Below are 288,358 nucleotides of genomic sequence, written 5' to 3' on the forward strand. Positions count from 1 at the left end.
TCCAAGTCCAGGAGTTGCACCAGTGTGAAGCAAAATGAGATGGAAATAGGAAATGCCATTGTGAGGGTAAAGGAATTCTGGAGACAGCAGGAGAAGAGGTCAAGAAATCTCTTTTCTGGCCTCGGAATCTATGAATTGCATTGCACAGAAGTGATGTTTGCACAGAATCCATGAATATTATTGGTATTATATTTATTAGTTGTATTGAAGTAGCATCTAGGATCCTCAGTCCTGAACCAGGACCCCATTGTGCTAGGTGCTGTACAAACACAGATCCAAAATATGATCCCTGCCCCACAGAGCTAACAGTCTAAATAAGACAGGTCTTCTGGAGCTCTGTGTTTAACTTACGGACTGCCATTTGCTCACGTAATTCTATCAGCTCCCTAGGGCCCAGTGCTACCATCGATCCTCACTTAAAAACACCCACTGACATCAGTAAGGGTACTAAGCACGCAGTGACTTAATAATCAGGTTGAGGTGTAAACAGATGAGTGCTACAAACCACAAGGAGGAGTCTGCTGTGTATTCAGACTACATTAGTATTGTAAAAAAAAAAAAGTACTGTATACTGTTGGAAAGATAAATCAGCATATTTTCAAATGGGGAGGTACATCAAAGGATGAAATAGCCTTTGAAGGGTAGCCAGGCCAACCCCATCAACTGGGCTGGACAAAGCACCTGAATATAGGTTAGGGGAAAACTGTGCTTTCCATAGGGATGGAAGAGTGACTTTGTGTTTATTTATACAATATGCTGATTACATGGAGCATTTAATTAGGGGGGAAGTAAATCCTTTCAATATCCTGACAGAATTCTCTGGGATGCTGAGATAGGCAAGTGAGAGCATTTTTTGAAACACACTTTTAATGTTCACCACAGGAAAAGATATTAAGAGGAAATAATCTATGCAGTAATTTGTAATGTGTAACTGGCATCTGTCTTTACACATGAAATCATAGATTATAAATGCTCCCTGTATAAGGAGGATCGTGTAAGGAACACAGCTGCAACTGCAGACCAAAAACAAGCTTCCTCACAACTCAGGTTTGAACTTTGTCTCCTTTGTTTACCAGGAACTCTCCCCAGCACATGGAGACCTCTAACAGCTGAAAAATATGCTGAAAGTAAACATAATTGCAGCAGGCAATGCACATTCAAACAATGGGCTTGAGTCTCCTCTCACACCACTTTTATATACTCTCGATTCAAACTGGTATGAAGGAAGAATCAGTTCCAATATCTACCGAGTACTTGACGAAAGGCCCACTCTCACTATCACTTCAAAGGACCCAATCCTGAGCTGACTTCGATTGAGCGATGTGATATCAGTTGGGGATTTGGCCCAATGAATTTATTCAGGTTGCTTTTACAAAATTCTAATATTTCAGTCCAAAATGGGGGAAAAAAAAGTTTTCTGTCTACAATCTGAATAAATGTATTTATACCATGAAATTGAATTGGATGTCCCTTTTCTCTAATCCGAAGAGGCAAAAATGGTAATATCTTGTAATATGATTAACATTGTTCTTACTGCTCTAAATCACAGGAAGCTCATCCACTACATTATTGCATTTGTGTCCACAGATAATTGCCTTCCTTGTTAGACTGGTCAGAATAATAAGATGCAGTAATTAAAATAAACTGACAATTTCAGAGCGTATTGCTACTGTACAGAGACAAGCAGCGGGCACATTTTGTAGAAGTAAGTGTCAGTATGATTTATTCTTTCACAGAAAGACCAGATGAAGGAGGTAATATCTTTTATTGGACTAACTTCTGTTGGTGAGAGAGACAAGGTGGAACGGATTGTTTAGCATCTTGTATGTTGGTGTGACGCTGGGAGTACCTTTCCCAGATCTGAAGAAGAGCTCTGTGAGAGACAAGCTTTCGAGCCATACCGAGATTGGTCCACGAAGCTGTTACCTCACCCACCTTGTTTCTCTAATATCCTGGGACCAACCCTGCTACAACTACATTGCATATGCTTTCATGGATGCTTAAGACATTTTATTGCATCATACTTTATTCCCAGCGGTTGAAAGCACTGCAAAAATTTGCCCAAATACTTATGTCTTGAAGAGAATGGTGGGGAACGAAATGTTAATTAGGCTTAGCAGCACATAACTGCTTCAGTCTGAATCACAGTCCTTCCCAGGGATGCTCCTAGCATTACAGTTCCTCTCCTAGCTCCCTCTTCTTCAGGGGCAGGAAATTCTTGTGTCTGCAACCCTTGAAAGGGTGTAGCTTACATCACTCCTGGTCCCAGACAGCTACCCTGCTCAGTGAACAGGGGAGAGGGTAGAAAATTGGTTGCCCTTCTCCATGCCTTTATGCCTCCCCTCTCAGCCTCACTTGCACATGGGCGCAGGGGAAGCATGCTCTGCACCAGACTCAGACCAAAAATCCAGGTAACTCTCTCACTGTAAGAGGTAAAAATTGCCACCCTCTTCCTACTTGCTGCTTCTGTTAGTACATCCAAGGATTGTATTCGCCTTTTTGCCACTAGATGCTTATGTGGAGTTGCTTGTCCACTATGAATACTAAATCCTTTTCAGCATCACTGCTGCTTTTCTGAATACAGCCCCCCCATTCCATAGGTATGGACTGCATTCCTTATTCCTAGATATATAATGTTGCATTCAGCTGTATAAAAAAAATGCATTTTGTCGCTATCTTAAAACAAAAAAACTTCAAATCCAGACTCCAGCGAGAAACTGCTGAATTGGAATTCATTTGCAAATTGGATACTATTAATTTAGGCTTAAATAGAGACTGGGAGTGGCTAAGTCATTATGCAAGGTAGCCTGTTTCCTCTTGTTTTTTCCTACCCCCCAGATGTTCTGGTTTAACTTGGATTTAAACCTGGAGAATGGTCAGTTTAGATGAGCTATTACCAGCAGGAGAGTGAGTTTGTGTGTGTATGGGGGTGGGGGGGATGTGAGAAAACCTTGATCTATGCAGGAAATAGCCCGACTTGATTATGTAAAGAGTTGTCACTTTGGATGGGCTAGCACCAGCAGGAGAGTGAATTTGTGTGGGGGGGTGGAGGGTGAGAAAACCTGGATTTGTGCTGGAAATGGCCCACCTGTTGATCACTTTAGATAAGCTATTACCAGCAGGACAGTGGGGTGGGAGGAGGTATTGTTTCATGATTTCTGTGTGTATATAAAGTCTGCTGCAGTTTCCACGGTAAACATCTGATGAAGTGAGCTGTAGCTCACGAAAGCTCATGCTCAAATAAATTGGTTAGTCTCTAAGGTGCCACAAGTACTCCTTTTCTTTTTGCGAATACAGACTAACACGGCTGTTCCTCTGAAACCAGATTCCCAAGCAATCCATATCCTTCTGTACGACTGTACTCTTCTCATAATTATTTACACTCCACCAATCTTCATGTTACCCACTCATTTTATCCGTGGTGATTTCACACTTATTTCCAGATCAGTGATGAAAACATTGAATAGCGTAGGGCCTCCTACCAATCCCTGTGGAATCCCACTAGAAATTCCCCCATTCAATGATGCCCCGTTGATAGATCCTTTTTAAAATCTGTCACTTAGCCAGTTCTTAATCCATTGCTTAACATGTGCTTTACTGACATTGTCTAGTGCAATTAAAAACAAAATCAGAATGCCGTGTGCTACTAAGTCAAATGCCTTACAAAAGTCAAAGTTTTATCAACCAAATGAAAGCAGCTTGTTTGACAAGACCTAAATCCACATTGAGTAACGTTCACCATATTCCTATCCTTTAATTCTTTATTGTTTGAAACCCATATCAGCTTTTCCATTATTTTGCCCAGGATTAATGCTAGGACAACCAGCCCATAGTCATCTAGATCACCCTGCTTGCACTTTTTGAATATTGGCACAATATTAGCATGCTTCCAGTCTTCTGGAATTTCTTTGGTACTTTAAGATTAATTAAAAATTAACATATGTGGGCCAGAGATCTCCTCAGCCAGCTCTTTTAGGACTCATGAGTGCATTTTTCAGGCCTGCTGATTTAAAAAATGTCAATCCCTAGTAGAAGTTGTGTAATATCCTCCTTAGTTTATTTTGCACAATCTGTCTGGAGCTGATCTCTGTTTGAAGATCATTCTTCGTAGGCCGGTGGTTCATCTCCTACCCTTCAAGCACTGCTTTGATCTCCCTTTGTGAAGTTTACGTGCCTTCTTTTAATTTATCTTAAGATGCATTCATGGAGACTTCCATGGAATCTCCTAATTCCATGTACTCTTTTGATTAGTGATGGCCAGCTCTAATTTCTGCCAGCCATTGAAGCTATATTCTCCATCTCTGTTCAAAATTTCTCTCCCCTGGAATTTTATCTTCAATCCCAGTAGTCAAAAAGGGTTGTGGGGTCCATGTGTGTGTGTGCATGTGGGCACATGCACACTGAATTTTTGTTGAGATTCAAATAAACTCAAAACCACATTCATGGCAACATTTAAAAATAAAAAAGGAACAACCACCTAACAAGCTACTGTGAGGTCAGAACCAAGTTCTTTTTATGCTGCAGAGCACTGACTTAAGACACCATTTAGAAAAACAAACAAACAAATGAAAACCCATTTCTCTCATCGTTCTGTTTCCTGACTGGTACAAACAGCTGAAATTAAATCTTTTGTGTGTTTTACTAATAAGGTGCCTTGAGGTGGCAAACTTGAAAAGGCAAAGGCAGATGACAGAAATCCTGAAGTTCCTAACCCAAATTACGCAGCTTGGAATAAACATACACTTCAAAAGCAGGAGTTAGCGCTCTGCAGCAACAGGCAATTTCAGAGTTATCTTTTTCTTTCATGTTTTTGTGCTATATTGAGGTCAGCTCGTATCATAAACGATTAGTCTATGTCTGTTAAAACCAATCTTTGTCTTAGGCTATGAGCAATCAGAAACAGTTTGACAATATTAATCCTTAAAAAATCTGCTAATTGATTTTTGTGGGAGGGAAACATGCCTAACTTTTCTGAACAGTTACAGTCTTAGGGCCTGATTCACCGCGGTATTACTCCAGTTTCACATTAGTGTAACTGTACCGAGATCAATAGCATAAAACTGGACGAATGCGCTAGTGATCCAGGGCCTATGGGGTTAATATTTTCCGTCTGTATTTTAAGGAAATCCAAATATGAGCTAATTATTACATGATGTTGTTCAATGTAAATTGATTCAGATGAGAATCAATTGAAAAGTGTTATACAATTTTAGGCTTGGAAGGATTAGATTTTTATCGGAAAATGTCAATTTCACAGTACACACAGACTGACAAAAAATATTTCCATTGGTAATCAAAATTTACAGAAAGGCCAAGAAAGAAAAATGCTGCCTGATAACTTACTAGAGTTTGATTTAAAGATATTTACTTTTGTATATTTTGACATGGGGTGTTCACAATTTGTGTTTTAACAGTAATACACCTTAATTTTTTTTCAATCATTAAATGATAATGTCTCAATGTCTATACTATCATTATCATGTAAACTATCATTAAATAAATTATTGTCTGACCCCATTGTCTGACCACCCTCCCCCCATGATTTCCTGCGGCTCTGAAAATTTAAAATCAATAAAAATGCAGGGGGAACCAGTTAAATATAAGCTTTGATATTATCCATCAACATTATAAATTGAATTCTGCAAAGCCTGTGCAATTTCCCTTACATTTTTTAAAGGATCCAACAGTTTTCATAATTTTCAGAACTTTTTGCAGAGGTTTTTCATCCCTATGCCCTCTCCTTGACTCCAAATAGATACAATCAGGAATTGTCAATGTAAGTGGACTCACCACCTGTAGCGCCCCCTTGCATCAGGGTGCAATGCTACAAGTGGTCCTCATCTCCAGTACCTCCAGCCACTGTGACTCTCACCAGGTCTTCCGTGGCTTGGCCTGCTGGCCATGTCACATAACATTCAGTCCCCTTCTGGGAAAAGGAAAGATCCAACTGAAAACCCAAGGTAAACATCCAAACAATAATTTATCCACCCCACTCAGGCTCCACTGAACCATCTTTACTGTCCCTCCTAGGAACCTAATCTTCTCCTGCAGTTGGGCTTGCATGCCCCTTCCTCAGGGCTGGTAGGGAACCCTACCCACACCCACCCTCTACTCTGGTTCTGCCCAGGGACCCCATAATAAACAGCTGGGTTTGCTTCTTCAGATGGGATGAGGTTTCCTTGTTCCTCTTTCTACCTCTAAGCCCCTTTGTGCTATTTCCCCACAACCTGTGCTTAGCACAGCCTCCCTCTGGAGGTCAGGCCTCTGGCTTCTCTATTCTCTGCCGGACTAATTCCGCCCCTCTTGGGCTCCACGGAAATGCTTTTATTGACCCTATCTCAGGACCTCACCTGCTCCTGCAGAGTTCTTCCTTTGTTGCTTCTTGTATTAGCAGGTTTGCCCCTCGCTGCCTCACTTCCCTGGGGGCTCCAGCAGCTACACACAGGGATCTTCCTGCTCCCTGTTGACTCTAGCTCCTTATCAGCCTACGCTGGTCCCTATGGGTCTTCCTATTTGGTTTCCTGCTGGTTTTAGCCCTATCTCAGTGCTCCTACCCATAGGTGCCTGATGCTGCCTCCTGTATGTTCTCCTACCTGCAAGAACACCCTGCCTTTCTGCAGCCTCCCCTTCCCCAGTTCTCCACTCTTTGTATAGTCTTTTCCTAACCCTTTCACAGCTGGGGTCACTCATTATCATTAAGTTGCCCCATCACCATCAGATGAGGGCTAGCGGCTAGCTCAGAGGCAAGGCTGTGCCTGGCTTGCTTTAGTGGGGCAGCCAGGCTGTGACAATCAAAAATAAACAAAGACTTTCTGTGGAAGTTTCACTGAATGAGGAGGCCATTTTTCAATCAGAAAAGCACTTCGAACCAACCAGCTCTAATTTGCATGAACATCCTTGTCTTGTGCTACAACTAATCATAACCCACATTCCAACAGTCCCTGGTTTCGTGGGCTTGTCCCACTTTCACCCCCCAAAATCTCCTGTCCTAGGTGAGGTAGAACATATAGAATCATAGAAGATCAGGGTTGGAAGAGACCTCAGGAGATCATCTAGTCCAACCCCCTGCTCAAAGCAGGACCAACACCAACTAAATCACCCCAGCCAGGGCTTTGTCAAGCCGGGCCTTAAAAACCTCTAAGGATGGAGATTCCACCACCTCTCTTGGTAACCCATTCCAGTGCTTCACCACCCTCCTAGTGAAATAGTGTTTCCTAATATCCAACCTAGACCTCCCCCACTGCAACTTGAGACCATTGCTCCTTGTTCTGTCGTCTGCCACTTCTGAGAACAGCCTAGCTCCATCCTCTTTGGAACCCCCCTTCAGGTAGTTGAAGGCTGCTATCAAATCCCTCCTCATTCTTCTCTTCTGCAGACTAAACAAACAATCTTGCATTCAAGGGCACCTGCAGCAATATGCGCATTGCGCACGGTGCATACTACTGGCAGGGGCAGAGCTAGGGAGGGCAGCGTATTCAGCTGCTCCTGGGCAAGCTCAGACTTTTGGGTCATGCTTAGTGGCTGCAGGTGAGCTATAGGATGGGAAATGAGTGACACTGGGTTGGCGAGGCTGGAAGGCAGAGGCTGAGTGTGGCGCAGGGGTCAAGGTGCTGAGGCCAGCAGCTACAAGGGCTTCACAAGGGTTGGCGGTGACCAACTGCATCCCACTTTAGCCACTTGAATGGTGGCAGGTATGTAATAACTACAGGCTAGGTCCTCAGCTATACTGAGCTGAGGGGAGGGAAAGTTGTCTCTGAGCCTCTTTTCCATCCCCCTCCGCCCATTCCTGGGCAGGTGGAGTGGAGAGGAATGTCCCCAGCATACCAAATGGAGTGGTCTCATAGGAACCATGCTGGGGGATTCTCAGCTGCCTAATTGAAGCAGCCTTACATACCTTTGAGCTCCTGCAGTCATGCAAAGGGGACCTAGGCAGGGCTGCTCCTGGCTTGTGCGTGCACCACTCTAGATTGGTGTGGCTGGAAGATCTGTTGCGCCAGTGACATGTGGGGACAGAAAGAGGCAACGTGTGTGTGAGGGGGTGCGTGTGTGTGTGGAAACTAGCTTCTCTCAAGAGTATGTCTCCTGTTATGAGCTACTGAGGGCACTAAACCAAAACCCAGATCTGAGCCCTCTCAAACGGTGCAGCTTGGATCCGTCTCTATTAACAATACCAATGAAGTCATCAAATACCCCTGGGATGTTAAGGAAAAGTCATAGAACCCGCAGAAGAGATTATATAGCTGTATCCTCCATAATCGCTCTGATTCCTAATTTAGTTTCCTCTCCTATGGCTTCGTGGTCACAGCCTTTACGCAGAGCAAAAGGCTGTAATGCCTCTGTACCACCACTGCCCCACATGGCCCTCCTCTTAGGCCCCGATGGCGAGAGCAGGAGCTGCTCTGGCCCAATTCTCCCTGCTGCATGGAAGTGGGTGGGGCGTGGGAGGACCCCTGGATTGGCCCCACCCACCTTCGAGCAGGATTAGCTAGTCTGGTGCACATGGGAAAGTCAACTGCTCCATGGAAAGCAATAAGGTGATTTACTGCTCTTCCAGAGCAAGGGGGAAGCAGAGAGTGAAGTGTGACTCAGAGAGGGAACTGTGTGTTGCAGCGTGTCTGGGCTGGCTCCTGGGAGGGTGCGGTTTATGCACCATCCCTCGCTCAGGACTGTGCCTATAGCCGCAGTCAGGCCAGCCGTGCTCAAACTACAAAATGCCATGATGACTTCTGCAAGGATAATTTCATCGCGCCAATGTTGCATTTCTCAGTGAGCAAAGCAATACACAGGGACTGAAAGCCTGACTGTGCCATAGCATGTCATTGTGTCTTTGGGAAAGAGGGCAGGAGAGAGCCCATTTCAGATATATGGTATGTGCACAAATGCTACTGGGCTCCTGCAGGGAATCCTAAAAACAATTTTCCTTTTTCTGAAAAGCTCCAGGATTTGGTTAGGCCTCAATGATGACATTTGCGTTTTCCTGGTGGGAAAATATAATGTCCCCAGCAGCATAAACTCATATTTTTAATAAGTGAGAGACAAGTTAGATGAGGTCATCTCATTTTATAAATATACTTTTAATAAGTAACAGACTCTTTAAAGTTCAGTGTGTTATGACATTGTATGCGGAGGGCTAACTCATAAACCCAGAAAGTGAAGATGGATAAGGAAAATGAGAAAATGGATACAGCATACAATATCACACAAGGGCAGCAAAACCCCAAAGGACAGATGGATCTTACATTCACTGGGGCATACCTGGAATAACTCCACTGAAGCCAGCAGAGTAACTCCAGGTCTGCAAATTGAGATCAGAATCTGGTCCCAATATCTCAAAACTTGCTTACCCACAAGCCCCATTGTTTAATAAGGAGGGAAAGAAAATATCAATGACTTTCCAACGATGATCAATGCAGTCATCAACAACTTACGCAGTTCCAGCTTTCAGTGTAAAATCATTTCCCCTTCTCCCAAACATATATCATTTGAAGGACTAAGTGAGGGTTGGGGGAAGGGAGGAGTCACAGCTTTCGAGGTAAAATAAACCTTAAAACCAATTCATTCTGAGCATTTTGAACAAGGTTTCAATACTCAGCTGTGGTTTAGTTTCTCCTTGGGATAGTGCTGCTGAGCATTTTATCTGAACAGAGATAATGATTGTGTGCATTAATGAAGTCATTATTCACGGAGCAATCAGAACAATTCTATAGCTTCTCGCTGAGCTATGTTGAGTCACTAAAATACAGTATAAGTTATCAGGTGAGTGTGTTCACATGGCAAAGGCAACCAGGAGGAAGTCGGCTTCTATGATGAAGGCCTGGCTGTATTAAGAGACCCTTACGGAACAGACATTACTTGCACGTTGCGAGATATGCCAAGGCATTTTTTTTAGTCTAGGGCGGTGGTTCCCAAACTTGTTCCACCACTTGTGCAGGGAAAGCCTCTGGCGGGCCGGGCCGGTTTGTTTACCTGCCACGTCCGCAGGTTCAGCTGATCGTGGCTCCCAGTGGCTGCGGTTCGCTGCTCCAGGCCAAGGGGAGCTGCTGGAAGCGGTGGCCAGTACATCCCTTGGCCCGTGCCGCTTCCAGCAGCTCCCATTGGCCTGGAGCAGCAAACCGCGACCACTGGGAGGCGCAGTCGGCCGAACCTGTGGACGCGGCAGGTAAACAAATTGGCCTGGCCCGCCAGGGGCTTTCCCTGCATAAGCAGTGGAACAAGTCTGGGAACCACTGCTCTAGGGCAATGGAAAAAATACAACAACCCTCATTTTTTTTCTTATTGCAGATAACCACGCTTGCTAAATATGGTTCAGATCCTGTAAGGTGCTGAGTGCCCTCAGCTCCTTTTGAAGTCAGTCAGACTTGAGGACATTCAGGGATTGGCAGGATCAGACTCTGTGGACTCAAAGCAATGACACTGAATTGTCATAGCTGATGGCCGATGGAAACTGCACAGCTAAGTATTCCTATTGTAGTGACTGCAGAATGCTCGATCGGGCTATCCACATCCATCTCCTGCCAAGGATGCCGCTGTGTACAGGGGATAAGCTCTTAGGAGTGTTAGGTGTCCGGCCCAATGTCTAGACACCAGGAAAGGAGGTTATTCCACTGCTGCCTGGAACACCTGTCAGCCTAGGAGGAATTGTAAAGGTTTGGGAGTGTGAAAGCAGTAAGTCATCCTTAGCTAACAGCTTTGTTCTGGATCTCAGAGAGACAGAGCACTTGGGCATGTGGCTAAAGAGTCACCTCTTCCCCCAACCATGAAAGACTATCAGGGAGCAGGCAGGAACACAATGTTGTGATCTCTGCAGTGGTGAGAGGCTTTGTTTGCATTCAGTGGTGGTCAGAGAGTGGAGGAAGTTGTTCGCTGGTGTCATAAATATAAAGGGAAGGGTAAACACCTTTAAATCCCTCCTGGCCAGAGGAAAAACCCTTTCACCTGTAAAGGGTTAAGAAGCTAAGATAACCACGCTGGCACCTGACCCAAAATGACCAATGAGGAGACAAGATACTTTCAAAGCTGAAGGGGGGGGAAACAAAGGGTGTCTATCTGTCTGTGTGATGCTTTTGCCGGGAACAGATCAGGAATGCAGCCTTACAACTGTTAGTTAGTAAGTAATCTAGCTAGAAACGCGTTAGATTTCCTTTTGTTTAATGGCTGGTAAAATAAGCTGTGCTGGAGGGAATGTATATTCCTGTTTGTGTGTCTTTTTGTAACTTAAGGTTTTGCCTAGAGGGATTCTCTATGTTTTGAATCTGATTACCCTGTAAGGTATTTACTATCCTGATTTTACAGAGGTGATTCTTTTACTTTTTCTTTAATTAAAATTCTTCTTTTAAGAACCTGATTGTTTTTTCCTTGTTCTTAAGATCCAAGGGTTTGGGTCTGTGTTCACCTGTGCAAATTGGTGAGGATTTTTATCAAGCCTTCCCCAGGAAAGGGGGTATAGGGCTTGAGGGGATTTTGGAGGGAAAGACGTTTCCAAGTGGGCTCTTTCCCTGTTCTTTGTGTAACACTTTGGTGGTGGCAGCTTTTAACCTAAGCTGGTAAGAATAAGTTTAGGGCGTCTTTCATGCAGGTCCCCACATCTGTACCCTAGAGTTCAGAGTGGGGAAGGAACCTGGACAGCTGGTATTTGAACATCATCTCTCTTAGACCTCTGTTTCCATTGCCTTCAATACCTGATTCATAGACTGAGCCAAATATTGCTCATCCTTATACACGGGGCTGGACATGGAAGTAGCTACCACAAGTGCTGAAACCCCAAGCATTGAGGTACAGCAAGGGTTAAAGGTGAGAAGTTCATTTGCATCAGGATATCTCCTCTGAACTACCAGCTTCTCAGCTCATCACCATGCAGCACCTGGGCTTTGTTCAGGCTGTGCATTGACTAGAGCTAGTAGAACTAGTCCAAAAACTCAGTATCAGTGTTCATCAACTTTTCACTTAGACAACAATTTTCTGACCGGTTCTAATTTACACTAAAGGCACTAGCCTTTCTTATGGTGCCAACATCCCCTACTATCTGCAGATAGCACATTTTGGAAGCCGAGAGATATTATACTGAGTCAGGTCCTAATGAACTGGCATCAATTAGAATATCAAACACCCTCCCCAGCAACCATTTTGTGTTGTCAACAGTCCAAGACTGGCCCAGGAAATGGTTTTCAAACCCACACCCAGTCTGAGTTGCAATTCAGAGTTTGAGGCCAAATCAGGGTTCAAGTTCCAATTTACATTCAGTGATGCCAAATGTCATGAGCTGTGCACATACAATTTAGGCCCAAAATGGTGGAAATCCTTTGAGACCAGACTCTGATTTAGCAAGATACAGTGGGGTGGGAGGAGGTATTGTTTCATATTCTCTGTGTATGTATAAAGTCTGCTGCAGTTTCCACGGTATACATCTGATGAAGTGAGCTGTAGCTCACGAAAGCTCATGCTCAAATAAATTGGTTAGTCTCTAAGGTGCCACAAGTACTCCTTTTCTTTTTGCGAATACAGACTAACACGGCTGTTCCTCTGAAACCTGTCATTGGCTTTAGGATTGTGAGTCGTCCCATTGAATTAACATGATTAAAATTAAACATGTGTTTATGTACTTGGCTGAATCATGACCTCTATTGACATTGTAAGATTTCAGCCACTGTAATGATATATTTGCTTGCAGTATATAATTCAGCCAATAAAATGCCTATCGGTGCTGTATGCTTTTCCAGACAGGGTGTGGTCCCTGGTCAAAAAGGGAGACAAAGCTGGAACATGAGTTGTGTGAAACTCTGCTTGTTTCCATAGTGTGTGATGTATTTTTCCTTTAATAAAGGCCTCCTGCTTAAGGTGGACTTTGATTCCATGTATCACTTCAGATACCTTGAATTATGGAAATAGTGCCAAAATAACATTCATGTTGGAATACATCTAAATCAGATACCAGAAGACAAGACCCTCTCTCTCTCTCTTTTGGATCTGATCCAGAACTGAATCCATAGGGGTGGATTGGGAACTGGTAGGGATTTGAGGTTCAAAGGCAGGCCTATATATGCTTTTTTAACTTTGTGACATGTCAGGGGCTGAGGATGCTCACTCATTTTCAGATGAAATAAATAAATATGACATACAATAGCAGGTTCAGTGAACAGCTCATCAGCTGTGGAAGGCAGTTGATCCACAAGGTGGTCAGACTAGAAATGCTTACCAAACAGGATGTTAAGTGGCGGTTAAGTTTCAGCCCTGAGAAGGTAGCATTATCTTAGACATCAGGCAGTGTTTTTTTATCATTATTTGTTCTTTTTGCACTGGGACACCTAGGAAAAGGTTAGTAAACAATCAAGAGAGATTTCTGACAGGTGAAGAGACAGCTGATGGTTTGGAAGGACTAATGGGGATATTCTTTGCAAGAACCTGAATATAAACCCCCAAGAGAAAGATAGGTCCAGATTCATTTATTCACCCTTGACTGTCCATGGAGCCTCATTTCAAAAGTTTGTTAACTTTTGTTTGCTCCAAGTGTAATTCACAAGCATTCAGCAGTACTGTACAGCTTCCACCCATAGGTGGTACAGGGCATGCTCCCATTTTCCTTATTAACCCTCTTCACATTACTCTGCATCAAAAATGATAATGCTTGAACGGTGTCAAATACCAGAATGTCCAAAATGCATGTAAGGAAATAGACTGGGAAATACGTGCTGACTGTTTTGCAAAATGACTTATGAAGAAATTATTCTGATTGAGTCACCGCGGTAGGAACCCTGAAGCCTTCATTCTGGTTTCACAAAGGCAACATTCTTAAGAAAACAACAAAATTTGATCCTGCCGAAAGTAGTTGGTATGTTTTGGAAGGGGGTGGGGTGGGGTGGGAATTTCACATCAACCAGCCTATTAAGGCCATAATTTGTGACAGATTTAGTTTGTGGCATGGAATACCTTCTGAATTCTATTGTTGAAACATATAGGAACTGATTCCCATGTTAATTACACTGGTTTTACAGTGATGCACTTCCATGGACTTTGGCGGAACTATTCCCGATTTATGTCAATGTAAGTGAGCGACCAAGCCAGCTCATAGTTTGCCCAAGTATTCTTATTTTAAGCCATTTGCACTGTATGTGCTAAAAAGATAGACAGAGGGAAAAAAAGGAGCTAATTTTCACACTTTGAATATGAACAGGCATATTCCTCAATCAATTTTACCAGTATATACATCAACAGAGCAAATCCAACCCTTTAAGTTTCAGTGAAACTTTGCTACACAGCCGCACATTCTTTATCCATGTGTACCGGTAAAGAGTATGCACATGTGTCTATACACACTTTTGGCAGAGGCATAAAATAAGATCCTGTAAAACTTTAAGTGCAGAGCTGGGGAGAGTTGCTGGTATCTCCTTTAGCTTGCATGTTAGAGGACTATGTTTCTGAAGCTGGAGCGTGAGGATTCGAGTTCTGGCTCCATGCTTGGTTTTATGTGTGTGTGTGTCGGAGAGTTATCTTGCCTGTGTGCTATAGGCTGGTGCCCAGCTATTGAATTTGAATTCTGGAGACCTTCAGATAAACTTTTGCTAACTGAAAGGAATGGGAGGTATGTAATGTACTGGCCTAGCCTATTAAGACAAATTGGCCTCTCATTTCTGCTGAGTGTAGTTCAGTTTTGAATTTCTGCTTTGTCTCTAAAATAGTGACTGGGGAACCTTGTAAATGCTTCATAAACTCCCTAAGCCCGTGTCTATTATGTACGCTTTACTAACGAAGAGGAACTCCATTGGTCTGGAGTTCTTTGTGAAAGCATGGGAAGGGGGGTAATCACAGCCCTTACAAGAACTCCAGAGCATATTACAGAATATTACAAATGCTTCTGTGGCTCTCAGCTGATATCGCGAAAGGGTCTATTCAGAATGCATTGGACAGCACCGAGGTTGTCCAAGATGAGGGGCCTTTTCCTTTGATGTTTGTTGGTGCTGTACTAAAGGAAAAAGGAACCCTGATGCATACACTATGGGACTATGCAACAGTCAGGCAGCTGTGGAAAGACCCAGACACAAGACTGAAAGTGGTACTTGTCTTCAGCAAACAAATCTCAGCTGAAAACTATATCCTAGGGTGTGTACTTACTACGCTGGGTTTAACTGCACCACAAAGATTTTGGCTTGTGAGGGCTTTAATAATTAACAAGCACACAGTTTTACGAAAATGGAGACGGCTTATGCCCAGAATAGAGCAGTGGCATCTCTCTGAGTTAGCAGCGAAAGAAATAATAGCTTATTGAGGTACATACCAAGTCTATGAATTTGAAGAAATCTGGACCAGGTTTCTTTATACATTTGGCTGAAGAACGCGGAGCTAGCCCCATAATGCCAGACTTCCATTCCATCTGACTTCTTGTTTTCCCCCCTCCCTCTTTCCTTTGTTGCCCATTTGTATATGTAATATTGTCTAATTTCCTATTGTCTTGTCTTGACAAGATGTAAAGTTGTACAATTGCAGGATTTTATTGGCTATCCTGTGATATGTGCAGTATTTGGTGATGCTGTAAGTCATTCACTCATTTACCTTTTTGTATTTTTATTGCTTGTTTCTTTATGAAAATGAATAATAAATTAATCACAGAACAAACTGTGGCTCTCCCCACTGACACCAACCTGCACTTGTAGGGAGCACAAGACGTTGAAACTGGGAGCTAGCTACTGTAGGATTCAAACCTCAGAGGAGAATGTTGTCCTTAGATCCCACAGCACAATGAGTAATCTGTGGTATAAATTGCAGACAAGAGTCCTATGAACACAGTGTGGGGGTGAATATGCTAAAGCATCAGTTCAGTTATGAGGCCATTATTAGAAAGAGAGAGAAATTAAGAGGCATAGACAAGAGAGAAAATATATTTTTAAAATGGGATTTGAAGGAAATGGAGAATCAATGAGGTGGAGAAATACTGCTTAAAATGCCACATTTTGCTTAATCTACCGTATACTCTAGGTTGTTTTTTTCCCCCCCAGCTGTACATGTGTATGTATGTCTATGTCATGACAGTTACATGCAACTTTAGCAACTTGCATTATTGTGGGTAAATCTTTGAATTTCCAGCCAATTTACTCTCTGTGGGCCAAACTTTGAAGCCCTTTCTCCAGCACTTACTGCAATGGGAGCTTTGCCTAAATAAGACGGTCAGGATTTGGCCAGCTGCATAACACTTAAACCACCCTGCAAACATTTATGAAAGTGGCCTGAGATCCTGGGATGGAGGGTGCTATGGTAGTGCAAAATATCTATCTATGGTACACATTTGGTCGCCCATTACTGCAGTACACACCTCACAATCTTTAATGTACTTAGCCCCACAACACCTGTGACACAGGGAGATGCTATTATCCCCATTTACAGATGGGAATCTGAGGCACACAGATGCTAAGTGACTTGCCCAAGGTCAGACAGGAAGTCTGTAGCAGAGCAAGGAAGTGCGCCCAGGTTTCCTAAGTGCCAACCAAGCACTGTAACCCTTGGTCCATCTTTCTTCCCTATTATTATATAATGCTTCATACTTCCAAAGACCTTCACAAACATTACCCGATAAATCATCTCAACTTCCCTGTGATATAGGAAAGTGCTCTGCTATTAGTGTTTTGCAGATGAGGAAACTGGCACAAGAGGTTGTGACTCATTCAAGATCATCAAATGAATCGGTGACAAAACTGGGATTAGACTAAGTGTCTGTCTGGATTCTCAGACTTATGCCCAATCCACTAGCCCTTGTGACTGCCCCTTTGACTGGGCTTTCACGTGGATACTTTACTTTTGCTCTTCCTTGCTTTGTGTTTCCCTTAATTGAAAATAAAAGTCATTCTAGAATGAGCGTCTCTTTCTTAGTACAGGGGGAAATACAACAAGGGGAAGACGTTTGTAGATCTGAGTCATTGTGCTGGGTTTAGAGTTTAAAATAGCCCTGAAAGGGTGTGTGGTTGCTCTCTCATGCTAGAAGAAGTCTTTAGAACCTTCCATTCATGGATCTAAATGTGTTTTGCGGGATGTAACCATGCCTCAGTGGGTCACAACTGAGGATGCCAAATTCAGGACAAACTGCTGAGAAATAGAGCAACCACAACCCAGAACTGGTGGTTATTTTTTCATACGATATACCAAACCAGCCACAAAAGTAAACTCCTGTTTCACCACACTGGTTAACAAGAAGACAGAAAAGCAGTTTCCTTGGGCATTCCAGTTTTTATATCACCACCAAACACACTGGATTCAGAGATGAGTGGTTCTTTACAAGCAGTCTCATCCAATCAAAGATTCTTCTGATCCCAAAGGACCAGCCACACACCTGGGTCAATATAGAACCTGGATCTTACCCAAAAATTACACTGATGCCAATCCTTTAGTATCAAAAATCTAAAGGTTTATTCATAGAAAGAAAGGTGAGAGTTAAAATTGGTTAAAGGAAGCAAATACATACAGTAATTGCAAAGTTCTTGGTTCAGGCTTGTAGCAGTGATGGAATAAACTGCTGGCTTGTTAAGACTCTGGTTGCTTCCATTTCATTGGAAGGACCTCAGCCTCCTGCTTAGAATGCTCCCATTAGTATAAATCCACAGTCCAGAGATTTGAGCAGGACAGAGGCAAAATGGAGGGGTTTCCAGCTCCATTGATATCCTCTGCCATGTGGAGGGAAATCCATTGTTTCAAACAAAAACCTCAGCACAGCTAGTGGAGAATCACAAGTGACCAGATAGTGTTTGGAGTCATATGGGCAAGTCGCATGTTCATGCCCAATTTTGCTCAGTCGTTGCAGGAAGCCATTACCTATATTCCAGACAGCACACTTACAGGACAGTCCACATGGGGCATCTCCCATGGTCCATTGTGAGTTAAGTGTCCTTTTGATGGGCCACTCAATTTGAATAGTCCCTCCAAAATGTACTAACTACTTCATTAGTTACCCCAGGAGCAAACATTTGAAATCCAGGTATAGAGCCAATACTCATAACTTCAAATACAAAAATAACATGTCTATACATGCATATAGACAGCATAAGCATACCATTTTCATAGATATCTTACATGCCACATTTTGTACAAGATTTGTTGCCAATATATAATAGTGGTTTCAATCATGATCTGTATAGTCATATTTTAACCAGATAACGTCACACAGGAAATGGTGGGACATCTTGAGGACCAGGAGTGACCTTCCGCAGACCCACATATTGGCTGAAGGGAACATATGGAGCCCCTTTACTCCCCTCTCACATAGAGAGAGTACAGCAGCCACCACTGAGTTGCTACTCCCCCTCCAACACAGCTGGTCAGGGAGAAGGAGTGAGCTGTGCCTTGGTCCACTTCCCTACAGCCATTAAACACACATCACACAGTGCAGCCAGGGGGGAGCAAGTACTGAACTAGAAATCTCTGAGTCACAGTTTGGCCTCTGCTATGTTCATAGAATCATAGAATATCAGGGTTGGAAGGGACCTCAGGAGGTCATCTAGTCTAACCCCCTGCTCAAAGCAGGACCGATCCCCAATTAAATCATCCCAGCCAGGGCTTTGTCAAGCCTGGCCTTAAAAACTTCTAAGGAAGGAGCTTCCACGACCTCCCTAGGTAACGCATTCCAGTGTTTCACCACCCTCCTAGTGAAAAAGTTTTTCCTAATATCCAACCTAAGTCTCCCCCACTGCAACTTGAGACCATTACTCCTCGTTCTGTCATCTGCTACCACTGACAACAGTCTAGAGCCATCCTCTTTGGAACCCCCATTCAGGTAGTTGAAAGCAGCTATCAAATCCCCCCTCATTCTTCTCTTCTGCAGACTAAACAATCCCAGTTCCCTCAGCCTCTCCTCGTAAGTCATGTGTACCAGTCCCCTAATCAATTTTGTTGCCCTCCGCTGGACGTTTTCCAATTTTTCCACATCCTTCCTGTAGTGTGGGGCCCAAAACTGGACACAGTACTCCAGATGAGGCCACACCAGTGTCAAATAGAGGGGAACGATCACATCCCTCGATCTGCTCGCTATGCCCCTACTTATACAGCCCAAAATGCCATTGGCCTTCTTGGCACAAGGGCACACTATTGACTCATATCCAGCTTCTCGTCCACTGTAACCCCTAGGTCCTTTTCTGCAGAACTGCTGCCGAGCCATTCGGTCCCTAGTCTGTAGCGGTGCATTGGATTCTTCCGTCCTAAGTGCAGGACTCTGCACTTGTCCTTGTTGAACCTCATCAGATTTCTTTTGGCCCAATCCTCCAATTTGTTTAGGGCCCTCTATATCCTATCCCTACCCTCCAGCGTATTTATCGCTCCTCCCAGTTTAGTGTCATCTGCAAACTTGCTGAGGGTGCAATCCACACCATCCTCCAGATCATTAATGAAGATATGGTCTCCCACAGTATTCTTGTCAGCAAGTTAAGGAAGTATGGGCTGGATGAATGCACTACAAGGTGGGTAGAAAGCTGGCTAGATTGTTGGGCTCAACGGGTAGTGATCAATGGCTCCATGTCTAGTTGGCAGCCGGTATCAAGTGGTGTGCCCCAAGGGTCGGTCCTGGGGCCGGTTTTGTTCAATATCTTCATAAATGATCTGGAGGATGGTGTGGATTGCACTCTCAGCAAATTTGCGGATGATACTAAACTGGGAGGAGTGGTAGATACGCTGGAGGGGAGGGATAGGATACAGAAGGACCTAGACAAATTGGAGGATTGGGCCAAAAGAAATCTGATGAGGTTCAATAAGGATAAGTGCAGGGTCCTGCACTTAGGACGGAAGAACCCAATGCACAGCTACAGACTAGGGACCGAATGGCTAGGCAGCAGTTCTGCGGAAAAGGACCTAGGGGTGACAGTGGACGAGAAGCTGGATATGAGTCAGCAGTGTGCCCTTGTTGCCAAGAAGGCCAATGGCATTTTGGGATGTATAAGTAGGGGCATAGCGAGCAGATCGAGGGACGTGATCGTTCCCCTCTATTCGACATTGGTGAGGCCTCATCTGGAGTACTGTGTCCAGTTTTGGGCCCCACACTTCAAGAAGGATGTGGATAAATTGGAGAGAGTCCAGCGAAGGGCAACAAAAATGATTAGGGGTCTGGAACATATGAGTTATGAGGAGAGGCTGAGGGAGCTGGGATTGTTTAGCCTGCAGAAGAGAAGAATGAGGGGGGATTTGATAGCTGTTTTCAACTACCTGAAAGGGGGTTCCAAAGAGGATGGCTCTAGACTGTTCTCAATGGTATCAGATGACAGAACGAGGAGTAATGGTCTCAAGTTACAGTGGGGGAGGTTTAGATTGGATATTAGGAAAAACTTTTTCACTAAGAGGGTAGTGAAACACTGGAATGCGTTACCTAGGGAGGTGGTAGAATCTCCTTCCTTAGAGGTTTTTAAGGTCAGGCTTGACAAAGCCCTGGCTGGGATGATTTAACTGGGAATTGGTCCTGCTTTGAGCAGGGGGTTGGACTAGATGACCTTCTGGGGTCCCTTCCAACCCTTATATTCTATGATTCTATGATTCTATGATATTGAACAAAACCGGCCCCAGGACCAACCCTTGGGGCACTCCACTTGATACCAGCTGCCAACTAGACATGGAGCCATTGATCACTACCCGTTGAGCCCGACAATCTAGCCAGCTTTCTATCCACCTTATAGTCCATTCATCCAGCCCATACTTCTTCAACTTGCTGGCAAGAATACTGTGGCATCATGAGTAAGTGCTGAGGTATCATGGGTAAGTGCTACTACCCGTCAGTCAGGACAGATTGTTTAATTACAGTTAGCCCTCAAAGAGGTGGTTATTCTAATTTCTTATGGAAATAGGGTTAGACAAGGACTAAATCATTTTTTACTACAGTAAAACTTTTGGCCTCAGTGGTTACTGGCAATAAGAATCTACATTATTTAGGTCTCAGGCTATCAGCATGATCCTTCTGAATGGAGGTCATGGAAAACTGTATACATATTAAAATTACAGATGAGTCTGAACTGCCAAGTTCATATCCAGATCTCCTCTCATAGGTAACAAGAGCTTCCAAGCATTGGGAACAAGCAATTTGGTTGGGGTCGTGTCTCTAATTAAACAAACCATATGTAGGTAATAAATCCACATCCTTCCCGTGACTCGTTTTGCCATGTACCTTGCTCTGGATCTCTCAGACCTGTTTTAGAGGCTTAAGTCATACATATGGGCTTTGGAGACTTGAGACTTACAGCCTGGGCAACTCTGGCTCATAATGCACATATAGTGTTCTTATGAGAGTCTATCTATACATGAGAAAGTGCAGCTACGATGAAATTCCATACAAAAATTGGCAGATAGAAAACACAGCTAAGGCGAAAGACAGTACAGAAGCTAGCAGACAGCAAAAATGCACCTAAGATATGTGTATGGGTAAACAGTGGGGAAAATAAGAAGAAGCTGTAAAATAGTTAGCATACGGCATATGGAAAAAACAAGGTGTCTGTTATGCAAGGCAGCATGGCCTTGCGGATAGACTGAAGATCTGATTTCTACAGCTGATTCTGCCCCTGAACTGCTGTGTGACTCCAGGCATGTTACTTTGTGTATCTAAGATTTTGTTTCCCGTCCAGTCTTTTGCCTATTTAGATGATAAGCTTGTCTGTCAAGGACTGCCTCTTAGTGCCTAGCACAATGGGGACCTGATGTCACTGTGGCCCATAAGTGCTAGTGTCATACAAAGAAAATCTCGGAGAAGCCTGTGGTGTAAGTTCTGGGTTATCTTGTCAATCAGGATATGGCACAAGATCTTTTAAGATATCACAGAGTCACTCTAGTTTAGCCAATGGAAGGACAGTTTGATGTATAGTGCTTAGAGCTATCTTAAACCATGATATCCTGCTAATCTCATCTAGTTTCACATTCAGACATGACTATGAAGCCAACTGAAGTCTGTACAAAACTTTGTGTCCCATAAGCCTTTCATAGGAATTCAAAGAGAAACTCGTTGTTGGTTTGAAGTAGGCACGAATGTACCAAAACAGAGTTTGGTAGCTAGGCAACAAAACTTGTGATGCAGGTAGTTCTTCTGGTCACATTATAGTTCTTCGGGGTCCAAAGAACCAAACTCCTGTGGACTGCATGGAGCTTCATAAAATACGTACCTTTCAGTTTGAGGTTCATCTTCGCCATAATGGGGCTAATACTCTGCTTCTTAACAGTGTAAAGCAGAAATGCCTCCACTGAAGTCAAAGATTTATACACGCGTTAAACTGGTGTTAAGGAAGCAAAGAATTAGGTCCAAGTGAACCCCAATATTTAAAGGGGGGCACAACGACTTCAGCTGTACCAGACGTTTAACGAAATCCATCCGTATTGACACTGCAGGTGTGTCTACACTTAAAACGCTACAGCAGCACTGCAAGTTGCTGAGGTACCGCTTCAGTGTAGACAGTCACCACACTTTCGCTGAAGTTAATTTCCCTCCCAGAGAGGTAGCAGCTAGAACTCCACGGAAGAGTTCTTCCTTTGACCTAGCACTGTCTACAGCAGTGGTTAGGTCGACGTAAATCCACACCCCTGAGAGAGGTTGCAGTGCCATTGTACGGTCCCAGTGTAGACCAGCCCTGGGAAGATTTACATCGTTCTAGCCACAACAGGCAAGATTTTTAGCTATGTAAATGGGTGGCATTCTATTGAGTTCAGTGGTGTTGTGGTCATTTACACCAGCTGAAGAGCTGGCCTGATAGCTTTTCTTCTAGTGCAAAGGGGAGAAAGAACTAGTGCAGACTTAACCATAGGAACAGGATTTCTACTCGGTGTCTGTGAATCATAGAATATGATTGGGAGGGACCTCAGGAGGTCATCTAGTCCAACCCCCTGCTCAAAGCAGGGCCAATCCCCAATTTTTGCCCCAGATCCCTAAATGGCCCCCTCAAGGATTGAACTCAGAACCCTGGGTTTAGCAGGCCAATGCTCAAACCACTCAGCTATCCTATCCCTCCCCCGAAGAAAGCCCCTTTAAGGAGTAGAGATGGTCAGAAAATGGATTTTCCCCTTTTCCCCACTGAAAAGTATGATAGAAACAAACCAAAAAAAAATGTTGTTGAAATTTTCAACAGAAAATTTCAACATTTTGTCAAAACAGTTTTTCTGAAAAAAATATCAACAATTTTCAAGGAAAACTGACACTTCTTGCAAAATCATTTGGTCAACTCCCCACCCCAATTTTCCATATAAAGAAATAAATACAAGGTTTGATGGAACAATTTTCCACCAGCTTTAGTATAAAAGTAGAGTAAAAATTTTGTAGATGTAGTATAGGACTGTTTTCCTATAAGGAGTAGCATGTAAGAAAGGAAGAGATCTAGGAAGGAAGCAATCCCTGATTGACCTTAGTGTAACAGACTGCAAATGTCAAGAAGGGGACGAGAGTGTAGTGTAAGTAACAGTGGCCATGAAAAGGGTTAAAAAAAAGGACACAATTTCAGCAGAGACAATTTGTGAAGATATACAAGAAGTGTTAGATGAAATCAATGGCATGAAGCAACTGAGATAAAGGAGAGCAGAGAAATGGAAAGCATTCCTAGATAAATTAAGGTATGCCCAAAGGACTGTGTGAGCTATCTAGCAATAAATATGTTTAGAGAAAGGAGAAAGAAGCAAATGGATGATCAAGGGAGTGCAAAGAGTAATCAAGGGTAAGAAAAAAAGCATATGCAAGGAATGAAATAGATGCAAAGGAGGGAGGGAGAGATTATACAACCTCTTAATGTCTTCCCATAAAGATTATGCAAACACTTGGCAATGAAGATGATAAGGGAGGGGATAAGAAGATGCAAGGAAGGCGCCGACTTGCATAAGGGAAGTTCAGGTAGGTGACATGAGCTCTGTCATATCACAAGTGTCATGGAACAAGGGGGGATTAAGAAGAGGGGATGGGGTTGAGGCAAAGCACTTGGGATCAGCAAAGGTATTCTATGAGAGAGAGATGTGGTCATGAGAGTGGAAGATGGACAAAAGGGGTGCTGTTAAATTGGGCAGAGTAAAGAGCCCACAAAATAGAAGGCTAATGAGGCCTCGGCCCTGACTGTGAAGGCTTACATTTAGAGGGCCAGATCAGCATCTGGTGTAAATCAGCATAACACCATTGACTTCAGTGGATCCACAATAATTTATACCAACTGGCCCACAGGCTGCTGTGAAAAGTGAATTTGAAACAATGGCATCCTTGGGATCTACATTCATTATGTATCCATAATTCTAGATCAAGCCTGTTTTTCTTACTGCAGGCCTTGAAATGTCAACCTGATGTCTGAAAATAAAGCTGGGGTCTTTCTTTGTCATTGGTAAATATTGCATAATGAAAACTTAGTTCATAGCTCTGATGATGCATGAGTCAGGATAGAAGCTAACTCTCTCTCTCACAGTTGCATTGGTTCTTAACAGGATCAGAAATGTGGCCAGATTTTCATTTGGAACAGTAAAATGAGCAGATACCATATGACTATGAACATGACATAGACACGGTTATTGATAACAGCAGTCTGCTAGTTAAATCATAGAATCATAGAATATCAGGGTTGGAAGGGACCCCAGAAGGTCATCTAGTCCAACCCCCTGCTCGAAGCAGGACCAATTCCCAGTTAAATCATCCCAGCCAGGGCTTTGTCAAGCCTGAACTTAAAAACCTCTAAGGAAGGAGATTCTAACATATATACTGCCCTTTTCATGAGAAAATGCTTCTTCAATACAGTCACATTTTAGAGCTCCATACCACTTCATATACTAGGGGCAAAATCCTGATGCCATTGAAGTCAGTGGCAAAACTGACTTCAATTGGGCCAGGATTTCACTCCAGGCATTTGATGCTGCAAGATATTGAATACTCTGGAGGGTTGGGGGTGTTAACTTCAATGGGAGTGGAAGATACATAGTACTTCTCAGGTGCGGTCAGCACCTTGCAGGACTGAGCCAGACCTGTGATCTCAGAACTAAATACTGCAATGAGATTCGCACAGACAGAACCACTACATCCATGCACAGCCCAATGGCATGGGATCCTGGCAGAGCTTACTGTAGGATGGGGGCCTCCGTTTGGTTAGCTGATCCAGTAGCCTGAAGATTTTGGGAACCCTAGATGGTAGAACTCCTGAATCCACATGATCTAGCGGCTCTGAAATGCATTCCTGTATGCAGTTTGCAAGTACTGTACTTTGAAAATGTTAATGAACTGCATTTCTTTCATCCTTTTTCTCCCCTCCCCCCTTCTTTTGACTTAGAGATCTCTCTGTGCTGCTGGAAAAAGAATAAAAATAAAATATCCTTCAGTACAAACTCTTAGCGGTAATAAAAAGCTGGACCAATTTTGGGATGCATAAAGAGAAGGAAAGACATATAGTTAAAAAAATTAAAGGGAATTATTATTCTGTGTAAGAGACTGATTCCATGACACGGAGGAGGTGAGTCAGGTAGGCGCGAGGCCCTCTGTCATTCTGATTCCTTTCAGATTATGTCTACACAGCATTTTGGAAGAACATAAAAATGACCATACAGGTCAGACCAATTGTCCATCTAGCCCAGTATCCTGTCTTTCAACTGTAGACAATGCCAGATGCTTCAGAGGTAATGAACAGAACAGGGCACTTATCAAATGATCCCTCCCCCCATCATCCAGTCCCAGCATCTGGCAGTCAGATGCTCAGGGACACTCAGATAAATTCATGGAGGATAGGTCCATCAATGACTTTTAGCCAGGTAGTCAAGGATGCAATCCCATGCTCTAATTCTTTTTTTAAGCCAGTTATAGTTTTGGCCTTCACAGCATCCCCTGCCAATGAGTTCCACAAGTTGACTGCAAGTTGTGTGAAGAACTACTTCCTTGTCTTTGTTTTAAACCTGCTGCCTATTAATTTCACTGGGTGACCCTGGTTCCTGTGTTATATGAAGGGGTCAATTAAATTTCCTTATTCACTTTCTGCACACCAGTCATGATTTTATGGACCTCTATCGCCATGAGCAGCAGACCTTCTCCTAGCCCAGGCTGGTGGTGCTTGTGCTAATGTCCTAAAAATAGCTGGAGTTGAAGTTGCTGCTTGGGCTGCATCGCAGGCTCTCAAACCTAACCCTCTCCCTAGGCTTAAATTAAGCTTCACATGGCCCCTGGGATGATGAACTCCAACCCAACCTACACGATATTCCATCCATGGTAGGCAGCCTCCTGTGTGGGGAGATCATGCCACAATACGTACTGAGAACTCTTCGCCCCCGTTTTTACCAGAAGCCCATCTGTGTTAAGAAAGCAAATGTTTATCAGCCCCTTGAAAGAGTTTTCACTGGATGGTCTCTATTTTACAGACAGGGAGCGTGAGGTGCTGACAAGCTCACTGACTTACATAAGGTCACACCAGGTGTCTGTGGCAGAAAGGAACCGCGACTTCCTGCCTGGCAATGGCCTGTTAACCACAAATCTTTCCTCCCTATTATTCTCTCTGCATCACTCAGTCCTCAAGTGACTCCAGCTGCTGCCAATTCAGTTCTGGATCCAGTTCAGTTATCTGCCTTGTATTCAAAACCCTCCATGGATTTGCTCTAGCCAATCCAATGGCCTTTTCTCTCTTGCTACTCCTTCCCCTTCTCCCCTGGCCACTCCCTCCTATCATCTACCACCTGTCCCTAACTTCACCACTTTGGAGGCAAGAGCCATCTCCTTTGTAACTCCCACCCTCAGAAACAGCCTGGCTGCATCCAGCTTCTTCCGCTCCTTCCCTGTCTCTTGTGTAATCTCATCCAAAATCTTCTCTCCCTCTTATTTTATCCAAGCCTATGGTTCCATCCTTGTTTATTCTGCTCTATAAAAAATGCAGGCTCAGGAGCGGAGAATCTTGCAAATTATTTGTCTGTTGATTTTCAGGGTTCTCAAAGCTACTTTAAATTCACAGACTCTCTTTGCTACTATTATTTAAATCAGTGTTTGGGGTTTGGGCTCCCCAAGGAAGATTTGAATTGCTCTCTCTCTATATATCTCTATCTAACTAAAGGGCAGGTTGTGCTATGTATTAAGGGTGTGTGAAGGGGGGGCATTGTTTAACGGGGGGGGCATTGTCTCTTCCCATCTGTCGCCCCCTGCTGATAGCTGCTCTGGTCCTCTGATCATCCACCTCTTCCCAGGACTTGGCCCTTTAGTCAGGCCATGATTTAAGTCCACTCCCATTCAGGGGTCACAGAAAGTTCAACAAACCAGAGTCCAAGACCTTGTGTCAGAGGTCCAGCACCAACTATTGGCCCTTTGGTCCTCACACCTTTCTCCCAGTGCTTTTTGTCATATCTCTCTCCTTCTCAGGAGCTTCACACCACCTTCTCTGGTGGCTGGTAGGGGAACCCAGACCCTCTCCTTACATTGGGTTTCAGTCCAGCGAACCTATAGCCAGCAGCCAAGGACTGTTTCATCCAACTCCTTGCTGCTGCCTCCCTGGGCTTCCTCCTACTCAGCCTCTCTCCTTGGCCCCCCACAACCTTCCTAGGTTCACCCTTCTCTCAGGGGGGATTCCCTAACAACCCCAAACCAACATACAAACTCAAACCCACTTCCATCCTCCTCAGGCTTGGCTTTTCATGCCTCTTAAATTCCCCTGGCTGTTCCTCCACTGAACACCTCCCTGGGCTCTTTTCCTAGAAGGTTGAATCATCCCCTTTTATCAGACCTTGCCCGTGGGGCCTGCTCCTCTCCTAGTGCCTGTATTGTCTCGATCTCTTGGACTCCTGCCAGATTTCTCTATTTAGGAAAGGCTCCCAAGGCTTACTCTCCTCCACGTGCATCCTCCTTGACCCTCCTGGTCTCCCTGTGCTCTCTAGTCCCAGAGAGTGACTGAAGACTCTCTCCCTACAGTCCCCTTCTGCTCTCAACCTCCTCTGTTTATAGTTCTTTCCAAGCCCTTCCCCAGTTGGAGTCCATCCTCAGTTAAGCCACTCCCTGGCTGTCCCTCCAGGTGCAGCCCAGTATGTTAACTGGCCTCTCAGGCCCCCATTAAGCCTTTTGGAGCCTGGGTGGGGTAAACACCCTATTACACAGTAGAAGAACCTCTTAAATTTGAGCTCACATTAGTGGGTGGCTTGCATAGGATGTGTGTTTATGTGAATACATATAAACAAATATATGAGCCAAAATTTTCAAAAGCAATCACAGGTGACTAATTTTGGGGGTACTCAGTTTGAGACACTGTGAAGCAGTTTCTCAAAGTGTGGGTGCATACCCTTAGGGGAGAATTGGAGACAAGGGGCCACAGGCAGATTTCTCAGTTTTTCTCCAGTATTTCAGCTGTCACTTAAAAAACTCTAGTTGTTATGGCAAGAAAATCTACAAAATGTAAAGTGAGTGTAACTGATGCCCTGACATCTGCCTGAGTTTGCCGAGAGTCTGAAACAATAGTTCTATGGGATGAATTGCCCCATCCATTTAAATGGAAGTTAACTCTGATGTCGATGATGATACTTAACTGTCAACATTGCGGACTGTTTCATTACTCAGCAAAGCATGGGAGAAAGAACAGGAAGTAGCATGCTATGATGACCAACACCAGCGTTGCCCACAGACATGGGTTGGGGGAGGATGGGCAGGATTTGTTGTGAGGCAGATGTATAGACTAGCATGGGTAGACCTTTAACAGCATGTGCCAGAGCTGCAGGGGAAGTAAGGAAAGGGAATGAAAGGTTTTATTTTCCTGAATGGGGGCTTTCTTTTCAAAAGTTTTGGAAATGCTACCTTAAGGACCTGATTTTCAGAAAGTACTGAGCACCCAACCTCTGAAACACAGAAAGAGCATTTCCTGCTACATTGTTAATATGGTGCATGAAGACATTTTGCTGTCCAGCTTTGCTATGATTATAGGGGAAGCTGCCTGTGACCCCTGTACTTAGATTGCTTGTCACTTAAAATGCTCTTGTATTTTACAGTGGAGATAAATGTCTGTGAGGTAAGGTGCGCCCTGGGAAGGAGTATGAGGAAATGAACAATTCTGTATTCTTGACAAGCTTTGTATGGTGTGCAGTAAACAAGGCAGGGGCCACTAATGCAATGTTAAGGATAAAAACATTGAACAGTTCTCTGAACACCAGCCATCCTGTGCATTGAATGAGGCAGGGGGTCCTGTGAAAATGGTAGTAGGTGATCACGTAGTTAAAGACTGTACCGTAATGCATATGCACAAGAGGGGCTAACTTAAGTTTGCGTAGGCCACCCTCATTCTGGCATTGCCTCGCTTTCAAGTGCTTGACTTTTTAATCGTTAAAATAAGGTTCTTTTAATATAGCCCTTTGGCATCCAAGTATTTACTTACATAACAGTTTCACCTAGACCCTGAAGCACCTGGTAGTGATAGGCACAGTGGAGACACATACCTAGAGACAGCTCCCACCCTGAAGAATTCCCAGTCTAAACAGACGAGATGGACAAAGGGTGGAGAAAGATGTTACTCTATACATTCAGTTTAAAACATTTCACACATGGGGAATCGAGGCCCAAAGAGATGAAGGGCCGAAAGCTCAAAAGGTGTTAAGCTCCTAAATTTCATTGAAATCAATGGAAGTTCAGAACCTACCTCTTTTTAAGCATTAATCTCTTAACTAAGTGACTTGCCCACAGTCTGCATCAAAAGCAAGGACGAGAACCTAGATCTCCCAAGACCACTCTTTCTCTTCATTACAGATACACTTAAATCTCCAGCAGCCCCTTTAAAAAGCAGAGGCTAATGTCTAGATTTCCATTTCCTGTTGTCCAGGGGTTAGTGGCAAGCTTGCATTTTAAATATCTGAGCTGGAATATGCAACTGCTGTATCTCTCCCCTTTCTCAGAAGAGCAGCAGTTTCTTCAGTCCACCTCTGGTGCAACAAACATTTTGTCAGTTTTTCTTTTTTTTCCAAGTGGAAGCATCGCATTGTCATGCAGATCCTGTCACTTCACATTAGGGAGCAGGCACAGCCGGGTGTGACTCAGCACTGAAGCACAGAGCAGCAGCTGACAACACAGTGAAAAACAGGGAAGATTTTTGAGATAGACAATTTCTTTTAAAGAGACTTTGAGATGAGTTTGCCTCCAACAGGGGCATGAGAAATCATGATACTCTTAGAACGGAGTTTCAGAGTAGCAGCCATGTTAGTCTGTATCCGCAAAAAGGAAAGGAGGACTTGTGGCACCTTAGAGACGAACAAATTTATTTGAGCATAAACTTTCGTGAGTTACAGCTCACTTCATCGGATGCATGCAGTGGAAAATACAGTGGGGAGATTTATATACACAGAGAACATGAAACAATGGGTGTTACCATACACACTGTAATGCTCATGCTCAAATAAATTGGTTAGTCTCTAAGGTGCCACAAGTACTCCTTTTCTTTTTGCAAATACAGACTAACACGGCTGTTCCTCTGAAACCTGTAATGAGAGTGATCAGGTAAGGTGAGCTATTAACAGCAGGGGGGCGGGGAGGGGGGCGTGAAACCTTTTGTAGTGATAATCAAGGTGGGCCATTTCCAGCAGTTGACAAGAACATCTGAGGAACAGTGGGGAGGGGGTGGGGGGAATAAACATGGGGAAATAGTTTTACTTTGTGCAAAGACACATCCAGTCCCAGTCTTTATTCAAGCCTAAGTTAATTGTATCCAGTTCGCAAATTAATTCCAATTCAGCAGTCTCTCATTGGAGTCTGTTTTTGAATCTGAGATGGTCCAGTTTGGCCAATGTACATGGCAGAGAGGCATTGCTGGCACATGATGATATATATCACATTGGTAGATGTGCAGGTGAACAAGCCTCTAATAGTGTAGCTGATGTGATTAGGCCCTATGATGGTGTCCCCTGAATAGATATGTGGGCACAGTTGGCAACGGGCTTTGTTGCAAGGATAGGTTCCTGGGTTAATCATAAAATCATAGAATATCAGGGTTGGAAGGGACCTCAGGAGGTCATCTAGTCCAACCCTCTGCTCAAAGCAGGACCAATCCCCAATTAAATCATCCCAGCCAGGGCTTTGTCAAGCCTGACCTTAAAAACTTCTAAGGAAGGAGATTCCACCACCTCCCTAGGTAACGCATTCCAGTGTTTCACCACCCTCCTAGTGAAAAAGTTTTTCCTAATATCCAACCTAAACCTTCCCCACTGCAACTTGAGACCATTACTCCTTGTCCTGTCCTCTTCCACCACTGAGAATAGTCTAGAACCATCCTCTCTGGAACCACCTCTCAGGTAGTTGAAAGCAGCTATCAAATCCCCCCTCATTCTTCTCTTCTGCAGACTAAACAATCCCAGTTCCCTCAGCCTCTCCTCATAACTCATGTGTTCCAGACCCCTAATCATTTTTGTTGCCCTTCGCTGGACTCTCTCCAATTTATCCACATCCTTCTTGTAGTGTGGGGCCCAAAACTGGACACAGTACTCCAGATGAGGCCTCACCAATGTCAAATAGAGGGGGACGATCACGTCCCTCGATCTGCTCGCTTTGCCCCTACTTATACATCCCAAAATGCCATTGGCCTTCTTGGCAACAAGGGCACACTGCTGACTCATATCCAGCTTCTCGTCCACTGTCACCCCTAGGTCCTTTTCTGCAGAACTGCTGCCTAGCCATTCGGTCCCTAGTCTGTAGCTGTGCATTGGGTTCTTCCGTCCTAAGTGCAGGACCCTGCACTTATCCTTATTGAACCTCATCAGATTTCTTTTGGCCCAATCCTCCCATTTGTCTAGGTCCTTCTGTATCCTATCCCTCCCCTCCAGCGTATCTACCACTCCTCCCAGTTTAGTATCATCCGCAAATTTGCTGAGAGTGCAATCCACACCATCCTCCAGATCATTTATGAAGATATTGAACAAAACCGGCCCCAGGACCGACCCTTGGGGCACTCCACTTGACACCGGCTGCCAACTAGACATGGAGCCATTGATCACTACCCGTTGAGCCTGACAATCTAGCCAACTTTCTACCCACCTTATAGTGCATTCATCCAGCCCATACTTCTTTCACTTTGCTGACAAGAATACTGTGAGAGACCGTGTCAAAAGCTTTGCTAAAGTCAAGAAACAATACATCCACTGCTTTCCCTTCATCCACAGAACCAGTAATCTCATCATAGAAGGTGATTAGATTAGTCAGGCATGACCTTCCCTTGGTGAATCCATGCTGACTGTTCCTGATCACTTTCCTCTCATGTAAGTGCTTCAGGATTGATTCTTTGAGGACCTGCTCCATGATTTTTCCGGGGACTGCGGTGAGGCTGACTGGCCTGTAGTTCCCAGGATCCTCCTTCTTCCCTTTTTTAAAGATGGGCACTACATTAGCCTTTTTCCAGTCATCCGGGACTTCCCCCATTCGCCACGAGTTTTCAAAGATAATGGCCAATGGCTCTGCAATCACAGCCGCCAATTCCTTTAGCACTCTCGGATGCAACTCGTCCGGCCCCATGGACTTGTGCATGTCCAGCTTTTCTAAATAGTCCCTAACCACCTCTTTCTCCACAGAGGGCTGGCCATCTATTCCCCATGTTGTGATGCCCAGCACAGCAGTCTGGGAGCTGACCTTGTTCGTGAAGACAGAGGCAAAAAAAGTATTGAGTATATTAGCTTTTTCCACATCCTCTGTCACAAGGTTGCCTCCCTCATTCAGTAAGGGGCCCACACTTTCCTTGGCTTTCTTCTTGTTGCCAACATACCTGAAGAAACCCTTCTTGTTACTCTTGACATCTCTCGCTAGCTGCAGCTCCAGGTGTGATTTGGCCCTCCTGATTTCATTCCTATATGCCTGAGCAATATTTTTATACTCTTCCCTGGTCATATGTCCAACATTCTACTTCTTGTAAGCTTCTTTTTTATGTTTAAGATCCGCTAGGATTTCACCGTTAAGCCAAGCTGGTCGCCTGCCATATTTACTATTCTTTCGACTCATCGGGATGGTTTGTCCCTGTAACCTCAACAGGGATTCCTTGAAATACAGCCAGCTCTCCTGGACTCCTTTCCCCTTCAAGTTAGTCCCCCAGGGGATCCTGGCCATCCATTCCCTGAGGGAGTCGAAGTCTGCTTTCCTGAAGTCCAGGGTCCGTATCCTGCTGCTTACCTTTCTTCCCTGTGTCAGGATCCTGAACTCAACCAACTCATGGTCACTGCCTCCCAGATTCCCATCCACTTTTGCTTCCCCCACTAATTCTTCCCGGTTTGTGAGCAGCAGGTCAAGAAGAGCTCTGCCCCTAGTTGGTTCCTCCAACACTTGCACCAGGAAATTGTCCCCGACAGTTTCCAAAAACTTCCTGGATTGTCTGTGCACCGCTGTATTGCTCTCCCAGCAGATATCAGGATGATTGAAGTTGCCCATGAGAATCAGGGCGTGCGATCTAGTAGCTTCTGCGAGTTGCCGGAAGAAAGCCTCGTCCACCTCATCCCCCTGGTCCGGTGGTCTATAGCAGACTCCCACCACGACATCACCCTTGTTGCTCACACTTCTAAACTTAATCCAGAGACTCTCAGGTTTTTCTGCAGTTTCATACTTGAGCTCTGAGCAGTCATACTGCTCCCTTACATACAGTGCTACTCCCCCACCTTTTCTGCCCTGCCTATCCTTCCTGAACAGTTTATAACCATCCATGACAGTACTCCAGTCATGTGAGGTATCTCACCAAGTCTCTGTTATTCCAATCATGTCATAATTCCTTGACATCACCAGGACCTCCAGTTCTCCCTGCTTGTTTCCAAGGCTTTGTGCATTCGTATATAAGCGCTTGAGATAAACTGCTGATCGCCCCTCATTCTCAGTATGAGGCAGGAGCCCTCCCCTCACAGACATTCCTGCCTGTGCTTCCTCCCAGTATCCCCCTTTCCCACTTACCTCAGGGCTTTGGTCTCCTTCCCCCGGTGAACCTAGTTTAAAGCCCTCCTCACTAGGTTAGCCAGCCGGCTCGCAAAGATGCTCTTCCCTCTCTTTGTAAGGTGGAGCCTGTCTCTGCCTAGAACTCCTCCTTCATGGAACACCATCCCATGGTCAAAGAATCCAAAGCCTTCTCTCCGACACCACCTGCGTAGCCATTCGTTGACTTCCACGATTCGACGGTCTCTACCCAGGCCTTTTCCTTCCACGGGGAGGATGGACGAGAACACCACTTGCGCCTCAAACTCCTTTATCCTTCTTCCCAGAGCCACGTAGTCCGCAGTGATCTGCTCAAGGTCATTCTTGGCAGTATCATTGGTGCCCACGTGGAGAAGCAGGAAGAGGTAGCGATCCGAGGGCTTGATGAGTCTCGGCAGTCTCTCCGTCACATCGCGAATCTTAGCCCCTGGCAAGCAGCAGACTTCTCGGTTTTCCCGGTCAGGGCGGCAGATAGATGACTCAGTCCCCCGGAGGAGAGAGTCCCCGACCACCACCACCCGCCTCCTTCTCTTGGGAGTGGTGGTCGTGGAACCCTCCATCTCAGGACAGTGCATCTCATGCCTTCCAACCAGCGGAGTCTCCTTCTGCTTTCTCCCCCCAGACATATCATCTGGTCCACTCTCCGCAGTGGTACCTGTGGAGAGAACATGAAAGCGGTTAGTTACCTGTGTCTGCATTGCTGGAAGCCGGACATTCCCCCTTCTTCTTCTGGAGGTCACATGTTGCCAAGCTTCTTCACTAGCCTCTTGGCTCCGCTGTGCAACCTGCTCTAAATCTTTAGAGCTTTGTGTCCGTAGAAGCATATCCTGACTTTTGTCCAGAAAATCCTCCGTTTCTCGTATGCAACGCAGGGTCGTTATCTGTTGCTCCAGACCTTCAATCTTCTCTTCCAATATGGAGACCAGCTTGCACTTTGTACAGACAAAGTCGCTTCTGTCCTGTGGAAGAAAGACAAACATGGCACATCCAGTGCAGGTCACAACAGCTGAACCCCCCCCTTCCATATCACCTTCCTCCTATGAGCTTCCTCAGAGAAGTTGGCAAGATGTAAGCCTCACTGGGCTCACTCCAGGCGAACTCCCAGGCAAACTCCTGCTGTGTGCTGCTCTGCTGTTCCCCGCTGCTCAGCCGCCACTCAGCTGGTTCGCGAAGCTCTGGCTATTTTTAAACAGCCAGGCTTCCCTGAAACAAACAAACAAACAGACAGCCCCAGTGCCCGCCCCCTGCAGGCTACCAGCCAATCAGGCACTCGCTCAGGCTCTCACACTGCCCTCCCAGCAAACACACACTCGGATACTTACTCAGCAAACACGCACTCGGATGCTCACCAATCCCAGGCAAACTCCTGCTGTGTGCTGCTCTGCTGTTCCCCGCTGCTCAGCTGGTTCGCCGCCGCTCAGCTGGTTCACGAAGCTCTGGCTATTTTTAAACAGGTTAGTGGTTCTGTTGTGTAGTGTGTGGTTGCTGGTGAGTATTTGCTTCAGGTTGGGGGGCTGTCTGTAAGCAAGGACTGGCCTGTCTCCCAAGATCTGTGAGAGTGATGGGTCGTCCTTCAGGATAGGTTGTAGATCCTTGATGATGCGTTGGAGAGGTTTTAGTTGGGGGCTGAAGGTGATGGTTGGTGGCGTTCTGTTATTTTCTTTGTTGGGCCTGTCCTGTAGTAGGTAACTTCTAGGTACTCTTCTGACTCTGTCAATCTGTTTCTTCACTTCAGCAGCTGGGTATTGTAGTTGTAAGAATGCTTGATAGAGATCTTGTAGGTGTTTGTCTCTGTCTGAGGGCTTGGAGCAAATGTGGTTGTATCGTAGAGCTTGGTTGTAGACAATGGATCGTGTGGTGTGGTCTGGATGAAAGCTGGAGGCATGTAGGTAGGAATAGCGGTCAGTAGGTTTCCGGTATAGGGTGGTGTTTATGTGACCATCGCTTATTAGCACCGTAGTGTCCAGGAAGTGGATCTCTTGTGTGGACTGGTCCAGGCTGAGGTTGATGGTGGAATGGAAATTGTTGAAATCATGGTGGAATTCCTCAAGGGCTTCTTTGCCATGGGTCCAGATGATGAAGATGTCATCCATGTAGCACAAGTAGAGTAGGGGCGTTAGGGGACGAGAGTTGAGGAAGCGTTGTTCTAAGTCAGTCATAAAAATGTTGGCATACTGTGGGGCCATGCGGGTATCCATAGCAGTGCCGCTGATTTGAAGGTATAGATTGTCCCCAAATGTGAAATAGTTATGGGTGAGGACAAAGTCACAAAGCTCAGCCACCAGGTTTGCCGTGACATTATCGGGGATATGGTTCCTGACAGCTTGTAGTCCATCTTTGTGTGGAATGTTGGTGTAGAAGTTTTCTACATCCATAGTGGCCGGGATGGTGTTTTCAGGAAGATCACTGATGGATTGTAGTTTCCTCAAGAAGTCAGTGGTGTCTTGAAGATAGCTGGGAGTACTGGTGGCATAGGACCTGAGGAGGGAGTCTACATAGCCAGACAATCCTGCTGTCAGGGTGCCAATGCCTGAGATGATGGGGCATTCAGGATTTCCAGGTTTATTGATCTTGGGTAGCAGACAGAATATCCCTGGTCAGGGCTCCAGGGGTGTGTCTGTGCGGATTTGTTCTTGTGCTTTTTCAGGGAGTGTGTCTCTTCCCATAAAAGAGAACAGAACCCCAGACATCTGGGGGCTAAACACTTTGCTTGAAACTTGAACCAAACCAAACTGAAGCTTTGTTATGATCACGCTATGCATTATTCGCATTACAATAGGGCCTAGATGCTCTAACCATGATCAATGTCCCATTTTCCTAGGCCACGGACGTACACAGAACAAGAGGTAGTCCCTGCCCTGAAGCGTTTACAATCTAAATTAAGATGACTGGGATAGTAGAAACCTAGGTACTGGGAGATGAAACAACATGTCCAAGGTTGCAAAGTCCATCAGTGGCAGAGCCAGAGCCAGAGCTAAGGTCCCCTGAACTGTGTTGCTTCTGGGAAGAGAAGTGAGAGAAGTAGTCAAAACATCCATCTGGGGTTTGGCAGGCATGCTCTGCAGAGCTCTCCGCAGTATTGCATTGTGATTTCAGTTCTGCACTGCAGTCCTTTCAGGCTCCCTGGCCTGTGGTAGCACATACCATGGGTGTGTACTGTAAGACAGGAAGCAGTTCCTGTAGCTGGCGTGGGCGGAGGAAAATGGAGGAGATCCTCCTGCAGTGCTGTGGGGTCCGATCTGCCCCTCCAGAGAAGAGCAGTTTCTGAGGACCAGCCCAAGAGGAGCCAGTGATAAGGAAGGGAATGTAGGACAGACATTTTTCACACAGGGGTAGGGGAAATAGGAGCAGACCTTAACCACTTCTCCCTCCTCAAGCTCTGCCCAATTCTGGCACTCTATTAGCAACATGGGCAGAGACCCTGTCCCCACACCAATCCCCACCATCACTTCCTTAACTGGCAGGAAATATGGTCTATTTAATTAACACAATGAAAAAAACATCCTTTATAACAGGCTTTAGAGTGAAAAAATCATTATACAATCTGTCCATCATGGCACAATGTGAAACACAGCTCCAGGGTTCCACATTTCAGTCATTGGTTAAATGTTAAGGGCTGATGTCACTCAATTGCTGGTTGGGAGGTTGAGGGGTATGATGGTTTTTCCGGATTTCTTTCGTTAATGGCAAATCGATGCACTACAAGAGAGTCTCAATCCAGGGCTCTTAAACAACATGTCTTTTAAGCCCTGTTCTTACTGGGGATGAGTAACAACTGTAATGTTATGTCACCATAAAGTGGTTTGTTTCTCTGTGTCAGCATAATTGATAATCAGCAGCTACATCTAAGAACAAGAGTCTGCTAGGACTACAAGGGAGAGAGAGTTATTCAGAGAGTTTTAGGCAATGGAAGCAAACATTGCTAGTGATGTTGTTAGCTTCTGAAAAAGTTGCATCGCAGCTGACAATAAGCACTTTTGTGAGATCTTCCTCTTATACATCAGTTTAAACAGCTGGATTATCTCCCTTTCATTTGTACTGTCATTTTGTTCATCTCCCCTCCATCCCTTCCCTATCCCCCGGCAAAAAGAAAATAAAAAAAAAAGCGCTATTGGAAACCAAAATGCTAAAGTTTTATATGTTTGGAATTAAAATTTGCAAGTCAATCTGATCAGAAGCAGCTCCTTACTTTGAAGTAAGGCTAGGGGAGTCTTATATAGTTTGCATAAACTGGATGCTTTTCTGAAGTTCTTGGGTGCACACAATAAGGCTCTGAAATCTTGCAAGATCTGAGTTTTTCATGGGATTTCTGGTATTTGCTGCTTTCACTTACACATCTTCCTGGAACCCAGAAATACAGAGAAGTGGGAGAAAAAAGAATATTTTTCTGAACTTTTTTGAACTATAAATAAAACTTGTTTGGGGTAAAGATTCAGGTCACTTCTTATTTAATTGGAACCCATTTGTCTAGGATAGGATACACTGGAATAATCAGAATATGTAAGGAAGGGAAATTGACTATTGTTGCTAATAAGGGATATAACATAGGGACTCTGGATTTATAGCCGAGCAAGTGTCAATGTTTTGCTGTATATCTGCTTGTACAGTTGCACTTTTGATAAATAACAGAATTGCACCTGCAACCCCTCTTTTCCTTAGTGCTCCATTGTGGGCTTCTTTTCTTTGCCTGCACTCACAGACCACAGTTCACATCACAGCGGTTATTAGCAATATCTGGTTACCCACTAGAACTAAAGTGCTACAGACAAAACCCAAATCTGTATTATTAATAGAAGAAAAATGCAGGAGCTCCCACCACGGTGTTTATTATCTCCTTTATTTCCTTTATCTTTTTATTTTAGTCAGAAAAGGATGTTTAACAAGTCAAAACAAAAGAAGATTGTAAATAACTTACAAAAACCTCTTCTGAAATTCAATTCTGATGCATAAACATGCACCAACTGGCTGTATGTCTACACTTGACTTTTTTTTTGTCCTGTTTTAATGTTTGTTAATTAACTTGATTGCACATTCCAGTGTAGACAGGATGCAAACGTGTGACTAGTTTTGGTTATCCCTAGACATCAGTGGAGTGCACTAATTTATACCAGCTGAGAATCTGGGCCCATGACCTTTCACTGTTTGGTTCCCATAGCAAATTTGTACAAGGTCAACTGGGATCGAAGATTCTTACCACCTGATTGTGGTTTGATGACATATATGGAATGTATTTACTGGCCTTACTCCAGCTCACAAAACCACCACCAACTGACACACTTATCACCAATCTCAACAGGAAGTTTTGAACAAGCCATGGAAATGAACAAGCCATGGAAATACAGTTATCCCCTCATAGCAAGAAGTGGTCCTTCCACATCAGGTTGGCATGGTAGGGTGGTAATGGTTGCATGGATTCTGCAGCTAAAAAGCAGGCTTTAGTCGCCAGAGCTGTCCAATGGGGACCACTCACAAGCATTATTACATCCACTTGATTAAATTTAAAAAAAGATAAGAAAAATAATCCCATTTTTGTCAAGGAAAATGATTGCCCCTGTAAAATAAATGAAGGGTCACATGTCTGGGCTGCACTGTGGTTCTCTTATCCACAGTGTTGCTCTCTGGTGCATATCCTTGCCACAAACAGAACTTTCCCTATCAGAGGGGTAGCCGTGTTATTGTGGATCTGTGAAAGCGGTAAAGAGTCCTGTGGCACTTTATAGACTAACAGACGTACTGGAGCATAAGCTTTCGTGGGTGAATACCCATTTCTTCAGATGCATGTAGTGGAAATTTCCAGAGACAAGTATAAATATGCAAGCAAGAATCAGGCTAGGGACAACCCGCCAACCTGAAGCATATTCTCACCAGCAATGACACACCGCACCATAGTAACTGTAACTCAGGAACCAATCCATGCAACAAACCTCGATGCCAACTCTGCCCACATATCTACACCAGCGACACCATCACAGGACCTAACCAGATCAGCCACACCATCACCGGTTCATTCATCTGCACGTCCACCAATGTAATATACACCATCATGTGCCAGCAATGCCCCTCTGCTATGGACATCGGCCAAACTGGACAGTCCCTACGTAAAAGGATAAACAGACACAAATCAGATATTAGGAATGGCAATTTACAAAAGCTGTAGGAGAACATGTCAATCTCCTTGGGCACACAATAGCAGATTTAAAGGGAGCCATCCTGCAGCAAAAAGACTTCAGGACCAGACTTCAAAGAGAAACTGCTGAGCTTCAGTTCATTTGCAAATTTGACACCATCAACTCAGGATTAAACAAAGACTGTGACTGGCTCGCCAGCTACAAAAGCAGTTTCTCCTCCCTTGGTGTTCACACCTCAACTGCTAGAAGAGGGCCTCATCCTTCCTGATTGAACTAACCTCATTATCCCTAGCCTGATTCTTGCTTGCATATTTATACCTGCCTCTGGCAATTTCCACTACATGCATCTGAAGAAGTGGGTATTCACCCACGAAAGCTTATGCTCCAATACGTCTGTTAGTCTATACGGTGCCACAGGACTCTTTGCCGCTTTCACAGAACTTTCCCTGACATTGAACAAGTTGAGACTATGAAACAGAGTCAGCTGCAGTGCGGAGATGGTGGAGAAAAACCTGATCCTTGGTTTGTTCAAGTTTGGGTTGGAAATGCTGTAGAGGCAGCCAGCTAAGCGCCTTAGGGGCGCTCTGTCCTGGGTGGTGAGTGGAGAGAGAGAAGGAGTGAGGAGTCCCCGCTGCATGTGGTCTGTGCTAGTGTCAGACAGAACTGCAATCCCTGCATGCAGTCTGTTCCCCACGGGGCAGAGTGAGCAGGCCCGTAACGCCACTGCTCCATTTGGCTACCAGCTCAGCTGCCTGGCCACATGGGGGGAATTTGCTACACTCCTTAAAGAGGTATAACCTAGCAACCAGGAGGAATTTGGCCTCTCTGAAGCACAATATCCCCCATGCTTCCCGTAAAATGGTTTAGAATCACACCATAAGGCTGTGTCAAACTGGCATGCTTTAGCGTGAGATATTTACAAAACATGCACTAAGCTCCTATGTAAATCAATGGCTGGCTTATTTACACAATGGAGCTATGCTGGTCTCAGGTTTTGTGCATTTCTTATGCTTTGAATTTTTGGCGGCGTGGGAAGGGGAGGCAATCCCCACTGATGTTGACAATGACTTGTTGAACATTGTGCAACTGCTAACAGGGATTCTGAACTTCTCCCATTGAAGTCACAAGCAAAATACGCCCATTGATTTCAGTAGGTGCCAGGGTGGCATAGGGTTTTGTTTGTTGGCTTGCTTCTCTGTTTACTTGCTTGTTTTGAAATGCCAGTTTATTTAGAGTCAAGGCATGGCGTGTGTGACTATGCAGCCGTTGCAAACAGCAATAAAAAAGCTGCGGCTTCTGTTCCATCTCAATTCGCCTACAAAGGTATCAAAGCGTGGAATAATTAGCCAAGACCTATGATTTCAATCGCACGTTTTGCAGAAGCTAAAGACTATGTGGTTTTTTTTTTTTCCTGAATCGGCAAGTGGCTCAAGACTAGGTTCAAAAAAAGCATTCTTCTAGAAAAAGATTCCTTTATATCATTGAAATCCTGCTCGGATTACAAATAATGATAATTAATACTTAATTTCAAGGGTAAGCGAATGCAATTACATTGAGCCATCACACGAGTTTGTTGCAGCAAATGAACTAGCTTTCCATTGCATTCTTCTAAAATGGGCACCTGTCATTTTATGGATGTTGTACCTTTATTTTCCTTTTGATTTGAAGTTGCTTATTTCTTGTGATTGTGACTTGCATGCAAAATATTAGGTATCCATGAAAGTAAGGGACAAGTAAAAGGAAGCACAGTACATCATAGAGTGTCTGATTCAAAGCCTGGTGAAATCAGTGGGAGTTTTCCCACTGGCATCAGTGGGGTTTGGGTCAGGTGCAAAATGGGGAACAGCTACATACGCTTCTCCCAACACAGTTCTGACAATGCACCTTAGTCCTTGTTACTCTAATTTTGGAGTATCCATGTTCTGGTTATGGCAGTTGTGATGCCTTTTTATCTGTCTGTATCCATCTGTTGTCCCTTGTCTTATATTTAGATTGTAAACTCTTTGGGGGTAGCAGCTGTCTTTTAGTTCTGGGTTTGTGCAGCACCTTGCACAATGGAGCCCTGGGCCATGACCAGAGCTCCTAGGTGTATGATAATACAAATGAATAATAACAATGTATCATCCTTGTGTCGCGTGAATAAAAAACATCCCCCGAGAATCAGGATGAGACCACCAAATTCATTTCCAATTGTTATTCATTAATGAATTAACTGTATTCTGTTGGGAAGATAAAATCTATGGGTTATGTATGAACAACAATGGTCATGAGCCCGCTGAAGGTGAAATTGAGATATACGGGTTTGATAAGCATTGTTAAATTGACTGGTTTATGTTCTAGAATGGAAAGTTTCTACATTCCTGTTTAAACTGCAAAAAGTACACATGCTAATAGTTTGTGTATGTTGCTTGCTAAATTTCTGCTAATAGAATGTCCCGTTCCAGCTCAGTGGCCATAAGAACAGGGAAATTTAGATTAACAGGAAAACACCCATAGGCAAAGTAACCAATAGACAGTGTGGTCCCCATATATGGTTTAGGTATGATTAATAACTATTAACCAATGAAATGGCTAATATTGTGTGTATCTGATTTTAATTGAGGGATGTATAATGCTTAATGCTGATTGGGGAAAAGCTAATGAATATGCAATTTGAATATACATATATATGATAGAATGTAAGGGCGTAGTTGGAGAATCTGTAGGAGAACTTCATTGTGACCTGCTGTCAAGGTTCCTTCCCCACTCTGAACTCTAGGGTACAGATGTGGGGACCTGCATGAAAGACCCCCTAAGCTTATTCTTAGCAGCTTAGGTTAAAAACTTCCTCAAGGTACAAACTTTGCCTTGTCCTTGAACCCTACACTGCCACCACCAAGCGTGTTAAACAAAGAAGAGGGAAAGAACCCACTTGGAGATGTCTTCCCCCCCAAATATCCCCCCAAACCCTACACCCCCTTTCCTGGGGAAGGCTTGATAAAAATCCTCACCAATTTGAATAGGTGAACACAGATTCAAACCCTTGGATCTTAAGAACAATGAAAAAAGCAATCAGGATCTTAAAAGAAGAATTTTAATTAAAGAAAAAGTAAAAGAATCACCTCTGTAAAATCAGGATGGTAAATACCTTACAGGGTAGTCAGATTCAAAACATAGAGAATCCCTCTAGGCAAAACCTTAAGTTACAAAAAGATACAAAAACAGGAATATACATTCCATTCAGCACAGCTCATTTACCAGCCATTTAAACAAAAGGAAATCTAATGGATTTCTAGCTAGAATCATAGAATCATAGAATATAAGGGTTGGAAGGGACCCCAGAAGGTCATCTAGTCCAACCCCCTGCTCAAAGCAGGACCAATTCCCAGTTAAATCATCCCAGCCAAGGCTTTGTCAAGCCTGACCTTAAAAACCTCTAAGGAAGGAGATTCTACCACCTCCCTAGGTAACGCATTCCAGTGTTTCACCACCCTCTTAGTGAAAAAGTTTTTCCTAATATCCAATAGATTACTTACTAACTTAACCGAAGTTCTGGGGAGTTATGAAGAGCATTCCTGATCTGTTCCCAGCAAAAGCATCCCACAGACAGATGGGGATGCTTTGTTCCCACCCCTCCTCCAGCTTTGAAAGTATCTTGTCTCCTCATTGGTCATTTTGGTCAGGTGCCAGCGAGGTTATCTTAGCTTCTTAACCCTTTACAGGTGAAAGGGTTTCGCCTCTGGCCAGGAGGGATTTTATAGTTCTGTATACAGAAAGGTGGTTACTCTTCCCTTTATATTTATGACACCTGCCAACACCAAAGGAGAATGTAGCTGATCATTATCTTTTTTCTGTATCTCTGTCACTGTTTTAACAGCAGTTGTTAATCACAAAAAAATTGCTTTTGGTTCAAAGAAAAGTTTGAATTAATGAACCTGAGTGTCTCGGGCCCCAGTGTGTTTAAGTACACCCAACACTTACAATAGCTCTGAATGGCCCCAAACAAGATTAGGTCCCCATCATGCCAGGTGCAGTTTAGCCACATTATCAGACACAGACACTATCTATAGAGCTCACAGTTGAAATAGAGAAGACAGACAGTATTGCCTACACCAAGCGTTCAAAAACCATGAGGTTTTAAAATTATACATCTGGGCCTGTTTTTATTTGCCTCCTGCTTTTGAGCCTTTAACAGTCGTGTTTTCAATGTTTTCACTGTGACCAGGAAAGCTAGAAATGAAAGCTGAGATTCTCACTAAAGCACATGATTCCAGGAGATGGGGCTTTGAGGATAATACCAGATATTATTGAGACATGATAAAAATCCCAAGAATTGGCACCAATGGAGAGAAAGGAAGTTCTACTCTCCCCATTTCACAGAAAGGGAACTGAGGCCCAGAGAGATTAAGTGTAAAATTTACAAAAGCGCTGTGGTGATTAAGGAGCTTCAGACACATTGAATTCCAATAAGGCTTCTAAGTACTTAATTCACTTTTGAAAGTTTTACCGTAAGGGTAGGTCTACACTGCACGTTAAGCCCAGGCTCTGACTACAGTTTGATCCCAATCCCTCTCTGCTCCCCCCACCACCCTCGCCGTCCACACACAGATAAATCTGACTTGGGTCAGCAAGTACTCAGGACCACATCCTAGGATGTTGCTAGGAAGTGAGTCCAAGCCCGAGTCCTCCTTTGACTTGGGTCCAAACATTGCCATTTTGCAATGTGGATACAGTTCAAACCTCAGACCTGAGTCACTATCTCTGTGTAGTGCAGTGTGGATGCATTGGCAAGGTTATGAGACTATGGTCCAGCATTTGTAAACTGAGGTTTACACTGCAGTATGTATGCTCAAACACAGGCTTGGAAACACCAAGTTCACATGCCCAGGTCCCACAGACCTGGGCTTAGTGTGCAGTCTAGACATACCCTAAGTGACTTCTCCAAGGTCACGCTGTGAAAAAGTCAGGGATTCTGTTCTATTCATGTTCTTACATTGCACACTGCCGGAGTATCTGAGCACCTTGAACCCACATCTCCTGAATTCCAGCCCAGTGCCTTTGCAAAAGACTTCCTTACCCTGTGGAGCAGAGTTATTTTATTCATGGTCCCCAGGTGGTGAGCTTATTAACCTCTCTCTACCCTTTCACAGTAGCAGACACTGCTGTCAGGCTAGAGTCATAATTGTGTCTCATTATTTTATTGATATTTCACCTGGAATACAACGTGCCTGTCCTCAAACTCTGCGCACATGAACAATTCAAAGTCAAATATGAAAAGGGAGTTCAAAGTGAACAGAATCTAGACCTGTCCAGAAAAAGGGGGGGGGGGGGAAGGGGGCTGAAATTGTGAATTTGTTTTCAAAAGTGTTTTTTCCTTTCTTATTCAAACATCAAAGCTTTATAAAAGAAAAACAAACATGTGATCAGTTCTATTGTTGGTTTTAAAAAAAACAGGGAAGAAATTTGGATCCATTTATTTCTTCGGAATTTCATAACTTGTACCGGCTCTTGGCAATGCCAATATACAAATAAGAACAAACACCATTAAATATTATTTTCCATCAGTAGCTCTCAAAGTGCTTTCCAAAGGACATTTGTTCCCATTTTACAGATGGGGAAACTGAGGCATATGGGGGTGAAGTGACTTGCTTAAGATCATGCAGCAGGCAAGCCAGATGTAGAGCCCTCATCACTTGAATCCCAGCCCTATATTCCGCCCACTGAACTACACTGCCGTCCCAAGCCATAAATATTGAAAAACCCTTCATAGAATCATAGAATCATAGAATATCAAGGTTGGAAGGGACCTCAGGAGGTCATCAAGTCCAACCCCCTGCCCAGAGCAGGACCGATCTCCAACTAACACATCCCAGCCAGGGCTTTGTCAAGCCTGGCCTTAAAAAATTCTAAGGAAGAAGATTCCACCACCTCCCTAGGTAACGCATTCCAGACTTTCACCACCCTCCTAGTGAAAAAGTTTTTCCTAATATCCAACCTAAACCTCCCCCACTGCAACTTGAGACCACTACTCCTCGTTCTCTCATCTGCTACCACTGAGAACAGTCTAGATCCATCCTCTTTGGAACCCCCTTTCAGGTAGTTGAAAGCAGCTATCAAATCCCCCCTCATTCTTCTCTTCCATAGACTAAACAATCCCAGTTCCCTCAGCCTCTCCTCGTAAGTCATGTGTACCAGTCCCCTAATCAATTTTGTTGCCCTCCGCTGGTCGTTTTCCAATTTTTCCACATCCTTCTTGTAGTATGGGGCCCAAAACTGGACACAGTACTCCAGATGAGGCCTCACCAATGTCGAATAGAGGGGAACGGTCACGTCTCTCGATCTGCTGGCAATGCCCCTACTTATACGCCCAAAATGCCATTGGCCTTCTTGGCAACAACAGCACACTGTTGACTCATATCCAGCTTCTCGTCCACTGTAACCCCTAGGTCTTTTTCTGCAGAACTGCTGCCTAGCCATTTGGTCCCTAGTCTGTAGCGGTGCATGGGATTCTTCCGTCCTAAGTGCAGGACACTGCACTTGTCCTTGTTCAACCTCATCAGATTTCTTTTGGCCCAATCTTCTAATTTGTCTAGGGCCCTCTGTATCCTATCCCTACCCTCCAGTGTATCTACCTCTCCTCCCAGTTTTGTGTCATCTGCAAACTTGCTGAGGGTGCAATCCACACCATCCTCCAGATCATTAATGAAGATATTCAACAAAACTGGCCCCAGGACCGACCCTTGGGGCACTCCGCTTGATACCGGCTGCCAACTAGACATGGAGCCATTGATCACTACCCGTTGAGCCCGACAATCTAGCCAGCTTTCTATCCACCTTATTGTCCATTCATCCAGCCCATACTTCTTTAACTTGCTGGCAAGAATACTGTGGGAGACCATGTCAAAAGCTTTCCTAAAGTCAAGGAACAACACGTCCACTGCTTTCCCCTCATCAACAAAGCCAGTTATCTCATCATAGAAGGCAATTAGATTAGTCAGGCATGACTTGCCCTTGGTGAATCCATGCTGATTGTTCCTGATCACTTTCCTCTCCTCTAATTGCTTCAGAATTGATTCCTTGAGGACCTGCTCCATGATTTTTCCAGGGACTGAGGTGAGGTGATTCTGTGGGAAATTCTGATATTTTGAAGTTTGTTTTCATCCCAAAATGGGAGAAAAAAGTCAGAATCTCAACAGGTTTTTTCCTGGAAAACGTTGATTCAGAAATGTCAAAAACGTTGTTTATAAAAGGGAAACCTTTCAGTTTGAAATGCCAACATTTCAAAATCTGGGTTTGAAAGGTTTCATTTCAGAATGTCTGTTCGCAAAGGAATGTTTTGTCTCAAGTTTTGCCATTAAAAAAACCCTAAAACATTTTGGAATTGACATTTTTTACTTATGAAAAATGCCAATTTCAAAAGATCCACATTTTTTTTAGAATAATTTTTGGTTGATTAAAATTAATCCAGCTCTACTACTGATCAAGCAGCTTTCAGTTTTGTGAGAAAAGACGATTCAACAGGATCTGCTTATAATAGGATCTTATTGGGATCCATCTACCAATTATATGGTGTATGAAGCATTCTTAAGGGTTTCTCTCCCCTTCCTCCACATCTCTGGTTCCATATAGGGCAGTGAATAAAAGTTAACACTATCCCACAGTAGAAGAAGCTAGATAAAATAATCATAATAGTTAATAACAATACTAATAGTAATTTTGCCTGGTAGCAGCCCCACCACCTTCACACTGCTTTGGGCTCCATACAATTGCAACAGAAACAAACATGATATTCTCAAAATATGGTGCACTTTAAAATTAAAATAAACCAGACTGTCCAATTTAATAATAATGATAAAAAATGTCCTGGGAAGGGATGGCTAGGGAGGCTAATAATTATTAGGCCAACTGGGGTTATTCTGACATCCCTTTTTTAAAAAAAAAATGCTCTCAGATGTTTTTTTTTTTAAGAAGTAGGAAGCTGTTAGTTCATGCGAACAGACACCTGCTCACTGTGAAGGTGTCAATGTAAGCCAAGGCCGATACTGTTGAAGGCTTTAAAAAACCCAGCAGTGCCAATTCGAAGTCAGTTTGTCGAGCTTCAAGGCACAAGATTGGCAGTTTGACTTGACATTGGCACTATTCGTTTTCTTAAAGCCTTAAAGGGTATTGGCCTTGACTTTCATTTGCAGCTTACACTTTGAGCCTGGCACTGACAAGTCTGTCTGCTCCTGCACCACCCGCTGGCTGTGGTTTCCCATGTGATTTTGAAGCTGGGCTACATGACATATGAAGGTGAGTGAGATTTTTCTGTGGTCAGCCCAGGAGCATAAAACTCTTTGCCCCAAGAAACGTGCCATTTTGTCCCTCCATGTTTTTAAAAACCACATTCAGGCTGTTTTATTTCCCAAAGTGTTTAAAATGCCACTCTTGGTTCTGTTCTATGCCAGCCTATTATGTTCTAATAATGAGGGGAATTAACAGTGGAACAATTTACAAAGGGTCATGGTGGAATCTCCATCACTGGCAATTTTTAAATCAAGACTGGATAATTTTTATGTATTTATTTTAAAGATAGGCTCTAATTCAAAGGGAATTCTCTGCCCTGTGCTATACAGGAGGTCAGACTAGATAATCGCCTTCAGGCCTTGGAATGCGTCTAGTCTTTATACTCTGCCCAGCAGAGCGGCTGGAAGAACAGCACGCCATTTTGAAACTGTTTCCATTTCACAGCATTGACAATTGATCCCTTTTCCATTTTTCACACTAGTTTCAGCAACGTTCTCCTCAATTTGATTTTGGATTTTTTCTTTCTCAAAATCCTACATTTGTGTCTACTGAAGATCACATTTTTGAGCATGGTTTTGATTTGTTTGAAAATATCTGAAAGTGTCACAGAAGCGTTCATGAAAAATAGAGACCACAGACGTTTTTGACTTCATTGGAAGGAGGAGGAGGAGGATATATATATGCCTCCTATTATTCTTTTACCATCTACAGACTGGCAATATTTCTGAAGGGAAGGATTGAGGGGAAGCAATGGTGTCCTCTCTTGCTCTTTAACGTACAAAAGGTTTGGTGACCAGAAGCGGCTAGAACAAATATCCCAGGGACAGCTGGCAGGAGTCCCCAGCAATCATAGAATCATAGAATCATAGAAGGCTAATGTAGTGCCCATCTTTAAAAAAGGGAAGGAAGAGGATCCTGGGAACTACAGGCCAGTCAGCCTCACCTCATTCCCTGGAAAAATCATGGAGCAGGTCCTCAAGGAATCAATTCTGAAGCACTTAGAGGAGAGGAATTTGATCAGGAACAATCAGCATGGATTCACCAAGGGCAAGTCATGCCTGACTAATCTAATTGCCTTCTATGATGAGATAACTGGCTCTGTGGATGAGGGGAAAGCAGTGGACGTGTTGTTTCTTGATTTTAGGAAAGCTTTTGACATGGTCTCCCACAGTATGCTTGCCAGCAAGAAAAAGAAGTATGGGCTGGATGAATGGACGATAAGGTGGATAGAAAGCTGGCTAGATCGTTCGGCTCAACGGGTAGTGATCAATAGCTCCATGTCTAGCTGGCAGCCGGTATCAAGCGGAGTGCCCCAGGGGTCGGTCCTGGGGCCGGTTTTGTTCAATATCTTCATTAATGATCTGGAGGATGGTGTGGATTGCACCCTCAGCAAGTTTGCAGATGACACTAAACTGGGAGGAGAGGTAGATACTCTGGAGGGTAGGGATAGGATACAGAGGGCCCTAGACAAATTGGAGGATTGGGCCAAAAGAAATCTGATGAGGTTCAACAAGGACAAGTGCACTTAGGACGGAGGAATACCATGCACCGCTACAGACTAGGGAACGAATGGCGAGGCAGCAGTTCTGCAGAAAAGGACCTACAGGTTACAGTGGACGAGAATCTGGATATGAGTCAACAGTGTGCTGTTGTTGCCAAGAAGGCCAATGGCGTTTTGGGCTGTATAAGTAGGGGCATTGCCAGCAGATCGAGGGACGTGATCGTTCCCCTCTATTCGACATTGGTGAGGCCTCATCTGGAGTACTGTGTCCAGTTTTGGGCCCCAGGTCTAGGTTGGATATTAGGAAAAACGTTTTCACTAGGAGGGTAGTGAAGGACTGGAATGCGTTACCTAGGTAGGTGGGGGAATCTCCTTCCTTAGAAATTTTTAAGGTCAGGCTTGACAAAGTCCTGGCTGGGATGATTTAATTGGGGATTGGTCCTGCTTTGAGCAGGGGGTTGGACTAGATGACCTCCAGAGGTCCCTTCCAACCCTGATATTCTATGATTCTATGATCGAAATTCCACTTTCCGAACAGCACATTTGTCAACAACCGATGCTGCAAGCACTTCAGCTGGCTGTCTTAACAGCTGCACGTGGTTTGCAGTTTGTTCAGAGAAGTAAGTGTAGGTATGTCTACAGTGCAGCTTGGAGAGAGCCTCCCAGACTGAGTAGATGATCTCACATTAGCATTGTGCGAGCTAGCACAATGAAAAAGAGCAGTGTGGATGTTGTGGCATGAGCTGCAACGTGAGTCCAAGCCCCCCTGACCCCTTGGTTTCAAGCTTGGGTGGCTAGCCTGAGCTGCCACCCGGGCATCAACAGCAACACGGCTATTTTCAGCATGCTACCTTGAGTGACGCTAGCATGAGTCCATCTAGCTGGGCTGTGAGGCAGACTTTCAGGTTCAGTGTAGACATACCCTGTGTGACTTTGATGCCATCCAACAGCTTAATTAGCAATATTTTAGCTCCTCCCAGAGCAGGAAATTGTAACAGGATGCTTAAAGGGCTGGGCGGCCTTGTGGTTGGAATGCTTAACTTCTGGCCCCCTGCTTCCCTGGTCGAGTTGCTGACTCAGTCTTTAAGGCAGTGGGGTGGGGGGACCTGGGCCCTCCCATTCCACTGGGTCCCGGACCAGAGCCCTGTGTGAGTTGAGCCCTGTGTGATCCAGGGCCCTGTTGAGGTCTGAATAGGGGACCTCCCAGAAGGGAGTCTAAATCCACTACCCATCCACCTACTTTCTACTGCTTTAGAGAGTAGAGTAGGTGGATGGGAAGTGCATTTAGACTCCCTTCTGGGAGGTCCCCTATTCAGACCTCAACAGGGCCCTGGATCACACAGGGCTCAACTCACACAGGGCTCTGGTCCGGGACCCAGTGGAATGGGAGGGCCCAGGTCCCCCCACCCCACTGCCTTAAAGACTGAGTCAGCAACTCGACCAGGGAAGCAGGGGGCCAGAAGTTAAGCATTCCAACCACAATGCTTGGTTTAAAGGGGTTTAAATGCTTTAGTTTGGGGTGTGGCCCTTCTAATCCAAGTCGCTGTGGTGGCTTGTCTTTAGTAGCACGCCCTTGTGCACCTTGGGCAGCATCCTCTTGCAATCCCAGGTTCCTCCAGGCAGGACAGCTATATGTTTCTTGGGACTGGAACTCCACAGGGTCTCTGTGCCTGTGGTTTGGTTACCTGGGCTTCTCTTAGGCTGGGTGCTCCTAGGCCTCTTCCAGAGTCTTCTTTAGCCAGGGAGATTTCCTGGTGTCTGCCTTGGCTGGCAGGCAAGTGATCCTTCCCCTCAGGTAGGGAGGCAGCTAGCTCCTGCCTCTTCACCAATCAGCCCTGAACTGAGCCATATTCTCCCCTTTTCTCCCTCATCCAGGCCTGGCATTGGCTGCAGGTATAACAAGGCAGAGCTAGCTGGGCCCAAAGGCTCTCTTTACCCCTTCTGTGTCGGTAGGTGGTTTCTCTGCTTCATCACAATTGTAATATATCATCCTAGACCCATATTAACTTCTTGAGTTTACACATCTTGATAGTTAGCTCAGCAGAAGTCAATATCTGCTTATTACACCCAGTGGAGAATGATATAATGCATTCCATATAATTCAAAATCTCTCTCTCTCTCTCTCTGTTTCTGCATTTCTTTAGCTTCTTTCATGTGAAGATCTCACAGGGCTTTGCAAACCCATCACCATCCTGGAAGTATTATAACATTACTTTACAGGCTAGAAAAATGAGGCACATAAAAATTAACCAATTTGCCAAAAGTCACATAGCAAATCCAGGACCTGAAACAGAATCCTGGCAAATGCCTCAGTGTGGACTATCAGGAAATAAGGGGCAAATAAGGAGGATAAGGACAATCAAGTGATGATTTCTTTGTATCAATCTTTGCCAAAAAAGGATACTGGTGAGATATCCACCCCAGAATTACTCCTTTCTAGTAATAAAATCAAGACATTGTTTCTGTCACAATTCAGTGCAACTGCACCTGGGGTTTACCCTCAGTCGTCCAGCAACGGCACCCACACTCAGACTTCTGGCTGCCTCCCCTGACCATCACCTCTCTTGGGTGAAGCCTCGCATCTCACTCCCTTCTGATTGGGATATCTTCAAGATGAATAGTTCCTTACCTCCACTATGGTATTCCCAGCAGAGACTGGCTGCCCCAGCAGGCCTGCTTGCTTTCTCTTCAGAGACTAACAAGAGTTATTACCCTCAGTTATAAGGTAACACAGAACACTTCCCATGAAAGTCTATTTTAGTTTTAAGGTAACAGAAAAAGCATATTAAAAACAATAAAAGAACATACGTGCATGTTAATCAGCTTACCAGAGATCACCCTAACCCTAACATGAGCTCTTGTGAAGCAGTCCTTCAATACCCCAACCAAGGGTTTGTGGTTTCAAGTTCATCACAGCTTTGAGCTCAGAACAGGCACAGTGTCTTATGGGGCATCAGAAGGCCCAGTCCTTCCAACCCTTCCCTAAGGACTTGGTCGCTCTGTGGACCAGCAGTCCTGTCAGTTTACTGGATCAGGAAAAAAGCTCTGAGCCAGTTTAAAATCAGGCTATTTATCAAAAAAATGCTTTCTTTGTCTGGTGGTCCCTGGAGAATCCAGTTTCAACTAGTATATGCACACCTCTCCAGGGGATGGCTTCAAAGGGCTGATAACAAATTGGAGAAAGTCCAGAGAAGAGCAACAAAAATGATTCAAGGTCTAGAAAACATGAGCTGTGAGGGAAGATTGAAAAAAACTGGGTTTGTTTAGTCTGGAAAAGAGAAGACTGAGAGGGGGACATGATAATAGTTTTCAAGTACATAAAAGGTTGTTACAAGGAGGAGGGAGAAGAATTGTTCTTCTTAACTGCTGAGGATAGGACAAGAAGCAATGAGCTTAAATTGCAGCAAGGGAGGTTTAGATTGGGCATTAGGAAAAACTTCCTAACTATCAGGGTGGTTAAGCACCAGAATAAATTGCCTAGGGGGGTTGTGGAATCTCCATCACTGGAGATTTTAAAGAGCAGGTTAGACAAACACCTGTCAGGGATGGTCTAGATAATATAGTCCTGTCATGAGTGCAGGGGACTGGATTAGCTGACCTCTCGAGGTCCCTTCCAGTTCTATGATTCTATGATAACAGAGGAATTACATTGCATTCCCCTCGTACTAGAGAAGTTACATACAATTCCACAATAACATATACACAATTGCCTTTTTAATACAATGCCCCCCAAAGGTGTTAAACCTAATTCAGCAAAGTTTATCTTAATTCCATAAGGCTTGTCTAGGATATTGTCAGTCTGTCAGTCTCAAAAGAGAAGGTGGTGATCAAATTAAAAACAACAAGCAAGAAACCAGACGATAAGCATCCTCGCATCATGAAGGAATTTAAGAGTGAACTGACTGAGCTGCATATTCAACCTCATTAAAATTAGCTACTATTTTAGATGGTTGGAGGGTCAAAAATGTTGTACTTTTCTTTAAAAAGTGCTTTTGGGGTGAACTTGGGAATTAAAGGAAGGGAGCTTCATTTCAGTATTAGATAAAATAGTTGAAACACTAATTAGAGTTGAGTTTATAAAACATGATATGAGAGGGAAAATAAGCATGAATTCAGCAAAGGAAAGTGAGGTATCTCCAGCCTATTAGAATTATTTGGGTGTGTCAATAGTGGATAGAGAGAACTAGAGCCTTTGACAAAGTCCTTCAACATGCTAAGTCGTTAGGAAAGAGGTAAAGTTCGGTCATGGATTAGAACATGGCTAAGGAGTAGAAATCAAAGAGTGGGAATAAATGGGCAACATTGTAAAAGGCAACTGAGTAGGACGCTAAGGATCTTGACTCGGGCCCTGATCCAACCAAGCACTCAAGAATGTGTTCTACTTTAAGCATGAGTGGTCCCAAAGAAGTCAGCTTAAATAAGTGTTTTGCTGAATCAGGTCCTCAGACTAGTGTTGTTTCATATACTATTTAATGGGTGGCTAGTGAGAGGACAAAATTTGCAGATAACGCAACGTTAGGGTAGACAAGACTAACAAAAACAGTAAGGAAATCTCAGGGGATATAACAAAGCTAGGCGAATTGGCAGCCCAATGGCAGATGAAATTCAGTGTGGACAAATGCACATTGGAAGGGATAATACTTGTACACATTGCTGGTTTTGAAATTGGCTGTAACCAGATTAAATTAACGATAACCAGATGCTAGGATGCGTAAAGCCTGGGAGAGAACAGAGAACTGAAAATACTGCAGTGCCATTATGTAACTCAATTTCATGGTTTGGCCCTGAGAAGGGTGTTCAGTTCTGGTTGCCCTGTATCAAAAACAAAAGAACAAAAACAGAATGGGTGCAGATACTGGCAATGAAAAGTACTGGAGGCATGACTTCCCTAGGAGGAGAGACTGAAAGGATGAGGACTGGAACACGCAGAGAGGAGACAAATAAAAGGGCACATGACAGACTTTGATTAAATCATGAGTGGTATACAAATGGGAAATTGGATACTCCTACTTACCCTTTTCCATAATGCAAGAACAAGGGGACAGACAATAAAACTGAAAAGTAACATATTTAAAACCATGAAAACCTTTTCTTACATAACATATAATTTAACTGTGTAATTGACTGCAGCAAGAAAACACCAAGTCCAAGAGTTTGGCAGGATTCAAAAAAGGATTAGGCATTTATGTGGTGAATGAATATATCCATAGTTACATTAGGTAGGACAGAAAACATAAGAGACATGCCACAAAGCATGAGTGTTTAAATCAGGCACTAACTGCCTTGGAAGAAAGAAAGAAAGAAAGAAAGAAAGAAAGAAAGAAAGAAAGAAAGAAAGAAAGAAAGAAAGAAAGAAAGATTGTTATTTGTAAATACTTTGGAGGTGTTAAGATACTACTACACATGGACTATATTATACATATAAGTATCTGGATGGGCAGGTGGGTGGTTAGGTAGATAAGTAGATAGATGTTAAGAATGTCTCGTATGGGCTGTTTATTTCTCTATTATGAACGATCTCGCATCTTCCCCCCAAAACATCTGGTATTTATTAGAGATGGGATACAGAATTAGACAGACAGGCAACAGTCTGATCCATGATGGTATTTCCTATGACTATGTGCTCCTGTGTCTAACCAATAGACTTGAAGATAAAATTTGGCTCAAGAAAAGAAAAGAAAAGAAAAGAAAAGAAAAGAAAAGAAAAGAAAAGAAAAGAAAAGAGGGTAACTCCAACAAAAGCTCATCCAGGATCTGAAACAAGACAAGATTAAGCATATGCTTAAGTGCTAAGCATGTGCCTAAATACCATCGACTTCATTAGGATTTCAGCGCATGCTTAAAGTTAAGCACTTGCTACAGTGCTTTGATGAATTGGCGCCTCAGGCCCTGATCCAATCAGGAGCCTCCAGCTGTGTAGAACTCCTTGCACATCAGGACCTCAATCTTAACACTGTTCCATTCCCTCCTGGCAGGAAAGTCAAAGCAATGTCATGGCAAATTCCTTCAGAGGAGTTTCACAGAAGTGCAGTTGACACAATGGCAGATGCTTTGTGGTTTCTGAAAAGCCAAGATGTTACTTTGTTTTCCTTTTTTTTTTCCAAACAGCAATTTTAATGGTTTCCTTGACTGTAATGAAATAAGAAGATAATGAGTTCTTCATTGTTCACTAATTGTATACTGAAGAAGAGACACAGTCAGCCAACTGTAAATTGCTGCTTTACTGTAATGTTTGGATATTTCAGTGCAAATAGTCACAAATGCATCTGTTCCCAAAGAAAGTAAAATGTTTTTGTTATGAAAATAAGCTGATGTAGTGAGCAATAAAAGAGAACCATGATGACTTCTGTTGATTAGAATTTGGTGTATTGTTTGAGTTGCTTCTGACATCTCAAAAAACATTTGCGTGCGATGGCAAAGCAAAGATAGATCTCAGGATTTATATTATCTGTGAGTATCGTCTCCAAGTCTGAAATTCTAAATACTATATAGCAAGAGAAGCGGCTGGAATATTGTCTAAGTAAAAATTGCAACGCAACATGACAAAACCTGTTAAAGCTCAAACTCCATCATTTCCTCATTTGGGGTTGTTTCTAAAAATAAAGACTTCCAAGGTGAGGTAAGGATGAAAAGTTATGTTAACTTTGTATTTCCTGGCATGTGTTTGTTCTCTTTCTACCTGTTGGTCTCTCTTAGACCTGGGCCCAAGCCCTGACATTCAAATCTGGATCCAGATGCAAACTTCCCCAAAACTCTAAGGGAGAAAGCCTAGCTCCTTTAAGTACATCTACACAAGGGGTTTCCAAACTATTTGCCTGCATAACTCCATTTTGAGACTTACTGTTTCCTGTGACCCCAGACAGCAACAAAGCAAAATAGTGACCAAGGAATTTACACATTAAATACATTATTTAATACTCTCTAATGTGATACATGGGCTTCCTTAAGTCTGGTAACATGGTAGAAAGTGCACATCTAATCTCTGATGTGACATCAGCAGTAGATTGATACCAAGACTTGATGGACACAAGTGCGCTGAATCCAGCTTCACACAAATACGTGCTCAGAAATGGACCCATCAGTTTCAAGGTGCATATTGAGACCGCAGGATATTCATTCTTGACAGTGAAACAGAACTCTGGGAGAGAATGTTGAGTGTACATTCCTCACAAGAATCGACTGCAGGAAATTTTGATGAGCTATTCAATTTCAGTGTCTTGCAAATCCATGGCCTCAGGCTTGCACTGAAAGGGGTTTTGATCCCAAGCGTACTTTGTCATGTGGAGGAAAAGAATGCACATTGTTCCTCCTCCTTCCTGAAATGCTCAGCCCTCACCTGTGTGGGAGGCTGACTAGTTTTATTGTCAGACAGGAACTTGCAAAGCTGTGGGAAGGATGCAGAGTTTGTCTTCTATAGATTATTCTTTCCTGAAAACAATTTTCTTTGTGAATCCTGTGATTCGATCACTCAGCGGAAAGATGGGGGTGTTCTTTCCTTTCAGCCCTGTATTCAGTTCATTCAGTTTCCCAAATACGTCTGTGACATAAGCGTCACCGAAAGTCAACGGATTCACTCCTTTTGCAGTCCATTGCATAGGCACGCAGCTCGTCTCTTGGTTCAAAAGATCATCCTGGTACTTTTCCTTTCAAAAGCCAACAAGCTTCACTGTGGAACAAACAACACCATGTCACGACTGGACCCGTGTCCTCACACAGTTTAGCAAACGGACGTGGGCCAAGAGGCTGAGCCTTGATGTCATTCACAATAGATCAGACCTGCTGCAAAAATCTCACCTAACGCCGCAGTAAGAGCTTTTGATGCCAGTTGTTCTCTGTGACTCATGCTGTCCACATAGCAGATACAGCAACTTCCTTTTGCAAGGCACGCAGACCAGCTTTGCGGCCCGCCACAGGCAGAGCTCCATCTGTGCAAAAACCACCCTCTGATCAAACAGGATATTTTTGTCTTGCCTGTAGCCGGGTAGCACATTGAACAGTCCCTGTGCAGTCTTGTGTCTGGGAAGGGGGTGACAGAACAGAAATGTCTTTGAGAATTTCACCCTCCCATGTGTATTTCACCAAAGCCAAGAAATGTGCATCGCAACCCTCAGCACTCACATCAATGTGAAGCGCAAAAGCGAATGTGTTTTTCTCAGATGCTCTGCTAGTATGTTTCCCTGATCTGCTGCCATCCCCTCAGCCCTTCACTTCACTGTGTGGTTGGAGCCTGATACGACTTTGAGTTTGTTTGCTGCGGTTTCCCCACACAGCATCTCCACCATATCGATTGCCGCTGGCAAATCACAATCTCACCAATTGCATAAGGCTTCTGGGCCGGTGCAATGTGGTAACTCACCTCAAATGATGCCTTTTGAGCATGGTCAGAGACTGATATGACTCTCTTGAATTGCTCTTGTTGAGGAGAAAGTTCTATTTTCCAGTGCTGGAAAAATGACCTGGGTTTCTTGTGAAGGGATTCCAGCTGTCGTTTAAGTTTACTTCATGCTTAGATAACACTGTGTGCCATAATAGGCATTTTGGCCTTTCTTTGTGCTTGCCAGAAACACCGGGGAAGCCACACTTAAAGAAAGTCTTGTCATATTTGTGAGCACATTTCTTGCACTCTTGGGTTTTGTTCATAACTGCATCGCTAGACTCACGGCTGGAGGCTGAAGCTAATACTCTGCGTGAACATGAGTCCATGTTGCCTCTGATCACAAATCAGGAAGAGGAATTCACTGGTAAGCAAATGAGGCTAGGACTTAGGAAGGCCCTGCGTGGTGCTTCTAGGGCAGCACAGAGACTATGACTTACAATGATGCTTTATTGAGTGGCAACGGGGTACTCAGGGTGGCATAAAAGAAGATGGGGTCCTGCCTTAAGGGGCTTACAAGCCACTGCAAATTCCCATCGCAGAAAAGGCTAACACAGGCTCCTACCAGCTCAGGCAGAGAGGAAGCTCTGTTGACAAGACTGCTGCCCACAGATAAGGATCTTCTGGGCTCAAATCTCTCAGCTGGATGCTTGCACAGCTGGATGGTGCCAATGGCAAAATGGCATCCGCTCAGCCACCCTCCACACAGCCAACGTGTCCAGACCTGCTTCGCGAATGCAGCGTGCGTGGAGCAAGTCTGGACATGTTCGGAGGGGATAGATGGCATCTCGTGGGCTGAATCTGGCCTGTTGGAGCCATGAGCCCATCTGCTGATGGCATGACCCCAAATGACCTACACTTCAGGAATTATTGATCAACACTGCAATAAAAAACCTGCGTCAGCCACTCTCAGAGCCCAGGTCAAACTCTGGGCTAAAATTCTGGCCTCACTGAAATCAGTGGCAAAACTCCTATTGACTTATAACTCCATCTCAGCAAAGTCAGTTGCTCAATACCACAATGGCTAGGCTACCAGTATGCTCAGTTCACAGCCTAACATGCTAATTAATATTGTCTCTTTGTTTCTTTGTGCTCCTCCATCGGTCTGTCTGTACCCAGCTGCTGTCTCATGTCTTATGCTTTGATTGCTCTTTGGGACAGGGACTGTCTTTTTGTTCTGGGTTTGTACAGCGTCTAGCACAATGGAGTCTTGGTCCATGACGAGAGCTCCTATGGTAATACAAATAATAAACTATATAAATAAATAATAAAATCATAATAGTCGCACTGTCTTCAGTGGGCCCTGGGTGAGGCACGAGATGTGCACAGCACATTTCAGGATTAGACGCTTAACTTCACTGTAGCTCAAATTCCTCTCCAGTAAAATGAGTAGAGAGGGATATGTGAGCCTTAGTTCATGAAGGTTCATAGAGTGCTTTGAGATCCCCGCATGAAAGTGCAAATTATTATTTATGATTACTTATGTGATTTCACTTCAAGCTGCATTTTCTCTCCCCATCTCTCTTGTTCATGAATTATTTCATGAGCAAAAATTCAGGGTGGAGTTTTCAGATGGCAACTTTTGCTTTTTTTTTTTTAATTTTTTTTTAATGGCCTTTTCTTTTGGAGGACGAATAAATGGTGGCTCCAGCTGAGTGTCCTTACATTTCCTGAGTGGCACGTGTCCTGGCACACTGGCTGCATTCATCATGTCACTTTCCGTAACACACGGTGATATAACCAGGTGGGTGGTACAGGCTGACATCCAGCAGCGCTTGAAGTGGAATTGACATATAGCTGTCTAATTAATGAGAGAGGCTGTGCCATTTGTTCAGGCGACACTATGTTACCACTTGTGAACATATTTCTGTTACCTGGTCATTTGAAACTAGGAAATTGGAGACCGAGAACTGCCTTTGGGGCAGTACTAATGATAAGCGTCCTTACAAGATGGCTGTATTAAGGGAAATAGGAAGTAAGAAGAGTTTCACTCAATTCTGGCTGTGAATATTGTGGCTCAGTTCAAATGTATCTCTTTTTCCTATTTTTATGTGATTTCAAGCTCTGGCTATCTAAATGTTAATGGCTTGAGTCTCTTCTGCCTTGCTCCTTGTATAGCTATTTAAACCTGTGCAAGTGGGTGTAAATGCGATTACCACTTTGAATGGATTTGGCAAGGATTTATGCTCACTTTCTGTTCATTTTCCATAGGTGCAAATAACTACACAAGATGCAAAGCAATGAAGGACAGTGTCCAAAATATTAAAAATCTGTCTACTCATCTTCTAACTTCTATCTAGTTTGGGGTTTTTGATAATGCCCTGCATGTCCATTGAAGAAAATTATGAATAGCTATAAAAAGAGGTCTATGCAATTGTGTTCAGCTGTGAGTGCTTCAGCTGTGTATGGGAGAAAAATGACAATGGAGTCAGATCACACAGCTTTGGGGAGAATCATTCACAGTCTTTTGCACTTGCTGAAATACATTTTGGTTAAATAGTGACTACAGAAGTATATCCCAGTCACTGAAACTTTAAGCAGATTGTTTGTGGCCGGGGGTACCACTGGGGAGGAGTCAATTAAGATACCAGTTTAGTCATGTCTACTTTATCTGTGTTGCACAAAACTATTGATAAAGACTCACTGAGCCCCTGTTATCAGCAATGATGGAATCCAACATTTTTGTTTCTGCCAGCGATGTCACAGCTGTAGATATTCTATAGGAAACTAACACTTATGGATGATCTAAACTTTAAAGGTGAAGATCTCCTCTTCCACAAGCACTCAGATCAGAAATGAAATAGCACATTCATTTGGGACACATGGGAGTAGAAAAGTGCAAAGAATAGAGGCGGAGAGTTTTGTTGCGGCCTGGTATAAAGGCACACGTTGAAGAAGAGATTTGCCAGTTCAAATAACATCCAAAAGATAGACCAGACAAAGCTGACCTTCTTTCCAGGAAGGGGAGAAAGTATTCATGCAAAATCCTGATGGTAATGGCAACTTGGCACTATCAAAACCAAATTACACACACAGAGATCTCATCTGGTCTGGACAGATGATGGGGGTATGTCAGGCCATATTACAATTTTTTATTATTACTGTGGTATCCCCTGGGAGTGCCAATCAGGATCAGGACTACATTGTGCATGGCGCTGTACAAACAGACATGTTCCTTAACCTGAAATGCATACAACTTTACAACTAGCACTAGTTGAATTTTGCAAAACGTCTGTGAATTTTTCATTGACATTTTGAATTTCCATTGGGGGAGGAGGGAACCCCATGTAAAACATATTTTGTGAAAATTTTGCCAATTTCTCCCACCTCATTTTCCAGCCAGCTCTGATTGCTACTTAATTTGAGACAGGACACAACAAGAAGTGTGACAAACTAAAGGAAGGACTGGGGGAGTGAGCAGTACAAGAGTAAAAATATAAGATGCTATGGTTACATAGGTTAGGTGTCCCCCAACACAAGGGCTTTAAATCATCAATTTAAAAGAAAATACAGAAAATCAGCTCTTCCCGGCTGATGCACAATCAAATGTCACTGCTTGGCAGATCATAGGTATTTCCTCATATCAAAAGAAGTTAATTCAATTGGTTTTGATTCAGTTCAAGACCATGGGTAAAATCCTGGTCCATGGAAGTAAAGGGAGTTTTGCCATGGAAGTTTGCCTAAGACTTCAGTGGAGCCAGAATTTCTCCCTGTATTTCCAGACCAAGTAACAATTTTGTTCACCACAGACCAGAGTCTGATGCCCTTACTCACAATGGCTAAAAGCATCTTACTCCACAGGTGGTCCCATTGAGTTCTATATATTATTCAGTGAGGAAAGATACGAGAATCTGGTTCCAAGGTAGGCAAGGAATCCCCCCTGCCAGGCCAGGGAGCAGGTGTGGAGCTGCTTCACAGAATCTGGTTCAGCTGAAGCAGCCCTCTGGAGCCCCTATTCCTCCACTTGCAATGAGGACAGCTGGAGGATCCTTGTAGCAATGCATCCTCTAAGCCCACTATGCATATCTCTGCCATGCCTCCACTCGCCACACAGCCTACTGATCTGGGATATGAGTAATGAAAGATGGCAACCGTTCCACTACCAAGGGAACCTCTGTTGTTCTAACGGTTACAGCTGCCTTCACCCCTAAGGCCCCAATCCTGCAAGCACTTACACACGAGCTTAACTTTAAGCATGTAAGTAGTTCTATTGAAGCCAATGGATTTAAAATTAAGCATCTGCATAAGCATTTGTGCAGCTACTGGTCAGTGTGCCTTATGGGTCCTTTGTGCCCAGTCCACTGGGGATGTGAGTCCACATGAGATCCCAGATCTTTAGTTCAAGCTGTGAAGATTCATGCGCTTCATGCCAGAGGTCCCCAGTTCAGTGTCTGATGGTGGCTGTCATCTTTTGAAGTTTGGGGCCACCGCGTGTAAATACCAGGCAACATTATTTTATAGCTAAATATATTGTATAGCTATATATCATGCTATAACTACAAATAAAAAGTAATTACGAAACTTAACATCCAAAAAAAATCACCATCAACACAGCCGCTGGAAAAAAACTCGATCCAAATGAAATAAAAATACAAGCCAGAAACGATTACCTTCAAGATTCAAGCAAGGATAAAAAAAGATATGCATCAAAATACTTCGCTCCTCAAATGAAAGCTTTGCCAGGGGCCCCCTCAACAATTCTCTGTTCAGAGAAAGAGAAAAAAAATTCAGCAAAAGATACAGAAACAAAAGCTAAGACTTCAAAGCCATCATTGCAATAATCCCACCTCAAAGGCTTACAAGAGGAAAGGTCAAATGGACAGGTGCTGCTTGGTGTATTTCCAGGAAGAGATATAAAATGTAATGAAGGGAAAAGTTCAAACAGCTCCAAAGAGCAGAACAAAATGTTGCCAAGCTAAATTGCATGCAATATGGCGTCTTCCATTCACTTTGTGAACTTCTTCCTTATTGTCAATGGCTTTAATAGTGTCTCTGCCTCTGTGTGTGTGTGTGTGTGTTTCTATAGATGAAAAGACAGTTGCTATCCAAGTTGATCACCAGTAAAACTGAACAAATAATGTTTATGAACAATGTTTTGGCCATTTTTTTTTAGTTAATCGTTGAATACGTTATTTGCATTTGTTGATTAGTGTAACGCATGCTCTGCAGATCAGGCAGAGGAGACGTACCAGGAGTGAGTTACAGTAGCTCTAATCACCGGTGACATTAGCCCCTTGTGTAGTCAGTATCAGCATGTGCGTAGGTGTGTATATTAGTGTTTGCCTAGTAATGAATGCTGTATTTAAGCTTACGTCCACCATTCATTACTAGGCACTCTCACACTTAATACTGCAAGAACTACCATGAATAAGCCCAGTAAGACAGATCCACAGCTGGTGTAAATCAGCATACCTCCTCTGACTATTGAAATCTGACAGAGAAATGGGAGTTTTGCCATTGATTTTGTAGTAGTAAGGGCTAGGCTTATTAGTAAGTGTTTGCCGTATCAGAGTATCAGACCTTATGTGACTGTGCAATAATATGAACTTCTATTATCTCCAGTGGGGACAGACTCAGTTTCACTGATAGGCCCAATCCATTACTCTTATTGTTGGGCTGTTTCCAGAACTGGTCCACACTGGGATTTCCTGGGGAGAAGGTAGCTTTAAATTCCACCAAAGGATGCACAGAATCCCCACTCTGGGGGCATACACTGAATCAATCCATCTCTGACTGCTATCGCCACAAACCCTCCCAGGTTACAGGAACTTTGTTACTAATTATTATTGATTTGTTTTACAGTAGCACCCATGAGACTCAGGACCCCATTGTGCTGGGCAAACGCAGCACAAAAACATGGTCCCTGCCCCTCCTCAAAATCTTTGGGTATGTCTACACTAGAAATGCCACTGTAGCTCGGTGATGTGAACACTTATCACAGAATTCTTCTCTCAACCTAGTGATGTCTGCTCCAGGGCTTAGGTTAGCTTATTTACATTGCACAGGGCGTGGCATTTTTCACAGTCCTGAGAGATGTAGTTAAGCCGACCTAACTTTGTAGTGTACACTCTAAGTACCACAGATGGATATGGATGAGGGAAGACAAGGAAACAGTGAGACGATATTGGTCAGCATGATGGGCAGTGTGTTCCTAGCTGATTTTCTGCTGACGTGACCTCTTCTGCCAGCACAGATCTTATTTAGCCCATGCACAGGAGACCATCTTTCCCACAGAACTGCAACCAAAGCGAGAAAAAAAACGTAATAATAAATTCGGCTTTTATTTTTTCCCTCCAAGTCAAAAAATTGCAGGGATTGAAATTCACATAACATTGTTCTTTCTAACCTTTTCCTTTCCCTCTAGGATTGTTATTTATTGCATATTTCAATGCCTACTATCCGACATGCCAGTGATGAGTCTATCAAATGATAATGTAACTGCTGACTTCATTTATTAAACTTCACAACGGCCAGTCATGAAGTGTAAATAGGAAAACCTCTATCTCTGGATGCCAACAATGATAATTGCAGCTACGGTACCTACAAAGGCAGCAGGATCGTTTTGCAAAGTAAATGAGAGGCAGGTTTTTCTCGGTAGATAATCCTGTTGTATTTCTGACTGAGTGGAAAGATAAAGCAAACAATGTGACTGTTTAGTAAATGTCTTGTTTATCATTTGGGTTGTTAGAAGGAAGTTGTGGGAATTATGAAATCAAGTCAAAAAATGGGAATGAAGATTGAATCCTGATGATATGCCCACACTTATCTCCTGTATTGTGTTAGATCATCTGCCATAGGGACTGCAGTTAAAATGATTTTGTAAGTGAACTGTCTGCATTTCTCAAACAATAAATATCTGCTGCCTTCTGAACATCCCCCCTGACCACCACTACCAACTCACCATGTGTATAACAGCTGCATTCAGGCTTCATGACTTGTATTTCTTATATTCTATTCTGGTGGACAGCTCTCTGGTTGTTAAACTTTTGTGTTGTCCAAGGAGCGAGTCAAAAATGCAGGGTGCAGTATAGTGTTTCAGTTGGAAGCAGAAACTGATGGAGTTTGGTATTATCTTTGATGCAGTTTTGTTTATTTACCAAGACCAGGCTTATTGATGGGGGGGAGAGGACAAAGGGGGCAATTGCCCAGGGGTCTGGGTGATTTAAAATCACCCGGGCAGGCTGCAGGGTGCCTAGGTGTGCAAGACCACTCTGGGCCCCATGCTTTGGGGGACCCCTTGGGCCAGTGTGGGCGGTCCTGAAAGTGACGGATTCCTCACTTCCACTCCAGGCCCTGCCCCCCCAGGGACGGCCCTCGCCCTGGGGCCCGGAATTTCGGTCGGCGGGCCTGACCAAGACCTTTTGAGCACTCCTGTAGCCTGCACTCCTGATCCAAGTACCTCTTCCCAGGTTTCTTCCAGGGTCAGCCACGAAGCCTTCAGCTGCTCCTTCAAGCGGTCTCTCCCTCTCAGGCCACGTCTACACTACCCGTCGGATCGGCAGGTAGTGATCAGTCTATCGGGGATTGCTGTATCGCGTCTAGTGTAGATGCGATACATTGATCCCCGATCGCTCTGCTGTCGACTCCGGAACTCCACCAGGGCGAGAGGCGGAAGCGGAATCGACGGGGGAGTGGCAGCCGTCGATCCCACGCCGCAAGGACGTGAAGCGATCTAAGTCGATCTAAGATATGTCGACTTCAGCTATGCTATTCTTGTAGCTGAAGATGCGTATCTTAGATCGATCCACCCCCCACCCCACCCCCAGTGTAGACCAGGCCTTAGTCTGTTCTTGTCTCACCTCAGTTTCTGCATGATCTCTCTTCCTCCAAAACACACCTGTGCCCAAAACAATACTCAGCCAAAAACTTCTAGGTGGCTTCACACACACTTTTTGTCTTAGGTGGGGCTTATGCTTACAATTATGTTAACTGAAGGCTGAGTTCACACCTACCAATCTCAGTCGGCTTTTAATTCAGCCCATAACAGGGATTCACTCAGTTCATGACAGTTTCATTACAGCAACAAATGAAATGGGAAAGGAGAAACTTTCATTATGAGGGGTGCAGCTGTGGAGATGAACTGCAGGTGTCTCATTTTCACCCTCCTACTCTGTGCAGTATTGAGACAAGGCTAGAAATTAAGATGGCGCACAGTAAAATAGATTAAAAGCTTGATAACGGATAGGCCTTAACATGTCATTGTACATGCAGAGTCATCATAGAGTGGGTACGTTTCTAGTGGGGTCCCACAGGGATTGTCTCTTGGCCCTACGCTCTTTAAGATTTTTATCAATGACCTGGAAGGAAAGGTAAAATCGCCACTGATAAAATTTGCAGATGATGCAAAGATTGAAGAGGGCAGGTGATGATCAGACAGATCTGGATTGCTTGGTAAGCAGGGTCTAAGCAAACAGTATGTGTTTTAATACAGCCAGATGTAATGATATACATCTAAGAACAAAGCATGTAGGCCATACTTACAGGATGGGGGATCAAACCGGGGAGCAGTGACTCTGAATACACTATAGGGTCATTGTGGATAATCAGCTGAACATGAGTTCCCAATGTGACATTACAGCCAAACTGGCTAATGGGATTCTTGAACGCATAAACATGGAAATACTGAGTCACAATAGAGAGGTTATAATACCTCCATATATGCCAGTGGTGCAACCATTCCTGGAATCCTGTGTCCAGTTTGGTGTTCACAATTCTAGAAGGATGTTGACAAATTGGAGGGGTTCAGAGAAGAGCCACAAGAATGATTAAAGGATTGTAAAACATGCCTTATAGTGCTAGATTCAAGGAGCTCTATCTGTTTAGTTTAACAAAGAGAAGGATAAGTAGTGGACAGGATCACAGTCTGTACGTACCAACATGGGGAACAAAAATGTGCTAGGCTCTTCAATCTAGCGGACAAAGGTATAACACAATCCAAAGGCTGGAAGCTGAAGTTAGACAAATTCAGACTGGAAATAAGGTGAAGATTTTTAAAAGTGAGAGTCATTAACAACTTATCAAGGGTTGTGATGGAGAATTTATCACTGGCCATTTTTAAAATCAAGATTGGAGGTTTATCTAAAAGAGATGACGTCGTTCAAACCCACAGGAAAGTTGATGCCTCTTGGATGGAAGGCATGACAGTAGTGCAGAGGTCTCATTTTATTATGTGCCCTATCTTCAGGAGGAAAGTAGTGGAAGATTTAGTATTTCTGAAGATGTCCGAGCGTGAAGTCATTGTTTTAAATGCCTCCTCCCCCAACGAAAGAACAGCAGCATATTTCAGGGCAGGGTGTAGAGAGCCAAATGCCACTGACAAATTAAAAAATCCTCAAATAATAACAGGAGAAACTTCAGAAGCAAACTCATACTAAGTTTTTTTGGTTGTGGGTCAAGCTAGCATATAGTCGGTAGAGACACTGAGATGATAGACAGAATCTGAACAGAAGCAATCAAAACAAAATCTGTTAAGGAACAGACAGCTGAAATATGATCGGGGAGGCAGGAAAATTAGACTGACAGCTGGGAGAGGCAGATAAATGATAGGTAAGAGATCCATTCTTTTTTTTCTGGAAAGGAGTTCAAGCAAAGGAAAGTTTCTGCTGTAACATTACCGGTGCTGTGGGTGTGCATCCCAAATGGTCAAAAACGGGGAAAGCAACTGAACAACTGAACTATGATTTTCTTTGTATTGTATAACTCCAAATATTAGAGAGCCTTTCCATGAAAGCAGTTCTCACAGAATCACAGAATATCAGGGTTGGAAGGGACCTCAGGAGGTCATCTCCTCCAACTCCCTGCTCAAAGCAGGACCAATCCCCAGTTAAATCATCCCAGCCAGGGCTTTGTCAAGCCTGACCTTAAAAACCTCTAAGGAAGTAGATTCCACCACCTCCCTAGGTAACGCATTCCAGTGCTTCACCACCCTCCTAGTGAAAAAGTTTTTCTAATATCCAACCTAAACCTCCCCCACTGCAACTTGAGGCCATTAGTCCTTGTTCTGTCATCTGCTACCACTGAGAACAGTCTAGATCCATCCTCTTTGGAACCCCCTTTCAGGTAGTTGAAAGCAGCTATCAAATCACCCCTCATTCTTCTCTTCTGAAGACTAAATAAGCCCAGTTCCCTCAGCCTCTCCTCATAAGTCATGTGCTCCAGCCCCCTAATAATTTTTGTTGCCCTCCGCTGAACTCTTTCCAATTTATCCACATCCTTCTTGAAGTGTGGGGCCCAAACCTGGACACAGTACTGCAGATGAGGCCTCACCAAGGCCTAATAGAGGGGAACAATCACGTCCCTCGATCTGCTGGCAATGCTCCTACTTATACTGGTTCTCTGTAGTCATTTAGAGGAATGCAAGAGAAGCTGACAGATCTGTCTATTTAACTGAATCCTATAACAGAAAGATCTGTTTTTAGCCTTATTAACTTGAAGAACAACTCCAAATGCATCATCTAAATGCTGCCCAGCTCAACCGGTGCTCGTTAGACAACTAAGAGCTATGGGTGAAATACTGGCTCCATTGAAGTAAATGGCAAAACTCCCATTTACTTGACTGGGGCCAAGATATCACCTGACCTTTCCCACCTTGGAAAAGAATTTGCATCCGGCATAGCCAAACGTAAACAGGTTCAGTGTAAACTGTTACATAAGGTTCAGCTCCACGATTCTTTTACTCTACTTGGGTCGCTTTTCGTGTGGACTAGGAGGACCTCACCGAAAGAGTTAAAGTCTCAATGCAAAGGGCTATATTTATCTGGCACGATGCAGCATGTCAGGAGAAAATGCTGACAGAATCTCCACCAATTAACCAAAATGGCTGTGAAATCTTTTTATCCCATTTTGCTCTCCATTCATCTTCTAATTCATAAAAGCGCAATAACCTCTTGTGAGTTATTCGGCTAACTCTGCTGTAATCACTCTACAGTTTCAGGCTACAAAGAGGTTTTATTATCTGTAACTACATTAGAGCAGAGATTCTATGAGCTCACATTCATATACTGAGCCTGAATAGTAATAATAATAAAAAAAAGTAATCTTTGTCAATTACACTCCAAACGGTTGCATTTTCCGTCCTACAGGAATTGTCACTCTTTTTTTATATAGTTATAAATTAGTTCCAAAGATGTTTCTCTATTTACAATGACTGAAATAGACCGGCAATGTGTAAAACAGTGGGAGATTCAGGTAGCACTAAACATGGGCTATAGAGGAGCACAAGAAAAATGGAGGAAGTTTCAGATAACCTGCCTTCTTCACTGATCATTTTTTGTGTGTTGCTATACTTCTTGGTGGATTACAAAAATATTATTTTATTTTATTAAATGTGTGTTTTTGACAATATATTTTCAGTGTGTTTTTATTACGCCTTAGTAATAAGTTGACTCCTCTTGACACAACCTAAATCAAAAAACTCCAACTGGCTTGTTTCCTATATATTGTCTATTCTGGAAAATTGGTTTCGTTGGTAAGGTTCTGGATTTAGGACTAAGAAGCCATTTCCCGCTCGGCACAAATGTCCTTTCTTACCTCTGGCATGCCACTCAAGCTCTCTGTGCCACAATTCCTCAGTAGGGATAATATTTCCCTGCCTTCAAGAGAGGCTGTGAAGATACAGTCATTGCTTCTTGTCATAGAGTTTAAGGCCAGAAGGGACCCAGGATCATCTAGTCCGACCTCCTCAATATCACAGGTCACCAACAGCACCAAGCCCCAGCAACTGAAATGAGACCAAAGTATTACAGCCCTTAGGAAACTAGGCTATTCTGTGCCACAGGCAGAGAACAGGAGGGACCAAGGTGCACCAGTGCCCGAGGTCCCTGCAATAGCAAGGAAATAATTTTGCTTGCTCAGATACTGGGGTGAGATTGATAAACTTCCGTATTGCTTCCTAAGTGGCTGCCATCAGTGAGCCAAAGAGTTTGCCTTTCACTATTACTCTGAAGTTAGAATTTCTGGAATCCCAAGGCAATATTGTATCCTTAATACAGATGGGTCCCAGACACAAATTCAGTTCCAGATCAGGGCAATGAACAAATTAACGTGTGGGGATGTTTGGTTTTGTGGTTTTGGTTTAGCTCATCACAAAGATGTTCCCCGTTTGGAAATATATGCATCTTTGTTTCTGGGGAAAGATGGACCAGTGGTTAGAGCATTTTGTTGAGACTCAGGAGACCCAAATTCAGTTCCCTGCCCTGCTATATGCCTCACATGTGATTTTTGGCAAGTCACTGTCTCTCTGTGCCTCAGTTTCCCCTGGGATAATGAGCTCTGTGTTGTGAGCATGAATGCATTAAAGATTGTGAGGGTCTCAGATTGTGTTGTTATGGGGAATACACGAATCACAGAGTTTGTACTCCATCAATACCCAGCAGGGTAAAGACCCCCAGGGGACTGCTCCAAACGTGTGCCATTACAGCACCTTGGAAGTATCTGTGAAGTGTGCTGGGAGCTGACCCAGTTACATTTGTATCTATATGTCCATAGAAAATGTATAGAAATAACAAAATGGCAGCCAGAAGGAGTTTACTGGAATATGCTGTACAAAAGCTTGCCTCGGGTATTTCAGATATTTTAACTATAAATATGGTGATTTGATGGGCACTTGGCTCTCGATTGTCTCATTCTGAACATATTTCCAGCTGTCAGTGCTCTACTGACATCAGTTACAGGGTTTCCTTACCCAGGGCGATTTACATGCCATTAGTTTCCTTTCCCGGTTTATTTATTTTATGTTTCCACTTGGCCTCTGCCACAATGACATTCCAGTCATAATTCCTCTTTTTTTGTGTGACGCTCGATGCTAATTGTAGCAGAGAGACCTCAAAATTAATGCAAAATTATATTAATAAAATGATCACTTTTTTAAAATATTAGGTCAATACACACTTGCTTGTGCCTTCACTGAATATTAAGATACCGCTATAAGTTTATTGCAGCCTGGATACTTGAAGATAGATAGATAGATAGATAGATAGATAGATATAGATATGTACACAACTAGTTATGTTACAAAATGTTAAAGCTAGTCAAAGAAATTCCAGAAGGTTTCTGTTCTGTCTCCCATGGACAAGCAGCCATCAAGAAGACAACCTCCTTAGCCATAAAACCATGTAAAATATTCATCCCAATGTATAGGAAAGATAGGAAGTATGATCAGAACCACCCAGGAGTTTTTCAATAAACTGAAACTAAAAAAACAGATTCATCCAAAAAGTGGAAACAAGGCCAAATTACCAACGATTGATATATTTTTTAAATAATGTAGGGACAAAGTTAGAAAGGTCAAGCACAAAATGAGATTAAACTAGCTAGGGATATATAGAGAGTAACAAGAAAGCATTTTGCAAATATATGAGAAGCAAGAGGAAGACCAAAGACAGGGTAGGTCCATTACTTAATGAGGAGGGAAAGACAATAGCAGAAAACACAGCAATAATTTGATGACTAATATCTCAAAGATGGTGGACATGGGTAGTACCTCAGCTAAAATAGGAAAAGAACAAATTAAGAATCACTTAGACAAGTTAAATGATTTCAAATCAGCAGGCCCTGATGGAAATACATCCTAGAATACTTAAGAAACTGGCGGAAGAGATTTCTGAGCCACTAGCCAGTATACTTGAGAACTTGTGGAAGATGGGAGAGATCCCAGATGACCCGGGGAATTATAGACCAGCCATCTTAACTTTGGTACCATAAAGATAACAAAGCAAATAATCAACCAATCAATTTGTTAGCATCGAGAAGAAGATAAGGTAACATATCACAGTCAATATGGATTTGTCAAGATCAAATCATGTCAAAACAATCTAATAACCATTTTGACACGGTAACAAGCCTTGTAGATAAGTGGGAAGCAGTAAATGTGATATATCTTGACTTTAGTAAGGCTTTTGATACTGTCTCACATGACAGTCTCATAAACAAACTAGAGAAATATAGTCTCGACAAACCTATTATGAGGTGGGTGTACAACTTGCTGGAAAACCATGCTCACAGAGCAGTTATCAATGAGTGGGATTCTGCAGGGATCTATCCTGGATCTAGTTCTATTCAATATCTTCACATGATTTGGATAATGGCATAAAGAGTGCACATATAAAGTTTGTGGACAGTAGCAAGCTGGGAGGGGTTGCAAGCACTTTAGAGGACAAGATTAGAATTCAAAATGATCTTGAAAAACTGGGGAAATAATCTGAATTAAATAGGATGAAATTTCATAAGGACAAATGCAAAGTACTCCACTTTGGAAAGAATAATCAATTGCACAAATACAAAATAGGAAATAACTGCCTAGGAAGGAGTACTGAAGAAAAAGGTTCTGTGGTTAGAGTGGATCACAAACTAAATATGAGCCAACAATATAATATGACTGCAAAAAAAGCAAACATCATTCTGTGATGTATTAGCAAGAGTGTTGTAAGCAAGACACAAGACGTAATTCTTCCACTCTACTCAGCACTTACAAGACCTCAGCTGGTGTACTGTGTCCAGTTCTGGGCACCACACATCTGGGCCTCAGCCCTTAAGTGGATATGGTTGGAAGATCCATGCCCTCCCCCTCCACCAGGTCCCAGCCCAGTGTCCTATGCGAAGCAGCACCCAAAGGGTCCTCCCTGCCGCGAATCAAAATTTGCTCCTCTGGGCTATTTCCGACCTGTGTCCCTTCAGTTTGGGGTGTGGCCCCTGTAGTCCAAACAGTCCGTAGTGTCTCGACTGGAGTACCGGGCCCGGTGGGCCTTTTGCAGCATCCTGCTGCGGCCTCACGTCCTTCTGGGTGGGGGCGGATGTAAGGCTGGAGGGGCCTAGCCCCACAACGTTCCTACAGTCAAATAGGAATATTCACTCACTGCTGGGTGTGCCTCAATTTCCTCAACAGTCTATTTCTTGGTTGGGGACGCAGTGCTTCTCCCCCAGCAGCGGTTCAGCTTATAGTGAAGCTCCCTTCATATAGAGAGACAGAGCTACCTTCTGCCTCTTTGCCAGACAGCCCTGAATTGAGCCAGGTTTTCTCCGTTGTTTCTCCTTCTGGGCCTGGCATTGGCTACAGGTATAATGGGAGAGCACTCGCTGGGCCCACTGGCTCTATTTAACCCATTTCCTGCTGCTGTGAAGTGTCTATGTTCCATCAAATACTGATACTGTGCAAGCGAATACTGATAGTGTCTCACCCAACTCAGGAAGACAAGAATCATCTCTCCATAAATTGTTCTAAGAATCAACATTATTTAAGCCAAAGGCTTTGTAAGAGTTATTTAATTTAAAAAAAAAAAAAAGATTTTTGAGAACTAAAAACGTTCATATAAGGAGTAGGAGTCTTTGGACTTCCTGAAAACAGAATTTCATTTCCTGTTAAACTCTCATAAAATGGGAAGTATATCTCCAAAAATGGACTCAGTAAAAAAGAAAGAGTTAAAACTAAACTGTAAAAGTTACCTGATGCTTTCCCGCCACAAGAAGAATAAAGGCAATTAAAGAATTGTTGCTCATTCATTATTGCATTCTGGAGCTCAAGGCACCACGTAAGCCAACCCCAAAGGCAAGGAGCCAATGAAAGAGTATCAGCAACCCACGTTGAATCTAAACAAACCTGAAAGACTCTGAAGTGTGTACCCCATGCTCACAGACCCCTCTTCTATCCTGCTAAAAACAGCAAGTGCTCCTCAACTTATCCTGTCCATCTCTACAGCTGCCACAGACAGATAAGAAAAACCGAGAAGACTCAAGAAGAAACCAGCCCAAGGAAAACCTCCCAACACTTCAACATGGAGTGGTGAGAGGAAGTTAACTAAGACACTGCCGGAGAAATAGATTTATACGTGTGCTTTTACTGGAATCTGAAAATGCTGTTGTAACTTTAAATGCTAACAGTTTCTCCTGTTAATCATCCAGTGATTAGACTATGTATTACTGGAGAGGAAACAGGAGCTAAATATTGGTAAATAGAGAAATAGATTTAATTGGATTTAAGGTTCTTAATATTCATAATTGGTCTGTCTCGTGATGTCTCCTTCAATAGCTTCTTCTATGTAATTGATTTAAATATTTTCTTCAATTTTATAGGATTTAGTTAAAATTGCTTACTTTGCCCAATTATAAACTGTCTGGTTATTTATTAAAAACCAGTAGGAACCACCTGCCCTTAAACAAAATTATTTTGGCCAGTCCTACACAGGTTTTTTTAAAGCATCTAATAAGATATTAAGACTGGATTCACAATATGTTTGGGAAACAATATATTGCGGTCTCAATTTACAGAGAGCAAAGGGCCACACCAAAGGCAGGTTCTCTCTCAAGGGTGTAATCTCTGTTAAAAGCTCTCCACAGAGGGACACCAAAGAGATTGTAACAGGAGGTACCAGTATATCACTTGTACTCTGTCATTTCTATCCTTTTGCTTAATGTTTCCTTTTTTTTTCTCGAATAATAAAATAGCAATGGATAATAACTGTGCCTATTTTGATTGGTCTTGATCATGGCATCCCCTAAGGTGTGTAAAAGAACTCCTGTGGCAAAAATAGTGGGAGTCACACCCGTGAACTGGCAGGAAGAGAAACAGCCTGAAGATCTGTGTTCGGTTCCCTGCTTTGCTGTAAGCTTCCAGTTTGACCTTGGTAAAGTCACATCGCCTCTCATCTCAGGGCTTGTCTCCACTACAGGGAGATTGACGCTGCGGCAATCGATGCAGCAGGGATCAATTTAATGGGTTAGTAAAGACCTGTTAAATCAACAGCAGAGCACTCTCCGGCCACCCCGGTATTCCAGCTTTTTGAGACGACTACGGGATGTCGACCAGAGAGCGTCTTCCATTGACGCAACACAGTGAAGACACTGGGGAAGTCGACCTAAGCTATGTCGACTCCAGCTACGTTATTCACGTAGCTGGAGGAGCGTAATTTAGGTTGACTTACCCCGGTAGTGAAGATAAGCCCTTAGTTCCCCACCTCCACAATGGGGATGATAGTACTGCTTTACCTTGCAGAAGTGTTTGTAAGGATAAAGACTGTTAGGTGCTTGGATATAAAGGTAATAGGGCAGTACCATACATAGACAGGATGATTATTAATATTCAGATTGCTCTAGTGCCCAATCAAAATTGAGCTCTGGGCCATGTAACATAAAAACAAAGACCTTGCCCCCACAGCTGACAATCCTCTTTGTCAGGCAAAGGCTAATTAAAGCATGACTTATTAAATCCTGTTTTGATTTGTATTCTGCATGCAATACCAAGATAAATATTTGCATTTCCACATTATTTCTATTTGTAAGTCAGTTCTGTTGGCTTCAGACACCTTTATGAATAAGACAAAATGTTTCAAGAACAAGAGTACCAAAGTAACCCATGCAAAGAATATTGTGATGAGCATAATTCCAAACCATACTGAATGTGTTGTTATTAACTATTGATAAAATAAAATAAGAATAATAATATAATTAATAATCTGCACAGTATGACCATAGTGTGACATATACAACACTTCTAAATCCATCTGAAACATCAATAAGATTTCCTGCTCGAGAAAAACAGAAAGCAATTTGTTGCATAAAATACTCTAACAATGGGATGTGGTTAAGTCTGTATGAAGTCATACACAAACAATTTACACATTCACACAGATTGCACTCGTTAACCATGTTCAGAACACAAGGATTACATTCATACTGCTATTCGGGCCTTACAACACTTTAGAAGCAATGAAACAGTAAAGTTTCCACCAGCTGAAATAAAAGCAGATTAGAGATGGACCACTTGTTCAGATAAGCTAGGAACTAAATCAGACCTATTGTCTTTCAAACCAACTCTTTTCTGCAACTCTTTGCAAAATAACAATTATTAAGGCTATATTTTCAGAATGATACATAAAGATTTAGGGCTTAATCCAAAACCCATTGACGTCAACAAGAGTCTTTCCATTGACGTCAATGGTCTCTGGAACAGGCCCCCAATTCAGCATACCACTTAAGTGCATATTTCAGTCCCACTTAAAGATATGCTTTAAATTAGGCATGTACTTAAGTGCACTGCTGAATCATTGTGTTGCCTTAGCTAACAAGGGTCAAACCAGCTCTCACTAAAGTCAATGGCAAACTTCCATTAACTTCAGTGAGTCAGGATAAGACTCAAGGGGCTGAAAGCTGTTTCCGCTGAAGTCAACTATGCAAGCACAGGTTCACCATCTTTATTAGTGTTCCAAGCATATGTCTCAATGTTTTAAAAAGCCCACTTCAGTCTGGTGTCTGTCTAACAGTGAATCAAGCCATTTTCCTGCAGAAGTGAGAAACAATACAATTCAATTTCTGCCATTTGAGACCTGCAAAGCACTAGTAAATATTTTACTATCCATTTTATGATTTTTTGTAAATGAAGTACATAAAGGAGCTAAAGAGATTATAGCAATTTCTGTATGTCTATTCCTATGTTATGATCCCCCAAATATTAGGTGAAAATCTGTAAGTTTATCCATAATGTGCAATGATACAGAACATAGATTCTAATAGAGAGTATTATAGTCCGAGGGTCTCCCAAAGCAGAGTCTGATGAAAATGGATTTCAATGCATACAGAGTTGGAACTCTGGACCCTCAGCTCGGCATTTCAACAACACTAAAGCCACAATAAAAACATGTCATTGCTGTTATTGCATGCCATTGCAAAGCACCTGTTACCAAGGGATCCAGCCCCACTGATGGAAAGGTGCATTTCAAAATGCTAACTTTGCCAGACAATTTGAGACATCTCATTATTTGAGAAATAAACCTCATGCATTTTCAGTGGCAATTCATCTTACCCTTGTGTACAGACATTAACATGCTCATTTGAAGGGAAGACTGAAATAATAATCAATTAATGACTGCACAGCACTTGGACTATGCAATGTGCTATATCAAGTTATTATTAGTTATTATTAAATATTGTTCTTGTAGTTGTACCTTTGGTTCAGGATTATGTTCACAACTGCTTCTCCAAGCTTTCTGATGGCCCTGCAGCTCACTATATTGGGCAGTAGCCTCCATTGTCTGTAGCTGTTTCCTGACATAGAGGGCCTTAATTGCTCCAACCACTGATCCTGAAAAAAGGTACTTGGGGCACCTAGTGGATTTATTGGAAGTGACTATCTGCGATTCCAAGAGCCCCCTACTGGCAATCTTTGGCACCTCTCTGCACAACATTATTTATTATTTATTAATTCTTCTTCCTCTCAGTTAAACTGGAGATCAGTTTAGGAAAATTTCCACAGAAGAGATATCCTTGTGATAGAGAAATAAACTAATAGAACAGTGCAAACCATGACCCTAATCCTACAGTGATCCTATATGACAGGTAGACTCTGCCTGCATGGAGTGCATTGTAGGAATAAGGGCCTATTCTTGGGATATTTGTCTGTTGCAATTCAACCTTACGGCAATTCAACCTTATGGCAATGTGTTGTGCAACAAACAACACTCTGAAGCAGACAGAGTAGCTTTAATAATAATACTTAGCACTGATAGGACCAAATCCTTAACTGGTATTAATTGGCATAGCTCCACTGAAGCCACCAGCTGAGGATCTAGTTCATACAGTGTTTTCCAAATTCCAAACAAACACACCTGTGAGGTAGGTGTGTATTATTAGCATCATTTTGCTGGTGGGGAAACTGAGGCATGGAGGGGTGAAATGCCTTGGCCAAGGTCACCAAGGAGGCAATTGCAGAGCTGGGACTAGAACACAAGGCTTCCTGACTTGCAATCCTGCGCTCATTCCTGCAAAACCCACTGAGAGAGACCCTCAAAGCAGTGAGAGGTTAGGAATAGGCTAATTGACAGTTGTACATTTCCTATGAATAAGGGTAGGCAGTGTGCTCTAGTGGCTAGGGCACTGATGGAGTCAGGAGACCTGGGTTCCATCCTTAGCTCTGCCACTGCCTTCCTGTGTGAACTTGAGCAAGGCCTCTAAATACTGCACAACACCAATCAATCATTATTAGTGCTAGCTGGAAAAGGAGATACATTTTTTGTGAACATTTTCTTGAGAAACTTGTCCCCTTTTTGTCAAAATTTAGCATTTTTCAGCTAGCTCTAGCTGATTAGTGCCTGCACTGACAATAGTATGTTTCATCCAAAGACTCCAGGAAGATTTTTACCAATGTTCCTTTACAAAATCTCAGCCCACACTAGTGAATTAGACATAAGAGTCACGGTTCTGAAGAGGAAAACCTGAGATGGAGAGAGAGATAGAATAGAGGCCCAAATGCAAAGCCTAATGTTCCTGCTCCAGCAGCCGGGCTGGGCAGATCCATTATTTGGAGCAAGGGAAAGAAGATGAAGTCTTGTCCCTCAGGCTGTGGCATGGCTCTATAAAGACTACTTCATCCATGGCTGCTGCAGTCTGTGCGGAGGGTGGGGAGGATCAGTCTAGCAGCAGATTACAAGTGCTCATCCAGTCTAGTAGTCGAGAATAAGTTGGGGGAATATGACATTTAGTTAACACAGTTCTTTTTTACCACTACTGTACTGCGCCCCTCCCACCTATGGATACGTCTTCACTTCCCTCTTAGCTCGAGCTGTTACCTGGGTGAACCCACCCCTGTCCACACACAAAGCCCACTCACCTAAGTTTGGTGTTGTTTTTGCCTAGACTAGCTGGGCCAGCGTGGGGTGAGGGTTAAAACCCTGGCTCCATGTTCATTTGGGCTGGTAATCCACCCACCTTGCAGTGAGGATGCAGGCTACATCACTTGAGTGCTGATAGTCCTCCAATGCCTTCCCACAATCCCCCCATGAGCCAAGAAGCCAAAAAGGCGACAACTTTTCACACAATACGCTGGGAAAGAACCACAGAATGTCTCATCTTACTGCCGCACAACAGGGTTGCCAGGTGTCTGGTTTTCGACCGGAAAGCCCGGTCGAAAAAGGACCCTGGTGGCTCTGGTCAGCACTCCAGGCAGGCTCCCTACCTGGCTCTGCGTGACCCCTGGGAAGCTGCCGGCATCTCCCTCTGACTCCTAGGTGAAGGGATGGCCATGGGGGCTCTGCGCTGCCCCCACCCCAGCACCAGCTCAGCTGCTCTTATTGGCCAGGAACTGCAGCCCAACCCCAGAGCCCGCACCCCCAGATGGAGCCTTCCCCACTGCCCCAGCCTGGAGCCCCCTCTTATGACAGAGGGAGGGGGAGGGGTGAGCAGGGGTGTGGCCTCAGACAAGGGGTGGAACAGGGGACGGGGCGAGGATGTTTGGTTTTCTGCAAATAGAAAGTTGGCAACCCTACCGCACAATGAACCATGGGGTGAGCCCCCAGGAGTCCCAGTGACACACACAAGGCAGTGCAGTACCAGTAACTTGAGTATGGCTTGGTAGTGAAGCTGCTTACACCCAGCTAGGTTAACCCAAATGCTCAGGCCTAGGTGCCAATCACCAGGGTAGCTCTTCAGGGAAGACATAATCTATATCCCATCTTTTCCTGCCCCTCTGCACTGACATACCCAAGGAGCAGAGCTCCACACTGCGTAGGTGCAGACCCCATGCAATCCCCACATCTATGGCCCTGCTTGCTCTGCAGAATCGCACATTACTGAGGGAACCTGAGCAGCCATAGAGGAAGGGGCTGAATTTGACCTCATGTGATTTGCTCCAAGTCACACAGCTGAAGAGCTTCAGCTGGCACCAAGTCACATAGTCTCCCCTACCCTCCCTGCTAGTCTGCCCTTTCTTTCCTACACTCCACCTGCCACAAAGAGAAAGAGATGGATGCAGAGAGAGGAAGGAGAGAGATAAGGAAGGAGGAAAGTCCCCCTGATAGGAGAGAGAGAAATAAAGACCTTAGAGTGAGAGAGCTGTAAATAGTGTCTGTAGCAGAAAGCAAGAGAGAGAGAGAGAGAGACTCGACAGGGTTCTATTGTACATCAGGACTTAGAAGCACACGCTGGTGATTTATTATGAGGGTTCAATTTATGAGGCTCAAGCCTGCAGCACAGTAGTTTTCAAAGCTTCCACTTTCATAAATACATAGTAGATTATGCTTATTTGCTTCTGACCACATGGCTCAGTGCCTAAAATATAAGAGGCATCAGGAAAAACACCCATCACAAAGAAGTGGTAAGAGCCGTTCTTAACACAAAGCAGATATAATGACAGCTTTAGAATAAGCTACCCTGCTGAGGTGATTGTATTGATTGGGGAAAGAGGGATAATCACTCACTCTGATTTGATTTCTTTTTCTTTAAACCAGAAATGTTCCTGATTTTTATAAGCAAGAACATCTTGCTGGATAAATTTCATTTGGCTGCATAAATTTATGGCCAGTGTCAGATCCTCTACTATTTTCTCCCCTTCTCTTAAATTCTCGTGCAGCGTCAAAGCAGCTGCAGTGGTCTATTTCAGAAGCGGATGCATTTCAGAGTTGAGTCGCCAGGTCTGTGAGCCGTCGGTCGTCCTTGCATTATTGTGCTGCTCGCTTAATTATTATTATTATTGTGGTACAGCAGCAGCAATCTTCTTCTTTCCCCCTCCTCTTTGGGATTGATCCTTTGAGTCTTTTTTCTCCATTCTTGTCTGTCTTGAAGCAGGCCTTGGAAATTCCGCAGTGAATCAACTCCTTTTATATGACATCTATCCATCTACTTTGGCCCTTCCAATTCTTTTCTGACATTCCACTTCTAACTTCAACACCCTGTTTCCTATATATATATTTCAGTCTTCTTTTCACACGCCCAACCCATCTAAGCCTGTATTCCCTCAGGTGTAGCTCACGAAAGCTCATGCTCAAATAAATTGGTTAGTCTCTAAGGTGCCACAAGTACTCCTTTTCTTTTTCCTCAGGTTTCTGTAACTGGTACCACCTGCACATTTCTCCTCATTCATTCGTTCCAGACATGTTACTCCAAGCAACCATCTTAAACATTTTCATTTCCACTGTATTACAGATCTGCTGCTGTCCTTTCCTCAGTGCCCAGCATTCAGGGCCATAAAAAATTGCAGGCCTAATTACCATCCATAGATTTTATGAACAGGCAGTCTCCTACTGCAGATCACTCCATTCACTTCTCTCCATGTTGTCCATGACCTTCCTGTTCTGTTTATAAGTTTGTCACTGAGTTCACCATTATCCTGTGGTATCAAACTGAGGTATTTGATCTTCTGTACCTTTGGGAGTAGCTGGCCTCCCAGGATTTACAGTCTTCTTGTCTTTCTGCACAGTACCATCCTATCTCCAGACCACATACCCTGTTTTCTTTCTGCTGATTTTCATGCCATTTCTTTCAAGTAAATTACAGCAGCAGCAACCTTGATTTCAGTCTTCTATATCCATGGCAGAACACAGAACTTGCAAGATTTGTGCAGTAGGACAGCTTGCTAAAGATTCCAGAAGCATAAACAAATGGTACTTAGCACTTCTAAGGCACTTTACATATTTTTTCATAGAGCTGTCCAAATAGCAGCTAACATCCTCCTACCCGTGACTCCAAACTGCTCTCTGCACCATGAGAAGCAGCCCATTGGAACCTCCATCTCTCTTCTAGGGTGGCCTGTTAAGGTCCCAGTCCCCCAGAGCAGTTATAAAACCACCGTAAGAGATCTGAAGACTGAACGGTAGCATCCCAGTCATCATCCCTGTCCCCCACGTCCTCCACCAGATCATTATAATTTATGCATCTATCAGTCTTCCAGAACTTGCAATGCCCAGGTCCAGGCAGTCGGCTCCTTCTTTGCCCCTCCATGCCAGCAGAGGAGATCAGTTCAGGCAGACTCTAGCTCTCTCATGGGCCTGGACTTTCAAAGCAATAATACTGTATACGAGCAGCAACAGAGGTATGAAGATTTAGCAGGTATCTGTCAGGAATCAGGGCATGCAGCAAAGCCAGTCTGCGGGCAACCTAATGAGCACAGCTAACCTGTAGTAGGCTGCCTGACTGGCTACACTCAGACCCTCGGCTCTGACTTCCGACTTTGTCTCTGACCCTTAGCTCTGGCATCTGGCTTCTAACTTCAGTTCTGATGCTTGGCTCTGATTCCCGACGTCTTACTTCAGCTCTAACCCCCGGCTCTGGTGCCTGCGGTCCGGCTCTGACACTAGGCCTGAATTCTGCTCTAACTACTAGGCCTGAGTTCTGCTCTAACCACTAGGCCTGACCATACCCATCCTGGTCACTGGCGGTATCTGCCTCCACTACCTTCCAGCAGTCTATATCCATCCATCCAGATACCAATGTCGCTTTCCTCGCTCCAGTATGTTTGTTAGAGCTGGGCAAATCCTGGAACAATAAATTTACTCGCCAAATAATTTGTTAAGAAACAATCACGACATTTATCAGACCGATGATGTGTCCAGGCTCCCTGTGAGGCCCTACTGCAAAGCACTTTCCGTGAGACACAATCAAGCCAGTCAGGAGTGCTAGGCAGTATGAGGAGACCACTGACACACTCCAGTGTGGAGCAGCATTTTGTGTACAGACATAAAAAAACACCCCCTGCTGGCTGGGTTTGTGACAATACACGTCAGGCGCTGGTGGGAACTGACACATCGCTGTGGGGAAAAGAACTGCATATGCAAGGGAGACAGTAGGCAGATACCAGAATCACAACAAAGCATCAGTATGCAGTAGACGAGGAGCATTCATACTGTACCTGGGGAACATTTTAACGATCCCTGATCTGCGAGCGTGATGCTGATCTGAGGTTCAAATGGATAAAGCTGAGATAACTCCACTGAAGTCCAGTGGAGTAACATCAGTACAGACATGGGGGGAGTATGAGATGTTCTATTTCGCTGTCAAAGCACTGTGTTGTGCAACATGACGCTAACATGGATGAGATGACAAACTGCTTGGTGAACAGTCAAAGCCCTGAAGTCTGTGCTTAGATTTTCCACCTTTAAATCAAATGTTTTTTCACAGGTGTCCTTTCCCAGATCACAAAACAATGGGAGACTTTGAGCAGGAAATCAAGGTCTGAATTTAAACTCCTATTATTTGTGAACTGAATGGGGAAAATAATGGGGAGGGGGGATTTTCCAGATTTTAAAATATTTCTGCATTCATAGTCACCATGACATGCTTTTCTGATCTCTTCCCTAACTCACAACTTTCTACCTTATCTTCAAATGCTTCTAGTTAATGAAACAACGAAGATTTCTCCCCATAAAAACTCATCCCCCACCTACAAGAGACATATTCCCCATTCTCTGCCCATTCACTCCATTTCACGATGCTCCTTTCCAGCTCTGCCTTCCTTGGGATGGTCAGTTTTCTCTTAATTACCAGAGCTGTCCTCCTCAGGCCACATCAGAAAGTAGGATGATTGCAGAGTAAGGGTGGAAATTAAAGATTTACTCAAAATAAAATGCCCCCCCCCCAATATTTTATGTTCTACCTTAGGAGAGGCAACCCCTGGGAAAATTCTGTTCTTCTGCCGCATGCACATGGAGAACCTGACAGGCATTAGGGAGGGGGGTAGGCAATGAAGATCCAGTCTGAAGATGGATATTTCCCCCAAGACTCTCATACCCATCAGCCTAGTGGTTAGGGCCCAGAACTCAAAAAACCCCTCCTTAAATCCAAAAGCTCAGTTTTGGATCCCAAAATAGGCAATGAGATACAATTCCAGTTTTGCGAAAACATTCAGAGGCTTTTATTTTTGTTCCAACGTGGAACACAACAGATTTAGAAACATCAGAAGATGGAATTGTCCGCCCTCGGATGAGCTACTGATGAACAATACAACATAATCTATACCTACATGCAAATAGATGTCACTCTTTCGATACAATGGCTGCCAGCATGTAAACGGCTGCTGCTTTTATTAGATATAACTCTTGGAATGTTGATTACTGCAGCTGACTGGCTAAAAATTATGCACATGCTCTTATGCTTATGTGTTATCCTGTCTATCTCATCCTCCTCCCACCCACACACTTGTTTGTTTCATCTACCTGTTAGACCTTGTCTTGAGATTGTAAAGTCTTTCGGCAGGGACTATCATTCATTATATATTTGTACAGCACCTAGCACAATGGGACTGAACCTGGCTGTGGCATATAGACTACAAATATAACAGTTCCTAACTGTTAGATAGCGCTTTTCATCAGTAGATCTCAGAGCACTTCACAATCTGTAGTGTATTTAGCCTGACAACAACCCTCTCAGGTAAGGAAGTGCTGTTGTCTCCATTTTACAGATGGGAGGACTGAGACCAAAAGACATTAAGTGATTTGACCAAAGTCACAGAGGAAGTGATTGGCAGGGCAGGCAACTGAACCAGGTCTCTCAAGACCTAGGCTCGTGCCCCAATCACTGCCTTATCTAATAGCAAGCATTAGCAAAGTGACATCCAAATGATACTTTAAATTTTTGTACACTTTGCTACTGGCTTCAAGGCACACAGAAAAAGATAACTTCTTCCATCTGCCAAAGAAGTGACCATGAAAATAAATATGAGTTGTCTAAGGGTTATTACACTGAACATTGCTGGTCATGCGAATGATTCTAGCCACTCTGGCTTAAATAAAAACATCATTACTTCAAATATCAATTTCCCCAGAGACAGTCTGAGCGACTTAGAAAGGGCTCATGGTCTGTTTTCAAGGAAAGTCCACTGACCCACTAACATTTCACTTGGAAGTGACATCAAGCAAAAACCACCAACACTTAAAATGGATCAGGTTTAAATACAGCATTTGATTTTCATCCTTTAAGACTTTAAATTGCTAGGCTAGAGGGTTTTTTATTCCTTTCAACCATTCCCCCAAAGTAAATTATGTGTCATGACGTGTAATGCGAAGCAGCATTTTTGCATGACTATTATAAACACATATTTTGGGCATTGCTGTGTTAGAGGAAGACAAATACATTAATACCACAGAAGGTTTTTAGAGATAAGCTTTCCTCTTTTTCCACCACGTATGCCACTTACACTCTATAAGCAAATTTGGTTGAAGCACCGATCGTAAAGGAGAGAAATCAAAACAAAGTTAAGAAGCTAACGTTTTTTAGAATTTTTTTAAAAAACATATACACCATATAGACAGGAAAAGAAAAATATGGAAAATACCTAAGGAAAACTTGTTTCTTTTCCCTCACATTTGGCTTGTGTCCATTCAGAAAAATCTAAATATGTCCTTTTTGAGCCAGCAAAAAGGAAAATCTTGCCTGGCATTGGAAATTTGGCCTAGACCTTTTTACTTACCTTGCTGGAGAGTGGTGAGGCTTAATTGATTAGTGCATGTGAAATGTATTTAGCTCCTCAGATAAAAAGCCCAATCATAAATATAAGTCTAGATCCGCCAGTGTGTTATGGCAGCTTTCTGCTTGTCAGATAGTTCAAAGCTCCCATAAAGCCGTCTCCTTAGCAAAGAGCCACTACAGTAGTATATATGCAACTCCTACTGAGGTTGGTGTAGGGGGTGTGGATTGGAAAAAGGGACATAGCAGGCCTTCCCTGTATCTCAGTGGCACTCAGCTGATATAATGGTTTCTTGGGGCAAATGCCACCTGCCACCAGTGAGAGCAGCATTCAGGTTACTCTCATTTGGGCTTGGGGACTGGACCCAGAACCGGGAGTTCACAAAGTCAGCTTAAAGCCACACATGTGTTGAACATTCCTCAGGCAGACCACAGGAACCGGCTCAATGTTTCCACTATTTACATTCTGCCAGATATTGGGAGCAAAGCTGTGTGAAAATATCCATATGCCTTTATGACTTTTTCCATGCAAAGCATAACTTTGCCATGAATGCCCAGGGAAATGCATGAATCACGCCAATGGCAGAATGTTGCATCTCCTGCAATAACGGCTAGCACAATTTTATTCAATTAGAGCCACGGCACAAATTTTACCAGTCAACTTTCACAGTGATATTTTGCCTTCAGAAAGTTGAAATATGTAGGTTCCCCCCACCCCAGGAAACATGATAGAGAAAAGAGACGTGTCATCCAAAAGGGGGGGGGTGGAGGGTGTCGAAAAAAACAAAAAAAGTATCTGGGTTTTTTTTGCACACGAACCATGATTTTTCACTAGCTTTCCCAGCAAGTGAAAACTGTTGACCTAGCTCAGTGTTGATAGCTGTCGAATTATTAATAATTAAGCTAGTGCTGTAGCTTTCTGGAAGGTGGAATAATATGGTACCCTGCTGCAGATCCCAACAAAAGACATTTAAGAAGCTTTCATTAGCAATTTAAAGTTTAGTGTCACCGTTCTCACTGCTGAAGCAGGACATCGAAGCAGTGTGAGAATGGTTTACTTCGCAGCTGAGGTCCGAGTCAGTCAAGCAAGTGTTGTTTCTTTATTCCCACTCTGAGAAGCACAGCAGAGGCCATTTAAAAGCATTGTGTTACCTTGACTACAGTAATCTGCATTACTTTCTATTGTCTCACTGTCATACCCGACAATAATGTAGAACAGGACAGGATAACCTGTCGCAAATCCCAGTTGATATGCTTCTACATTGTTCGGGTGAGGCTTCTCTGAGATAATTACCTGTTTGGCCACTGGGTGATTACATCTGGACAGACGTCTTCTAATGCAGACAGTTCAGACACTATTGTGGTAATTCTGAATTAGGGATAGGAGCATGGACCTGCTACTCTGGAGGATCTATGGGCCAATATAGGTAAATATTGTATCACTGATGGAGTAGTCACTGGACCATGACACTTGGAACTCCATGACACTAGCAGAAATAAAACTCAGATCCTCCTACTCCAAATGCTTAGGCTGCAACCACTTGAGCTGGAGTGAAGCCTCCTATAATTTTAAACAGTGTAAGGCACACAACACACACAGCTGAGCTGCTCGGACTTCATCCAGTGGAGGGCAGTGATACACATACACACTGGCCAGTTCAGTAAACGTGTGTCTACACTTACGGCTGGGTGCACCATGCAGACACCACACACCCAGCTCGCACAGGTATAAATAGCAGGACAGCCAGTGAGACATAGCTTAGGTGAGTAGAATGCCCTACATGCCTGAACCCCCAGGGTATATACCCTACATGGCTCTCTACAGTCCCAAGCGGTGCCTCCCAGGTCTACACTCCTGTTTTTAGCAGTGTAGCAGCATGCCATTGCCTCCCACAGCCGGGCCTTTCCCTGCCGCAGTGAAGGCTCCGGCTGCAGGGAAAGACTCTGGCAAGGGTGAGGCAACAGGGAAAAGCTCTGGCAGTGGAGAGAAAGGCTCTGGCAGTGAGGAGGTGCCACACCCTTTCCCCACTGCCTGCCCCCTGCCAGAGCCTCTCCTTACCACAGTGAAAGGCTTTGGCGATGACGAGCTGCCGGAGCCTTTCTCCGCTGCCAGAGCCTTTCACTGCCATATGTAGCTACATGTGTAATGCGTGTGCTGACATATGTGTAGACATAGCCGAAGAGTCTTACCATTGACTGCAACTACAGCAGGATCAGTCTCTAAAAGATTAATATTCAAGTCCTTCCCCTACATGTTTTAAACACAATAAACCTGAGACAATCTATTTTTGTTGAAGAGCGTGTATATAGTTCATCTTGTGTTGCAAATGTTACCCCGGATGTTCTCAGCTATTTTGGACAATTACTTCCTTTCTACCTAACTATGCTTTGACATTTCAGTTAGATAAGATATTATTGTGTTCTTCCTTACCCGTTCTAAACTGTATATAGTGTGGCTGAACTGTGATAACAAGCTTCTTTGTTCCACACAGGAAGTCGCTGCATTTTATAGTAGTAATAGTACCAAGAGAAGTAAATGGGGTGTAGTGTGCACCTCTTGCTCTATAGCTGTATCTGTGTAAATATACACATATTGTCGCATAATACATTCTACATATATATAGTGTGTGTGTGTGTGTGTGTGTGTGATCCTCCCATACACATATTAGAGAAAATTTGGAAAGCTCTTTGGGGTCCTTCATGATAAAAGGTGGTGGATAACAATTGCACTACGTACACCAGAACTGTGGATCATCCCTGTTGTCTTGGGGGATTTACATCCAGAAAAGGAGTCAGGATGATCTTTTAACTAGTGCACTTGAACAAGGTGACAGATGTGACATTGGACAAGGAGATGAAAGGTCAATAGTTTGCCTTAAAAAAATCCCCAAACACAAAGGACATCGATATCATAGGGCTTGCTAAGGTGAAGAAAATCTAGCAAGGGAGAGAGCAATTTAACAACCAATTTTAATTTTTGAACCAAGAAGATGTACAGCAAATGGTTAGTAAGTTAAGACCAGCAAAGGCCTGTGGAAATAAAGTAATCCGGCTGGTACTACTTCTAGGAGATTCTACATTTTGCTATGCACAAATAACCTAATTAATGATGTTAGCATATATACACATGAAAGGTTGGTTTGATCATTTTAACACATACTCGAGGATTTCTAACACACCAACCACTGTTGAACCAGATACCTGTAAAAGACAAGGATATATTATGCCTCTAAAAGGAATAACTATCTTCTCCTCTCTCAGCTAAGCTGTTATCTGAAAGTGCTCCAAATCTGACAGCTGCCTCGAGAGAGAGCATTCTCAGGCTGATTCATGACATAGGTAACTGGCCACTGAAAACTAAACATTTCAGTCTGCTGGGTGAACATTTTTACTAAAACCAAAAAAAAATATTGCCTGACAGACAACAGTTTTTGGCTCCCCAAAATAATGTTTAATATATTTTTCTATGAAAACAAACAAAAATGTAGATTTTTTTTAACAAAAACAAAAATTGGTGGGTGTTTTTTGTTGGGGAAAAAGCAATTCCCAAATAGCTCTCCTAATGGGTTGCATACTTAAACAACCAGCTTTTCATATGTTTTCACATTATTCTTATCCTTATCCTTTTCAAGACTCCCTCCTATTTGCTGTCATTCATTGCTGTATTATATGTAATTTAAACTGAAAGCTCTTTGGAGGTAAGGACCTGTCATTTTTAATTTGTCTGTTACATGCAGTAGACACCTAGAGAAAATACAAAAGTTGAAGTAACACTCTAGCTTCAGAAAGTTGGTTCTGGACAATGTTACTATGTCAGGATTTTATTGGCTGGGGAGGGAAATTAGGACAAACCAGAGCAAGTCTCCGGGCCACCTAACAAGCACAGCTGGTCCTAATAGAAGCTATCTGATTGACAGTCCCACCTGATTGGCTGCAGGAGTCAGGATACTAATACTTAAGTTCAATAGCAGCAGCAGTCCAGTGGCTGCTCAATGCATTCCTAGCTGGCAGTTGTGCTTGGTCCTGTCTCTAGCCTTGCTCCAGCCCCCAGCTTCTTTCTGACTCCAGGCTCTGACCCTCCACTATATGTTCTGACTACAACAGTAGGTAACCCTCGCCATTAAGCTTTGGTGACTCCTGGCTCCGACCCTTGGCTTCACTCCCAGACTCTCCCCTTCTGAATTCAGCTCTAATTGCTAGGGAGGACTTTTGCTCCAACCATTAGGAAGACTGCCCATGACCTGGTTGCTGACACCTACTGTCATAAATATAAAGGGAAGGGTAACCACCTTTCTGTATACAGTGCTATACAATCCCTCCTGGCCAGAGGCAACATCCTGTTACCTGTAAAGGGTTAAGAAGCTCAGCTAACCTGGCTGGCATCTGACCCAAAGGACCAATAAGGGGACAAGATACTTTCAAATCTTGGTGGGGGGGGGGGAAGGTTTTTGTTTGTGCTCTTTGTTTATGTGGTTGTTCTCTCTTGGGACTGAGAGAGGCCAGACAGAAATCCATCTTCTCCAACCCATCCTAATCCAAGTCTCCAAAATTGCAACCAGTAGAGGTAAGCCAGGCAGAGGCGGATTAGTTTATCTTTTGTTTGATGTGAATTTTCCCTGTGTTAAGAGGGAGGTTTATTCCTGTTTTTTGTAACTTTAAGGTTTTGCCCAGAGGGGGATCCTCTGTGTTTTGAATCTGAATACCCTGTAAAGTATTTTCCATCCTGATTTTACAGAGATGATTTTTACCTTTTTTTTTAAAAAAACAAATAAAATAAAATCCTTCTTTTAAGAACCGACTGATTTTTCCATTGTTCCAAGATCCAGGGGTTTGGGTCTTTGATGATTTTTGTAACCAATTGGTTAGGCTATTATTCTCAAGCCTCCCCAGGAAAGGGGAGGGCTTGGGGGGATATTTTGGGGGAAGACGTCTCCAAGTGGTCTTTTTCCCTGTTCTTTGTTTAAAACGCTTGGTGGTGGCAGCATACTGTTCAAGGACAAGGCAAAGTTTGTACCTTGGGGAAGTTTTAACCTAAGCTGGTAAGAATAAGCTTAGGGGGGTCTTTCATGCGGGTCCCCACATCTGTACCCTAGAGTTCAGAGTGGGGAAGGAACCCTGACACCTACCATGTAGATTCTAAACATAGCTCTGATTGGGATTAACCAGTTTGAGCTGAATCCCCTCAGGGTCAGTATGTGCATGTGATGTCTGCTTATACTGAAGCAGACCACATGTGACAATTATAGCTGAAATGGCCAAGAGTTTCTCTACCACTGAGGCAAAAATGATCAATGAATCCTTGCAAAAGGGCAAGTATTTCTGAAAGGAGGCTACGTCCCTTTGGGATTTGTCACGATGATGCTGAGTTTGAGTTGAACCAAATGGGCCAGATCCTCAGCTAGCGTATATTGGTGTAACTCCACTGAAGTAATTGTAGGATCTGATATTAAAAATGGACATATTGGGCCAGATCCTCAGCAGGTGTAAATCAGCATAGTTCCATTGAGGTTAAATATTTGAATAGTCCCATTTAATTTGATGGGGTTACTTGCATCAGTAAAAGAACTCTTGTGCATAAGTGTTTACGTGAGCCTATCCTCAAGTCACACACTCCAAGGGTACAGATAATTTTAGCGGAGCAGAAGAAGGTGAAAGTCTAACCGTAGCATGGGAAACAGAGTTTAATCATTCTGAAACGATCCTCCCGGGATGTGTCTGAAGACTCAGCAAGGAGAAAAGGGATGAATAAATGATCTACATGCTAAAGTTAGAGAGAAGAAATAGGAAGGCTGCAGGCTGCCTGTAACCCATTAGGAAGGAATGCTTCTAATGTGTGTGTTTCAATGTTTGCTAAAAATGCACTAGAGGGGCACAGATGTGACTGAAAGCCAAACTGGTGGTCTAAATTGTGATAATTTCTGTTTAAACTGGGAAGCGTATTCACCCCAAAATGGATCTTCGTAAAAATTTACCCTCACAAAGTGTTTGCAAAGTTATAACAATATGCAAAAACGCTGACAAAACTCCATGCAATGTTTTGTCTTTATTAGGGTGGTCACACAATTTTCATAGCAAAAGTTCACTCAACTTTTTCAAATTTTGATCTGAGTCGGTTGCTTGGGATTGGTCCTGTAAGCCCCAATGCATTGTTTGTGGTTTCCTGATTGGACCCCAGGTCCTTTGTAGGGTTAATCAGAAATTATTCTGGATACCTTTGTTTGAGGAAGAGAATGCAGTTATCCTTCTTTCTGAAAGACAGTGTAAAATATTAGGCTACAATCAAAGCAAGAGAATAAACTGATTATTGATCTATCTAACAATTATAGCGTCTTTTGCTTCATATTTACATAGTGTGCCATCTATGTTTACTCCTACATCTGTTATTATTATGGTGGTTGTTATGTCAAGACTCCAGCTGAGATCAGGGCCTCTTTGTGCTAGGTGCGGTGCACACATGTAGCAGAACTGTCAATTCTAAGCTTCCAAAAATCACAAGTGAGTCCCTCAAAAATCATGAGCTTTAAAAATAAAGTGTTAGGAACCCAGTTTATTTGCCTTCTAGCTTTTGAACCATGTTTTTATACCTTTTCTCCACAACCAGGAGGGCTAGAAATGTAATATTTTAAAAATAAAAAGCTCAGATTCTGGTGTATTACCATGATGCCAGGACTTAAGACTATAAGAAAAACATCACATATCGCCAGATTCACAATAAAACTGAGAGGATCAATGCTGAATAATAAGAGATAGTTCAGGCCCCTGAAAGCCTAAAATCGAAGGACAAGACGCTGCCATCCTTACTCATTGTGAGTAGCACCTTACTTTATCAGTCGCCTCGTTGAAGTCAGGACTTTGTTGCTGTTACATGTGTGATCCCTCCTGTGTGATAGCAAACCGGCAGGATTTTCCTGTCTTGGATATTTGTCCATTTGCAGCATAACCATCCTTTTAGTTTTAAGGTAGAAGAGCTGCAGGAGAGACTTGAGCAATTAGAAAATTACTACTCAGCATTGTAATGACTGCTATTGTGGTTATCTGAGCCAGGAGTGGGAAACAGGATTTGGGCCAGTGTCCGGTTGAGAAAAGCAGGCACACTGGGTAGGCAAAGGATAACAACCAAAATCCTTTCCTGTGGCCATAAAACCGCAAAATGCACTTGTCCTTAATTTGGAAATTATCAACCTAAAATATATGTAATGAAATAGCCACATTAGAACTACAGAGAAAGCAGCAGTCTCTTCATTGCTGCTTCCTTTCTGAGGGACCCCCACCATCTGGAGAGGGTGATCCGTCTTGTGGCCCCCCTGTATGATGGACATATCTGAAGCAGCTTCCCTCTGACTAGAACAGGATAAGACTGATGCACATAACCTTTGCCAGAAGGGAATGAAATTTACTCCTATTAATAGACAGATAAGAGCTTAGCAATTGGCTTAGGAACAAATTTATGTTTGTTCTTTCTTTCAGACCCCATGATACCTACTTGTTTGATGAAAAGTAACCAAAGTTATTGTTCATTAGAAGAAACAACTCAGGTGCTCTAAGTTTTGCCAGAAATTGCATATGATTTATAATTAACCAGCTCTCCAAGAGAGACCTTAAGCCCTGCAGTAAAGTTCCATGAAAGGAAATTTATCACTCTTCAAGGATTAGTCTCCCCTGGAGACACATGAAGGAGGAACAGGGACAATTAGGGACTCAGAATGACTTCTTTGTCTACCTAACAACGTCCTTCTGGGGATCTTGAAATTGGACACTAGGGAGTGACTGAACTTTGTGTGCTCTTCTGGGCCACAAGAGATCCTGTTAAAATTTCACTATGGTTCAAAATGGCCAAGGGAGAAAAATACAGATGAGCTGCCTGGAATGGAAGCCCTAAAGACTTTTAGAAGTTGTTTTATGATAAACTTGAACTCAGCAGGATTAACAAGTTTAAATACTTATCTCTCTGATCATTACAAGATCTCTCTAATGCCCTATTACTCATGCAGACTGGAGATCTCATTTAGGGTGGCAAGTTGCAAAAAACACATTATGCTTCATGGCAGGTGGTAGTCAGTTATTGACATGACTTGGGAGACACCACAATGCAAAGTCTCCCACCAAAATAATGTTGTTCTATTATGGGGGATAAAGGAAACTAATAATGAGAGGGTTTATCTTATTGCCCCTTTTGGAAGGTACTCTTTACTTTTTCTGTAGCTGGGGATGAGTCGGGAATAGCTGGCAGGTGATGGTGAATCCAGAGCTGGCTGCCAAGCAGAAAAGACTTATGCTGAGCTGCTTCTTTATCAAGCCCAAGACAACGCTTGAAATACAATGATTCTGTTCAGGGCATGAAGCCCACAAGGGTGCTGGTGGACATGATGCGTCTATCATCCCTGAACCTAAGGAGACTGTAATGCAGCTGTGTCCAAGAAATGCAGAAAACAATGAATCTAGAAACCAACTTCATGTTTGCCTTTGTTGTAGTATCACCAAAGGACATATTCATTCATCACTCATTTAGGATTCTACTACCCCTCAAATAATTAGCACACTGCTTTGTAAATTCCTATTTCTCACTGAAGGCCTCTGATCATAATCCCATTTGAATATTCTCAGCAAGCCTGAGAGTAGCACCACAAATAATTTGGCAATTTACAGGAAAATTACCACAATGAAAGTGGTACTGAACACCTCAAATTGGCGATGAAGGAACACAGATTTCCAGCTGGATATTCCTTTGGCCCAATTTTGTAGACTCAAAAAGGCTTAGGTAAGCCTCTGAAAATCTAGATGCTTATCTGACCTACATAAGAGAATCAGTCAACTAGACACAATAATACAGCCCATCTCTCTCCCAACTTTGTTTGAGTTCCAACTTTGTCTCTTTGTTTACCATGGACCACACCCTGTCTGGAACTGTATACAGCACAGATAGCAGTTGAATAATATGCTGCAAGTAAAGGTATCATTACCACCTGAACCCAAACCTTGTAAGATCAGCCTATCACAAAGAATAATGGGATATGGAATAAGAATTTTGAAGGATTTACTAGCAACTGTCATTGGAAAAGTAGCTCAAGATTCTATGGAGTAAACTCAAGACTTTTGAACTATATTAGAGGTGTGTGCGCACTTCAGCACTTGGATCTAGGTCCTAGGTTGGATTTCAGCCCCATACAAAGGTAGCTAGCTTTATATATCTGGATTATGGTGTGAATCTCTCTCTCCAAAGTTACATCCTAACCAGAGGTGTTGTCCTAAATCTCAAGGGTACTGGAATGGTGTGGAACCTCCCCTGCCAGCAGGACCCTGCATGCACCGTGCATGTGAGGTCCCATTGGTGAGGGCAGAGCAGCGTGCTCTGCAAAATGGTGTCCTCCATGTGGTGCACACAGGGCACCTTTTCACAACCTTTTGAAGTCATACTGGAATGGTGTTCCAAGCCACTCCAGCTCCATTACACCACAGGTCCTAATGAATCAAAAGGTGGTTTTGTAACCAACGCTGCTCCCTGTATTGTTTGTTAAATTTGATCACCCCCAATGCAGATCATTGTCAAAACAAACTAGATTCTACCTAAATTTTCATTCAGCAAATGTATAGAGGAGCTTCACCTGCAGTTCCTACCATGATCCACATCCCTATTTTGCTACCCAGGAAGGAGGAATGACGAAGCTCAAGCTTCGAAAAGGCAGGGAAACAAGCCCTCTGCTTTCAGCTGAAGGTGGGGGGCCACCCTATGTGTGGTACTTACATGGCCCTCATCCTCATGCTATCTGAGCACCTCACACTCCTTTAATGTAATTTATCCTAAACACCCCTATGAAAGAGGGGATTATCACAATTTTACATATTGGAGATCAAGACAGAGAGAGACTCCGGGGGTGTCTACACAGGGATAAAAAAATCTGAGGTTGGCCTCAGTCAGCTGAGTTGGTCTTACAGGGTTCAGGCTGTGGGGCTGAAAAATTGCCGTGTAGATGTTCAGGCTTGGGCTGAAGACCAAGCTCTGGGACCCTCTGGGGAGGGAGGGGCCCAGCGCTTGGGCTCCAGCTTGAGCCTGAATGTCTACACAGCAATTTTAGTACCAAAGCCTGAGCCTTGTTCAGCTGGCCTGGGCCAGCTGTGGCTCTTTTATCCCTGTGTAGACATACCTGCAGTGATTAGACCAAGGAAGTCTGTGGCATAGCAAGGAATTGAATGTGGGTCTCCCAAACTATAGGCTAGGGGCCCAACCATTGGACCATCCCCCACTTGTCCTTTAACTCCTGATTCTATGGTGCTACAGCCTCAGAGGAAGCATTTTTAATAGTTTGAACCTGTCTCCTTGTTCTAGAAGACACTGGTAGAACTTCAGGGGAAACACATCCATTGCCCAGCTGGGACTGTCTAGCATGAGCCTCATAGATAGAAGAGCCCAGAGCAGAGTGACAGGCTCCCATGGGACTCTCCTCCAGTACCTCTCAGCCAGGTGTGGAGCTACAGTACAGAATCCTCACTAGGGGTAGATGGCGGGGAGGGGAGAGGACACAGAAATGATGCTCCAAGCCAGGGGTAGTCAATAGGCGGACCGGGGACCAAATCCGGACTGCCAGACACTTTTGAACAGACCGTGAAATCTTTTTATCTCCTTATCATCATTGTTGTTATTTCTGTATTATTTTCTCTGGAGTCCGGACCTTGACCAAGACATTTGGGACCTTGACAAGAGAGAATTGATTACCCCTGCTCTAAGCTGAAAACCAGAGAGCCGAATACCCCCACTCTAGGTGCATAGCAGGGAGATGAAGGAGAGGCAAACAAGCAGAGTAGCTTCCGATGGGGCTAATCAGAAGGATTTATTCACCCAAAGAAAACCACACAGCCAAAGAAGGCGTGCGCGTGTGTGTGTGTGTGTTCATGAATGCTCATATTAGAGGTTAATAGCTCACAAGCAAACTACAGCCCCTTTAGCTCACTGATCCCAGCCCTCTCTAATAAACAGAAGACAATAACCCAAACCCAGCAACTGTCTCTGCCAGTCCTCCCCTCTGGGCACAAAGTGCAAGCCCTCCTTCCCCTCCCCACCAGAAACCACTCTCCAATGACTCCCCTCCCCTGTCTCCTTTATGTGGCTGACAACACCTGTTGGGTCAAAGATAATTAGACCTCAATTATCACTCCTTACATATTCATCTGTGATGCTTCTAAGTCCCTGCAACTTTCTGCTTCTCCAATTAGCATGTTCTGACCCAGCAGGCCCCCAAAGGGAGAGAGAGCAAGGAAGAAAGGGATTAACCCTTCACAGACCAGCCACAGGACCAGTGTTTATTTAATGGTATTATTATCAATCTACCTCCCACTTAGCACTGATTTCCCTCTTCCATGTCCTCTTTCCTCTATCCTCTGCAGCAAGCCCTGTCTGCCACTTATCAGAGGTCTTTGTTTCTTTTAACCTCTGATCTGCCAAAATCTCCCTTAATTACCTGGTCTCTCTCTAAAAAAACTGAGGAGTACTTGTGGCACCTTAGAGACTAGCAGCTTATGCCCAAATACATTTGTTAGTCTCTAAGGTGACACAAGTTACTCCTCATTTTTTTTTTGCTGATACAGACTAACACGGCGACCGCTCTGAAACCTGGCCTCTCTCTCTCTGTCCCAGACTCTTCTTTCAGCCAAGACATCTTCCCAGTACTCCTGTCCCCTGATAATTCTGATGCCATAGGGCAGTACCAGAGCTTAAATATTTAATCATCCACCAGGCTACTAGATACAGCGATGACCTTGAGAAGAAAGGAGTGATCTCAGCACCGGTCTGGGAGCCAAAAGCTTGGGTCCAACACTGATGTCTATTGTAGTTTGGGGTAAGTCACAGCTCTTCTCTGTGCCTCAGTTTCTCCACCAGTATAATGGGGATAATTCCCTAATATCTAAAGCGTGTTGCAAAGACCAATTAGTTAATGAATATAATCTATAACCCGCTCTAAAGACTTTCTTCACAAAACCCTTGTGAGGCCAGAAATATCCTCTTCTCCATTATACAGGTGGAGAAATTGAGACACAGAAAAATTAAATGACTTCCCCAGCTGACCTAAAAATTCCATAGCAAAGAAAGGAATCAAAGCCATTTTCCCTGAGTACCAAGACAGCACCCGAGACAGGACCCATCTCCCTCTCGGCTCTAATGTAGGAAGCATAATTCACACATGAACCACCCTCCAGGTCACTGCATCAAAGGTGTTAAATATTTGGCGAGGATAATGTTTGCCCGATTCTGACAGTTAAGCAATGAAAGGCATTTGTATAGTCCTGCGAAATTGCACCCAAGAAAGCTGAAGGGGCAACGTGAATAATACAAACACAAGGTCTCCACTCCGCTGTGACACAGGGTAACCCGAGAAGTGGTTCTGCCCCTGTGGGCTAAGTATTGAACCGACGTATAGAATTCAAGTCTGTTTCAAACACTGTAATAGTGCAGAATTATTTTTGGCTCAGTGAGTTTCATACCTCAGTAGTGGATAACCATCTTGACAGCTGACCTTCTGTTAGTTCTCAAGTTTAAAAACTGATCTTATCCAACGGATCTATCAAGCAGATGGAGAAGAAAATTAACATTTTTTTTTTAAAAGAGGATGAAAAACAATGACATTTTGGAGGGGAGGGAAGGTTACTTTTGTACATTGTACAAACCAATTCCAATCAAGCTTTTTTTTATTCATATTTCTGCTTCCATTCTGCTTCTCTATTAAGTGCCTGTTACCCAATTGTCTGTTTCTCACAACGAAGGTGCTAAAAGCAATGCAGCTCAGATGTACACATTTTACAGCATGCCCCGGGGTGGTACAATCCAAGCCCTAAAAGAGAACGCTGCTTTAAATGAGCATTGAGTGTTTGTACAGATGCAGTCTCTGTGGCAGTCTCTGCAAAATGCCACACAGCAGAAATCTGGCATCTAGAGGGCAGCCTAACACTCCATCAGGCTGACTTCTCACCAGGAACACACAAGGTGCACCTTCAGAGACGCACATGCAAACTCCTGCCTGCGTTAGTATCCCAGGAGCCTGCAGACATCTAGAGAGGGATCAGAGTAACAGCCGTGTTAGTCTGTATTCACAAAAAGAAAAGGAGGACTTGTAGCACCTTAGAGACTAACCAATTTATTTGAGCATAAGCTAGAGAGGGATGCAACTCACGACTGACCCACCTGCCCACCCCACACCTGTTTTGAACCATTTCCCCTCCTCCCTCCCCCCACTGTGACCCAACATAGCAATAACATTTGCATACCCAGATAAGCCAACTGAATGAACATATATGGAGAGGGCTACCGGGGCCCATGAAGTTTAGGGGGTTCATAGCTTCCTCCCTGCTGGCTTGTCAGCCTGTCCCCGGCACTCAGCTGTGAGAGTCTAGCTGTGCATTACACTCTACTTAATCTGAATGTGTTAAAGCTCTTTATCTTTGTGACCGTCACAATGCCCATCTCTCCAGCTTTCAGGCACATTCACCCTTTTTTAAAACAGCTTCAATACATATTTCATTGAGGCTCAATCCCGATGCATGCAGGCATCATGAGATTTGCAGTGTGTTGCTGCATAGGAAACCAGCGCATATGACAAAAAGAAATGGAGGCGGTCAGCTGCTCCCTTCTTGTACTGCCTGCCACACTGTAATCCTGTTGGGCTCAAATGAAGTAAGCCTTAGGCAGGTGATGTAGTCCCAGGGCACTGGCCTGGCACTCAGGATCCCTGGGTTCTAGGCCTAGCTCTGCTGCCAACCTGCTTTACTTCTGTTCCACCAGCCAGCCTTTGTCTTGTCTAAGCAGACTGTGAGCTCTGCAGGACAAGGACTGTCTCTTACACCAGTGCTCAGGGGAAGGTTAGTAAGTTCTACTATTGTACAAATAATGATTTTCATTTTCCAGGAACTTCAACTGCAGGGGCTGGTGGGGAAGACCTTTGTCTTAGAAAGTAAGGTACCCAGGTACTACAGCGATAGGAGCCTCCTCCACACAAGAGAGGAAGCCATGCACATTCCAGCTGAGCAGCCTGCATGGCTGAATCAAAGCTAAGGCAGGATTAGTGAGTGGAGCTATGTGTAAGCGGGGAAATAGTCCCGCTATTGTGGGGAACTTTCCTGGCTTCTGCACTACCCCGGTGAAGTGGGCTAGCGAAAGGATCTGAGTCCTCGCTCCCACTTCCTTTACCCAGTGGCCTCCCTGCCCTTGAGGACTCCCCTTCCACTCCCCTGTCTGGCAAAGTCCTCGTAACCCCAACAAGGCTGGGCCCAGGATTCCTGGGAGGCTCGACCCCCAACCCTGCTGTGGTCACCTAGGACAGGGACTAGGGTATCCCCACTCCGGGGTACTCTCTCTGCACTGGGCACTTCTCTGACCCACTGACCATTACATACAAGTTAAAGCAAATGCAAGTTATTTAAACAATTAATTTTAAAAAGAATAAGAAGAAATGGGAAAGGTGAAAGGAAGCACATCACCCCGCTCTGTGGCAGGGAACATCACAAACAGCGTCTCTGGAACGTCCGGGCAGTTCACAGTCTGCTCCTTGTAAGTCCCAGGCCTCCTGCTCAGGCCCTGGCCATGCTGCAGGGATGCTGTGGGTCGGACACTTGCTCTGGTGGTGGCCACAGGCTCTAAGTGGCAGGACCCTTCCTCCCAGTGTCACCCCCGCCCTGTTGGGGTTACGATCCACACCTGGCCTGCAGAGCCTCTTGGCTGAGGCGTCTCCCTGCGCTGGGCCTGCTGCTCAGGGTCCCCCTCGGTCCCCCCAGCTGCTCACCGCACCCAGCTCCGGACTGCTCCAGCCCCAGCTGCACTCGGTCTCTGCTGCTCTGCCTCCAGCTCCCTGGGCTGCTTCTTTGGCCCCTCTGGCTCTGGTTGCTGCAGCTCTGCTCCCAGGACAGGTCTGCTCTGCAGGCTGCTTCTGTGACTGCTCCCAGCACTGACCTGCCTCCTGGGCTGCTTTTCTGGCCACTCGGGCTCTGGTTGCTGCAGCTCTGCTTCCAGGGCAAGTCTGCTCTCTCTGGGCTTTGCCTCAGGCTTTGGGGCTGCAGCTCTGCTCCCAGGACAGGGTCTGCTCTCTCTGGGCTGCTTTTCTGGCCCCTCTGGATCTGGCACAGCTCTGCTCCCCAGCTCAGCTTGGGCCCCTGCTGTCTCCTTAGCTCGGCCCCACTCTCTCTGACCCAGGCAAATCCAGCTCACACGGAGGACGGGACCTCCCTGGCCTCCTGACTCCCTGGTTAGCCTGCCAGCCCTGTCACGCAGGCTGACCTGGAGCATTGGCCTCTCCCCATTGTTCCTGGGGGCTGTCAGTCTCCAGGTCCTGATTCCCCATCGACCCTTCCCCCTTTTTAGTACTGGGAGCTAGCAACCAAAACACCCCCGCTGAATGTTAGCAAGGGGGCAACAGTCCCCTTATATATGCTTCCCAGCAAGCTGCCAATCTGAGGATTTCACAGGCTTTTAGAAAACTGACCTCGGAGCGACTTTTGAAGAAGAGCGTTGTATAATCAAAACACTCAAAAAATACTGCCTTGATTAGAATGCAGTAAACTTACCTCTACTGTACCATAACTTCCTGGTTCTCCTTTATTTCACTCATTCCCCTTAAAATTAAATGATACCCATTTAAAGTATTAGCTTCATACAAATAATACAAAATTAAGGGATGTGTCAAGTTAAAATCATAGGTCCCTGTTATAGCATTTGAGTATTGAAATTAGAGTCATTGTTTCATAAAATGAAAGTAAGTAACATGTACCTTGCCGATTCACAAAAAAATGTCACCAATAGCCTTTAAATTTATTTTTCCAACCAACCCATTATTATTTTCTTTGCTTTTCCTCTTACATTTTCTCAGTGTCACAACCTCTGCATTCTGAACTGGTTGGATCTCTCACTGTGTTAAATGAATAATGCCCAAGTGCAGTAATTAAGAAGAGCCACCCACTGGGCCAAATTCTGCTGTCACTTACACCTGTTCTACTCCAGTGCTGCACTGGAGTGACTCCAGATTTACAATAGCATAAATGAGAGCAGAATCTGGCCCATTGTTTTTACTCACGTTCAGATTTTGTCCTTATGATTCTTTGATGTGTTCTTCTTTGCCGCTTTGATTGTTCTTCTGATTATCTGTGGGCATTTCCAAATTCAAGAGAGCTACATTTGATCCATCCTAGCTTTTAAAATCAAATGATAAAAAGGATTTATTTTTTTAAAGTTTTCTTTTAAGTTGTCGGTTGCTTTCTTCTTTTCTTCATTAGTTATACAGTGCCATCAGTGTGCATGGCTCTTTGAAGACAAATGCTATTTAAAATCAAAATCCTAGCCTTGATGAACTTACACTTGAAGACCGCAACGCACCAAAGTAATTAAACGTGTGGTTGACTCTGAGCACATGAACAGACCCACTAAAGTCACTAACTACTGTGTGTAGTCGTTACACCTCTGCATAGATGTAAATAGAGCTGTCCGGAAATGGAAATACCTTCCACTGAAAAATCTCGCCGTTTTGAAAAATGTCCCAAACCTGAAATTTGACACAGGAAGGGATTTCTGGGGGGAGAAACATCCCTTTTGACACAACAGAAACAAGAATTTTTTTGGCCTGCCTGTAAGGTTCTTTTCCTCCAGGTGGCAAATGAAATTGGCAATATCCTACCAGGTGCGTAGCCAGGGGTGAGCCAGCCGTCTGATTTCCTGATGGGAAAAAAACCTCAGAATGTCCAAGCAAAGTTTGAAATTTTTTCTCAGAAATTTTTGATTTTACACAAAGAACATTTTTTTTTCTGTCAGAAAATCTCCCCAACGGAAAAATCCCAGCTGCCTCTAGATGTAACCCACTCTCCTCGGTGTGTTGCTCCTGGCTACTTTAGGCAGCTCCCTGCACAGCAAGCCAGCTCCTGCAATTCCCTTCCTTGGGCACCTATCTCTCCTCATGCATTGTATGGGGAGCCTGGGTGATTCCACTAGAGCAGGGGTGGTCAACCTGTGGCTCCGGAGCCACGTGCGGCTCTTCAGAAGTTAACATGCGGCTCCTTGTACAGGCACCGACTCCGGGGCTGGAGCTACAGGCGCCAACTTTCCAATGTGCCGGGGGGGTGCTCACTACTCAACCCCTGGCTCTGCCACAGGCCCTGCCCCCACTCCACCCCTTCCCGGCTCCATCCCCTGAGCCTGCCGTGCCCTCACTCCTCCGCCTCCCTCCCAGAGCCTCCTGCATGCCACGAAACAGCTGATCGGGAGGTCCAGGGAGGCGCTGATCGGTGGGGCTGCTGGTGGGCAGGAGGCGCTGGGAGCAGGGGAGGGACAGGCTGATGGGGGCCTGCTGACGTATTACTGAGGCTCTTTGGCAATGTCCATTGGTAAATTCTGGCTCCTTCTCAGGCTCAGGTTGGCCACCCCTGCACTAGATCATAAGTCAGCTAGGGATTAGGCGTTGCAATGCTCAGCAGAAGAAGGCCCAAGTCTCTCTAAAGATCTGGGCCATAGAATCAGAACTGGAAGGGACTTCGAGAGGTCATCTAGACCCGTCCCCTGCACTCGTGGCAGGACTAAGTATTATCTAGACCATCCCTGACAGGTGTTTGTCCAACCTGCTCTTAAAAGTCTCCACTGATGGAGATTCCACAACCTCCCTAGACAATTTATTCCAGTGCTTAACCACCCTGACAGTTAGGAAGTTTTTCCTAAAGTCCAACCTAAACCTCCCTTCCTGCAATTTAAGCCCATTGCTTCTTTTCCTTCTTGCCATTGTGTGGTCACTGGAGAATTCTGCTTAAAAACTGATGGCATAGTTTGCTCTACGTCTTGCACAACCTTAGTAGAACTCCGCCTGCTGGACACTCATCAGGTTGTTGTGTTTGGCTCCCCCTACGCTGGACCTGTGTGCTCTAAGCTTCCTGGTGTCTCAATAAACTCCAGCTTCTTTGGCTTCCCTGTGGTACAGTGGGTGCTTTCTTCCCCCTTCCCCGCTTCTTGGAAGTGGGGCACCTCAACTCCGGAGCCCTAGGACCCCCAGGATTAGTGTTGACCCTGCAAATGCCCCAGTAGTTTGAGCACACATTTTTCCAGAGCTCCACCCTTGTGGGCATGCTGGGTTTATTGCTGACTCTTCAGGGATATGAGAGTTGAAAGCAAACAGACCCATAGGTTTGTAAGGGTTCTTCACACAATCTCTCTTTACAAGCGCTGCCTTGAGAAATATACTGAGCTTTACAAAATAATAAATCCACCTGTATGTATTTTCCTGCCTCAGTTTCCTCACCCCTCTCGAGCATTCTTTGTTTTTTCCCCTAGGCTTCAGTTAGCCCATTGCTTCCAATTGAATGGCAACTGTTCAGATTAATGAACCACTGTCGTCAACCCAATGTCACCGATCCTTGGCATTTCAGTCCATCATGGGGGTAAAAAGACAACTGAAGAGGCAACTATGACCCACATTCAAAATGGAGTTTTCAGTCTGACATAGACACCAAGAGGCAGTCCCCATTATCAAACAGAATTCTCAAGCTGTACATAGGCAGATTCCCCAAATCATCACACCTGCCAAGGTAACTTTACTTGGTTGCCGATGGCAAAACTGGAGCATTTTAAAGGGCCACTATCATTCTTTAGAGACTATGGGTAAAATTTTCAAAAGTTCTGAGTGATTTAGGAGCCTAATTCCAATTGAAATGCAATAGAATTTAGGTCTCTTAGTCACTTAGCTGCTTTTGAGCATTTTATCCTTAGTAAATCTCACACAATGCCCTCTGCCCTCTCCAGTTACATAACAATATCTAACTGCTGCTCCAAAATAAAACATGTTATTTCCTTAGGTTTGCTAAGAGCTACTTTAAATGAATACACACAGGCCCAGGGAATTCCATTCCTGAACTGCTTTTAGGGTCAGGATTTCATTTCAAAATTACTTAGTGAATTTTAATTACTTAATGAAGGTCATGTAATATTTATAAGTAAAAAGAATACCCAGACATACCGTAAATAAAGGAAATATATTCCTGAGGAAATGACTTAATTAGCATTTAATTACTATTAAAGAGGTCTATCAATTACTAAATATTACTTACAGAATGTGCTGGCTCTTTTACTGCTAGTACTATTCATCATTTAAGTGACTAATTTAATCTATGTATTTATTTTCCCCTTTGGGTAGCTCATTCCTGTAAACTGGGTTACTGGTTAAGAGTCCAACCCTGGAAGGTTTTATTCACATGAGGTTGATTGCTACCACAGCTTGTCAGCAGGGTTTCACCCTGCCACTTTCTGTACCAAGACACAAACCTCATCTATTTGAGCTAAAGGCACTACTAACTAGCAGATGAAGTTTGCTGTTATCCTATGTAGAGCAGCTATAAACACACACATTGAAAGCACTACCTCTTAACAAAAGATGCTCATCTGAGGTCTATTAAGTGTCTATTTCAGCAAAAGTTTTATGACAGCCCCATCAGAGGTCAATGTTATGTTTCACTGCATATAAACAGAGAAGTTAAATAAACACCATAAATACATTTGCTGGAAGATCACAATGTAACACAATATTATTTCTTAGAATTCAGAAACCTAACACACAAGAACCCCAAAACAGAGACAAAGCAGGCTGCTCCCTAAAACAGAAAGGTACAACTCAACCCACCATATTCTAGACTAGGCGTCTGCTGACAGGTTCGGATCACACGCTTCCCTATAGGTCCTGCTAACAGGTTGAGGAAAAAACCCTGAAATTTAAAGTGACAGCCTATAGTTTTCAATACACCACAGTCAAGAGCAGGATTTGAACTCAAGACCATCACAGTGTACTCATACACCACCCAAGCAAACATAATAGCTGCACTGAGTAGCAGCAAGATAAGGTTGTTATCTCTTGTGGAATGAGCAATTGACCAGCAGCATCCGGAGACCCAGCCCCAGTGCTAGAATTTTGGTGCTGGCCCTGAAAAGGGCTCCACTAGAGGGTGGCTCTTTTGGGCTGATTGTTGCTTAGAACGTGAACCAGTGTTCCATGCTTCATGTACCTTCATTTTGCTTTATGATACACAAGGGAGATGCCATGAGAAGGCCGCAATCACATCCCCCAAGTGTCACTTAGGGGTCAAACCGAACCACAATGTAACCTACCAGCTGCCAGAATACTTAAAGACAAAGATCACTTCCCCACATTGCCTTTATCCAGAAGCTAGCAGGAGCCTACTGGGGAGCAGAGGCAAATGTTCTATGAACCTCAGTCTGGCCCTGGTATTTGCTGCAGCAGAATATTGAGCAGCATTTTGGGGCAGAAGTTGGCACATGCATCTCACTGATTTGCAGCTGCATATGGCCACCTGTATCATTAGTGGTTGCCTTAGCCACACATTAACATCTAATTTATATATGTTGGGTCATATAGTTTCCTAAAACTTCATGGAGCGCAATGACAGATAAAACAACCTGCTGCACTTAAGGCTGACAATGGTTCCAACGGCTGCAAATAAGCAAGGGATACTTCCCATAAGAAGACCTGCCTACATCCAGAAGAAAATACTGTGACAAAGACCCTAATAGTATCAGCTATGGTAGCTGACCTTTTAGAAACATGACATGTACAATTCCCTGGGCTACTTCTGCCACAGCAGCCCTCACTTCCTCAAGCTCCACTTCACCCTTACCTCAGGGCCTCCTTCCTTGTGCCTGATATGTTGTGTACTACTCAGCCTCTCCAACAGCACAACTTCGTCCCACAGCTCCTGACATGCACCCCCACCTGACTGACTGGGAGGCTTTTAACTAGTTTCAGCCAGCCCCTGATTGGCTTCAGGTGTCCCAATCAACCTAGCCTTCTCCCTTCCTTCTGGAAAGTTCTTAATTGGCCCCAGGTGTCTTAATTGACCTGGAGCAGCTTCCATTTCACTTAACCTGGTACCAGGGATTTGTTTAGCCTGGAGCTAATATATCTATCTCCCACTACTTTTCTATAGCCATCTGGCCTTGCCCCGTCACAATACCTACACCTGCAGTTCCTGCTGACTTGTTGTGACTGTCTTCACAACGTTCTTCTGCAGCAGCTGTTCATACACTCATGTCTCGTGCTGCCGGTCCAATGCCAATTTTGGATGCACTATGGCGCATCAGGAGTGGTAGATACGCTGGAGGGGAGGGATAGGATACAGAAGGACCTAGACAAATTGGAGGATTGGGCCAAAAGAAATCTGATGAGGTTCAATAAGGATAAGTGCAGGGTCCTGCACTTAGGATGGAAGAATCCAATGCACCGCTACAGACTAGGGACCGAATGGCTAGGCAGCAGTTCTGCGGAAAAGGACCTAGGGATGACAGTGGACGAGAAGCTGGATATGAGTCAGCAGTGTGCCCTTGTTGCCAAGAAGGCCAATGGCATTTTGGGATGTATAAGTAGGGGCATAGCGAGCAGATCGAGGGACGTGATCGTTCCCCTCTATTCGACATTGGTGAGGCCTCATCTGGAGTACTGTGTCCAGTTTTGGGCCCCACACTTCAAGAAGGATGTGGATAAATTGGAGAGAGTCCAGCGAAGGACTTAGAACACATGACTTATGAGGAGAGGCTGAGGGAGCTGGGATTGTTTAGCCTGCAGAAGAGAAGAATGAGGGGGGATTTGATAGCTGCTTTCAACTACCTGAAAGGGGGTTCCAAAGAGGATGGCTCTAGACTGTTCTCAATGGTAGCAGATGACAGAACGAGGAGTAATGGTCTCAAGTTGCAGTGGGGGAGGTTTAGATTGGATATTAGGAAAAACTTTTTCACTAAGAGAGTGGTGAAACACTGGAATGCGTTACCTAGGGAGGTGGTAGAATCTCCGTCCTTAGAGGTTTTTAAGGTCAGGCTTGACAAAGCCCTGGCTGGGATGATTTAACTGGGAATTGGTCCTGCTTCGAGCAGGGAGTTGGACTAGATGACCTTCAGGGGTCCCTTCCAACCCTGATATTCTATGATTCTATGATTCTATGATCAGGGCCGACAGCTATGTCCTTATAGAGTGGTAGAAACTCTGGGACAAAGAAGTTGGCATGCTGACAAACTGCAGAAGCCTGAATTTATACCCACCTGTTTGCAACCTAGGACGTGGATCCTGGAGTAGGCTTAAGAGGCTGCTGACTGGAATATCCACAGTGACTGCCATAACACAGAGATCTGGTTTAGCCCAATCTTCGCAGCGTGACTGCGGGGCAGCAATGCAGATGGTCCAACATATGGTGGAGGAGCGCACACTTAGAAGCTTGGAGGGTGGACGGCAGCATCTTGCTACCCTTGCTGCAGCAGTCAGATGGCTGAATAATCTACCTATCAACTTGTGATGCATATGAAAGAAGAAAAAAAGCTATTGTTGGTCATGCCACACACTTTATCAGCACCCTACAATTTCTCAGTCGAGTAAGGAGCAGGACTTGAGCAAGGATTTGCAGGATGGGAAGACAAATCCAATATTGTCTTGATGTTCTTACAATTTTGATTTTTTTTCCCCTGACAGTTCGCACAATGCCCTGTATATTCTGATTAGGAATGAACAAAAACCATCCATATCAGTCATTCATATACATATAAACTGCTCAGTATTCATATTTACTGCTCAATGATCCTATTTTTTTGCCCTTCGGTAACAGTGGCAAATGATGGGTGGTTCAAAGGAGAGTCTCCATGGTGGTCCAAAAAAATACAGTCTAGTGCCACCCACGCTCCTCCAGCCGTTTAAAGGTATATAGCAGTTCGAATCCCATTAGGCATTAGTTACATGACCTGTTGCCCACATGTCTAATTATGAATTTTCTCTGAATGTATTGTAGGCTCAAGATAAACAGGGTATAGGGGAGGGGATTTTTGCTTTTGACCTAGATTGCACAGTTAAAAAAAGCTTTTTTTTTCTCCTGCTGGTTTTTTTAATTGGAACCATCTGTTATTTCCTTTGTCTCCTCTAAAGAAGCAAAACATATATCTGATCTGGTCTTGTCTCTATGTGACATGAACATAAGGTGCCAAGAACTAGGGATGGGTAGGTGTCAGAAAACATGAAATCTGATACTCCTGGTACCAGCGTCATTGAATGAGAGTGAGAGGAAAGACACAAGTGCTCTGCTAACTTGTTAAAAGTTCTCATCCTCTTTATGTCCCACCTACATGGCTCAACATTACCAAGTGAACATTGGTGGCTGAGATTATATTGGAGCCGCTATGAGAATGTTTCTTTTCCCCCCCATGAAAAAAATTAAATGAAAATGGGAAAAAAAGCTTTTCAGTGCAATTTCCACTGAACATTTGGACGTTCTGTGGAAAAAAAATGAAACTGAAATTTATCAGCCAAAACCAAAATGTATTTTTTTTGGATTGAAAATGAAATGGTCTATGGAAAGCAACAGAAAAGTTTGTTTAGTCACACAGACAGTTTAGATGGAACGTTTTTGACTAGCCCTAGATACTACCACTATCTGATAACTGTGAATGAATGCTGACTCTGTATTGGGGACCTCTGAACAAGTACTTAAAGTTGAACTGCAAAGGGAAAAGTTTTCTGCCCTTTTTTGCTTCTTCATGATCTACCTAGGTTCTCATATGGTGCCCCTCACCATGGTATCCACGCACCTCCCAGAATTATGAACTGCAAACATTAAATACTTTTTACTTTCTTCCCTCCAGTCATCAGGGGCTGGGCTTCTTTTTCGGCCTTGGTGTTTGTTTAGGAAAGCGAGGGTCAAAGAAATGGGCTTTGCCGTTAGCGTTGAAGGCCCTAGAGACACTTCTTGATTTCTTCCATGTGTGTGCACGCCACAGTGACAGGCCATTTGCCCAGGACGTTCTGTATCACAGAAGTGGACAGTGTCATTGTACCAATGGGATGTGGTAAGATCCTTGGGTTAGTTAGCCTAGTCACATGGATGGGATATTCAATGGGCAGCCAGGATGAGAGGGGAGCCCAGTGTTGTGTAATGATCCACAGGTCTAGAAGCCAGGGTCAGTGGGTCCTGGGCGACTGATGCCTCCACATTGCCACTGAGGAGCAAGAAAGAAGAGGATCCGACAGTTACTAGAGGGTTAGGCACCACAGGAAGTACTGCCCAAAGAGACAAGAGCAATAAAATCCTGCCTGATTGGTCCACACCAAGTATTTAAACCAGGAAGTTGCCTCAGGAAGCTGTCTGAACAGCAGGTCAGACTCTAGCTTGCTATGGCTACAGACATTACCTTGTTCCTGACTCCTGCCTTCTACTCTGGACCAGTTTGACCTTGGTGCACATCTCCTGAACCAACTTAGTAACCAGTCTTGACTCCTGTCTTTGACCCCGGCCTGCCGCACACTCCTGGGCTGGCCGCCTACACCCTGCCCATTACATGCTGCTCTACAGAGAAAACATCATGTTCCAAATCAAGCATAGTCACTCTGAGCTTGGTGGTGTCATAACTGGGTCCAGAGAATGGCAATCATCCACCCCGGAGCTCACAGAAATGTGAATCACCATGGCTAAGTCCAAATATGTCTGGTGGGAGCATAATCCTGTGTTAGGATGTACAAAAATGACAGGAATGAAAGACAGAAATCACACAGAGCACTTCTGCACAAGCACCACCTTCCTCTTGCTAGTAACAGGAAAGAGACTAAGCAGGGGTGCTAACAGCTTCATTATTACTTCTGGATCCCAATTAAGGCTATATCCCTTAAGACCCACACCCAGTCCCTAACCATATTCTTCCCCTCTCTTCTCTGTGCAGTTTTGCACAGAGGGCATGAGAACTTACTACCACCTAGTGTGTAAACCTTTCTTGTGCCACATCTTCCATTCACACATACTGCACCACATCTTCCATCAGCCTTGCTTCTGTGCAAGGAGTTTCAGGACAAAGGACTTAATTTGCCACCCTACATTGAACCATAGAATCATAGAAGATTAGGGTTGGAAGAGACCTCAGGAGGTTTTCTTGTGAGACTTTCCCCTACTTCCCTTCTTCTGGGCAGCAAGAAAATACTGCAAGAATAACCTTGGAATTTCACTCTTTGTGCTTCCAGTCATGTCCAGAACCAGATAGGGAGTGCAGCTCTGACTACAAATTGAACAGAATCACCAGAACATTAGTAATGGAAGGATATGGGACCTGTTACTTCCAATATAATTTGATCCAGGTTGGAGGCTGTTTGAAACTGGTCATTTGTTGGTCTCAGTCCATTTCTTAATGGATACAAGCCTTTTGGCAGTCTCATCAGATTGAACAAATGAATGGGCAGAGACACAGAAGTCACCTGCCACCCCAACAGATGGCTCCTCCAGATGATTCTCATTGGCAGGGTTGGGGAAATGTCCATAGACTCAGTCCATACTACGTCTGCTCGTTAGACAGAGAATGCTTTAGTCTTGAGTGCCATTATTTCTTGAGCATTATATGCACTTAATAAAACAGGAAGCCTGAGAGAATAAAGAAATAAGAAATTAAAGACATGCTACCCTCCATTAATCCCATTAAAATGGATTCAAAGATTACTCAAGACTTGAGCCTGAAATATTATATTTTCATCTTGATGCTATATGAAATGGGGCCAGTAACAGTGTAGCATGTAGAGATGATAGAAGCCAGAATTTTTATATCAGGAAGTACCAGTATAAGTAACTTCCTTCACAGAGCTCAGGGATAATATGAATTGTGGCACATTAGAGCTACTATCTCTCTACCATTTCTGAAATGTCATTATTGTTAATTTCCCTTTTCATCACAATTTTCAGTGGAGATTGTGATAATGGAAGGCATATTTTGCACTAAAATGTGTTTTGGTTCTAGTTGGACCACTTAGTAGAAATCAGCAGGGGAAAAAAAAATCCTAAATGAAATTGAGCCAAGCAGAATATTAATAAGCTTGAATGCTTCCCATCACAGCATCCCATCACAGTGAAGACATTTTCAAAATACCCCAAAATTAATTATTGTATTTATGGAATTATTTTATTGTAGATGTATTTTAACAGCAGACAGTTTCAATTATCATCATTGAGCTACCCTTCTTCCTTCATGTGGAAGCAAGAGACCTCCACTCAGATGTCTCTGGCCTCCCACTGACGTGTGCAATCTACAGAGTTTGTGAGCCAGCCCTGAAACTGGTTCTACAAACTCAGTCTCCCACTGGAACAATTGGCAAGAAAACTCTGCAAGGGGGAGCAGGGATTTCCTCTCCTTAAAGCCTTTTTCCTGTGCTTTCTCTAGGGCAGGGCTACGGGACTCACTGATCTCACTGATGGAACTCCCTGATCAGGCAATGGTATGAGAGCTGGTTGGGGGGTGTCACCAGCCCAAGGAACGGAAGCAAACATCCCCTCTCCCCCATTCCTTTCAAGGCCCTTGTCACATGGTGCCATTTGTTGTTTGAAAACAATGGACATGAACAACGCAAAACAACTCAGGTGACAAACAATGGCTACACACTCGAGGCTTCTTCCCTGCCTTCTGCAGCCAGAGAAAAAGACAACACTCCCTCCCCCTCTGCTCTATGGGCCCAGTTTTCTCTTCCTTATATATCCCATCCACCCACGTAATAGGAAGGGATCCCATAACCCTTTCCAGGGTGCTGCTTCACCTTGTCACATAGTGACTGATCCCTAACCAGTCTCCCCAAAGGCTGCGCACAGCCTACCAGGCAGTGGGAATATTCCATTCAGTCTCTGCAGGGTGGTGAGGATTAGACAGCGGCCAGGGGTTCTGCACCCAGATAGCAACCACCCTGCTGACATCACTCCGTTTCCACCACTGCAGCCTGGCTGCAGGCTGAGGATGATGCTCACACACCTTCTCGGGGCATTCGCCTCACCTCCCCACCTGTGTACGGCGGGGGTGCTCTCTGTTACAGAGTTTGAGACTGACTGCATTTCTACGGCTCTGTTGTACTGGCCCCCACAACTGTGAGCAGTACCTCTGCGGAAGCTGCCGTACTGCTGATCCTTCCCAGCCGAAGCGTCATTCTGCTCTTCTATGGCAGGAGAGACATTTCAGCTCCTAACTGAAGGCAGGCTAACCCACTCTTAAGCCAACCAATTAAAGAAAATCAAATCAAAGGAATGCCAGACCTGATCCTCTATCAACTCCTCTGCTTTCCTCCACAGACAAGCACAAGCTAACATCTCCATCCTACTCCACATCAGATTGCCAGCTTCCTGGCTGAGTTGTAAATTATTTTGCTATTATATTTAAAATACTCATTAGTCATTTATTCTCCTTTGCAATATGATGTGACAATGACAATATATTTTGTATGACCTGCTGCCTTTAAGATACCAAGTCTCATATGATTGTCACAGTTCAGGGCAACTTGTATAGAGGCCCATGTCTCTCTCCCTGTTGACCAGGGGTTTACCAGTTCCCTGCCTATATTGTGTTATTCCCAGCAAGCCAGACTGCCTAGACAGGCCCATGTCTGTGCTTTGCTTTCTTCACGGAGGGTATAGACAGCATAATCATCCACAGTTATAAGTAGGTTTGGCAAAATTCATTTTTGTTTTTATAATTTTCATAGATAATATCAATGGTTGTTTTTAAGCATTTTTTCTGATTTTTATCCTTTTTCATTTTCACAGTTAGTGGGAAACTATGGGTGGGTGGGTCAGACAATAATTATTTAATGACAGTAAGTTTAAGATTCAAAAAGTTAAAGCTTTATAACCATTAAAAACAAATTGCCAACATCACATGTGAAAATATACAGCGTAAATATCCTGAAGTTCTACACTCTAACAGGCTCACAAGAAGCATTTTTCTTACTTTGCCTCTCTGTACATTTGGATTATTATGATGAAAATATTTTTTCATCAGTGCATGAACGGCAAAATTGACTTATACCAATAAAAATATTCCCAGGCCTAATTATAAGTTACCACAGTCCTTTCCTAAGCAATTATATTTGGTAAGGTGAACGTATTAAAAGAAAATATTTAAAACAATAAAAACCTACACACAAGCTAAAAAAAAGGTTACCAGATGTCATTCAAACTCCAGCCTTGGGGTCTGGCAGGTGTCAGTCCCTCCGACCATTCCCTAAGGCTTACCCCTTTCCCCTTGGACAGAAGGTCCTGTCCATTTGTTGAATCAGAGAGACAGCCTTGAGTCAGTTTAAACTCAGGCTATTTATCCAAAGGTCCTTTCTTTGTCTGTTTGTCTCTGGAGAATCCAGTTTTAATCAGTATATATGAGTATCTCCAGATGGCGATACCTTTCTGGAGGTGTTACAACCTGAACCTAATCTCCTCCCACTGTTCTTAGTCCCTGGAGATCTGTGGTCACCCTCCTCCATGGAAATACTGACAGTCCCTGGCCCATAATGATGCATCAACTTAATGCTGTGGGATCTCCCAAAGTATTGCAGGAAATTTGCAATAGCTGTCACAATCCATAACTTAAACACAAACAAAATAAATAAAGCATAACAGAATGAAAATGTGAATGTGGTGAAACCATCCCGTCTGTGATAGGATTATTATAATGATGGTCTGTTAGGTGTATTATGGTAGCATTTAAAATAGAAGCCCCTGTCATGGATTAGGACCCCATTGTGCTAGGCGCTGTACAAACACAGAACAGAAAATGTCGCAAGGCGGTTACAATTTGAAAAGATACAATGTAATAATAAATGAGGTTCTGATTCTTGTGGGGCAGCTCAGAGTGCTACATTATAATAATTAATTATTCATTATTGACCATTGTGCTGGGCGCTGTACAGACATATACTAAATGACAGTTCCTGCCCCAAGAAGCTTATAAAATAAGGACTAGATCTTGATACACATACTCATGTTATGCAGCACCTTGCTCTGCAAGAATTGCCCAATGAAATCAATATGACTTCTCATGGAATAAGGTACTATTCAGTGTAAGGGTATCAGAATTCAGCCCTTCAGAAAACAAAACAAAACAAAAAAAAAAAAGAAAGGTTGTTTCCTCAGCTGTTTTACATTGCAATTGCTCCATTGACTCCAACAGAGCAACAATTTACATAAGTAGAGGATCTAGACCAAGATATAAGACAAGGATGCAGCAGTTAATGAATGGGTGGATGCAGAGGGAGTACTTTTATCCTGTTCTAGAAAGAGGACATTAATGGAGATGCTTGGCTGTAGAAAAGCAAGCTGCACAAAAGCCATTCAAGGCTGAATGTAGCAGAGAGACAAGAATAATAATTTTATTTTCAGTTTATTACCATTAATTTGATGACACAAAGTGGGTCAAGTTGGTAAATCTACATCACATTATGCTTTTTTTACCTGGAACAATCTGGGGAGCTACTTATATTCCAATGGGCTACGCCAGACTGGCATTTGTTTAAAGGGCTGATGCCTGCATTTTGAGTCTCAAGGCAGCAAAGTCCTCAAAGCACCCAAAATATGTACAGTATACTGTCAAAAATATTCACTTCCTGCCCTTTCAAAGATACAGAAAAGCCTCCGCTGTCAGAATCTTTTCATCTTTTGGAAAACTGGGTCAACAAATACAAAGGGACCTTCAATATTGCAATTTACTGCCATAATTGGTCACCTATATACTGTATAAATAAAATGAGGAATGAACATAGAGCAGACTCAAATTATACAGGTCTTTTTACAGCTGCAGAAGGGGACACTGGCAGCTAGAAATCTTGTCAGTTTCAAGGAGTGAGCAAAAGTATTTTCAGGACCTGTGCTTGCTCCAGGGCACCTGCCAGTTTTTGGCAAGCAGATCTTTCCCTTAAAAAAAAACCAGATAAAATCTCTCCCATACAGACAGGGATATGCATCCGATGAAGTGAGCTGTAGCTCACGAAAGCTTATGCTCAAATAAATTGGTTAGTCTCTAAGGTGCCACAAGTACTCCTTTTCGGATTGCATAAGGGTAAGAGAGAGACTGACTATACACAAGCTCAAATGCAGAAAGTAAACAAAAACAAACCAAGAGAAAATATTTTTCCTCCGTTCTCAGTTATAGGCATTTAGAAGTAACTTAAGTGAGAAAGAGGGGTCTAGTCATAGAATCATAGAATCATAGAATATAAGGGTTGGAAGGGACCCCAGAAGGTCATCTAGTCCAACCCCCTGCTCGAAGTCGTTAGGGCAATGGACTGTCGCTTTAGGAAATGAACCCAGTTCTCTTGATTTTTTGTGTAACCTTCAAGTCACTAATCACTCTTAACAAGGAGGATAATACTACTCCCTTGCTCCCAACCTCTGTCCAGCTTGTCTCCTTGGATTGTAAATTCTCCAGGGCAAAAACTGCATGTATATGTACAGCACCTACCACCACGGAGCCTCAGGATGCTATTGAATAACTTGTAACACTTGCAGGTAAAATTTTTGCAGACAGAAATTCATAGATTATAAGACCAGAAAGGTCCATTAGACCTAGTCTAATATAGGCCATTAACTTTCACCCAGCTATGCCTGTATTGAGGCCAATAACTTGTGTTTTAAAAAAATCATATCTTCCAGAAAGGCATTCAGTTTTGATCTGAAGACATCAAGAGATGGAGTAACCACCACTTCCCTTGGTAGTTTGTCCCAAGGGTCAATCACCCTTGGCATTAAAAATTTGTGCCTTATTTCTCATTTGACTTTGTCTGGCTTTAACTTCCAGCCATTGGTTCTTGTTATGCCTTTCTCTGATTTCGAAGATGTGATTTTTCAAATTGGCCATGTCCCTATAACTCTTTTTTCACATCTTTTTCTTTGGCAATGTCAAGTTAATGGCAATTTTACACACGAGCATTTGCACAGCTCCAAAATACTGCCCTCAAGTTCCATTCTTATATTCTGAGACTTGTTTTCCATTTTTTCAAAATTAATCATGTTAATTTGGAAAAAGCCAATTGATAAAACGGTAATGGGTTTTTGAGAAAGCTGTTAACAGTAATTTGCTTAATTAACAAATCATGTATAAAATCATGCTCACCATAAACACTTCTGTAGTTCATTAAGATGCAGAAGGAGGCATCATGTTCTGCTCTGTCAAAAGGGTTTAATTGCTGATGGGCATGTTTTGAAGTCAGTCCCCTGGTAAAAAGCACTGTTCCCTCTGGGGCTTCCATTAAAGTTCCTTTTCCCACCCCTCACTCTGCATTGTCTCCTGTTCTGGTCCTAGCCTGTCAGTTGCTGTCAAATCCACTGGCCTCTATTGAAGTCCCATGGGAATGCTTTTTAACGAGCCAGAGCACAGTTTATTTAACAGCATGCACTTTACAAAAGGCGCTTGACTGTCATACTGGTCGGAAGAGGGGCAGGACCTGGGGAGCAGTGGAGGATGGAATCTGACACATAGCTGTCACCCTCAACCCAGTCCAGCACAATGCAAAGCAGACATTTTATTGTGGCAAACCGTCTGCACGTGGATGGATGCTCCAGTTTATAATATTGTAAATCTGCCTATTCTGAGTTTAGAGAGACAAGGTGGGTGAGGTAAGGTCTTTTTACGGAACCATCTTCTGTTGGTGAAAGAGACCAGCTTTCGAGCTTACACAGAGCTCTTCTTCAGGTGACCTAGAAAGCTCGTCTCTCTCACCAACAGAAGTTAGTCCAATAAGAGATATTACCTCATCTACCTTGTCTCCAATATCCTGGGACTGACACGGCTACAACCCCACTGCATATTCTGAGTTTGTAATAGAAAGGCTCATTCACAGGGATATAATCTGCCACTAATCACCCCACACAGGTAAGCAATGATATGTCTGTATTTGGGCCAAACAACTGCAATCTGGGGCAACATCCAGTGGTCATGAGACATAAGTTCACTGATGACTTTTTAAAAACGAGGCCAAATCCTCAGCTGGTTGAAACTGGCATCATTCCATTGAAGCTATGCTGATTTACACCATCGGAGGTCGGGTCCAATCTTTACCTTTCTATTTTTATTTGACACAGTGGTGCATTTTGGTCTGGTCCACTAGCATTATCTCCGATTGCTTGGACACTGTAGCCAATACCTTTGTACAAGTGCTTGAGGATTTGCCTCTCCACCAAATTCAGCACCAGTAGCCTGAGAAGTCAACATCAGGTCTGAGCAAGTTTTTGGCTTCCAGCTCTTAGGTGATGAAAACTGGGGCCATCATTCTTTAGTCTCAGCCCAAGGCAACAGAAAGGGTTAATCTTTGCAACACAGATAACTAGACTCTGTTACAAACAAAAACAAAAACAAAACCAAACAAGACAAAAAAACAGGAGCGGATTCCATTCATTGACTGTAGAGCTGCATAACTCTTCCATTATGAAACTAGAAGCCAGGAACATCTGGCCTGGGTTCGGCTCTTGTTGCCAGTCTGAATCTCTGCCCGGAAATTTGAGAACATTCCAGCAACCTTCAGCTCCATCCCTTGGTATCATGTGAGGGGGGTCACAAAAGATGGGCCAGCACTTTAATTACAGCATGTACTTTGGGCCAAACTACACCCTGGTTTACACCTCACGGGACCCAGATGATGTCAACAGGATGTAAATAAAGTAAACTTAATTTTCTTATCCTGTGGGGCATGGGAGGTTTTTCTGTTTATTAAAACACACTTTAACTAAAGTGGATAAGATTAAACAGTTCCTATAAATGCGGAACTTAACAGACCAACAGTGATTGTTTAACAGTGACAGATATCTTTATATTGATAGGTTCCATACACGTGGGGTGGCTGTTACAGATATTCTTTGGCTCCTTTCCTTCATTCTTCTGGGGGATTTTTTTTTTTGTTTTTAACATCAGACCTTGCAATTATTCCAGATTCACTGCATCATACCCACTTCCAGACTCTGAAATTGCTGCCTTAGTGTGCAGATGATAGCAAAATACAGCGAAGCACTCCTAACCTTTGCTTATGGCCTATTTACATCGTTTGTTTTCTGTGCCTCTGTTATATGGCAATAGGGCCCAGATCCACAAAGGTATTTAGGATCCTAACTTCCAAAGATCCTTTGTGGATCTGAGCCAAGGTTCCTTAACTGCTATGCCAGCCACAGTAGGCATTTTAGCTTGTTTAGATTGTTCACTGACGAAGATTTACCGTTGATTTTAATACAAGGAGGTGCTCAGTATTTGATGCATTTGTTTCTAGGAACTAGCAGTTGTGTCCGTTTTCTGTTAATTTACTTTCACCAGCCACAGCGGAGGGCCGTGTGAGTACAAAAAGGGGCCTTATTTCACATCAGCTTTGAGACACAAGTGGCTTCTGATATTGCCTGGAACCGAATTTATTCTAGTCCTCGGCCACTCAAAGAATTAGTGATTCAAAAAACAGCAGTCGCAACAAGGAGAAAGCCACATCTTCGATGCAATCTGCCAATAGGCCCATCAGGGATCACAAAATTCATCAGCTCAGGCCCCCTAAAGAATAAAATTATAGTTGAGATTTGTTGTGTGCGTTTTAAACACGGACTCTAATGTGAGTCAATTGAGTTGCACAGGAGTCAAATAATCAGGTATAAAGTTAGTTTTTCCTGGGGGTTGGGTGTTTCAGTACATGTCCATTTCTAATTTAAAGGGCTGTTTGTGGGGGTCTTCCTCTCTGAACATGCTGGATTGGTGCTTCTTATAGTCTCTCTTTCTTTGTCAGGCTCCTTGATGAAAAACTCTTGAAAATGGGGGGAGGATTAAGGGAAAGGTCTTTGGAATCTGGGACCTGGGCCTGGAAAGGGCATGGATGCAACAGTGAGCCAGTCATAGCTTAAGTCCTTGGTGAGAATGCACTGCACAGCTGGTTTCTGCCTGCCAGCCGTCTGTCCACAGAGTTAGGCTGGCTGGGGTGCCCCAATTTGGAGGCCCAGCATGGCCTCAGGAACGCGAGAAAGACACACGCCCATTAGACAGATGGTAAAGAGGACCAGGCGTTGCGTCGGTGGGAGGTCTATCTCTGGCAAACACTGACATTTTTCTGGATCCTTAGTCCACCCCACCTTTCAAAGGCCTGGTTGAGTGCAAAATTCTCCTCTCAGAGTTGTCGGCAGCCTTTAAAAATATCGTATCAAAAACACTGGGCAGGTGATTCGCTTCCCACTTTTATGGGGAGGACTGAGGAGTTTATAATCCAATCAGACCAAGGGTATTAATATTACACATGAAACCTTCGGACATTCTGCTGTACTAACCACTATCTTAGAAAAGGGCTATGGGCTAGATCCTGATCTGGTATAAATCAACATAGCTCCTTGAAGGCCATGGAGCTGGGCTGCCTTACACCAGCAGAAGTCTGGCCTGATAAGATAAAAGGGGGATAAAAAATAGCCACCTTCTGGTGGGGGGATGGGAAGGAAGCATATCAATATATGGCTTTAGCATGGCAGTCATATTGATTTCTGACAATAGCCTATGTACAAATGAATGCTGGCTAATAGCACAGTAAATTACAACACTCAATGTTGTAAGTGCTGTCTGTTTACTACCTCTCGGTGTGACGGAGTCTGAATCTTCTTTAGTTGCTGACTGCAAGGAAACCCAATCATAGCATTTCATGCAATGTTCCAGTAATTGTCTGGATGATGATGTACAATTTGATGTGGAATATTCTCCCGGGGAAGCAGTGCAAGTCTACTTAAAACTGAGACAAAGTGCTGGAGACATGCTGCAGGCGACAATTCCTGTAACTTCTCACTGCCAGTACTTTCCCTTCTCTTCTCTTTATTTGAGAGCAAAACCAGGCAGTTTGGATTGAGGGCACATTATATAGAAAGGAGCCAGGTGTGAGGCTCAGATCCAATCTACTCTGAAGTTCAGGGGTATTCATATTTGGAGTGTGATTTGAGCCTAATTTCAATTGGTGTGTTCTGTGAAATGAAGAGTCAAAGAAATCATATAATGGATTAGTGGGAAAGTCAAAATTCCACCCTTCATGGTACTCATAGGATTTAAAAAATAAACACCATAACTATTAAGGATGATGATCCAGTGGTTAGAGCAGTAGGCCTAATTTCGGAGATCTAGCTTCAAATCCCTGCTCTGCCACAGATTTATTGCATGACCTTGGGAAAGTCACTTAGCCTCTCTGTGCCTCAGCTCCCCATCTGTTAAATGGGGATAATAGCCTTTCCCTCAATGGGATGTAGTGAGGATGAATATGTTTAAAAGATTGTGAGGCACTCAGATTCTACAGTAATGGGGAGGCCACATAAGTACCATAGATAGACAGAGATAGTACTAATGCATCACACCTGTGTCTCTCAATGCATTTTACAACCATTAATGAATTAAGCCTCCCAATTCTATCTTACACCAGCTAATCAGGCCCATCAGTTTCAGTGGGCATTGATGGTGCTCAGCATTTTGCAGAATAGGAACCTAACAGACATGCTCAAGGCGTGACAGAAAGATTGAACTCCTGCTATCAGTGAAGCAAGGACAACAAAACACATCAATTGACTTTGATGACAGCACAACTGGCCCCCAGGTTTATGACAGAGGTGATCTCCTAACTCCAAGGACAAGCCTTTCAGCACTAGCCCATGCTTCCTCTTCTAGTGTCTGATCCGAAGCCTTTCAAAGCCTCCCATTGAACCCAATTATTATGCTTTAGCTCAGGGCCCTACAGCTCAATACTCATCCCCCTGTAGTCCATAGAGATATTGTTATTGGTTTCCACAGCAGCAGGGTTAAGCTCCTAACTGGTACATATATTTATAAACTGCCAGGGTCAGATTGTGCACACTTGTGATCACCTGCTCCCACAAGTAGTCTCGGGGACATCAATGCTACACTCATGTGAATAAATACTAGACAATGTAAAGGCTGCATAATCTGGACCTTGTTATTCCAATGGCTTGGATTTCCACTGAATTATTAAAACAGGAAATGGCACCAGCCTATTTCAAGTGGGTATGTGAGATTCTGAAATTTTAATGAAATCATAATGAAAAAAGTTCTCCGTACAAACCGGGCTGTAGGTGCAGTTCAGAAGACTTCCAGTGTAGAACACTATGTTAGGTTCCTGCTAAGTAGATACATAATACTGTTGCTTACGCTGGTTTTGTTGGAATTTTTTGCATTTATTTTTGCAAGATCTCCACAGTATCAAATACAAATAAATCCATGTGATTATTTAGGTAACTGACTGCAGAATTAAGGACAAATACAAATTAACTGATAATAAATCCGTTCCCTGGAGATAGTATCTTCATTTTCTTCTCACTGTGATAATCCCAGTTAAACTTGAAGTGGTCTCATGTTAGCCATGTCTTTATTTTAAGCTGCTAGTACTGTTCCGAGATTGAACCTGCAGCCCTTATTCTAGCAAAACTCCCAACCGGGTCAGGATTGGCTCATGTTAAACTTTTATAAGCATTAACCAGATTTTGTTGGTTAAGGAGGCTGATTAGATTTATGAATGACACAAAATGCAGTAAAGTAGCTACTCTCAATCTCTTGTTACATTTGTGCTCTGAAATAACAATGCTATCATAATCATTTCTTAAAGTGTCTCTGTGTATATATATGTATGAATATGATTAAGAATTTAGATATATCATATTTCTAAGGGAAAAAACAGGTCAAGAGAGTTGGCAGTTTTTCAAAGAGACATTATTAAGGATACAAGAGCAAACTATCCAACTGTGTGGGAAAAATAGGATGTATGGCAAGAGACCAACCTCGCTTAGCCAGGAGACCTTCAATGATCTGAAATTCAAAAAGAGTCCTACAGAAAGTGGAAACTAGGTCAAATTACAAAGGATAAATATGAACAAATAACACAAGTATGTAGGGACAAAATTAGAAAGGCCAATGCACAAAACAAGATTAAGCTAGCTAGAAACATAAAGGGTAACAAGAAAATATTCTATAAATGCATTAGAAGCAAGAGGAGGACCAAGGACAGGGTAGGCCTGTTGCTCAAGGATGGGGGAAAGACAATAACAGAAAATATGGAAATGGCAGAAGCGCTAAATGACTTTTTTGTTTCCATTTTCACCAGAGAGTTTAGTAGTGATTGGATGTCTAACATAGTGAATGCCAGTGAAAATGAGGTAGGATCCGAGGCTAAAATAGGGAAAGAACAAGTTAAATATTACTTAAACAAGTTAGATGTCTTCAAGTCACCAGGGCCTGATGAAATACATCCTAGAATACTCAAGGAGGAGTTGACAGAAGAGATATCTGAGCCATTAGTGATTATCTTTGAAAAGTCATGGCAGATGGGTAAGATTCCAGAAGATTGGAAAAGGGCAAATGTAGTGCGAATCTATAAAAAGGGAAATAAGGACAACCCAGGGAATTACAGACCAGTCAGCTTAACTATAATGGAGCAAATAATTAAGCAATCAATTTGCGGACACCTAAAAGATAATAAGGTGATAAAGAACAGCCAGCATGGATTTGTCAAGAACCAATCATGTCAGGCTCACCTAATAGCTTTCTTTGACAGGGTAACAAGCCTTGTGAATAGGGGGAAAGCGGTAGAGGTGGTATACCTTGACTTTAGTAAGGCTTTTGATACTGTCTCGCACGACCTTCTCATGAACAAACTAGGGAAATACAACCTAAACTGAGCTACTATAAGGTGGGTGCATAACTGGTTGGAAAACCATTTAAAGAAAGTAGCTATCAGTGATTTTCAGTCAAGCTGGAAGGGAATAACAAGTGGGGTCCTGCAGGGATCAGTTCTGGGTCCAGTACTAATCAATATCTTCATCAATTATTTAGATAATGGAATAGAGAGTGCACTTATAAAGTTTGCGGAGGATACCAAGTTGGGAAGGGTTGAAAGTGCTTTGGAGGATCGGATAAAAATTCAAAATGATCTGGACAAACTGGAGAAATAGTCTGAAGTAAATAGGATGAAATTCAATAAGGACAAATGCAAAGTACTTCACTTAAGAAGGTACAATCAATTGTATACATTCAAAAAGGGAAATGACTGCTTAGGAAGGAGTACTGTATAAAGGGATGTGGGGGTTCTCAAGTTGAATATGAGTCAACAATATAACACTGTTGCAAAAAAATAAAAATAAAAGCAGGAGTGTTGTAAGCAAGACACGAGAAGCAATACTTCAGCTTTACTCCACGCTTACAAGGCCTCAGCTGGAGTACTGTGTCCAGTTCCATTTCAGGAAAAATGTTAAAATTGGAGAAAGTCCAGAGAAAAGCAACAAAAACGATTAAAGGTCTAGGAAACATGACATATGAGGGAAGATTGAAAAAATTGGTTCTGTTTAGTCTGGAGAAGAGATTGAGGGTGGACATGATAACAGTTTTCAAGTACATAAAAGGAAGGGGGAGAAAAATGTTTTCCTTAACCTCAAGAAGCAATGGGCTTAAATTACAGCAAGGAAGGTTTAGGTTGGACATTAGGAAAAACTTCCCAAATGTCAGGCTGGTTAAGCATCAGAATAAATTGCCAAGGGAGGTTGTGAAACGTCCATCACTAGAGATTTTTAAGAGTAGGTTAGACAAACACATGTCAGGGATGGTCTAGATAATACTTAGTCCTGCCTTGAGTGCAGGGGACTGGACTAGATGACGTCTCGAGGTCCCTTCCAGTTCTACAATTCTATAGATCAGTGGTTCTCAAACTAGGGCCTCCGCTTGTTCAGGGAAAGCCTCTGGCAGGCCGGGCCAGTTTGTTTACCTGCCGCGTCCGCAGGTTCGGCTGATCGCGGCTCCCACTGGCTGCGGTTCGCCGCTCGAGGCCAATGGGGGCTGCAGGAAGGGTGGCCAGCACATCCCTCAGCCCGCGCCGCTTCCCACTGAAGATGTGTTCAATGTCTTAAAGGATTAGATCATAATCTATTACCATTTATCCAAGTGGGAGAAAACATTTTTTCCAACAATTAAAATGATGTTGGTTCAGACCATGGAGGGGCCCATGTTTCTAAAAAAGGAATGGTTTTTAGTGCATTTAATTTTATGAAGACCACGTTATTTTACCAACAGAGATTGGAATATCAAATCTCTCTCTGTATTATAGGTGGCGGAAAGATGCCAATTGTTTTTCATGGGAAATTTTAAAAAAAATAACAATTATAAGAACGGCCATATTGGGTCAGACCAAAGAATCATCGAGCCCAGTATCCTGTCTTCTGACAGTGGCCAATGCCAGGTGCTTCAGAGGGAATGAACGGAATAGGTCATCATCAAGTGATCCATGATAGTACAATGAAAATTTAGCAGTTTCTCTAAGATTTTATTTTGGTTTTTGAAAAGACAACAACACTATTTCCAGTAAAAATGCCAAATCTTTAGTAAAAAAAAAAATCAGCTTTCATAGCTCAAATTTAAACAAAAATCAAACAAGTTTTTGGGCCTTAGTTTTTCTTTTTTATGTTTTAAAAAAATGTGTTTTGATCCAAATGAAAAAAACCCACCAGTTTTTCATTAAAATATGTTGATGAAAGATTTTTGACTAGCTCTATTCAGCCTGCCACATAGTCTACGGTCTATCCCTACAGTAGGCCTGCTATGTTTTATTGTACACTTACAATGGTCATCATTATGGGATTGTCAGAATGGGCCAGTTCCTCTGTACTGCAAGACCTATACGGCACGAAGGTTAAACACAGGACCACGCTGCAGCATATTTAGCTGTTTGGAGGCATTCAGTCTCAACTTTCAAGTTATTTTAAGTTTTTTTGCATCCTGCACCTATTTGAACCTACGGTCAGTGACTATATAAGCCTTCATACCAGTTGCATAAAGTGATGCCGTGGGAAGACTTAAAATGAGCTCCACTCAACATTTTAAAAGTCTTATATCTGCTGCTTATGCCACTTAGCCAGGAGAAAAAAAAACAAAACATCAATATAAAGAGTATCATGAAAGGCACAAAGTGCTTCTCCTGCTTTAACTGGTTCATAAAAATCAACCTCCTGGACCTAATTCATAATGATGTAAATCAGGATAAATTTGGAGTAACTCTATTTAAATCACTGTGGGGTGGAAGACACCATTCAGACAGTATCACAGTACTACATTCAGGAAAGCAATATGATAGTCACAGGGAGCTTGACAAAAAGGCAACACAATCTCTACAAGAATGGGAATCAAGTGGCTCACAAATTAAGGGCATGTTTTGTTACATATCATGTTAAAATAAAGCTTCCTTCTACATCAAGTTGCAAGACATACTATGCCAGGTCCATGCTTATGGTATTGTTCTGGTTACGGGTGATATGAATGCCCAACTTGGTAATGACAACCTCAGATATGATCATTCCATGGGTAAACATGGAAGTGAGAGATGGACAGAACGGTAAAAGATTTACTAAGCTGTATAGTGTGTGTAATTTGTGCTGGCACTTTTCCATCTTCATGGAAAACACAACCTCACATGGAAGTGAAAATGATGGAATTACTGAACTGAGTTACATTGCCACCAACAGATGGTGGAGAAGATCACTGCTGGCTACACAATCTCTTACAAGTGGTAATATAGGAAGCAACCACTATCTTGTCATCAGAACAATAGAATGAAGCTAATAAGAAAAAAAAAAGATGGAATTTGGTGTGCAGAAACTGTCTGACCTGGGAAGCATGAGGGACTTTAAAAATCCAGCTCTCAAATGGATTTCATGAGAAATGTTTCAGAGCAGCAGCCGTGTTAGTCTGTATCTGCAAAAAGAAAAGGAGGACTTGTGGTACCTTAGAGACTAACAAATTTATCTGAGCATAAGCTTTCGTGAGCTACAGCTCACTTCATCAGATGCATGCAGTGGAAAAACTACTACTGCATGCATCCGATGAAGTGAGCTGTAGCTCACGAAAGCTTATGCTCAGATAAATTTGTTAGTCTCTAAGAGAAATGTTGATACAGCAACAATGGGCTTGCTTTAGAGAAGCTGCCATAAGTTCAAAGGTACCAAGAGGCTCAAAGAAAGAAGGGTGGATAGAGCTGTGCACCTGGAAATTAACTGAAGAAAGCAAAATCTTACCCAAAAAAGCAGGCAGAGGTGACACAACAAGAAGAGTGGCGTGCTGCAACAGGAGTATGTAGAGAAACAAGTTGTGTTGGAAAGATGAGTGACTTGACAAAAAAGCGAGAGAAGCCAAAGAAATATCAGTGGGAGCCGACACCAAGAAACTATTCCAGGTGTGTAAGCAATCATCATCATCGTTCCAGAGTCAATAGTGGTATCAAAAAAAGGTGAAAGATGGAAGATTGTTTGCAAAAGAAGCAAACCAAAAAGGAACAAATGGTGAGAGCACTCAACCACCTAGAGCCAACAATTCCAATAGATGGATGCGAAGAAGTAGGTGAAGAATTAAGTATCTCACTGCTAGAAATTCCAGAAGCAGAAATAGAGGAGACAAATAAGCAGCAAACAAAAACAACAACCCAGCAATGAACCTGGTCAAGACCACTGTGGAAATGCTTAAAGCTGTGAGGAAATGGTAGTACATGAAATATGTAAACTTTGTAATATAGTTTGGGAGGAAGAATTCTGCACAGAGGAGTGGAAGAAAGGGGTGTTCTGTTAATTACTGAAGAAAGGTAGCCATCTAGTGTGTGACAACTGGTGAGGAATAACACTGCTTTCAGTATCTGGAAAAAGGGTATTCTGTAGCATAGTATTGAACAGAATCACACTGGTCATAGGTGAAAAACTGCGAACTGAGCAAGCAGGCTTGAGACCTAAATGATCGTGTATACATCACATTTTTGTCATCAGTCAGTGAGACAATTTACTGAGAAAGGACTTGCTTATCAGATTTCAGAGAAACAGCCGTGTTAGTCTGTATTCGCAAAAAGAAAAGGAGTACTTGTGGCACCTTAGAGACTAACCAATTTATTTGAGCATAAGCTTTCGTGAGCTACAGCTCACTTCATCGGATGCATACTGTGGAAAATACAGAAGATGTTTTTATACACACAAACCATGAAAAAATGGCCACAAAAAGAAAAGGAGTACCATTTTTTCATGGTTTGTATGTATAAAAACATCTTCTGTATTTTCCACAGTATGCATCCGATGAAGTGAGCTGTAGCTCACGAAAGCTTATGGTCAAATAAATTGGTTAGTCTCTAAGGTGCCACGAGTACTCCCTTTCTTTTTGCTTATCAGAGAAGATTAGTCTTGAACTTTATAGGTTTCACCAAAGCTTTTGATGGCATTCACAGAGAGTTGCTATGGAAGATCTTGTGACAATATGGGCTTCCTAGAAAGATTGTGTCACTTGATAAGATGCTGTATGAAGGTTCACAATGCTGTGCAAGGACAAAAAATGGCGAGATCAACTGGTTTTATATAATTAATTGCGTGTAATGGGAATGCATCTTATCATTTCTCCTCTTCTTCATTCTGATAGATTATGCAAAAAATCATCATCAAAGGAAGATCCAGGAATTATGCGGAATAGAGGAAAAATTTCAAGATCTTTGCAGATGACATTGTGTTGGACACAGATGATGATGCTATGAAAAAGACCACTATCAATGTCAAATATGAGGCTGCCAAAGTCTTTAAACCACAATTTGAGGACTTCAATAGCTCAAACATAGGTGAGAGGTTTTTCGCAGGAGGGGGTGGGTGAGATTCTGTGGCCTGCGTTGTGCAGGAGGTCGGACTAGATGATCATAATGGCCCCTTCTGACCTTGGTATCTATGAATCTATATGAATCAGCCAAAAGAAATCAAGAGTCAACAATGATAGTGCATATGTGAATGATCATGACAACATGGTTAACGAGTCTGTATAGCTTGAAGACACTATTAGTGACAATGGTCAACTCCATAAGGAGGTAGAAGCAAGAATTGGGAAGGAAAGTGGAGCCTTTTCCAGAAAGATATGTCAATTCACACAAGAACCAAGACAAAATTATACAATGCCATTATGATATCCACATTGTTACATGCTTCTGACATTTGGGGGATGCTAGAAACCTCCAAACATGAAACAGTGCATTCTATGGGAGATACTTGCAGAGAATGCTTGGTATCTGCTGGTAGGATAAAATAACCAATGCCGATGTGTAACAAAGGACTGGCTAGCAGACTGTAGAAACAATGATTTGAGAAAGAAAGCTGAAGTGGTTTGGACTTGTTGTATGGATGTCAAACTGTATTCTGAGACAAGCCCTTGAATGGACACCACCTGATGGAAGATGGCAAAGAGGAGGACAACAGATGACATGTAAGAGAACCACTGAGAAAGATAACGAGGAGTCCTTGTGGCACCATAGAGACTAACACATTTATCTGGGCATAAGCTTTCATGGGCTAAAACCCACTTTGTCAGATGCTGCTGTCATGGAAGTGGACTATAATAGTGTAAGAAATATGGTATTAGACAGATCAAGGTGGAAAGACTGGGTTGTCTCATGTGTCATAAGGCACAAAAGAGCATCTATGAAAAAAATGGACTTATTGCTGTTTTACACAAGTGTAAGTGGTGGAGGAGTCAGGCCTAATATTCTTTTGTAATAGACCATCCATTGATTATGGACTTGATACAAAGCCCATTGAAGTCATTTATGAGATTTCAATGGGATCTGGATCAGGCTACATATGGCTGATCTTCATTAACTAATCCCATTGCTTACCTTTGTATTCTCATTATATCCTTTGATTGCCATTGTTTGTTTCTATAAAATGGTGCTCTCTGAAAAGAAGGTTTTGAAAATAAGTAGACAAGCTTGTATGACTAATTCTGGATTTTCAATTCATGTCATCCTATCACTGACAAAGTTGACTGAGCCGTATTCAAAATATATTATTCTATACTGTTTTACAAGCATTCAGAATCTCATGTGTTTTCCAATTATAATATGTTTGTCTGCCTGAAATCTGTGGGAATTCTTCAGACTGTTTCACTGGCGTATACCAACCTGGCTTACAGCTTTCCTGGATCTTAAAAAAAAGAAAGATTTCATTATTTTACACAATGAAAACTAATTTGGGGTCTGGATTTTTCTGAAAGAGATTTGATTTTTTCCTCATAAAAACTTGGTAACCGTTAAAAGCAATAATTAATATTTAATTCATGAACTTTCCTCTGAGTTCCTTGTAAGAAAGTATAGAATTAACCAGAAAAATTACTTTTAAAAAGTACACAAAGCACATATACAGTCAGAGATTTTATCTTTTGGTTTTGGTTCCTTCACTGTTGAATTTGTCTTGGGACATATAAGGTGGAAGAAAAATACTTTTGCAGTGTGGGAGAACAAAGCAACTTGTATATAATGCTTTTTATTTCCTTATAATACATGTGTAGTGCATACCAAATAGTAAATTTAGCCAAGATATAGCATATCTCAGGTTGGAAAACCTTTTTCTCTGTATTTGCATTTCCCATATCTTCACAGATCTACATCTCTAAGGTTTTGTGAGTTTTACACATTCTCTTCTGCATCCTTACAGGTTTACTACATGATACAAAAAGAAAAGGAGTACTTGTGGCACCTTAGAGACTAACCAATTTATTTGAGCATAAGCTTTCGTGAGCTACAGCTCACTTCATCGGATGCATACTGTGGAAAATACAGAAGATGTTTAAGACTAACACGGCTGTTACTCTGATACATGATACAACTTGCACTGTGATAGAATTTTCATTGCAGGTTGAAAACCATATTTTATCCCGAACTTTGTAGTGCTCAGTGAGCACAGTTCCTAAAGTGGATTTGGAAAACTAAGATGTTAGATCTAGCTTTTTGGAGTATGGGAGTATTCCTAAAAGATTGGCAAATCATGCAAAATGATTCAGGAAAATGGAGGGGGGCAAGGTGGGGGAAAATCTGACTCTTGAAAATGAAAAGAGATTCAAATCAATGGAAAAAAACAACACAGAAAATAAACCTAAAGGCACAATCTAATGCCCTTTATAATCAAGCGTGCCCTTTTACACCAGCTAAGAATCCAGCCCACTGTGTTCAATGTATTTAAGTATCTCTAGTTTAATACCATCCCACATAGATTGGTTTGCAATATTAAACTGGGCTGCATGAGGCATGTATGAAACATCCTTGATTATTTCAGTTTGGAGGCTTATTTCCTTCTATTACCAAGACGCTAATGATAGTCCAATTATAGAATATTTGATTGAGGTGTAATGATGCCTGTAAGAGAACCCTTACAAATTCCCTTGACAATGTACAGGACAAGTGCTCCTGGATAGAAAGAGTGTAGAATGTTAAATTGAAGCCTACTCAATGAGTTCTTAACTACTGAGACGTAGAATCTTGTAACCTTCAGATGACCCTTTATCAAAGGAGTCATCTATTAATGTATTGTACATGTAACGCCGACATACCCCGATCGTCGGCAGGCAGGATCGAACTTGAGACCTCAGTGCATGAGCCTCTACCACATGAGCTAAAAGCCAACTGGCTGTTAAAATGAGTCTGCTTTATAGCCTTAGCTATCTCTCTCTATAAGAAGTCTTGATGCCACTAGATGGGACATACCAGTGTGGGTTACATACTTCCCCTAGCTGAGGAAGCATGTCCCAAGCTTCAGAGACTTCCCAGTTGAAATCCTAGACGAGCCCCTATTTGTAACGCTGACAGACCTTGGTTGTCGGTGGGTGAGATCAAACCGGGGGCTTCTAGAGCTTAGTGCATGAGCCTCTACCACATGAGCTAAAAGCCAACCGGCTCTTAGCTAAGGCTGTAGAGCAGACTCATTTTATCTCTCTATCTAAATAGTCTGGGCGCCACTAGATAGGACAGAATACCACACCCAGAAGGTGTGTGGGTTACACACACAGAGGAAGAGAAGATGGGGGAGGGTGGAGGAAGGAGGTAACTCAAATCACAAAGCATGAAACCTGGGGAAGGGATAGCTCAGTGGTTTGAGCAGTGGCCTGCTAAATTCAGGGTTGTGAGTTCAATCCTTGAGGGGGCCATTTAGGGATCTGGGGCAAAAATTGGGGATTGGTCCTGCTTTGAGCAGGGGGTTGGACTAGATGACCTCCTGAGGTCCCTTCCGATCATATTCTATGATTCTGCCCAGTGTTGAAATATTTTCATTCCAGAAGGTGAAGCCAAAGGACCACCACAGATATGAGGTGTAAAAGGCGATGGACTGGGAGTTTCAGGTATGTGAGATTTTATGTTCATGACATACACACAGAGAAGTTACATAAAAATACTCTTGCTGGAAGGTTGCTACATGACACTACTTTATTTCTTAGAATTCAGAACAACAACATACAAGAACCCAAAAAACACACAGAGAGAAAACAGGCTGCTCCCTAAAACAAAGAGGCACAACTCACTCTACAGTACACTAGTCTGATCTTCTGCAAACTGACACTGATTGCATGCTTCCCTGCAGTGCTTCCTGCCTACAAGCAAGATCAGGAAAGTCCTGGAGAATTTAAAGTGATAGATCACAAATTTTAATGCAGTTTTCGATATACCACATGAGGAATGGGACATCGGACTCCAGAACAACCAAATTGAATCAAGTAAATAAAAGAAAACAATAAGATTATCCTCCCTTATGTCACCCTTTCCCATCCACCAAGGCTTCCATCCTCATCCTCCTGTTTATGTCTTTTGAATAATTGACTCCATGTCTTCTTCCATCTGGCCTCCTATGCATTGTGGGACTTCCTTGGCTCTTCCAGGGGGCCCTACCCACTGCATGTTTAATTATCCCTTAACAACATTCTTCTGTTGTGTTGCCTATAGTGAATCTCATTGCTTTTGACCTGTCTGTCGATCCATTGTAGGCCACTCAGAATAGGGGACTTTCCCTTCTAGAATGCCTGGAAATCCCTGAGCACATTATGGGCACTACAATTGCCACAAGGCTAATTGCCATTACTATATATTATTTAATATCACACTGTATCGGTATCATGAGCAAGGTGTTGCAGACATTAACACAATGTGTCAGGGATTCTGAAGCAGAGCAACCAAGTTCAGCTTTGCGCATGTCTTTGCTATTTTATCATCTTTGGCTAAAATGCCAGCCCCTAAATAAGTTTACAATACGATCAGGCTACAAATGCATAGATGGTGGCAGAAAGTTCTACATGGCATCATTATCTACCACCACTCAAGGGTTGCTCACATGAAATGCAGCTGTCTAGTAAAGAGAGAAGTTTGGAAAGCAGTGGAAACCCCATGACTAGGGAATTGGAAGCTGTAAAAGTTAAGTGGCTCTCCAAAGATTTTCTTTTAAGAACAGTTAAATGAAAAACTTTCCATGTGCTAGGGAAGGGAGACACAACCCTCGCCTAGTGTTTACTGCAAAGAGTAAAAGGCCAATGGAGTTTGACTCTAAGGATTTATTTATATTGAATTCTAAAATGTTCTGAGGGGTTAAGGCATCAAATATGCAACAGTAAGTGAAAGAACCTGTGACAACAGAAGCAGAAAATTGTATGCCTCAAAAATGACTGTTGAGAGACATCTTGGAGAAGGGTTCAAGGTTAACTCTCTTCCTTGTGCGCTTATGAATTCTGTAAGAGTGCACACTACCGTATAAAGCACAATATTAGTTCAGAAAACAATTCTAAAAAGAAAAGAAGTGCCTAAAACTGTGGTTTGCTCAGCATCTCATGGGACCAAGAATGAGCTTCGGAAGAAGCAAACAGCATATGCAATTTATAGCCATTGAGACTAAATTGTAGTTGGTCCAGTTCAAACACATTCATGCAGGCTATGTAGTCATGCTGCTAATGTTCCACTGCCCGATGGTCCCCGTGCTATTCCCCAGAGGCACGGGGAGTCAGAGCGATGCTGCAGAGAGAACAGGATAGGCCTCAGAGCGGAAAGTGAAAAGCAGAATCTGAGGAGAAGAAAATGAAACAAGGTGATGTGAGTGAAAGAGAAAGAGTTGGTGTAAATGCCCTGTCTAGAGTCTCACTGTAAAAGCAGAAGCAAATTCTCGGCAGTTAAAAATACAGAGCCCAAGAAAATCTTGTTGATATTCCAAGTGTCCATTAGTATTGGCTTTTTCTGTTACCTTAAGTTGAAGACAATAAGACTAAACTACTGGTCACTTTTCTAATTTGCTTTCTGAGCACCACCAGAATAGGCATAGTTATAACATTTTCTAAACATCATGACCACTGGGTGATGTGGCCTTGTTATCTTCTCTTTAAAACAGTGATATCTACCACACAGAACTGTTCATTCACCTGAGCCTTGAGAGCCTCAACTGAAATGAGATGTATGGGCCAGATCCTCAGCTGCTGTAAGTTCAATGGAGCTATTCTGATTTACACCAGGTGGTATATCTGTCCTCCAATATCTAAGTAAAAAGGATTAATACTTATTTATTTACTGTAGTCTGAATATATCATAGGGAATTATATTTATCAATAAAAATTATGACTGGCCGGAACACACAGTGAGCACATCTGCAAATGGCATTAGGCCAATAGTTACTTATTTCCACTAATGGATGTTGGCCAGATCCTATCCTGGTATAAATTACTGTAGTTCTTTCAAAGTCAATGGAAACATGGTGATTTACACTAGCTGAAGATCTGGCTCTAAGGGTATTTCAAAGTTTCTTTGGGACTTGGTTGTAGCTTAGCACAGCTTGAGACATGTGTATGGGGAGATGGATCTTTATGCCACCTTTAATCCACCCCACCAGTCCTGGAGCTAGCTGGCCACTAGTCCAATCGCCACAGTAAAACAGAGCTGCCTCAGGGCTGCTCTAATGCATATCCAGCTTCTTATGGCCCAGAGAGGATCACCATGGCATAAAGATGCCCTGACCCTGGCTTCCTTTTCTCCAGATATGCCCCTACACTGGGGCCATAGAGTGGTTGGTAAGGAGAAATTATGATGATTCTATAGCACCAGGGATCCACTCACATGGGAGGTATCCTCCAGTGGTTGGTTAAATCAGCATTACAACTGATTGCAATCAGTTGTAACAGGATCAAGGATCTGGCCCAGTGTTTGTGATATTCTGAAAATGTGTTCCTTAGGATAAGGCAAGCAGGACATCTCTCCTGGCTTCCTCTCAGATTTATAATATCTTCAGCTGGTGACAGAGTTTAAAACACATCATTCCAAAGTGGCCTTCCAGTTAAGTACTCTAATTATATTGCCTCTATTTCCCCACCCCCCCCCCCACACACACACACACAATTCCACAATTGACAAAGTGGGTGACTCATATGTTTCTTCTCCCGTTCTGGCCACTTAACTCAGCGAAACAAGCAGTGGGTGATACACGGATACAGACGCCCCAGTGTCCCCACCTCCTGAAAAAAAATCCCAACAACCAACAGCCAATACTATGGACACTTGGAATAGCAACAAGATTTTCTTGGGCTCTGTATTTTTAACTGCCCAGAATTCGCCTCTGCTTTTACAGAGAGCTGGTTCTTGGGTATACGGTCCCCGCCTCTCTGTGTGGTTTCCTTACACAGATGGGAAGGTAGGCTTCCAGAATTCTTGCAAGCTGCTCTTCTCCAAAGGGCAGAGGCCAAAGCCAATCTCTCAGATGGGTGCTGCACACACATATATATATATATTCCCTCAGTTGACTGAATTCTATTTTACCTGTTGAAGAATCTTTGGAGAGTAGAGAGGCACATTTATAACTGAAATTGAAGGGCTTGAATTTCTATCCACAGTACCTGGTCTAAAACTCATTGAAGTTCATGGGAGTCTTTCTGTGGACTCCAATGGACTGTGGATCATAGTCATAGAGCTTAAAGTGAAGTATTGCATATTCTGAGCCAGTCAATGCAAACAAACAGTTTATAGATACATTGCTAATATTTTCTTGCAGAAAGCCTCTTTAAGTTCTCTGCAATATTGTGCTATGTGCATGGGAGAGAGTTCAGTCTATCGATAAGAACAGGGGACCTGGATTCTAATTAGAGCTAGGAAGGAAATTGTTTTCTTTTTTGTGCAAAAAGTTGATTAAAAACAAGAAAGAAATAATCATCAAAACATGTCTTCCATTTTTTTTCAGGTTCTCAGTAAAAACTAAACAATGAAGTATTAATGTATTGTTAATTGATTGTTATTAGTTCTATTATTATTATTTTATTAACCAATCCTGGATCAAAACCTGGTTTATATTACATGGCTACATTGACTAGAATTGTGTTCACGTGGATAGTTGCGGGGAAGGAAATAACATGCGATAGCAAACAGCTATGCTCGCAATAACCCTGGTGTAAACGCCACTGTGATGACAGAAGATGATAGAAGGTGATGTAGCTATGCCAGCAGAACTCCTTCTGCTGGTTTAGACAGGGTCTACACTAGGGGGCTCTGCCACCGTAGCTATACCGGCAAAGGCTCTGGTATCGATCAACCCCTACCTTCAGTTCTGCCATTATAGTTTAGGGAGTTTACCTCTGCAGGTCTCGGTCTTATCACACTGAGAAATAGGAACAATTATACTTTCTGGGCAGTGGGAAATGGACATTTTTAGAAAAGATGGTAGCTAAAATTGTGTCTCTTTTTTAAAATTGCAAGTTTTTGAAAGTTGAAATAGTTCAACTAGCTTTTGTAGTTCCCTACTTCATAGTGACTGTCAATTAATTAATTACAAAGAGGGTTAATTATGATTAATGGCAAGGAGGCTTAATTAATTAGTACCTGTAAAACTCTTTGTGATGTTTGAATGAAAGGTGCTAAGCAAGTGCAAAGTTTTATTGCCATTATCCAGTACGGTATTTGTGTCACCTTTAACCTTCCCGCTTACAGCTAATGCATCTCACAAAGTTGCACTGTGAGTATATGTAGGTAGAACACATTGTAGGTGTGTACATTTAACTTTTGCTCTAGGGAACATCATCAGCGATCCCTCGATTCGAGGATGATCTCTACCACAGATTTACATATGGGTCCTGAGATGAGTCAGGAATCCGATCCTGGAACCAGAGAGCCGCCTGTAGTAGGTACAGACATATCCTGGTGGGTCAGCTGCCTGCTGGGAGAAAGTTCTTTCTTATTCCTTCCTTTTCTCTCTCTTCTTCTTATTTGACATGACTTACTGGAGGATCTGAGCTCACTGAAGCTCAGTGCGAATGAAACAGATGATAATTGGGGTCAGAGATAAGGAACTAGAAGAATTGATGAACACTGAATCTGCTCCATCTGTTGATGAAGCATTGCCATTCACCATGCAAACAATTCATAACCTCAGAGATTGTCAGAAAATGGAGGATTGTGAATTTTTAATATTTACTGTAGAATAAAAATCCAAAATATTTCTGCCAAAACATAATATATATTTTTATTCTGAAAATGTTTCTGCAGTGTCCCATCGGAGTTGTAGTTGGGATGACTCATGCTCCCATTCTTTTCTATAGGACAAGCTCCCCAGTCAGACTACACTTCCCATCATGCACCACAGTCTTTCATTTGGTGAAGGGATATGTGCTTGTCATAAATATAAAGGGAAGGGTAAACCCCTTTGAAATCCCTCCTGGCCAGGGGAAAGCTCCTCTCACCTGTAAAGGGTTAAGAAGCTAAAGGTAACCTCGCTGGCACCTGAGCAAAATGACCAATGAGGAGAGAAGATACTTTCAAAAGCTGGGAGGAGGGAGAGAAACAAAGGGTCTGTGTCTGTCTGTATGCTGGGTCTTTGCCGGGGATAGACCAGGAATGGAGTCTTAGAACTTTTAGTAAGTAATCTAGCTAGGTATGTGTTAGATTATGATTTCTTTAAATGGCTGAGAAAAGAATTGTGCTGAATAGAATAACTATTTCTGTCTGTGTATCTTTTTTGTAACTTAAGGTTTTGCCTAGATGGGTTCTCTATGTTTTTGAATCTAATTACCCTGTAAGATATCTACCATCCTGATTTTACAGGGGGGATTTCTTTATTTCTATTTACTTCTATTTTTTATTAAAAGTCTTCTTGTAAAAAACTGAATGCTTTTTCATTGTTCTCAGATCCAAGGATTTGGGTCTGTAGTCACCTAGGCAAATTGGTGAGGCTTTTTACCAAACCTTGTCCAGGAAGTGGGGTGCAAGGTTTTGGGAAGTATTTTGGGGGGAAGGACGTGTCCAAACTGCTCTTCCCCAGTAACCAGTATTAGTTTGGTGGTGGTAGCGGCCAGTCCAAGGACAACGGGTGGAATATTTTGTACCTTGGGGAAGTTTTGACCTAAGCTGGTAAAGATAAGCTTAGGAGGTTTTTCATGCAGGTCCCCACATCTGTACCCTAGAGTTCAGAGTGGGGGAGGAACCTTGACAGTGCTTCATGGCAGTTGGATACCCAGTGCATCACAGGAGATGAAATAGAGCTGGGAAGCCTCGCCCATAGAAGACAATGGGAGCATCAGGTGACTTTGAACTACAACTCCCACAAGGCCCTGTGGCAGCAACTGAAAATTCAAATATTTCAATTTTTGGCTGAAAATCAGAAGTGCGCATTTTGAGGTGTGTTTTTATTTTTTAATTTAAAAGAGTCTGCAGTTGGGGTTGGTCCTGCTTTGAGCTGGGGATTGGACTAGATGACCTCCTGAGGTCTCTTCCAACCCTAATCTTCTACGATTCTATGAAAACACACTTTTTTCACTAACATTTTCCCTTGAAAAAACAGTTTTGACAGAAATTTTTCAACAAGCCCTCCTTAGGCTCCCCAAGGACCTTTGACTGCTCTTAGTAGCAGTGGTAGCTAGCATTCTTAGGATTTCATTTTAGTTCATAGGATGCAGCCTTCCTTTGCGGATGCAGCTGTCTTTGGAATAATCTATTCTTTCTTTACCTTCACATTGGCTTCTAATGCATGCTATTTGCAGCTATCCTTGGGCCGCTAATGCAGCTACTACTTAAAACCCTTGGCACTTGCATATTGGTGGTAGCTTACCTGCTTCCTGGATCAACTTGCCATATTGACATTACACCTGTGATCTGTGAATTGCACTGGTGCTTCTTAGTGCAATTTGAGGTGTCTGTTTTAGTCGGAGGAACCCTTGTTGTCTTAGAGACAGCCTCTTTCCTCTGTGCACAATCATAATGGCTGAGGGCAGCTAGAATGCTTTTGCTGATCTGCTTTAGATGTGTACTCTTCAGTGGAGAGACCAGAGTGGGCGTCTAAGCTTGTTAAAATCCCAGATGCTAATATTTTCAGACAAATGGCTACACACAAACCTAAAGAATGTGTTTTTATTGTTTGATTTCTGAGGTATAACCTGGTTCATGCTTTTTGTCGTGATTTATCCAGTGCTCAGCACAGGATGTACTCTAAAGGTATGTCTTAGCTGCACAGTTAACTTGGAGTTTGGCACTCAGGTCTGAGCACCCGGGTTAGACTCGTCTGAGTGCGAACATTCCCACAGCAAAGGCCTACCTGTCTTACTGTGTTCTCACTGTTTCTGCACTTGCTCCTGGGATATGCTCCCAGACACACATGGTTCTTTGTGGTGAGATGCTCTAGGATTCTCCCAGTCAGTTTTGCGAGAGCCTGTCTATTCTTCTGAGGCAATTGTTGGAAGGGGATTGGAGGACTACCAGCACTTAGGTGAGTTTGCCTGTGTCCTCACTGCAAAGTAGGCGGGTTCCATCCCGGGTGAAAACAGAGTCCAGGTTCTAATTTGTACTCCCATCCATGAAAGTTTGTATCCCCAGCCCAGACTTAAAGCATCTCTAATGTGGGTGTGATGCTGGCAGACCAGATGCCAGCTTGTGCCAAGGTCTTACTGAATGCTTACAAATGCACAGCTGGAATAACCGGTCTTGCTTACCTGTGCATTAGCATTATCAGAATAGATATTAGACGTTAAGTTGATATGTGTTTAGACTTTATGAAAGGCTTGTAGGGTGCTCTGTGTATTGATCTCACATATAACCTCTGTAGCCCATGGTATAAAGTTATATTGAGTGTCTGCATTGTAAACCTCTGCAGTTGTGTAACCCACCAAACAGGAAAAGCCGCATTAATTTTAAGGTAAAGTGCATATCCTGCATGCAAGATGGCCCATTGAAGGCAAATGAGGTATTGTGTAGTATCGAAGGAGAAAGGCCCTGTTAACTGCATTCCTAAATTCCTCCAGGAAGGAGAGACCGATGAATGAAATCACCCCATAACTTTGGGGTGGAGGGGATAGAAATCCCTGACAAGGAGAAATGAGCTTTTACACTGTCTGGACTTGGAGCGGTAAACATTCCTAAACGTAAGCAAGAGATCCACATGCTGCTTGGCATGGGTTAGACCTAAAGGACATTCAGCGGTGACGTATTAGTACAACTCTGTCACTTTTAGGAATCACAGACTAACTCATTTGTGCATATATGTTGCCTGCTTTAACCTGTAAATAACTCTCGTTTCTTTCTCCAAGAAACCCTTAGTTAATTTACTACAGGACTGGCTACAAGCATTGTCTTTGGTGTGAGATCTGAGGTATAAAATTGACCTGGTGTAAGTGACTGGTCTCTTGGGCCAGGGAGCAACCTGAATATTTTGTGATGTTCAGTGAAAGTAACAATTTATCACTTATTCCAGCCTGCCTGGATGGAGTGCCTAAGGGAATGTGAAACTCTATGATATTATAGTGCTTGAGGAGTTCACATTTGTTAATGGGTTGGCAAAATCTAGTTACAGAACATGCCACCTGCTTTTTGAAAGTCTGCCATGAGGTTGGCAATCACGGTCATGAGCCATTCCAGACACCAGGTTCTTCTATGAGGATGATAAAGGGATTTGGGCTAAAACCGGGTAAGGCCCTGGATTAACTGTGCAGAGAAGACATATCCTAAGGTAGTGAAATAAGTAACTGTGCAAGTTGTAACGTCTCAAAAAAAAATTGGGCCATCTTCATGGAGACTCATGGAATTAATTGTCACAGCAGCCCATCTGATTCATGCACTTGTTTTTTGCTCTTTTAATATTAATGTAATTACTGAATGTAAATTAGAACAGAATGTTTACAGATAAAGCATTAGCTTAAATCCGACTTTTTCTTCTGCCAGAGTTTGTTCTTTAAGCTTATTATCACTGGGATTAATCAAGCTAGTGTAGGGATGACCAGAGCAACACATTTGCCTTTCATAAATTTTTGAATTTCATTTTTATTGTCTTCAGAGAGATCTGAAAATGGAAATAAGTCAAGGTTGATTTTTTGAATAACTTTGCTTCGTGTCACTTTTCTTCCCCATCCTCCCAGCAGAAAGCTTTTGTGCCATACAGCATAACCCCGCCCGCTGTGAGACAAAGAGTGCCAGTCATGTAGCCATATTTAAGGACTAGCCACATCCCTCAGTCTAAGAGCAACCCAAGCAACTCTTTGTCACAGTAGAAGTGGTGAGGAAAGAAGTAGGTAGTATGGAAAAGGGGAGGTAATATCAACAAACAGAATTATTGGTCATGGTTTGCTATTTCTTTATCACAGGGGCGGCCAACCTGTGGCTTCGGAGCCATATGCGGCTCTTCAGAAGTTAATATGCGGCTCCTTGTACAGGCACCGACTCCGGGGCTGGAGCTACAGATGTCCCTGGGGGTGCTCACTGCTCAACCCCGGCTGTGCCACAGGCCCTGCCTCCACTCCACCCCTTCCCGCCCCCTCCCCTGAGCCTGTCGTGCCTTCACTCCTCCTCCTCCCTCCCTGAGCCTCCTGCATGACACAAAACAGCTGATTGGGAGGTGCGGGGAGGGCAGGGGAAGTGCTGATCGGCGGGGCTGCCTGTGGGAGGGAGGCACTGGGAGCAGGGGGGGAGCTGATGGGGGGCTGCTGACGTATTACTGTGGCTCTTTGGCAATGTCCATTGGTAAATTCTGGCTCCTTCTCAGGCTCAGGTTGGCCACCCCTGCTTTATCATATCTCTTTCATCTTCCTCATCCTTCCAATAGGAAATAAGTATATTTTACTTAGGTGGCAAGCAGTGCAAATCAAGAAATGGCTTTCTTTAATGAGAAATACGATGCACACTTACATGAAACATGAATCAGCCACAGAAACAGGTGCCATTTGGATGAATGTGTGCAGTGGTAACCTAAAAGCCACCTACCAGTTGATGCCTCATACAGTTTGTGTCTTTTGATAGCCCATTAGCTTTGAGTCTTAGCCTTTTCTGCCTGAACTGGGACATAGTCCAGAAAATATTGACCTGCTTTCTGTCAGGCCTCTTGTCTCAGTCTGATTAGCTATTGAGAGGTGAAGAGGAAAGCTAGCAACCTACACACCCTCTTGCAAACTGTGTCTGAACAGTTTTAAGTGGTACAATACAATTTGGGATGCTGTAGGGATTGATTCTTGTTCCTATGCTATTTAGTATCTTCATCAACAAGGAGGAAGAAAACAGAATCATCACTGAAAGTTTGCAGACAACCCAATAATTGGGTGTGGTAGATAATGAAGAGGATAGGTCAATGACACAAGAAGATCTGGATCTATGGGTAAACTGGACACAAGCAAACATGCTTTTAAATAACCAAATATAAATGTATACATCTAGGAATAAGGAATGTAGGCCATATTTACAGGATGGGGGATTCTATCCTTGGAAACAGTGACTCTGAAAAACATTTGGGGGTCATGGTGGATAATCAGCTGACCATGAGCTCCCAGTACAATGCTGTGCCAAAAGGACTAACATGAAGCTTGGATGAACAGAGGAATCTTGAGTAAAATTAGAGAGATTATTTTAACCTTTGTATTTGGCACTGGTGTGACCACTGCTGGAATCCTGTGTCCAGTTCTTGTGTCCACAATTCAAGAAGGCTGTTGATAAATTGGAGAGGGTTCTGAGAGGAGACACAAGGATGAATTAAACTATTAGAAAACATGCCTTATAGCAATAAACTCAAGGACCTCAATCTATTTAGCTTAGAAAGAGAAGGTGAAGAGGTGACTTGATCACAGTTTATAAGTATCTATATAGGTAACAAATATTTGATAATGGCCTCTTCAATCTAGCAGATAAAGGCTTAACACAATCCAGTAGCTGGAGGTTGAGGCAAGACAAGTTCAGACTGAAAAATTAGGCACTTCTATTTAAATTGAGATTGGAAGCTTTTTTTCTAAAAGATGTGCTCTAGGAATTATTTGGGGGGCAGCTCTTTGGCCTGTGATATAGAGGAAGCCAGACTAGATGATCACAGTGGTCTGTTCTGACCTTGAAATCTATGAATTCAGCAAATCTGAAAGACTTTTTAGTATCAATAATAGACTTGGTCAAAGTTAGGCAGCAGTATATTTGCTGTCTCTCTCTCTCTCTCACACACACACATACAATCCCCCCCCCCTTCTTTTCGTTGGAATATGAAATGGCAAATTTGTAATTTTGCAGAAATTTTGAAATTCCAAAAATTCTAACCCTCTCTGAAGCGTTCAAAAAGCCTGGGGAATAAATTCTTCTCTTTTTTTCATTGCCATTCAAAATATTGATATTTCCTTCAGAATTTCGACCATCAAGTGCTTAGAGGGCTCTGGAGGTTGAAGTACCCCCTCAATAGGTTAACGTGGAATACAGTGAGGACCTACGATGAAAATCATGGGTTGAATGATCAAACTAAACTAATGGGGAAGACAAAACTCAGGAAGGTTTCAGAGTAACAGCCATGTTAGTCTGTATTCGCAAAAAGAAAAGGAGTACTTGTGGCACCTTAGAGACTAACCAATTTATTTGAGCATAAGCTTTCGTGAGCTACAGCTCACTTCATCGGATGCATACTATGGAAAGTGTAGAAGATCTTTTTATACACACAAAGCATGAAAAAATACCTCCTCCCACCCCACTCTCCTGCTGGTAATAGCTTATCTAAAGTGATCACTCTCCTTACAATGTGTATGATAATCAAGTTGGGCCATTTCCAGCACAAATCCAGGTTTTCTTCCCCCCCCCCACCACCACACAAACCCACTCTCCTGTTGGTAATAGCTTATCTAAAGTGATCACTCTCCTTACAATGTGAATGATAATCAAGGTGGGCCATTTCCAGCACAAATCCAGGGTTTAACAAGAACGTCTGAGGGGGGGGGGGGAGTAGGAAAAAACAAGGGGAAATAGGTTACCTTGCATAATGACTTAGCCACTCCCAGTCTCTATTCAAGCCTAAATTAATTGCATCCAATTTGCAAATGAATTCCAATTCAACAGTCTCTCGCTGGAGTCTGGTTTTGAAGATTTTTGTTGTAATATCGCAACTTTCATGTCTGTAATCGCGTGACCAGAGAGATTGAAGTGTTCTCTGACTGGTTTATGAATGTTATAATTCTTGACATCTGATTTGTGTCCATTTATTCTTTTACGTAGAGACTGTCCAGTTTGACCAATGTACATGGCAGAGGGGCATTGCTGGCACATGATGGCATATATCACATTGGTGGATGTGCAGGTGAACGAGCCTCTGATAGAGTGGCTGATGTTATTAGGCCCTGTGATGGTGTCCCCTGAATAGATATGTGGGCACAGTTGGCAACGGGCTTTGTTGCAAGGATAGGTTCCTGGGTTAGTGGTTCTGTTGTGTGGTATGTGGTTGTTGGTGAGTATTTGCTTCAGGTTGGGGGGCTGTCTGTAGGCAAGGACTGGCCTGTCTCCCAAGATTTGTGAGAGTGTTGGGTCATCCTTCAGGATAGGTTGTAGATCCTTAATAAGGCGTTGGAGGGGTTTTAGTTGGGGGCTGAAGGTGACGGCTAGTGACGTTCTGTTATTTTCTTTGTTAGGCCTGTCCTGTAGTAGGTGACTTCTGGGAACTCTTCTGGCTCTATCAATCTGTTTCTTCACTTCCGCAGGTGGGTATTGTAGTTGTAAGAATGCTTGATAGAGATCTTGTAGGTGTTTGTCTCTGTCTGAGGGATTGGAGCAAATGCGGTTGTATCGCAGAGCTTGGCTGTAGACAATGGATCGTGTGGTGTGGTCAGGGTGAAAGCTGGAGGCATGTAGGTAGGAATAGCGGTCAGTCGGTTTCCGGTATAGGGTAGTGTTTATGTGACCGTCGTTTATTAGCACTGTAGTGTCCAGGAAGTGGATCTCTTGCATAGACTGGACCAGGCTGAGGTTGATGGTGGGATGGAAATTGTTGAAATTATGGTGGAATTCCTCAAGGGCTTCTTTTCCATGGGTCCAGATGATGAAGATGTCATCAATATAGCGCAAGTAGAGTAGGGGCGTTAAACAACACTTCCTCAGCTCTCGTCCCCTAAGTCAGCCATAAAAATGTTGGCATACTGTGGAGCCATACGGGTACCCATAGCAGTGCCGCTGATTTGAAGGTACACATTGTCCCCAAATGTAAAATAGCTATGGGTAAGGACAAAGTCACAAAGTTCAGCCACCAGGGAGTGGCTAAGTCATTATGCAAGGTAACCTATTTCCCCTTGTTTTTTCCTACCCCCCGCCCTCCCCCAGATGTTCTTGTTAAACCCTGGATTTGTGCTGGAAATGGCCCACCTTGATTATCACACACATTGTAAGGAGAGTGATCATTTTAGATAAGCTATTACCAGCAGGAGAGTGGGGTGGGGGGAGGTATTTTTTCATGCTTTGTGTGTATAAAAAGATCTTCTACACTTTCCACAGTGTGCATCCAATGAAGTGAGCTGTAGCTCACGAAAGCTTATGCTCAAATAAATTGGTTAGTCTCTAAGGTGCCACAAGTACTCCTTTTCTTTTTGCGAACTCAGGAAGGAACACTGATCTTGGTGAGAGAAGACAAAAGGGGGGCATTAGTATTACTAAGCAAAAAGCATGTTAGGTAAGCAGTGCCAGTCAGTGCTAGGAGTCAGAGGAACAGCCGTGTTAGTCTGTATTCGCAAAAAGAAAAGGAGTACTTGTGGCACCTTAGAGACTAACCAATTTATTTGAGCATGAGCTTTCGTGAGCTACAGCTCACTTCATCAGATGTTTACCGTGGTGGAGGGTGAGAAAACCTGGATTTGTGCTGGAAATGGCCCACCTGTTGATCACTTTAGATAAGCTATTACCAGCAGGACAGTGGGGTGGGAGGAGGTATTGTTTCATGATTTCTGTGTGTATATAAAGTCTGCTGCAGTTTCCACGGTAAACATCTGATGAAGTGAGCTGTAGCTCACGAAAGCTCATGCTCAAATAAATTGGTTAGTCTCTAAGGTGCCACAAGTACTCCTTTTCTTAGTGCTAGGAGTATGTACTGTGCCTTTAGGAGCAGAGCACATGTTAGAGGGAACCAGATTCAGGCTAGTGAGAACTGGTTGGAAGCTATCTACTGGCAGCTTCACAGGGCTAGGTGCATGTGACTGTCCTTTGTCTGAAGTAGCTCTGTTTTGGTTCTAATGACAACTGACTTCAAAGAGTCCAGACTATGCCTTCTTTTTATAAATCCACAAGACAACAGAGCCAGGAGCAGTTGGAATTACAAAGACCAGCAATTTAGGGGCTAATGCTGTGTGATCTCTGTTTTGTTGACCATGCACAAGGACCTGTGTTTCACACTAAGAAGCTTGTGTTTGTCTAGGATCAGCTTTACTCCAGCTTGCATGCTTGAGCCCCTGGTGTTGCAACAAACTCCATCCCTCCTGAAATCTGCCCCTCTTTGTCCAGTTCCATTCATGATATCATACTCAGTACTTTCCGGGAATTGCGCAACATCTTGCAAGATTTTGCCCTCAAGACTCTGAATTAATTATTCATAAGTAACTGTGTAGCTCACTCATTTGCATTGCCCTCCTACCAGTTTCTAGTATTTCTTATGGAAATTCTGATCCGTATTTATTCTGCACATTTGCAATGCAAGACCACTGTGGATCAAATATAAGGCTACTTTAGTCTGTAAGTCATACACAGTATTCATGTGAGGTAGTTAAGTTTTTTGTCTCCCAAGGTATGTCTGCCCTGCAGTCAGAGGTGTGACTGCAACACATGTAGACATACCCAAACTAACTTTGATCTAGCTCGCTTGAATAACAATAGAAGGCTAACTGCTCAAGGGTCCTGGGTGTGGTTGTTTAAGCCCCTGAGAATTAGCTGTCCACTGAATTAGTGCATTTGTGTGAACTTTTTGAAAGGAGCATGTCCCTTAGTTTCTCTCTAGTTCCAATCTAAGGAACATGTTCATCAGACAGGTGGGATGGGGAATAAATTACTCTTTTCTGAGAACTGCATAAAATTATGTTCTTGGCAATGTCAGAGTACTTCAGAATTTAGGGAAAACCCATCCGCTGATGAGAAGTTGGTAAGAGGGCAATTTGATGTTTGATTGTGTGTTGGTCATTTGCATAAGCAATTTCTATCTCCCAGTGAGATGACTTATGTAACTGATGCAAGCAGTTTAAATTGTGAATTGCCATTTGGCAGTTTTACAATCAAATATAAAACTCAAAATTTGCTTTGAGCAATTTGGGAGAACTCAAACTTTAGATTTGCTTTTCTGTGAGCCTATCCATCTATTCCTATGCCCAGCCCATCACCATGGTATTTGAGTGCATTTCTTTCCCTCTGTGAAGCTCGACTACATGATCGTTGAGCATGGTGGAAAGTGAATGCTTAAAGACTGCGAATGTGGCAGAATGAAAATCTGACAGAAAATTCAAACAGATACTCATGAACAATTTTCTCAACTCACTTCTTATCATGTGACAGATGAAAATTCTTCTTTATTCAAGAATAAAACAAGATGAGTGAGCCCAGCTGGGCATCAGAGCCACAGTGAAGGAAAGAAAAGCCCAAAGGACCCAGTGGAGTATACAAGCTCCATTGAGAAAGAGCCAAGTTCAAAGAACTCAGCACAGTCCAGAGTGTCGGTATGATCCCATTTTGAACATCTGTACAATCTACTGAGTAGGGTTGGTAAAAAAATTCTAATTAATCATTTGCCCATTGGAAAATGGGGTTAAATTGAAATATTCTGCAGGAAAAGGTTGATTTTGGTAGAATGTTCTATTGCGATAATCAAAATGAAACATTTCAAATAGTTTAGCAACATTAATCTCTATAAAAAGAAAAGGAGTACTTGTGGCACCTTAGAGACTAACCAATTTATTTGAGCATGAGCTTTCGTGAGCTACAGCTCACTTCATCGGATGCATACCTTGGAAACTGCAGCAGACTTTATATACACACAGAGAATATGAAACAATACCTTCTCCCACCCCACTGTCCTGCTGGTAATAGCTTATCTAAAGTGATCATCAAGTTGGGCCATTTCCAGCACAAATCCAGGTTTTCTCACCCTCCACCCCCCCACACAAATTCACTCTCCTGCTGGTGATAGCCCATCCAAAGTGACAACTCTCTACACAATGTGCATGATAATCAAGTTGGGCCATTTCCTGCACAAATCCAGGTTCTCTCACCCCCTCACCCCCCTCCCAAAAACCACACACACAAACTCACTATCCTGCTGGTAATAGCTCATCCAAAGTGACCACTCTCCCTACAATGTGCATGATAATCAAGGTGGGCCATTTCCAGCACAAATCCAGGTTTTCTCACCCCCCCCCCCACACACACAAACTCACTCTCCTGCTGGTAATAGCTCATCCAAACTGACCTGGATTTGTGCTGGAAATGGCCCAACTTGATGATCACTTTAGATAAGCTATTACCAGCAGGACAGTGGGGTGGGAGGAGGTATTGTTTCATATTCTGTGTGTGTATATAAAGTCTGCTGCAGTTTCCACAGTATGCATCCGATGAAGTGAGCTGTAGCTCACGAAAGCTCATGCTCAAATAAATTGGTTAGTCTCTAAGGTGCCACAAGTACTCCTTTTCTTTTTGCGAATACAGACTAACACGGCTGTTACTCTTAATCTCTATGGCACTCTTCTGCGTGCGGGCAGTTTAGCCACAAGGAGAGACTACTGTGCTTTATGGGTGATGTAGTCTGGTGAGATAGAAAGGCAGATAAGAGAGAATATGGACATGAGGGACCCAGAACTACTGCTCCCATGAAGCACTGCAGCAGCTCAGGCAGGTGTGGAGATTAATGTCAATGTGGAAGGAAATGAACTGTTTTGACATTTCTGAATTCAATATTTTGTAGACTCTTCATTCTGTGAAAAGTTTTGATATTTTGATTTATATATATATATATATATATATATATAATATATTTGGTCCTCAAATGGAGCCAGAACAAATGTCTAAACATCCTGTAGGATGGATATTCCCTTTTTATGATCAATTATTATTAATTATTATTATTATCATCATCTCTGCTAGCCATCTCTTGTTTTGGGAATGGGCAGAATTTATTTCATGGAAAGATTATCACAATTTTTTCCCTCCCCCATTCACCCTGTAATGAAGAGCAGTGTGTTAGAATACAGGATTATTTAGGGCTGCTGTTTATATTTTATTCTCAATCTACAAATTGCAGTTCAGATTTAAGTGGCTCAGTCTGTTTCCCACTCCTTTCCCCCGCCCTTAAATTCAACTCAAACTAGGTACATTAAGAGGAATGAGATCTGCTGGGAGATTGTTCTTGTTTGAAGAAGCTGTGGAGCATAGTCCTGTAAAGACCACACTCTTGGGGCCTGTTCCACTCACAGAATATAGTGATGAGGAACAGTGCACAGATCCTAAATGTTTAAGTATTACTAAGAAAGTAACAAAGACCTGTCAGCTGTATGGTCTGGTATATTTCCTTATTTCCTTGTACACATTGTGATAAACTTATTTCTGAGTGTCTGTGCCATGTTTTAGTTTAAACTCTATCCCCTGGCACTCTCTTCGTAATATAAGGTTGGAGAGCAAACTATATCTCGGTACAGGTGGCAGAGGGCACATCCATTTCCTCAGATAGAAATAACTCCTCCGTTTGCCTAAACCTTTGTAGTTCTGGAGCCCACAGCTGTGGCTTCAGGTAAGACAAGCAAATGGCTCACAAGGTGAAAGGCATGAGTATGTCCCAGTTCTCAATGAAGCCAATTGTTCTTAGATTATTTTTCTTTGTTTTATGGGAGCTCCCAGAGAACTCAGCTGAGATTGGGTCCCATTGTATTAGTTTTTGCACATATGAGACAGCCTCTTCTCAGAAGAGCTTATAATCTAAACACCGAAAGGGTGGAAGGGGAAACCACTTGCCCAAGTTCATACAGCAGCTCAGTGGCAGAGCTTGGAATAGAAGCCTGTTCTCCTGACTCCAAGACTGGGGTGCTATCCATTAGACCAGCAGTTCTCAAACTGTGGGTCGGGACCCCAAAGTGGGTCATAATCCCATTTTATTGGGGTCACCAGGGCTGGAGTTAGACTTGCTGGGGCTTGGGGCTGAAGCCAAACTCTGAGCCCCACTGGCCAGGGATGAAGCCCTCAAGCTTTGGAGCACCCCAGGGCAGTGGGGCTTAGGCTTTGGCTTTGCCCCCCACTGCCTAGGATGGTGGGGCTCAGCTTTGGTCCCCCTTCCTGGGGTTATGTGAGAAACTCTACATTAGACCATGCTGCCTTGGGAGGAAATGTCGACACTGTACAGTTCACCGGTGTGACTGGCACCCAGATCTGAGCATCCAGGTTTGCCTAGTCCAAGTATGAACATTCCCATAGCAAAGTTGTTCCCACATCACTGTGTCCTCACTTTTTCTGCACTCACCCATGTGCATCTGGGGCATAGACCATGGTTTGTGTGCTGAGACACGCTAGGAATCTTTTCCAGTCAATTGTGTCAATTACAGGAGAAGGTGTCTGCCCCTTGGGGAGGAATTGGAGGAAAGGCACTGGAGGACTATCAGCACTTGAGTTATCTTGCCTCCATCCTTGCTACAAAGTGGGCAAGTTCCAGACTGAGCAAAAAACATAGTTCAGGCTTTAACCTTCCCCACTCTCATCTGTGCAAGTATGCACATGTAAGGGGACTGTTGCCCCCTTACTAATAGTCACCGGAGGTGTTTTGGTTGCTAGCTCCCAGTACTAAAAGGGGAAGGGTCTATGGGAAATCAGGACCCTGAGACTGACAGTCCCCAGGAACAATGGGGAGAGGCCAATGCTCCAGGTCAGCCTGAATGACAGGGCGGGCAGGCTAATCAGAGAGTCAGGAGGCCAGGGAGGTCCCATCCTCTGTGTGAGCTGGATTTGCCTGGGTCAGACAGAGTGGGGCCGAGCTAAGGAGACAGCAGGGGCCCAAGCTGAGCTGGGGAGCAGAGCTGTGCCAGATCCAGAGCGGCCAGAAAAGCAGCCCAGAGAGAGCAGACCCTGTCCTGGGAGCAGAGCTGCAGCCCCAAAGCCCGAGGCACAGCCCAGAGAGAGCAGACTTGCCCTGGGAGCAGAGCTGCAGCAACTAGAGCAAGAGGGGCCAGAAAAGCAGGTCAGTGCTGGGAGCAGAGTCACAGAAGCAGCCTGCAGAGCAGACCTGTCCTGGGAGCAGAGCTGCAGCAACCAGAGCCAGAGGGGCTAAAGAAGCAGCCCAGGGAGCTGGAGGCAGAGCAGCAGAGACAGAGTGGTGGAGCTGGGGCTGGAGCTGTCCGGAGCTGGGTGCGGTGAGCAGCTGGGACAGCGAGGGGGACACTGGGCAGCAGGCCCAGCACAGGGAGACACCTCAGCCAAGAGGCTCTGCAGGCCAGGCTTGGATCGTAACCCCGACAGGGCGGGGGCGACACTGGGAGGAAGGGTCCTACCACTTGGTCCTGCTTCGAGCAGGGGGTTGGACTAGATGACCTTCTGGGGTCCCTTCCAACCCTTATATTCTATGATTCTATGATTCACTTAGAGCCTGTGGCCACCACCAGAGCAAGTGTCCGACCCACAGCATCCCTGCAGCATGGCCAGGGCCTGAGCAGGAGGCCTGGGACTTACAAGGAACAGACTGTGAACTACCCTGACATTCCAGAGACGCTGTTTGTGATGTTCCCTGCCACAGAGCGGGGTGATGTGTTTCCTTTAACCTTTCCCATTTCTCCTTATTCTTTTTAAAATTAATTGTTGATTAAATAACTTGCATTTGCTTTAACTTGTATGTAATGGTCAGTGGGTCAGAGAAGTGCCCAGTGCAGAGAGAGTACCCGGGAGAGGGGACACCCTAGCCCTTGTCCTAGGTGACCACAGCAGGGTTGGGGGTCGAGCCCCCCCAGGAATCCTGGGCCCAGCCATGTTGGGGTGACGAGGACTCTGCCAGACAGGAGAGTGGAAGGGGAGCCCTCAAGGGCAGGGAGGCCACTGGGTAAAGGAAGTGGGAGCGAAGACTCAGATCCTTTTGCTAGCCCACATCACCAGGGTAGTGCAGAAGCCAGGAAAGTTCCCCACAAGAGCGGGACTATTCCCCCGCTTACACACAGGTCTTCAATGTGCAAATAATCACGTGCTTGAGGATATGTGGGTGGATGGTGGTGGTGGGGAGGTTGGGCAAAACACATGTAGGAACATGGGCTAAGACCGCGGTGTAGACATATCATCCGATTCAATGATTAGCCTGATAAGGAAGCTACGTGTTAAAATAGTAAAGAAGAGGAGGCTTGCAGAGAGAGAGAGAGACTCAAGGATTTGGGTCAATACCCTGATAACCCTAACTGAAAGATCTGGCGCTAAATGCCTGGAAATACTAAGTTGAGGAGGGAAAGAGAGTGAGACACAAGTGAACAAATAAATGCAATGCTGCTTTTCTAACAGCCACTCAGAGCTTGACAGCACAAAGGTCTATTCAGCATTTCACATCAGAAAACACAGGCTCCAGTCCCACTTCCTACATGTAACCAGAGAAAATAATTTGTTCTACAGGGGATGCCCCTTCATATTATTAACCCTCCAAACACCTCCTCCCACAGGCTTTGATCCAGCAAAGCACTTAAGCAAATGCTCGGCTTTAAGCGTACGAGCAGTCCCATGGACTTCAATGGTTCCAAGCTTAAAGTTAAGCGTGTGCGCAAGTGTTTTGCTGGATCAAGGCTATCTGAGGTAATTACACAGTGAATTCACTCTCTGGAAGAGAAGCAAAGGACTAGAAATGCAGTTTCAGGTGAGGTGGATTAGCAGAGCAGTGTAGTGAAATCATACACGCTCTGCACATACTGAGAGCAAAACTTTTCCCAGGTGCAATGGCGATACAATCAATAAAGTTCTGCTAGGGATGGATTTTCCCCTAGCATTATGTGGTGCTCTTAATCCCCTTGTGTTGCGGGCATTGAATGCACAGTTTGCTTAGAATGAGCTGAGAATTGAGTTTAGTTCTCAGGCCTAACCTCTAGCGACAGATATAACAAACAAATCAGAAGAAATGCATAACCAAATTCTGCTGCACCAGCAGCTCAGGTGAGTTAAACAGACGGCTGGGTTACCACCAAAGATAATTTCACTTCAGAATTCATCTAAGAAAACATAGATTTGTAAGGAAAAGCTTTGATAGGATTATTTTCAGGCTGATCAAGGACTTGCGGAAGTCTCAAAAGTCAAGTACGGGACAAGAAAAAAAGGCTATCGCTTGCTGTTGCGATTACGAATTATGCAAATCACGTACTTAACGCTCCACGAATCACATTCACTAGACCTGCAGCTCCGATTTCAAAGTCAGCTTGAACTATGACGTGGGGGCACTTTGACTTCGGGGTGAGTAAAGGATATGTACTCTAGCCATTAACTTGGGTAACTCTCTCTTCTTTCCCCTGTCCAGCCAGTTCAGCTTGTGCAGACAGTGCCTAGCCATTAATGGATCTATGGAAAGTCTGGAAATATAATAACAGCACTTATTTATTGATTGCTTTGATCAGAAACTAGGCTGGTGGGGGGGACGGACAATATGTGCATCAATAAAGAACCTGGAGTCTACAGAGCCATTCCGAGAGAGCCTGAGAAATAACAGGTTTCAGAGGAACAGCCGTGTTAGTCTGTATTCGCAAAAAGAAAAGGAGTACTTGTGGCACCTTAGAGACTAACCAATTTATTTGAGCATGAGCTTTCGTGAGCTACAGCTCACTTCAAAGCTCATGCTCAAATAAATTGGTTAGTCTCTAAGGTGCCACAAGTACTCCTTTTCTTTTTGAGAAATAACAGCAAGGCTGAGATACTTAGAAAAAATCCCATGACAGGGGATCAATATAAAACCTTGTGGTAAAGATACTAAAGTAGAAAGAGGAATGATCACGTTGCTGTGAAAGAAATGTGAAGGTTTGCATTAAAATGTTGAGGCTGAGACCTTGTGGCAAGTGCTGGCAATTAGTAAAGGACACGTAGGTCTAAAAGGGTAGGTGAGACTCCAGGTTATTGTTTGGCTCTTAGTGCTTAGAGACAAGACTGAATTAACTCTCTTTGGGTATATTCTAAGAGACACTCTAAGCCTATATTTAATTGCAATGTTCCAGCTGTTTTGTCACATTACATAATAATAGTTAAAATGAACAAAAATACTGGATTTAACTGTCCCTGAACTTTGCGCCATTTGAATAGACATCCGGAGCGAAACTCCTTGGCTCAGGTCTTCGTTTAGGGCCGAGCACGTTCTGTATACATAAGATTGCAGGAGTAAAGGAGCTGCCTTTACACAACGCGATGTACATATACAGCATATGTCCAAATGATAGTGCTGTTGTAACTCAGTCATTAGGGGCAAGCAAAGCTAATAGTAAATTTGCCAAACAGCAGGAGGAATGATCAGTGCTATTCAGTGAGCCCAGTTAATATTCAATTATCATTGAAGGTATAGTCAGCTAGAGCTGGAGCCTGTGCTCCTAAGTAGTGCAAAGTGGCCTTAAAGCAGCCAGAAAAGGCCAGTGGAGGATTTCTCCCATGCATGGGAACCCTCTGATGATGTAAAGGCAGCAGAGGTGGTTCTGTTACTTCCTGTGACAGCCCCCTACCAATCCCCAGGGCTAGGGACGGAGGGGTATGCTAGGTATGTTCCAGGAGCTGGGCACAGGCAGGACAGGGTGGGAAGGTGACATGGCAAGCAGGATCTTGTACTGGTGCAATTCAGAGCTAGCCCTCTACAGCCCTAACTTGTGCCTAAGCCGGTCAGCCCTGAATCAGAGAGCTACATCTGGCTCTCTGCAGCTTCCTCACTTGGAGTGGCGACTCAACCCCCCTAGTGATTACTCCACCCTCTCTAATGCACCTGAGTGTGGGAGACACCCTGAGCTAGGCATACTCTATCTGGGGTCTGCTGGGTACTTCTGATACCAGGGAAGAAACTGGGGAGAACTGCTCCATAGTCCCTTCCCTTCCGTGGACTTTGGTCTGTTTTTTGCAAGTGGGCCCTGTTGTCTTAATGGGATAAATCAAACTTCTAGATCTGGATGTGAAAGATTTGGAGCTCCTCTGTAATAATTTACGAACACTGTGGCTACGTCTACACCAGGAGTGGGCAAACTACGGCCCACAGGCCACATCCGGCCCACCAGCCGATGTAATTTGGCCCTCCCCCAGCGCCACAACCCCTTGCCCCAACCCGGACCCACCTCCTGCACACTGAACTCATTTCTGGCCTCACCCCAAAGTCCACACCCCCAGCCAGAGCCTGCACCCCAACCCCAATTTCGTGAGCATTCATGGCCCGCCATACAATTTCCACACCCAGATGTGGCCCTCAGGCCAAAAAGTTTGCCCACGCCTGCTCTAACACATTGTTCCTATTGCAAACTGTTGACTTAAAAAGGCTGTTTAGTCACTGTATGTTATTGGTCACGGACTCCTGAAGGGAAAAACATCAGGTGAACGGAGTCAGATCTGCAGGATATGAATGGTTGATACATGAGGTCCTGTTGTCCAGGGCCTGGTGTGAGGCACAAGACCTGACACCTGAGAGGTTGAACTCAGAGTATGTCTACACGCACAGCGGCATGGTACTACGCTCTTCATGGATTTAAATAGCAGTGTAAATGGTTTAGGTAAGCAGAGTAGATTGCCTTACAAGCCTCAACTCCTAGGGTACATACCCTAGTGGACATTTCTACACACCAGAGTAATGCCTCCCATGTCTACACTTAGGGTTGCCAGCTATCTGGTTTTTGATCCGAATGCCCGGTTGGAAAGGGATCCTGGTGACTCTGGCCAGGCCGTTAAAAGTCCGGTCGGCGACACAGCGGGGACCCAGGGGTAAGGCAGGATCCCTGCCCACCGTAGCTCCACGTGGCTCCCAGAAGTGGCCGCCAGGTCCTTGAGGCCCCTAGGCATGTGGGCAGCCAGGTGCAAACTCCCTCCCAGAGCCTGCACCACACACCCCCCTCTACATGCCATCATAACTGCAGAAATGGCCTCAGAGAGATTAGAAAAGGGATAAAGGTGGATCTAGCCCTGTAACTATGTGACACTGAACATCTCCGATCTTTGCTGCGTTTGAGACGGGGGTCTCAATCCCAGTTTTGAGACTTGAGGCCAACTCTAGGGTTAGCTGAGTTTAGCTCTGTGATTTGGAATTTGGACCTACAATTCATCGGGTGTGATCAAAAATGAACCAAACATAAGAGAAAAAAGACTTACATGAGTCTCTGAATACTGAAATCACTGAGTTTTACCAGTATTGCCAGCTAATGAGGAAAGGGCTCAGTACGACTGGTTTTGAGTGTAACTTTTGTTTTCTCCTGCAAATACATGCTCTTGTCATGCTGTTTGTGGATATTCAGTAAATGCTTAAAAATCCTACCATATTTTTTAAAGCCATAATAAAACCAACACTGAATCTGCTGAGTCACCAGCATTGTCCCACAGGTTTTATTCTAATTATGTGTGAAGGTTTATGAAACTAATAACTGTTTTAAATAAAAGAATGAGAATGCTTAAATTTAGAAAATGCATTAAAATTTGCCCAGGTAATTGGATTGTGTGGGAATTCAAGATAAGAATAACTTAATTAAAATGAAAATTTAAAACAAATCACCGGGGTTGTTGCTGAAGATTTTTTTTCTCTTAAAAATTAATTTTCATCTTGTTCTAATCTGCATGTAAAAGGAATTTCAGATTGTTTAGGGTTGAGTAAGGCTAGAGTATTACAGGTTCCAGTATTAATAAGCTAGGCCCATGACTGCACAGTCCAGCCTAAGGCAGGGGTGGGGAGTAACTACACTTCCCCCAGGGAAAGGCAGGAACCAGATTGCAAAAAGAAAAGGAGTACTTGTGGCACCTTAGAGACTAACCAATTTATTTGAGCATAAGCTTTCGTGAGCTACAGCTCACTTCATCGGATGCATTCAGTGGAAAATACAGTGAGGAGATTTATATACACACAGAACATGAAAAAATGGGTGTTATCAAAAAAGGAACCAGATTGTGATTCTGATCATCACCATCTGGCTTCTACTTTCCCTTGCTCCATGGGGCAAGTTATCTGCACCAGCCCTCCCCCGGTTTTACTGGCTCCAGTGCACTGGCTGTTGGATTAAAGGGATGGAGCTAAGGCTCTGCCCACTCCCTACCCCACCTATTTGCACAAGATGAGGAATAACAGCACCCCAGCAATTTGCTACTCTCCCATACCCCTCACCTCTGAGCCTTAGGTCTAAAGGAAAAAAACATAAGCAGCATTAACAAGAACCTTTCACTTAATTTTCTATCAATATGTAGAACTTGATTATTCTCACTACACTGGTGTAAATAAAGAGTAACTACAGGGAAGCCAAAGCAGTGAAAATGATGTAAGAAAATCCCAGTGATAACATTAAGCTTGTTCCTTCTGGCTGGGCTAGAAGAGAAAGAGAGAGGCTTGTGTTTACTTGTCTGGGAATGTTCTGATTCACCTCTCTCCCTGATTCTACTGCATTGACTTCAAGGGTTTTACTCTTCATTTACACCAATGTGAGAGGAGGATCAGGCTCATGAAGCCCCATTTGACCCTCAGCTCACACGGAAGTCACTAGGAGTTGCAACCGTGTAGCTAAGGGAAGCAGACTTTAAACACAATTGGCAGCCCAGATTTTAAGCAGATGATGAATGTTAATCTATGTTCCAAATTATTTCAGACGTTGTTGAGTGCATAAAGGTCCAGAGCTTCAGGGCTCTGGAAAGCCATTGGAATTGTTGAAAACAGACACACCAATCACAGCCCCTTTTCAAAAGGAATCTGGAAGAAGTAGAACAACTCTAGGTGAGAGTGTGGAGAAAGAAAACTGGGAAGAGCAGAGGGTCTGAGAGGAGGTGTAGGAAGAGCTTAGGGAGTGGGAAGGAGAAGTTAATTCATGTTAATGATTTATTATTATTTGTATTATAGTAACATCTAGAAGTCCCAACTGACATCCAGGCTCATTGTGCTAGGCGCTGTACACACACATAATAAGTGACAGTCACTGCCCCTGGAACTAACAGTTTAAATAGAAAAGACAGATAAAGGGCGGGAGAAAGGAAGTGTTATCCCCATGTTATAGAGAGAAAACTGAGGCACAGAGAAAGTAAATGACTGGCTCAAGGTCAGGAAGGGAGACTGTCAGAAGCAAGAATGGAAGCCAGATCTTCTGAGTCCAAGTCCAGTGCTTCTTTTTGACCTTCCTTTCTCTCTGCCGTGAGGCGTGCATGTATCCAGCACCTCCATTACCCAACGCAATTTCTGAATTGAGTACATTTCTCACTGCATTTCCTCCGCCCTGGTTAAATAGATGAGAGCAGTTCCCACCTTTAGAAGCCAAGTACAACTGCATGCAAGTCTCTGCAATTCACTAGGGAATACTTTGTCATTAAAAGGGAGACCAGTCCGGCGGCTACTGTATGTTCTTTCTTCAGACCAATTTCACAGCACCTTTTACAGGATGCCGCTGCAGGAAATTTTATTTTTACTTTCCCAAAGTTAAAAGCAGCTCTTTCCTGATAGGATAAAAATAGTCCTCCAAAGCTGTCCTACCCCCTCTAGGCCTGGTGAATAATTGAATATCACTTTCCCGGCAGTTACTCAGTAATGAAATAGGTTCACTCAGTGCTTTTGCCCATAATTCAACACAGATAACTTAGCCAAGGTTGCAGTGGAAACAGGTGGTGGGGGTGATGGTGTATGTGTGTATGTATAAATGGACCAAATCCTGCTGCTATTTACACTGGTCTAAATCCAGAAGAACTGCATTGGATTTACACCAGCAAAATTAGTAAGCACTACACCAGAGTTTGGATTTACACCGGCATATTTAAAAGCAAAATGCAGACCTCTATTTTTTTCTTAAAACCTACGTGTTAGGCTAGTGGCTACTTGAGATCAGTGTGACTACTGCAGGGCTGGCCTTACTATGAGGCGAACTGAGGTGGCCACCTCAGGTGCCAGACTGTGGGGGGCGCCACTAGGACCCAGAGTGTAGAAAATTGTTTTCTGCTGCTGGTGTGTATGTATTCTCTCTGCTCTAGATGACTGATTAACACCAGCTTCTCAGGGAGCTTCCTGTTTCCTGCTGCATCCCTGAACCCACTTGAGGAGAACAGGCAGCCAACTGAAGTAGTAGGAGCCAGTTAGGCCCTTAAGACGCTGATATCTCCCCTCACTCAGGCCCTGCTACCAGCCTGCTTATTTGTCCCCTTTAACTGAGTGTTGAGAGCCACTCTAGCTGGCACAGAACAGCAGTCATGAGTGAAAGAAGAAAACGCCCCTCTGGGGCAGCATTCAGAAAAAGAAAGAAAGCAAAGGAAGCTTTTCTATCTAAGCAGGAAGGAGCTCTCCTGAGATACATAGACACAAATGTTCACGGTGAGCCTTCTGGCCCCAGTGAGGATGTGAGTGGTGAAGAGATGCCTGATCTTCCAGTTAGACAGAGTGCAGGTGACCTGGCAGCTACTGCAGCATCCATATCTCCATCTCAAATGGATGTAACCATGCACATTCCTGAAGAAAAGTGCAGATCAGAGAAGAGTTTGGTGGAGTTGCGAGAAACAGCTGCTGCTAAGTTTAGTTGCTTAAGACTAGATGATCCAGGACTGCGGACTCACTTGAGCAGTAGCCTAAGGGACTTCCTTGTACCTCACGGGCCACAGCAAGTGAAAAACTTCATGTTCCCCAAAGACAATGAGAATAGAAGTTTCCATCCAACACATAACTGGCGTGAAATCCCCAATGGTGACAAAGTTGAGAGGCCACGGCTTATGTATTCAAAAACCTAGAATGCTGCATACTGTTTTTGTTGCAAACTCTTCCAGTCTAATGTACCACCCACATTGGGTTCTACAGGAACAAAGGACTGGAAAAATCTGGCTAGAAATCTGGCATGCCATGAGAAGGCAGCAAATCACCAGAGGGCACTCCATAGGTGGAAAGAGCTTGAGATGAGACTAAGATTAAAGGCCACCATAGAAGATTGCATCAGAGTCTCTTTACTGGCAAAATGTTCTGAAAAGGCTCATTGCCGTTGTGAGAATGCTTGCTACCCAAAACCTAGCACTGCGTGGCACTTCAGATCAGCCGTATGTACCAAACAATGGAAACTTCCTTAAAACTGTGGAGCTGATGGCTGAGTTTGATGCTGTACTCCAGGAGCATCTAAGAAGAGTCACCACCCAAGAAATGTACACACAACACTACCTTGTAAAAACAATTCAAAATGAGATCATACAGTTACTGGCAACAAAAGTCAAACAGAAGATTGTGGCAGATCTGAAGTCAGCAAGATATTACTCTGTTATTCTGGACTGCACACCTGACATCAGCCATACAGAACAAATGACTTTAATGGTGCGTTTTGTAACAACAACAGAACCTAGTGAAAGTGTCCCTGCAATGGTGACTGTCAGAGAGCATTTTCTAGAATTTATTGACATTGATGATGATACTACAGGAGCTGGTATGACAAATGTGCTTCTTAAAAAGCTGGAAGATACGGGAATTGTGATAGCTGACATGAGAGGTCAGGGCTACGATAATGGTGCCAACATGAGAGGAAAGAACAGAGGAGTGCAGACACGGATCCGAGAATTAAGCCCTCGAGCTTTTTTTGTCCCATGCAGTTCTCATTCATTGAATTTGGTGGTCAGTGATGCAGCATCAGCTTCTAGTGAGGCTGCTGAATTTTTTAATGTCATTCAAAGCATCTATGTATTTTTCTCTGCATCAACTCATGGCAAATATTGAAGCAACATCTGGGAACATCCTCTCTGACACTGAAACCACTGAGTGCCACACGATGGGAAAGTTGAGTGGAGGAGATAAATCCTATCAAACACCAAATTGGGAAGATAGATGATGCCATATTTGCCATTATGGAAGATAATGCTATGACAGGAGCTGTTCGTGGGAGAACAGTGGCAGAGGGAAATGGAATCACCAGAAACACACATAACTTCAAATTTCTGTGTGGCTTAGTGTTGTGGCATGACATACTGTTGGAATAAATGTTGTAAGAGAGAGAATCCAAGGTGTTGACCTTGATATATCTGAAGCAATAGAACAACTGGACAAAGCAAAGTCATACCTACAGTCTTACCGGTCAGATGAGGGATTTCCAAACGTTCTGCAGAGTGCACAGAAGTTGGCAGAGGAACTTCACACTGAAGCTATTTTCCCACCCATTCAAGAATACAAGAGTCACCGAAGAAGACGACATTTTGATTACGAGGCACAGGATAATCCCATAAGAGACCCCAAACAACAATTCAAACTTGAATTCTTTAACCAGGTGCTAGATTGTGCAATAGAGTCAGTTGAAGAACGTTTCATGCAGCTCAAGGAACACAGCAGTATATTTGGGATGTTGTATGATATTCCAAAACTCTTCACTATACCTGAAGAAGACCTACACCAGCAATTCAGGGCACTAGAGACAGTGTTGACAAATGATAACATGCGCAATATTGATGTGAGTGATTTAGGTGATGAACTGAAAACCCTTTCAAAATACATTTCAGCAGGATCAACTCCAAAGGCTGTTCTGGAATATATGTGCACAAATAAGATGACCACTCTCTTTCCAAATGCTTTTGTTGCTCTGCGCATACTTCTAACACTTCCTGTAACAGTTGCCAGTGGAGAACACAGTTTCTCCAAGCTGAAGTTAATAAAAACACATCTACGCTCCACAATGACACAGGAGAGGCTGGTCGGCCTTGCAACCATCTCCATAGAGCATGAGCTGGCCCAGACAGTGGACCTTCAGGAAGCAGTTCAAATCTTTGCAACCAAGAAGGCACAGAAAGCACCACTTTGATTATTCAAAGAGATAAAAATGCCAGTGTTTACTATGCAGACAAGAAAAGTTACATTTGCTGTTCAGGCGTTTGAAAGTTAAGTGTTACTTCAAATTTTTGAACAAGGCATTTTAAGTTGTTAGTTCTCCTTTATTGGGGTAGGTAGCAGAGCAGTACCATGAGAGGAGTAGAACAGGAAGAAGGCAGAATTGAGATCTTTCAAAGTTTTGGCCCAAGCGAGAGGGCATGGGGGTGTCATTTGAGCTCCCCGCCTCAGGTGCCAAAATGTTGTGGGCCGGTCCTGGACTACTGAGACCAATTTGACTAACAATTTATACAAATATACCCATGTTTACTTCCTCCAAACTCTGCTTCTCCCTCCTTCTAGACTCTATGATTATTAATTTGTTGTGTATTGTCAAAATCCTCAGGCCAGATTCTCAGTTGGAGTAAACTGATGCATCTCCATTGATGCTGATGGAGATACACCAATGAAGCTATGCCAATTTACGTTAGTGGAGGATTTTTCCCCCGCTGTTTGTTCAGCTCTACTAATCGGGTATCTAGTCCCTTTCCCTACCAGTGTAGGATTGCTTCCTACAGAAACTGTGGGAGTGATTTTATCATCCTCGACTCCCATCCTCCAAGGGAATCTTTGGAAGTACCCCCCTGCCTCCATGCAAAATGGAAGTAATTGGGAGATTGTGCCCTAATTTCAATTTCACAAGAGACTGGATTTCTACTATTTTTGGGAGCGGGGGGCTCTTTCTCATTCTATAAGAGGACATCAGTTTTATATTTCATGTCATTCTGCCTTGATTTTCCTTTGCTTTCTTTTGGGAGCTAATATATTTGGGATGCTTGGTATAAACTACCCTATCAACCTGCAGCGTATAGGAAACAAAGATGCCAAAAAAGGAATGACTGAACACACGCAACCGATAACTTCAAAAGAGCAACAGCTTGGATGTTTTAAAACAGAATTTAAATGTAAAGAGAAACTAAGTTAAAGAATCCAGTCAATTATGAGTTATGATTTTTTGCTGCATTTAATTAAAATAAAAAATCATTTGGCACTATAGAAACATCTGGAAATACTAAAATACTTTTTTTTTGCATTTGATTATAAAATTAAAAGCACCATGTGGACTCTTTAAAAGTGTAATAGAAACAAAATAAAAAAAAAACCCTACCATTTTTTCAGAATGATTTTATTCTTTAATCTTGTTATTATTAATTTTATTCTTTAAAGCTCTTTGCACTAAGCAATACGTTAGACGTAATACGTGATCACTGTGCTATTCTATTTTTTTTTTTTTTAAGGACCACAACCATAAAATCTAAGCCACTTGAGCAAGTCCCTTGTTAAAATACTGACAGGACATCATGGCGTAAAGAAGTACATCTGCACTGACTAAATGGAATCATTTCATTCCTCACCTACCAATCTCAGGAACAGTGCAGCTAAGGAAGCTTCCTTTACTGCAGAGAAACTAAGCCATCAAAGATTGGAGCTCCATTCACTAAAGGAGACTATTCACTCACATGCACAAGGACTAATTACAGCTCTTGAGTTTTCTGTATCAGGCCGATGGAGTTAGACATGTTCCCTTTGATAAGCACAAGAAAGTCAATGCAAGCAAAGACAGGACCCAAAACAGCAGGACAGACAAGGGGAATTGTGGGGATCAAACAATACGGAGAGGATTTGTGGGAGAAGTAGGCTTTAACGATGGACTTGAAGCGGAAGTTTGGTTGCTTGGTGCACAAGAAAAGTCAGGTTGTCCCAAGTAGGGTGACCAGATGTCCCTATTTTATAGGGACAGTCCTGATATTTGGGGCTTTGTCTAATATAGGCACCTATTACCCCCCCAGCCCCTGTCCTGATTTTTCACACTTGCTATCGGGTCACCTTAGTCCCAAGTGAAAGGGTAGCTTGAGTTGGGGCATAAAGCAAAGACTGAAGGAGAAGGAGACAAAAAGATCAGTTAAGAGAAAGCATTTGGAAGAGCTATGGGAAATGGGAAATGAGTGCACAGGTGTAGGTGGGGCAAGATTAGGTCAATGCCTTGAAAGTGAGGATGTATAGCTCAAATATGATGCAACGCCAGACAAGAGGTGGTTGATATGGACCAAATGACCAGAGAGGAAGCTGGCTTTTAAGCCACTGTACCACCTGGATGAAGGTGATAAATATGCTTCTGCATATTGTCTATTAGGCTCTCAATAGAGGTTTGCAATGATATAGGAAAGGCTTCTCCATTGGTTTGAATTTCAGTGTCTGCTTCCAAAAGAACTGCCAGCAAAGGGCAACGGTCAGAATTTGACTCAAGAGGCAAAATGATAAAGCAAAGGGAGAAAACAACACAGGAAATTCTTTATTGCCACTCTTTTGAATTACTTGAGTTTTACTGAGTATTTTGTCCCTGCTTTTACAAGCTGCAGTTGCATCATTTTTATTTTTTCCTGCTTAATTTGACAGCCTGAAAAACTCCCATCTCACTGGTATAATGTCCCCGCAGGGGTATGTTGTGTGTAACTGAGCTCTCCTGACAACATTGCAGATATTTTTCAAATGCTTTTTACTTCTCCATGGTCACTATGAAGAGAAAACAGGCAATGCTGTTTAATGGAGACATTTAAATGCACATTAAATTGCGGCAGAGCTGATTAATAAAGCTGTGTGAACTTCCTACAACACCCTAACTACAGAACAGCTCTCTCTGCTCTAATGCTTTGCCTGAAAAAAGCCTGGTTGCTAACTGAGTTAAGCTCTAGTATAAAGACTCCTCATAATACTATCTCGTTCCAGTCCTGTGAAGATTTCTGAATACGCTTAACTTTAATCATTGGTTAAGTTGATTGCCCTGAGAAAACTGAAATGGGCAAAATTTATTACTATTATTTATTGTTTGTATTACCACAGGCACAGAGTTGTGTGCAGCATCAGGATTCATTCCCCAGTCCTGAAATGGCCTCTGTGCAAGTGGGCCTCTGCACCACCGAGATCAGGGCCTAAGTCAGGACTTTAGTATGATAACAGGAACTGAAGAAAGAAGTTCAGGTTGCAGGAGGGAGCTTTTTTGATGTGACACCAAGGACTCCGCAATCATGTTTGTGCCATCTGCTAACGTGCAAATATCTTAGCCTCCGCATATAGCACTGGCCTCTCAACATGCTTAAAAAAAGATATTTTTTCCTACAACCCTATCTGCCTGCCTTCTTGCTAATGAAACAAGGGCCTCATCCCACCCACTGATCCCACAACATCAATGCTAAGACATGCTGTCATTGCCACTTTTGACTGAAGAAGAAAATAAAGAAAAATCTCATATTCTCGGTTTATTTCCATGTCACCAAACTATAGAAAAGAAAAATTGCTAGAGCTAGAGTTTGTCAAAACTTTTTATTCAAGCTATTTTCCCCCCCAAATTTGGCCATTTTTACCAAAAACTCAGATTTTGATGTCCTCAAAATGTTTCACCTTAAAAAAATATCTGATTCATTTATTGACTATGGGAACTTTTTCAGGAAGGGGTTCCGTATTGATTTGTCCGCTTAGTCACATGATGGAATGTTTTTCAAACAAATATATATATATATATATATTTGTAATTTGATTTTTAAAATAGCCAGGGAAAAGTTTGAAAAATGAAAAACTGGTTCAGTTACAAATGCAGTGGAATTAAACTAGCCTCGGGAATATTTAAATTTTCAGCATTTCTGGTTTTCTACATTATTGCCCAGCTCTAGGTAGTGTTTAGGGAAGTGTCCTTGTCCTCAGTGTATTACACATGCACATTCACACTATATTATCCTGCCTCCACTGAAAGCAATTACAGAACTCATGCTGACTTCAGTTAGAGCAGAATCAAGTCCTCTTTCTGGGCACACTAAATGGGTCATAACATGTCAGTAAATCACACAGGGATGAGACTATTCATCTGGATTGTTACCCAAGGAACTCCTGATGCCAGCTGGCAGAGGGCACAGAAGTACTTAGGGGTACAAGGATCCCTTGGGTTCACCAAAAGGGGTCATGTAAGGTTTCTACTGAAAGCATGTATCTTATGGTCATCATAATCATTGTGAGATGTATGTACAGAAAATGAGAGGAGTTATGTATATAGGCTGAAATTATGTTCTCTAGGCTTTGGAAACATACTTGGAGGGTTTCAGGGTAAAAATGCAGATGCTCGCAGTGCTCCTTCCAAACATACGAGCCGGTTGAAGGGGTGTGGGCTCCCGCATACTGAATCCTGCTGGGTCAGTGGGAAAAATGCATGTGAAATTGGATAATTCACCATGATATTTGGGAAATTAAACCACCTGGTAAGCCCAGCTGATTCAGCCCAGCTCCTGAAATAACACCCAATATTTAAATAAAAATAAAAAGCCAATAAGCACTCTGGCCTCTAGAACCCCCGCAGCTTCAGTATGTACAAAAGTTAAAACAAAAAAACGTTGTCACGGTTCATTACAATGTTTGTTAAAAAGGCATGGAACTAGAAATAACCCTGGAAAGGCACCCAGTCTTTCAGGCTAACAAGAGTTGTGTATACGTTAAAAGCTTCCTTTTCCAAAAAATACATTTTAATCTTACTACTGCTGCAGAAAGCTATATTATCTATTGGCCTGCAAACCGAGTCTTACAGTCAACCCTTAGGTTCCAAATATGTTTTAATTAAGTACCTAATCAATTCCAAAACCTGCTTTCCCTCTTACAAAGTACAAAAAATCTTTAAATTACAAGGTCAAATTCATGTACTCCAAAATATATATCAAATTAAAAAACATGCTTTCCATACTGCCTACAAAACATCTCTCTTGTGTACTAATTATAATATATCATGTTATGTAACTAAAGTTCTGGAACAACCACATCATAAAATTATATTGGGGATGTTAATAATTTTATTGTTTTTGTTTATTCTAGAAATGTTTTATTGTTGTTGCAAAAAATGTACTAGTAAAAATAGCTTTCATGTTCATACTAATCATGTATTACCGTTACCATTACAACCAACCAAAACTTATAAGGTCAGTCTCATCAATCTAAAAACAAAAATGCAATATCTAATAAAAATCAAAATTTAACAATATTAGTTGTGCTATAAGCACAAAATGGGGGAATGTGGAAGCAAAAAAAGAGAAAAAGGAAAATCTGGGAGTAGATGTCTTAGTCAACCCTAACCCTAACCCTAACCATGCAAGAGTTATAAGAGATGCTGTTTCGCCTTGCTTTTAGTTAATAAGGATAAAATGCTAACTTAAGCAGAAACCTTGAGATAAGGTAGCATCTGAAGGAAATTTGTATAAACAAAGGATAATCGTTAGCTGTTAATGTATGTAATGGGAAGGTATAAATACTTGTCTTACACTGCTTGTGGGGGGTAGATCTGCCTAAGGTCAGGGAACCCCCTGTCCGACCGCAGTCTTCCCCTGCAATTGTTCATAATAAACTGTCTCTGACTTGTTGCTAACAAAACGCAAAGTGAGGACTTGTTTTCTTCCACATGGGTATCCTTCAATCTGTGAGGCCAAGCTGCCAGTAGGCTTGATCTTATGAAAGGGGGATTTCAGCCAACAAGGCTGAAAACCCTGGGAAAAGGATTCACCCGTAGGAGACAGGAGAATGTCTTGTGAGTTAAGTTGGGGCTCTAAGAAGCATGTTATGATTTTGTTTTCTATGAAACCCTTTGTTTCCAATATTCTCACTTTCTGTCATTTGAATTGCTGTTGTTTGATAATGAACTTATTTGTGTTTTCACTATCAATATATCTAAGTGCTGTGTGTTAAGCAGAGTGGTAATCCTTAATTTAAACTAGCAAGCTGGTGTGTACTATTCCATTGGGAATAGTGAACCTGTGAGTATACAGTGGAAAAGGGGCTAAGCATTCCAGAGGGACGCTTGGAGGTTGGTGTGTGCCTATCGCAAACCTGTAGAGAGGAGAAGTCTGCAGAGGCCTGAAAGGAAGTGCTTGTGTTGTCAGAGGCTAATAGAATCAGGAAACTGATTTGCAGCAGGCACAGACAAGATTTATTCACACTAAAGGAAGATGGTAGGAAGATCACCACACAACTGTGGGTATCCTGGGAAACAACACTTTTAAGACCAAAAACTAATGAAAACGTCAGGCCTCATTCTCCTGTAGTTAATGAAAAACAGAAAACAAAACATGTTATTCCTTCTCATTATCTTTCCATGGCAAATGGCCAGTCTCATAAAAGCAGGCAACAACAACAAACATTATTTAGCTTTCGCTTCTTCAGCATTTATTTAAGTACTTTGTGGAATTATATATATATTTTATTCTCCAATATTGGTTATAGTTAAGAATATTAACACATTACAAGAAACTGCGAGAAACCCTGGGCTCTGCTATATTTAATTTTGTACAATATGCATAATTTGACTGATTATATGTAGAAGAAACTTCCTCATTACGGTGTGATCCTTTATATTCCATTGACAAGATTTCACAAAATTTGAAAAAAATTGCAAAAGTTCAGTTGTACTGAATATTCAGTCACAGTTTATAGAATGGTTCCATCTACATATCATTAATAAAGAGTTAATAAATGATGAATAGATGTTTTATTAAGCAGTTAATCAATTGCTACAGAGTCCAACCAGTGAATAGTTTGCTTGAAATGACGGTCCAATAACCTATCTTCTGATGTATTTATAACCATCCATAACACATATTACTCATGTCTGTAACAACATCTAATAGTCATTTATTAATCCTTTACATGTCACTTATACAAATGGAACCTTCATATAAAATATGACTTCACCTCCTAAAGGACACAGTGTTGCTGTGTGTTGTGAAAAGAACTGCCACATCCTATCCGAAAAGGTGCCTAGCTTTCAGTGATGGAAATGAGAATGCTTGAGTTAGAGTGTGCATGAGCTGAAGACGCAACATAATGAACCTGTCATACAAGCCCTTCGGATGGATATTAAGGCAGAAATATTCAGTGTGAAGTGGAGTTATAGAAGTCCTGACCCTGGGGTCATGCTTATATAAATAACCATGAGACATGCGAAGGAAATAATTTCACAATATACTTGTTACTCTAGCCTGCCGTATCTCTCTTCTGCTTACTTAACAGAGAGGCCTAAGGGCTATTTTAAGGTGCCAGTAACATTCAATTCATTTGAAAAAATATACTTTTTGGAATGCATGAAGAGAGGGAGAGAAAGGAGCTATGAATGATGCTTCATTGACAACTCTTCAGACAGACATTCTCTATCTCTGGACATTTTAAAATCATAATTGCAAGCTTTATTAAAAAATCTGCTGTGGTCCAAACAGGAATTAATTCAAGGAAGTCCTATGGTCTTCATTATACAGAAGATCAGACTAGATGATCACAGTGTTGTGACCATATAATTTATGAATCTAGAGAAGATGTACAGCTCCTCAATCATACGGCATCACCACCAGGTAGGGCACTACAAGCTTCCCCCTCACAATTCACAATTGTACCTCATCCCTGTCCAGGTAGGAGTGGAGAACCTCCTCTTGAAATGGGAAGGTAGTTTCCCTGTTCCATTCAGCCTTTTGTCCAAAAAGGCAATACTTATTGCCAAAAATGGTAACTTTTCTTTGTGTTGTGGACACCCATACATTGGCAAATGGCTGAGAACACAAACTCAGGTCAGAGAGCCACATAATGCCTACAAAATACCACTTGGACTGTCGTCTATTCACTATTAATGCTGAGATGGGGTCAGACATCTGGCCTAGTTGTGGAAGGCTCTGTGTCCCATTTACCCCTCCCATGAGGCACAGAGGGGAAATTCCCTTTTCCTCACTGAGGTCAGTAGTCCCACTGAAATCAGTGACCCTGATTCTAATCTGCTGTAAATAACAAATAACTGACTGGTTTCAGAGTAACAGCCGTGTTAGTCTGTATTCGCAAAAAGAAAAGGAGTACTTGTGGCACCTTAGAGACTAACCAATTTATTTGAGCATAAGCTTTCGCGAGCTACAGCTCACTTCATCGGATGCATACTGTGGAAACTGCAGAAGACATTATATACACAGAGACCATGAAACAATACCTCCTCCCACCCCACTCTCCTGCTGGTAATAGCTTATCTAAAGTGATCACTCTCCTTACAATGTGCATGATAATCAAGTTGGGCCATTTCCAGCACAAATCCAGGTTTTCTCACCCTCCGCTCCCCCACACACAAACTCACTCTCCTGCTGGTAATAGCCCATCCAAAGTGACCACTCTCTTTACAATGTGTATGATAATCAAGGTGGGCCATTTCCAGCACAAATCCAGGTTTTCTCACTCACCCCCCTCCCAAAACACACACACACAAACTCACTCTCCTGCTGGTAATAGCTTATCCAAAGTGACACTCTCCCTACAATGTGCATGATAATCAAGGTGGGCCATTTCCAGCACAAAGCCAGGTTTTCTCACCTAAATGCCTCCAGCTTTCACCCTGACCACACCACACGATCCATCGTCAACAGCCAAGCTCTGCGATACAACCGCATTTGCTCCAATCCCTCAGACAGAGACAAACACCTACAAGATCTCTATCAAGCATTCTTACAACTACAATACCCACCTGCAGAAGTGAAGAAACAGATTGATAGAGCCAGAAGAGTTCCCAGAAGTCACCTACTACAGGACAGGCCTAACAAAGAAAATAACAGAACGCCACTAGCCGTCACCTTCAGCCCCCAACTAAAACCCCTCCAACGCATTATTAAGGATCTACAACCTATCCTGAAGGATGACCCAACACTCTCACAAATCTTGGGACACAGGCCAGTCCTTGCCTACAGACAGCCCCCCAACCTGAAGCAAATACTCACCAACAACCACATACCACACAACAGAACCACTAACCCAGGAACCTATCCTTGCAACAAAGCCCATTGCCAACTGTGCCCACATATCTATTCAGGGGACACCATCACAGGGCCTAATAACATCAGCCACTCTATCAGAGGCTCGTTCACCTGCACATCCACCAATGTGATATATGCCATCATGTGCCAGCAATGCCCCTCTGCCATGTACATTGGTCAAACTGGACAGTCTCTACGTAAAAGAATAAATGGACACAAATCAGATGTCAAGAATTATAACATTCATAAACCAGTCGGAGAACACTTCAATCTCTCTGGTCACGCAATTACAGACATGAAGGTCACTATCTTACAACAAAAAAACTTCAAATCCAGACTCCAGCGAGAAACTGCTGAATTGGAATTCATTTGCAAATTGGATCCTATTAATTTAGGCTTAAATAGAGACTGGGAGTGGCTAAGTCATTATGCAAGGTAGCCTATTTCCCCTTGTTTTTTCCTACCCCCACCACCACCTAGATGTTCTGGTTAAACTTGGATTTATGCTGGAAATGGCCCACCTTGATTATCATACACATTGTAAGGAGAGTGGTCAGTTTGGATGAGCTATTACCAGGAGGAGAGTGAGTTTGGGGGGAGGGGTGAGAAGACCTGGATTTGTGCTGGAAATGGCCCACCTTGATTATCGTGCACATTGTGGGGAGAGTGGTCGCTTTGAATGGGCTGTTACCAGCAAGAGAGTGAGTTTGTGTGTGTGTGTTTTGGGGGGGGGTCAGAAAACCTGGATTTGTGCTGGAAATGGCCCACCTTGATTTTCATACACATTGTAAGGAGAGTGGTCACTTTGGATGGGCTATTACCAGCAGGAGTGGGGTGGGAGGAGGTATTGTTTCATGGTCTCTGTGTATATAATGTCTTCTGCAGTTTCCACGGTATGCATCCGATGAAGTGAGCTGTAGCTCACGAAAGCTCATGCTCAAATAAATTGGTTAGTCTCTAAGGTGCCACAAGTACTCCTTTTCTTTTTGCGAATAACTGACTGAAGCCAATAACGTCTCTCCTGGGTAAGTTGTGAAAAGTTTGGCTAAACGCTTCAAGATTGATTGCTTTTCTGAGTGGTGGAGTGCCACAAAATTAAAGCTGAGTTACACTATTAATTGATTCAGGATGGTTCTTCTTTAGTAATCATGTTTGAGAGGGGGGTCTGTCAATACAATTTGTTCTCATTTATCAACATCAAATATAATGGGTTCAGGTATCCATATGTCAGACAGTGTATGACTTGCATTATTATAGTACCATTTGCCCAAACAAACTTCTCCAGGTATGAAAAATGATGAAAATACAGATTTTGAAAGAAACAGAGGAAAAAGTATATTTAACCAGGTTTCATTTCAGGGTATAATAGTTAAACATAGTCTTATATTTTTAATCACGTCGTTTTTAACAGTAGTGGAGTATGGTACCTGTGTAATGTTCTCTATGAAAATGTAGGTTTCAGAGGAACAGCCGTGTTAGTCTGTATTCGCAAAAAGAAAAGGAGTACTTGTGGCACCTTAGAGACTAAGCTCATGCTCAAATAAATTGGTTAGTCTCTAAGGTGCCACAAGTACTCCTTTTCTTTTTATGAAAATGTAGTACTACTGATACAGTGGTAATGTTGTCAAACCCACTAGGCGCGGGATCATGAAAGTATAGCCCCAAAATGCAAAGCACTAAGCACATAGTATTCAGTTGGTCTTCAAAAAAATGGGGTTCAGTGACACAGATGAAGAAACTGAAGTACAGAGAGGTTCATTAAGTTCCCGTCAAGTCAATGTGGGCATGTCTACACTTACCTTCAGAGCGATCGATCCAGGGGGGTCGATTTATCGTGCCTAGTGAAGACACAATAAATCGACTGCCGAGCATTCTCCCGCCAATTCTGGTACTCCACCCAAGCAAGAAGCGTAGGCAGAGTCGACGGGGGAGCGTCAGCAGTCGACCTACCACAGTGAAGACACCGCGGTATGTAGCTCTAAGTACATCGACTTCAGCTACGCTATTTTCATAGCTGAAGTTGCATAATTTAGACCGAATTAGCCCACCCCCCCGCCTCCCAGTGTAGACCAATTTAGACAGCCAACTTGGGTATTCCTGATTTAGGCTCAGTCTGGTAGATCATTGTCAGGGTTCCTTCCCCACTCTGAACTCTAGGGTACAGATGTGGGGACCCGCATGAAGGACCCCCTAAGCTTATTCTTACCAGGTTAAAAACTTCCCCCAGGTACAAACTTTGCCTTGGTTTTGAACAGTGTGCTGCCACCACCAAGCGTTTTAAACAAAGAACAGGGAAAGAGACCACTTGGAGATGTCTTCCCTCAAATATCCCCCCAAGCCCTACACACCCCCTTTCCTGGAGAGGCTTGAGAATAATAGCCTAACCAATTGGTTACAAAATCATCAAAGACCCAAACCCCTGGATCTTGGAACAATGGAAAAATCAGTCAGTTTCTTAAAAGAAGGATTTTATTTAATAAAAAAAAAAAAAGGGTAAAAATCATCTCTGTAAAATCAGGATGGAAAATATTTTACAGGGTATTGAGATTCAAAACACAAAGGATCCCCCTCTGGGCAAAATCTTAAAGTCACAGAAAACAGGAATAAACACAGGGAATTTTCCCTCTTAACACAGGGAAAGTTCACATCAAACAAAAGATAAACTAATCCACCTTGCCTGGCTTACCTCTACTGGTTTCAATATTGGAGACTTGGATTAGGATGGGTTGGAGAAGATGGATTTCTGTCTGGCCTCTCTCAGTCCCAAGAGAGAACAACCACGTAAACAAAGAGCACAAACGAAAACCTTCCCCAAGTATCTTGTCCCCTTATTGGTCCTTTGGGTCAGGTGCCAGCCAGGTTAGCTGAGCTTCTTAACCCTTTCCAGGTAACAGGATGTTGCCTCTGGCCAGGAGGGATTTTATAGCACTGTATACAGAAAGGTGGTTACCCTTCCCTTTATATTTATGACAATCATCCTGCCTTTTTAGGGATAGTGAAAACTCTGGTGTTCTTACGAGCTACATATAATGAACGAGCGGTAAATACAACTCTAAGGTCCTGATTCAGGAAAACATCCCAATTAAGGATAGCCCTTAAGCATGTCCTCAAATTTCAACATGTGCTTGAGTACCATTGACTTCAATGGGGTGTTGGACCTAAGCCATTTTTTCTAAAGAATTATTTTAAAAGCCCTTTCCTTCTATATGTGCTGGCAGCCGCAGCTGAGAAGTCCCTTTTTAATGAAGCACTGTTGCAAATAAATCACTGACATTATCCCATTTACTTAATTACAATCATTGATGGGCTCCTGCTCATCTGGGTGAATGCAATGCTTATTATAAAGGCTTTCCCACACTCCTCAAAGACACTGAAATTTCACTTTCTTTAGCTCTACAGCATTTCTTTTTCAAGCAAGCATCCTCTAGAAAGCAAAACTAGTTCTGAATTATGAATTGTTATTATTATTACTGTAGCACCATGGTCCTTAACTTGGTGTAGGAAAAATCCCGCTTTATGATTGAACTTCAAACTAGGGTGACCATATGCTGAATACAGGACACCTGGAAAAATTACTCATATTCAAATGAGTTCAATGGCAATCATTCAGAACTATGCAGTACAAATGTTCAAATTAACATCAAGTTGACCTGGCCCCTGTAAAGAAGTACTGCCTAGTTGGATTCTTTTTATTTACCTTCTTATCTTTAAGGCTTTAGGTTCACACGGGGAGAGGTGACACACACACACTCCCGCACACCTCTCTCACACAGGGGGGCTGACTGACTGACCCGACCCTCCCTGCCCGGAGCTGTCCACCCTCCATACCTGATTGGGCCCCCAGGATGGACCCACCTCTCCTGATACTTGGTGCCGCGTCTTCCTGAGGCAACACTTGGGGGTGAGGGCACGCAGGGTCACATGCCCCCTCCCCAGATTTATGCCAGGGCTCACACCAGAACGTGGCCAGCAGCAGCCTTTCGGCACTGTGCAGGAGGGAAGGGAGAGGAGCTGCTTCCAGCCACATGGGAAGAGGAGGGGAGGAAGGGATGACCTACCCTTGTCTTTGCAGAACTCATCTCTTCCACCCTGCCCCAGTGTAGCTGGCAGCAGCTTGTCTCTTCCTGCCCACACAGTGTCGAAAGGCATCTAACACCTCCAGGCTGCTGCTGGCCACCAACAGAAGCCAGCCGCCTCTGGCTACAGCTTGGGCAGGAAGGGGTTAAGCCCCAAGTGTGCAGTGTGCCCCATGGCCCAGGGAACCTGACTGCAGGGGCTTCAGAGAGCCCAGCCAGCGAGGTGGCTCAGCAGGGGAGGGTGCTTAGGTGACAGAGCAGCCCCACGCTCCCTGGAGGCAGGACCCAGGATGGTGGTGGGGAGGAAAGAGGGTGCTAAGTCTCTCCCCTGGAGGGCTGCTGATGAGCCTGCAGGTTCGGGGTGTGAACAGGCTGGAAATCGCTTCCCCACTCCCACTCCAGAGTTTAGCTGAGGGGCAGAGAGGCTTCCCCGTCCCAGCCCTGTGCGGGACTTCAGCACATGTAGGGCTTGGCTCTTCCTGGCCAGCGCCCTGGGGCTGAGGGTCTTGGGCTTTCCTGGGGCACCAGCCCAGCCAGAGGCAGTGGGGGAAAGAAGGAGCCTGACAGCCAGGCTGTTGGTGAGCTGAGCGCTCCGACCAGGGGCTGGTTCTCCACACAGCGCTAGGAGTGGGATGCGTCCCATGGGGGGGGGGGGGGGGGGAATATGGAGGAGCAGCGGGGCTGGGGGGCAGTGAAGGAGCAAATCAGGGAGAGGACAGTGAGTGGGGGAGCATGTAGAGAGCCGATGGGTGGGTAACAGAGTCAACACATAACAGGATGTCTGGTCACCCTACTTCAAACCTATCAGGCCTAACTACACATGCCATCCACTGAACTCAAAGGAAGTTTTGCCTGTAGTTTCCACTGTAGTACGAATGAAATTCACCCTACTGTGAAATTTACTCCTGTGCAGAAGGCTGATGAACCATTTAAGTCCCACTCAAGCCCATTTTAGGGACTCAAATGGGGCATAGACTTGTACTTGCTCTTTGCACAGAAGTGAATTTCATCTACAGGTAATCCCATTCATGTTAAGAGGAGCACTTGAATGAGTAAGTATAGCTCATGTGAGTAACGATTACAGAATTTGCCCCTAGTATATAATGCCGATCTACCATGCACATGAATTATAAAATGTCCTCCCTTGGTTAAGTTAATTTCTGTTTCACAGCTGCAGGCACGTCTTTTCTTAAGGACATGAGAGGGGAAAAGAAGAGTCATTTAATATGTGGTTTAAATGCTAATTTCCACTTTCAGTTTGCAACTCAGAATTCACACACTTGTTAATTTGCTAAGGCAGGTTTTTCTTCCTGTGTTCCTGATGCACCCCACCCTCACCCCCCATCTATTTTGCATTTCTTAGGTACTGTAGGGCTAAGGACACCAAGTTAACCAATCTAGTTCATATTTCAGAGGAAATGTGATTGATAAATCACCTATATTAGTCTCATGTCCACACCAAAGTTCACACACAAGGGTTTCATTATTAAGAGTATTTTGAAGGGTTCACTGAACATTACACTTTGAAATAAGTGTCTGTTACCTGGGTGCAATTTCCAAGCTGTCTGCTGGGAACTAGGACACATTTAAAAGGATTTAGTAGTGGAAATCTTTCATTAAGAAAATCCACTTGTGCAGTTCACATGTTAAAGGAATGGAAAATCTTTTTTTGCCAACTTCAATTGCAGTAAATGCATGTGAAACCTTCCCCACCCCTGAAACATGGCCAATTGCTGCAGGAGTTCATCCCAAAGATATATTTCCGAGAAGGTGTTTTGCTTCACTGTGCACATGTTGAATTGTGTACATTCCATCATATCTATCATTTTCCCCTTACACAGTCGAGGAATTTGGTCTTTTCAGTTGAATGAACTGGGAGAGTAGAGTGCATCGCTTCTCACATTAAAATGTTCCATAGTGCTTGGCTCCCGTGCACGTCTGGAAACAGTAAATGTGTAATGAAATAGCTAGGGAAGCAAAGCACAAATTACTAGCTATATCACCCGGCACATTTACAGTGGTGGAAAAAGCAGCATGTTTGAAGTATTTTCCCCCTTCCATTTTTTTTTGTCCTTGTTTGCAAAAAGAACAAAGTCAAGAAGTCCTTCCACCTGCGAGCCCATCATCTCTCAAAAGCTATAATGGGCCAGGCAAGGTCAACACCAGGTACTACAAGCAAGTGATGGTTGTGATTCAGTGTTCACTCTTCTGGCTCAGTGCCAACCCAAGGATTATTGTGTCCACCTATTACTGAGACTTTTTTAAAGGTCAATGCCAGTGTAGTGAGGCGGTGTGGTCCCCCGCCACCCCAGAGAGGGACGAGCCCTTCCGGACACCGGAGCGGGCGGAGCTAGGGAGCTCTGGGCCCGCCCCTCAGAGGGTCAGACGGTGTCCCGGAAGTATAAAGGCTCGACCTCAGCGCTCACTGGAGAGCCAGCTGCCAGGGAGGCCAGATGCCTCCAGCCTAGCCCGTGACTGGGAAGCTCTCGCGGCCCAAGGTGCCCACAAGGACTGGCCCGACCTGCCCCACGCCAGCTACCTGGAGGAGTTGCTGGGGCCTGCCCCATGCCTGCTATCCGGAGGAGTTGCTGGGGCCTGTCCCACGCCATCTACCCCGAGGAACCCATGGTGTTGGACCCCCCGGAGGACACCACTGTGACCCAGGTCCCTCAAGAGGGGGAGTCCACAAGTAGCCCGGGGGGCAGCCGACCCTAGTCCGGCTGCAGCACGGCCAGAGCCCATGTCAGTGTGTTGCGGCCGGGATCCCCAATGACACAGCAGCGGGTCTTCTGCCGCTGCTAGGGCCCCGGGTTGCGACGCAGTGGAGCGGGAGGGCCTGCATCCCCCCTGCCACCCACCTTGCGGCTGGCCGTCTCCCCCTCTCCTAGGGCCTTTAGAGGCCTGGACTTATTGCTACTGTGTATACTGCTACTGCTCAGCCCCTGCCTGAGGGCCTGAGCACCAGACTCATTGTTGCCCTGCCCTGACCGAGGGCCCGGGCTGACTGTGCTTATTTCAGTTGCCGCAAGGGCCGCCAAGGCAGACTCCCACGGCCGGACTAATTCCCCCCAAGACATCAACAGTGTGCAGTGAGGCGGTGTGGTCCCCCACTGCCTCGGAGAGGGACGAGCCCTGGCTAACCTCTTTACAGCCAGTCTCCACATTTATTTTCTGAGGCTGGGATTTTCACCCGGGATGTTCATGAATGTTAAGCTCCGGGAGTTAGGCATGCATCTCCCATTGAAAGTCAGTCATCTTAGCGTATGCACAGCGTGCCTCGGGTGGCACATGGCCAGAATTCATCACCGAAGTTGGATTGCTGGTTGGATCATTAGCTTCCCCGGCTTGGGCAGGGTACTGACAGGGAGTGTGACATGAATGCTGATCCATGCCCTGCACTGAAAGTCAGTGAGAGTTGGACATTTATGTCCCATAGGGTCCTTTGACAATCCCATACTGAAAGTCTAAGTGTCGGATTGAAGCCAATGAGATCAGAAACAGAGCCTATGGGTCAAATTCTGCCCTTTTGGGCCTTTGGAAAAACTTGTCTTCAAAAGGATTAGCCAGCTGTGATTCAGGGAGTGTGGTTCAGTGGTTAGGGCCCTATCTTAGGGTGTAGGAGACCCATGTTCACTTCCCTATTCAATTAAAGATTTCCTGTGTGACTTTGGGTAAGTCAGTTCGTCTTTTTATGCCTCACTTTCCCATCTGTATCATCTGTACAGGGGTGTTGTGAGGATACACTAAAGATTATGAGGTGCTCAGATATTATAGGGGCCAGATAAGAAGCTCCTTCAATGGCAAAATGTAGCATTGAGTTTCTAGACCTTTCCTTTGTGGAGACACCCTCTGTTACTTGTGGTCCTTTACAGCAGCCACACAGGGCCTCTGGGGACTGTGAAACTCACCACCACATGTCCCACCACATCATACTTGTGTTTCCTTGAAGAAATCACTAGAGCTGCCACCCGTGGTACTATGGTACCCTGAGTCACAGAGAATCCTGCTCTTCCCTCTCAGCCTCACCCTAAGTTTGAAACAAGTATCACAGAGTGGGTCTCTCTGCACCACGTCATTGCACCTGGAGTTTAGCAGGAGGGAGATTGCTGCAGAGAAGGAAGCCAATGCCAATGTGAGAGAGTCAGGAAGGGAGACACCTACTGCATGACAGGGGAGCTGCAGAAGGGTAGATCTAGGGTTGTTGAATGGAGATGGTAAAGAGAAGACAAAACCTGAAACCCATGTGGTTATTGCTCTGTGGATTCCCTCCCAACGCAGCAATTTACAAGCCTGGTAAGCCAGTGCCACTTGATGCAGCAGTAGCTCTCCCTCTGTGGCTTCTTGTGTCCCTGAAAGGGGAAGAGTGCACCATTGTAGAGAGGGAGCAAAGAGTTGTATGTCTCCTGCAGAGGCAATGGTGGCAGGGAAAGGTGGTGGTTGTGATTATTGGGCCTAAAAAATTTACTTTTTACAGTTGAGCTCACAATTAAGGTATGTGGAAGTTCATAAGACGTTACAATAACCTATGACTTTTTGCCTGCTTGGGAAATAACCATGGACAATAGATCAAGTTATTTTCAATAATGAACGTTATGAACAAGTTTGAAGAAACCAGACAAACGGACTAAACTATTCAAAACAAAAAAGGCCTGATGATATGATTCAAGGACTATCTTGAGGTTGGATTTAATAAACAAGAAGAAATGGGTCCAGAAATTAATGGACCAAAATTGGTGTGGCATATATTAGGCCTAATTGGTGGACAAAAATAACAAGGAGATGAACTATGCCACCCACTTATCTCCTTTGGGGGCTCTTAAAAAGAGACTGAAAAAAAATCTTATCTCAATGCATCACAGAGCTCTTGTCTCATCCTATCTTATCTCCAGGCTCACCTGGACTCATCTCAGAGCCATTATCTCAATAGATAAATTAGACCAAAGGATTTTCTCCCTGCAAGTAAGGCCATCTGGCCTTGTTCTGTGTTAAGGAACTCTGTTTTTCCATCTGTGAGTCCTGAAAGTCATCATATAATCATAACATCCAGTCCTCAGCTCACCCCCGGGGATGCCCCACTGCCAACACCACAGAGCCACATAAGAGCCTGTTCTGTATCCCTTTTCTGTTGTCAAGAATTATAACATTCAAAAACCAGTTGGAGAACACTTCAGTCTCTTTGGTCACTTGATTACAGACCTAAAAGTTGCAATTCTTCAACAAAAAAACTTCAAAAACAGACTCCAACGAGAGACTGCTGAATTGGAATTAATTTGCAAACTGGATACAATTAATTTAGGCTTGAATAGAGACTGGGAGTGGATGGGTCATTACACAAAATAAAACTATTTCCCCATGTTTATTTTCCCTCCCCACACCCCACTGTTCCTCTGACGTTCTTGTCAACTGCTGGAAATGGCCCACCTTGATTATCACTATAAAAGGTCCCCCCCGCTCCCGCTCTCCTGCTAGTAATAGCTCACCTTAAGTGATCACTCTCGTTACAGTGTGTATGGTAACACCCATTGTTTCATGTTCTCTGTGTATATGAATCTCCCCATGGTATTTTCCACTGAATGCATCCGATGAAGTGAGCTGTAGCTCACGAAAGCTTATGCTCAAATAAATTGGTTAGTCTCTAAGGTGCCACAAGTACTCCTTTTCTTTTTGCGAATACAGACTAACACGGCTGCTACTCTGAAACTTCTCTGTGTTACTTTCTTCCCTACTCTTTTTTCTCCTATCCTATTTCTCACTTTCTTGGCTTTTCATCAAATCCTGAAATCAACTGCACTGCATCAGCACAGTGAGATGACATGACCACAGCCCTGCTCTGTCTAAGGAGACAGCACCCAACCAGATGACATCCCTGACTGGAAGATGAACCAGAGTCTAACCAACAGATGCTGTAGTCACCAAACAGCCAAAGCATCCATTTGTAACTGACCCACTGTCCAGTATTCCAAAAACATGAACAAACCCTGCATTTCCCTCACCTTTTCTATCCTGTTGCTGTGTCTGTCTGTCTCTTATAAGCAGCAGAAGTGAATAGCCTTCATACATCAGGACTGAGAGCAAACCCAACCCTTTTCCTTTCATCAAAGAAAGGTTGTTAATACAAATAACACTCTGATATTTTGCCTCCAAAATTTTGCCTTTAATAGGTTTTGATTAAGTTTGTTTTGCATAATCAGTATAAATGCTTATTTTAATTTCTTGCTCTTTCTTATGTTTGATCAATGCACTTTAGACTTTAGAATGAATGCTTTTGGATGTTTACCAAGAATCTGAGTAAACCAGGACCTCTATAGATAAAACCTTGAACCTATGTATTAATGTTGACCAATGAAAGAGTTTATAATGCCTTTAACTTTTTTGGACCTTGAGAGTAATACAAAAGGGCCATACCTCCACTGGGACAGACACGTTTCCTCACTGATCCTCAGACTGGTGTGTCATGAAGCTTGGTGCCTGCTGCTTCTTCCCATACAGACTAACGCAGCTGCTACTCTGAAACCTCTCTTCTGAAATTCCATGTGTTTTAACGCATGGAGTTTCCAGAGCATATGGGAAGGGAAAATATATTCTCTGAACATTATTATTAATGGAGCAGTAGCAAGTAAAGGTCTTAACTAAGATAGGGGTCCTACTTTACTGCACAGATATATAGTAAGAGACAAAAAGAGAGAAGGTAAAGAAAAGATAGAAGGGGAAATTGTGATGAGTCATCTCTGAATTGCTTCTGAGCCTGAGCCTGCCTAAATCTGATGAGTCACCAGAGGCAATTACCTGCCGGTCTTGTGATTGGTCTCTTGCCATTCAACCAAAGTCCAGCCAATTTTCAGGCAAGAACCCACACAGGTGATCCCAAGGCAGGTATATAGGCTCCTAAGCGAGCAGCGTCTCCAGTTTGCTTAATATTATTAACTGCCTAGGAGTATTTCCATTGCCTAGTAATTCAGCCCCTGCCCCTGGTGTAGCCTGCATCTGCTCCTGCCTCAGCTGGCTGCCTGGTGACTCTGGGGGAAACAGTGGTGAAGTGAGGTGCCCAAGGGCGTTGGCTGAGCCAAGCACAGAATCACAGTCTCCTGACTTTCAGTCCAGTGGCCTACACTTTGACCATGGTGCCTCTCAAAGAGGCTGAACACCTGGATGTCTGGGGTGTGAGTGTGTGTGATTCGGACAAACTATTTTTGGGGACTAGCCTGGGACATCAAAACTCATTTCACATCTTGTCAACTCCAGATCTGAACCCAGTTTCTCAGGAGTAAAAGGCTAGCTGCCCAGAGTAACGGAGACTAGAGAACTCATGGTTGGTATTTTTTAAATAACATTCTGCACATCAGTTTGCTTGATTGGATGAGTGTGCTTGATTAATTTTTGTCTTGTTTCCAAACAGATGGTGAAAGCCTAGGAACAGTTTTGGTAGCAATTCTTGTGCACTGGTAATAAGGCACTTATTTGACAAATGTGTCGTTCCTTGGAGCTGCTTTTAGGTTTAAGAAGATGGCATGATGGTTTAAATTTCTTACCAGGTGCCACAAAACTCAAGCCATATTCATGTCAGCAGTGGGAGGGAGGGACCGGGCATCCTAAGTAATTCAGCTGGCGATATGAGGGCAAGCATGAAATTGGATGCTCCAAAACTGGAAAGGAACATACAGGTCTTTATAACTCTAGGACAATAATATTATTTAGCCTGACATGTTGGTCTGAATATTGCCTTGCATTCTGAGAAGGGATCAGCAGAACCTAGACTGGTAGAGTCAGTCTCAAATGAAAATGGATGTTTCCTTCCCTTCAGTAAAGTGAAAATGAAAATATAAACACTGCTGAATGGAGTTCAGTGTCTCATATAATAGGTTAATGGGAAGCTGGAGATAATGCACTGTTATGCACCCTGCATGGTCCCCGATTCAATACCTCGTGATGACCAGGCTGTGATGATCATTACAAGCTATTGTGCATTAATCACAATCAGATGATAATAAAACTTTCAATTTTCTATCTTAAAGCCCTTTTCAAACATTAACGGTTCAGTTTCCTAAAACCCCAGCGATCTGTGGGAGTCAAATTAATTCCAGTTAAGATAATCAAACTGAGGCCCAGAAAGGTTAAGTATCATGTAACCTGAGGCAAGTTGAGTCCTTGGCAGAGCCAGGAATAAGAACCTAGATCTCCTGGCTGACAATCACATGATTGGCCCTCAAATCCCCTTCAAAAGCAACCATGAAATGTTGCTCTCAATTATTCTCTTCAGTCACACCAAGGCAATACTATACTTCTGCACTGCATTATGGCAGTGCCTATGTGGCATACTGTATTCACATTACCTGATTGTGCCTATGAGCATATAATAGATAAGAGGCTTGTGGAAAAGTAGGTTTTTCAGCCTGCAATGTCACATTAATTCCGCCATAGAGATGTGAGAAACTAGTGTTAATGTCAGGTTTCAGAGTAGCAGCCGTGTTAACCTGTATCCGCAAAAAGAAAAGGAGTACTTGTGGCACCTTAGAGACGAACAAATTTATTTGAGCATAAGCTTTCGTGAGCTACAGCTCACTTCATCGGCATACTGTGGGCCCATGCGGGTGATCACATTAATGACAGATCAGGAAACCATTATAAGCACAGAGGATCCAGTAGCCAGGAAAATTAGGAGCATCTTTAGCCCTAAACCAAAAAAGCAGCTTTAACATTTGAAGAGAGGTCTTGAAAATGGTGTAGTTAATGGGGAAGATGTTCACACAATAACGAGCTTGTTGTTATAAATCTGCATTAAAATTAGTTTCCAAATCACTGCTAGTTATAAGCATCACAACATACAGACTGTGGAGAATCCAGTTTTGGCTGTCACACTATAGAAAAATGGGTGTGTGGCAACCTAACAGGCCAGCTTTCACAGCCAGCAAATACACTGGGCTAAATGTCTCCTGATATTCCGAACTGAACTAATGGCTCTCATTCTGATGTCACAGCTAGGAAGTTCTTTCTGTTTTATTAGATCAGTTATCTCCTGGGACCTGACACTTTGAGGTGTGTGGGTATTTTCCATTATTATTATCATGACTATTATTATTTTTATTATTTATTGTTCAGAGAGAATGACATCTTAACAAGCAATCACAAGACCATCCCTAAGTAAGCGTTACTAGTTAAGGCCATCCTTCCGTGTGGATAAGGACTGAGATGGATTTCAGGTGGCACTTCTAGCTATGGTAACAAATGCTGCTTTCTGTTTCCTTGTGTCATCTAGTCCCTGTGCTGGATGCAAATAATTTGGGGCTGGTAACAGAGTTCTTAATTGCATTGTATCATTTTGAATTTGATTTTTCTAGACTGTATATTGGATCCATCCTGTTAGCAACTGTGAAAGCCAATCAAATAAACACAACGGTAACGATTAAATGCAAATGTTTTTGCTTTTGGGTGTTTTTAATGCACATTGTGCTTTTGCTCCTTTTTAAACAGATATTCAATTTTCTGTCCAATTTTCTATAGGAACATTTTCCATTGCTCCTGGGTTTTGGGGAAGGTGGCGGGGGGTTGTTTGTTTGTGTTTTGCTTCTCACAGCACAATAGAGGAAAGAATAATGCTTGCTGTCTGAACTCTTACATTCCCTCTCCCTAGTTACATTCTCTCCCGCAATCAAATAAGAAAGAAAAATAACTTTTTCTAATTGGCCTGGCATACAGTGCGCTACATTCCAAGGCACTCCACAAATCAGAATGCTTGTGTTTCACCCACATTTAATTTACATCCCTGGTTTTATCAGGAGACTAATCAGGTATTTGTTAGGCCTGTCAGGCTCTGACTTATCTGACTCCGAGAGATTCTGGATCAATCCTTTATTATGCCCTCATAAAAGGGTCAGCTTGAGAGGCCTTTAACATTAGTGACCTACTATTCTGAACTGTCCAAATGAAATGTGACTTGGAAATTCTTGATTGATATGGAAATTCTAACTCTTCTTCTATTTAATTTAAAGGCCTTCAGAGTAGCAATCCCTTTCCACAATTATGGTTCTAGATACCCTTCTCTAAGGTAGTTTTCCCATATTCCCTCCATAGGTTATACTAATTTCTGGCAATTGACTCTTTCGACTTCATACAGCACAGAGATGGGAAACAAGCACAGATCCTGCCAGCCGTATGAATTGTATTGGGATTTTCCCAGAGATGATTTAGAAAACCAAGCACAAAAATCACTGAGTTGCAGTGTGAGTCCCAGTTCAAGCTCATTCCAATCTCTGAGCAGTGCCCGGCCAAATTGCTGCTCTAAACTTATGAGCCCAGGGCATGTTGAATGAAGGTCTAGAGAGAAATTAAAAGTGAAGTGCTCACTCCAATTGATTTGTCAGAGAAGAGCATAGTGGAAAGCAAGAGCATTAGAGGGGCTGTCTTAGTCCATTTCTTCACCTTCTAGAATGCTCCCAACATCTGCTCTCTACTGCCTCATGTTAACATTTATTCCATTTTCTTTTCTTTGAGTGAGAAACTCACCCTTGTGCAGAAAACCAACAGGAGTATAGAAGGAACCTCATTAATATGTAGGCCTCAGCACAGGGGTAAATTTCAGCTCAAGATAATTTAGTGCTTATGAAAGATTCCAGCACATTCAATAGCTGGGATTGGTGGGCAGAGCGCACCAAAGCAACTAAAGGGCGGCCCGTTCATGTGAAGGAGGAGTCAGAGCCCAGAAATCAACAGATTACAGAGAGAAAAGAATGAAAAAAGAATGAAAAAATGTGGGTAAGGCAGAGGTCAGGGTGAACATAAGAACAGCCATACTGGTCAGACCAATGGTCCAACTAGCCCAGGATCCTGTCTTCCGACACTGGCCAATGCCAGGTACTTCAGAGGGAATGAACAGAACAGATAATCCTCAAGTGATCAGAACAAAGGATCTAGAAGGGAACACTGAGCATAGAGTCCCGGACAAGGCCTAGTGCCTGAAGAAGGAGTCCGAAGCATCAGTGGATGCTGCCCAGAAGAACTCTGCCCATTGCGTGAATGAACAAGCGATGAGAAAGAGGGCCTACCATTGCAGAGAACTGTCCAGCTTCCTTGTTCTGGACTGATGGGTGGCCATCTTGGCCCATGCCAGGAAGCAGTTGACAAGGGGGATGATATTGCTGGAGACTATTGAGGCTCAGAAGAGGTAAAAGAACAGACATTAGGACAGGAAGATTTCCCCATGCCAACCTGCCAACAAGGGTCCACATTGCTATGGAAAGAACCCCTGGTGACAGTGCACCCCACACCAGCATGAAAAGGGTAACTAGAACTAGAGGGCCCAATTAAGGTACCTGGAAGGTACCTGGCCAGAGCTGGTGGGTGGGCCAGGCATAAGTGCTGATGAATCCTAGCTGGGGGAGGAGCTGAGAGTTAGTATAAAGAGTGGAATTTGGTAGTAGAAAAGGGGCTGAAGGGAAAAAAAATGGAACATTGCAGTCACCCTCTAGGATCAGAGAGTGGAAAAAAAATATGAGGAGGGTGTTGAAGTGTATACTTTGAGTTTGGGATTATGTGGGAATTCCAGGGGTGATCCCTGAGAAAAGGGTGCGTCTAGCAAGATTGTGGAGGGAGAAGTTCCAGGAAAGGCTCTAGTAGGAAAAAGTCTAGGGAAGCAGCAGCAAATGGTCTGAAGGAGCAGATCTTGACTGCTGGCCCTAGGGTCCCTGGGCTGGAACCAGGTGTAGTGGGAAGGCTTGGGTTCACCCAAAAGCCACCAGGGAAGGTGGAGTGAAGCCCCTAAAAAGGGGACAACGATGACAGAGAGGCCTTGGAAAAGGGACTGAGGGCCATGAGGCACAGTCATGACTGAAGATCTGATGGAAGGTCTTGCACTTTGATTGTTGGATTCTTCTGTTATCCAGAAGGGGTGGACTAAATTGTGACCTGGCCAGAGGACTGAATTACAGACCACTGCAGTGTGGAAGCAGCAGTTGGTAGGGGGTGCCAGCTGGGGAGAGAGCTGCTATGCTACGCCTGGCCACAAGGAGGCACTCTAGCAGTGAGTGAACTACTTCACACCCACTCATTGGCGTTTTTCTCTGACATTTAAATGTATGGAATGTATGGTCCTGACTGGATACTAAGAGAAGCTCCCTCAGCAGGGGATAACTTAAAATATTACTCTAGAATCCAAGGGAGAGGCAATGAGCACTAGTTATTCAGCCTGCTCTGTCATTCAGAGTCCCTAGAAATTGGAATGAGAACATGGGAATTGGAGTATAATTGCGACAGGCAGCCTGGCGGTCCAAGACTTCTCTAGGAGCAGTGAATGTATTTCACTCTCTGGTAAAATTGGATTTGCTTCGCATGAAGTTGCTGGTGAACACTGTACTGCACCTTACATCTCTGGATCTTATCGGAACAGACCTGAAAAGTACATTGTTTAGTTTGACTGTCCTTTCGCTCTCTCTTCCCCTAGCTGCAGACAGCATGCAGTATTGATCCTTGTACTTATAGCATCTAAAAATAACGAGTGGGCATCAGCACTACCCACCACTCTAGAGATACATTTGATTTCTAAGATGACTTTTTTTTTTTTTTAGTTTCAATCCTCAAAATTGTGGGAGGCCAATTTAAAAAAAAAAAGGGGGGAGGGGGCTAGATCAATCTTTATCATCCTGGCCCACATCCGTACTGCAGATGTTTTTGTTTTTCCCCCTATTTTCTGTCTCCTCTAGATTTTCCACGATGCTGCTTTACCTGGTTCTCTATTTCTGTTACTCACAACTCACTGGAATTCCTGCTGTTTTCCAAACCAGGTATGCATTTACTTCATGGAGAACTTTGATCAGGTCAGTGATTTATTTATGTAATTATTTTGTGGATATCATTCCAGTCGTGGGTTAAGCTTTAAGTCTTAAATCTGGAGGCAATTCTCCAGCTGGGCCTGATCCAAAGCCCTCTGAAGTCAAGGGAAAGACGCGTATTGACTTCAAGGGGTTGTGATGTATAGTGACATAGTTCCACTTAAGTCAGTTGAGACCATTTAAATTAACTGAGTTATGCCAGATGAGAATCTGTCTCGCTTGTGTTTAGAGCCACCATCAGATCCACTGCAACCTATGAGAGTCCCATCCTTGGCATCTCACCTTTGACTCTTGAACCTTTTACCTGTAAGCCACTGCATAGGGATATTTTTTGTTCTTCTTTCCTCCCTCTGTGTTTATATTTTATTGCACTTTATTAATCTACTAGTCATCTGTGGAAGAGTTCCTCAGCTGTCTGCAATGTTTTGAGGGACGGACTCTTTGGTAGCTGTCACAATAGAAAAGGTTCAAAGTTGATAAGCTCCTTCCATGTCAGAGTGATTTTCTTTGTTCTAACACACCAAGGCTGCATCTACACAACAAACTCTGTAGCCACTGCTCACCGCCGATGTAGCTCTGCACATGGTAGGAATAATGGAAACCACAGCATAGACAAAGCCCAGGTGTTTCTAATCATCGTATTCAATGCAGAGTCAGATGCACAGTAGTAAACACCTACACCCTATCTACAGTTTCCACCACTGCTGCACCGTTAGTGAATTATGGCTTCAAAGTTTGCAAATGTATACAAGCCCCATGTAAATTTCAGAGCTAAGATCTTTAATTATCATACCATAAAAGAGCTGAGTAGAGTACTGATCCAGTGGTCCAGCTCTGAGTTAGGAGGACTCTGCTGCTAATGGTGCCATCTTTCAGACGAGACAAACATGAAGTTCCTTGACTAATCATAAACATTAAAGATACCACTGTACTTTTTGCATGAGTTAAGAGTGTTCATCAGGGTCCTAGCTGAATTCTAATATGAGTAATTAATTACACATTCAGCCAACTTAAAATTCCTCCTGAGCTTTCATTTGGATACATTAAATTCCACTTCGAGTCCTAAATTGTTGGGTAGTGCAACTGTTAAAACACTGGCTGTATTCTATCGGAAATGTGCTTGCATTCCAGTGATGGATAAAGCAATTCATGCATTTAATATGAATCAAATTTTCCCTTTCATACTACAGATAGGTAGATAGAGATATAAATCCTCAGGATCCTTCACAGAGCCCTGTATAAATGCAAGATATATTATCATTGTTTTGACCTGTTTATACTTGTCTAGCAGAATAATGGACTGCATTCATGGCCCCGTGACTAAGGCTGTATATTGTGAATCTAGTTTTAATCTATAAGATGTGGGATGGTTTCAGCCCTAACCTTCCTAAGTGATGACTTGCTGGACGATCCGAGTAAGAATCCTGTGAGACTGGGGAAGCTTTTTAATGAAGCCTTAATGCTGTGCAGAAGAGAGGATGACAGCAGACGACAAACTAAGAAATCATAGCTACCCAGTTCATCCTCTTTCTTGGCTGGATATGTAAGAGTAAGGAACAAGTCAATTTGCCAGTCCATTCTCAGAAACAGAAGAGAATTTTTTCATTGTCCTTTAGGAATTCTAAAGTGCCGTATCCAGTTCTGAACAGCATTCACTGAGCCCTGCATTACTGTGTGAATAATGCTTTGAGCTCTCCAGCCACACCCCACTCCTTTAGATAATGTTAGCAGCTGCTCTGCACAATCAAGTCCAGAAATGGTGCTCCCTATTTTCAAACACCCCCTAGCCCCCACCCATATGGTGATACTGGTGAAATTTTAAACATAAATCAAAATAAATTGGATAAACTCTGATATCTAAAGTGTTGTTTCTACAATTAAGCTTACATATCAACTTTACCTCTTAAAGATACAATAGATGTTCTTTGATTGCTCTGGGCATACTATTGTTACCCCATTTGACGTGAGGAGTTAGTCAGTATTTGGGGTGCAGTAGGTTATACCCCGTAGGAAGAGAATTGCTGATGGAGTCAGGTGTTTCTTTGGTGCAATATGTTTATTTACAAAGACCTTACACAATAGGAATCAGACAGGAGACAGTTTTGTTGTTCAATATCCCAAACCTCTTTTTGCAACCAGCACTTTACCCAAAAAGCTTTCTCTTAACTTTCTTTTAGGGTCATACAACAAGTGCTTCTTTGGCTGTCCTTGGCTTTCTGCTGCCTTCTCTGCCTGCTCCAGTCGTGCTTCTGCTGCTTCCACACATGTGCATGCACCTCCATCAAAACAATACTCAGTCAATCCACTGACCAGCCTTGCATGTAGCCTGTGTCTTGGGTAGTGGCTCCTATTGTCTCTGCTCTCTTTCTGCGAAAAAGAGCTTAACTGCTCCTTCCAGTCTTCCTGAATGAAGGGTGGATATTTCACCCATCAGCTTCAACAAGGTTTCACCTAAGCCCCAACATAACACTATTTTATCATTATTCAGCAGTTCCAGTGACCTTGAGAACCATTTGTTCATTGTGGTTAGCAACAGCATTTAGTTTTAGCTGCTAAGTGGAGACCATTTTTCTGGGCTCTGGAAAGATATCACATTAAAGGCTAGCAGAATTGCATTATCCATACTCCCCAACCCAGTCTGAGAGATTAAAAGAATGATGGAGAGCCCACTAAATTCATATGACTGATTATTTTAGCACGAAAAATGGTAGTATTTCAGGGCTGGATTCAAAGCGTATTGAAGTCAAAGGGTTTTAGATCAGGTCCTTAGTGACTGATAGCAGTCCAGTCTTTACTGAGGTCAGAGGCTGACCCAGTGAACCAATCACTGGTATTAGTTATTCCGCTAGCAATCTAAATTTACATTGATATAACTGTGCCCAGAAACTGGCCCACTGCCTGCAGCTGGCACAGAATGTTGAGGGTCTATACACCAGCTAGGGGTTCAAAGGACAGAATTCAGATGTATATCTCCACTCCCTTGATGCTTGCGAATTGAAAGCCTGACAGTTAGAAAACTGTGATTTAATGCCAACAACATTGAGACGCTTCACCCCCAAATTAAAAAGTGATATAGGGCAGGCCACTGATTCTAAGTGATCTGGATCACTTGGTAAACTGGGCACAAGCAAACAATATGTGTTTTAATATGATACTGCTAAACGTCAATGTATACATCTAGGAAAAAAGAATGTAGGCCATAAGTACAGGAAGCAGGGACTCTGGATATGATTATGGAGTCACGGTAGACAATAAGTTGAACATGAGCTTCCAGTGTCTCTCTGTGGCCAAAAGGGCTAATGCAATCCTGCGATGCATAAACAGGGAATCTCTAGTAGGGGTAGAGAGGTCATTTTACCTCTGTCTTTGGCATTGGTGTGACTGCTGCTGTAATACTGTGTCCAGTTCTGGTGCCCACAATTAAAGAAGAACGTTGATAAACTGGAGTAGGTTCAGAGAAGAGCCACAAGAATGATTAAAAGACTGGAAAACATGCCTGATAGTGACTGAGCTCTTTAAGTCTATCTATTTAGGATAACAAAGAGAAGGTTAAGGGGTGTCTTGATTATGAGAACAGTTACAGGAACAAATATTTAATAATGGGTTCTTTAATCTAGCAGAGAAAGATATAACATGATCCAATGGCTGGAATTAGAAACTAGACAAATTCAGAATGGAAATAAGACCTAATAAGAGAATAATTAACCACTGGAACAATTTGCCAAGGGTCATGGGGAATTCTCCATCATTGAAAAAAAATTAAATAAAGATTGGATGGTTTTCTGAAAGATGTACTCTAAGAATTATTTTGGGAAGTTCTCTAGCCTGTGTTATACAGGAGGTCTGATTAAATGATCACAGTTGTGCCTTCTGACTTCGGAATCTATGAATATTAATCCAAAATAAAACAATTAGTCCTTGTTACTGAAAAGCACTTAAATCTATTCATACATTTGCTCATGAAAGTAGTTCCATTGAGACTAATTTTCCATTGCCTCATGCCGTCATTCACACCAATGCAAAATGAGTGTGCCATTCTGATATGGTAGTGTTTTACACACACTCTGCACTGATGTCAATGAATACAGAAGGTACAAAGTAACAGACAATCAGTCCTATCAGTTTAAAATGCGTGCAGGATCAGGGCTTTATGGCTTTATTTTGTTTCTGCTCAGAGAAGCTTTCCCATTGACCTCAACCAGAGCAGCATTGGCCCTCTTGCTTTCTTATTTAATTGGTGTCTATGAAGTGTTGCTTAAAACTCAGACTCTATCTGGAAATTACTTGATAAGTTGCAATCATTTCACAACAATATTGTGTGACAAAGTCAGGCCGGACGGCTGCAAGACGGTCCTGGAAGGCCAATATATTAGCCCTAGAATGTTAAAGGCCTTTTTTCCTACAAGCTGAGAAAGGGTTACCTCCGCCGCCTACCTCCCCGCGTTTCCCCCCCGGCCGCCGCAAAAAGCTGCTTGGCAGCATTACCACGCTCTGGGAGGGAGGGGGAGGAGCAGGAACGTGGCGCGCTCAGGGGAGGAGGCAGAGGAGAGGTGGGGCTGGGGTGGGGATTTGGGGAAGGGGTTGTAATGGGAGGGGTGGGAAGAGGCGGGGCCTCATGGAAGGGGGCAGAGGCAGGGGCTGGGGGCAGAGCAGGGGTCGAGCACCCACAGGAAAGCGGGGAAGTCGGTGCCTATGGCTGTTGCTGCCAGGCTAGTGGCAGCAGGGAAATAGACTGTTCCAGGGTGAGAGGCTGTGCCCCTCCCCATAGGGAAACAGCCAAACCTAGGTGCCTGCTAGGGGAAGGACTGACAGCCGAGGACAAAACTGGGTGGCACCTTGCCCCAGCGAGGGGGGCAGCAAAACGTTCCCCCACCCCGCCCCGGGGGTTTTTTTGTTTGAGAGTGTTTTCTTTTGTTTGGTGAAGGATCAACCCTTAGGCCAACCCTCAGGCCTACTGTGATAAATGAAAGGGGGAGGGTAGCTCCCTTTTATGGACACCCAGCCAGCCAGTTAGCTATAAAATCCCTGTTAGTAGCTGTTCTCTACTTGCTTTACCTGTAAAGGGTTACAAAGTCTCCCTGCATAGGTAAAAGGAAGGGCGTGGGCGCCTGACCAAAAGAGCCAATGGGAAGGCTAGAACTTTTTAAAATTGGGGGGAAAACTTCCCCTTTGTCTGTCTGTGTTGTTCTCCCGGAGAGAAGGGACGGAGCAGCTGTACTGTAAGAGCTTGGGCCAGGTCTGAAAAATCATCAGATCATACCTAGAAACTACTCATTTGAAACCCCAAATATGTAAATAGATCAGGAAATGTCTAGGAAGATGCAATTAGGTTTATCTCTTTTTATTTCTTTATGGTTTGTGGACAACTCTGTGCTAACCCCAAATGCTTTTGTTTTGTTTGTAACCTTTAAGCTTAACCTCAAGAAAGTTATTTTTTGATGCTTAATCCTTTAAGGGTTTTTTTTTTAAATCTAGCCATAGCCTGAGTTTCCAGATAAATTGTCTTTTAGTTTTTAATAAAATTTACCTTTTTAAGAACAGGACTGGATTTTTGTGTCCTAAGAGGTTTGTGCACATGTTGTTTAATTAGCTGGTGGCAACAGCTGATTTCCTTTGTTTTGTTTGTTTTCTTTCTCAGCTCTTCCCCAAGGTGTGTGTGTGTGTGTGAAAGGGCTTGAGGGGATCCCACAGGAAGGAATTCCCACGTGCACCTTCCTGGGTTCTCAAAGGGGTTTTGCACTTGGGTGGTGGCAGCACCTACTAATCCCCAAGGTGAGAGAAAAGCTGTAACCTTGGAAGTTTAATACAAGCTTTGAGTGGCCAGTATTAATTTTTAAAAAGAAAAGGAGGACTTGTGGCACCTTAGAGACTAACCAATTTATTTGAGCATGAGCTTTCGTGAGCTACAGCTCACTTCATCGGAATGATGAAGTGAGCTGTATTCATTCAGAGCGAAATTCATCCCATATCCTTTTACTTGTATACTGAGCTCATGCGATATGGAAGGAATCGCAACACCACCACAACACACACGGAACCCTACAATGCCATTTTTGCAGAGTCAAATGCTTCTAAGAGTGCAACTGCACTTTATAACCTCAACACAGGGCTTAAGTGATACACGGAACCTTGCATATGTTCTCTGCACTAGGGTGTATATTCACCTCCTGAAAATTAACTCTTAACCCACCCTTAAATATAACCAAGATACTCCGGAATTCTTATGAACCATGTAAAAATCGAGCAACAAAACAACTGTTCAGCTTTAGGGTATGGCTTCTAAATTCCAATGTGCACTTAAGGGGGAGACCTTGGGAATTGCAAGATTACTAAAATTCTTGAATTTGTGGACCACGTCATTCTTCATAAACCTGTCATATCAGCAAATCCCCAACTCCCAGCATCAACAAACTTAAAAAAATGGTATATATATATATATATATATATATGTATATATTATATATATTACACACATATATAGAAATATAATTTGCAGTAATTGTTTCTTCACTTCCATGTGCCATCATCAGTACAAGGAATGATAAGTACTGCCTATAGATTTAAAAAGTGGTCCAAATAGTAATGTCCTACTCCAGCAAGACCAGGTCTGGCAAGACAAGTTACAAAGACACTGGTTACTTTACAAAACAGAAAGTTACATTTACTGTTAAATCCATAAGTATAAGTGAAAGTGAATTGCTATGGGTCAGCTTTATATTACCACGATTTCTCAGCCCCAAATTTAGAGCAGATTGTGCCTACACATGTACCTGTAACCTCCCTTCTCATTAATGAGACCTGTGGGAATGGAAACTATGACAGGAAAAGAGACCCTAAAATATAAGTGAACTAGCACTTTTATCCGACAACTTATTAGTGTCCACAGGACTGCATAAGTTAGCTACAGAACCAAAAGGAAAAGTGTTTTACTTTCAAAATTCATGTTTTGAAACTCATTTCCAGAAATAAAAATGCAAGACCCCTAGACTCACAGAAGATACTTTTATCCATAAACACTAGGTCTATTTTCTTCTCAAAGCATGCAAACAGCTCTCTACAGCAAGTCTACTGGCAGTATTAGCGAGGGGGAAGAATACCTTTTCAGTAGGACCACATTCTGAATCCATGCATTTAATTCTATAGGTGAACGTAACACTTTCAAACAAGGTACTTCAAAGAAGAAAAAAGAATTAAAAATCCCTCCTTCTTAATCCATAGTAAGACAAATAGTAGGAATTACTCTGTACAACAATAAGCCTCACTGATCCAACATAACATTTTTAAAATCCAAGATCTGAGAAAGGTGAGTTTGAATTACACCTAATGTGCTCACCAGCTTTTCTATAGCTCAACCTCGCAAAGCAGCTTTCAGTCAGAATACCTGAGTCTAACTGATGCAAATATATATATATAAATGCATGTATGTATATTGTTTGCTTTTCACATTGTCTCCTGCATTCCTGCAGATAAGTTAAAAAAAATTGCAATACATCTACAAAATTGTATACCACTTTGAGCTAAATCAGCAGCAAGTTCTGTACTCAATTTGCCACCATTCATTCATTTTAGCCACAGCTCTAAGACATTGTTCAAAGTGCTCAATAAAATTCACATCCGATGAAGTGAGCTGTAGCTCACGAAAGCTCATGCTCAAATAAATTGGTTAGTCTCTAAGGTGCCACAAGTACTCCTTTTCTTTTTGCGAATACAGACTAACACGGCTGTTACTCTGAAACCTATTAATTTTTAGAGTCCTTGAGAGCCCACACCTTCTGCACTCAAAGTGCCAGAGTGAGGAGTCAGCTTGGACACCTATCCTGAAAATATGACCAAGGGAGTACAGAAGGGGGAAGGCAAACCCTGCCTTAGTGGGGCTGATTACCCCTTGCCCGCCATTGCCAGAGGGGAAAACACTAAGTCTGGCAAAAGAAAAGAGGTGCCTTGCCACAATTGGAAATATATAGAAGTTAGAAGAACACGTAGAAATATGTTCAATATGGAGTCATATATTAACTTTATCTGATGAATTAATTAAAGGGACTGTGTGGTTTAGGGTTACAGAGGCTTTCAGCCTGCTTGATGAAATCCAGCTGAGGTTAGTAATGGCTGTTAATTAATTTGGTGGTCACATTCCAGTTCTCAATTTACAGATGTTCACATCTCCCAAAAAGCTCACTAAATAGTGAGTCTTTTGGCCCACTCAGAGACTTACCCAGTCTTATCAACCACAAGTGCACATGCAGGATTTGAACCCAGTGCCTCTCACACCACTTTGGAACCCTAGAATGTGGGTGTCTGCGGCTTCCACTGACCCAAATGCACCTGTTATAAGCATACAACATGCTAATCTCAAGGACAACCATTTTGGCATCATTCATCAGCACTCAGTTCAGACATGCAAAATAATTAACAGTTAATAATTAGAAACTGCTGAAAATAACTAGCAATTACTAAGCATTACGCAAATTGGTTTTTGGATGAACACATGCTTTTACTGCTAGTAATTAATTCAATTACTGATATAATGTTTTTTATTTTCTTCAAATGCAGCTCGCATTGATACTCCAGGGTGTCATTTTTGGTTAGCAAAGCCAGACATGAATCCTGCTTTTTTTTTTTTTTTTTTAAATAAGTATCAGATGGTCAGATTGGGATTTTCAGATGGGATTTTTCTGCTCCTTAGTCATTCAAGGGCTTTTGAAAATATTGTCCATTATTTCTATCCACCTGAATGACACCTGATGAGCATCAAGGGCCTATTCCAAAGTGCACTGAAGTTAACAGTATAACTTCCACTGACATCAATGGGCTTTGGATCAGGACCTAAGTGTTTTGATTCCCATTTTACTAATCCCTAGATCAAGCAAGGGAGTTAGGGGGAGTAAGAACTCTCCTAGCACTCTTAATTGGTTTATCCACACCTTGGACCTCCAGCAATAAGCGGGCATGGAAGTGACTAAGGTCTGCCCAGATCATTGAAGCTTTACTGGTAGCATCTTCTTGGAGAGCTGATGTTGGCGCTGATGGATTCTTTCTGGCTCTTGGCCTATTTGCTAGTCCTGGGTCTATGCTGAGACATCTTCTCTCGCTGTAAGTTTCTGTTCTCATTATTCAATGAATCGTCTTCGCCTTTTCCCTTTGTTCTTCTCTTGTGCAGTTTCAAGGATCTTCTTCTCCTCCTCCTTTGGCATGCAATGTGTAAGCATATAGGGTTGGGCGCATCGATTAAAGGTGAAGTTAGGGCTTGATGTTGTGATAAAGTACTAACCTGGACAATATGAACTGTAATTGAATCCTTTTCATAAATTAATATACATATTGGCATTTTTTAAGGTTCTCACTTCCCGTAAATCAGCAATAAAATCTCTTTTGCTGAGACGATCGACTGACCTAACCTCTCATCCTGAACGATGGTTTCCTTCCTGATCCAACTAACCAGAATATTTTTTGTCAGTATTATTTGTATTCAAGTATCAACTAGATTTATGGAACCATGGTTATGCCAACTTTATTGTATGACATGACATGTGGCTGCTGAGCAAGGCTGAGGAGTTGCAGACTGATGTTTTTGATTCTCATCTTTTGCCAGCTGTTCCCTATTACATGGCTGGACAAGATCAGTAATCGTAGAACCATAGAAATGTAGGGCTGGAAGGGATCTCAAAAGGTCATCTAGTCTAGCCCCCTGCACAGAGGCAGGACCAAGTAAAACTGGACCATCCCTGACAGATGTTTGTCTAACCTGTTCATAAAAAACCTCCAATTCTGGGGATTCCACAACCTCCCTTGGTAACCAATTGCCATACTTAACTAACCTTAGAGTTAGAAAACTTTCCCTAACATCTAACCTAAATCTTCCTTGCTGCAGATTAAGCAAGTTACTTCTTATCCTACCTTCAGTGGACGTGGAGAATAATTGATCCCAGTACCAAACACTGAGTGAGCCATCCAGTCCCCAGGTTCCTGAAGGAGAATTTACTCTTCATGGGGAAAAGGAATATTTGATGCTATTGCTCACTGTACACAAATTGAACAAGAATCCATAGTAGTGGCTTGTGAACTTTTGACAATTTGAAGCCCAGAACTAATTTTCACAAAAATCCTTGGGAGAATAACAATTGATAACGGTACCTGTGACAAAGGATTCATTAGAACAGAGCTAGTGAGAATATGTGGATCACTGAGCTTTTTTATTTTTATTTTTGGTTCTGTTTGATGTTATGCAACGGCAGAGCAATTAATTTTCTGGATAATAATTAAAGTATTTTATATTTGAGCATCTCTGCCCATATGCAAGCACATCTGTGAAAAAGCAATAACAGGTGTTCCATTTTTTATGACTTCCTTCTGTTTTTTTCCTGACAAGTCCATTTGTTATTCTAAAAGAAAATGAGTAATCTTGGAGCCCATTTGAATGGAACAGAGCACCCTGTCTATATACCATCATTAGTATTCCCACTACAGTGGTCTGGCCATTACATAGTGAGATACACTTAACCACTGAGAATAAAAATGTTCTGTGCCCCATTTGACTTGATCCACAAAAGAACAAACATTTTAGACCAATATTGTTCCATTTTGTAAGTCTTCATAGAACCACTTTTAAATCAAATGTGGTTAGAATTTGTCACATGCTAGCACATTCATGCTTGCATACTGTAACTAATAAAGCTTTGCAAATACAGGCTGCAGACTTGTCTCTTTGGACTGAACGGTTATTTATTCGTGATGCGATGAGTTGAAGAAGGAAAAAAAGGATTTTATGTTGCTTTCCTTATCCTGTTCTGGTTGCTGGGGACGGCCGTGAGTTTAGCATACAGAGTACAGATCAACAAAGTGGTCCATCCCTAATTCCATACCAGCATTGTTATTCTACAAGTCGGAATTTACACTAGGGAAAAGCCTGAAGTATATTGCTTGATTTGAATGAGTTCGATACTTTTAAATTTAAATTATTTTATGCATAATAACAATATGCTGTATCATGTGTGTGTATGCACATATACAAAATACAAACAAAGTAAAAGGAGGGGGAAAACAACAAAAATTATGGTGTCACTTTGCCCCTTTGCCCCCCTCTCCATGGTCAACTCCTGTGTCTGCAAAGAGTCCCACATCTACCCCCATTTGGAATTCCACTGTTGGCAATAGGAATGTGCCTGGAAAGAAGGGCTTATCTGTGTCAATCCCTTCGCTGGAAAACATCTTTGGGGCCTGACATAACGCTTCTCACAGAGGGTGACCAGACAGCAAGTGTGAAAAATTGGGACAGGGGGTGGAGGGTAATAGGAACCTATATAAGACAAAGCACCAAATATCAGGACTGTCCCTATAAAATCGGGACATCTGGTCACCCTACTCTCTCACTCAGGACAAAAAGTAACCATTGACTTCCATGACTTTACCTTTGGCTTAGGCTCTTAGGTTGTAAGTGTAATGTGCTAATTGGTATGAGCTGCATACCTCCTTCTAGTTGCTGGTCCACAGAGAATATGAGTCAACTACAGCTACCAGTTAAAGGAGTTCCTCCTTTAGCTCTAGTTAAAGGTTCATGCTTTTAGCACTGAACATTGCAGGGTCTAGCCCTTAATGATGGCTTACGATAGTGATTGTTACATAAGCTCATCAGAAAAGGGACTTATGAGCACCTGACATAAATAAATGTCCTGAGAGACCCTGAGCAAGGAAGCTGAATGATGAAAATTTCAACCTACTCTTATAAAAATATATATTCCCTATTACAGTACATTGTACTAGAGGTGGTGTGGCCTACTGGGTAGAACACTGGGGCTCAGCTGAGCCCTGAGTTCTATTCTCAGTTCCGCCCTCCGTGCACTTCCTGCACCCATCGTTCCTCAGCTGCAGCAGGAGGGATCACTGTACATGGAGCTGCTCCCCCATCCCAGGAGTAGGTGGGTGAGACTCTGTGGCCTGCGTTGTGCAGGAGGTCAGACTAGATGATCATAATGGTCCCTTCTGACCTTAGTATCTATGAATCTGCCCAACCTCTGTGCATCCAGACCCCCCTCATTCTCAGACCCTCCCACTGAGCCTCACTCCCCCAACCCCCAGAATCCGCCCTGACAAGCCCTACTCTCCCTGAACCTGGACCACCCCAACAAGCCACCCACACCCGGATCCCCACCCTACCGAGCCCCAAGCAGCTGCTCCTGGATCCCCCTACTGAGCTCCCCATACCCAGATACCCCTGCCGAGCTCTATACCCCTCACACCCAGACACTCCTCCCCCACTGAGTCCCAACCACCTTCGCCCCTGAAGAGTTCCATTACTGTTGCACCCAGAACACCCGAACAAGCCCCTGTGCATCCAGATCTCCCCACCCTGCACACAGATTCCCCCGCTGAGCCACCCAAACCCAAATTGCCCCATACAGAACCCTATCAACCCACATCTGTATCCCCCCCACTCTAAGCCCTTCCACACTTGGATCCTGCCTGCCCACACCTGGTGCACCTGGCACGGAGGGGCAGGGCTCTGCGGTGTTTCTGGGGCAGGCCCCGTCCTTGTGCTGTGTCATGGTTGGGTGAAGCCTTACTGCTGAGCCTGTGTCCCGGGAGGGAACGGCACAGTGATCTCCCACCTCAGTACACCCAATGGCCTGTGCGCCCCAATGCCATGCTGGAGCCTCCACATTTATTTGACAAATAAAATTTGCAGAATTTTGCGGTTTTAAAATACTGTGTGCAGAATTTAATATTTTTGGCACAGAATTTTTTGGCACAGAATGCCCTCAAGAGGAATTATTATATTTGGGACTCAAGCGGGTAGAAAATTTTAATTGAAATATTTTTGCATTGAAAAGCAGTCTCTTATAGAAAACACTTTTTGTGAAAAATTGTCAACCTTATTGAAAATGTTTTCATTTCCCTCCCAAAAAGGGACTTTTTAATCAACAATGTTTCTGAAAATGTCAAAAATATAATCCAGTTAATGACTGACTTTAATTTACTGAAAACCTGGGTTTGTGAAAGTGAACGTTTGGGAACCAGATCAGTAATGTGTAAAATAAAAAACTGGAAAAGCTTAAAAAAATTCTGAAATTTAACCAAAAAATGGTCTGTTTTGAAATATTTAAATGAAAACATTTTTTTCAATCAGTTCTTTTTAGGACTATTCCATTAAATTAATGTTATAAAAGGCTGATGGAGCTATTGTTGCTGATGTTTTGTATTGTTGATCAAGATATCATAGTAACCTCTAACAATGATTTCCCTATTTTGTTACCTGGCACAACACTGTATTATAAGGCAAATAGCTAAGCTCTTATTGCCCATGGCTAATCAGATAGTGCCTAGTTTTTTATGGTAATATGATAGCAGCCACATGATGCAGGGTTGCAAACATCACTGATTTCCATCGAGACATGTTTAGCAACGATGCTTGAAGCTATCTTTGCACTGGGTAGAAAGGACTCACAATAAATATGCAGCTATACTGTTAGCCACACGCAGTAACAAAGCCAGAGCTCAGTGTTTTGACGGAGACTTGGGAAAAAAGGCTCTCTTGATAATATATATTATCTTTCTTTTCCTGACTGTATTTTGAGCCAGTATGAGCAATATTTTTTAATTAATGGGTTTTACGTGTTCAGATTCCAATAACAAGCTATGGAAAGTGAATAAATCCATAAATGTAGATTCTCATATAGTCTTGCGCCTCTTAAAAAAAAATCTGCTTTTGGTATATATGGCTCTTTAACATTTCTACCAGGGATGAACAATCAATACTCCTTTTAGCACCATCAGATGTCTTTATCATTCAGTAGCCACCTTAACAAATGCACCAGTTTTTCCTTTAGATGAATGGAGAAGGTTACCTTATTGTTTTCTGTATATTTTCATATGCTTATGCTACTCTTCTTCTCAGCATATGCTCAACGTGCTTCAGGTAGGACGTGATTTGGTCTGTTGGTTGCCAAGTCAAAAGCTGGTGAGCAGATTGGTTGTCTCAGTGATAAGAGAGTGATTAATTACTATCACTGACCATTCATTATGCCAAGCAGATTCCATCGCATTGTCCTGTGGTGGCACAAGTGACCATAAAGGGCATCTAGAAGACAGGCAAACTGGCAGGTGGTTGAAGAGGTCTGAGGACAGAGGCAAGTCATCATTCTCATAGATCTTGGCCAGGAGCATGATGGAGGCTCCTTCACGGCGAATATGGGGCGGTGTTATATTACTAAGTATTGGCAGCCATGGCAACGGTGAGTAGTATGTACTCATGAATGTAGCCCCATCAAGTCAATCACCAAGTCAATGCTTATGGGGTTACTCTCATAAGTACTTCTCACTAAGTTAGGGTTACCATACGTCTGTATTTTCCCGGACATGTTCGGCTTTTTGGTTCTTAAATCGCTGTCTGGGAGGAATTTTTAAATATCTAAAAACGTCCAGGATTTTGCCATTATTATTTTTCCCCAAAGAAGAGTTGATCATTCAAGAAAGAGAGTGAATGTTGATCATTCGAGAAAGAAAGTGAATGTTGATCACTCAAGAGAGTGCCAGCTTTTTCCCCCTAGCTCCCAGCACTTGTGCCACAAAACAGCTGTTTTGCGTGGCTAGGAGGGAGGGGGGAGGAGGGGGAACATGGCACGCTCAGGGGAGGAGGCGGGTCCGGGGTGGGGATTTGGGGAAGGGATTCAATGGGGCAGGGAGGGTGCAGAGTTGGGGCGGGAACTCTGGGGAAGGGATTGGAATGGGGGCAGGGAAGGGGTGGAGTTGGGGTGGGGCCGGGGGGGCGCAAGCAAATATCCCCGCCCCCACCCCGTGGAATGTTCTCTTTTTTGAAGGTACAAATATGGAACCCTAACTAAGTGCAATTCACCAGTGTGGTACATGCTCAAGGCCTGTGCACCACTGAGATGCTACTTACGTGCCATAATGTACTGCTGAAGACCGGTGAGTAAAAGTGGCAGAAATGGGCGGTATAATTTTTTTTATGGAACTGCCTATGGGGTACAGAACACCTGGTTCCGGCAGTGGCATCTTTTCTGTGATTCTCTCTTTTCTTTTCTTCTTCTAAATCTCTCTTAATGGGCAGATGACAAATGAGATTCCAGACAGTCTTCGCCCATCATAATGTTTTATTAGTTAAACTTTCACATGAAGACTGATGCTCGGGTTCCTCGTTTATATCTGGATGGAGTGAGCTTCACTGCTATTGTCTCCCTGAGGGTCTCGAGCTTTTTCAAAGCGACCAGCAACGTGCAAAGAACTTCTCAATGGGCTTCACTCCTAAGAAACTGCCAATTAAGAGAACCCTCAAAAACTGCACCATGGAACATTTTCTAACTGTGTTTTCCATCTAGGGATTGTCGAATTGCGGCTGCTCTTTAGCCTCAGGGACTGAAAGGATTTATTTTAGGAAAAAGATATTAAACTAACCTACATTTTGTTCTGTATTTTCCCCTCCTTATCAAGGATACAACGTAAGTTCCAGGGGGGCCAAAACCCTGCAATGGATGACAGCTGACATATTTTGTTACTATCAGAGACTGGCACCCTCATTATCTCATGGTGGTACTGACAAGAGATAAACTTATGCCCCATCTTCATCTTTTCTGTATTACAGCTGCTCCACTATTGTCACCGCGCTGTAAGTATTCGGGCACACGAAGGAGAAGGCTTAGAAGACTTTAAAATACCTCTAATGATGTTCTTCCTGGCCGAACAGTAGTCACTCCTTGTCTAATATAACCAGGGGTTCGTCCAGCTTACAGAATAGAGTAATAAGCTACCTGGAGGATGCCAACCAGCCTAGCTGCTGGCAGAGCTGGACGGATGTAGGAATTCTACAACATATTTATAGTTCCACAGGGTGTCTATTTTTTACAGCAGGTTATTTTCACAGAACACATACATTTTCTGCGCTTAATAAGGCTGTGCAGTACAGACATATCAGGAAACTTTGGCAAAGCTAGCTGGAACAATGACAATGCTATTAGCACCCATCCTGTGGGGTACAGAGGTTGGTCTCACTGCTAGTTCTGGGTCTGACTCCCCTGTGCATTACTTCAGCTTGTTTTGAAATTGGCCCAGTTGCACTGGTGTAAACCCAAACTATCTCAATAGGGAATCAGACCATTGTGTTTATGCAATTCTGAAATAAAAAGGAGGAAGCTGAAAGACTGAACTGAAATAAGCCAGGTCAATCAGCTGTCCTACACTTGGAGTTCCCATTATTTTGCTACGCTACAGCTTGCTAGTGCCTCTTAGTCAGGTCAAGAGTTCAGATGAATTTTACTTGTTCCAACTTTCTCGTTTTTCCACTACATTTAACACAAGCGGAATGCTTTTCCATTTTGCTGATGAACAACTACAAAGAGCTAAATTGACCAGTTTATTCTTTGAGTGGCGGTGATGTGCAATGTAACACTTGACTGGCCATGACTGCACTGCCTGGGTGTCCCTCAACAATTGTGCCATGATTTTCAGCAAGAAGTATCCAATCATCATCAATAACCCTTGGAGAAATACTCTCCTTTACACCCACCTTGAGTATTAGACATGCCCTTCTATGTATTCAGAATGGGCCCATACAACTGTAGCCATGAGACATCCATTAACATTGATGAGAGTTGTGTGGCTTGAAACTTACACAACGCTTTGGAAATGTAACCTTTTTCTGTCTCCTGAATGTTTTTGTAACTTTAGACTGCTAATAAGTCAAAGATCCTCAGCTGGCGTATGTCAGCAGTGTGCCATTGACTTTGATGGAGCTAGACTGATTTACACTAGCTGAAATTCTGGTCCAATAAAATTAAATATAATCTCCATTCTAGCTTTGCCATGCCCCTAATTTCAGTTCCTTGGCATTTTCTTCATATACTAAATTCCATAGGGATGAAAATGTCTATGCTTAAGTCTCAGCCCACGAGCCCAAAAGTTGACTTCAGTGGAGCTACTTCAATTCACACTAGCTGAGGAACTGGTCCAATATTAGCAATGCATGAAAACAACTGCCAGCCTAAGAAGGATGAAGTAGTTTTAATTTTATCTATTCAGACTCCATCCATGGAAGGTCTAATTACATGTTGATACTTTGTTTTAAGGATATGGTGTGAGCTCTTCAGTAATCTAGCAAGTTTTCCCAAAGGACAATTTTCTGGCCAGCCTGAAGGGTGAATTCGATTTCTTTTTCTCTTTCTCTTTTTTGTTGTTGTTGTTTGTTTGTTTTGTTAGTTATAAAAATGTCCTGGAAACATCCAGTTGTTACCAGAGACACAAAAGAAGGATAAATACAACAAAGAGGAAACATCGTTGCTGCCTTTGTGTAAGCATGGTTGTTTCCTTACCACCTTCACAAACCTGCCTTCTAGCTCTTCATAGAATCATAGAAATGTAAGGCTGGAAGGGACCTGAAGAGGTCATCAAGTCCACACCCCTGCACTGAAGCACGATGAAATAAACCCAGACCATCCCTGACAGATATTTGTCCAACCTGATCTTAAAACCTCCCATGACAGGTATTTCACTACCTCCCTTGGAAGCCTATTCCAGCGGTTACCTACCCTTATGGTTAGCAACTTTCCCCCAATATGTAACCTAAATCTATCTTGCTGCAGATTAAGCCCCTTACTTCTTGTCCTACCTTTAGTGGACATGGAGAACAATTGATCACTTTTTTTTTTATCAGCCTTTAGCATCTTTTAAGATTGTTATCAGATCACCTCTCAAGACTGAACATGACCAGTTCTTTTTGACCTTTCCTCATAGGTCAGGCTGTCTAAACCTTTTCTCAGTTTTGTCGCTCTCCTCTGGACTCTTTCCAATTTGTCCATATTTCCTAAAGTGGGGCACCCAGAACTGGATGCAGTATGCCAGCTGAGGCCCCTCCAGTGCCAAGCTGAGTGGGACAATTACATTACCAAAACTGAATTACAACTCCCATGAAGCACTGGGACAGAATATTTGAATCACAATATTTTGGATTTCGGTCAAAATATTTCACTTTTTGTGAGTTACTTTTTCAGTGAATAGTCAAAAAATTCAATAAAAAGCAAACACTTTTCACACACACAAAAAAAGTATCAAAAACAGTTTTACAGAAATTTTGTCTAGCCCTTTTTTTAAAAAAAAAATCCCTCTTTCAACAAATCAGAAGAAAGGTCTTAGCCCAAAATGTCCTTCTCAGGAACTGACTATAGCTCCACTATAGCCACCCATAGCTTCACTCTAGACCATTATAGTGGCCTATGTATGGACGGATCGCATTATAAAAATCAAAACCAACGGTTATTTTCTTTGTTGAACTAGCTGTGATTTCTATGGAATGGAAACTGACATGCCTAGAAAGTGCTGGGAAGTTGTGGCTAGCAATGGAATGACGATTTTTTTATACCACCAAGCCTGGATGACCATGTAACATTTCCAAGGCGGCCTACTGCATTGGTTCAAGTGATTTCCCATTTGATTTTTAGGGTGCACGCCATGCAACTCTGCTTTCCTATTTTGTCAATGTTTGACCGTAGGGAGGTTTTAGTGCTTCTTGGATCCAGCGACATATGGACAAGAGAAGCAGACAGTAACATGTAGAGAAAATCTATGCATCGCTTAAAAGCTACTTAGGCTCTATGAAAGTCACCTATTTGTGTTCAGGATTTTGTTTGGCTGAAATCTCAATCCCGTGCAGAGTACCTGCATGAGGCCAGTACTACACTTGAGTTATTATTTGTTGTTCTAATGACTAGAAGCTCTGATCAGGAGTCAGAGACCCCATTGTGCGAGGCATGGGTGGTGGGTATCATAGGCTGGGGGAGGCTATGCCTCCCCAAAACAGCCTGGCATGGCCCTGCCCACACTCCACCCCCAGGTCCCCTCCTGCGGTTTCCCGTGCTCTGGCCCAGCCCAGGCTGGCTGGGGCTGGGGCTGGAGCTTGCCGACCTGCCTCCCACAGGGACTCAGGGCAGCTGGTGCTGGGGCCGTGGAGGGGCATGGGCTAACCTTCCCCACCAGCCAGGTCACCAGCCACACAGGGTGATAGGCACTCTATATGTATAACAAAAAGACAGTCCCTGCCCTGAAGAGCTTCCAGTCTAAATACAGACACATCTAAATACATGGACACATTACTGCCAACCTCAACAGATCGAAAAAGACTAGTGAGGCCTCAAAAAATCATGAAACTGGCTTAAAAGTAATGAGTGATGGGTTCTTTCTATTCGCTTTCTGAGTGCCCTTGGTTTAGCTTCAGAACCATTCTCAAGTGTTTCATAAGCATCATGGCAAAGGTGAGTTTGGAGGAGAGATTTGAAGGTGGAGGACAGGGCCTGAACGGAACTTAAATAATCCTCAGACCTTGTGTTCATCCTCTATGCAGGGGAAACTTTGGAACTCGATCCACTGTGCATTGTATTTCAAGATAATTAAATAGGAGGCGGAATTGGCAGTCAACACCTGACCTGCATGCCATTTTCAATGCTTTTTATTTGTAAATAAAATCTCTTCTGATATGTCAAAGGCGCAGTTAGGAATATGGGCCAGGTTTAAAAAAAGAAGCTGGTCTTGACTCATCTGAGCACAAATAAAGCAAGGAAAATGTTTCTTGACTGGTGAAAAACACTTTTTTTTTCATGCTTGGATCACTCATAAAATGCCCAAATGACATTTTATGAAGCATCCCCCAAAAACAAACAAACAAAACACCCTTCACCTTTGGGCTCATAGCAAGTGTGAAAAATCTCAGTTCAGAGAGTAACTATTTTACAAGCAGTTATGAAAACAGAGGGAGTGCTTCATCAAACATAACTATAGATATAGCGTCATAATGTATTACATGTGCCAGCAGGAGAGGAACAATGCTACTGTTAGTGATTGAGTTTGCGTTTATCACAGAGGTGGGAAGTATTTCCCTAGAAGGGTATGCGGAGAACTTTAGTTTGATTGGCTCAATACAGACTGGGCAGTTAGTTTAAAATGGAGAGTGGACTATAAGGAAGATACTAGTGTATGATATTCGATAAAGATGAATTGCCATAACTTCCATCCACACCACCTCCATCACCACAGAGTTAATATAAGTTTATAAAAATTCTAGAGTTATTTTAGTGCCTTAATCAATGGATCTCAGTCCTGCCATATTAGTTAGGACAGACAAGTCATGGCACCATGTATTTCAGCGCACAGGGTGTGAACCTAAATGAACAGCACACTTAAATGGTTTCTTTAAACTGAAGAACACCCATTTGAATTTGGCAGCTAGTAATGTCTCATCTTTCTCTGAAAGTTACTAGTTACCTAAAACTTATAATACAAAATGTAGCTTTTGTAAAATTCTTTGAATAGTGCAACCAAATGTCAAAGTGTAAATCCTATCATAGTATGCGAACATCTCACCTACATTAGTGAATTTATCCTCAGTATAAGTCTGTGAGGTCAGGAAGTATGATTATCTCACTTTTATTAATGCACAGCAATATAAATGGCTGAGCGCAGGAAGTCCAAACCTGCTTCTACAGAAATTAGTCAGCAAAGCTTCATTTGGGGTAGGACTGGATCCAGGATGTTTGCGACACAGAAATAAATTGAACTCAGGTTTCCTGATTCCCAATCCAGTGTCTTAACCTGAAGACCATCCTTCCTCTTACATGTTCGGACTTTGAAGAGGCCTTTACTTGGCATTTCTTTACAAATTTGTTATGCTTATTGCATGTCAGTATTTGATTTCCCCCTTTATTAACAGCATTACATTTCAAGTTGGTCAACAATATTTTAGCAAAATAGTTTTCCATTGGACAACATTGTTTTGCCAAAATTGAAATGTGTGGCAGGAACATGTATTTGATTAATTTTTTTTTGCTGGAAATCTTTGAAATTATACGTTTCAACTTTCTTGTTTTGATTTGGAACACTGAAATGTTTTGTTAATGTCAAAATGTTTCATTTAGACTATCACTTCCTTGCATTTTGTTTTGACTTTTATTACATTTTTTATATATGAAGTAACTATTTAAAAAGTATTTTCAAAATAATTATTGTTGTAATATTTTTATTTATAAATCATGACTATTTCATATTTAACTATATATTCAGTAACAACATATTATAATGTTTAGTATGATCTAAAAAAACCCACAGTTATTTTTTATTGAATCATTTCAATGTTTCTGAATCAATTTTGGGAGATTTTTCATTACTCAGGAATTTCTGATTTTTCTCCCCCTGATTTGGGCCAATTCCCCACAAATTTTGGAATTTCCTGTGGAACAGAAATTCTGTTTTCTCACCACGAAAGCTCATGCTCAAATAAATTGGTTAGTCTCTAAGGTGCCACAAGTACTCCTTTTCTTTTTGCGAATACAGACTAACACGGCTGTTCCTCTGAAACCTACATTGTTACTGTTCCTTCTCGCTCGTATGTAAGTGTTTTTGTGAATTATACCATTAAAGAAACAGCTTTCAAGGTGCTTATTTGTAGAGAAAGAAAGATAAAATAATCTCTTGCCCCTTTTTTTCTTCTGATTACAAGGGAGACTGAACTTTAAAAAAAAATTGATATTTTTAAAGGATTTTTGTTTTCTGCTTTAAAAAAAATTAGAAAGTTAAGTCTTGCACATCCGCTGGAAAACGATGCACATTTGGAGATCTAACCAGAATTATTACATCAAGGAAATATAATCCTGATTGATTGAGAAAAGGGATCATTATTCTTCAGACTCTATAAAACTCTGGTTTTTAAAAGCTAAATAACTCAAATGCCTTAAACAATCATTTGGAAGCAAATCTCATGTGTGAAAGATTTAGCATGGCCACTCCTCTCCAATTAAGTGATAATGCTAACATTTACCCCCTTGCAAATGCACTGCTTATGTCACGTTTAAGATCTATTTTGAGTGCTTAAGTGGAACTCAAGTGGTATGCAGGCCTGTGCACATGGGTGATTTCATGCTCAGAGACCTTCAGCTGTAGGAATGGATTCTCCAAGAAAAACCTCTAGCAAAACGGGAGGTGGGAGGGGGAAGATGAAGGCAAAACTTCAGGCTTTGCCCGTCAGAGTTGGCAGCAACAAGGGCCGGGTTCAGTATCTAGGGGTTCCATTCCAATAACACAATGCAAAACCGGCTCGAGCCCCCACCCAGTGACCTGGGACAAATATATATCACCCCCACTGGGCGCCTCCAGGAGGCATTACTTCCCCTCTCGCAAGCACAGAGTCTGAGTGTAGCAAAAAGGCTTTTAATAACAGAGAGAAACAATGCAGCATTATGTTGGGGAAACACCACCAACAGGATTCATAACACAACCCATGAGCAAAAAGCCCAGCCCAAGCAAATTGGGGCATGTCCTTTCCCTTTGGTTCTTGAGTCCAGCAACCCAAAATCACCCAAAGTCCCAACAACCCAAAAGTCTCTGTCCCTGGTCAGGGCCAGAGTTCAAAAGAAAAATCTGCAGAGTTTTACCTCCCAACCTGGGTGGAGATGGGGGGGAGGGTTTAAGGGGCACCTTACGTGGTCCAAAGCTGATTACCCCACCTCTCCATGGGGCTCCACTCCACCAGCCTTCCCACAAATCGCTCCGCTCTGCCAGCTGCCCCCATGAGCTGCTCGAGGGATCCGACAAACTGCTCCGCAGTATATATTCAGGCTCCCCCACTACTTAACACAACACTCAGTGATTTCAGCTTGTAGTAGGGGAGCCTCAGTGCTGGTGCACCATTAGCCCAAAGTGAATTCAGCTCAGCAGCCTGTAACTAGACTCCTAATAGCATCAAAATTAGCTCTGATATTCCACAGTGGAGAGAAGACAAAGTGCAATTAACATGTAAGGCCCTCCCCAGGGGGCCCATACCACCAAGTATTAATACCTCTCCCTAGCCTCTCTCCATTCACTGAGTTTTGGAACCCATGACCCTTGCCTAGCGAGTGCTGCTTAGTTGATGGTGAGTCCCTCCATCATAACAAAAGGCCAAGTACAGTTCCACTGTCGTTGATTCACATAATCAGGATAATAACAGTTTATTCCTGCCCCAATAACAGAGAAACTGGGGCTCCTACAGCAGCCAAAGTGACCATCTAGGCAGGGTGGGTGTGCCAATGCAAATGAGATCAGCCCCTGAAGTTCTTTTCCACAACCCACCATGACTCACCACCAGATGTCAGGGTAGAGCTCATCCTGACTCTGCTTAACATATATGCCAAAGAAATAACAAAGGGGCATTTTTCCCTCTTCCCTTTTCCAGGTCATCGGTTGAAGGAAATTTTTCAGCTTCCACTAGACCTCTTAATGGTTCAAGTGGTCAAATAAGCATTCATGATTTTGCCTTATTGTCTGAGCACCATATCATTTTGGATATCTAAGCAACTGCTTTATGTCATACCAGGTACCTACATTTGACTTCTACTGGTTGCCCAGAATCGCTCAGGACAGACAGCCGTCTTGGAGCAAAGCTGATAGGGGTCTTGAGATTCCAATTTTAAATTACCTTTTTATACGGCCTCTGACTCAATTCTGATACAGGCACAACCTGATTCAGGCTATAGTTAATCATAAAGGATTCCTAGAATGGTAACACTAAGAATTACGTTCACAAGAGATGTTTTAGAGGTCGTTCTTTGTATTTAAAGATTATTTTCTCTTTCTTCAGGCACTGATTTTGAGTGTATTAGATACTATAATTTCTTCTCCCTATTTAATTTAAATTCAATTAACAGCTGGCCTTAGTGACTTTCAGCTTCAGGTCCAGGTTTCTCACCATGTTTACCCATCAACTACTTCCAGGAACTTGTACACGTTGAGAATATTAAGCAGTTAAGCATATAAACATTAATTTGTTCTTATGTCTCATCAATCAGTGTCCTTTCTGTTTTAAACACAAATCTATCCCACAACTAAGCTCCCTGATTGAGTACAAGCTGTCCATCAGTATAAGTTTGATAATATCTATACAGAAAAAAAAATAAAAAAAATGTCCCACGTCTCAGAGCCTGGGTCAACTGGCTCGGATTCTGGGGCTAAAAATAGCCAGTCAGAGTTGGCAGCAACAAGGGCTGGGTTCAGTACCTAGGGGTTCCTTTTCAACAATACAACACAGAACCGTCTTGAGCCACCATCCAGTGACCTGGGACAATTACACACCACCCCCTGGGTGCCTCTAAGAGGCAATACTTCCCCTCTTGCAAGGACAGAGTCTGAGTCCAGCAAAAACATTTTAAGAAAAGGAGGGAAATAATGGAGCACTCATTTGGGGAAACATCGCAAACAGGGTATATAAACATAAACCATGAGCAAAAGACCCACCACAAAGTAAGCTGGGCAGTGCCCTTTACCCTCAGGTTCTTAAGTCCAGTAACCCAAAAGTCCCTTCAGTGTGCCCATCCCTTCTCTGCACCCCACTCACAGTTGCTGTCCTTGGTAAGTGCAGACCCATTGTTCAGAGGTGCATCTGCAGAGTTCACCTCCCATCCTGGGTGGAGGGGGGGAGGTAAGGAGGCACCTTACTCGCTCTGATGCTCAGGTACTCATTCGCCGTCACTCTCTGCGGGGCTCTGCTCCGGCACGCTCGGCCATCCACTCTGCTGGCTGCTCAGTGTGCCTCCCCGCCAGCCGCCCTGCTGGCTACTGGCCACACCTCTCCACCAGCCGCCCTGGTGGGGGAGGTTTGTGTGTTTTGGAGTGCTAGGCAGTGTGTGGGGGGGAGTTGTTGGAGGGTGCTGGGCAGTGCGGGCGGCCTGTGTGTGTTGGGGCACTGGGCAGTGGGGGATCTGTGTGAGTGCTGGTCAGTTGTGGTGAGGCTGTGGGCGGGGAGAGTTCTGGGCAGGGATGGTGGTGTGCAGGTCGCTGGGCAGTTGTGGCGAGGCTGTGGGTGGGGGTGCACGCCGCATAGCCAGGTCCGGGGCAGGCTAGGCATAGATAGTCGGTGGGTGTTGGGGGGGGGGCGGGCTGTGTGGCACAGCATGGGACCACCCCAGAGGGGAAGGGGCATGATGGCAGCACAGATCTGGTCAGGTCAGTGTGCCTCTGGCGGTTGCCGGTTTGTAAACAGTGCCCTCCCACTGGGCGGGGCAGAGCAGGGCCTTCCCCTCTGTGCCATGCCCCATTGCCCCCATGGGGGCCCAAAAATATGTTTGGCACCGGGCCCACAAAAGGTTAATCCGGCCCTGGCTCCTAGGTGCGTGCAGGGTGGTACCAGTGGCAGTGAAGGCAGCTGGGTGGGCACATCCCTTTCTAGGGGGCTGTGATGGGGTGGCTGCCCCTCACTGGTATGTCAGAGATTAAAGCAACATGGGAAGTCTGCGCGAGAGGCAGCCAGTAAGGAAAAGGCTTGTAGTGCCAGCCAATTAGGGGAAGGTTTATTGGAGCAACCGATCAGGGCCGGGCTGGCCCATATAAGAAGGGGCTGTTGAACAGAGCAGAGGCAGTCATTCCCTGGAGTTTGAGGGAGGAGGACTGGCTGCTTAGAGGACTGGAGCACCATGCACAGAGCAGTGCTGGGCAGGGTTAGCAGAGTATGAGGAAGCTCAAGGCTGAACATTGCCAAACTGAGGCCCTGATACAAGGGCAGAGGAGAGGTGCTGGGGCTACAGGGAAGGAGATGGTGGAGTTGGAGGAGGGGCAGTGTTGACTGCTGGTTATAGAATCCCTGGTTTGGGGCCTGGAGTAGCAGGCGGGCCCCTTTTGGCCAGTGCATGGACTGCAGTCTGCCACTGAGACAAGTGGCTAGAACCTGGATTGCAGATTGCCACTGAGGCAAGTGGTTGGACTGAGGACTGCCGGTCCCCGCAGAAGGGGGCAAAGAACCGAGCAGGGCACAGCTGGAGGGCTGTGTCCAGAACAGGATGATGCAGTCTGGGGAGCAACGTGGGTCATGGATGTGGAGACAGGAGTGATGACGGGTGAGACACCACCTGAGGAGGGTGCACTGGCAACCCCGAGCTAATTCCCAGGACAGCCAGCAGCAGACGCCGCGGTGGTGAGTCAAACCCCGTCACAGGGGCCCATTGACTGTTCTGCCTTGGGGCCTGAAATTGCTGTCCGCAGGACTGGATGCAGACCCACCGACCAGGGAGTATACGTGAACAATAAGAAATATTGGTCAACATGGTAGCACCAACAGCCTAACTGTTGTCAAGTTCCATTTGATTCTATTCAGGTTCTTATAGCGTGCTCATCATTGCAGTATCTGAGCCATTTACACAGGTTTATTTAAAGTACAGAACACCTGGCTTAAACCAGCAATGTAATTTTCTTTACTTTGTTGGTTCCAAAAATAGTCCACAATGTAATGAGATATTAGCATTTTTGCTGTTTTAGATATATTTTCTTTCTTTTGTCTCATTCCCATGCACAAATAATTCAGAGGAAAAAAATGCAGTCCAGCACAGGTGATAGTTAAAGAGATCAAACTAGTTTCCTTCTGTGTCTATTTTTTAAGTCAATTTGCCAATACATTTTAAAATTGCTTCTCTTGATACATGTGTTTGCGTGCATCTAATGAGATATTATAGTTCTGCAACAAGACTTTGTTCTCTGTATTAAAGATGTCATTTCAAATATTGCAAGGTAGCTCACTAGCAAACACATAAGGAGAGCGAAATAGCAGTTCCAATCTCCAAAATGGAATTCCTAGAGAAATACCTTTTGTGACAAAATAAACATAGGTGATGATTACTACAGATTTAGCACCCCAGCATACATCAGTGACAAACAATGAGGCTTTTTAAAGATTCGATAGAGAGCTGTCTATGCATATTTGCTCATATTGAGCATTGTTACATTTTAATAACTTGTACTATTATATTCAATGCAAAACACCTAATGCACATAACCATCATTACATTGTATTATGATTATGTCTGAATCTAGAATTAAGGCCATGCTGAGTTTTTTTAGGGGGTCAGGGAAGGGAACACAGAACTTTGTGCTTGTGCTTTGGTGAAAAATTTGGTCTTACTTAATATCACTCAGTATTTGTCTATTAATATCATACCGTATTAACTGGAATTTCTAATATAACCTATGCACAGTAAGGTACAGTACAGTCTTTAGACTTGACTTGATTTTTAAGTCTCAGTGAGATCTACTAAACAAGCCATATTTGAAGAAAACCAGATCTATAGTTTTAAATCTTAAAATTTGAAAGAGATAGAGTTTGAGATGGTGCAGATTTTTAAGACATCCGATTTTTGTTGATCTAAGGACTTCTCAATGGACATCCTTTACGTATTCATAACTGTGATAGACTTCCCCAGGAACTGGAACTGGGGTACTGCTGAGCCCTCTGGCATACCAGTCTCAGCCCCCTCTCAAGCTATGAGGCTGTTAAAAGCTGTAATCCTCTCGAAGTCTTGCACTTACACAGCCATACACAAGCAGGGACACACCCAGCTGCAGTTACATGAATGCTTCTCCTAGCCACTCATGAAGTAACAATAGAGAGGCTGCAGCCAGTTCCCCAGCCTCGGATCGCAGAGCTGAACTATCTTGCCCTGATCAAAAGCCTGACAAGTGTAAGTTTATTTTCCAGTCTGCCCCTCCCTCAATGGGGAGAGGATAATGCACCAGCCCCTGTTCCTGAGCAGATTTTCCTTTACACTTCAACGCCCTGTTTTTACAAATAAAAATTTATTTATAAAAATAAAACAGATTTATTTACTACAAAAAGATAGATTGCATTTTTGTTTTATTTCGTATGGTAATCTACTTTGATCTGTACGCTATCACTTATAATCACTTAAAATCTAAGTTCTATGAACTAGACAAGATTTGAATCAAGCAAAGTCTCATCCTGTTAGATAGTACAATTAGGTAACCTCTTTTGCTCACACAGGCTGGAACTCTCCTGTCCCACCTGGGACCCCGTTCCTAGTTCAGTCTTTGTTCCTAAGTTGTTTCCAGGTGTTGAGTTGTGGGGTGATGTCACTTTCCCCTTTTATAGCTTCTGCCATGTGGAAGGAACTTCATTGTACCAAACAAAGCCCCCAGCACAGTTTGTGGAAAAGTACAGACACAAGATAGATTCCAGTGTCAGATGATCTAGTCTCATGACTGTGCATGCTTTGAGTCATAGCAGCCATTACCCATATAATGGATGAAGAGTCCACAAATGAATGGATGAAGAGATACAAAAATGAGACATGCCTACAAATAGGATAATCACATTCAGCAAACCATAACTTTTCCATTGACACCTTACATGACATAGTTTGTACAAGATTTGTTGCAATCATATAACACTGGTGAATATGGAGGTGCCAGGGTGTTACTTTGGTGTACAGAATGTCACAATAACTTATAAGCTGTGTTCAAAAAGTGTCCCTTAATGGGAAAAGCCCTAACTCTGAGGTATCTTTATAGTTAAAAACAGTACTTTGCACTTTTATATTGTCTTCCCATCCAAAGTGCTGTAGAAATACAGAAGAAAGTATTATTATTCCCCATTTACAGATAGGAAAACAGTGGTAGAGACAGGTTAAGTGACCTAACAGAAGTCACACAGGAAAACTGTGGCAGAGATAGAAATGGAATCCTCAGCTGCCACTGTGATATAAAGACCTAGAAAGATAAGGTAGATAGACATGCTCCCAACTTCAGTCCTCTGCTCTAGCTTGCAAACCAGACATGTCATCTCGGCAACAGAGAACATAATGCCCTGCACACCAGATGTGAAAAAGAACTGTTCAAATGCTGTAGTCTTAACAGTCATTTTGGTATTTTTTTTTTTTTTAAATCTTGGTCTTTTAATAAAATAAATCACATCAGTCCAGAATAACTGGATGAAAGTCCTTAGTGGGGACTAATGTTACTATGATGTTACAGAGTTTGATGCTTGCGATATGAAAGAATTATGTAAGGAAGTAATCTAAAAAAAACCAGATCCACTGAGATGGCAATACTATATAAGGGTGGCTAGAGATATGAATACGTTTGCATCATAATTCTAGTAAACCAGAGCAGGAGGTAATTTCAATTAGTTGGTCAGGCAGATTCTGTTATGATTCTAAGCATTAGTATTTATTTGAATAGCAGTAACACCTTGAGGCTTGAATCAGGATCAAGACCTATGCTAAATGCTGTACATACTCTTATAACATATAGTCTGAATATTTAGACTGTAAGCAGTTCTGGGCAAACAGACAAAGAGTAGGAGAAGGAAAATATTCTTATTGATGATTTGGGAGTGGAGGCAGTAAGGTTGAGGAACTTACACAAGATCACCCAGGAAGTCTGTGACACAGCTGGGAATTTAACTCAGACCATCTGCATCTCAATTCAGTACCTTACGCTCAAGACAGTCTCTCCTCCCCAATGAACTTTCTATTGCAGTTATTTTTTCCTTTCATTTTACCTATTCATGAACACCCGGGTAATACACGTCAGAGGCTGTAGGACCATAATAAAAAAATTGTCAGGAGAGAATAGTTTATATTTATACAGTGCTTTCTGTACCAAAGAGTTTCAAACACCTTTACAAACTTCAGCCACCACTCAAGTGCAGCTGCCTCTGGGGTGGAACGTGACAGCAGATAGCAACACATCTTTACAATAGGACAACACGTGTTTAGAATAGGACATAAAAATAGGACATAATTGAAACTGCTGGGGGAGTAGAGAGAGGCAGAGTACAGCTATCAAAATTGGAGTCAGGCCAGGATGCCTATTATGGTGAAAAGTGCACTGAAACATTTAAAGACCACAAAGGACCTTGTTTAGACAGCTCATCTGAAAGGCATCACTCCTCCATGCTGGAGGATTAACCCCGTGGTCTGACTCAGAGGGAACCAACACCACCATTTGGGTTTTCACGGGTGGTCTCCCAGAACAGACCAAAGTTTACATGATCACAGCCAGAATTGTCCGGACCATGATAGTGTCCTAATGATAATATGGAACCTATGTGCTTCTGGATCAGCTAGGACTTAACCTGGATTCTCAGCACTCTTTCCTTCCCTCACGTCTCATTGCTAATTGCAAAATTCTTTCACAGCTGCTAGCTGGGGAAAAAAACACCCATCTTCTTATTTGCAAGTTGAGCAAATTTGATATGAATCAGGAGGACACAATAAACATGGAATCCCACCATGCTGTTTTGCACTTTGACCTATTCTGGGAAGTTAAAACCTATCATCTCATGACATGCTTAGTCCCTGGTCTTTCTAAAAAAGATAAAACAAGCTATCAAATTGACAAAGTTTTGCTTGTGAGCTGCAGCAGTGCTGTGGCATGAATGTATATCAGTTTGTAGTGTAAGCTTCAATAAAGGAAGGACTCAGGCTCTGGAAACTTGTCAGAATATAATCATTAGTTTGCAAGGGGCACATTCATTTACTGGTCCGCATACAGAATCCCCAGCCTCCACGCAGACTGAAGAAAAAGACCTAGAGGAAAACAGTGAGCTCTTCAGGGAAGGCACTGTCTTTTACTATGTGTCTGTAAAGCAACTAGCACAATGGAGTCCAAATTCTGACTAGGGCCTCTGTAGGCTACTACAATCATTGTCATGGAGAGTCACTAGATGGCACTGTTGCACATTGTCATACAAGTTATTTTATTACGCAAGAAAGCAATGTACCGTCTTTGAGGAAACACTGCGCTTTGTTAGATTTATAATTCAGGTTCTTTGGGGAGAGCTGTGGCAAACAGCAAGATGGTTTGCTTTCCTCCTTAGTTTTTCTTGGTTCAGATTTGCTTCCTGGAAACTGGGCATTAGTGTTTGGGCTCGGATTCCTGAAGAAGGGGTTTGCCTGCATACCCTTTGTGACCGCCTCTGTTCAAGGACTGATGTATATAGTGTAAATAATCCACATTAAGAAAATACACTACTCCAAGTCACTGATTTCCTCTTCCATGAGAAACAGACCTTCAAGACCCTTATACTGGCTACCACTCAGCAGTGGAGTGACAAGATAAAATGTTAAATGAGAATACCACTTTGAACTGAAGGATAGTCTTGTGGTTACGACACTGAACTGACCTACAGGAAATCGGCGTTCAGTTCCATAATGCTGGCATAGACTGTCTCTATGACCTTAGTCAAATCACTCAATCTCTTGGTGCCTCAATTATCACCTGTAAAATAAGCTCTTTCTTCCACCCTCTGTCTTGTGTATGAAGATTGTGAGCTCTCCAGGGCAGACACTGTCTCCTCTGTGTTTTTACAACACTTAGGCCTGATCTTATTTGGGGCCTCTAGGCGCTACTGTAATTCAATGATAATACTATGCGATGTCAAAAACATGTAGCAGGTCTGATCCTTCCAAATTAAAACATGTGCACCGTTGCTGCAAAGATCTTGCGGAAGATTCATGCTACTTCACTGAATTTTTTCAGGCTAAGTCTTCGTTTTGCTGGCATCTATTCCCTGTTGAAATTGACATGCCATATAGCTAGTAGGCACAGGGCCCACCCCACATGCCCGTGCTTTTGGGCCAAGTCATGGAAGCTTCCTTCGCTACAAAAGGATTGCGTATTGGAGGCTAGATTCTTGTCAAAGAACCTCAAAATGCAGCTGTAGCAGAGTGGTGTTAAGAGAAAATGCCACAGTCAGACTCATTTGTACAGGAGATTGGCCTGGAACCTTAAGTGTGATCAGGCTTGAGCTTTGCAGTGTTTACAATCCAGATCCAAACTTTGCAACTCAAATCCATCTCTCACTGTGGCTTTAGAAAACAACAGGTGCTATCCCCAGCATTCAAAAGGACACACGACGGAGAACAGCCCTGGAGAAGCAGAACAGAGGCCAGAATGCCCAACAATAGTAAATCAAACAGTAACACAGAAAAAGGAAAGGAAACTATGTCAAGTCAACTAGTGTAGAGCAAATCTGGAATTTACTCTAGTGCACAGTCACATTTTTCTCCTCTTTGTGATATACAGGGCCTGAGTCAAAGCCGCTGAAGTCAATAGGACTATTTCTTCCCTTTGGATCATACCCAGAGGGCTGCCTTCCCCTGTAACTGACAGTGGTGTAAATCAGGAGTAACTCAATGGAGGTAAAAAGAAAAGGAGGACTTGTGGCACCTTAGAGACTAACCAATTTATTTGAGCATGAGCTTTCGTGAGCATCTGATGAAGTGAGCTGTAGCTCACGAAAGCTCATGCTCAAATAAATTGGTTAGTCTCTAAGGTGCCACAAGTCCTCCTTTTCTTTTTGCGAATACAGACTAACACGGCTGTTCCTCTGAAACCTGTCAGTGGAGGTAGTTGATGGAAGGCGGGACACAGGCCTATCGTTTGTCAGGGTATAAAATAATGTACTTGTACATAAAAATACATCAACATGCAGTTCCTAGACTACCAGGTTTTGATACAAGTATAAAAATTCACCCTTCAGGATTCAAGCACAGGGGCACGGCTGGATTTACACCTTATGTGCCCCTAGGCACAGCATCATCAGTGCCTCCCCTGCCTACAGCTGACCTTCATGTTTTCTGTTTTTAAAAAGAAAAGAAAGAGAAAAATGAAACGTTTAGTGTTTAGGCGCCCCTAGCACATGCCCACTGCCCCTCATTGGAGATCCAGCCCCGCCCAGGAGCGGATTTTCAATAACTGTTGGAGATCCTTAGCTGGTGTGAATGATCAAGGCTCCATGACTGGCATGATGACAAGTTGCAGAAGCTGAGGATCTGCCACAGACGTTTTTTTCGGGAGCCAGAGCAGGAGCTGTAACTATTAGCACACCGGATTTTGGCGTTTGCTTCATCTGGCATACCAGGAGGGAAAAAAACCAACCATAAAAGGTGAAGAATTTGTAAAGAACAGGACAGCCAAAAAAAACCCCTGTCATAAATATAAAGGGAAGGGTAAACGCCTTTAAAATCCCTCCTGGCCAGAGGGAAAAAATCCTCTCACCTGTAAAGGGTTAAGAAGCTAAAGGTAACCTCGCTGGCACCTGACCAAAATGACCAATGAGGAGACAAGATACTTGCAAAAGCTGGGAGGAGGGAGAGAAACAAAGGGTCTGTGAGTCTGTCTATAGTCTGTCTTTGTCGGGGATAGACCAGGAATGGAGTCTTAGAACTTTTAGTAAGTAATCTAGCTAGGTATGTGTTAGATTATGATTTCTTTAAATGGCTGAGAAAAGAATTGTGCTGAATAGAATGACTATTTCTGTCTGTGTATCTTTTTTGTAACTTAAGGTTTTGCCTAGAGGGGTTCTCTATGTTTTGAATCGAATTACCCTGTAAGGTATCTACCATCCTGATTTTACAGGGGGGATTTCTTTATTTCTATTTACTTCTATTTTTTATTAAAAGTCTTCTTGTAAGAAAACTGAATGCTTTTTCATTGTTCTCAGATCCAAGGGTTTGGGTCTGTGGTCACCTATGCAAATTGGTGAGGCTTTTTATCCAACATTTCCCAGGAAAGGGGGTGCAAGGTTTTGGGAAGTATTTTGGGGGGAAAGACGTTTCCAAACAGCTCTTCCCCAGTAACCAGTATTTGTTTGGTGGTGGTAGCGGCCAATCCAAGGACAAAGGGTGGAATATTTTGTACCTTGGGGAAGTTTGACCTAAGCTGGTAAAGATAAGCTTAGGAGGTTTTTCATGCTGGTCCCCACATCTATACCCTAGAGTTCAGAGTGGGGGAGGAACCTTGACAACCCCAAAGAAGCCTTTACTGGAAATAGTACAAACTGTGAGCTTCTATTGGGAAGAACATGCTGAAATCTCAGAGGCAACATACAACTGGAAAGGCTAAGATGAGGACACCAATTTGATGTAAGTCTATGCGGAGCGGAGGAAAAAAAGTGAATATTTTAATTTAGACTCAGCTTTACAACTACCACTGGTATAGATCTAAATGTATAGTTCCACAGCTGTAGAGTTTTTAGATTTAATTAGAGGAACTGTTTCCCTTTATGCAACAACTTTTGCAGTGAGGTAGGCTCCGCCGATTTGAATTAATGTGCTTTAAATAATTTTTACTAGGCTTCATGCTGCGAGTTGTTAGATAGTAGCTTTGAGGATACAAATGAGAGGCAGTCTTCCCCCCCCCCAGGCTTCTCCCTCCCCACGCGCGCATACACACCACACACACACACCCCTTTGAAATTTGGATTTAAATATTTATTTTAGAGAGCCTCCTATGAAGGATCCATTCAAACACACAGAGGATTCGCACAAGCAAGACAGTAATAAACCCTCTCCATGCATTAGAGATGGAAAGTTAGATGTTAATGAGGATAATGAAAAGTTCAAATGGAGGCTTTTTGAAGGGGCTGTTTGTCCAATCAACTGATGGAAAGTTAGACTGTTCATTGATATGCATCTCACTCACTAGTTGAAAACAAGGTAGGGATAGAGGGATATGAAATTTTCTTGGAGAGAGGAACGGTATATTCTTGCAAGCCCTCTGTGCAATCTTCCAGAAAGAGTATTTATGAACTGATCTAATGTCTCTGAGTATGTGCTGTGAACACAACAACAAGGAGAAGTGCGCTTTTCTAGTGGAAAGCACAAACAGAAACAGGTGCATGGACCAGAGATACAGACATTGAACAAATGACACTAAACAACTTTTTAACACTGTGCTAAGTAAATCACTGGCAATGCCTCTCCACTTCACTTCATTTAGATCTCAACTGCCCAGAAATCATCCCAGGGGGTAAATAAGCCATACCCTATTTATGGGCAGAGTAAGGGCCTGATCCTGAATACCCTTACTCATCTGAGTGCATCCAAGCCCCATTGTCTTCAATGAGAACCCACTTACACGAGCAAGGGCTTTCAAGATCAGGCCCTATAGATGTTCTGTTGGTCTTCTGAACAGAGTGAGGTCTCTAAGTCCTATCAAATGTTTTCCTAGAGCTGACAATTCCATGTCATGGCAGTGTTTGAGATTTCAAAATATGTTTTAATTCCTCATTGGAATGAAAACAAAACATGTAAATAGTTTTAGTATGTGGGCTATAGTTTTTGACTTAGGTGCCAGCTTCTGGAGTCATGTTATGGATTCAGAATCTTGATTTTCATTTCCAAATGTCTCTAGTGCTCATGTTTGCAAAGAAAATCTGAAAAATATGACCTGAACATAACCAAAGCAGTGATGTCTTCAGACTGCCTGAAACAATAGCTCTGAAACGTGTGAAATGCCCCATTCATCTCAATTGGTTGTTAACTCTGAAACCTACCATTCTCGGGGGGCCACTAATAACATAATCCCAGCAGAGGACTCTGTGTTTTCCTGTGGGCCTTTGCTGCCACTGACACATCATGGTTCTGCTGGGAGGTGATGTCAGTAGAATCCTTCACATAGAGAGTCCCTTGTTCATCTGGGTGAGTGATAAGTCGTCCTTCCTCTAGGACAGAGCTCAACCTGTCTAAAGACAAAAAATGGTAATCTAAGGAGGGAACCCAAAGAAAAATCATTGACTACTGCCCACCAGCCCAGAACATCACTTGCATGGATGGCCCCAACCAATCCAAGGAAGGGCGACACTCTTGTGTGGAAGGGGGCCTATGAAGGGCCCAATTTTGGGTGTGTCTAAGGCCCTGGTTTGCCTTCATCTATCCTGTCTTCCATGTGGCTTAAAGAAAACAAATAATGCATTATTTGTTTGTTTGTTATGCCTTGCAGCAATTCAGTTCCCAGCAGCTGGTGGAGGCAGAACCCTGGTTTCAGTGCTTTTCCAGTGAAAGTTTTACACTTCAGATAATAATGCTAGTATTTTATTGTTTGATAGGTAATGTGTAATTTACCTGTTCCAAAAGTGAAAGCAAAAAATAACAGACAAAACAAAGCACTGTGTTTTTCTGCATCTTAAATCTTCGTGGGCAATTGGTTGGCTGGTTTAATCCTGGGTAATTTTTCATGCAAGTGGGTATATTTCTACCTGTCTGCTGTATCTCTAATAAAAACTGTATACATTGCATACTTTCAATGAGAGATATGCTGCCACACTTTACATTAGAGTGACACCAAATAGATTAAACATGAATAGAAGCAGCCATGTTACTGCAAGTGACATTTAGATGCATTCCCCACATATAACTTTACATTTCACTAAAGAATTTATTCTCCTCTCGCTCAGACCTTGTTCACGGCTGTGTAAGGCAACTGACTACCTTGGTGGTACTTTTGATTTACACCAGCGTAACTGAGAGGAGTATCCAGAAGTAAAGGACTGCCTACTATGCTAGTAGAACCCATACTTCGAGGCTCGACAGGCCTGCAGTTCCTACTGCCCAAGGAGTCATGCTAAGGCCTCAGCTTGAGAGTGTGAGTTCTGGCTGGTTTTTAGCATGAAGTGCACACAGTACATTTGCAGCCAAGTGTGTGACGAGAGTTAAATGAATTCCCAGGTCTACTAAGGGATTGTTTTTAGACCACAGAGTTAAGGGGGAAAAAAACAGGGTTAATGGTCTGGAATTGCAGGTGTTTCCACTGCCACAAATGGATGGTACAAGTATACAACACTGTGCCTATCACCCTAATGCTATTATAATTACAAATGATGAATATCTGAACAGACATGATTATTAAGTGCTCGGCAACCCACAACTGAGGCCAGATTTTCAGAAGTGCTCATCAGTCGGAAGCTCCCACTGCGACACTTGTGGTCAGCATCTCAAAAGAACACCCGCTATACTAAGGGCCAGATTTACAGAATATGTAGGCAAAGAGCCAGTTTAAAGTTCTTTAGTAAATCCCATTCAGGTGTCTTGGCATATCTCTAGGCACCTTGACACACACGTTCGTCAATCTGGCCCTACGCTCTTTGGAAACGTTCTTTGGAAACTAAAAGATAAACTCCCTTGCCTTGAGAAACTTACTCTCTCAGGGGAGATCTGGGAGCTACTGAAGTCAAGGGGAGTTTTACCATAGTGTGAACAGAAGTTTTAATTGGAGAAATCCAGCCCTCCCAGCACCTGATCAGAGTTTCACCTCAATTAAGGTATCTAACACAAGCTGTAATGCACTTCCTGATGCCATCTGAAAACACTTCCAGCCACACACACTCACCAACCTTTCTTAACTGTCCCAGACACACTTTGCTCAGAAAGGTGGCAATGTAAAAACACTGTGAACAGAGACGAGACGGTTCTTCACTCCATCAGAAATTCACAGCCACACTGCATGGAGTTCCATGGGCATAGCCATAGTTTATGGGATAATAGGATCCTGTACTGTAAGGCAGTGCTTCCAGTCCACTGAACTGCATAATCCACTTTTGAGTGTATGTGACTCCAGTCCAATGAACAAAATAATCCACTCCAGAGTTTGAGACTCCAGACCAGTGAACGACATAATCCAGATTTTGATTAGAAACTATGGGTAAGGGTGTTGTGGGTAAACAGCATATAACCGTGCTGTATGCAGCCAGCAACAGAACTTATCTTGTGGACTATTAATAAATTAATGTTTTAGTGCTCAAAACCTTGACTGTTGTCATGTTTGTTACAACACAGGAATATCACAGGTTCTTTATCCACAATACGCAAATCTTTCGTGCTTCTTGTTTTGGGGGAAGAATTAGATTATCAGCTAGGGATGTCTGATTTGCCATTTCCCCACCTTCTTAATGTTACTCAAGCCCATAAAGTTTTAATTGAAGGTGTCTCTTAGCTCCGAAAAACAGTAAACACAGCTGAGGTGTTTCAGTTCAATGAGTTTGATGTCTTAGGTACCTTCCGTGCTTTGCAGTATTGTTTTTACCTGCATGTATGTGTAACCCACACACCTTCTAGGTGTGGTGTTCTGTCCCATTTAGTGGCACTGAGACCACTTTGAGAGAGATATAAAATGAGTCTGCTCTATAACCTCAGCTAACAACCAGTTGGCTTTCAGCTCATGCAGTAAAGGCTCATGTACTCAGCTCCAGAGGTCCCAGATTCACTCCTGACGACCAGGGTCTGTCGATATTACATATGCATTCTGTAGATATCAGTCAGTCTCTTCTTTCACATTAATTCCGAGTCTCTCCAAGAGATTTTAAGGCCAGGGTACTCAAAAGCCAGTTCTCAAGTCTGGGTGTCCACCCTGAGCAGTGATCCTCTGAAAACTAGGACCCTTTAAGGTGTCTCAAGTTGGTTAGGAATATTGAGCACCCCACATGTTGAGCACCCAAGTCTGAAAATCTTGCCTTACAGTTTTATCTCACAAACATTGTCCCATTTTTGTTTAAAGAGATATTGTCCCCTTTGTTTAGCAAGCTGTTCAGAAGTGTCCACAATATTCAGAAAATGGGAGTCCTGCAAAAAGGAAGCAATGATCCCCATCCTGGAAATCTTACATGACACAGTTTCAGGGTAACTGCATCTGTATTGCCCCCTCTGTGGTATCTTGAGGGCACACACTTAAAGGTTTTGGCTCCTAGCCATCACCTCTTCTAGGAAGGGACCATATCCCACTCCCCTTTGACTGGAGGTCTTAAGGTTGCACAGCTCCCTGATCTACACTGAGATATCTACAGTGTGATATAAGTTGCAGTGGGGGAGGTCTAGGTTGGATATTGGGAAACACTATTTCACTAGGAGGGTGGTGAAGCACTGGAATGGGTTCCCCAGGGAGGTGGTGGAATCTCCATCCTTAGAGTTTTTAAGGCCCAGCTTGACAAACCCCTGGCTGGGATGATTTAGTTGGTGTTGGTCCTGTTTTGAGCAGTGGATTGGACTAGATGACCTCCTGAGGTCTCTTCCATCCCTAGTATTCTATGATTCTGTGATATCGCTGGCAAGCCAACCTGCCTAAAGAGCTATGCTTTGCTTTCTTTCCAAGGACTATAGCCAATGTGATTGTCAGTAGTTGCAAGTTATCTCCCAGCTCTTTCTAAGCAAGCACATTTATTTTTAAGGTGAAAGCATTAGAGAGAAAGCATATAAAAACAATAAAAGAACCTACATGCATGCTAAAAATCTTAACAGAGATCATGTCAACTCCAACCTCAGGCTCTAGTAGTGTCAGTCTTTCATACCCCACAAATGAGTTTTCTCTGTGATTACAAGTTCATGAGTCTTCAGATCAAGAACCAGAACAAAGACCCCAAATCAGTTTAAGATCAGGTAATTTATCCCAAAGTCCTTTCTTTGTCTATTGGTCTCTGGAGAATCTAGGATGAACCAGAATATATGATGTGGCACCTCTCTGGAGGTGTTATAACCTGAGTCATTTGCCTTGATCATCTCCTATTGAATGTACTTCCTGGAGGAGCTGTGGTAACACTCTCCCTGTGTAGTGCATACACTTCCTGGCCTACAGTGATCCAGAAACCATTCACACACTTAATGCAATATGATCTCCCAGATGTATTGCAGGAAGTTGCCCTATCTGTCACAGTATAATCTTCTAAACTGGTGAAACTTTTTACTAGACAAGCAAACTTGCTATAAAATGGGGGAGGGGGGGAAATGAACATCTCCATGTTTTCCCTCCCTTGTTATTTGTTATCTAAGTGGTGGCTTGAAGCTGTAGGAGACACAAGGTGAATATAGCCCCACCACAAAATTGAAGCTGAGGGTTCAATCCTCCACTGACTAGTGTGAGTAGTCATATTGAATTTCATGGCTCTGCTCATGCTAGTATGCACAATGTACTGTACAAAAGAATGGCTTGTTTGGTCTATAGGATAACAGATAGTAGTCACAGCACACCAGCTGCCTAACTATCACGTTGACCAGTATTCTCTCATTGCTACCTTGCATTCCCCTTGTCTGTGTGGTGTATCCAGCTGTTGTCTATTGTCTTATACTTAGATTGTAAAGCTCTTTGGGAGCAGAGATTGTCTTTCTCTTATATGTTTGTACTGCACCTAGCACAGTGGCACCAGTCCATGACTGGGGCTTCATGGTGATACCACAGTAATAATAAGCAAAAGAAAGTAAGGAAGCAGGGAAGACCGAGCACATTCGGAAGGTTACAGAAAAGATTAACACTGAATCTGAAGATTGGGGTTTCTTGTGGACATCATGTAAGAAGTAAGTCTTAGGATAACTTTGAATGTGGATGAATTTGTCTCTCCTTCTCCTATATCTATATGCATCCTTATTTCATTGTTTTCCAATGCCCATCTTTCTCTCAATAGTTTCTTTCATCCCTTCTAAATGTTTCAGTTTGAGATTTCTGAAATCACAGTGATATTAATCCATATTGCTATTAGAATCAGAGGGTATATATGTGGTTTCATTGAAATTTTCTACACAAAAAAAGTCAATGCTAATGGAGGGGTTTTTTTTCCTTTGTTTCTGAAGTGATTCTAAAAACTAAATAAAATATTTCCTTCCAAAATGTCAACTTGAACTGAAATATTTTGGAACAAAATGTTAATTCAAAATGAAATGGTTGGTTTCGAATCAACATTTCGACACAAACATTCGGCTCAAATCAGCATTTCAAAATCTAAATATTTCATTTCAGATAAAACTATCAGGACTTTTCATTTTGACACTTCTAATTTGAAATATTTTAGAACTTTTTATTCCAGGAATATTTTTTATATTTCATTTGTCCCAACCCAGGACTAAAACAAATGTTGAAATATCAATTTTTTTGCGAGGGAAATTCTGTTTTCTGAGCAGCTCTATAAATCTATATTCTTTATTTTGAAAGCATCTGTTTAACCATGTTAACCAACTTAACTAGAATGTAAGCGTTAAGAACATAAGAGCGGCCATACTGGGTCACACCAAAGGTTCATCTAGCCCAGTATCCTCTCTTCTGACAGTGGCCAATGCCAGGTGCCCCAGAGGGAATGAACAGAACAGGTAATCATCAAGTGATCCATGCCCTGTGTCCCATTCCCAGCTTCTGGCAAACAGAGGCTAGGGACACCATCCCTGCCCATCCTGGCTAATAGCCATTGATGGACTTATCCTCCATTAACTTATCTAGATTTTTTTTGCATCCTGTTATAGTCTTGGCCTTCACAACATCCTCTGGCAAAGAGTTCCACAGACTCTTCGGGTGTAGAAACTGTCTTTCACAGTTTGTACAGCTCCTAGCACAACAGGGACCTCATTAAGTTTATTAATCATAATAACAACAGCCCTTCTTTGTTCTATTCCTGGCTCTGCAGGAATTTGCAATGTGCCCTTAGACAAGGCACTAAGCTCTCACTGCATCAGATGGGCATAATAATCCATCCATCAGATGGGCATAATAATTCTCATCGAATTCTCATGTGTATTTTGAGGCTTAGTTACCTGTTAATATGTGAGATCCTTGAATGAAAAGAGCCAATGAATATTGCAAAATGCTATTATAAATATATTTTGGGGAGCACGTATGCAGTTCTAGCCATGTGACTTCTATTTTCTTTAATGGGCATTGAAAAATCAACTATCACGAAAGAACTAAACCAGTGATACTCAAAGCTCAGTGGCTCAGGAGCCAAATTAGCGATCAATATTATCCAAAAGAGCTACAGTAGTATGAATTCATTGTTTCATTTATTAGAATATTATATATTCATATTTAAACAGTATGACAGGACATATTTAGTATATATATATATGTATATATTATTCTCACAGCAAAATGACTAACCGAATATTATTAGTTTATCAACTACAATTGGTTAACATAATAAAAGCACCCTGATTGGTTAATAATGTAGATCCATTAATAATTAAACCACCCAGTGTTTTAATATCATGTGCTTCAAAGAGCCGCAGGAGACACATGAAAGAGCCACTTGTGGCTCCCAAGCCTCAGTCTGAGTATCACCAAGCTAAACTATTAGCAAATGGAGAGTGACTGTTCCTCTCTGCCACTACTGAAACGGTTAGGTTTGATGGCCAGAATCCGTGGCTACTGCGGCGAGATCCACATCCAACTCTGAAAATGTTTGCAAAGAATAACATAACTGCCAAAGTTCTTCAGAGCAGTCAGCCAGTCTAAAATGCTGTAGAATTTAGTTTCCTGGCAAAGGATCTAACAAGCTTTCCTACAAAATGTCAACATTTGGATACACAACATCCCAAGATACCGATTAGTTGCAGCTCTGTTGAAGCTCCGAAGGTTTAACTATCTGAACAAAGAAAAATTAGTTAAAGCTAGAAATATAACTGCATTAAAGCCTAAATCCTATTCAAAATGATGTACCTAGAATCGGTAAGAATTCATCTGAGATTAAATGAACACGGTGGAACTAATGTGATTTCATATAGGATTTCTATGTTTTGATAGTATTTTCTCATCCCACTACATGTGTTACTGGATGAATGTAAGGATGCAAACTTTATCACCTGTCATGCTACAGTGTTCAGATAATAATAATAATAGCCTAGCTTGCTTCTCTCTGTTATAAGAAACATTACTTGTTACAGAATCATAGAAATGTAGTGCTGGAGAGGAATTTCTGAGGTCATTGGTCCATCACCCTGTGCTCAGGCAGGATTAAATATATCTGGACTATCCCTGACTGGATGGTCTGGGTATATTTGTCTAGCTTGTGTGACCCTAAGAGCCCCTGAATACCAAGTGGCAAAGGGTTGACTGTTTTGTAACAGCAGCTCATAACAGGCCTGACAAACTCACTGCACCTAGCTTTCGTAGTAGTTATCCATAAAGAATGCCATGTGAGGTCTTCAGCAAAAGCCAGTGTCACACTGGTCATTTAAGATCATTGTGAAGCATAGGTACCAATACTATGTAAGAAGTTGTGTGTACTTTTATATATGTAATACACACACAAACACACATATCTACATCTACAAACGCAGAGACATACTGAAAATATGTTCCTAAAACTCTGAGTCAAGGCACAGTTGACAAATAGGTTTCTGCTAGACAAAGGATGACCTGTCTGCATTAGTTCACATGTAAGTTAAGCATTCTAAACCAGCACAATGGAAACCCTGTTTGCACACGAAGTCAGCACGATGATGTGAGGTCCACATGGAGTCAGCACACCAGGGAATAAACCATGGGTGCAAAGGGATCATCTTGAATCTGGGGACGAACAATGTCTTTGGGGAATATAAAGGGAAGGAGAAGAGACACCGCTTTATCCTGAACCCAAGAAAGTAATTGGGCAGTGCAATTACATTCATGAAAACAGGATCCCAACCTGTCCTGGTTGGAAATGCTGCAAAAGACATTTGGGGTGTGAATCTTCTTTAGACAAAAGGTGAGCCTACTAAATTAAGTTTCTCTTATTATGATTTTGCTTTATATGTAACCTGTTTCCATTAGCCTCACTTACTATCTCTCAAGTTTATTATCAACAATTAGCATTTATGATTGTTCTCACTATACATATAACTCAGTGCTGAGATATTCTATGGGAGGTGATCCTCAGCTGAATCAAACAAGCTGGTGTTTGCACTGTCCCCTTCGGGATAGCAAAGCTGGTATTTCTGTGAGTAGCCAGTGACGGGCTGGATACCACAGGGAAATGCGTCAAAAGGACTTGGGGATGGGGGTGCACCTATTGTTAACCTGCAAACAAAGTGAGGGTTAGCATACCCCTGAGGAGATTTGTCGGATGGCTTATAGGCTGGTGTTGACAGGGAGCTGCTTGCTGGAGGCAGGGGAGTAACAAAGTGACTACCAGTCCTGGGCACCCAGAGAAAGCATAAAAGTAACTCATGGGTGCCCTGGGACTGGGATGGGGAAGGGCTAAGCACCTGCATCTCTGTAGACCCAGCAGCTTCAGTTAACCGTGCAACCTAAGTAGAAGGGGTCATGGCTTCTGTTGCAGCCCCTAGACTGGAGCAGTAGCCACAAGGAAGTTGGGTGGAAGGGAGCCTCTGTGGCAGCCTGAGCCCTGAATTGGGATGATGTGACTTTTTCTTTTCCCCCCTCCTCCTCACACTGCACTAGAGCAAGGAACTGGGTTTTGTACTGGTGCAGTGAAATGTCACCCTCCATGCATTATCTTCCTCTAAGTTAAGTTTCTCAAAGCCCTGCCGGAGCTTCCCCGGGCTGAACACTCACCCGACTGCTAGGTTTGGGCCTGCATAGTCTTAAGCTTCTCTGGGTCTGAGTAGGCTCAGCCACTATCTCCCCGCCTGGCCTCTCCAGCACACCTCCTGGGCACTCTGTCTGTCTGCTACCCCTTCATGGAGATGGGATCATGTATCCCAGCTGCCCCAAGTCCCTGAGCCTAGCACTGACCCTCCCCACAGGCTTCCCAGTAGTTTAAGCACACCCTTTACCAGAGCTCCAAACTTGAGGGGAATCTGGATTTACAGTTTTCTTTTCCACCAGTGACGCATGATGGCAAAAGCAAAGGTTTCTAAAACACAAGCGCTGTACTTTAAATAGCACAGAAGATACAGAGCCAGTCCAAAAATAATAAAACCCTACACGTATTCTGACTAACCGGGAGGAATTGGTTGCAAATCTGACAGTGGAAGGGAACTTGGGTGAAAGTGATAATGAAATCTATGGCTGCATGACAAGATCTAGAGCGGTACACGTACAGTGCTGAAGATACGCCTCTGTACTGCGGTTGTGTAGGTACCTGGTACAGCGAGAGCAGGGGTTTTTCCATCACTGCAGTAAATCCACCCCTTCGAGAGGCAGTCGCTAGGTCAATAGAAGAATTCTTCCATTTCTCCACTGAGGGTTAGATCAACCTCACTGTGTCGCACAGGGTATGACCTAAGTTTTAGGTGTAGACCAGGCCTAAGGAGAGGAAGGAGTCAGAGCAGCATTACAAGGACCACGGAGTGCCAGAAAGCAGACATTAACAAACCCAGAGAAGGGTAGGTAGGGTCCCTTTGGGAAGAAAAGCAACCAGCACTTGCCTGGTTGTGCAGTCAGAAACAGTCTCTTGTGCTATGAAAGCATGCCCCATGCCCTAGGCGTCTTCTCTCTTGCTATGTGAGCCCTTTGAGTTTAAAACTCCTACTGCTGGGAAAATTCTACTGCTCCAAACCCCAACCCCGTGCAGGGAATTTGGAGAAATCTGGCTCTTCCCAGACTTCAGACTTCCCATATCTCTGTCTGAGACAGATCTGTTGACTAGTTGATAGTTCTTAATTACTGTCTCTTTCAAAGACAGACTGGTAGACACCACACCCCTCTCTTTAGCACCAAGTGCATGAAATGCAGAGTAGAAGACTGTCATAGAGCATAAGGATACAAATAGTTGATGAAAATCAAACATTCATCAATTGTTCAGACAGATTTCTCAAATCATCACAGAACTCAGTGGGAGTTTTACCACTGATTCTTAGTCCGTATGTCTGGGATTTGCAAAGCAGGTGTCCAACTCTCTGAAATTCAGTGAGATTTGGACACCTAAATCCCTTTGCTTTCTTGCAAAGCCCAGTCTGTGCTATTAGCTCAGACATGAATTCTCTCAGCCTGAGTTCTTATTTACTCTGAGGTTTCTGATGTATAGGTGGTGCCCTCTAATTTTTAAGAGTTTATGTATTGTAAAAATAAAAATAAAAAATGTCTTTGCTGAGTTTATTGATCCATTATTCTGCCTGGCAAAGTAATAACACGGCTAAGTCAGCAACCAGTTTCCAGCAGAACTGCACGGGTAACAAGTAATAAAAAGTCAAAGAAAACCACAGTTAAGACCAGTCAGGGAAAATTCAGAGGACACTGTTTGTTTGTTTTTTTAAATTATATTGTATCCTATATATATTGTAAAAAGTATTAAAAATATCTGAGTTTACTCATCCATTTCAGAGTAATAATAAACCTATTATCCTGAAATGGATCAATAAATTCAGCAGAGGTGAATTTTTATACTATATATTTTTCAATGTAAGAACAAGAGAGAATAACTTTCAATACAGCATTTTTCAATCTCAGAAAACTGCACCGTACTTCAAAAATGACATATGTAAGATTCACTTCATCACCCACAAAATGCAGCCACCTCTCATGTGGTACGTTAGCTGTTTAATAGCTCAGAGTAATGCTATGTTGCGGTTTGGGACAAGACAAGAAGAAAAGGGCAATGTCCAGTTGAAACTTCAGGGAGATTTGAAATAGACTAGAAGCAAGTGGCAGTTACCCATCAGGATGCTGAGAGCTTCACATCACTACATTTTTGCAAAGTGTCCCAATTTCTTTAGATACCACACATCTTGAGGGACTCTAGAACAGTTCTTGAGCATTGGTTCACTCTTGATGCAGAAGGCCACCAACTGAATCATTAATATTATTTGCTGCCGCACTATGACGTTTTCGTGGAATTCTCCCATCCTCAACCCTACTTAGCAATGCCTGCTGGAATTTCTTCTGCGACTGTACAGGTCTTTACCACCCTAATCTGGAGGGAGATCTTAGTATTTAAGAAACACAGAAGGCCATGCGAGGATACCACAGGGATTTAATCTTGTGAAAAATGGACATAAACTATATCTGATTAGATGATGAATTTGACTGAGAATTAGTTGGTTTTCCTAAGATAGCCTGCAAATACTTGTGATTTAATTATTTGGGTCTGCCTATACTTGATTAGACTTCAATATTTGTTGGGGGAGGGCTCAAGATGGGATAGTTTTGTATGTGCTGTGTCTTCTACATTTCATGCTGTATATTTGTCTACTTTATGCACAAGTCACAGAGGAAGTCATGTAGCAGCAAGTAAAGCACACTTGACTTGAAATATTAATACGATACCATATGAGGCTACAAATATTGACATATGGGGAAATTGTTACTCTGTTAAGGCTCTAATATCACATTACTCTAGTAATGAGTATCAATCCAGCCTGTAGTTTTTTAATACTTTTAATGATGTCTATGACTTCAGGCTTACATAATCTCTCTGTAGTTTTCATGAAGGTCCCAAGCATTCTTATGGAAATCTAAGCAATCCTTTACATATAGATCTTTCCATCACATAAACACTGGCTTTCTTGTTTTAGTTTTTCTGTGTACTCACCTGTGTTTGAGATATCTTGTGAAAAGCTTGAACTCAAGCTGAAAATAGGAGATGTTCAGATGGAGCAGCTTTCCCTCAGAAAATGTTGATTTGACAAAACTGAAATGTTTTGCAGGAATGTATCCATTTTGTGGAATTTTTTTGTTGCTGTCTCATTTCAATGTTTTGAGTTGACTTTATCATTAATATATGCATCAAAACAATAAAGTCATAATTCATTGTTTCAACCTTTTCAAAATGATAAGGCAAAATGTCATTTTAATGGGGAAAAAAGAAAATCGGAATATATCATTTTATGAAATGTTCTGAGATTTTGTCCTGATTTGGAAGAAACCCATATTTCAGACTCTTCAAATTTCCCATGAAACAGAAATTCTGAATTTCAACCAACTCTAGAAAATAACATGTATGCTAATACCGTCATCTGTCTTTTGCGCTGTTGATGCGAGATGTTGTTTATCTACACAGAGGTGGAAATAATAACCGTTTGAGTGCTTCACTCCTAGCTTTCCGCAATATGCCAGAGATCAAGATTGGGGAATTAGTTGTCAGTCTTCAGAGGCAGTGAAGTCCAGCGGTTAGGGCATTCTACTGGAACTAAGGGCAACTGGGTTCTCGGCTCAGTTTTGCCACTGACTTTCTAGGTGACATTGGGAAACCACTTTTCCTCTCTCTGCCAAGCTCTTTGGGCAATGACTCTCTTTCACTATGTGTTTATATAGCACCTACTGCAATAGGACACTGATCTCGGTTGGGCTTCTCTCCACGACCATAACTAATTAACAATAATAATGTCTCAAAAGATATCCCAAATCTCCATTTCGCCATCCCTGCTCTTCAACGTGATTATGAAACCATTACTGAGTGAGTAAAGAGTCATGGTATCATTATGTCTATCTAGGCTTTTTGTACTGTGCCCATTACTAAAATATTTGAGCACCTGATAACATCCAGCTCTCTTTCCATACTGACTCACCCAGCTGTGCCCTGCAGTGCATGAACCCACCAGTATCTGCATGCAACTGCAGTCTGAATGAGGGCAAACTGGTTGAAGATCAATCCCGATGACAGGGGCAATTTTGTCACTGAAAGTGGGGGCCAGAAAAATTGGTGAAGATTTTCTCAGCACACATGATCACAACGAATACCCATTTTTGGAAAATTCAGACCCTCATACATGAGAATTACATGCACAAATCCTGTTGTTTGATCAGAAAGCTCTTTAACTAAATGCAGTTGTAGACCTGCTTTGAATGATTTGAGACTGTGACCCATCCTGTCACATTCAAGAACTCATAGCTTTGAACATCTCAAAACTACATCACCAACTTGTGAACAATATCAAAAGAAAGGACAAATGAGCACTGTCAGGATATTGGAGTGATGTGCTGTAAAGTAGACGATTAAAGGTGGAGCCTAGACTGGCAAATGCACAACGTTCCATTTCCTACAGGTCTCAAATGTTGATTTATTATTTAACACCTGTATCTTAGCCTGTCCGGCATGTATTATAAGGGGCATGGAATGCACAACTGGGGCCAAATCCTCAGCTGGTGTAAATGGGAGTAACGCCATTGAAGTCAGTGGAGCTTTGATGAGGATCTGACCCCTTTCTTACTGAAAATCAGAAAGGCCTGTTCTGTATAAATATTTTTGTCATCTCTGCTGTAGGAGCCCATTATGGCAATGGGCACCCTGTGGCTTCATTGAATTAGGAGTAAACTCTTTTATAAGCAATGGTCTGACATGGGAGTAGGCATACAGCAACATAGATCATGAAGACTTATAGTGCACAGAGCTAGTCTATACTGATCTATAAATCGATGTATCCTTCCTCTTTCCTTTTTAAAAATAATTTCTCTACTTCTTTCTTTCTTTCTTTTTCCAGCTCAACTCTTTTTGGACAACATACCATAATTAGTCTTGTTTTCTGTTTACATTGTTCAATTAATTACATCTCATTATTGCATTAAATTCTGCTCTATTTCTAACAGACACAAGTTTTACTAAATACAAGTCAGGAAAGTGCCACGTATTGGGTACAAGTACAGCACTGTTAATAAAAAGACAAATCACTTGTTCTCACTGTGCTCCAGTTATCTGTTTGCAAATGGGGTCAATTAAAATCTACTGAGGGGGTCTGTCGTTTAAAGGATAGGTAGGGCTGCTGGCAATCCGTCCTTGACTTTCAAATTTGCATCCTATGTTAGTCCACACAGAGCTTGGATTAGCAAACTTCAGTGCATATTGCAATATCCAGGAACTCTCCCCCTCGGTCTTCCAGAAGGAGCCGAGTGACAATTTTATGGTCAAAGAACCATAGAATTTAAGGGCAGAAGGAACCACCTGATCATCTACTCTGACCTCCTGTAGATCACAGGCCTCCAACGCCAGCCAGCACCTGCACACTAAACCCAACCACCAAAATTAGACCAAAGTATTACAGCCCTCAGGAAACTAGCATATCATGTGTCACAGGCAAAGAATAGGTGGGACCCAAGTGACTGGCTGTGAAGTCTTACTTTTTATGTTGGGATATATTTTTATAAAATAGAATCATAGGACCAGAAGGGACTGTGGAGACCATCTAGTTCAGTCCCCTGCACTCGAGGTAGGACTGAGTATTATCTAGACCCTTTTGTCATTGGTGTTTGTCATTGGAGGTGTTTAAGAGCAGGTTAGATAGAGATTCCACAACCTCCCTAGGCAATTTATTCCAGTGCTTAACCACCCTGACAGTTAGGAAGTTTTTCCTAATGTCCAACGTAAAGCTCCCTTGCTGCAATTTAAACCCATTGCTTCTTGTCCTATCCTCAGAGGTTAAAGAGAACAATTTTTCTCCCATCTCCTTGTAACAACTTTTTCTGTATTTGAAAAATGTTATGTCTCCCCCACAATCTTCTCCAGACTAAACAAAAACCATTTTTCCAGTTATCCCTCATTGGTCATGTTTTCTAGCCCTTTAATCATTTTTAATCAAATCACATCATTTTTGTTGCTCTTCTCTGAACTTTCTCCAATTTGTCTGCATCGGTCCCAAAATGTGGCTCCCAGAACTGGACACAATACTCCGGTTGAAGCCTAATCAGCACAGAGTAGAGTGGAAGAATTACTTTTTGTGTCTTGCTTACAACACTCCTGCTAATACATCCCAGAATGATGATTCCTTTTTTTGCAACAGTGTTGACTCATATTCAGCTTGTGATTTACTATGACCCCCAGATCCCTTTCTGCAGTACTCCTTCCTAGGCAGTCATTTCCCATTTTGTATGTGTGCAACTGATTGTTCCTCCCTAAGTGGAGTACTTTGCATTTGTCCTTATTGAAATGTCATCCTATTTAGAATCATAGAATATCAGGGTTGGAAGGGACCTCAGGAGGTCATCTAGTCCAACCCCCCGCTCAAAGCAGGACCGATCCCCAATTAAATCATCCCAGCCAGGGCTTTGTCAAGCCTGACCTTAAAAACTTCTAAGGGAGGAGATTCCACCACCTTCCTAGGTAACACATTCCAGTGTTTCACCACCCTCCTAGTGAAAAAGTTTTTCCTAATATCCAACCTAAATCTCCCCCACTGCAACTTGAGACCATTACTCCTTGTTCAGTCATCTGCTACCACTGACAACAGTCTAGAGCCATCCTCTTTGGCACCCCCTTTCAGGTAGTTGAAAGCAGCTATCAAATCCCCCCTCATTCTTCTCTTCCATAGACTAAACATCCCCAGTTCCCTCAGCCTCTCCTCATAACTCATGTGTTCCAGTCCCCTAATCATTTGTATTGCCCTCCGCTGGACTCTTTCCAATTTTTCCACATCCTTCTTGTAGTGTGGGGCCCAAAACTGGACACAGTTTTATTTCAGATTTATTTATTTATTTATTTCAGATCATTTCTCCAGTTTGTACAGATCATTTTGAATTTTAATCCTATCCTCCAAAGCACTTGCAACCCTTCCCTACTTAGTATCATCCACTAACTTTGTAAGTGTACTCTCTATGCCATTATCTAAATCATTGATGAAGATATTGAACAGAACAGAATCCAGAACTGATCCCTGTGGCACCCTACTTGATATGCCCTTCCAGCTTGACTGTGAACCACTGGTAACTACTATCTGGGAACAGTTTTCCAACAAGTTATGTACCCACCTTACATTAGTTCCATCTAGATTGCATTTCCCTAGTTTATTTATAAGAAGGTCATGTGAGAGTATCAAAAGTCTTCCTAAAGTCAAGATATACCACATCTACCACTTCCCCCTATCCACAAGGCTTGTTACCTTGTCAAAGAAAACTATTAGGTGGCTTTGACTTGATTTGTTCTTGACAAATCCATGCTGACTGCTACTTATCACCTTATTATCTTCTAGGTGTCTGAAAATTGATTGCTTAATTATTTACTCCATTATCTTTCCAGGTGCTGAAGTTAATCTGACTGTTCTGTAATTCCCCAGGTTATCCTTATTTCCTTTTTTATAGATTGGCACTATATTTGCCCTTTACTAGTCCTCTAGAATCTCACCCATCTTCCATGACTTTTTGAAGATAATCACGAATGGCTCAGATGTCTCCTCTGTCAGTTCCTTGAGTATTCTAGGATGTATTTAGTCAGGCATTGGTGACCTGAAGATATCTAACTTGTCTAACTATTTTTTAATTTGTTCTTTCCCCATGTTGGCCTCTGATCCTACCTCATTTTCACTGGCATTTATTATGTTAGATGTCCAGTTGCTACTAAACTTTTTGGTGAAAACAAACAAAATAATTTAGCACTTCTGCCACTTCCACATTATCTATTATTGTTTTTCCATCATAGTTGAGTAATGGACCTACTCTGTCCTCTTGTTTCTAATGTATTTGTAGAATGTTTTCTTGTTTATCCTTTATGTCTCTATCTAGTTTGGTCTCATTTTGTACCTTGCCCTTTCTAATTTTGTTCCTACATACTTGTGTTATTTGTTTTTATTCATCCTTTGTAATTTGACCTACTTTCCACTTTTTTAGGACCCCTTTTTAAGTTTCAGATAATTGAAGATCTCCTGGTTAAGCCAGGGTGGCCTCTTGCCATAGTTCCTATTTTTTCTACGTAGTGGGATAGTTTGCTCTTGTGGCTTTAATAATGTCTCTTTTAGAAACTGCCAACTCTCCTGAACTGTTTTTCCCTTAGATTTGTTCCCATGGAATCTTACCTACCAAATCCCTGAGTTTGCGAAAGTCTGTCTTCTTGAAATCCATTATCTTTATTGTGAAGTTTCCCCTCCTATCATTCCTTAGAATAATGAACTTTATCATTTCATGATCTCTTTCACCCAAGCTGCTTTCCACTTTCAAATTCTCAACCAGTTCCTCCTTATTTGTCAAAATAAAATCTAGAACAGCCTGTCCCCAGTGGCTTTCTCCACATTCTGAAATTTAAAAAAAATGTCTCCAATACATTTCAATGACTTGTTGCATAATCTGTGCCCTACTGTGTTGTTTTCCCAAAAGATTTCTGGGTAGTTGAAGTGCCCCATCACCACCAAGTCCTGTCCTTTGGATGATTTTGTTAGTTGTTTATAAAAAGCCTCACCCACCTCTTCTTCCTGGTTAGGTTGCCTGTCGTATACCCTGACTATGACATCACCTTTAAGAACAAAAGAACGACCATACTGGGTCAGACCAAAGGTCCATCTAGCCCAGTATCCTGCCTTCCAACAGTGGCCAATGCCAGGTGCCCCAGAGGGAATGAACCTAACAGGTAATCATCAAGTGATCCATGTCCTGTCGCCCATTCCCAGCTTCTGGCAAACAGAGGCCAGGAACACCATCCCTGCCCATCCTGACTAATAGCCATTGATGGACCTATCCTGCATGAACTTATCTAGTTCCTTTTTGGAGCCCTGTTATAGTCTTGGCCTTCACAACATTCTCTGGCAAGGAATTCCACAGGTTCACTTTGCGTTGTGTGAAAAAATACTTCTTTTTTTTAACCTGCTGCTTATTAATTTCATTTGGTGGCCCCTAGTTCTTGTGTTATGAGAAGGAGTAAATAACACTTACTTATTTACTTTCTCCACACCAGTCATGATTTTATAGTCATCTATCATATCCCCCCTTAGTCGTCTCTTTTCCAAGCTGAAAAGTTCCAGTCTTATTAATCTCTCCTTATACGGCAGCCGTTCCATACCCCTAATCATTTTTGTTGCCCTTTTCTGAACCTTTTTAAGTCCAATATATCATTTTTGAGATAGGGTAACCACATCTGCATGCAATATTCAAGATGTGGGCATACCATGGATTTATTTAGTGGCAATATGATATTTTCTGTCTTATTATCTATCCCTTTCTTAATGATTCCCAACATTCTGTTTGCTCTTTTGACTGCTGCTGCATATTGAATGGATTTTTTCAGAGAACTATCCACAGTGACTCCAAGATCTTTTTCTTGAGTGGTAACCACTAATTTGGACCCCATTATTTTGTATGTATAGTTGGGATTGTTTTCCAATGTGCATTACTTTGCATTTATCAACACTGAATTTCATCTGCCACTTTGTTGCCCCATCACCCAGTTTTGAGAGATCCTTTTGTAGCTCTTTGCAATCTGCCTGGGACTTAACTATCTTGAGTAGTTTTGTATCATCTGCAGATTTTGCCACCTTACTGTTTACCCCCTTTTCCAGACCATTTATGAATACGTTGAATAGGACCCCCCCTCTCAATGAATTCCTGTTCCCATCGAACCTAATTTAAAGCCCTCCTCAGCAGGTTAGCCAGTCTGCATTCAAATATGCTCTTACCCTTCCTTGATAGGTGGACCCATGTTTGATTAGCAGCTCTTCTTCCTGAAACAGCATCCTGTGGTCAAGGAAGTCAAAGGCCTCCTAGCAGCCAGTCATTCACCGCCAGGATGCATCTGTCTCTCCTTGGGCCCCTACCCTTGACTGGAAAAATTGAAGGGAACACCACTTGTGCCCCCAGCTCATTCACCCTTACTTCCAAATCTCTGTAGTCACTTCTGATCTGCTCAGGGTCAGACTTCATGGTATCATTAGTGCCCACATGGATGAGTAGCAAGGTGTAGTAGTCAGAGGGCTGGATGATCCTTGAAAATCCCTCCATAATGTCTCAGATATGGGCTCCTGGCAGGCACCATATCTCCCAGGCTGCCATGTCAGGCCGACAGATGGGTGCCTCCGTCCCCATCAGAAGAGAGTCATGACCCACCACTACCCTGTGTTTCCTCCTGGGAGTGGTGACTGCAATCCCCCAGCCTTGGGGGTACATGGCTTCTCCTCCTGCACCTTTGGGGGTGATTCCTCATCACTTGTTACCAGGACATCATAGTGGTTCTTCATCTCCATGGTGGCTGGGTTGGAAGTAGGGGTAGAGCACTGCCTGCTGCCAGAAGTAACCAGCAGCCAGTGTCCTCCCTGTGACAGAGCGATATCCGCCTCCCCCAGGGGTGTGACAGCAGTCCTCTGTAGCTGGATAGCTTTCTCATCCTTGGATGTCTCCGTATGAAGACTCTCAATGAATTCCTCATGGGCACGGATGCTCCTCAGCCCAGCCACCTCCTCCTGTTGCTATCCCACCTCCTTCCTGAGAGATACCACCAGAAGGCACTTTTCACCCTGGACGGTCCCCCCAGCCTGGCTTTCCGAGAGTGGGAAATGCAGGCCACAGTCTCTGCAAATCCACCCTAGAGGAACATCGATGGGTAGGCTGTCTGTCTGGACACAGGTGCAGGTGGAGGAGACAGGAGCAGCACTAACGATGCAGCCCTTCCTAACCAGAGCGATTACATTACGACTCCCTTTTCCAAACTCCCTCTCAAACTCCCCTGTTTGCAGTCCCCTGTTCGCTAGCTCACGTGTGTGCTGTGTTATAGCTTATTATTTGCTGATGAATGTGGTCTTATAATTAAAGCAGGTTGAAAAATTTCCATCAGAACAATTTTTTGATGGAAATTGGTTTTTAATTATTTTTTTCTTGTATACACACACACACACACACACACGCACAATATCCATTTGCTGCAGAAAACTGACTTTTCACTGAAAAGTATAAATGTTTTATTTTTTTCTATATTCTCCTTGAAATTTTCCATTGGGGGGAAAAAAACACCACTCCTTTTCCAACCAGCTTTACTTATAAAATTAAATATAGTGTTATATTAGTATTTGGACTAGGTGGCAAAGTTTGAGTCTTAGCATGTGGGTTGACTTGTTTTTAGGACATGTGTCCTTGGGGTACTTTAAGCCCTATCACAAGACAAAGATTAGATTAAATTTAAAGAAATAAAAATGCAGCTATTATGCTAGCACATCTAGCATCTTGTCTTCAATTTTGCCTACCATGTTGCCAGAAAGATAATGAAAAGTTGGAGAGAGTTCAGAGAAGAGCAAAGCTATTCAAAACCAGAGATCCAAAATCATGTTTTGCATCTTATTTCAATCAATGCTGAAATTGCAATTTGCTTTCTAATTCAGGCTGTTAAAAGAAAATCCGTGAAGTTAATGGACAGTTACATTATTTGTCATAGCTACAGTCTAAAGATAAATACAATCAGCACTCTCCTGTCCTTACAATATCTGCTTGACTGATTCCATGTATGGCATGGTGAATCTCGTTTTGCTTTTCTGAGCCATGAAGGATTAGAAAACACAGAAACAATTTTCACAATCAATGCACGTTCAAAACTTGGATATTTTTTTGGAAAATAAAACTTTAAACTCCTAGGTGCCTATATCACTTCTGAAAATAAAGTTAAACTCCTAATCCCTGATATGCTTTCAACAATTTTATCCACAGTCTCTGATCCCAAGATTTGACAATCCAATTTTGAGCAGCCAGACACCAGGGCAATTAGAAGAGCACAGCATCTGAGAGAGGCTTTGAAAACCAGTTTCATGACTGGCCAGGCTTCGGTGTGACAGTTGTGTGCATTTCTCCTTGATGCAAACCTGCCCCCTTTCTTGATTTTAATTCCCTGTAAACCAACTACCCTCACCCCCTTCAAAATAAAGTCACTATTGTTTTGAAACCATGCATTCTTTCTTTATTAAATTAAAAAAAAAAAAAAAAAAAAAGAGAGAACGGACAAGGTAGCCTGGGTGGGGTGGGGCGCGAGAGGACGGAATGACAAGGCTACATTGCTTATTATAGCCACACTAGAAATCAAACTATTTGAATGACAGCCTTCTGGTGCTTGGCCATCCTCTGGAGTGGAGTGGCCGGGTACCTTCCTCCCCCCCCACCCCCCCGCCCCGCGTTCTTGGGCGTCTGGGTCAGTAGGCTATGGAACATGGGGAGGAGGGTAGGCGGTTATACCGTGGATGCAGCAGGGGTCTGTGCTCATGTTGGCTTTCCTGCAACTCCAACAGATGCTTCATCATGTCCGTTTGCTCCCCCATTAGCCTCAGCATCACGTTCTGCCTCCACTCTTCGCGCTCACTTTATTCTTTCCTGGCCTCTGCCACTGAATGCCTCCATGCATTAAGCTGTGCCCTATCTGTGCGGGAGGACTGCATGAGCTCGGAAAACATGTCATCATGAGTGCGTTTTTTTTCGCCTTCTAATCTGCGATAACTTCAGGGATGGAGATGATAGGGGGAGCGTAGAAACATTCTACGATCGTGGGGGGCTGCTGAATGCTGATGAGTTTGCCATGCTGACCAAACGGGAAATGAAATTCAAAAGTTCCCAGGGCTTTTCCTGTGTACCTGGTTAGTGCATCTGAGTTGAAAGTGCTGTCCAGAACGGTCACAATGGAGCACTCTGGGTTAGCTCCCGGAAGCCAATACTGTCGATTTGCATCCATCCTACCCCAAATTTGACCCAGCAAGGTCGATTTTAGCGCTACTCCCCTCATTGGGGAGGAGTACAGAAGTCAATTTTAAGAGCCCTTTAGGTCGACAGAATGGGGTTGGTTGTGTGGATGCAGTCATTTTTAAATTGACCTAACGTGACTAAATTCGACTTAACCCCGTAGTATAGACCAGGGCTAAGTGTGATGAAGTTAGAGAGGTGGGTAAGCAGTCCAGGGTTTGGGTTCAAAAGCAACAAATCTTGCAAGTTATTCTGATGAGGCTAGATTCTCAGCTGGGGTAATGTGAGGTAGCTTAGTTAACTTCCATGTTTCATCACTTCACACTGGCCAAAGCTCTAGGCTACAAGATGTTGTCCCTAGAGAGTGGAAATCTTGTGAAATCAGATATGCTTATGAGATTTTTCTCATTTCCAAACAGTGTTCAAAAGATGGGCCCTTTCCGTTTTGTTGTCTGACAGAACTTAAAACTAATGGCAGGTATAGATCTGGGGATGGGAACTCAACCATCCCCCTGGAATGGGAAAGGATTCAAGATTGGAGGCTCTGCATTTGGCCCATCTTGTAATAAAGCTAAATTTCTGATGGAACTTCAAGATTTTCTCTCATTTTCATCTAAGTACATTTCATTAATATACAGATTTACTCCAGCATTGTTGAGTGCATTGTCCTTTGGATGCAATTTCTTTGAAACTACTGGAGAAGAATCAAAGCTATTAAAACCAATCACCAACAGTATTGCAAGCTATGCATGCACATGTGCATCAGTGAGACATGGTTTGATTTAGCCACAGTTAGAGCTAGCCAGGAAATTATTTTTTTCTCCTAGTTGTGGGAGATGTTCCAGATGATCCATGTGTTTGCATTTTCGCTAATCAATGTCCTGGTTCTTTAATGTGCAACTTGGGCAGTGTTGTTGAGAGATGAGCAAATATACTCACTTTTACCAATTGCAAATGAGTCCCCCCTTTTCCTCCATATCCAATGGGTTTGTGGGGGTAGAGGTGATGGAAATAGCACAGCACCTACTAAGACAATCCAGTTAAAAACTGTATTTAACCAGATGGAGCATTGGCCCCACTTCATGCTGAATGCCCTAGGAACCATAGGTCCATAGTGCATCTCACAGCTGGATGCGGAAAAGCTATGGTGCTGCCTGTTGGCTGGGATGAACATCCGGACTCCAAGTAAACGAAAAAGTTTGGAGAATGAGCTCTGAAACTTTTAAAGATCAAATAGATCCATGGAGATATTAGCAAATGCCAATGATATTTAGTTCCAGGATGAGGCAAACTCTTAATCAGGGCTATATTTAACTCTCTTTACAGATTAATAATTATATTTACACAATCACATTAAGGAAATCAGAGCTCAGACCAGTTTACTCTGGTCCCTTATTAATACTGGTAACCAGTAATTGAATGAACTCTTCACAGTGGCTTAATCTGGTAACACACAGAATGAATAGGTATGGCATGCTGCAATTCAGAGACAGAGGTGTAACGATCTGTACAGCAAAAATTAAATGCAGTTTCAGATCTGTGTCATTTTTCCTTTAGGGAGCTGAAAAGTAAATATTAACAAGTTGTTTAAATGAAGCAAATTATTTTCATTTCACCTACTCCACAGCTTCCATTCCAATTAAATCAGAGACTATTCTGTTCTCTCTCTCTGATTCAGCCACTGTACACATCAGCTTTAGCACACCATAAAGATTTAATTTGTGGTCTCAGATTCTATGATACATTTAGCACCCATAAATTACGTGTCAGTCTAATTTCATGGGCTGCATTATCCTTTAGTCTGAAATCCAAACATATAATTAAATTCTGAATTAACTAAAATCTTAATTAACCCAGGACATGAGCTTCCAACCCTGACCTGCATTTCTTGGAAGAAAACAGAATCCATGTGTGCTTTACACTTCAGGAAAATCTGCCTAAGAGCTATCAAGCCTCAGTGTCCTACAGATAGAACAGGAGTACTTGTGGCATCTGAGAGACTAACAAATTTATCTGAGCATAAGCTTTCATGAGCTACAGCTCACTTCATCAGATGCATCCAATGAAGTGAGCTGTAGCTCATGAAAGCTTATGCTCAAATAAATTTGTTAGTCTCTAAGGTGCCACAAGTACTCCTGTTCTTTTTGTGAATACAGACTAACACGGCTGCTACTCTGAAACCTGTCCTACAGATATCGTCCTGTTTCTAATAATAATGCCATGTGCTATTCTAAGACCTTTTATCTGAGCATCTCAAAACACTTCATTAAAGTAGATTGTCACCCACTGAGGGATGTGTATTATCACCCCATTTTAAAAAGAGTCAAGTGAGGCATGCCTAAAACCATGCACTAATTCAATTGCAGATCTAGAAAGAGAACCCAGGAGTCCTGACTCCCTCTCACATTTCCTAACCACTAGACCACACTTCCATTCCCCTTGGCCCTTATGCCAAGGCACACTGAGAAAAATAGAATGACATATAAAGACAAATCAGACAATTATCCAGATGACAGAACAAGGAGCAATGGTCTCAAGTTGCAGTGGGGGAGCTCTAAGTTGGATATTAGGAAACGCTATTTCACTAGGAGGGTGGTGAAGCACTGGAATGGGTTACCTAGGGAGGTGGTGGAATCTTCAGCCTTAGAAGTTTTTAAGGCCCGGCTTGGCAAAGCCCTGGCTGGGATGATTTAGTCGGTGTTAGTCCTGCTTTGAGGAGAGGGTTGGACGAGATGACCTCTTGAGGTCTCTTCCACCCCTAATCTTCTATGATTCTATGAAAGAGAAGCTATGTGGAAATCTAGTCTATGAGATTAAAACAGAGGAATGTGAAGGAATAAAAATATTTCTTGATGGTTCTCTGGACATTTCTTAATTGAAGTATTCCCAATTGACAGGCGGTCTAAGCTGCCCAAATGGCACACAATGCCTTCTGCAACTGATCAAGAATGACAGGAAGAGTATGCGATTGTTCACGCAAGAGCTTGCCACTGTGGCTCAACAGCTGTCCTATTTTGCGGGGAAGGGGGTCACAGAGAGTCGTTAATTTCACATAAAGCAAGTGAGTAGTAAGGCCACTGTGACTACATTTATCACCCTTGCTGCCTCCGGGGTCAGCGCCATGCTTGGCTAGATACATTCAAGGAGCAGAGGTATCCCCCAAAGGGTTTCCAGGTTCATATTACAAAGAGAGTGAGAGTCGAGTAGGGTTCTTTGTGTGATGGACATGCTGCTTGGACATGCTGGATAGTGGGCAGCTCCATGTGAAAGGAGAGCCACTGAGAAATACCTGGAGAATCTCAACCACAAATTTACTTTTAATGTTCATTTTTCCCGGATTGTTCAGCATGAGAGGTTCAATTCTCTCCTCTGTCACAGACTTCCTGTGTGAGCTTGTAAATGTGGTCCTCTGTGACTTGCCCAAAGGTATTTGGCACCTAAAGCAGAAGATGGGCGCCTGGTGGGGTCTGTAAAACCCTAAACTGGCAGTAAAATACCTTCCATGGCCCCTCTGGTAAATTCCACTCCATGTCTTTCCGCATCTTTCGGTGTCCAAATATCTTTGTAAATCTGGTTCTTAGTTTCTCTGAGCAAAAGTTACGTAGACATTTAGGTCTGATTTACATTATAGACCTATATCGGTATAACTACATCCACATCCCTAAGCGACATAATTATAGTGACCTAAAACCCCCGCACCCCATATAGGCAGTGCTATGTCGGCAGGAGAGCTTCTCCCGCTGACATAGTTAACACCTCTTGGGGAGGTGGATTAACCAATCAATAGGAGAACTCCCTCCCACCAGTTTACAGTATCTTCACTGAAGTCCGATAATGGAGCTTTTAAGTGTAGACTTGCCCTTAGGCACCTAAAGAGGCAAATGTGTGTTTCTGAAAATCCCACTAGGCACTTATCTGCCTGTTTAATTGCCTAAAGATCTTTAAAAATCTGAGCATGCATGCATCAATTAATTACCCAGCTTGGGAAAATAGTACTTCCCTTCCTAACAGGGTGGTTGTGAGGTGCTCAGATACTATGGTGATAGGAGCTATATAAATACCTAAAATAGACAGATATGTACACTTGCAATGGGAAAAAAAGGATTGATGACCAGAACTGGAGTGAAGAGGTTCAGTAAATGTGATAATTTTGTTCCCCCTTGGATAGTACGCCATTTTCAGTATTACAGAGTTGTTATGACAATTGGTAGAATTCCTCTCTTACTCCAGTAAACATTCCGAACAGGACACTCATTTTCTACTATCATAGATGTCTGGCCTGAATTGCTTTCAGAACTAGCAAAGGCCTGGCCTTGAATTGAGAGTGATTAGTTGTGTATCATCTTCTTTTCTAGGTCAGAGTCAAAATTGTAAATTACCATATTATAAAAATCTAATCTTTTCTTGCCAGATATTAGAAGTTTAGGGTTTTGATGGGGTGCTGCAGCTGGTCCTGCCTATTTCCCCCAGTTTTTAAGACTGTATTTCACAGCACCAGAGAAAGTGCAAGCAATTATTACAGCAAGAAACTATGTTTTGCAGTACACTCTGCAGTTTCAGGCTCCTGTCTAACTCCATGATGGATTTGTCCAATATACCAAGCGTGGTGAGCTATAGCCTACCCACTCTCCAGCAAGAGGGCTGTGAAAAGCCCGGAGGAGATGGTTCTGTGACTGACATGACAATAGATACAAAGGGTTGAGTGGCATGGGATGTGACAAAAGTGTTCAACTCGTGTCTTGGAAGTCAATAAGTTAAAGGGGCAATAAAGTATCCCATACTGTTTAGAAGGAAATGGAAGTACTGTACCAACTAAAACCTTTAAAGGATTATCTTGTGCATGTCATCTACCTAGCCTTACGTTAGGGTCAAATGCGGAATATTTGACCCCACACAGTTTTGCTGGAGTTAGAGTTTTCATAAGTGCCAGTGTTCATGGGGCAATCACTAAACTGAAAGGGCTGTCCTGCATCCTTCAGTGTTATACAGGATTGGTTAAGAGCCGATGTACAAGGAAAATGCATTGGGGTAGGAGCCAGGAGACCCCAAGTTCTGATCTCACCTCTTCCACTAACGGCTAACATTTCTTTGCAAACCTTTATTGACTAAGGCATTGTATCTCTAGCCTGGATGAGAGGCAAGGATCATTGCCTCCATTTGACAAATAAGGTGTAAGAGAAAGGTTGCCCAAGGTCACTTCTGGCAGAGCAAAGAAAAGAATGTATAACATGGCTGACATAAACCTCACCCACTTAGCTGCACTGCCTTTCAGACTGAATGTGCCACATCTATGCGCTTGGTTATTTTATCTGTAATCGGTTCTGACCTCTATATCATGCTCTTCACCAAAAGTCAGGAATAGAAACCAGGAATCCTCATACCCAAATTTCCATTGCAGTCTTGCAAATAGTAATAGAACCCAATGGCAAAGTGTGTACCATGCACCTCTGCTGTCTAGTCAAAAAAGTGGATAACAACCTATAACTGCTATCAGCTACTCTTTTTTCACGATTGAAAGAAATCTGGGTAGATGTGAAAGTGCTGGATTCACGCCTAAGCACATCACTACTTATTGGAGGACCAGATGCCTCAGGGCATTGCTAATATGTTACCTTATTCAGCTTTCACTTGTAAATCACCAGCTCAGTTCAACTGGGGCTGAAAGTTGTTCCCAACTAATGGTTGTTTTGTGGCGCCTACATGAGATGAGTTTGATGGGTTTCAGTTCCAGCTCCCACATCACAAGCTCACCACTAGGTTTCGGTCCAATTGTCCAACTCAGCAGAGAAGCCAGGAAGTGCATGAGCCATGGAGAGTGACCCATGCCTGTTCCCATTCAAAAAGTCACTGCTGAAATCCGGAGCAATGAAAGTTACTCACAAATTGCAGACATTCTGAAGTGTTTCACTGCTCAATTTATAGCTGCCCATTTGCCTGGCAGGAAACCCAACAGCACCTTCCCGCTTCACCTTTGAATTGCATGGTTTCTTTTTGAACTTGTGTCTCTCTCTGGCTGTGCTCAGTTTTCCTGCTTTTCCACCTTTACGTGGTAGTTTTAATGTGGGATGTGATAGTGGATCATGAACAGCACTGAAGGCTCAGCCCAGACATGTAATTTACCAGCCCGTACAGTGTGAGGAAGGAATTGTACTGTTACTACTAGGTAGTCCAAATGAGTGGGGAGGGGGATCTTTATCCATAAGAATTACAGCAGCATCAGTGTTTCACAACACAGGACTCTCAAATGCCTTTCAGACAAGCAGAGCTTTAGAGCTTTTCGGCCATGTGTTGAAATCCCCATGGGATCTTGTGCAGCCACAATCAAAGCCACAGGAGAATTTCAACCTCGCCGGCATATAAGTATCATGAACTTTATTTCAACCCATCAGGCAGGGCCATGAACTCTCTCTTACAGGGATAGCAGCCCTGTCACAAGGACTAGCATCAGCAGCAGGGAATTATTAAAAGAAAGGAGATTTCTAAGAAAAGCAGAGCACATTCACTTTTGTAGAAGAATTCACCATTCACATCAAACATAAGGTCATCGTCCCTACCTCTAAGGCCTTCAGCTTAGCTCTTGCTCACAGCATCTCTCTGCTCACAAAGTGTTTTGCTTCCCCCACCCCTCTCCTTTGCGCTATGCCAGCCACATGAATTAGTTAGTGGATCGTGGTTATAGCATCTGTCACCTGCTGGAGTCCCCTCCCTGAATCAGTTTGAGACACCCTCACCCTCTCTTCCATCAAAATCTTCCGTTTTGCAGGCATCCAAGGGACTTGTGGGTACAGTTTTTTCCAGGATCCCACAGGCCAGCCCTGTCTTGCTGTGATGAGCCTGCAAATAACCTGTGAACTCCAGGAACTGGTGACAAGCTTTCAAACCTTGAGATTGGTTTAAATCAGTGTTCATGCATTTCTGCACTTCCTCTAAAGCATCTGGTACTAACTGGTGTCAGAGACAGGATGCTATATATATATCTCATCTGTCTGACCCAGGATGGCTATGCTCCTAATTTTAAAGCTATCTTTGCAAGGAGATAGTGTAGAAACAGGGATTTCACTGGAATTAGTCCCAGAACAAGGTGCTACTAACTGTGAGTGAGTATATCAGAATCTGGCTCTGATGAAACAGGGTCTATGATCAGAGGCTTTGCAGGTGCCAGAAGATCAGTTCTGCTGATGGGCAAGCTCCACTAAGTAACACTGAGTTCCTATTGAAAATAAACGTCCTTCCAGAAACACAGCTGGAAACTGAAGATCATAGCACTGTATGCTGACCTGCAGGTGACATGCTCCGTAACTACAGATGTTTCACTCTGACAGTTCAGAGCATGACAAAAATAAGGTAAATACGTAGGAAGATTTACTTGGCAATAACAATGGGGCACTCATCCGGTCCCCTTTACACAGGGCGCACGTCAGCTGTTAATTAGCTTGCAATTAAGAAAACCACAAACAATCTTTTGACCTGTGTGACAGAGTCGGGCTAGATGGCTACAGGAAAGTAATAGAAGGCAGATATATTAGCCCCAGGCTAAGTAGGTCCCTTTTCCCTGGGTAAGGTAACAGGGAAGGTTCCAGAACAAACCAGAACCTTCTGGAGACAATTAAGACAGGCTGATTAGAACACCTGCAGCCAATCAAGAAGCTGCTAGAATCAATTAAGGCAGGCTAATCTGGGCATCTGGGTTTTAAAAAGGAGCTCACTTCAGTTTGTGGTGTGCGTGTGAGGAGCTGGGAGCAAGAGGCACTAGGAGCTGAGAGTGAGAACGTGGACTGTTGAAGGCTGAGGTGTACAAGCATTATCAGACACCAGGAGGAAGGTCCTGTGGCGAGGATAAAGAAGGTGTTGGGAGGAGGCCATGGGGAAGTAGCCCAGGGAGTTGTAGCTGTCACACAGCTGTTCCAGGAGGTACTAGACAGCTGCGTTCCACAGGGCCCTGGGCTGGAACCTGGAGTAGAGAACGGGCCCAGGTTCCCCCCAGATCCTCCCAACTCCTGGTCAGACACAGGAGGAGTCAACCTGGACTGTGGGTTCAGAAAAACGGCCAAGCTGAGGGCTGCCGTGAACCTCCAAGGCGAGCAAATCCGCCAATAAGCGCAAGACCCACCAAGGTAGAGCAGGAACTTTGTCACACTGGTCATTAATCAGATCATAATTCACCTGATTAAAACCTATGGATCAGTTAACTTCCAGCTCATATTTTTCAACCCAGTCTTCCACATCCAACTCCAGATCTGGGATGAAATCCTGGCTCTTATTGGAAGTCAAAGGGAATTTTGATATTGACTTTCATGAGGCCAGGGTTGTACCGTGGTGCCTGCATACTGCAATCATGGGTGCAACGGGAATAGATTAGATCCAGTTTACAAAAGGATAGAGATTGATCACAGACACTCTGAATTGTCACCTTTACAAAAACACTGACGTTTAGTTGATTTCAGGCTCATCGTTCTGTCCCTTAGGGACACTGCTGCTCCAGACCCACTTACTCTAAACAAGAACTATCTATTTCTTGCAAGCTCCTGTGTAACTGTGACAATTTCTATCTCTGCTAACACTAACGATTGAGCCAGGGACCTCCACAACTGTGTCCCTAGGCATTGAGCTAAAGAGCCAAGTGCTGTAGCTGGGATCCGTAACAGATTCACATTCTCTGCGGATCACGCCCGGAAGGGGACATATATACACACACCGACCCATGACACAGACTCTCTCCAGACTAGCTGAATCAAGTGCTGCTCAGTAATGTTGGAGGGAGAAAAATTATACTTTAGCCTATACCCATCCAGCCTCTGCATCCTCTGTGGGGATGAGGTGCACCGGTCTGTTTACTCAGCGCCTTGGGTGCTGCTGAGCTCTTGGAGAAATCGAGCCATTAGTGTCAAAATGGGGAACTGCTGGAGGACTGAACTACAGCCAGTTGAGAGCAGTCCATTTCCCATGAAAAACGTCAACACAGGAACCTTTTCGGGAACTTTTCACACTTTCACAGAATAAATGAAAACCAAAAAATACATTTTTGGTCTTCCAAAAAAGAAACATTTTAGAGTTTGGGTTTTGCCCATAAAAATCCAAAAAAATTTAGATGAAAATGTACGTGTGAAAAATAAACTGGTGGTGGGCAAGAGGGGGGGGAGTTGGACCATTTCCATGCTGAGTATTTTTGGAAATCTGGCCCTCATTTAGGTGCCTACAGGAGATCGGAGGTCTGTATCACACACACATACATTGGAGTAGCTCTTTACCCTGATTATAATGGGAATCTAGTAAGAATTCATTATACAGAGCTCTTCATTACCAAGACTATGTTGCACACCTTGACACAGCTGTGTTGCAACAATGTGCCCACCACATTGCATTTGACACAAAGGGGGAGGTTTTTGGGCTTCCACAAAAAAAAGCCTGGAAGCAACTTCCTCCTCCTTATTGGCAATACATATTTTTTTCACATGATCATGAATGCATGAGACAGATAGCAATGAGATCTGACAACATTTCCTTTCCTGGGTAAGTATCGCTGGTGAAATGTATTGAATCATTCATGAGCCTTTTCCGGCTGGTGTTTGTTGGGAATGGTTTGATTCCGTGAGAGCTGACAGTTTTCTGACATCCCCCAGATTGTCATTGTCATTCCTGCAATAATGTCACACACACTGCATCTGAATAGAGTTACATATCTATTGTAAGTAATAAAATAGTGGAACAACAAATGGTGTAGAAAAGGCAATTGGAATTAGATTGTGCCTGCTACCAAGAGAGACAAAGAGATGTCATGCTGAACCCTGGATGGAGGAGGAATTTTTCTGTCGGTGAGACTGGTTTAGTTGGTTACTCTATTCTGCACTGGGGTGCCCAAACTTTTCCCATGCTGACAAGATGCCTGGAGCTTGATCAATGCAAAAAAAAAAAAAAAAAAAAATAGAATAGCCATGTTCTATAGGCACAGAGGAAACATCTCTGCATGCAATTCTCCCTCTCTTGATTGGAGGGATAAGGCTTTCTTGTGCAGTTAGGCTGGGATTTTCAACGAGAAATCTTTTAGACTTCATTGAACACCCATGCCTTAATCATTAGCCCTGTATATACAGTACTGTATATATGCATGGTGCTTGATCCATACTAGCTGATCTAATTGCATGATCAGGGTCTGTGCAGAGATATGCCCACACAGGGTGGAGGAGTGGGCTAAACACAGGAATCGCCATGCCTGATCAAACCAGTGGGCCATCAAGTCCAGTATACTGTCTCTGAAAGTGGCCAGTACCAGCCTCTTTGGGAGAAGGTGCAAAAGACCCTGCAGCATGTACAGTTATGAGATAACACCCATTACGGCAGAGTGTCAGATGGGAGTAGCCTTTGGCTGGCTCAGCACTCTGCGCAATTTGTAAGCATCTGTGCATGGGCCAAATGGGGAGATGATTGATTAGGACTGGAGGATTAACCAGTTAATGAGGGGATTCGACTCATCAGCTGGAGACTATTAAATGGCAGACAAGAAAGAAAAGAGGGCTGGGAAGGAAAAAGCCCAGGATCGTAGACTCTTTCCCTACCCTCTCATCCTATGTCTAAGGGGGTACGTTGAAGCTTGGGATAAGCCTTATGGTGATGGGACATGAAGCTGCATAAGACATTGTACATAAACTACACTGTGGCGAACTTACATAAGAGTATGTGAACTATAAGGTGTATAGAAAGCTGACTGGATTGTCGGGCTCAACGGGTAGTGATCAATGGCTCCATGTCTACTTGGCAGCTGGTATCAAGTGGAGTGCCCCAAGGGTCGGTCCTGGGGCCGGTTTTTTTTCCAGTATCTTCATTAATGATCTGGAGGATGGTGTGGATTGCACCCTCAGCAAGTTTGCAGATGACACTAAACTGGGAGGAGAGGTAGATAAGCTGGAGGGTAGGGATAGGATACAGAGGGCCCTAGACAAATTAGAGGATTGGGCCAAAAGAAATCTGATGAGGTTCAACAAGGACAAGTGCAGAGTCCTGCACTTAGGATGGAAGAATCCCATGCACCGCTACAGACTAGGGACTGAATGGCTAGGCAGCAGTTCTGCAGAAAAGGACCTAGGGGTTACAGTGGACGAGAAGCTGGATATGAGTCAACAGTGTGCCGTTGTTGCCAAGAAGGCCAATGGCATTTTGGTATGTATAAGTAGGGGCATTGCCAGCAGATCGAGGGACGTGATCATTCCTCTCTATTCGACACTGGTGAGGCCTCATCTGGAGTACTGTGTCCAGTTTTGGGCCCCACACTACAAGAAGGATGTGGAAAAATTGGAAAATGTCCAGCGGAGGACAACAAAAATGATTAGGGGACTGGAATACATGAGGAGAGGCTGAGGGAACTGGGATTGTTTAGTCTGCAGAAGAGAAGAATGAGGCGGGATTTGATAGCTGCTTTCAACTACTTGAAAGGGGGTTCCAAAGAGGATGGATCTAGACTGTTCTCAGTGGTAGCAGATGAGAGAACGAGGAGTAATGGTCTCAAGTTGCAGTGGGGGAGGTTTAGGTTGGATATTAGGAAAAACTTTTTCACTAGGAGGGTGGTGAAACACTGGAATGTGTTACCTAGGGAGGTGGTGGAATCTCCTTCCACAGAAGTTTTTAAGATCAGGCTTGACAAAGCCCTGGCTGGGATGATTTAGTTGGGGATTGGTCCTGCTTTGAGCAGGGGGTTGGACTAGATGACCTCCTGAGGTCCCTTAAAACGCTGATATTCTATGATTCTATGACTGCTTACAAAGAGAAATCCAGGGTGACGGACCGCAACCCGTGCTAAGCAGATTTCCTTATAACCTCCCCAAGAATTAGAGCTTAGCCTAGGCCTTGAAACTGGAGGGCTCCTATCCCTTCCCAAGCACTTATTTTCTTGAAATCTGGATATTCTTGTTGCCCATGTAAATAGGGTTATTGCTGTGGCACTGGCAAACCAGCTAACCTGTGTATGATCCATAACAATTTAACAAGAGGCATTGCAATTGTATCAGTGTTGCTCTGGATTTGAGGGATGTGTATACCCCAGAATGTGACCAAGCTAGTTGCAACCATATTAAGTGGATTCAGTCACCCTGAAGTAGTGAAATAGAACACCACGTAGAGTTAAGGGTTAATTTGGAGACAGGAAAAAGAACAGGAGTACTTGAGGCACTGTCAAGGTTCCTTCCCCACTCTGAACACTAGGGTACAGATGTGGAGACCTGCATGAAAAACCTCCTAAGCTTCTCTTTACCAGCTTAGGTCAAAACTTCCCCAAGGTACAAAACATTCCACCCTTTGTCCTTGGATTGGCCGCTACCACCACCAAACAAATACTGGTTACTGGGGAAGAGCTGTTTGGACACGTCTTTCCCCCCAAAATACTTCCCAAAACCTTGCACCCCACTTTCTGGACAAGGTTTGGTAAAAAGCCTCACCAATTTGCCTAGGTGACTACAGACCCAGACCCTTGGATCTTAAGAACAATGAACAATCCTCCCAACACTTGCACTCCCCCTTTCCAGGGAAATGTTGGATAAAAAGCCTCACCAATTTGCATAGGTGACCACAGACCCAAACCCTTGGATCTGAGAACAATGAAAAAGCATTCAGTTTTCTTACAAGACGACTTTTAATAGAAATAGAAGTAAATAGAAATAAAGAAATCCCCCCTGTAAAATCAGGATGGTAGATACCTTACAGGGTAATTAGATTAAAAACATAGAGAACCCCTCTAGGCAAAACCTTAAGTTACAAAAAAGATACACAGACAGAACTAGTTATTCTATTCAGCACAATTCTTTTCTCAGCCATTTAAAGAAATCATAAACTAACACATACCTAGCTAGATTACTTACTAAAAGTTCTAAGACTCCATTCCTGGTCTATCCCCGGCAGAAACCAGCATATAGACAGACACACAGACCCCTTGTTTCTCTCCCTCCTCCCAGCTTTTGAAAGTATCTTGTCTCCTCATTGGTCATTTTGGTCAGGTGCCAGTGAGGTTACCTTTAGCTTCTTAACCCTTTACAGGTGAGAAGATTTTTTTTCTCTGGTCAGGAGGGATTTTAAAGGGGTTTACCCTTCCCTTTATATTTATGACAGGCACCTTAGAGGGTAACAAATTATTTGAGCATAAGCTTTCGTGGGCTACAGCCCACTTCATCGGATGCATAGAATGGACTATATAGTAAGAAGATATATATATCTTCTTAGGCAGGCTAGGCAGCAGTTCTGCAGAAAAAGACCTAGGGGTTACAGTGGACGAGAAGCTAGATATGAGTCAACAGTGTGCCCTTGTTGCCAAGAAGGCCAATGGCATTTTGGGATGTATAAGTAGGGGCATTGCCAACAGATAAAGGGACGTGATCATTCCCCTCTATTTGACATTGGTGAGGCCTCATCTGGAGTACTGTATCCAGTTTTGGGCCCCACACTACAAGAAGGATGTGGAAAAATTGGAGAGAGTCCAGCGAAGGGCAACAAAAATTATTAGGGGACTGGAACACATGATTTATGAGGAGAGGCTGAGGGAACTGGGATTATTTAGTCTACAGAAGACAAGAATGAGGGGGGATTTGATAGCTGCTTTCAACTACTTGAAAGGTGGTTCCAAAGAGGATGGATCTAGACTATTCTCAGTGGTAGCGGACGACAGGACAAGGAGTAATGGTCTCAAGTTGCAGTGGGGGAGATTTAGGTTGGATATTAGGAAAACTTTTTCACTAGGAGGGTGGTGAAACACTGGAATGCGTTACCTAGGGAGGTGGTGGAATCTCCTTCCACAGAAGTTTTTAAGGTCAGGCTTGACAAAGCCCTGGCTGGGATGATTTAATTGGGGATCGGTCCTGCTTTGAGCAGTGGGTTGGACTAGATGACCTTCTGAGGTCCCTTCCAACCCTGATATTCTATGATTCTACAATATACATACTTTAGCAAATTGCCAGTATGATTATGATGGGTCCCGCGCTTCCTCTTCCTGTGGGGAGGTTCAGGGCACAGTTTCCTGCCCCTGAACTAGGGTATCTACTGTCCCACTAATAACCCAGCAAAGGGTAGTGGAGAGGGAGGGACCTGGGCCCACCTTCTACTCCGGGTCCCAGCCCAGGAGCCCTAGGGATAGTGGTAAACCACTTGAACTAGTGCTTCCTTCCCCTGGGCTACTTTCCTCTCCTGCTCTTCAGCTTGTGGAACTTCCTGCCCTCTCTCTCTGCACAAGCCAGGTGTCTCTTTACCTAGGGTCTTGATCTTCTAGTCAGCCATGGCACTTCTCCAAACTCTCCTCTACTTCAACTCCTCCAAACTCCTCTCTGCTCCAACTCCTCCTGGTCTGATTGAAGCAGGGGGGGTTTATCATGTGACTGGCTTCAGGTGCTCTAATCAGCTTCAGGTGCTTTAATTAGTCTATAGCAAATTTTCTTCCATTTACAGGGAATAAGGCTCCCTTCTAGTACTCTCCTGCTGCCCTCTGGCCATGCTGTATCACAATACAGAGAACATGAAAAGGTGGAAGTAGCCATACCAACTGTAAGAGGCTAATTAATTAAGATGAGCTATTATCAGCAGGAAAAAAAAACTTTTGTCATGATAATCAAGATGTCCCATTTAGACAGTTGACAAGAAGGTGTGAGGATACTTAACATGGGGAAATAGATTAAATATGTGTAATGACCCAGCCACTCCCAGTCTCTATTCAAACCCAAGTTAATGGTATCTAATTTGCATATTAATTCAAGCTCAGCAGTTTCTCGTTGGAGTCTGTTTTTGAAGCTTTTCTGTTGCAAAATTACCACCTTTAAGTCTGTTACTGAGTGGCCAGAGAGGTTGAAGTGTTCTCCTACCAGTTTTTGAATGTTATGATTCCTGATGTCAGATTTGTGTCCATTTATTCTTTTGCATAGAGACTGCCTGGTTTGGCCAATGTACGTGGCAGAGGGGCATTGCTGGCACATGATGGCATATATCACACTGGTAGATGTGCAGGTGAACGAGCCCCTGATGCTGTGGCTAATGTGATTAGGCCCTATGATGGTGTCACTTGAATAAATATGTGGACAGAGTTGGCATCGGGCTTTGTTGCAAGGATAGGTTCCTGGGTTAGTGTTTTTGTTGTGTGGTGTGTAGTTGCTGGAGAATATTTGCTTCAGGCTGGGGGGCTGTCTGTAAGTGAGGACTGGTCTGTCTCCCAAGATCTGTGAGAGTGAGGGATCATTTTTTAGGATAGGTTGTAGATCTTTGATGATGCGCTGGAGAGGTTTTAGTTGGGGGCTGAAGGTGACCGCTAGTGGCATTCTGTTATTTTCTTTGTTGGGCCTGTCCTGTAGTAGGTGACTTCTGGGTTCTCTTCTGGCTCTGTTAATCTGTTTTTTTCACTTCAGCAGGTGGGTATTGTAGTTTTAAGAATGCTTGATAGAGATCTTGTAGGTGTGGCTTTCAGAAGCAAGGTCAAAACTAGCTAGAGTTTCTGCTAATCAGAATGGGAGGAGGGGACAAACAGGTAAACACCTGAGACTAAAAACGTTGGTGGTTGGGAAACCTTGAGTCTAGACACCTCTGATATTAAAAGTTTATTGAAAGTTGAAAAGTGATGATCCACTCAGGGTCATCATCACCTATGTGTTTCGTAGAAGTTAGTTCTAAAAGATTAGCTAATAGAGTGTACTTGGGAGCAGTCCTCTAAAGTCAACTTGAGAGACATTTTTCCTGACACCCTTTCTTCCCAGTGGGTGAGCAACTGGCCACTGCGAACCTGTTGTTAATTACGCAATACCCTTTCAGATGTTAGGTAAATATCTGTGATGTTCTAAACCTATTGCTTATGTTTGTGTGTGCTTAAATCTAATAATCTGCAGTTTTAGACAGAGCACGCTTACTGTCATGAATCTTGTCAGACGGAAGTGCTGTGTTCCTGTGGATTTATTCCTTACACTGCCTGGAGTGAAATAGTTAAGTTGCCCCTGTTGGGGATTCTGAAAACCCCGGGTAACATCAGGAAAATTCACTTGAATGTGAATATCAAAGGGATGTACTAGACCAGCAAACACATAACTAACCCATTCATTTGTAGTAATATAAATCAAGAGTAGGTGCTAAATGTGTTTGTCTGTGTACCTGTATCCTGTTAGAAGTTTACTGATGTAACCAAATTAGCTTTTAGATACTATATCCTTTTTATGTCTTAATTGCCTTACGTTATGTATGCGACTGTGTTCAGGTAACCTGAAGATCAAAGATGTGAGACACTGCAGGAAACTAATAATATCATCTACATTGTCTTCAGCTTATCTAGCCCTGTTATAATGAATGACTGGCTGGCTGTGTTTGGTTTCTTGTTAACCATGTGGTGCTGCGTAAGCTCTTCTGTTACTGCTTTGGTGACTCTAAACCACTAGACTAAACCAATAGCTTTTGGGGATTGTCTGCCCTGTTGCTTGCAGTTTGCCCTGAGATGGCGTTCTCAGTGTGGTCAATCCTAGGCATGGGTCACAACCACATTTCAATTTCCCAAAAAGAGAACCCAGGAGGAACTAGGTGGGGGAAAGGAAAGCAGAGGGGGAGGGGGAATAGAGGGGAAGCGGGAGGAGGGGCGGGGGTACAGTTGAGGGGGGGGAGTTGTACGGGGGTACAGTTGGGGCAGTGGATGGAGTAGCTGTGACTGGGGTACTCAATGGTGGTGGGGGGCAGTGTCATTCCCTGTCATGGTGGCAGGGCGGCTGGCACAAGCCTAGGACGCAGCAACAGCTATCAGTCAGTGCCTCCATGCAGGACCCCTTCACCAGGGCCGAGAGTGGGGGGAGGCCTGGATGGGCAGGATCCGGCAGCTGTGGCTTGCAGGGGAATGGACCAATCAGATGCGGATGCAGGGGAATGGGCCAAATCAGTTGAAGATGCAGGACAGGGACCAATCAGGAAACAGACCAATAAGTGCTGTTTCTGAGCTGCAGCTGATCTGATCGGCAAAAACTCCTGACACTTTTTGTTATTTGAAAACCCCTCCCAGACAGAGAAAACAGGCTCAAGAAAGAGGCTATGCCAAGGGAAACCTGGACATATGGTGACCCTACATATAAATGCCTAATCCCATTGCGAATCCTGCTGAGCTCCCTGCGTCAGTGGTAGCCTGTGAAACTCACTGCCACAAGGTAGCTTGAAATTATGTGAGAGGACAGTAAGATTACACAGTTGCTTAAGATGCTCGCCATAGGGGCCAGAACTTCCACTGGTGTAAATCAGTGTAACTCCACTGACTCCAGTGGGCCTGATGGATTTGAATGGATCTGGCCCTTACCTGAAGTAAGCTGGCTACTGAAGTCAATGGAGCTATGCTGAGGATGTGTCCCTAATATCTTAACAAGATATCAGGCTTCATTCTCCTCTCAACTACGCCAAAATAAATTAGAATTTAGAACAACATGGAAGTTAGTTTAATTAGCGCGGTGTAAGCAAGAGAAAAAACAGGCCCATCAGTACTGGGGGGGGGTGTGGATGCAGGAGGGACTCAATATTTTCCATGAATGGTAACCAGAGTGAGAAACTGCTAGTCTTCTTTTTAAATGAGAGCATAAAAAGTTATTTGGATAGGTTGTTGCATAGCAAATAAAACTAACAGCTCCACACTTATTTCAAGAAGACTTGCTCGTGCTTTGCTATCAGTTGTGATCCATCATGGCTGGATCATTATCTAATTCAGTAACGCAGTAAATCATGATTATTTATATCTCTGTCAAGACAGAGCAAGTAGCAACAGGATTTTGCATTTCAGATGTCCTCTGAATGATTCAGTAAGTGGTGTATTTACATCATGCTGTATTAAATGCAATAAAACCCTCCCTGTCAATTCAATTGCAAAGCATCTCCATTAAAATATATTTAAAAAAAAAAAAAAACAGGTAATGAAGAATGTAAGGCTCCTAAAGCAATATTAACTAGGCCATTTGCACATGCACTGTGCATTCCACTCTGTTATTTCTTGCTATATATGCAACTGAATATATGTTTCTTTGTGTTGTTAAACATATACCATAAATCATTCCGAATTCTCACCTCTTGTAAATCAGCATACCCCTATGCATAAGGTGGCTGAGCTGATACTGATGTAGGTAGCTTAACTTTTGATTTTCCTTGCCCTTTTAACCAACAATCCTTGATCTTTCACTATTACGTGGTTATATTTTTTCTCCAAAATCCTTCACATGTGGGCTGAGACCAAATCCCAGAAAGTATACTCCCCAAAGGAGAAATTTTCACTAAGTTATGAGTGTGAAAATGAGACACTGTCATGACAACTGGTCTGAAAACTTAAATATAGCCTCCTGCATTATAATACATTATTCAGATCTTAGAATGGGAAGGCAGTGTGGTGCAGTGAATAAGGTACTGGGCTAGGCATCAGGAGATTCTGATTCTATTCCCAGTTCTATACAGACCAGCTTTGTGGTATTTGGCGAGGTGCAGTAAAGCGGTCATTATTCCTTTCAGTCTATGTCTACACTACAAGCTGGGGTATGAGTGCCCTTCTCATGTGTACGTACTTGAGGTATCTCAGTGAATCATAGAAATGTAGGAATAGAAGGGACCTTGACAGGTCATCTTACCCAGTCCCCTGCACTGAGACAGGACTAAGTTTTATCTAGACCATCCCTGACAGGTGTTTGTCTAAAAACCTCCACTAATGGAGATTCCACAACCTCCCTAGGTTATTTGTTGCTGTGCTTAATTACTCTTACAGTTAGGAAGTTTTTCCCTAATGTCTGACCTAAACAGCGGTTCCTGCAATTTAAGCCTATTACTTCTTGGCCTGTCCTCAGTGGATGAGAACAATGTATCACCCTCCCATTTATAAAAACCTTTTATGTACTTGAAGACTGCTATCATGTACCCACTCAGTCTTCTCTCCAGACTAAACAAACACATTTCTTTTTCAACCTTTCCTTGTAGGTCATGTTTTCTAGATCTTTAATCATTTTTGTTGCTCTCCTCTGGACTTTCTCCAATTTGTCCACATCTTTCCTGAAGTGTGGTACCCAGAACTGGACACAATACTCCAGCTGAGGCCTTATCGGAAAATGGTGGGTACGCAGAATCCATCAGGAGCAGGCTGGCGTTAGTAAAAACAATGCCTTAACACTTCCTGTTTTAGGCTCCAGACATAATCTGTGTGGATAACATCCCCCCTTCTATAGCACAATTAATTTTGTGTACAAATTAATGACAAGATAGGATGAATCCAGACTACTCTAGCCCAGAGACCAGACAAAGTTTTCCAGACCACATGGCTATCCTGCATTATCTTGTGATTATTGCCCTCCTCAGTTTGTTAAACCTCTTCCTGTATAAACACTTTGGGGGCAAGGACCATTTTGTAATCTATATTTTTAGTGAGCCTGCAGCAGGATTCTAACCCAGGGCTTGAGATCTGCAGCCTAAGTCTGTATCACTAAAGCTGACAGAGTAAGTCCCTATCCTGGGAGCAGTAGAGCATGGTTCTTTTCAGTGGCTCAGCCACTGGTGCGGGATGTGTAACATACACTGAGGTGGGGGTTCCATTTGTACAGGGCCTAGCACAATCCTCGCTGGGACTTCCAAGTCCCCTTGTAATACAAACAGTCAACAGTATAGTTAACAACAGAGCTTGGCTTGTGGACCACGTTCATAGAGCTTCAGGCCAGAAGAGACCATTAGATCATCTAGTCTGACCCCCTGTATATCACAGGCCATTACATTCCACCCAAACACCTCTACACTGAGCCCAAAGACTTCAGTTAAATTGAAGCATCTTTGTCCTCAGGAGACTAAACTGCAGGCAGAGAATAAGAGAGACTGAGGTGCCACCAGTGCCTGAGGACACTGCAATAGCAAGGAATTGATTAGGTGATATGTGCCCAAATGATCCCAGCAGGCAAGGCACACCCCACGCTGCAGAGGGAGGTGACCCCCCTCCCAAGCTCCCATCTTCAGCAGGATCAAATATCTGAGTGTTACATGTAAGGCATGGTTAGCTATGGAAGCAATTTCCTTTAGCACTTAGAGACATCACAAGAAGATGTTGGTAAATCAAACATGTGAGCCAAAGTCTTGGCTGGCATGACTGCATTGTGACGTCAGCAGAGTGAAGTTACTGAGACGCTTTTGCCCAGGGGCTGTACATCCTGAAGTAGCTGGGGTACCTGAATGAACCTCTTTGGGTTTTTTTCCGAGGAGGTTGTTCTACAGACTTCAAAGAGGTCCCTGAGGATCCCCCTCATTTCTTGTGTTCTGCCTCCCCCTCCTCCATGTTCCATGCCTGTTTCATCAGCCAGGGGGCTGGCTAGCTCGCAAATCTATCTAGGTAGCTAGGAATTTCTAACACACCTGTCACCATATCACCAGAGGTCATAAGATTCATGACACTCCTCTCACCATAGCAACTAAGGGCCAAGAGTTTTAAAGGTATTTAAGTTGCCTAAAGATGCAAATAGGTGTCTCATGGGATTTTCAGAATCACCTAGGGGCCTAACGCTCATTGAAATAAATGGAATCTGGCCCTAATATTTCATCTACCACAGGATGAACTACTTCCCTGATAGGAAAAGACAGAGTCTATGTTTTCAAAGCCCACCAATTCTGTAAAACAGTATTAACCCTTTAGTTCCAATGATCATTATGGTTCTTCTACTGTAGCAATGTTCTGTTTTCAAGGGAATTCCACCCTCCTAAGATGAGGTGACAAAAGAGACCAGAAGAAATCCCTTTTGTTATAACCCTGATCTATTTCCCTCGTTTATGCAGGGCATACTCAGGCATCAAAAGTGTTTCTTAAATGGATATTAAAACAGCGCGCCATATTTTGTTGTCAAATCACTCTCCAAGGGTCCATTTTTCTACCTCTCCAGCTATTCCAGAGCAGTTTCAAATACCTTGAGCAAGGAGTGTTCATTAGGCATAAGAATTTTAAATACATATTGAACTTAAAGGTTACCTGTAATAACTCTTATGTAACTAGTGCCTTGCAGAGAGAGATGAGACATTAAAGGCTACAGAGTCCAATGGATGTTCTTCAGTTTTAAAGACCAGATTTAAATGTGCTATTCACTTAGGTTAATATTCTGTGGGCTGCAAGATAAGGTGCTGCGACTTGTCTGTTCTAGCTATAATGGCATGCCTGGGAGTCACATGCTTAACTGCTGAAACAACCCTATTTTCACCTACAGTCTATTAACCCTGGGGATTTCTAGAGCCAATCCATTGCTCACAAGTAAATTAGTGGGGAGTGGAGCAAGCTATTTGCTTCAGTGTCACAGGGCAGATGAGTTGATTGACTCTCCCAGGGGAGAGGACTACGTGGCCCCAGTACCTCTCACTCACTCATTTTTATGCTCTGAGGACCTTACTTTTGTCATGACTTAAAGCATGGTCCAGCAGATAGGGCACTGGACTGAGACTCGGAGAACCTGGGTCTGTGGAGACCTGAGATCTGCTCTTGAGCTGCTGGGTGACCTTGACAAATCGTCTTTCTGTGCCTCTGTTTCCCACCCTTTGTCTGTCTTTTCTATTTAGAACTATATGAGCTCTTGTGAGCAAGGGCTGTCTCATTCTATGGGTCTGGTGTCGAGCACGATGGGCCCTGATGAGAGCTGGTCAGAATTTTTTGGCAACAACTTTTGTTTTTTAAATTGGAGAATGCTGATTCATGAAAGCTGAAACTTGTGGAAAAAAAGAGTCAATTAGACATTTTTTTTATTTAAAAGCAGTTTGGAAATTGTTTTTTGAAATGGTCAAAGTTTCGGTGACACTTTTGAAATGGTTTGAAATTACTTTTCTGTTAGAAAAGTAAGCTAATTATAGTAAAATTGAAATTATTAAAATGATACAGTTTGATGGGTCCAAACTGATTGTTTCCCCCAGTTTTTTGCTTTGCAAAGGTTTGAGATTTCAACTTTTCATTCTGCTTTGAGACAGGGGAAATTTTGTGGAACAGAAAAATCGTTTCTCATCACCCTCTAGTTCTGATCTTGATAGGGGCTTTGGGGGGAGGGATAGCTCAGTGGTTTGAGCATTGGCCTGCTAAACCCAGGGTTGTGAGTTCAGTCCTTGAGGGGGCCATTTAGGGATCTGGGGCAAAAATTGGGGATTGGTCCTGCTTCAATTCAAGCAGGGGGTGGGACTAGATGCCTTCCTGAGGTCCCTTCCAACCCTAACCTTCTATGATAGTCCGTAGTGTAAAATAAATAAATAATAATTGAGCAATGTTCTCTAAGGGCAATAGCAATATAATACTTGTCCTCTGGTTTCTTCAGCTTAAGACAACAACAGCTCAGGATCTTTTTTCCTCCCCATCTCAAAAAAAAAAATTTTTACAAGTATTTCCTCCAGAACCAGTCAATATGTCCATGGGACACAATTTTCAGAAGTCACCTAAGTGAGTTAGGGACCTAAGCTAAATTTAAAGTCACTAAAGTGGCTTCTGAAAATCTTTTTTGAGAGAGAAAGAGAGGGGAGCAAATCATCTGCAGACAATCACTTAATTAACTATTGAATTTGTTATTCAGCATTATTCACCAAGGTATTTTACTCATTTGTGACCTACATGCACAGCTCATTGTGAATATCTGTCACCCAACATTCAGGTTGTGTTGGTTTGATTTGATTTGGCACATAAGTCACATGTTGCTGTTTTCTTTTTCCAGATTGGGTGAGTGTAATTCTTCCTATCAGGTTTTTATTGCAAATAGTCACATTTAAGCATTAAAGAAAAACAAATCTCTTTTCATGCATATAAAATAGGCCAGGATCCCAGAAACAAAGCTCTAGTTCAAACAGGAATTAATTCTGGGAACTCCTATGGTCTCTATTGTACAGCAGGTCAGTTCAGATGATCTATGAATCTATGACAAAGAGAAAACACCCCAACATCAGGAGAGTTTCATGAAACTTGAAGACCGGATGGATGCCTGTCTGGAAGATATGCTTTAGTCAAACAAACATTGTAGGGCTTGATACAGAAGTAACTGGATTAAACCGTATGGCTTGTTATACAGAAGATCCACAATAGATGATCTAATGGTCCCTGTGGCCTTAAAAAGTCTCTGAAATTTAATACAAATTATTCTTTATTTGTGTCATCATGCCAGAAGGACATTATTTGTTCTATTCCTTTTAAAAGCCTGTCAGTTATCCAGGAAGCAGAAACAATACTCTGTGAACCAGCCACACAATACAAAGAGGTGAATAGTTCGTGAGTCACCAGAATTCTGGAAGTGAGTCCAAACTCATAGTTAGTAGCCAAATAATTATAGTCCCCACCATTATTTCAGAGAGAGGGGGAAAAAAGCATTATCCATACTAGACCTTATACCCAATATACTCACCAACATCCTCTTCTCAGTCTCGATTCAGGGACATATTTCTCTCCCTCTCTAGCCACCTCACTCTAAATGTCATAGTGGAGATAAAGTTGGTAGCAGTCAGAGGTTCACAGCATAAGGGTGTGCTGCAATTAGCCAGGAAGCCCAGAAGGTCTTTGGAAGCTTAGTGTTGTGACCAAGACAATTCAAAATACCAGGATGAGCAGCCATTAAGACAAGTGGAACTCCTTAAATGTATTAGCTACTGGGCTTTGTTGCACTGAGTCATTCACTGACTTGTTCTCCTCTGTCCGGTGGCAAATTATTTGACCTAGAACAAAATGGGTACAAGTAGGGCTCCCACCAGTGGAAAGTCCTGTCGCTGGGTTTCAGCTTAAGGACAATGGACATTTCTGAAGTTTGCTTTGGAGCAGCTTGTGGAGTAGAGAGGAAAAGTGTCTGTTGTCTTTCAGCACTGGGGGTGCCAGGCAGCAGCAGTACTCAGGCAGAGCTGTAGAAGTGCCAAGCTACTGGAGAGAGAGTGGTAGAGGGAGAGTATTCAGTGTTGGCAGCCCGTTGCTTCTCACACTCAGGCTTGATTAAAAGGACCATGATGCCCAGGCTCTAAGTTTCCAAAAGGTCTCTGAATTTGGCACACCAAAGCACTGGGCCATAATGAGCACCAGCACCAGCAACTATGTTCCGTCTCTTCGTTCTTGAGTTGCGGTATGAAGGGAGAGCAGGGGACGTGGGAGTTCAGGTGGCTTTTAGAGGTACGTTTGCATTTCCCATATATTGCACTGACCAACCTTCACCTCCTGTCTGAGAGCAGGCACTGGGAACAGAGCCTGGCACAGTGACAACTTGTCCGTGAAGGTTGCTGAGAGAGCAGGACTGATACACAAAATTAAAACTTCCTAGAGGGAGTAGTATGATGGGAGATTGAGGGGGGAGGAGCAGGTGCACGTCCTCATCAGGCCAGAAGGAGATCCTCTAGTAATCAGAGGCACATCTTTCAGGGGTGGCAGCCAGACAAAAGGAGCCATCTGCCACCATTCTAAAGAAGGGTGCTTCCATGTACCAAGGGGGAGGCAGTCTGGAACTAGTACCCTGTGGCGTCACATCCACAGGAGGCAACCTGAGGTGATGGGGGATGCATCAAAGGCCCTACCCCAGAGCTGGCAGCCAGCTACCACCCATTGCAACGTCAGGCTGGCTCCCCAACCCCTTCTTCAGCGGCAACCCACAGCCTCTCGCCGGGATCCCATCCTTCAGAATGAGACTGGCCATTCCTGACCCTGGAAGCTGGGGAGTGGGGTGGCAAGCTAAGGAGCTGTTCTCCTATGTGAGGTGACAGAGGGAGGAGTTACAAGCATGGGACCATGTTCTGCTGGCATGCCCACGAGAGGGCAGCAGAGGCCCCAGAGTGCTTCTGTGCCCACTAGCTGCAGGAGCTGGAGGGGTTCTTGAAATGGGGCGTGGAGGAGAGGCTATAGGCAACTGCTCAGTCAGGCTGTAACCTCGGGAATTCATCTAGCCCTGCTCCACAGAAGGAAGCTCAATGAGTTCAGGAGAGAGGCTTGTTTTCAATTACTGCGAGTTGAACATTATGGCCCAGACCTTCAGCTGGCATGAACTGGCATAGCGCCATTGACTTCAACACTTACACCTGATAAAGATCTGGATTAATGTTTATTCTGAATGCTTGTTTTTCCCTCTGACAACAGAGGAAGAAATTCCTCTTTCTTCTTCACTTCTTAAGGTACAAGGCACTGCCTGCATTGCTATTGTCAAAACAATCTTCTTTCTCTTTAGCTTAAGGGAAAACTCAATCTTTGACAAATGCCTTCTTTTCTTGGCGTTCACCGTGTCCTGTAATTCTATCTGATCTCCTTAGTTGCTCGCAAGGCGCTTCTTACAGTTAACAGTTTTAAATTCTTCTGTTAAATCCCACGGCTTAGAAATAAAACAAAATCAAAACACGGTTTTGCTGTGATCCTTAACTGCATTTACAGGATTCAGAGACAAACACTTTTATTTGCTTATCGCTTGTACGTGTATAATATTGTAAACACATTGGGCAAGACAGGCACAGCTAGAAAAACTGTCACAGAAGGCCAAAGCCTGAAGCTCTTAACCAAATCTCTACTCAGACAAATGCTCAGCATGTGCAATGCATTTGTGCAAATGTTGACATGACAAAGTTGGTTAATTCAAGTTTCTTTTTTGAAAATAGTCTTGTTGCCCCAGCTTCCTAATCTAAATGTGGTCAGATTGTAGCGGTCCTCTGTGTTTGTACAGCACCCACCACGATCCTTGAACGGAAGAACTAAGCCCGACCACAATTTGAAAAATAGAGGGGCCTCCTTCTAGCACTAAGTGGATGGAAGCAGGTAGCCCCATCCCATATAAATACTTCCCATTGTCCCTCCCCTTTTGCCACCCTTAAAGTGGCAGTGTAAGGCGAGTGGGAGCCAGAGGAGCACAGGCTTGATGTGTTCATGGTGCCCTCATGGTGTCTTTGGAAGGAATTAGACAAAATTGTTTCATTCTTGCACATGCATTCCTTACAGATCAGGTCTGCGCCTCACTATGGACTCCTTGTTGAGCAGCATCATAGCTTTTGATAGTCCAGTAATTGTGCCTATTAATGCCCACCTTTCCTGACAGTTATTAGCAAAACGACTTTGTTAAAATAATGACAAAATGAGACGTGTACAGGGGCAGGACCCTGGAGTTATCATTCACATTAATGACAGGTTTCAGAGGAGCAGCCGTGTTAGTCTGTATTCGCAAAAAGGAAAGGAGTACTTGTGGCACCTTAGAGACTAACAAATTTATTTGAGCATAAGCTTTCGAAGTGAGCTGTAGCTCACGAAAGCTTCTGCTCAAATAAATTTGTTAGTCTCTAAGGTGCCACAAGTCCTCCTTTTCTATTCACATTAATGTTATTTTCGGAAACCTTTCTAGTGTATTATTCAGCTGCTGCTGAATAATCAATCACACTACTAGCTGGGCTTGAAAAATACATCTTCACCCCGAGTGAAAAGGGAGAATCTATGATATGTGTTGTTAGCTCATCTTAATTAATTAGCCTCTTATAGTTTGTATGGCAACTTCTACCTTCTCTGTATGTGTGTGTATATATATATATATATATATCTTCTCACTATATGTTCCATTCTATGCCTCCGATGAAGTGGGCTGTAGCCAATGAAAGCTTATGCTCTAATAAATTTGTTAGTCTCTAAGGTGCCACAAGTATTTCTGTTCTTTTTACTATATGTGTGCATCTCTGCAGTCTTCCGTTACACATGTTCACCTGTGCAAGTTTAAGAGCATTAATGTTCAGACACCAAGTGACAGAAGCAAAGTAATTAAGTCAGGAAGACTGACACACAATACAGCATCATTAGTCTGCACTAGGATCCTAATCCAGCAAAGCTCTGAAGCAAATTAGACTTGCACAGGCTTTAAGTGAAGCAGGAACTTTGCTGCAGACAGGGGGGTCTAGCACTGATCCAAATTTGACTTCATTTTAAAAAATTTCGATGACCTTTTTGAACAATTACCTCCTGGTTTCCTCGAATTTCAAAAATTCAGTGAAAAAAAAAATCTTCCTGCAGAATTTCCACAGACGGGCAAACGTGTGACATTTCTGGCACCTATTTTGACCAGCTCCAAACCTCAGTTGAGAACCAGTGACAAAATATGTTGGTCTCTCTTCACTTCCCAGCATAGATTTAATAGCCAGATGTTATAGGGTGAGTCAGAGCTTTGGTTTTGCTAACTATAGACACCATATCAGTAATGGGTTGTGAAGTATTATCATGAATAATACAACTTATTTACGTTGCTGCAGGGCCTAAGGACTCAATCAGTGATTGGGTCCCAGTATTAGGGACTTTACATACACGTAAGAAAAAGACAGTTCTTGCCCCCAGTGGTTACAGTCTCTGGCCCTGATCCTGTATTGTGTAGTGCGGAGGAAGGTTTCTATGACTGTTGGCACTTCATAGCCTTGTCCCTGGATGGTGCCCTACTGACTTTGATGGAGCTTTGGGCAAGTGTAGAAATCTGTCTGCATGCCACACAATGCAGGAAGGGGACCGAATAGAAGATGAGAAACTGTTGTGGGTACAACAAACAGATGTGGGGAGAATGAGGGAATGCCCCAATTGACAAACTTACAGATGGGCCTGAATCAACCCACCTTTCCCCTAGTTGCAACCACCACCAAATTTTGGCCTGTTTGTATTCAAGTGGGGCAGCCACTACTATTCAAAGCAAATGCACAAAGTACATCTCTCTTGCTGCTTTTATTGTGTTCGCCCACTTACTGACAAGCAAAATCCAATATGTCACAGTGAGCTAAGTTCTGCTCCAGCTGGGGCAGGCAAATAGGTTCTGTTCAAATGGGAAATAGCACACCTCCCAAGCTATCCCTCACAATTGTCATGGACTCCTTGTAGTAGGCTGCAGGGCTCCCATTAGCAGGTCAGCCATCTGTATCAGGTATGGACAGAGCTTCCATCATGGAGAGAGATCAAGAGAGATCAGCGCAGTTATGGTATGGTACACAGGATGCCATCTAGTGCTGAACAGTATAATACAGTTTGAGCATTTCATCAAAACAATCATCCCTTGGAGGTTTTAAAGCCTTCAGAAAAGGACTCGCTCCCCCCATCCCCTAGCACTGCCAAAAGTTTCTAAAACATTCACCAAAGAGACAACTGCCCACAGCTACTAATAGGAGCTGTGATGCTAGCAGATCAGTACCAGCTGTTGCCAAGGCTTTAGGCTTCAGCTGAGTGGTGACAAATTCGTTGCTGGGAACCTCTCTGTTTCACCAGTGTGTTAGCATGGTTAAGGTGGGTATTAACAATATGTTTAGCATTTAGATTGTATGAAATGCTCGTAAGTTGCTGCCTGCATCCATCTCACTTAGAATCTCTCTCTCGCATGCTATAAGATAGAAATTAAGCTTTCACATTATAACTGTAAAAATGTTTGCTCTGAAACTATGACCCAAGTCAGGAAGGATCCTCTGCTGACCATCAAGAAGGCCTATCAAAACTAAATGGGCCATTATGGGACACCACAATACAACTGCTTTGTTAATTGCACCTTCACACCCATGAAAAGGGTACATACAAAATGACTCATCCCAGCCGCTTGAATGCTGGAAGAAGGAAATAAAAACAGCTGACAAGAAACTTTTATCATCTCGCTCCCTGTTTGGTCTCTCACAGGGCTGGAGCTATGAAACTGGAGCAGAAATTGCCAGGGTCAACCTGGGTTAGCCCTAAAAGACATTCAGAGCTGACAGAGAATTACAGCTGTTGTCTTTTAAAACCATAGACTGCAACTCATTTGTGTAGATATGCTTGCCTGCTTTAACCTTGCAACAACTCTACTTTGTTTTCCTAGTTAATAAATCTTTAGTTAATTTATTACAGGATTGTCTACAAGTGTTGTCTTTGGTGAGAGATCTCAGGTACAAATTGACTGGAAATAAGTGATTGGTGTCTTGGGACTGGGAGCAACCTGAATCTTTTGTGATCTCTGCTATATATAGCAACCATATGACATTAAGTCCAGCTTGCCTGGGTGGAAAGATAGACTGGAGAGACTCAGGGGACTGTCTGTGACTCCACAGTAAGACTGGTATGATGCTTCAGCAGTTCATATTTGTTACTGGGTTGGGGAAATCTAATTATAGAACATGCAGTCAGTTTGGTGTCTCTGCCCTGCTTCTCAACAGTCTGGCCTGACATTTGCACTCATGGTTGTGAGCCACTCCAGACAGCATGACATGAAAAATGGAGGATTAGCATGGTCTGGGGACAAGCTTTGCTACCGCTTCCTGCCCATCAAAAGTCTCTCCTCCCCAAACTCTTCCTCTCAGTGTCTACATCCCCGGGTGCTGAGAGGCAGAGTTTGGATAATACATTCCAGCTTCCTAGCTCACAATTTCCCTCCTTTTTGGCTGCTCTGCTTCCTCTGCATTGTCATGGCAAAGCTAGAAAGGGGTCTTGGTGGTTCCTTCTGTCTAGTCAGTTGTGTGTGAATTATGGAGATGTCTCTGCAGGCTTCCACATAAGTTGAGGGAAGATGGTTTCAAAGTTGTAGTTTTGGGTTCTTGGTGCCCTAATTTTCCCCTATGGGACTTGCTCCTCCGCTGGACTACATCTCCTTTGATCCATCATAGTCTCTCCTTGTGCAAAGCCATCACACAGCTCCTCACTCCCTCCAAACTGGAGGTTTGTGTTTATCCTAAGGCACCATCCTTGGAGTTATCACCACCAGTGCTATGGTGGTTTGGGGTGTGCTCAGATATCTTCTCCAGGCGTCGGTGAACTGAAGATGAAAAAACAAACAACTCAAAAATTACTGTTAATTGTAAGGTTTCAGAGTAACAGCCGTGTTAGTCTGTATTCGCAAAAAGAAAAGGAGTACTTGTGGCACCTTAGAGACTAACCAATTTATCTGAGCATGAGCTTTCGTGAGCTACAGCTCACTTCATTGGATGCATACTGTAGAAACTGCAGAAGACATTATATACACACAGAGACCATGAAACAATACCTCCTTCCACCCCACTCTCCTGCTGGTAATAGCTTATCTAAAGTGATCATCAAGTTGGGCCATTTCCAGCACAAATCCAGGTTTTCTCACCCTCCGCCCCCCCCCCCCCACAAACTCACTCTCCTGCTGGTAATAGCTCATCCAAAGCGACCACTCTCCCTACAATGTGCATGATAATCAAGGTGGGCCATTTCCAGCACAAATCCAGGTTTTCTCACCCCCCCCCCACCCCCATACACACACAAACTCACTCTCCTGCTGGCAATAGCTCATCCAAACAGACTACTCTCCTTACAATGTGCATGATAATCAAGGTGGGCCATTTCCAGCATAAATCCAAGTTTAACCAGAACGTCGGGGGGGGGGGGGTTAGAAAAAAAACAAGGGAAATAGGCTACCTTGCATAATGACTTAGCCACTCCCAGTCTCTACTTAAGCCTAAATTAATAGTATCCAATTTGCAAATGAATTCCAATTCAGCAGTTTCTCGCTGGAGTCTGGATTTGAAGTTTTTTTGTTGTAAGATAGCAACCTTCATGTCTGTGATTGCGTGACCAGAGAGATTGAAGTGTTCTCTGTCTGGTTTATGAATGTTATAATTCTTGACATCTGATTTGTGTCCATTTATTCTTTTACGTAGAGATTGTCCAGTTTGACCAATGTACATGGCAGAGGGGCATTGCTGGCACATGATGGCATATATCACATTGGTGGATGTGCAGGTGAACGAGCCTCTGATAGTGTGGCTGATGTGATTAGGCCCTGTGATGGTGTCCCCTGAATAGATATGTGGGCACAGTTGGCAACGGGCTTTGTTGCAAGGATAGGTTCCTGGGTTAGTGGTTCTGTTGTGTGGTATGTGGTTGTTGGTAAGTATTTGCTTCAGGTTGGGGGGCTGTCTGTAGGCAAGGACTGGCCTGTGTCCCAAGATTTGTGAGAGCGTTGGGTCATCCTTCAGGATAGGTTGTAGATCCTTAATAATGCGTTGGAGGGGTTTTAGTTGGGGGCTGAAGGTGACGGCTAGTGGCGTTCTGTTATTTTCTTTGTTAGGCCTGTCCTGTAGTAGGTGACTTCTGGGAACTCTTCTGGCTCTATCAATCTGTTTCTTCACTTCCGCAGGTTGTAAGAATGCTTGATAGAGATCTTGTAGGTGTTTGTCTCTGTCTGAGGGGTTGAAGCAAATGCAGTTGTATCGCAGAGCTTGGCTGTAGACGATGGATCGTGTGGTGTGGTCAGGGTGAAAGCTGGAGGCATGTAGGTAGGAATAGCGGTCAGTAGGTTTCCGGTATAGGGTGGTGTTTATGTGACCATTGTTTATTAGCACTGTAGTGTCCAGGAAGTGGATCTCTTGTGTGGACTGGACCAGGCTGAGGTTGATGGTGGGATGGAAATTGTTGAAATCATGGTGGAATTCCTCAAGGGCTTCTTTTCCATGGGTCCAGATGATGAAGATGTCATCAATATAGCGCAAGTAGAGTAGGGGTGTTAGGGGACGAGAGCTGAGGAAGTGTTGTTCTAAGTCAGCCATAAAAATGTTGGCATACTGTGGGGCCATGCGGGTACCCATAGCAGTGCCACTGATCTGAAGGTATACATTGTCCCCAAATGTAAAATAGTTATGGGTAAGGACAGAGTCACAAAGTTCAGCCACCAGGTTAGCTGTGACATTATCGGGGATAGTGTTCTTGACGGCTTGTAGTCCATCTTTGTGTGGAATGTTGGTGTAGAGGGCTTCTACATCCATAGTGGCCAGGATGGTGTTATCAGGAAGATCACCGATGGATTGTAGTTTCCTCAGGAAGTCAGTGGTGTCTCGAAGGTAGCTGGGAGTGCTGGGAGTGAGTTTGTGGGGGGGGGGGGGGGCGGAGGGTGAGAAAACCTGGATTTGTGCTGGAAATGGCCCAACTTGATGATCACTTTAGATAAGCTATTACCAGCAGGAGAGTGGGGTGGAAGGAGGTATTGTTTCATGGTCTCTGTGTATATATAATGTCTTCTGCAGTTTCTACAGTATGCATCCGATGAAGTGACCTGTAGCTCACGAAAGCTCATGCTCAAATAAATTGGTTAGTTTCTAAGGTGCCACAAGTACTCCTTTTCTTTTTGTTAATTGTAACAGTGTATGAAAAACCACCTACCACATTGCAAATTTAGCCACTAGCCATAGGAAATACGGCATGATATATTATTAATTGCTTCATGATACAAAAGCTAGCAAGGGCTACCAAAGTTGAAGCTATGTACAGAGACATTGTTAACAAGCACTGACATTTCCAAGAATATTTTTGTTCTTTATATAAACCCGTAACATATAATCAAAAGTTGACAAATGCAATTTGAAAAAGCACAATTTTCATCTAGCTTATATAAGTGATTTAACAAACATCCATTGAACCCAAAATTGCCCAGTACATGACTGTATCTAGAGGCCAAGATTTTTTAAAAGTGACTAGTGACTTTGGGAGCTTTCATTTTTGGTCGCCCAATTTGAGACACCATAAAAGTATGGGCAGGTCCAAGGGGGTCTGGATTTTCACGTTCACTTCAAGGGGATTTGTAAAGTTACGTCTACACTGAAAAATTCAATTTACAAGACATTTTATTAGATATACTGCTTTTTGTTGCATTCCTTTTTAGACATAAAGAAGATCTTTTGGGGACAGCAACAATTGAAGCTGAATGGCAGTTTGTGCTTTTGAAACAGTTTTTCATCTTAATGAAAAAATGAATAATTAGAAGCGAAACCAGAAGTTTTTAATCTGTTTTAGCAGTAGCAAGATTTTTTCCCCCTTCCCACAAGTTCAGTCACCACTGTATTTATTCCTAGGGAATAAATAACCCTTTTCTAAGAAACAGCATCTTACTGTAAGACAGTACATCTGACTATAGCAATATTGTAGTGTTTTGAGTGATTACTCTAGACTAGAGCAGGGTATGTATTTTAAGGGAAGAAGTTGTTGGTTATTTTGCTCCTCATACAGAACTCAGTGTTGGAGCCCACAGAAAGTGAGGACATCTGAACACCAGCTGGTTGGAGAGTGATAAAATTTTCCTTGGGAAAACCATGAATTGTCATTAAAAAAAAAAATGAAAACCAAAAATTCAGCCAAAAGCTAGAAGTTTTCAGTTTAGGCCCAAACCGCAGTTTTCTGCAGAAAGCAGACACCTTCCACAAATGATTAATTTAGCCCCAAACCCGTTTTTCCATTGAAAAACAGGGTCAACAGAAACTTCTCAATCAGTCCTCATCACAACATTCAGACTCCGCTCAGAGAAGGATCTAGACATAAGCCTAAATTTATCCCTACTCAGGAGAACATTAAATTATTGCTTTCAAGAATTAGGGCCTATATCTGGGCTAAATCTTGCTTGCCTTTTTCATGCTAGTAATCCCTGAGGAAAAATAGCCTCTCCTTTTTGAAGCACTTGTGAGTAAATTGATCAAGATTTGCCCTGTTTCTGTTGTTTGAATGGCCCAACAGAGATGAAAAATGCCATACAAGTGTTAAGTATTATTATTGCCAATAATAAGCAGCCACGTGTTGCTACTCTGAACTGGAGACAATACGAATGAGCTTCTTGAAAACAGAAATCAGAGACAGATGCATGTTAGGGGGCTTATTCCTTCACCTACTTACTTCCCTGGTCCTTCTCGCATGAACAGAGAGCAACAATACCCAAAGTCCAAAGGTGCAAACAATTCGATGTTTATTGGGGTGAACTTCCAGCAAGCATGATTCCAGTTTCCTTCCTTAGTATCCTCCTTCCCAGCTCTGACACCACAGAGCCTTACACCTGTGTCCCTGTTCCCATTCCTGCCCTTAGCCAAACATGATTCCAACTTCCTTACTCCCATTCCCTGTTCCCATTTCCCCTTTTAGCAAAACATGATTCCAATTTTCTTACCCCCATTCCCTGTTCCCATCTCACACACCCACATGCCCACCCCCACCCACACCCAGTCACTTCCTCATTGACTACAGATTATATAGTAAAACTTGAGTTCTGCTTAGCTATACCTTAACCAATCATTTTCCTGAAATTTAACTAACCAATCCTAACATATTGTAACATGATTATGTAACCAATTATATCCCACCACCTCAATTAGTTTACACCCAGCAAAATTAATTATACAGCAGACAGGAACAATCACAGAACCAGACAGAGATTATACAGACAAACAATAGCAAAGTGGGAACTATAATGACAAGACAACACAGAAGCGAGGATTTCACATCCCAGCTATTGATAAGTGAGTTCTTGCCAGACAGGATGCTATCAAACTAAGTTTCCTTTTACATTTTCTAGGCACTTCCCTTTCTCTGGAGGTGATAGGAACTATCAGGACAGGATTGTATTCCTAACAGCCGAATAGCACCTTATTTCAGTGTGACTAGTTTGGAATGTGAGGATGTGATCGGTCGCTTCCCAGCTTATGGCTGCCTCTGCTGCTTAGCCAAAGGCCTTAGCCTAAGAACAGGTCCTCAGACTGTCACAGTAAGAGAAGGCCCTTACACCAGCAGACAGTGATTTTGATTCTTTCTTTTATACCTCTATCACTAGCCAAGCGATAAGAATACACCTAAATTCTTAAAGTACAGGCCTTTGCAGACAGGCCTGAATATCTATATCCTAACAATGCAGAATAGCATCTGAGCATGTATCCAGTCCTCAATAAGATGTCACATGCAATTTAACCACACATAAAAAAGCCAAAATTGGGATTGAGTAAGTGAGTGAATTTCATAAACAACTAAGCATGAAACTAACAAACATGTCTGTGAACTAGCCAGTGATAGGGAATTGCTCCCGAGTAAACAAACTTTGTCCCTGGTTAAGACATACCTTCTCTGTTACATTTAATAATGATTTACAGTACCCTGCTTTGAGCCAGTCTCAGGGGGATGTAGGAATTGCCACATCAGATCAGAGCAGTAGTTTATCAAGTCCAGTATCCTCTCTTGAACAGTGGCCAGTAACAGCTGCTTCAGAGCAAGGCACAAGAGATTCAATAATAGACAATATGGAAGAACTTTCTATGTGCTAGTGGCTTTCCTACCCTACTGTAAAACAGCCAACACATGGTCTGTAGGGTTAAGATACTGCCTCTAGCTAGGGTTTGGCTTTATTTATCAATTGACTAATAATGTAACAAATTCCAGCCCAAACTTTCCATCTCAGCTTGGCTGCTTCTAGAGTAACTTGTACTGGCCTCAGGGAAGACAACTGTTTTTGCCCAGAAAGCCATTCCCACCTCCTTTATGTTAGAATTGAGACTCCTATTGCTGCAGTGAGGTATCCAGCAGCAGCATCCTGTATAGTTCCAGCACCTTCCAAGGGGCTGGGTCAGCAGGCACAATCCTATTGGTTGGCAGAGCAGCTGATTTTAAATGAGAGATTGCTGTTAGCAGCTCCTCAACTTCATCCAGAAATCCCTCCAGAAGTAACAAGGATAATTCCTGTGCACACACTCCCCTACAGCGGCTGTTCCTTCTCTCTTAAAAGGCAACCATGTGGTGTAACACAGTAAAAAGATAGAGCAAACTCACTAAAAGAAATTAAAATAAAAGATTAACTGCTCTTTATTAAAGCAACCACAACAGGTCTCTCTGTCATCATCTAGCTCTGCAGAAAATCTGAGACAGTCAATGAGTTAATCGCACAGGTCATGGCAGCAGATGAAAATGGCCAGGTCTCCGTAAGTCCTTTCAGGAGGAGATCACGTCAGGCTTTTTATGAACATTGAGTTTTTACCTTTGAAGATTGCATTGCTAAATCAATGTCTGTAATAATCTAATCTAGACTCTACTCACCACGTACGACACAGGCCAGAGTCAGCTCACAGCCAAACAATTTCCAGGATCCCAGTGGAATTTGACCCAGGATATTTGAAACCAGGGAATCATTATGTCAGAGAATACAGTGTTATTTTAGACCATAATGTGCCATTCTTCAAGCAATGTCCAAGGGAGGAAGCCTAAAGGGGCCAAAACCAGTAACAATCAATAATAGATAAATCATGAAACACGATTATTGATACTAATTCTTAATATTATTAGAGCTTCTCAAATATGATAAAATATTGAAATTTTCAATGAAGACAGAGGAAATATTTTATTACAATTGTTGTGAAAAATAATCCCCTTTTCATCCTGCTCTAATGATTGTTTCTGGATTACCCAGAAGCTCCCAGGTGCTATGCACACGCCTTCAAAGACACTTTCCTTTCTGCAAAGATTTTTAAAAACTGAATAATTTTTTTAAAAAGATTGCAAACCAATAATCCCATAAAAACAATGAGTTAGTTGTCAGTTATTGGGGTCAATATTTAGAACTCGTCCTGCAAAAGTTTCATACATGGAATTCCCATTATAATAGGCCAGATTGGAAAATCAATCTATAATGAGGGCCATAAATCCTAGTGAGATTTTGCTAGGAAGTTACCTGGGGACTAAATATTTGTTCAACATTTTTCAGCACATAGGGCAGGGATATATAAGTGCAGTGAGTTCATGGTGAGTGAAGAGAAATGGAGAGAATATACAGTGGTATTTAAAGGTCATAGATAAGAAGGGACAATGACTCACCATCACCACACAGACACCAGTTTAACTTAAAATGAAGGTTTGAACACATGCTCATCAGCGTCCCAGACCAACCTCAGGGTAGGCTCAAGTAGGGTTGAAGAAATCCACAGTTTTTTGAGGCAGTTCCCCACACCCCTACTGGGCAGGGTTTTCCTGCAACAATCATTGCTTCTCCCAGGCAGCCTAGCATGGGCCAACAACCCATTTATAAACACACAAAGAAAAATAGTCCCCAAACAAACTCAGGAATCCTGGAGCACACCTACTTCCCTCTGACACTCTGAAGCCTCTGTAGAGACCCTGGACAGGTCCTTTCCCTCAAGGAGTAAGAGATCCTTTTTCCTCCTGGTCAGTTAGCAATCAGGCTGTCCTTCTCCCCTTTTAAACACCCCTTCTGTGATGCTAAGTAACCAAGTCATGCTAGAGTGTATTCAGTCAGGTTACTTGTATATTAGTATAGATCAAACTGATTAGTGTTTTGGGTGTTTAAACGTTGTAGAAGTAGTGAAATTGTACTTGTTGTTTTGACTTCTCTGTTGTAATGTAATAGTAAACACTTAAACTGCATATACCCCTGTAACTAAATAACTCATCAGACATCAAAGAAGCCTTGAGGAATGCTAATGAAGGACTTTATCAGAAAAGGTGCTAATTCCAAAGCAAATGGCCATTGTGGTGATGACCTGAGGTCAGAGACTCAAAATGACTTCCTCACCCATCAGCATCAAAGGAAAATCCCAGATGGGGAGAGACACTTTCAACTTATGTTCTATCAGAAGAAGCTATAAATATAGATTCAAGGAAAAAGCCTTCATTTCTGGACTGTTTGGATTCTAACAGGGCAAAATAACTGAATGAGAAGATGCAGATCCTTAGAGTTATTTTGGATAGCCCTGAGAGACTTTTAGGAAACTGGCAGAGTAAATCATCTCTGTTACCATTTGGAATTATAGACTGTGACTTACCTGTACAGGTATTTTATCTGCTTTAACCTTTCAATAACTTTCATTTCTTTTCTTAGCTAATAAATCTTTAGTTAGTTTACTACAGAACTGGCTGCCAGCGTTGTCTTTGGTGTAGCTCCAGAATACCAATTGATTTGTGGTAAGTGACTCGTCTCTTGGGACTTGGAGAAACCTGATGTGATGTGATTTTTGGTTTAAGTGACCATTATCAGAAAAAGAAAAGGAGTACTTGTGGCACCTTAGAGACTAACCAATTTATTTGAGCATGAGCTTTCGTGAGCTACAGCTCCGATGAAGTGAGCTGTAGCTCACGAAAGCTCATGCTCAAATAAATTGGTTAGTCTCTAAGGTGCCACAAGTACTCCTTTTCTTTTTGCGAATACAGACTAACACGGCTGTTACTCTGAAACCTGTCATTATCAGAAAGTTCAGTTTGTCTGGGTGGCAAGATAAGTTGGAGAGTCTAAGGGGATTGTCTGTGACTCCATGGTAAGAATGGTGGAGTGATCCAGGAGCTCACATTTGTTACTGATGGGGTGAAATCTAATCATAAAACATACCACCAGGTTGGGGTGTCTGCCCTTGTTTTTTTGACAGTTTGCCCTGAGACAGGCACTCACAGAGGTGAGCTACTCCAGACATTGTAACACCTTCATTAGCTGACAGTGAGTGCATGTCTAATTCGGAGGGCCTGAGTGGGCCCCCAGCAGTTCATTAACCCTTACTGGCTCAGTGTGTGGTTGGTATACCCTATCACAGAAGATCCAGTGGTAAGGGAATTTTTGAAGAATACACATTTAATCTGGCAGTCCTGTGATAAAAGATCATCATGTCTTTCAAGGTCTGAAACAGCAGCAGTTTGATAAATAAAACCTCAGTACCCAAAATGACCTGCTTGTTTTCAGGTCCTACTTCATCTTTTAAGGGTAATATTATATATTGCTTTGGAATAGCAAAAAGTACACATTGCATAGAATGTTTGCTGCATGCATTACATGAAAAACCGTTCAGTTACAGAGCACGAGGGGAAGAATTGGCCAGGTTTTTATATTTCTTGTCTTTTAATCTCTCCTAGCAAGCAAACAGTAGAGCTGGTCAGATGTGTTTTCAGAGCCAGATATCAATCTGTTTGTTCTGAGCTGGTTTTTATTTTTCATGAGCGTGGGGAATTTTGCGCTCTGAGAGATCTGACATTGTATTCTACTTGCAGTGAGACGACCCTGGTTTTAAATGGCTATTATTAACTATGATTGATATATAAGAAATATAAGACGACTCAGGCGTGTCTAATTAGTTTCAAACCTGATGGAATTAATGTTTGAATAGGAGAGAGAGAACTATTTACAGTCATTTGAACTTGGCAACTGCACCACTTTATTGAGTGTATTTGTGGGAATTTCAAAGGAACTTAAGAAACCGAGATGGCCAACTTCCATAGACAGTCAGTAAGTTCTGCCTTTCAAAATCCCAGCCTAAAATAATAAAGGGACCAATTACTGACTGTGTTCTTCCCTCCCAAGTGTAGTCTGCATTGTCCTCTGACCAATCCCTTCTACCAATGACACTAGCCCCGACCTTCTGTTTATCCATCTTCTTCAACAACCATCTCAGTGGCCTCCGCCATGCCGCACACTAAATATGAATTGTCCACAAAGCTACTACCACCTCCTCATGCAAATTTCTCCTGAAGACCCGCTTCTACCATGATACCTGCATGAAACTAGTCCACCCATAATGGCAAGATCCATGGGTAACCAAGGATAGTCGTGATATCTTAAGAGAAAACGAAGCTGTATTAGAAAACGTACTGTCAATATTGGCCAATCACCACCCTGACCACACTCTACTTGTTTGATAACCTTCATCTGTCCGTCTGCTTTGTTCTCTTTTAGTTTGTGAATTCTTTGGGCAGGGAGGAGAGGAACCTTTGTTTCTTTGATGCTTATACAGTGCCTAGCACATAGTGGAAATGTCTGGGAATAAATAAATGAATAAATAAAATTATTATCATCACTGTGTTCACCTGCCATCAGGAAGTGATGAGATGGGAGCTACAATAGGATAACAATCGCCAGTGCAAGGACTTGGAATTTGATACCACTTGCTGCAGATGAAGGATGAATGAACAATAAGCATTGGGAAATCCCAACTCCCCATGCCATAGAGTTATTATGAGCATAGAAAATTGTAGTTAAATGACTAATTTAATTTATGAAATTATTAAAAATCCTCTCTCAAAGTATTGAGATTAAATTATTAGTGCCAAAGTGATAGAGTGACAGAGTTTGTTTATTTTATTTATTCTCAGGTTCTTCCTTTACCATCTGGCTCCAAGCCTCACTAAATGTATACACAATTGCACTGGCAAAGATGTAACTGACTGTTCTTCTGTCAGAACTTCCATCTTTTCCATCTCACTGCAGGAACTGCTTATAACATGATCAGACACTGAACAGATGATGGATGAGATGATAGAGGGTTGGGACTCCTGGGTTCTACTCCTGACTAGCACTGATTTGCTGTGTCACCCTGATCAAAACACTTGAACCAAAACTGGAGTTGTGGGTGCTCAGGTTGGGTACCTCAAAATGGATGCACCTAAAACCAGAGGTGAATTTGTTAAAAAAAATATTTCATTCTTAGTGAAAGTTGTGTAAACCAGGAGTAACGCCACTAAAGATAATGTGATGATTTGTCCACATGAAATTGGTCTTAACCTCTCTATGCCTGACTTTACTGATCTGTAAAATAACAAAACTTTTCTTACAAGGGTTCTCTTGATGTTTTTAAAAGTGCAATGAAACCTGGCTACAACTACACATACAGACATCCTGGTCATCAACAGCAATCAAAGCCAGAATCTTCAGCAACCAAAATATAGGCCTCATACTCCCACGGGCTACAGAAAAGGGTCTTTTGTTGGGGAGAGGGTAATCAATTGGACCCACCATTAGAGGGAAGCATGATCACAAACACCAGACCTATGTATTACAGTGTCCCTCTTCATTTAATTGCTTTTATTAATTATTTGTAATGTGGTAGCATCCAGGGCAGGGACTGGGGTTCCATTTTGCTATGTACTGCACCTGAATGGAATAAAACGTTTCCCCGACGTCTAAACACAGGATGAGACATAAAGGGGAGGACAAGGTTACAGTGAAACAATCATATTTGGCAGCAGCCTCTCTAGTAGACAAGTTCATCCAGAGCATCAGAGGTCCACCACAGTTTAATTCCCATGTGGAGTGATATTCTGTAATGAACAATGGCCAACCAAACACACACAGTGATACTAGGATGTCAGTAGGGACTGAACCGAAGACTTTCATCACCAGAAACATGGGGCTTGAACACTTGAACTAAAGGAGAACTAGCTCCCTTAACCATGAAAAGTATGAGAATAAATCTGTGGAAGGAAGCTAGGCAGAGTAAAGCCAGGGAAGCTGTCAGGCAGAAGCGCTAGGTGAGGAAGATTTAGTCAGAGTAACTTTAAGGAAGTATCTGATGAAGTGGGTTTTAGCCCACGAAAGCTTATGGACAAATAAATTTGATAGTTTCTAAGGTGCCACAAGGACTCATCATTGTTTTTGCTGACACAGACTAACATGTCTACCCTCTGAAACCTGTTAAGGAACACTGTATTCCTTATTCTTACAAAAATTCCTGTCAGTGTCGGAAGAAAGCAACTCTGTCATTCTTCGTATTGTCACATGCCAGCAAGGACTAAGGAAACATTAAAATAGTAGAGTTGACCTGGATCCTCTGAGAAATTCTGAATTAAAAAAAAAAAAAGTTCGGAAATGGAACCAAAAAAATCAAAAATTTCCCACAGAACAGGAATTATGAAATTTCATTTTGAAAAAGCCAAAACAGCACTTTGCTTTGACCATCTTGGAAAATTTCCAAGGCTCTTCAAGATACCCAGAGCCTGGGGCCTGTTCTACACCTAAAAATAAGATCCACCTAGCTATGTTGCTCAGGGCTGTGAAAAATTTTATGCCCTCTGTGGTGTAATTAGGTCAACCTTTGTAGACACTGAATTCTTCCCTCGACCAAGTGACCAGCCCTCAGCCAGGTGGATTCACGACAGTGACGGAAAAGCCCCTTCCATCAATGTAGGAAGCGTCTACACTAAGGCATTAGAGGGGCATAGCTGCAGTGTTTTCACTGTGCCACTGCAGTGTAGCCTTTCCCGCAGCGGCCTGGGCAGGTCAGGGAGCCGGCGGACAATTTTTTGATGGAAAACTGACCTTTCCCTGCAGAAAAGTTGAGTTTTGCAAAAACGTGAATTTTCAAGCAAGAGAATTGCCAATGGAAAATTCCCAATCAGCTCAACAAGTTAGCAAAAATAATGGTCTTTATCCATTGTATCATGGTGTTAACCAGGGTTTTCAGATCCCACAGCAGTGGTAACTTAACTGTTTAATTCCAGGCGATGTCAGGAATAAATCAATGGGAACACAGCACTCCAGCTGATGAAAGATTAATACAAAAGCGTGCTCTTATCTAAAACTACAGTTTATTAGATTTAAGCACACAAAGACACAAGCAATAGGTTTAGGACATCTCCAATATTTACTTAAAATCTGGGATGATACTGAGTACATTGTGGCAGTCAAGGCTGTCCTTAGGCATATGCAGCATATGTGGCTGCATAGGGCACCAGAAAATTTGGGGCACCCCTGGGTCTTAGTGTCCTCACTTCTGCCTCTTCCTATCCCTGTTCTGACCCTTCCTGCAGGCTCCCACCACAGCTGCCTGGTGAGTCTTCCTCTGGAGGGGATCTAGTACTTAAAAGTGAAAAAGCCTTCCAGCCTGCCAGACCGATTAGCACAACATTGAATCTATTAAAGAGCCATTCAAGTGGTAATGAAGCCATTTAACAGGCATTTGCCAACCCCCAGGTATATACTGTCAGTTTCTGAATTTACTGACAAAAACAGTTATGCATTACTGTAATATTTACTCAGAACATGTTAGTCTACAGGACCTTAGTTTAAAATTTGCTTTAAAAATATTTCATTTGTGTGTTGCTGAAGATTATAAAATCACATCTATAAAAAAATCCTTGCATAGATTTTTAGATGCACCATCTCAGTATTAATCTTTAGCCTTAAATGCTTGGATCTTCAGACATATAGTTTTTTAAATAAATCCTTCAAAAGACCACCCTTATCTAAAATACACATGTGAGCCCGGGCTGCCATTGGGCATAGGGGCACCAGTTAAATTATACTGCATAAGACCCCATAAATCCTAAGGATGGCCCTGGCGGCAGTTTAGCCATGGCTGGTTGCTTCCCCACTGGGGAATAAGGTGTCAGGAAAAACCTCTCTCAGAGTAGCTTCAGAGTACTGCTCCAAAGTACACTCTCTTATTTAGTGCTTTTTATAACTAACTTTTACAAAACACATAGATCACAGTGACCGCTACTGGATCATCACTCCTCCTAACATCAGTAAACTACTTATTAGCAAACATTCCTAATAATCTTAGTCACAATAAGCTTCTATATCAAAGGCACCCAAAACTCAAGGTTCCCATCCACTTATTTTCTTTCTGTCTGAAATTGTTGATTCTTTTTCTCCCCTCCTCCCATTCTCATTAGCAGAAACCATTGTATTAATTTTATTAATTCATGGTGGCTGAATGCACATAATATGGTTGCAATTAGCTTGATCAAAATCTGGGGCTCAGACACCTGTCAAATCCGGGGCAACAACAGTAGCACCTCTCGCATCCTAGAGGCACCAACCAATATCAGGCCCCTGTTGTGCAAGGTGCTGTACGCGCACATAGCAAGAGACAGTCCCTGACCTAAGGATCTCAATAATCTAAATAGACAACTGAAAAAAGGTGGGAAAAGGAAGTACTATTATCATTCCCATTTTACAGGCGGGAAACTGAGTCACAGAGAGATGATGTGACTTGCTTAAGGTAACACAGGAAGCCTGTGGCAGATCTAGGAACTGGACCTAGCACTTCTGAGTCCCTATCTAGTGGTTTAAAACTGAGACCAAACCTTCTCTTTGGAAGTAGAAATTCTATGGAGTTTGGAGGCTTTTTCAAAGAAAAGAAAAAGAATCACTGGAGTTCTGTGGCAGCACTGAAATTCAGGTCAGGAAATGTAGCTGGGAGATATTCAGTTGAACGAGACCAAGAACGTTGTTGTGTGTGACTGTGTAAAAATGGCACAGAGCTTTTGAGTCATCGCCAGATACTAGATAATCACGTACAGAGGGAGATAGCCGGTAATCCACGTCTACAACCTTGTGAGTAAGTGTCATGTTTGACAAAGTAGTTCATGTTGAGAAACACCATCTGTAAGGAATATTAGAGACTCCGAGGAGATGTCATGCTTGATAAAGCTGGTAATGTTGATGCCCATCTGAAGTGCCGACTAATAATTCAAAGCTGGGGAGGGGTGATAAGTGCTGCAGATGAGAAAATGATGAGCTATAAGAAAGCACTTGGGACCACTGCTAATGAAAACGAGCACACTGGAACTGTGCTGCATCAAAATGTTTTCCATCAAACTCTGTTGTTTTGTACTTCTGTTAGGGGAATGGTGCCACTTATGTTTTACAATAATTAGCAGTTAAACACTAACCTATTTCGTTATCCTTCCACTGCGATATTCATCCCATAATGTTATCTTTCTCGCAGCAGATATTAATTTAGAGCTCCCATGGAGTCCTGTCTGTGCATGAAATCTCTAATCAGCCTAGTTATTCCTCAGAAAACACACAGACCACGCTTAGGATTCACCTTTAATTATAATTATATGTCACAGAGCCTGCTTTGCAGCCATTTAATTCTGAAACACTTGGCCAAAGCCAGCAGGGGGGGGATGAATTCAACTGTACATTGGAAGTTTAGGGTGCAGGTGATAAGAGGAGCTGCCACGGTGTTGTTATGGATTCCTTGACCTTGAAATTCCACCATCACTGCACCCCCAACATGCGTCCTTACACCAGATCTGTGTTGGGTGAGAATTGCCCCACAGCTGCCCACTTAAGCCAGATTTAAGATCGCTTTGTGTGGCCATAGTGACACAAAGGAACCTTATCGTGAACCAGGATCTGGCCCACAGTCTTAATAGACATATGTGTCTTACACCAGCACTGTATCTTGTACTCTAGCCTCTCCACTTACGAAACAGTGCTTTGGTGAGGTGCTTCACAATACACAGGAACTAGGGGTCACCAAATGAAATTAATAGGCAGCAGGTTTAAAACAAATAAAAGGAAGTATTTCTTCACACAACACACAGTCAAACCTGTGGAACTCCTTGCCAGAGGATGTTATGAAAGCCAAGACCACAACAGGTTTCAAAAAAGAACTAGATAAATTCACGGAGGATATGTCCATCAATAGCTATTAGCCAGGATGGGGAGGGATGGTGTCCCTGACCTCTGTTTGCCAGAAGCTGGGAATGGGCAACAGGGGATGGATCACTTGATCATTACCTGTTCTGTTCATTCCCTCTGGGGCACTGGCCACTGGCCACTGTTGGAAGACAGGATACTGGGTTAGATAGACCTTTGGTCTGACCCAGTAGGGCCATTTTTATGTTCTTATGTTTCTGCCTTGGCTGTGGCTGTTACCTGATTGCTAATGCCCCTTATGCTTGCTTTATCATCTCAGTTATA

This window comes from Caretta caretta, chromosome 11 (assembly GCF_965140235.1).
Source record: "Caretta caretta isolate rCarCar2 chromosome 11, rCarCar1.hap1, whole genome shotgun sequence".
Taxonomy (NCBI): Eukaryota; Metazoa; Chordata; order Testudines; family Cheloniidae; genus Caretta; species Caretta caretta.